Source organism: Pantherophis guttatus, chromosome 8 (genome assembly GCF_059756535.1).
Source record: "Pantherophis guttatus breed Tessera chromosome 8, ASM5975653v1, whole genome shotgun sequence".
In the NCBI taxonomy this organism is placed as follows: Eukaryota; Metazoa; Chordata; class Lepidosauria; order Squamata; family Colubridae; genus Pantherophis; species Pantherophis guttatus.
The window spans coordinates 11,427,636-11,667,830 of NC_142070.1; the positions used below are offsets into that span (position 1 = coordinate 11,427,636).

Consider the following 240,195-nt stretch of genomic DNA (forward strand, 5'->3'; position numbering starts at 1 on the left):
GAATAAAGGAGAATATGTGTAACTCAGGGTTGAAATAAGGCAGTGGTGGGATTCAGCTGGTTTGGGCCAGTTCAGGCGAACCAATAGTTAAATTGCTGGCTGGCCCCTTCCTGCCCCTTCCTGCCCCACCCCTTCCAGGAATCCCTACGTGCCTCATTTTGTTTCCTAGATAAGTGCAGGGAGACCTACTAGGCCCAAAACAGGGCGCGGGGGTGTGTGCAGCGCCCCCCTGTGGTCCGTTTTCACTCCCAGGAGGCTGCAGGGAGGCCTACTAGGCCCAAAACGGGGCATGGGGGGGCGTGTCCCCCCCGCAGCTCGTGTTTGCTCCCAGGGGGGTGCAGGAGGCCGAGTGCTGCCTGTCACACCCCATGGCCACACCCACCATGGCTACGCCCACCCAGCCAGTCATTAGGGCAGTGAACCAGTTGTTAAATAATTTTAATCCCACCACTGAAATGAGGGGTCCTTGGTGCTCTCTGAGCTTGCTTGTTTTCTTGCATTACCCAAACTAAATAACATCATCAGTGCTAGCACCAAGGACCCCTCTAATCTGATATTTTCTGCTCAAATGATGAGACCTTTAAAAAGACGGAGGACCTTATTGGCATGGTTTGGCAGATGTCTATATCTGTTCCAGCCAGGACTGAAAAGGAGAACATCACCATGTCCTGATGTTTTTAAGCACACACACAATACTTATTGTGTTCTGAACATTTCACAATTGACAACAGAGAACCTGAACTTTTCTCCCAACAATTAAAAGTTAATTTGTGCTATCAGTGGAATGGTGAAGAAAAACACACAATCTTCTTGAGGTTACTAAGAAATATTGTGCTGATCTAATGTGAATGGTGTAGGAATAATACAGAGTCAGCTATATGAACACTGAAGGACCCTCTTTATTCACATTATTATAAGAAAGAAATGTGCTTGTTCAGAGATTACACTAAGTCAGCTAAAATTCCATTCTTGGTAATATATATCTTCTGAGGGGCCTAGCTGTCAAGGATGCAAGGACATCCATATGTAATATATATCTTCTAAGGGGCCTAGCTGTCAAGGATGCAAAGACATCCATCTGAAACAAGAAGTTAATTATTATCCAAAAGCAGTCATGAATCTACGCATCAGCAAACACAGAATTGAGGAAGGTTGTTTAGCTAAAATAATCTTATGAACTAGAAAATAATGAAAGAATTTAGGAATTAGAAAGTGTCAATTATAATGTAATAAATGTATGTTAACCATATATGGAAAACTGCTGTGCTTGCAAAATCCTTTGTCTTGAAGATGTATAAAAGCAGTTGTATCAGAGGTCTTCTTGGTTCAGAATTGCAGATACCAATCTGGTTCTGAAACTGCACAATAAAACTGTCTCTGGCTGACCCAGGAATGTTGTTTGGTCCCATCATTCCATAACAGATCTACTCCAGTGGTGGGTTTCAAATTTTTTTACTACCGGTTCTGTGGGTGTGGTTAGGTGGGCGTGGCATGGCTTGATAGGCGTGGCTTGATGGGCGTGGCAGGGGAAGGATACTGTAAAATCTCCATTACCTCCCCAATCCAGGGGAAGGTTACTGCAAAATCCCCATTTCCTCCCGATCAGCTGGGTGGCAGAGAATAGATGGGGGTGGGGCCAGTCAAAATTTTTACTACCGGTTCTCTGAACTACTCAAAATTTCCACTACCGGTTCTCCAGAACTGGTCAGAATCTGCTGAAACCCACCTCTGATCTAGTCTCATATTTACATGTAAAACTTTAAAAAACTCTATTCCCTCTATTCCCAATGACTCATTCTCTACCTCAGCCACATACAATTCTGTGGCAATATCACCTCAGGTATCTGCTTAGGTCCTAGCAATTCTCGCAGAAATAAGTTTTGTAAATGCAAAGAGTTGTAGATTTTTGCTCCTTGACATTCTCTTGAACTGATTAACGTATTCGGATAATCCTGATTTCTTTAAGCCGTTGATAAAGGACTATTGGTTGAGTCAATCAAAGAAGCCAGATCCAAACAAGCTCCCTTTAGCTAAGCATTTTGCAGAAACTTTGTCAAAATCTGAAAGCTATTATGGGAGTTTGAGGAACCCCAATAAAGGGAAGGAAACCATCATGCTGCAGAGTGATTAACTTTACTGAGGCTATCGAAAGTGAGAAATTCTGTTCCTTATCCGCTAAGGAAAAATCAGCAGATACACGGTTTCAGTGTCACGAGGATAAAGGCAGAGACATCTTTAAATATTTGCAATCTGTTCTTTTCCACAAGATGGTGTAAGAGGCGGAAAAGTAAAAAGAGACAAATCTCAGACTCCTAGTTAACCGTTCCACATTTGGTGGGTTAATTTGTCTCAGGAAGAGGAAGGGAGAATTAAATTTCTTAACCTAATTTATTATTATTATTATTATTATTATTTATTAGATTTCTATACCGCCCTACTCCCGAAGGACTCAGGGCGGTGCACAGCCAAACAATAAAAACACATACAATACAAAATTTAAAAATAGAATAAAATCAAATTAAATAATTTTGGCCCCGACAAATTTAAAACCCCAAACTTTTAAAACCAATTTAAAATTGAATATATAAATACTAAAAAATATTTAAAATTTTAAAAATCTTTTATAAAAGAGGGGGAAAATTAGGCCAGGCCGGCCTGGTGAAATAGTAAGGTCTTTAAGGCGCGGCGGAAGGTGCGCAGATCCGGGATCCTCCGTATCTCTGGGGGGAGCTCGTTCCAGATAGTAGGTGCCCCCACAGAGAAGGCTCTCCCCCTGGGGGCCGCCAGTCGGCATTGTTTGGCTGAATTTAGCACCACACAGAGCCACACAGTGCTAAGAAGGAGCAATAAACACATGGATTAGGGTGTCAAATTATTTGCACAACACACTTACACTCTTTCTAACCCGGTTAAGTATGCTGTGTGAGAAGGGCCAATATGTCTGCACCTAAACCTGTTGAATCAATGATTATTCTGAGGGCAAAAAGGAAGAGAAGCAACATCAATGTGTCCTAGAGCTCATTAGATAAAAGGGCAAGATTAAAATCTTCCTCCTTTCCTTTCCTTTCCTTTCCTTTCCTTTCCTTTCCTTTCCTTTCCTTTCCTTTCCTTTCCTTTCCTTTCCTTTCCTTTCCTTTCCTTTCCTTTCCTTCCTTTCCTTTCCTTTCCTTTCCTTTCCTTCTCTTCCCTTCCCTTCCCTTTTCCTTCCTTCCTTCCTCCCTCCCTCCCTCCTTCCCTCTTTCTTTCTTTTCCGCTTTCTCTCTCTTTCTTTCTATCTACCTACCCATTTACCTATCTCTATCTGCCTGTCATATCTATCTATCTATCTATCTATCTATCTATCTATCTATCTATCTATCTATCTATCTATCTATCTATCTATCTATCTATCATCTATCTATCTTTTCTATCATTACTATCCATCCATCAATCTCTCCCCAAGATTTGGCCTTCAGTGTTTTTTCAAATCATCAGTCACTTTATCATCAGGCATTCCCCCCGCCCCCCCTCCCCCGAATTAAAAACAGCAGAATCATGAACATTTGGCAAATGTTGAATTAAAAGCCATCATGTAATCCCATGGCCACAATTCATTTATTTAATAAAACATCACTGGTCAAATAAGAATCAGGGATGAGCAACTCATTAGTAGTGGATTTAGTTAAAAAAAAAAGGGGGGGGGAAATCCACTGAAGCATTTTAGATGTGTCCTAATGTAAACAGTGACGAACATCAGATGTCAACGGGAATCAATTATATGATATAATCAGCATTTCGCAAACTCATTAAATAAACTAATACATTATGTGCCGGAATAATCTTACCTGAATACCACAAAAACAAGAATGTTGGTATTAATCAGGTTTTCAGGAAAAGGCCACTCCAAAACCAAAGTGCCTCTACAAAGAATGGCCTTTTCCTCATCATCATGCCCCCAACTATGGGGCTCTGAAAAGAGTACCACACCCAAAGTCTTAAAAGTTGAAGCAGGTAGGGCCTTTACAGGGCTGGGCTGCTACGGGTTCAGGAGAACCCATAGCTAATGTTATGGCCGGTTCAGACAACCTCCAAATCCCATCCCTGGCTGGCCCTGCCCACCCCACCCCTCCCCTCCCAGGACTCTCCACGCAGCCCATTTTGGATGCAAGGTAAGTGCAGGGCCCACACGGGGGCTCAGGAAGGGGGGAAAACAGGCCTCCCGGAAGTTCTGGAAGTCCGAAAACAGGGCCGTTCCTGGCCTCCGGAGGGCCTCCAGAGCCCTGGGGAGGCAGTTTTCACCCTCCCAGAGACTCAAGGAAAGCCTCTGGGGCCTGGGGAAGGCGAAAACGCCTCCCCCCCCCGCTGTGATGTGGGAGGCTGACTAGGGGGGGCAGCCCATTTTTGGTCCCAGTAGGCTGCAGGGAGGTCTACTAGGCCCAAACCGGGGCAGTGGGGTAGCATGCACATGTGCGGGAGCAGGCCATGGGGGAGGGAGGGTGTCACTCACGCATTGCATTATGGGTGCAGGCACGCAACGACAAAAAGGTTAGCCATCACTGCTTTAGCACAAAACTTTATAAATCACGAGGTGGAGTCCAAGGCTTCATGAATTTTCTTTAAGATACAGTGACTTGGACAACAGTGGATGCTTCATGGAACTGAGGTTCGAATGTTGATATTTGGTAAATAGGAATCAAAATAGCTCCTGAATATGGAGTAGCTCAGATGTAGTTTCAGCCCTTACTTCAGGGGTGAAATGCTCCCGGTTCGGACCGGATCACCCAATTCGGTAGTGAGCTTGGTGGGTGGTTTGGAGAACCGGTAGCGATCCTGGCGTGAGGCTCTGCCCACCCGCCCGGTTCTCATGCCAGGAAGTAATGTGGTTTTTTTTTGTTTTTGTTTTTTTTAATTTGATTTATATGCCGCCCTTCTCCGGAGACTCAGGGCGGTTTACAATGCGTTAAGCAAACATGCAGAGGTACATGCCAAAACCAGTAGTTAAAAATGCTTTAAAAAGTAAAAAAATAAAGTTCCAACATCACTCAGCTGATCGTCAGAACTTTTTTTTTTTTTTACTTTTTAGGCATTTTTTTACTACTGTCTTGGGCGAATAGGTAGTAAAAAAATGCTTTAAAAAAGTAAAAACAAGGCTCCAATGACCACAGCTGTGCCGCGCGATCATCGGAGCCTTTTTTTTTCTTTTTTAAAGCATTTTTTTACTACCTATTCTCCCAAGCCGGTAGTAAAAAAACGCTTTTAAAAGGTAGAAAACAGGCTCTGAGGATCACAGCTGTGGCACATGATCATCGGAGCCTTTTTTAAATGGGGATGGGGTGAGGGGCTGCGTTTTTGCTCCCGCAAAAAACGGGGTGGTGGTGCGTTTTTGAAAGAAAGAGAGAGAGAGAGAGAGAAAGAAAGTAGGGAGGGAGGGAGGGAGGGAGGGAAGGAAGGAAGGAAGGAAGGAAGGAAGGAAGGAAGGAAGGAAGGAAGGAAGGAAGGAAGGAAGGAAGGAAGGAAGGAAGGAAAGAAAAAGGAGAGGAAGGAAGGACTACAAACCTGGCACTAGACACAGCTTCAGAGGATAATCCGGGGCTGAAAGCAGGGGTGAGTTCTACTTACCTTCACTACTGGTTCGCAATGGGGCAGCACATGCGCGCTCAATTCACTCGCGCGCGCACTCTTCTGTGCATGCGCAGAAGCATTTTGATGACGTTGTGGTCGGTGGGCGGAGCCTCCCGCCGGTTTTACTACCGGTTCTATAGAACCTGTGCGAACCGGGGGCAACCCACCATTGGCTGGAAGGGACCTGGAGGTCATCTAGTCCAACCCTGCTCCAGCAGGATATTCTTAGTGAGTTTCTATCTTTTGATCCCCCAGTCACATGGTTACATAGCCACGCCCACAGAACCCCCATGACCCCCACCAAACCACGCCCACAGAACCGGTAGGAAAGAAATTTAGATTTCACCACTGCCTTACTTTGACCAGTTGGAATATAAAATAGATAATCCAAACATTTAACATGAAGCTTTATTTGATTTTGAAGACATCATTTAGCTGTATACATTAGAAATGACAATGTCTATATCACAAAATGACAATAAAATCAATAATTTTAAACATATTCATTTTAATTTTTGGCCCATAAAGCATATATATGTTAATATAAATACCTGCTTTTTTAAAAATAAATTAACTGCATATTCAACAAGTTAATGAGAGAGGGGGGGAAAAAAAGGAAAAATAAAGCAGAGGAGCACTAATCTTGCAACAAGGGTAAATCTCTCTATGTCTTGCTTTAATCATTAGCGATTCCAAGCCGTTTAGAAATGTTTCTTGTTTCAATATGGAGACAGACCACAGATTTTTAAAAAAACAAACAAACCCACCTATACGAGCATTGAAGAGTGGCACTTGAAAGATCTCCAAGAGGGAATTGCGAAACCCAACAAGATGCTTCTGCTAACCCCCTTAGCACGAGAGAAAAGCCATCACGAAATCTCCTTTCTTTACATAACCTTAGCAAACATGTCTTCATCAGGCTCACATCAAACAAATCCCAACTGAGCAAGGGAGAACTTGGAATAAATCAAAAGACTGGCGTGTAATAAGGGAAGGTTCGGGGGGGGGGCTGCTGAGGGTTCGCAAGGGTTCGGGAGAACCTCTAGCTAAGATTCTGTGCAGTTTGGAGAACCCTCAAATCCCATTCCTGGCTGGCTCCGCCTCCCTGCTCCTCCCCTCCCATGCAGCCCATTTTGAATGCAGGTAAGTGCAGGGCACGCACGGAGGCTGAGGGAGGGCGAAAAACTGGCCTACCGGAAGTTCGGGAAGACCAGAAACGGGCCCGTTTCCGGCCTCCAGAGGGCCTCCAGAGCCTGGGGAGGCCATTTTCACCCTCCCAGAGGCTTGAGAAAAGCCTCCGGAGCCCGGGGAGGGCAAAAACGCCCCCCGCAGTGGTGCAGGAGGCTGACTAGGCCACACCCACAATGGCCATACCCCCCCCCCCCAGCAACTGGGCAGAGAACCCCTTGCTAAAATTTTTGAAGGCCACCCCTTCAGTGTGATACATGATGGATCAAGGGAGGGTGGTGGTTGGTTTTTTTTAACCACTAGAAAAAATGTTTGGAATTATTTAAAGAACTTGGTTTCACCAGAACGATCGCAATGCAATGTGCAGTCTGATTCTCCCCTTATGAAAAGATTTGGTCTGCCCTTTTTCCATACTGGTTTTTTAAATGAATTACATTCTTTACTTTTTTTTTTTCAGTCGCCATCTCTCGCAGCCAAGAACTTGTGGCTATTAAGCCAGCATTCCCCAATCTTTCTGGCACCAGGAACCAGTTCCATTTTTCCACAGATTGTGGGCAGGTGGGTGTTTTCCATGCAGACACAGAGGGAGCTTTGCTTGCTCGCCCACTGCTTGCGTAGCCCGGACAGGCCACGCCCTGGTACCAGTCCGTGGGACCAGGGGATGGGGACCCCTGCACTAAGCAGACCGACAAATGCAAAATTGCACAGATTTTCTTGGCTGCTAGTTCACTGTATCAGATGCCTACGCGCATCTGATGCAGTGTGCTGTAATCCCCCCAAGTTTATGCAGGAATAAAATGTGCCCATTTTTAAAAAGTGCCACAGAGTCCTGGTTTTTTAATCGTTTTTTCCAGCCTTCCTCTACAGAAACAGCAGGGTAGGTCACAGGCATCATTGTGGATCTATTAAATAGTAAAAGCTAGAAGCAGGCAATTAGAAGAAGAAGGAAAAAAAAGACATCTTACCGAGAACAATAATACTGAATCATGATCCAAATAATGCTGGCTGGTGGGATAGTATATTTTATATAATTTATATATTATATTTTATATATCTCCTGGAACTGATTATATTTTAGGTCCTTTTGCATCAATATAGGAATACAGTTCGGGGGTATTTCCTTGGAGTTGTGTTTCTCCACCGTGGTCACTTTAAGATGGGTGGATTTCAACTCCCAGAATTCCCCAGCCAGCTCTGCTATCCTATGCTGGCTGGGGAATTCTGGGAATTGAAGTCCACCCATCTTAAAAGTGGCCATGGTGGAAAAACACTGCCTTTGATCATGGAGATCATGTGATAATTTACAATACTTTCCCATTCGCTTCACGGGTGGATGTAGCAATCCATTTTTCATGAATTCTTCTTCACACCTACCAAGCTACACTTTCACTTAAACAAGGGGGAAAGTTCTTTTCAAAGAGTCCTTTTAATGGTATACAAGAAACCCCAAGACCAAAGCTGAGGAAGAGGCATGACAGAGCTATTTTAAATTAAACAGTTGATTTCCTTTCATTTAAAGAACTGTAAGTGCCTTCATTCTGTTAAGAGATGCATTGTGTATCCAGTGGTGGGATTCAAGTAATTTAACAACCGGTTCTCTGCCTAATGATTTCTTCCAAAAACCAGTTTGCCAAACTGCTCAGAAAGTTAACAACCGGTTCTCCTGAAGTGGTGCGAACTGGCTGAATCCCACCACTGTGTGTATCCAAGTAGTAGTACATTCAGAGCTTCTTCGTTCAGATAACACGAACTGGATTAGAGTTCGTGACATGAATTGGATAGTAGGAATTGGCTTTACAGTTCATTGCCAACTAGCGTGATCAGTGACCATATTTACTGCAGACGATGAGGGCAAGGAGAAGGATGGTGTATTGTCAGGACGACTACATCAAATCAAATATCGTTTGCTTTTAATACTAAATAATATGTAATCTTAAAAAAAAAGTATTTAAGACAGCTTTAATTCTACAATCAATTCCGCTAAAACCAAGTGCAGATGGAGGGATTTTACATTCTTTGGGGGGGGGGTATCAGAAGTTTTTTTAGCTACCCTTTAAAGCAGGGGGGTCTCCAACCTTGGCAACTTTAAGCCTGGCGGACTTCAACTCCCAGAATTCCCCAGCCAGCTTGGGAATTCTGGGAGTTGAAGTCCGCCAGGCTTAAAGTTGAGACCCCTCCCCCTGCTTTAAAGGAAGATGGCCTACTGCTGATGAGCTTGTCCTGTCATGCACGACTGCAGGAGACTGTGTTGAGGATCCTCCTGAGCCGTGATAGTGAATCTATGGCATGCGTAGCCATATTGTTGGGCATGCGAGCTCAGCTCAAGGGCCCACTGGAAGTAGGGAAACAGGCTGTTTCCTGCTTCCGGAGGGCCTTGGGTGGTGGTGGGGAAGGCCCATTTTTCTCTCTCCCCAGGCCCCAGAGCCTTTCTAGGAGGTTGGGGAGGGCGAAAACAGCCTTCCCCACCCCCCCAAGGCCCCCCGGAGGCCAGAAACAGCATATTTGCCAACTTCCGGTGGGACCGGAAGGCCCGTTTTTTTGCTCTCCCCAGCCTCCAGAGCCTTTCTAGGAGTTTGGGGAGCGTGAAAATGGCCTTCCCCATCCCCCCGGAGGCCCTCCGGAGGCCGGAAACAGCCCGTTTGCCAACTTCCAGTGAGGGGGGGGGAGTGGGGGCGTGGCGCATAGAATTATGGGTGTGGGCACATGTGTGCGTGACCCCCCCGCTCCTGGCACGCAATGGCAAAAAGGTTAGCCATCACTGCCCTAGAGCATTCCCTCAAATCATAGAGAGCATTCAGAAAGTCTAATGTATCGTATTCAGCACATCTAGTGACCTGTTTATGAGTTAAAGGGATGCTTTAGACCAGGTAAGTAAGTAAGCTGCCCAGTTTTTCCTAGCCAGTTTTACATTCTACATCAGAGTGCAACATGTCAGATGGACCTCTGTATGTCTAGAGGCAAAACCATCATGCTTTGCCCCATGGTTGGTAGATCTCATGCCTTCAGTAGATCTAGCACCCACAACCCCAAGGACTGCCCATTGAGTCTTTCCATCCAACCAGGTGTTTTCCAGATGTGTTGGACTCACACGTCCAAAAGCCACAATTGCCTTTGGATTATGGGGAACTAGAGTTCAACGAATCGGAAGGGCATTACATTATGGGAAAATTCACACCTTTCTTGGAAGATGAATGAATATTTAAAGTGTTTTCTGCCATAGAAAAAGGACTGCACTAAAGGAAAATGACATTTCTCCAGAAATGAATTTGGCCGTCATTCAATGAAAAATACTACTTTTGTTATAAGGGGAAGGTTTGGGACAGAAGCCCCCCTCAATGAAGAAACATACAAACGACACATACAGCAGCATCTGAATTCAAGAAGTCGGTTTGTTTCTCAAGAAGTACCATCTCCAGTTCTCTCTCTGCGAGCTTTGATCATCTCCTTGGGTGCTTGCTTCCTCTCAGTGACCAAACCCAACCAAAACATCAAGTCAATGAACCATGTGGTTGGGTTGAACTTCAAGCCAAGCTCGCTGGCCGAATAATCAAACGGAAAGGTATGGTGGTAATTATGGAAGCCTTCTCCTGGAAAACAGAACCCAGAGGAAATGAAAAGTAGGGTCAAAGATAGAGAAGGAAAAAGCAGAATATAGTATCAACAAGCAGAGGCAGTAGACATTTTCATGGAGGAACAGCTATTATTTTCATTATTCTACTGGTTCTATCTGGTTTGGGTGAAACTCCTCCCACCCGCCTGGACGTCATCACGCCAGCTCTGCGCATGCTCAGAAGTGGCGTGCGCACTCACATTTCCGAACCGGTAGCGAAAGTAAGTGAATACCACTACTGATTTTGACCAACAAAAGGATTTTAAGAGCTACGTCCTGTAACGAAGTATTTTGGACAGGGCGTCCAAAATGAAATGTTCCAACAAGCCAATGTCCTGATTTCTTGTTCCCTTTACTTCTGTTTTCCACTTATGTTGGATGATTAGATTTTATCCTCTCAAAATGGGAACTACCGATAGTCCTCGACTTACAACAGTTTGTTTAGTGACCATTCAAAGTTACAACGTCACTGAAAAAAAGTGACTTATGCCTGTTTTTCACACTTATGATCGTTGCACCATCCCCAGGGTCTTGTGATTTACATTTGGATGGTTTCAGCATCCCGGGGTCATGTGATTCCCCTTTGGCGACCTTCTGACAAGCAAAGTCAATGGGGAAGCCCGATTCACTTAACAACCGGGTTACTGCCTTAACACCTGCAGTGATTCACTTAACAAATGTGGGAAGAAAAGTCGTAAAGTAGGACAAACTCACTTAACAAATTTCTCATTTAACAACATAAATTTTGGGGTCAATTTTGGGCGTAAGACTACCTGTATTATGTTTCTTAAGAACTTTGGGGAAGCTCCTGCATAACAATCTAAAACTCACCTCTGATAGTGCTTAGAATGCCTGCCATGTTCCATGAGTCAACAGGGTTATTGCCGCTTTAAGACTGAGGATGAGTCAGCAGGGTTATTGCCGCTTTAAGAAGCTGTCTATATAAGGGAGGCCATGAGAGGGCGTCTCTCTCTCTCTCTCCTCGTGTATCACTCTTCTCGTTGTGTTCTATCTGCATTGTAGCTCTCCGTGTAGAGTTGAAGATTGATTGATTGCCTGGTATGTGCCTACCACATGTATGTATGTATACAGACATCTTGTATATAAACCACTGTTTGTAAGACAAGCCTGTGTCCTGTGTTTTGCTCCTGGGTTGTCTCAAAATAGTAGTCACGCCGTAAACATTCTGACATTCCATATTAAGATAATAATTAAATGAAGATTCTATAAATTTAACATAAGACATTGTTTCTTCCTCCCACTCTTGCTTAGTTTACTATGTACTGTAGCTGAAGAAAGAGTTCTAAAAAAATAATGTTGTATGTTCTTTCAAACATTTCATTACCAAACTAGGTAACACCATCAGTGCTAAAAGGGAGCGGGAATTGCTGTCATTTGGTATACTAGTGGCTTGCTCTGTCATTGTTGGCTGAAATGATCTTGGTGGTTCCTTGTTTAGGCTGTTCTTTATTGTTAGCTTGTTTGTTTGAATGGGATGTTGATCCCTTGATTGGGATATTGTTCACTTCTTCATTGTTGCTCTATTTTCAGGGGTGGGCTTCAAAAATTTTAGCAAGGGGTTCTCTGTCTGGTTGCTGGGTGGGCGTGGCCATGTCGGCCTCCTACACCACAACAGGGAGGGGGCGTTTTTGCCCTCCCCAGACTCCGGAGGCTTTCCTCGAGCGTTCGGGAGGGTGAAAACTGCCTACGCAGGCTCCGTAGGCCCTCTGGAGGCCAGAAATGGGCCCATTTCCGGCCTTCCCGATCTTCCGGTAGGCCCGTTTCTCACCCTCCCCGAGCCTCGGTGCGCACCCTGCACTTACCTGCATCCAAAACGGGCTACATGGGGACTCCTGGGAGGGGCGGGGTGGGTGGGGCCAACCAGGAGTGCGATTTGGGGGCTCTCCGAACTGCATAGAATCTTAGCTAGAGGTTCTCCTGAACCCCTGCGAACCCCCAGCAGCCCACCCCTGTCTATTTTGTTAATCTTGGTGTTAATCTGGGTGTTGATTCCTGGCAAGGAGGTGTTTAATTTCTCACCCATACCAGAAATTCTTAATATTGTCTGCCTTTGGAGATTTCATAAAACACCCATAAAAAAGAAGAAAACCCTTGATCCCACCAACACAGCTGCCATCTTCTTTTTCACCACAACCTGTGTACCAGGGGTGGGTTCTAAATTTTTTTACTACTGGTTCTGTGGGCGTGGCTTATTTTGTGGATGTGGCTTGGAGGTCATGTGACTAAGTGGGCGTGGCTAGCTGGTCAGAGACATTTATGGAAGGTCCTCGCACTTACGACCAGTCCTCGCACTTATGACCTGACTCATTTGTTTGCTTTTAACACTGATCAGCTGTAGGACGGCCCTTTGAAGCCCTGCGGAAAGAGTTTAAACATTTTTTTTCCCTCTAGTCATCAGCTGGGACTCAGGTGGCAGCAATAGATTGGGGGTGGGACCAAATAAAAGGTAAGAATAATGTGGGCTGGGCGGGGGGAGGGAGAACCGGTTCAGTGATATCATATTGTCACCGCTACCGGCTCGGCCGAACTGGACCGAACCGGGAGGAACCCACCACTGCTGTGTACGTCCCTAAAGCACCATTAAAGCAGTCTGGAGAAAAGCAACCTCAAGGCCACCCTTCCCAAAACTAGGCAACTCACCGATAGCTCCGAAAGTGACAAAGCCATTCTGCCGAGGGTTGATGTTTTTGTCATAGGGCCTGTTTCCATACATGTGAGCCACACTATTGACCAACCAAGCAACGTTGAGGGAGATGGTGTAGCGGAGAATAGAAGCCAAGAAGTATGAATTCCATATGCTCTCGCCCCAGAAATGCCAAGGCACGATAGTAGGAATGACAAAACACATCAACACAACTGAACTTTTATAGTACCTGTGAAGAAAGAAAGAAAAACACAGGGGTGACTGGGTTATACGAGGCAATATTTCCCGTAACTATGATTCCAGAATCCCGTAACCATGATTCCAAGTGAGAAGGAAAAATAATGGGAGATAGGTTGTCAATATATGATGATCAAAGGCCTGGGCACCAAACCGTATAGCAACAGCAATAGCACTTAGACTTACCGTATATACTGCTTTACAGTGCTTTACAGCCCTCTCTAAGCGGTTTACAGAGTCAGCATATTGCCCCCAACAATCTGGGTCCTCATTTTACCCACCTTGGAAGCATGGGTCAACCTTGAGCCTGGTGAGATTGGAACTGCCGAATTGCAGGCAGCCGGCAGTCAGCAGAAGTAGCCTGCAGTACTGCACTCTAACCACTGTGCCACTGCGGCTCTTAATAATTTACAGTGTCCACCTAACTACTCTTTTATGGCAGTGTAAAACCTCTTTCCTGTTATTGCCTCATTGTTGTTATTAATGCACTTGGCAAACCAAGTACGTAACATGCGGAGGTGCAGTGGTTAGAATGCAGTAGAGCAGGCTACTTCTGCTGACTGCCGGCTGCCAGCAGTTCAGTAGTTCGATTCTTACCAGGTCAAGGTGGGACCGCCTGCTGCCGCAAACGGCCTCCCACCGGCTGGTACGCTCTCACAGAGAGGGACTCCTCCAGGTGCCGTCGGCCAAACAATGTCGGCTGGCGGCCCCCAGGGGGAGAGCCTTCTCTGTGGGGGCACCTACTATCTGGAACAAGCTCCCCCCGGAGATACGGAGGATCCCGGATCTACGCACCTTCCGCCGCGCTCTCAAGACCTTTTTATTTCACCAGGCTGATCTGGCCTAATCCCTCCCATTCTCTTTTTAATGTAAATTTTAATGTAAATTTTAATTTGTTCTTAACCTGGGGTTTTAAATTTGTCTTGGGCTAAATTGATTTAATTCGATTTTACTTCTGCTCTTAAATTTTTGTATTCTATGTGTTTTATCTTGTGCCTGTTCACCGCCCTGAGTCCTTCAGGAGTAGGGCGGTATATAAATCAAATAAAATGAAATGGAAATGACTCAGTCTTCCATCCTTCCGAGGTTGGTAAAATGAGGACCTAGATTGCTGATGGAAATAGGCTGACTCTGTAAAATATACTTAGCGAGGGCTGTAAAGCACTGTGAAGTGGTATATAAGTTTAAGTGCTATTGCTATTATGATAGTTGCAGCATCCCAGGGTAAATGTGCAACCAGGATGATTAGGGGACTGGAGGCTAAAACATACACGATGAAGGGTTGCAGGAACTGGGCATGGCTAGTCTAGTAAAGAGAAGGACCAAGGGAGACATGATAGCAGTCTTCCAATATTTGAGGGGCTGCCACAGAGAGGAGGAGGGGGTCAAGCTAACCACTGCACCACTGTGGCTCATATGAAGAACAGCTGAAGGTTTTGGGTTTGGCTAGTCTAAAGAAAATAAGAATTAGGGGTGACGTGATAGCAGTATTCCAGTATTTGAGAGGTTGTCACAAAGAGGAGGGGGGTCAAATTATTCTCCAAAGCACCTGAGGGCAGGACAAGAGACAATGGATGAAAGCTAATCAAGAAGAGAAGCAACCTGGAACTGAGGAGAAACTTCCTAACAGTGAGGACAATTAACAGCTTGCCATCAGAAATTGTGGGTGCTCCATCACTGGAGGGTTTTCAGAAGAGATTGGACAGTCATTGGTCTGAAATGATATAAGGTCTCCTGCTTGACCAGGGGGGCTGGACTAGAAGACCTCCACAAGGTCTTTTCCTGCTCTATTCTGATTCAAATCTCTACCCAAGTCTGCTGCCATCTTCACAATTAGCATGAGCATTTCCTTGACACCTGTAAACTTTTGATTATTATACTACTGTAACGCTCTCTACATGGGGCTCCCCTTGAGGAGCACCCGGAGGCTCCAACTGGTCCAGAATGCGGCCACGCGGGTGATTACGGGAGCGACATGGCGCTCCCATATAACACCTCTCCTGCGCGAGCTGCACTGGCTCCCGGTGGTCTTCCGGGTGCTCTTCAAGGTGTTGGTTCTCACCTTTAAAGCGCTCCATGGCTTAGGGCCAGGGTATTTACGAGACCGCCTTCTGCTACCGATAACCTTCCACTGGCCAATACGCTCGCACAGAGAGGGCCTCCTCAGGGTGCCGTCAGTCAAGCAATGTCGGCTGGCGGCCCCCAGGGGGAGAGCCTTCTCTGTGGGGGCACCCGCCCTCTGAAACGAGCTACCTCCTGGAATACGGGTGATCCCGGATCTCCGCACTTTCTGTAAGACCCTGAAGACGTTTTTATTTCAGCAAGCTGGCCTGGCCTGAATAGGTTTTATGGGTTAGTTTTTAATTGTATAGCTTGGGGTTTTAAATTGGGGGGGCGGAGGCAATTAATTTAATTTATTTTTTAGTTATCTTAACTTTTATATTGTATGTTATTTTAATTTTCAGCTGTTCACCGCCCTGAGTCCCTTCGGGAAGAAGGGCGGTATATAAATTCAATAAATAAGAATAAGAATAAGAAGAATAAGAAGAAGAAGAAGAAGAAGAAGAAGAATAAGAAGAAGAATAAGAATAAGAAGAATAAGAATAATAATAATCTCTTTAGTTGCTTTTTTCACCAGGAAATAAAAAGAATATTCTAACCTCCAGCTGGGGGGGAAAAAAGAGATGTTTTTTCAGTTAACATTGCTAGATAAAATGTTTCAGCTAGGGAATCTATTAAAATGTCTGTCCTTCACCTCCTCTACCACCTCAAAATATTTATCTTTCTGCAAGCTGCCATGAACAGCACCCTTATCACTCAGGGCCTTTGTGTGCATGGAGGGCACAAGAGTCTGTTCCTTTGTTTGGAACCATCCCTCTTGAAGTAATTGTCATTTTGTCAAGATTTCTTTCTCCTCCATGCAGAAGCTTGGAAAGCATTTTATGCCCGACTCCCCCAAGAGATAAAATTCTGCCTGTTTCTCACGCCTGATGATGTTCCCCTTCCTTCTGCTGTCATCATGTTTTCTTTCTTTTTAACGGGAACAAAGAAGCTTTCCTTCTACTCAAAAAAAAAAAAAAAAAGCGACAAATTCCCATGGCGTAGCAAATTGCAGCATAAGCATTCATAGCATTCTTCACTAAAAATGTATCGATTTTTACGGTGTCATCAGGCTGTCTTGCTGAAAATTCCTCATTTTAGCTCGGAAACCTCTGGAAACCAGGGTCCCTTCCTTGTCCAACGCTTTCTCTAATTTTTCTGAACCATCTTGCTTTCCATGGTTCAAATCCACTCGCAGCCACTGGATGTTGCCCAGGGGTGGGTTGCTGGGGGTTCTCAGGGGTTCGGGAGAACCTCTAGCTAAGATTCTGTGCAGTTCAGAGACCCCCAAATCCCGCTCCTGGCTGGCCCCACCCCTCCCAGGAGTCCCCACGTGGCCCATTTTGGATGCAGGTAAGTGCAGGGCGCATACGGGGAGGGTGAGAAACAGGCCTACTGGAAGATCAGGAAGGCTGGAAACAGGCCTGTTTCTGGCCTCCAGAAGGCCTCTGGAGCAGTGGTGGGTTCCTCCCGGTTCGGTCCGGTTCGGCCGAGCCGGTAGCGGTGACAATATGACATCACCGAACCGGTTCTCTCCTCCCCTGCCCTCCCCCCACGTTATTCTTACCTTTTATTTGGTCCCACCCCAATCTATTGCTGCCTCCTGAGTCCCAGCTGATGACTAGAGGGAAAAAAACTGTTTAAACTCTTGCCGCAGGGCTTCAAAGGGCCCTCCTGCAGCTGATCAGTGTTAAAAGCAAACAAATGAGTCGGGTTGTAAGTGCGAGGACTGGTCGTAAGTGTGAGGACCTTCCAGAAATGACTCTGACCAGCTAGCCACGCCCACCTAGTCACATGACCTCCAAGCCACACCCACAAAATAAGCCACGCCCACAGAACCGGTAGTAAAAAAATTTAGAACCCACCCCTGCTCTGGAGTCTGGGGAGGTCATTTTCACCCTCCCAGAGGCTTGAGGAAAGCCTCCGGAGCCTGGGGAGGGCAAAATCACACACACACACACACACACACACACACACTCCGTGATGCAGGATGCCGATTAGGCCACTCCCACCATGGCCATGCCCACCCAACAACTGGGCAGAGAACCCTTTGCTAAAATTTTTGAAGCTCACCCCTGTTGTCGCTCCCTCTTTCAGCCCACTTAGACTACTCCATGAGGTTGTGGCTATGGGAATAAAAAATCCCTGGTGAAAATGTGAGACATCCATGTATCCAAGAAACGAATAAAAGGGCAGTTTGGGGTTATTTAAGTCTTAATGGGGGTGGGATTAATAATAGAAGCATTGTGCAACTCACTGTGTTTGAAGGGAGATCTCTTTGAGCCCGTTCTTTCTAAAAGCATCTTTTTAATGTTTTAAGTCCATTTTTAATGCTTTAAATGTTTGTGTGTGTGTGTGTGTTTTCTTCCATGCTGGGATATTCTTAAAAGCTGCTTTTCAGCCTGGCTGGTGGTTTCTTTTGTTATCCAGGTCTATTCATTTCGTTCTTTCCTTTCCCTTTTCTTTTGAAGTAAGACTCAGGTGAGAAACAAAGCAGGAATTGTGGCTAAATTAAGATGTTCCCAGCAGTATTAGCGACTGATTATTTCAGTCAGAGATCAATGCACCTGTAGAATTAGAAATCTTTCCCCCCCAAAATTCAGCAAGCCAACTATCGCCGTAGTTTTTCAGATTGGCTAATCTTCATGGACAAAGTCATATGATGGGTTTTTAAAATTTGAAATTGGTTTTAAATTGAAATGTTTTAAATTATGGGCCAAATTTACTTAATTATTTTAAATCTATTTTAACTTTTGTGTATAAAGTGTTTTACTTTGGCTGTTCACCGCCCTGAGTCCGAAAGGAGAAGGGCGGTATAGAAATCTGAAATAAAATAAAAAATAAAAAAATAAATTTATTTATGCAGGAATTGATCCCAATCCCCAATTGTGTCATTATTTATAAGAGAGTTTTGTATACTCTATACAGTTTTTCCACGAATGTGGGATTGTTCTTCCAACTTTCCATGAACTTTGTGCTCAACTCTGTGGAGTAATTAATGTATCGCGGCCACCATAACAGTCCTATAAATGGCACTGTTTGTTAAATTCATAAGTCCTCTCCTTCATGGACTTGCACCTCTGAAAAATCACTAATGCAACTCTACAAGCCCTTAGTTGGAAAATGCTAATTATCATAGAGTCATTGAGTTGGAAGGGACGCTGGGGGTCATCTAGACCAGAGGTCAGTGACCATAAACACTCAAAGAGCCATTTGGATCTGTTTCCCACAGAAAAGAAAACACCGGGAGCCACAAAACCCTTCCTGTGCTATTTCCTGAGCGACCACAAAACTAGCATATGTAGTTGAAGTAAACATTCTGTTTTCTTCTGAAACGTTTCTTTTCTTGGATTTATCCATGGTTGGTCTACCGGTGGTTGAAAAGCTCAATAAATCACATGCCGGCAGGTGTCGCACATTGGCGGTGGTGACGCATACTTTGAGCGACAGGGAGCCGCAGCAGAGGGATGAAAGAGCCACATGTGGCTCCAGAGCCGTGGGTTGCTGACCCCTAATCTAGGCCAATGTTTCTCCAGATTGAGAAGTTTAAGATTGGTAGACTTCAACTCCCAGAATTCCCTAGCCAGCTTTGCTGATCTAATCCAATCCTCTTGTCAGCATTTCAAGCTACAGTTACTCTAGTGCTGACATAAGAAGGAGAAGCGGAGGCGTCTGGAAAGGGACGTTTGACTTTTCACCTACTTATTTTCCCTGGAGATAATATCCCCTAGGAGATGGGATGGGAGGGGGGAAATTCCTTTGTGCTGGAGCAGTAAATTAGGGGTAGAGTGACTTGGAAGATGGCCAATGAGTGCAGGGGAGTGGGGAACGGAAAGGGAGGGTTTTGGGTCTGGAAGTCAGTGTTGGCTGTGATGAGTCGGAGCTAGAATGTCGTGCTTAATAAATGGGAGTTTTTCTTCAAAGACTTTGTTTGAAATGCAATTTATTTGAGACGACCTCGAAACTTGACACCTCTGCCCAACTACAATCCCAAAAGCTGGCTAACTTTGACTTGAAAACCTGCTATGATGGACCACCAGTGTATTTCCAGCCCTACTCGTGTTTATGATTATCACTCACTTTCTCTGAAAGATCACCACCGGATCCTCCAATAAATCACTGAAATCCAGTTTTCTTCCTTTCTCAATGACGTCACGATGCTTCCGAACAAAGAGCCAGCCGATATGGGAGAAAAAGAATCCCCGCTGGGCATTATGCGGGTCAGCATCCGTCTCGGAGTATTTGTGGTGCACTCGGTGGTCTCGGGCCCACTCAAAAATATCATTCTGCACAAAAGAGAAGGAGAAAATAAAGTGTCATGGTTTTGTGGACCTTGCTTGCCCATGTTGTGTTTTTAAGCAACAGCGTTGTCTATGGAGATTGGAGTGGGGCGGTGGCCTAGAGATGGAGCTCTTGCCTCACAATCAGGAGGCTGTGAGTTCGAACCTATGTAGAGGCAGATATTTCTCTCTCGGGGCACACTGGGAATATATCTGCTGAACAAAACTCTGCATTGGCAACAGGAAGGGCAACCGGTCATTAAATCACTCTGCTAGCTCCATTCAGTTGCCGAGACTCCACCCCCTCAAGGGATTATGGGGTCGTTAAAGGAAGATGATGATTGTCTCTGGAGATTCTCAGTCATCCAGGTCACGGTTGTCCCAAAGGTGCTTTTTCAAAAAGCAACTGGACTTCCTTTGTTTTTCCTTGAGGACGTTTTGCTTCTCATCCAAGAAGCTTCTTCACTTCTGAAGAACGAGAAGCAAAAACATCTTCAAAGAAAAACAAAGAAAGTCCAATTGCCTTTTGAAAAAGCACCTTTGGGACAAGCAACAGCATTGTTTGCTCTGTCAGAAAAACAACTGTTTATGTCAAGTACTATCAAAGATAGCAGCTGGCTTAGTTTCCAAAGGAAATTTCCCTCTGGCTATTTTGTTGCTTCTACCTCCTATGAGACTTCGGAAGTATTTTTACCTCAACACCTGAGCTTCTAGGAGGAGAGCAAATGGGCTTATTTTTAACATATAAATACTGTAGCAGGTGCAGACATCTCTCACCCTATAGCCCAGGGGTGTCAAACTCACATCGTCATGGCAGTGTCACGAGATATATCGGGACTTTTTCCCCTTCGCTATACCAGGCATGTATGTGGTTAGCGCATGACACATCCGGTCAGCAGTGGGATCCTCCCGGTTTAACAACCATTTTGGTGATCACATGCTTCGCTCATGGACGAGCGCTGTGTGCGTCTGCGCAATTTGAAGAAAGTTTCACTTCCTGGTTTCTTCAGAGGAGTAACGCAGCTGATTTGCGCGGCAATCGGCTCTGCCACGGCAATCAGCTGAGGAGATAAAGGTAGGAAAATAGAGTGGGTAGACAGGTGGGCCTATCTGATCATCGGGACGAACTGGTTCGCTCCCAGCTGAAGCGTCGGAGCGAACCGGTTTGCTCTCAGCTGATCGTCAGAGCTACTGATTCGCACGAACCGGTCTGAACCGGTAGAATCCCACCACTGCCTCCAGTCACCGGGCCGGGAGTTTGACAACCCTGCTATAGTCTATGTCATTTCAAATACTTCTCTGTTGTAGAGCCAAGAAACCAGCTGCTGGGTTTCTCTTCGGTGGCTTCTAAGATTTACCTGGATAATAAAAACTGGAAAATAAATAATTCTGCAAACTAAATTGCCGGTTGACCAGGGCGCTGTACAATCCCAAGCAATGCCTGCTCAGGATTAAACTGAATACATAATTCCTTTACTTATATACATTTTTTTCTTCCTTTGCATCCTCTTTTTCTCACTCACTTACTATAATTATCATTTATAACACGCGTGTCAAACTCATGGTGTCACATTGCCACCACATGACATTTTGTGACATTTTTCCCATTCACGGAGCTGGGATAGGCATGGCCTGTGTGTGATGGATCCGACCCATGGGCCGCCAGTTTGATACCCCTGGTTTATAACAATCTTGTTGACAATAGCAGAAGCTCCTTATGAGCATGATTCCAGCACAAGAGATATTTCAATTGTGGACAATAACATACCTGAAGAGCAGTATTACCTCTTCTCAGACCATAAGCAGCCCCATCCATTGTGCCTTTGCCCCTCACAGCAGGGGGTGTCATACTGGATTTCTTGGTGGGCCGGATTAGCATTGTACTTGTCCTCCGCGGGTCAGGGGTATGTGGAGGAGACGTTTTGGCTGGCAGGGTGTTGCAGCAGGCCATCCAGGCTGAAAACAGACTGTGTGGGAGCCGCCTGCAGCCACCCATACCCCATTTTGGCCAGCAGGGTGCTGCAGGAGGTCGTCCAGGCTGAAAACAGGCCGCAAGGGGGCCGCCCAGCTCCCCCCACGGCAGCCCGTTTTCACTAGCAGAGGCACTGCCTTTGTTATTTCCAGGCCAGTCCCACAGGCCGGATCTAAGTACACCACAGGCCAGATCCGGCCTTGAGTTTGACACCCCTGCCTTACAGGATGGAGAGATTAATATTCAGGTAGTCTGCAACTTACAACCACAATTGGGACCAGAATTTCTATCGCTAAACAAGGTAGTTGTTAAGTGACCAGATACAGGAGAAAGAGAGGCAGAGCCTGGGGGTGGAGTCAAGAAAGGAATTAGCCTGGAATCATTAGGTTCTCACAAGCTGTCTAAGTCCAACCCTTCTTGAATTCCGCTGGCTCTTATCTAGTGCTATCAGTTGCCTAGATTCTTGTATAATGGCATTGGCAATAAATCAGCTTAAATGGAACTTGACATGTGGTCTTGATGCTTCATGCCCAACAGTTGCACCTGATTTTACAATATTTTACAATATTGTAAAATATTTTAAAATATTTTACAATATTTTTTGCCCCTTTTTGAGGTGGGTTGCCCCTGGTTCGGACCGGTTCGCAAGAACCGGTAGTAAAACTCGGCATAACAGGCTGGGGAATTCTGGGAGTTGAACTCCACAGGTCTTCAAGTTGCCAAGGTTGGCCACTTCAGCCTTACACGATTGCTTACAAAGAGTTCAAGTGCTGTGTGAATCGATTCTAAATACCCACCTGAAATGCCATGGAATTGGCTGCAGCCAAAAATATTCGCAGAGGCAGTCTGGCTTTGTAAGATCTGTGACTCCACAAGCGATGGGCACCCGCTGTCACACCCAGGGCACACACCAGGAAACATATGTATGCTGAAAAAAAAAAAGACGGAACAATGAAAGAAGAAGGAAAAGTTATGAAAGCACCAAACCCTCTGTGTGGTTATTAAACTACAGCTCATACTATCAGTGCCTCTATAGCAGGAGTGTCCAACTTGGTTTCATTGAGGGCCGCATCAGGGTTGTGTTTGACCTTGAGTGGGACAGGGTGTGTGTATGCCTGGGATGTGGCCAGCTTGACGTCACTCGTGTTGGGGGTGCCTGTGATGGCTTGAACGCTCTGCTAGCAAAAATGGGCTTATTAGCTCCGTTTTTGGCCAGGCTGGCCTCCTGCATCTCTCTGCCAGTGAAAATGGAGCTCGGGAGGGCTCTGTTTTTGTTGGCAGAGGCACCACGGGCCGATCTGTTGCTGTTTCTAGGGCAGCCCCATGGGCCAGATCTAAGCACCCCTCTGGTCTTGAGTTTGATACCCCTGCTCTATAGCCACAGCACGTAATCCTTTGCTGATACTTCTAGTTTAACCCATCTAGCCTATTGGGTTGTCATAAAAACTGCATATTGCATAAAAATGTAGAACCTGGCAACCACCTCTCACAGAGGGGTTGAAATTTAGATGGTTTCACCTCTCATTAGCCATGTTTTCTTCCTCCACTCGCTAGAAAATTCTCCATGCCCACGGTTTCTCCTCTAACAGAGGCAGCAAAAATGGACGCTTTCAAGTAGAATTGTTTCTTGAGTCACCTAGGAATGTCCACCCACAACATGTTTCCTCTTTCTGAACAAGGAACACAATTGCCACACGGTGGCAATTCACAATGCAGCTGTGCTTTCTGTAATGAAAATCGATCTGATAATATTATACAGTTCTCGACTTAGAACCACAACCGAGCCCAACATTCCTGTTGCCAAGCGAGTCGATTAAGCGAGTTTTGTCCCCTTTTTATGACTTTTCTTGCTTCAGTTGCTAAGTGAGTCTCTTCAGTTGTTAAGTTAGGAAAACAGTTGTGAAGTGAATCTGGCTTCCCCATCGACTTTGTTTGTCAGCAACAGAAAGTTTGAACTCAGTTGTGGTTGTAAGCTGAAGGACTGCCTGCATTTTCCCTGTTTCTTTGCATGTACCCCAGGGGTGTCAAGCTCGATTTCATTGAGGGCCACATCAGGGTTGTGTTTAACCTTGGGGGGCTGGGGTGGGCATGGCCAGGGTAGCATGGCCAGCATGACAGTCAGGGGTGCCTGTGGCGGCCCAAGCACTCTGCCAGCGAAAATGGGCTCCTGAGCTCCATTTTTGGCTGGGACGGCCTCCTGCAACCCTCTGCCAGCAAAAACGGAACTTGGGGGGCCCACGCACAGCCCTTGTGAACTCTGTTTTTGGCTGGGACAGCCTCTGCAACGATCTGCCAGAGCTCTGGAGGGCTGTGTGCGGCCCTCCCGAGCTCCATTTTTGCTGGCAGAGATACCATGGCCCAGTCCTTTGATGTTGCCAGGGCGGCCCCTTGGGCCAGATCTAAGCACCCCGCTGTTGTGGCCCGTACGCGGCCTGCGCGGCTGGTGGCTGATTCGGACAGCGAGGAGGCTGGTGTGGTGCTGCGCCAGCAGCCTGTGCAGCTGGCACTCGAGTTGGACAATGAGGCTGGAGAAGATGTGGTGTCAGAGGCGGGGATTCAGCCAGGGCCTTCAGAACCTCCAGAAGCTCCCTTAAGTGAAGAGGACGAAGAGGAGGAGCCTGTTCTCCATGCACAGCCGCGCAGAGCTGCCAAAAGGCAGGAGTGGCTCCTCAGGAGGAGGTCTCCTCAAGAGTAAGTCTTGGGACTACTTGGCCACTCCCTTAGCCTATTTAAGGAGGAACACCGACTGAAGCAATTTTCAGGGAACAACTTCGTTCACTCTCCTTCATGCCTTGATCTTAGTTCTTTGCAAATTCCTTCTGGGCTTTCTGCCAACCATAGTAAGATTAAGATTATTTATTCTTTGGATTCTTGTAGGCTGTTAAGAACGTTAATTAACACCCTTTGTTTGGAAAAAAAACTGATTTAATTTAGTAAACTAAGGTTTGTACAGACTTTGTGTGTGCGGTGTTCTTTGGGGTCCGTGGCTGGGGCAAAACACCCGCGGACTGGATCTGGGCCCCGGGCCTTGAGTTTGACACTCCTGATGTACACTGTCAAGCAATCCTACAGTGTATCTGCTAACAATGGTGGCACTTTCAAAGACGCGTTCATTTTGCCACTGAGAAATTGCTGGTGGAGAATTAGGAGAGGACATTTCTCGATATCGCAGATATTCAGCTAACCACGATTCTGTACAGCGGCTTTCAGCTGCAACTCTGTAAAACCTGTTCTCCCACGGAGCTAGACAAAGCATTAAAACAGCACTTTTCTTACGCATAACCTTCGTTGCAACTTTACTGTTTAAAATTCATTTTATAACCCATCCGGACCAGTTATTTGAATTTTAGTTTCACAGGCATAAGAAAGGGGCCATTTTTCCTTCTAACGCTTAGAAAATTCTCATGCTTTTCAAGTCCCTGTTAATTGTGAAGGATAGCTGGCTTCCTGCTCAAAGACATTTTTTAATTCACTCGTCTCCCTCTGCAATTAGTTTTGGGTTGGCATCCCAGCCGGACTGCATTAAATCGAAGTCATTTCGCTGTGTTGTTACACCGTGCTGATTTCAGGATCACGGAAATTATTTTATATAAAGGATGAAAACATCTCAAACAACTCTGCACAAGAGAAGGAAGAGATTCTAGCTCAGAAAAACAGAAACATTTTTTTCCTAATCCTTTTTGGGAGCCTATTTTGCTTTATTATTATTTATTATTATTATTTTACAAAGCATATCAAAAGATTAGGGCATTATTGTTCCTCTGTTTGCAAAGATTCCTCTTGGTTTTTTGGTTTTTTTTTTAAAGAAAACATGCCCTGAAAGTTTGTTCAATGGAAGATGCTAGATTAAGCTAGTATTTCTGCAGACGTACCATGGTTTGACATTGGATTATCATCTGAGTTTTGAGGCTATAATGCAGTGGTGAAATCCAAATTTTTTTACTACCGGTTCTGTGGGTGTGGCATGGCTTGGTGGGCGTGGCAGGGGAAGGGTACTGCAAAATCTCCACTCCTACCCCACTCCTAGGGGAAGGATACTGCAAAATCCCCATTCCCTCCCCACTCCTAGGGGAAGGATACTGCAAAATCTCCATTCCTACCCCACTCTGGGGCCAGCCAGAGGTGGTATTTGCCAGTTCTCCGAACTGCTCAAAATTTCCACTACCGGTTCTCCAGAACCTGTCAGAACCTATTTCACCCCTGCTATAATGCTTTCGTTTCAATGGAGCTGCTTGCTCGAGCCAAAAATTAAAACCAAAATAACACCTAGTGCTATTTAATTGTATTAATTTTAAGTGGAAAAGAGATGGATAAGGAAACCGGCTGCAGACAGACAGTTGTAAAAAGCTGAGATTGGAGTGCTTGTGGAATTTTGTTACATAAAACAAACAAACGACAACAACAAAAAACGCCAGGTAGATGCAACAATTATAAAAAGAAAAGAAGGGTTGTTAATATTTATATAGGTTGGACATTTGTTTTCTAGGCAGCTTATAGAAAAAATTAAAGTCAGTTAAGATGGCTTTAGAATAAAGTTTGTTCGGAATACATCTATTAAAATCAGTTAAGATTTCTTAGTGATGATTTAAGGTCCCTTTAGCGCAGGGGTGAAATCTACTTACCTTCCTTACCGGTTCGGAAGCGCACATGCGTGTCTCGTGCGCGTGCACACCTGTGCATGCGCAGAAGATAAAAAAAAACATTACTTCCTGGTTAAAACTAGGAAGTAATGACACCCAGGTAGCGATCGCTACCAGATCGCCGAACCACAGGGAAAAATGGCTATCGGATCGGGCGATCCGGTCGGATCTGGGAGCATTTCACCCCTGCTTTAGGGTGAATTGCAGTATGGAAAGCCCACAATGTAGTTCCTTTGGTTCTGATATAATGCAATGTGTGAACTCAGTTTGTAGGGTGGTTTGTAGTGTGTAAACTTTAGCACGTTGTGTGAGTACTAACACTGTTGCTTGCTTAACAAATGGTAATTTAAACAAAACACTTGTGTGATGAATGCATCCTGCTATGACTCAGCCTGGATTCAATTTAATTGTATGATGCAGCGAATTGATATTAAGATGAGACGGTTGACAAAAATAATAAAAAAAACCCCCAAGGATCCTTGTTTAGTAATGAAGGATTTAAAAGCTTTTGAAAGAATTGCAGTAGGTTTGAGCTGCGAGGAGAAACTGAAACAAAGGCTGAATAATACTGCTTGACGTCTGCCAAATTTTGCTCTTTAAAATTCCAGACACAACATTTGCTTTGGAAAAGCAAAATGGAGGAGTCAAGAAATAAGTTTTTTTCAATGGAAATTTGGAAGCTATCCACAATCAGGCCAAATTTGTGAGGAGAGAGGCCCTCCCGTTGACGTACCTGAGGAGAGAAAATAATAATAATAAAAAACCTTTGATATCAATTCTCTTCTAAGATTGGGTTTCAGAGGATTCCTTGATCACTGATACCTGGAAAATCATACAGTACATCTATGGCTGTGATCCAGTGGTGGGTTTCAATTTTTTTTACTGTGGGTGTAGCTTGGTGGGCATGGCATGGCTTGGTGGGCATGGCATGGCTTGGTGGGCGTGGCTTGATGGGCATGGCAGGAGAAGGGTGCTGTAAAATCCCCATTTCATCCTGATCAGCTGGGACTCGGGAGGCAGAGAATAGATGGGGCGGGGCCAGTCAGAATTTTTACTACCGGTTCTCCGAACTATTCAAAATTTCCGCTACCGCTTCTCCAGAACTGGTCAGAACCTGCTGAAACCCACCTCTGCTGTGATCAATGGTGGGATTCAGCCAGTTCGCACCTATTTGGGAGAACCGATTGTTAACTTTCTAAGCAGTTCGGAGAACCGGTTGTTGGAAGAAATCTTATTTTGTTTTTTTTTTCACCTTACAGGGCTAATCCTGTAAGGAAGGCAGAAAGGAAACATTCTGGTGTTGTTTCTAGTCTAATCTTTATTGCCTTGCTTACAGAAACTGCCTCTCTGGTTAACCCTTATTACATTGTAACAGCTAAGGCGAAGCACCCATCGACGTGAGTGACATTGAGTTGGCCATGCCCACATGGTCACATGACCACTGAGCCACGCCTACCCATCTGGTCATTAGGGCAGAGAACCGGTTGTTAAATTATTTGAATCCCACCACTGGCTGTGATGTGCTAAGTCTCTCTTCCCACATAGAATCCAATCAACTTTTGTTCTGATTAGGTGACCCTTCTTAGTTTCCCTAGGTGTGAAAAACCAAAAACTAAAGAGGAAAAGGCCAGATGTGATTCCAGGATTTGCCCCTTTTTACACGTAATCCTCAAATTATGACCACAGTTGAAAACCAGAATTTCTATTGCTAAGCGAAGAAGTTGTTAAGCCAGTCAGGCCTAAGTTTGTGACCTTTTTGCCATAGTTGTTAAGCGAATGGGCCCATTTGTTAAGTGAATCACATGGTGCTTACAACAGCTGAGAAAACTGTCTTAAGACCGTTTTTTTCACACTTAGGACCTTTGCAGCATCCCCATGGACACGTGATCAAAATTCAGATGCTTGGCAACCGACTCATATTAATGACGGTCGCTGTGTCTCCGGTCAAGCGTTAACTCCCGTTTGGGACCTTCTGACAAGCAAAGTCACTGGGGAAGCTGGATTCACTTAACAACCTTGTAACTGACTTATAACAACTGCCGTGATTCACTTAACAGCTGTGGCAAGAAAGATCGTAAAATGGGGCAAAACTCACTTAACAACTGCCTTGCTCAGCAGCAGAAATTTGAGGCTCAATTGTGGTTGCATGTCGAGGACTACTTATATATCTTCCAGAGGAATATTCCCACACTCAGGGTTTCCATTTTGAACAAAAAATCATGCTAAAACAACTATTTTGATTCCTCTGCTTTGTGCGGTTTCCCCAAAAAGATTGAGAAGTGGGGTTGTCAACCCTGACTATACAAATATTGGATTTTTCTCATTTTAAATGCATACTCATTTTCATTCTGATGAAATCTCGGTGGGCCAAAGTCTAGAATATTAATTTGCAACATGGCTGATACAGTCTTAGATAAAGGTAAAGGTTCCCCTCGCACATATGTGCTAGTCGTTCCCGACTCTAGGGGGTGGTGCTCATCTCCATTTCAAAGCTGAAGAGTCCGAAGACGTCTCCGTGGTCATGTGGCCGGCATGACTAAATTCCAAAGGCGCACGGAATGCTGTTACCTTCCCACCAAAAGTGGTCCCTATTTTTCTACTTGCACTTTTTTTACGTGCTTTCGAACTGCTAGGTTGGCAGAAGCTGGGACAAGTAACAGGAGCTCACCCTGTTATGTGGCACTAGGGATTCGAACCGCTGAACTGCTGACCTTTTGATCGACAAGCTCAGTGTCTTAGCTACTGAGCCACCGCATCCATACCATCTTAGATACAGTCTTAGATGCCTTAAAAAAAAAAAGTACTGTAGCTTCTTAGCAAAGATTTGCTAAAAGTTGCGTTAATTAGCAGTTCCCAGGGACTGTCAAAGATCAAACTTAACCTAGTTATAAAAAGAACAAACAGAAATGATCTCAAAAGAGAGAGAGAGAAAGAGAGGGGGGGGGGAGAGAAAGAGAGAGATAAAAATAGGAGGGATGAAATGAATCAGTGATGTGCTTCTGACAAGTTGCGGATTTAAAAAGGACACGAGTTTATCTGTGGGCTTGTTAAGACCTACAGTATATCAGTTGCCCTGACAACTAGCAAATGAGGATTTTTTTAATCCTACAGAGTGTGTAATTAAAAAAAAAAAAGTCAAAATGGGAGCCATAAAATAGAAACTCCTGGATTTCGAACTATTGATTTGACTTTCTATGTTTTGAAGAAACAATGGTTTAATCCTGTTCCTCTTTGCAGATAGAAAGCTAGAAGCCTTCCCCCCAAAATAAATACAAGTAGTCCTTGATTTACGACCACAACTTAGCCCAAACTTTCTGTTGCTAAGCGAGACAGTTAAGTGAATTTTGCCCTGCTTTACAACCTTTTCTCAACGTTCCAATTAATGCAGCCATTAAAAGCAGAACTCTGAGGCAGGTAGATTCCTCAAAGAACAAATTTATTGGATACATCATATTGGCACAACTGGTGAAAACCGACTCTGAAAGTTCCCGCGGTTTTCACCTAATTAAAAAGTGAAAGCTTCCCCCGCCCCCAGTCAACAGTCACATTGTTCAACTGAGGTGCAGGCTGGTTGCTCAGTTACTCTACTCCTCCTCTTCCCCGCCACCTGTTGAAATGTCCTTGGTTCCCACAAGAAAACTTTTTGTTTCGACTACAAAACCCAGCTAACTATTTCCCACTCACTCCCTGCATTGTGGCAGCCCTGAAGCCATAAAGATGGCCTTAGCCAGGTTCGCTTCAGAATTGACACCTTTCTTGCCACAGTTGTTAAGTGAATCACCACAGTGGTTAAGTTAATAATACGGTCGCTAAAAGAATCTGACTTCCCCGTTGAGTTTGCTTGTCTGAAGGTCGTAAAAGGGGATCACACACACACACACACACACACACACACACACACACACTCCTCCTAGAGAATGAAATATTTTGGAGACTATTAAAAGAGGCAGAATATTATATTTCCCCAAAGGTGAAATGGAGAAACTTGTTCTTAAAGGCAGAAAGCAGCCCCAGTCTTCCTGCATAACAAAACGGCCTCCAGCAGATGCCTGAAGTCTTTAGAGATGGATATTTTGCACCCATTAAGAAAGACTGGGCCAATCTATTCATAAACAAAATATCTTCAGCTCCAGTTGATGGGATTAAGAATTTACATTCCCCCACCCAAATTCTAAGAACAGGACAAAACCTCTAGGACATAATAGTGTTGGAAGAAATATCCATCTGGTACCAGGGAAGATTCTGGAAAAGATAATCAAGCAACGAATCAGCGAACACCTAGAAGCAAACAAAGTAATAACCAAGAGCCAACATAGGTTTGTCAAAAACAGATCATGCCAGACTAATCGTATTGCATTCTTTGACAAAGTGACAAAATTAGTGGACCAGAGGAATGCTGTGGATATAATTCACTTGGATTTCAGTAAGGCATTTGATAAAGTAGACCATAACCTACTACTAGATAAAATAGAAAAATGTGGGTTAGACAGCATCACCACCAGATGGATTTGTAACTGGCTCATCAAACACACTCAACGTGTAGTCATTAACGGAACTGCATCTACATGGAGGGAAGTATGCAGTGGGGTGCCCCAAAGCTCTTTTTTAGGCCCAGTACTCTTCAACATCTTCATCAATGATTTGGACGAAGGAATAGATGGGGAACTCATCAAATTTGCAGACAACACCAAGCTAGCAGGAATAGCCAACACTCCAAAAGATAGGCTTAAGATACAGAAGGATCTTGACAGGTTTGAGATTGAGCACTATCTAACAAAATGAAATTCAATGGTGAAAAAAATAAGGTTCTACATTTAGGCAAGAAAAACAAAATGCACAGGTACAGTATATGTGGTACCTTGCTCAATAGCAGCAACTGTGAGAGGGATCTTGGAGTCCTAGTGGACAACCATTTAGATATGAGCCAGCCGTGTGCAGCAACTGCCAAAAACACCAACACAGTTCTAGGCTGCATAAATAGAGGGGTAGAATCAAGATCACGTGAAGTGTTAATACCACTTTATAATGCCTTGGTAACGCCACACTTGGAATACGGCATCCAGTTTTGGTCGCCACCATGTAAAAAAAAGATGTGGAGACTCTAGAAACAGTGCAGAGAAGAGCAACAAAGATGATTAGGGGACTGGAGGCTACAATATAAGTAGAACGGCTGCAGGAACTGGGTATGTCTAGTTTAATGAAAATTAAACTCCATTTTATTTCCAGTGCCTTTCTCCCGGCTTGGAACTGGGACTGGATTTTTCTTCCAACAAAATGCAAGATGCAATTACTAACTCTGGAAGTGTTCCCAGGTAGCTGAAAGTAGCTAATGCTATAAATCACACAATGGATGTTTAATCAAGTTACTTGACTAAGGTCAAGTCCTTGGCCTTGAGAAGCATATTAAAAATCTCAGCTCTCATTAATATTTGGGATAAAGCAGAATTTGACAAATAGCACAAATGAAAACCCTGATATTGGTGATTGATAATGTTTGGATTCCTTTAGCTTGGACACTGATGAACCCTTCCCAAGAAATGTGTCAAATTTGTAGACATGTCGAAGATCACAAACATTTGTCAGTACTGTATAAGGTAAAGGTTCCCCTTGCACATATCTGCTAGTCGTTCCCGACTCTAGGGGGCGATGCTCATCTCCGTTTCAAAGCCGAAGAGCCAGCGCTGTCCGAAGATGTCTCCATGGTCATGTGGCCAGCATGACTCAATGCCAAAGGCACATGGAACGCTTTTACCTTCCCACCAAAGGTGGTCCCTATTTTTCTCCTTGCATTTTTTACGTGCTTTCGAACTGCTAGATTGGCAGAAGTTGGGACAAGTCACGGGAGCTTACTCCGTTATGTGGCACTAGGGATTCGAACCACTGAACTGCTGACCTTTCGATCGACAAACTCAAGATTTTAGACACTGAGCCACCGCATCCCTTTAGTACTGTATAGAACATTGCTTAAAATGAGTACTATTCAGACTAGGTTTGTTGAAGCAGCTTAAAGTTTTGCTTTATGTTGTTCCCTCAGGCATCCCGTGTCAAAAATCAGCTTGCTCTGATTGGACAGGCATGGCTACCGTCTTCATTTGACCCTCCCCCTCCTTTCCCCCTGGAATGTTTAATAAATTCACAGTCTGACTAACTAGCTTCTAACTCCAATAACAAATTGCCTCAGGATACGCCAATGGATAGTCAGATCACTTATTATAGGTTGTCTTCCTAGATACAATTATCTAAATTGTAGATTGTTCCTTACTTGAAACCAGGGTGGATAAAAATCAATGATTTTTTTTAAAAAATCAAAAAAATCAGATTTTTTTTTATTTAAATCGGATTTTTTTGATTTTTATTGAATTTATTTTAATAAAAAACTTTTGGGGTAAAAAATCTATCGTAAGATAGTTTTCTATTTAAGATACATAAATAATTTAGTTTATTCAGCATGAAATGGAGTTTAGTTATGTAGCATGAGGCTGTATAATCTGCAACACTGGGACTATCGGTGAGTCAACAGTGGGTCAAAGGAGTAGCAGAGATGACAGTTGCTCTTTAAAAATTATGATTTAAATCGAGTTGGTTTAAATCAAGCCTTTTTACTAGTGATTTAAATCATGATTTAAATTGTGATTTAAATCAACTCGATTTAAATCAAATCCACCCTGCTTGAAACTAACCATAGCTGAAACCATGGTTATAGCAATCACTCCTTTTTTAAAAAATGTCATGGCCTTATGGCTTCATATTTGCCGTATAAACAAAAGCTTAAAACATAACAAAAGTGGAATGGTTTTGTCATGGCCCCATTGGAGCCTGAATCTGCGGAGAAAGGCGAGCTGGAACTGGAACAGATGGAGATCGAGGGGGTGGCTTTATTGGCTTGGGAGGAAAATGGAGAAGAGCAGGCCCAGTCAGGCCAGGATCTTTCAGGATTGGGACAGCTTGTAAGCAGGGAGGAAGGGGGGCAGGATGACCAAGGGAGTCTAAGCAGTGAATATGAGAGACAGAGCTCAGGCGATGAGCAAGGACCACCCCCTCCTGATCAGGGGTGGTATTCACTTACCTTTGCTACAGGTTCGCAAATGTGAGCGCACACGCATGCGCATAGTGTCAAAACCAGGTCGTGATGACATCTGGGTGGGAGGGCGGAGCCTCCCGCAGCCGCCGCTACTGGTTCGCCCGAACCGGATAGAACCAGCTCAATACCACCACTGCTCCTGATCCTCGAGCATGGAGAGTGGAGAGAAGGTGAGAACAGCGCAGACTGATCCGACTACTCAGGAAGAGAGCGCCCCAGCCCTCTTCACAAGGCACGCCTGGGGACTGAGACTTAAGGAGACGCTGTGGGGAGGGGCATTTGTCAAGAACAAACTCTGAATTCCTGGATTGTCGAGTGCCAATTTTTGAACTTTCCTGGATTCCTTGCATTCTTTCTGGATTTCTTGCTTTGCAGCCATGGTGCTCAGTGTTGGGCTGGACTATTTGCAGCCAGAGACTGCTTGAGGTGTGTGTGTGTGTGTGTGCATGATCACTTTGCTCTGGGACTTGCCAGAAACGTGGGAATGTTTGGGGAAATTTGGAGCAATAAAGGGGCGGTTTGAACTGCCGGCTGCCTGGGTTATCTCTGTGCTGTGTCTTGGGTCATCACAGGTTTTTTATGAATCAGACCAGTGTGTCTTATTAAACAACCATGGTTTTAAGTATCTTCACATCTTTAATTATGAACTTAACTTATATATCATCGGTTCAATGTGTAACGGTAAACTGGGATGATAGGGAAAAATCTGTTTGATAGGACAGCCATATTAGAATTCTTTATGATGTGACCAGCAGCATATCTGCACTGCAAAGTCCAGGTGTCCACTAGATGGCAGCAGAGGTAATTTGTACAGGTAGCCCTCGACTTGGAACAGTTTGTTTAGCAGCCATTCAAAGCTACAATGGCACTGGAAAAAATGTGACTTATGACCCTTTTCCAGAGTTACGACCTTTCCAGCGTCCCTATGATCATATGATCAAAATTCACATACGTGGCAACTGGTTCATATTTATGACCGTTGCTGTGTCATGTAATCCCCTTTTGCAGCCTTCTGACAAGCAAAGTCAATGGAGAAGCTAGATTCACTTAACAACCAGGTGGACTAACTTATCGACTGCAGCGATTTAACTTATCAACGGAGGCAAGAAAGGTCGTAAAATGGAGCAAAATTCCCTTAACAAATGTCTCACTTAATAACAGACATTTTGGGCTCAGTGGTGGTCGTAAAACAAGGAACTACCTGTAGTTCTTTGCTACCATCTAAAGCCTGGGGGATTAGCTCTACTGATAAGAAGATGCATATTGCTATATTTACTCCAGAGGGAAAAAAATATACACAGGTTTACAAACTATAGGAGAAAATGTGCCAAATTATTCAAGAGAGATGCAGATGGATGTCCTATTTTAATTCAGAGTGTGGGGAAAAAGCTAGGGAAAGACTACTAATATTATTAGTAGAAATCAAAGTCCTAAATATAATTAAAATAAGTAGGATTTATTCCTGATTTGTTTCTTTCTCTCTCTCCCTCCCCTTCCTCCCTTCCTCCCTCCCTCTCTCACATCTCTTTTCCTCTCTCTCTCCCTCCTTCCCTCTCTCTCCCTCCTTCCCTCTTTCCCTCCCACCCTCCCTCTCTTTCCCTCTCCTCCTCCCCCTCCCTCCCTCTTTCCCTGTCCCTCCCTCTGCCTCTTTCCCTCTCTCCTTCCCTCTCCCTCCCTTTCTCTCTTTCCCTCTGCCCCTCCCTCCCTCTCACCCTCCCTCTTTTTCCCTCTTCCCCTCTCTCCCTCCCTTTCCCTGTCCCTCCCTCTCCCTCTTTCCCTCTCTCCCTCCCTCTCTCTCTTTCCCTCTCCCCCTCCCTCCCTCCCTCTTTCCCTCTCCCTCCCTCTCTCTCTTTCCCTCTCCCCCTCTCTCCCTCCCTCTCTCCCTGAATAAAAATGCACCATTTGCCGGGTATCTGGTCTCTTAATAAGATTTTGTTTCTGTCCTTATGCTAAAGGTGAGGAGAATGCAGTAATCTGATTGCTTGCATGTTTTCCACGATGAGGTTTGCAATACTCTGAGAGGCAGCCTGCCAAAATTAATTGTGTAGCAGAGGGACAAGCTGGCTATGGGGTAATGAAATCTCTGCTCCTAAATTTGCAGAGGAAGCTTAGTTGTCTTTTGTAAAAAAAAAATTTAAAAAAAAAGGAAAAAATCCTAGTTTAACATTTCAAGAAACTCTATTGCTTTCTGCCTCCTAGCACTGTGAAGTTCAGCTATAAGTCCAAAATTAATACCTATTTTTCAGAGAGGAATCGGCCCAATTGAGCGTGTGCAAGAAAACCAGGAAAGGAAGCATTTCAATGTGACAGTTTGGTCTAGTGGTTAAGGCACAAGGCTAGAAACCAGGAGACAGTGAATTCTTAATCCCACCTTATCCATGAAAGGCACCTGGATGACTTTGAGCCAATCACAGGGAGAGTCTGAGTTCTAATCCCACCTTAGCCATGAAAGCCAGCTGGGTGACTTTCAACCAATCACAGGGAGAGTCTGAGTTCTAATCCCACCTTAGCCATGAAAGCCAGCTGGGTGACTTTCAACCAATCACAGGGAGAGTCTGAGTTCTAATCCCACCTTAGCCATGAAAGCCACCTCGGTGATTTGGAATCACCAGGAGAGGGTGAGTTCTAGTCCTGCCTTTGGTATGAAAGCTTCCCATTATTCAGCTTATAAATGCTACGTGCTTAGAGCTTAAAGCTCAAAGCATTGACCCCACACACCCACTTTATGGTCTGTTTCTGTTGCTCCCCTCTAGGAGGAGGTTTCGAAACATTTCTAGCAGGACTACCAGATTCTGTAACAGCTTCATTCCCTATGCCATCCGTCTGGTAAACTCGCAAGACTCATTTTTCTCGCCTTGTGCAGGTATACATCCGGTCAACAGTTCAGCGGTTCGAATCCCTTGTGCTGCGTAACAGGGTGAGCTCCCGTTACTTGTCCCAGCTTCTGCCAACCTAGCAGTTCAAAAGCACGTAAAAAAAATGCAAGTAGAAAAATAGGGACCACCTTTGGTGGGAAGGTAACAGCGTTCCGTGCGCCTTTGGTGTTTAGTCATGCCAGCCACATGACCACGGGGACGTCTTCAGACAGCGCTGGCTCTTCAGCTTTGAAACGGAGATGAGCACCGCCCCCTAGAGTCGGGAACGACTAGCACATATGTGCGAGGGGAACCTTTACCTTTACCTATGTACAGGGCCGGATTTAGATGAAAAGAGGCCCTAGGCTATTCCACTTATGAGGCCCTTTCACCTATAGTGAAAGTGTAATTTTAATTTTGCTAACAATTTGAATGTAGGCCCCTCTTGATCTTGAGGCCCTAGGCTGAAGCCTAGTTAGCCTATAGGAAAATCCGGCCCTGCCTATGTAGTGTATATTGGAGGTGTTGACCCTTTGAGAGCTACATGCAACAAAATTTCATTTTAATGTATGCCGATTCATTTGCATTCAAAGTGACAATAAAGTTATTCTAAGGGTCACCTTGAGCCAGTCATTTTCTCTTAGTCCAACTCATCTCACAGAGTTGTTGTGGGGAAAATAAGAGAAGGAAGGCACGTATTACTAGATATGTTTGCTGCCTGGAGTTGTTTATAATAAACAAACGGAATTTAATCCTGAAGCTTTCTTTAGAGATTATTTTTGACAGTATTTTAAAATAATTGCTGCCAGCTGTTAAACATTCCATTTCCCCACTAGTTGGTGATGACTTTAAACTCCCATTATACTCAGACATTCAGCCATTTTAGGTTGGGAATGCTGGGAGTTGAAGTCCACACATCTGGAGAAAGTGGGGCAACGATGGTCCTTTATGACCGTGCTGGCTCAGGAATTCTGGGAGTTGAAGTCCACAGGTCGTAAAGAGGCCATAGTTGTCCTACCCCTAGACTATCTTATGCTTGTTGCCTTTGTGGCCATCTTCTGGATTCCCTTTGGCAGCTCACTGGCTATTGTGGAAACCATTGACACCACAAGGATGTTTCCATGTTCTTACATGAATGTGAGCACCTCATTTTCCTTCTTGGTACCCGTAACAAGATTTTAAAATTAAAACATTAGTGAGAAAACGGATACCGCCCTTCCTAAACCGAGTACTCTCAGAGGGATTGAAATATAGTTCCCAGTTATCTGTGTAGTTGGGGATGATGGGAGCTATAATTTAGCACAGGGGCGTTGGAAGAAATATCCATCTGGTTCAGTTCCAAGCTGGGTGAAAGACACTGGAAACATGGCAGCTGATTGGAAAGATGGTTTAATGGTGAAGCAGAACCATCAAGCACATGGTTCTCTGGTGCAGCTGAACACATGGGAGTTGAGAGTGGGGTTTTTTTAATACCTTCTTTTGGGCTTTGCACTTAAGTTTCCTGTTCCGGTGCAAGAACATGTATTCTATTGGCTGTTGCCATGGGGCCCTGTAGGAGTCATGTTTGTCTGAGCTAAGATTGGTTGAAGTTTGGACTGCAGATGTCCTTAGGAGATTGTGCAATGTGGTGAGCTCTGTGTCTTCTGCTATTATAGGTCCTATTGTCTCCTGAATGGCCATGTCTTAATCCCATCACTCTGGAACTGAAGGTCTTTTGTCTTGTAGATAGGATGACCCAGTCTTTCTTAATGGGCACCAAATATCTGCTGGGGGTAGGGAGCTGTTTTCCAAGAGCATGATTCTCCTTTAGGGAAATATAATATTCTGTCTTTTTTAATATTTCCCAAAATAGTTCATCCTTCTAGGAGAGGGCTGGGTGCTAACTTTGTACAGGGGTAAGTAGCCTTTTTGTGCAAATGGGCACTTGTGGAATTTGAGATCATGTAGGTGGCACTCACACAAAATGGTTGCTGCTATGAAGGTTACTTTTTTATAAAATGGTGTCTGGATGAGTACGGCCAGTCACCAAGCATACTCTTCTTTGAAGGTTGAGTGAAGATACCGTACTAATTGCCCTCTCTTCCACCTCTGTTTTTTCTCACCATAGATGTTGGTTACTACCACCATTAGGGGTGACATGATAGCAGTCTTCCAAAATTTGAGGGACTGCTACTAAGAAAGGGGTGTGTGTCAACCTATTCATCAAAGTACCTGAAGGTAGGAGAAGAATCAATGAAAGGAAACTAATCAAGGAGAGCAGCGATCTAGAACTAAGGAGAAATTTCCTGACAGAACAATTAATTAGTGGAACAACTTGCCTCCATAAGTTGTGAATGCTCCAACACTGAAAGTTTTTAAGAAGAGATTGGACAGGCATTTGTCTGAAATGGTATAGGGTTTCCTGCCTAAGTAGGGGGTTGGACTAGAAGACCTCCAAGGTCCCTTCTAACTCAGTTATTCTATTATTCTTCACGCTGGTGAGTCACTCTGGGAATCCCTTGAGGTTTCTCTATGACCCAGAGGAACTTGACGATGAAATTGGCGCAGACTTAATATTGCAAACTTAGTAAGTATGATCATGTTATCTCCCTGCCAGGTAAGTATAAACATAGGAATGCCATCTTTCAGTGGGTAATTCTCACATGACGTATCATGACTTTTCCCCCCTTCGCTGAAACGGGGTGGGCGTGGCCAGCGAGTGATGCCTCCGGCCCACAGGCCGCGAGTTTCACACATCTCAATCTAATATCTGCATACGGGATTTTATCAATGACATCAACATAGGGAAAGATAGGGAACTCATAGACTGCAGCAAGCCAGGATATTAGACCTTGCTTTGTTGAACAAGCAACCATGATCTGCTTGAACCCAACTCATAATCATACTTGAGGGCGGTGTTCATCCCTGTTTCAAAGTCGAAGAGCCAGCATTGTCCGAAGACGTCTCCGTGGTCATGTGGCCAGCATGACTAAATGCCAGAGGCGCACGGAACGCTCATACCTTCCCACCAAAGGTGGCCCCTATTTTTCTACTTGCATTTTTTACATGCTTTCGAACTGCTAGGTTGGCAGAAGCTGGGACAAGTAGCAGGAGCTCAATCCATTACGCAGCACTAGGGATTCGAACCGCTGAACTGCCGACCTTTTGATCGACAGGCTCAGCACCCTATCCACTGAGCCACCGCATCCCTGTTTCATACTTGATACATTTTAATTTATTTTTATTTTATTTATTAGATTGAATAGAATAAAACGACAGAGTTGGAAGGGACCTTGGAGGTCTTCTAGTCCAACCTCCTGCTCGGGAGGAAACCCTACATCATTTCAGAAAAATGGTTGTCGAATCTCTGACAGTGTTGGAGCATTCACAACTTCTGGAGGCAAGTCATTTCTACTGATTATTGTTCTCACTGTCAGGAAATTTCTCCTTAGTTCTAGGTTGCTTCTCTCCTTGATTAGTTTCCACCCATTGCTTCTTGTCCTGCCCTCAGGTGCTTGTCCTGATTGGCATATGTCAACCATCTCATCTACATCTCTCAACATAACCTTCTTTTCAGGGTAATGGTTTGAGACCTTGTGAGGAGAAGAAACTCATGAGCAATTATAAATGAGAGCTACGAAACAATAAAAATATTTTCCCTACTGGGAATAAAAAAAAATATTGGAGGCTGGATGGATGAAGGAAATGAATCAAATATACCGAATCTCCAAGGAAATCTAATTTTGTATTATAAAACGAAGCCTTGGAAAGGCTTCAGGCCAAACAGTGATTAATGAACTTGATAATATATATATATATTCTGTATTCATTTCTGTGGAACCAGATGGCAGTTCTCCATAAATCCTTACCTAAGAAAAACTATAATTCAAAGTATCATGTTTGATTTCTCCCGAAAGGGAGAGGATGTTCTTTTTTATATAAATAAAGACATACAGGAAATAATTTAGGCCTTGATAAAACTGTTTCTCATGAAAATATTTTGCAATTTGGAAAAGAAGTCAAAGGTTATCTCGTGCTATCCGTCCACCATATTCTGTCAGACGCGACAGAGGAATTATGATGTAAATCCCTGGATTATAAAAAGTGTAACATTGAAATTTATATGGAAGCTATTCCAGTTATCTGGAAATGACAGCTTGTGTGGTTCGGTGGGGCCTGCAGAATAGTTATTTTTATAAGCCTTGAGGTTGATACCGTTAAGCCTTTGCTCTGTGGACCTGCCTTTGTAATCTTCTGATGCTATTTAAGCATGTTCAAACCCATGGAGGATTTTTCATTAGAGAGAGAGACAGAGGGAGATAGAAAGGAGAGAGGGAGAGAGGGACAGAGGGAGGGACAGAGGGAGGGAGGGAGAGAGAGAGAAGGAGAGAGAAGGAGAGAGAGAGAGGAAGAGAGAGGGAGAGACAGAGAGAGGGAGGGAGGGAGAGAGAGAGAGAAGGAGAGAGAGAGAGGAAGAGAGAGGAAGAGAGAGGGAGGGAGGGAGCGAGAGAGAGGGAGGGAGAGAGAGAGAAGGAGAGAGAAGGAGAGAGAGAGGAAGAGAGGGAGGGAGGGAGGGAGAGAGAGGGAGAGAGGGAGGGAGAGAGGGAGGAAGGAAGAGAGAGAGGGAGAGGGAGAGAGGAAGAGAGAGGGAGGGAGGGAGAGAGAGGAAGAGAGAGGGGGCGGAGAGAGGGAGGGAGGGAGAGAGAGGAAGAGACGGAGGGAGGGAGAGAAGGAGAGAGGGAGAGAGAGGGAGAGAGAGGGAGGGAGGGAGACAGGGAAAGAGAGACAGAGGGAGGGAGAGAGCGAGGGAGGGAGAGAGAGATGGAGGGAGGGAGAGAGAGGGGGGAGTAGAGAGACAAAGGGAGGGAGGGAGAGAGGGAGAGGGAGAGAGGGAGTAGAGAGAGAAAGGGAGAGAGAGAGGGAGAGGGAGAGAGGAAGAGAGAGGGAGGGAGGGAGGGAGAGAGAGAGAGGAAGAGAGAGAGAGGAAGAGAAAGGGAGGGAGGGAGGGAGGGAGAGGAAGAGAGAGGGGGCGGAGAGAGGGAGGGAGGGAGAGAGAGGGAGAGAGGGAGGAAGGGAGAGAGAGAGGGAGAGAGGAAGAGAGAGGGAGGGAGAGAGAGGAAGAGAAAGGGAGGGAGGGAGAGAGGGGAAGAGAGAGGGGGCGGAGGGAGGGAGGGAGAGAAGGAGAGAGGGAGAGAGAGGGAGGGAGGGAGACAGGGAAAGAGAGACAGAGGGAGGGAGAGAGCGAGGGAGGGAGAGAGAGATGGAGGGAGGGAGAGAGAGGGGGGAGTAGAGAGACAAAGGGAGGGAGGGAGAGAGGGAGAGGGAGAGAGGGAGTAGAGAGAGAAAGGGAGAGAGAGAGGGAGAGGGAGAGAGGAAGAGAGAGGGAGGGAGGGAGGGAGAGAGAGAGAGGAAGAGAGAGAGAGGAAGAGAAAGGGAGGGAGGGAGGGAGAGGAAGAGAGAGGGGGCGGAGAGAGGGAGGGAGGGAGAGAGAGGGAGAGAGGGAGGAAGGGAGAGAGAGAGGGAGAGAGGAAGAGAGAGGGAGGGAGAGAGAGGAAGAGAAAGGGAGGGAGGGAGAGAGAGGAAGAGAGAGGGGGCGGAGGGAGGGAGGGAGAGAAGGAGAGAGGGAGAGAGAGGGAGGGAGGGAGACAGGGAAAGAGAGAGACAGAGGGAGGGAGGGAGAGAGCGAGGGAGGGAGAGAGAGATGGAGGGAGGGAGAGAGGGGGGGAGTAGAGAGACAAAGGGAGAGAGGGAGAGAGAGAGGGAGAGAGGGAGTAAAGAGAGAAAGGGAGGGAGAGAGAGAGGGAAGGAGAGAGAAAGAGAGAGGGAGGGAGGGAGGGAGGGAGAGAGGTGTTCTTAGCATCAGATGAGGATGTAAAGATCGAAAGAAATGTTACAGTGCTTCGAAAACTCCAGACAATAACAGAACATTTATGAACTCGCTCCAATTTTGCAATGTTTCAGGGCAGCTCTCAGTGTTCTCGACTTGATTTAACATTGAGACTAATTTCTCAGACAAGAGAGTCCCTGTTTATTTCCAGATTATCCCTCTCCCCCCCCCCACCCCCAGCAGTGGAGAAAAAAAAAAAAGGCTGGAAACTTCGATCTCATTAAGTGAAAACCGAGTGTGTTTTGCTGTGGTGGGTTGCAGCCTACCGAGAGCCATGATCTTCTAAGATCAATGGTAGGGAGATGGCGCAGCAAAATCAGCGTCTCCAAGGGGATCAGAGAACAAAAGCTCAATTATATATTTTTTCCCGTAACCGCCAGCCACAAATGAGAAGAAGTTGCAACAAACAGCGAGGGCTTAAAAATGGTACTTTCTAATGCAGCTTCAATTTAGGGATTTTCTCCTTTTAAACGTGTTTTAAATTATTTTAAATATGCATTTATCGACTTAAACAACGTAGAAATAGGATGCTCCAATTGCAAACACAGCCACAGAAAAAATGAAACAGGAGCAGCTAACAAGAAGGAGCCAGAGGGGGGGGGACGCAAATTGTTACCCAGGTAACATCTGAATCAGAACCAATTTATAAAAGCAGCCTTCCCCATCCAATCGCCTTCAAATTGTGTCAAATTACAAGCTCCATCATCCCCAGCAGCTGTGCAGGCAATCCAAGTTTGCACGGCTTTGTAATTTCTACATGGTCTCACAGGAGAGAGAGAGAGAAAAGATTAATTCACTTGCCACAAACTCGATTGGAGCTTGTTTGAAGCTTAGTTGGTTGCACAGTCTGAGCCAATCATGGCTTATATTCCATAAATCACACATAATAAACTATGGTTTAGCACATAAGAAGGTACCAATAGAAGAGAATATTTGTAGCTCGGGGATAAACTGTGGGGTCCTTGATTCTCTCTGAGCTTGGGGGTTTTCCTGCAGATGTTTCATTACCCAATTAGGTAACACATTCAGTGATAAGCACTGAAGTATTGAAGATGTTACCTAGTAGGGTAATTAGATGTATGCAAGAAAACAACCAAGCTCACAAAGCACCAGGGACCCTGCACAGCAGAGTTCACACAATATGGTTATGTGAGCCATAGTCTTGATAAGCCAGCTTTCCTTAACCTACTATCCTCCAGATGTTAAACTCCTAGGAGTGCCAAGTAGAATAATCTCTGGACACATCAGTTGAAAATATTGGGAATGAAGGTCAATATGTTTGGAAAGACATAAGACTGGGAAAGGCTACTACTGTGCTAAGTCAAAATGTGGCTTGTTTCTTTGAGATTTAATAGGCTCAATACATCTAATCATTCTGGTTTGCAAATCATAGTATTATGGCTGTGTGTATGATTCCTAGCTGTGATTTATTCAGTAAACCAGGACTTCAGGACTTAAACATCACTTACACATATATATGAGACTCTAAAAGAGTACAGCATTAGTCATATATTATTAGTTTTTTCATAAGCAGGAGAAAATTATCTTGTCTTATTATCAATTGTTGGGGAGATGAGCAACATAGAATAAAATAGAGAAAGTAATAGAAAATGAAGAAACTAAAATGCTCCGGGACTTTAGACTTCAAAAAGACAGGCACTTGCACCATAACATCCCAGACTCAACAATTATCAATAAGAAAGACCAAAAAAATCTGGCAGTACCTGGACAGAGCAGAAGAGAAGAGAAAGAACTGGAGAAGATAACCAAATACAAAAAAACCAACAAAAAAACCCCTGCAAATAGAAACAGAACGACTGTGGCAAAAGAAGACACAGGTAGTACCAACAGCAATAGCCATGTTGGGTGCAATCCCAAAACAACTGAAGTCCCATTTGAACGCCATCGGAATTGACAAAATCACCATCAGTCAATTGCAAAAGGCAAACTCAGAAGAGCTTACGTCCTGCGATGACACCTCTAACACCATCAAACATCCACCTCTGCCTATCCCAGGTCTGCTTGGAAAGGGCTCGGTAGGTGGACAAAATCTAGTCTGAACATCTGGCTGCGACAGTCCAGAATGGATGGATGGATGGATGGATGGATGGATGAATGAATGAATGAATGAATGAATGAATGAATGAATAAATAAATAAATAAATAAATAAATGGTTTTCGTGCCTTTATACCTAACAAGACAATGGTTAAGAGTCAAATTACAAACATCTGGCTTGTCCATGGTTTCCTCAGATTTATCTACTTTTAGGGAAAGGAAAGAGAGGAGAGGGAGAAGAAGGATTGTTGTAAAACAAGAGAGATGAAATGGTAGAAGAGCAACCCCGAATATACTTAAATTGTTTAGGATGAAGATTGTACTAGTATGAAAGTTAAAAGAAAATATGTATGTTAGATAGGAAACTGTACATTTAAGATATGTTTATGAGGAAAAAAAAATAAAAATCTTTAAAAAAAAGATTTTTCTACTTTTAATGGTTGCACGCTGACATTTGACATTCTGCTTTTATGTCTGCGCATACAAGCAAAGTCTTTCAGTAAGAGTTTGGAGTGTCTCAGATTCTTTCTTTTGGAATTGTATGGCTTTTCATTCAACGTTGGGAATGGTTTCACAATATGACACCTGCCATGGGCCACCTGGAGCTCCCGAAAGCCTTTTAATAAAGTTTGAAAGGCTGCAGCATGGATTTCTTCTGATATTTGGCTATCATAAATTAACACACCACTCTGCACTTCAGTAAAGGACATCCCAAAAGAATAGAAACTCTGCATGTTTTATGTGTTATTGTTCTCATGCACAAACTCTCAAATGTTTTATTATCTGCTTTGCTACAATGACCTTTGGGTTTTCCTTCCTCTCCATCATTGTCCTTCAGCATCTTGGAAAGTAGCCCAAATTAAAGCAATTCCAGAAAAGAGATATATTGCCTGAACTAGACCAAGAACGAATGAATACAAATATTTCTAGCCTTGGGGGGGGAAAAATACGTTTCCTGATAGGTCTAATTCATTCACGCAGCTGCCCCATCCTTTACTTAAAATTAATATAGGTCAGGTAAACTGCCTCATACAAGTCAGAATGAATGTATTTCAACTTTTGGAACTGTATATATATAAATATCTGTCTCGACTCCTGAGAACTTGAAAGAAACAATTCCCTGATGTTTTCTTGGCAACATTTTTTAGAAGTGATTTATTTGCCCTTGTCTCTTTTGTAGGACAGAGAGAGAGGGCCTGGCCCCAGAGACATCCAGCTGGCTTTGTGCCTAAGGAGACAGTAGGTCTCTTGGTCTCCTGATTTCCAGCCCGGTGCCTTAACCACTAGACTAAAGTCATAGACAGCCATGATCAATGCTTCTCACTTCCATTCCACTAATGGAGTCAAAGGGTAAGTGTTGGAATTCGTTGTTGGAATGTATTTTGATGGAACAACTACAGTAGTATTTAGCCAGTAGATGGCAGTGTTTACAAGTTTGGATGCCGAACCTATGGCATGCAGAGACATATCTGTGGGCACGCGAGCATTACCCTAGCTCAGCTCCAGCGCACATGCGTGTACCGGCCAGCTGATGATATTCTCGTCGGGAAACGAGCTGTTTCTGGCCTCCGGAGGCCCTCCAGGGAAGGGTGGGGAAGGCCGCTTTTGCCCTCCCCAGGCTCCAAGAAAGCCTCTGGAGCCTCGGAAGGGCGAAAAACGGGCCTACCGGGCCCACCGGGCCATCACGTGGCAAAAGCGGGGGGAGAGTGTGTGTGTGTGTGTGTGTGTGTGTGTGGCGTGCTCATTGAATTATGGGTGTGGGCGTGCATTCGCGCAACCCCATGCGCTCCCCCCGCTTTTGGCACATGATGGCAAAAAGGTTAGCCATCACTGCTCTATGCTCTTTTGTTTTAAGTAGAGTTTCTTGTTTCCTGTAACCAAGTTAGATAGTTGAGCAGTAAAGCACATGGTGACTGTACTCTTTGTTTGCTGTGTGTGGTGCTTTATATAAACAGAATTTCTAACAGTCAGATTCTGTATAAAATTGCATCATTAAATGTTATTGTATTTTGTAGCAATACCTACTGCAAATTATCCAAGTCTTTGGGGAATTCTGAGTGTATTATATTTAATGTGACTTAGCAAGTTTGCAAGGCAGCCTATTATTATTCCTCAATGTCATAGATTACCTTTCTTTGAATGCACATACTCATTTTTGGAGATATAGAGCTTTCATCTGTTGGGGTGAAGAGATAAAAATAAAGATTCTTATTAGGAAAATCCTGGGGACTGCTTCGACACCTCCATATGGAAGTAGTTTGCCATTGCCATATTCTAGAATTTGTTTTATGTCCCAATTTGGCATATAGTCCTAAGAAATTATAGAGATCATCCTTCCAGGTCTAACTAAATCTGAGTCTGCTTAGCTTTGGAGAATCGGCCAAGGTCTGCTGAATGATGCTACTTGTTATGAGAAAATGTGAGATAACCAGAATTTTCTTCTTAAATTGGCCAACAAAGGGGAAAAAAAAAACATTGAATAGGATTTTTGGCCTAATGCACTTAATTGTCATTCAAGGAATTCATTCTTCAAGATAATTGTAAATAATTACATTTTCTAGATCAATATGCCCAGCAGAGTCCTGATATAGTATTTTTTTTTTACTAGAAAAACAACAGGAACAACATCAATTAGGCTAATTTAAACAAAGATCAAAATTGTGCAGGCCATACATTCTATGGAAGTGAAAGTTGTGTAGAAAGTTAGCACCTACCCCCCCCGCCGGAAGAATGAAACATTTTGGGAAATATTAAAAAGGCAGAATATTTCCCTGCCCCAAGCAGAAACTGAGGAGGCCAACTTTTAGAAATGCAGATTTGGTGATCCATTCAGAAAGACTGGGTGAAGACAGAAACTCAGATAAGAACAAAGAAAAGGCTGACAAAATTAGCTCAGACAAAGACCTAGGATTTGCATTTCCTCTTTTGCCTATAGAACCAGCTATGACCCCTACATGACCCCCATAGGAATCTAACAGCCAATAGAATAGTAAAGGACATGTTCTCGCACAGGAACAGGAAGCTCAAATACAAAGCCCAAAGAAGGTATTAAAACCCACCCACTCTCAACTCCATTTTGTCAACTGCCCAGAATCACATATGGTTCTGCTTCAGCAATAAACCATCTTTCCAATCAGCCTCCATGTTTCCAGGGTCTATCTCCCAGCTTGGAACTGAACCAGATGGATTTTCCTCCTAACAGTTGGATTTTGAAGATGTAGGAAAGGAAGAGTGTTTTGATGCCTTTCAACTTTGGTGTTGGAGAAGACTCCTGGGAGCACAATGGACAGCCAAGGAAACAAACAAATGGATCATTGAACAAATCAATCCAGAATTCTCTCTAGAGGCACAAATGAGCAGGTTTAAATTATCCTATTTCACACACACAGTGTGAAGTCCCAGCTCTCTGGAGAAGGCTCTAGTGCTGGAAAAGGTGGAAGGAAAGAGAAGAGGACAACCAGCAGCAAGATGGATGGATTCGGTTATAGTAGCCATGAGTGCACTGTTGGAAGAGTTGAAGGACCTGGTTTGGGGCATATCATCAGGGAGAGAATCTATCTATGCGTTCACTAACCAACAATGACTTGATGGGATGTTATCAAACTATTTAAACCAGGGCTGTCAAACTCGGTTTCATTGAGGGCCGCATCAGGGTTGTGTTTGACCTTGAGGGGGCATGGCTAGCTCGATGTCACTTGTGTCGGGAACGCCTGTGGTGGCCCAAGGGCTCTGCCAGCAAAAACGGGCTCCTGAGCTCCGTTTTCGGCTGCGATGGCTTCCTGCAACCCTCTGCCTGCAAAAACAGAGCTCGGGAGGGCTGCGAGCTCCATTTTCGCTGGCAGAGGCATTGCGGGCTGGTCCTTCGCTTTTTCCAGGGCGGCCCCGCAGGCCAGATCTAAGCTGGATTTGGCCCACGGGCCTTGAGTTTGACACCCCTGATTTAAATCAAGGGTGTCCAATTTTAAGACCTGTGGACTTCAACTCCCAGAATTCCCCAGCCAGCCATCTGGGGAATTCTGGGAGTTGAAGTCGACAAATTTTAGAGTTACCAAGGTTGGATACCCTCGACTTAATCAAACAGGCACTATAACTCTTTCTCCATCTCTCTGCTCCATTCCCACTTCTCCAAATATTTTAAGCAGCCACATCACCTGTAACCATGTCCATTTAATATGTCTCAAATTTATGCAGCAAGGTTTCAGGTGGAGTCCTGAAGGCACAGTGGTTAGAATGCAGTATTGGAGGCAAACTCTGCCCACTGCCTGTTGTGGTCTGCCAGCAGCCTGCGGAGCTGGCAGCAGAGTCAGACAGTGAGGTGGCTGGGGAGAAACATGGGCCAGTCCTGGAGTCTGGGGAAGGCTCGGATGAGGGCTCTGCATCAGAGGCAGAGATGGGGCCAGGGCCATCTGGAAGTTATGTGCGGACTCTGGAGCCTCCAGAGTCGGACAGCAGAGAGGCAGAGGAACAGGAGGAGTCTGTTCCTAGTGTGTGCATGTGCAGAGCTGCCAGAAGGCAAGAACAGTTAAAACAAAAGGGAAGACTTGGGAGTAAGGCCTGGATATGATTGGCTCCTCCCATAAGGCTTAAAAGAGGGGCAAAGGCACGTGGGCCCTTTGCAGGAAAGCAACATTGTTAATTCTGTTCCCAGTCGGCATCTTTGTTTGATTCTGGATTCTGTGTGGCTTTGCCAAGTAGGTCTTTTGCAGCACGTCAAAGGAAATAAAGGTTGGTATTATCCCGAAGGACTTCTCCCGAAGGACTTTTTGGAACTAATTGGGACTCAGCTGTGAATGAATGTAATTCACAGCTGTTGAAATAAAAGAGGTTTTTGGGACTACTCGTGTGTTTTAATGACTCAGGAAGCCTAGATCACAACACTGCCAGGGGTTCGATCCTGACTGGCTTGAGGTTGACTCAGCCTTCCATCTTTCCAAGATCAGTAAAATGAGGACCCAGATTGTTGGGGGCCATATGCTGACATTGTAAAACCACCCAGAGCGTGCTGCAAAGCACTATGGGGCGGTATATAAGTCTAAGGGCTATGGCTATATCCTCCAAAGTGCTCACCTTTCAGTCATCAAATCTCACTGACAAAGCCAGCTTTCTGAAATTGTCTTTTTTTTTTTTTTTTATGTCTGGGGAACTTTTCCAAGAAGGCATCTGTATTCAAGAGTGATGGATCTTGTGCCAAGATTAAAATGGGGAGAAGAATAGCAAAGTGCTTCACCTTTTAGTCTCTATAAACATTCCACATAGCTTACAAATTATAACTCTCAACTGTTATAAGAACAAGTTTTTGATCTAAGGTGGGAAAGAAAGAGATTTACTGCTTCCAAAGGGCACTGATCCCTCATTAATAAATGATTTCCTTCCTTTATTCCACCTCTACACCAGCAAATTCTGGATTTTTTTTTTAGCTAATCATTATTTCCCAAGACAAGTGTGTTAATCTCCCAGGAAAAAAAGATATTTCGCAAATAAAAAGTGTAGGGATGTAGAGTTACTTATGAGAATGGGATAGGAGATTAGAAACGTGTTGTTTCCTCAAGAGGAAAACCATTATTATTGCAAGGGGGAAAAAAGAGGATTCATTAAATAAAATTAACAAAATTAAGACTTCTTGAGCAGCCAAGGTTCATTCGCAACATTCATTCGTAACCAAGATTCATTTGCAAATAGTTTCCTAAAAATTACCATGTTTCCCCGAAAATAAGACCCTGTCTTATATTTTTTTAACCCCGAAATAAGCACTTGGCTTTATTTTCAGGGACGTCTTATTATTTTGGGATACATGGAGCAAGACAGGGCTCCTCTTGCCGTCTGTTGTGGCCCGCCAGCGGCCTGTGCAGCTAGTAACTGATTCCGACAGCGAGGAGGCTGGTGTGATTCGCCAGCAGCCTGTGCAGCTGGCACCCAAGTCAGACAATGAGCAGGCTGGAGAAGATTTGGTGCCAGAGGCGGGGATTCAGCCAGGGCCTTCAGAACCTCCAGAAGCTCTCATAAGTGAAGAGGAAGAAGAGGAGGAGCCTCTTCTCAATGCATGGGTATGCAAAGCTGCCAAAAGGCAGGAATGGCTCCTCAGGAGAAGGTCTCCTCAAGAGTAAAGCTTGGGGCTAACTGGCCACTCCCCTAGCTTATTTAAGGAATGACAACGACTGAGGCAATTTGCAGAAAACAACTTCATTCATATTCCTTCATGTATTGACTCCAGAAACATCTGATCGGCTCTTGCTTCTCTCTTGTCATTTTTTCCTGCAAATTGCTTCTGGGCATTCTTCCAACCACAGTAAGCTTACGGTTATCTGAAAGACTGTGCCTCAGCATTGAATTATTATTCCTTGGACTCTTGGTGGCTGTTAATTAAGTTAAATTAACAGCCCTTGTTCAGAAAAGACTGATTTAAACTGTACTTGTGTTCGAACAACTACTAAGAAAGCTCATTCGTAGTCCTTAATTAGTAAACGAAGATTTTTACGGACTTTGTGTGTGCTGTATGCTTTGTGGTCCGTAGCTGGGGTAGAACACCATCTTACCTGATTTCCAGCTCTGTCTCCCTAACCCTAACCAGAGGAAATGGTGGGGACCAGCTGCACATGCGGTTAAATATTTTCGGGGAGGGCTTATTTTCAGGGGGCGGCTTATTTTAGCCCATGCGCTCAAAAGTGCGATTGGGCTTATTATCAAGGGATGTCTTATTTTCAGGGAAACAGGGTATTCATTCATAGTTTTTGGAAAAGGATGATAATTTCTGGAAAAGGATGATCCTTGCTATATAAAAAAAATGTTTTTAAAAGAAAAGCGCAGTTTTCCAGAAAATATAGGCCCAACAGACCAGTTCATTATTTCTTTGGGTCTTTATAAAACAGTTTTTCCATCTGATACCTTCTGGCAGTTTATAAAACTATAGACAACATAAATGTATCTTACAGAACATTCCCATATGCTAAACCTGGCATCTCATAACACCTCCTCCTCTTCAACCGATAAAAAGCTCATTATAAATTGTTCTAATAATAGAAGGAAAGAAATCCCACCACCAGGTAGAAATGAAAAGACTTATCCTGGTTTTGTTACTGGGCCCATCATTTCTGATGGCTCTCTGATGGTTTAGGCCAGGGGTGTCAAACTCAATTTCATTTACAACCACATTAGGGTTGTGTTTGATCTCAGGGGGGGGGCTGGGGTGCATGTGTGTGTGGCCGGGGGCATAATCAGGGTGGGCGTGGCCAGCTCGACATCACTCATCAAGGCTCCATTTTTGGCCGCGACGCCTCCTGCCAGTGAAAATGGAACTCAGGGAGGCCGTGTGCAGCCCGCCTGGGCTCCATTTTCGCTGTCAGAGGGCTGCAGGAGGCTGTCGCGGCTGCAAATGGAGCCTGGGCGGCTTGCGTTTGGCCTCCCCGAGCTCCGTTTTCGCTGGCAGAGGGCTGCAGGAGGCTGTCGCGGCTGAAAATGAAGCCTGGGCAGCTCGCGTGTGGCCTCACCGACCTCCATTTTCATTGGCAGAGGGCTGCAGGAGGCCACCACAGCCAAAAACGGACCCCGGGCGAGCTGCAAGTGGCTCTCCCGAGCTCCATTTTTGCTGGCAGAGGCACCACGGGCCAGTCCTTCACTGTTTCCAGGGCGGGTCCACGGGCCAGATCTAAGCACCCCAATTGCCAGATCCGTCCCCCAGGCCTTGAGTTTGACACCCCTGGTTTAGGCTCTTTATGGATTACAATCTCTGGATTTCAATGGTAGAATCCCATCTCTAGTCTATTCTTACAATAAAAGCTGAAGCACGATTTCTTCACTAAAGGAGAAAGAAATAGACTCCAAACCATTCGATGTGATGCTTAAGAGTAAGATCCAGTTCACACATTTAAAAATATGATAGCTTTTCCTCATTTCTATTTCTCCAGGGTTAGCCGTGGAAAAGGGGGAAATAAAAAATTTCCACACAGAAGAAACAAAGAACTAGTGTGAACACCAGTGTAATGTTGCACAGCTCCAGACCTCTCATGTTTAGGAGAAGCCTGTAAGTGTTTTTTTACACTGGCAAACAGTTGTGAGAAGGGAGCAGAGAACAAAATGCACCAGTTGGTTCACAATGGGGATACATACCCTGGGATTATAAGAGGAACATATTTTCAATCCACCCAAAAGGGAAATAGACTTCTCTTTGACAATGGTATGGAATGAGACCTAGTCAAACCAGGAAGTTCTGAATCCTGATCTGCCTTCCCTACAATAATTATCTTAGAAAAATGTCCTATTCTGAGAATCTGGGCCATTTTGTACGTATTTCCATTTGCTTTGTTTTGTCCCTTGGTCCCTGATTATTTCATGCTTTCTTCCCTGCCCCATCGTTATAATTTTGTTTGTCGAAACCTTGTTGGGTTCATATCAGCCTGCAAAGCATAATGGAAATAAGAGCAAGCTAAACCTCGATATATAGTTATTCAACAGCAAAGGAAAAAAGACAACTGTGATGCACAAACACATTCTCTTTATACAGTTTGCACAGGACTAAATTTAGTCCGGTGTCATCTTTTAAATCACTTTTCACATCTTGGTGTGAAATTTGGTTTCCTAGGTTAGCACTGAATTAAATCAATTGTCTTGGCAGCCGATTGCAATCAGCAGCAGCAGATTGAGTTATCTCCCTGCATTGTCTAAAATTAAAGGAGCTGGCGACACAATAAGAAAAATATTCAGAAAGCAGAAGAACATTTACCTCAGCTGCAGGAAATACGTAGAAAAATCTTTAATATTACTATGGCTTGCTCCTTCAAAAGCATAAAGCACAACTATTGAGGCTTGCAATTATTCATCAGCTTTCTGAAATTCTTTCTCCTCGGCTTTCTCCTGAAAGCTGCTATCCTATAATTATTTACCTGGAAATAAATTCAAATAATAAACCTGAAATAAATTCAAATAAATGAATTGAATGGGACTACTTAAGTAGACATGTATAGGATTTCACTATGGTTACACTCTTATGCATCACAAAGTAAAAACTGGAATTTTTTTTTTAAAAAAAGCTTTCCCTAAGAACCACCTGCTAAAGGAAAACGAAAAACATTCTAATATTGAAAGCCAGCTTCTTAAAAAAAAAAATAGAATTCTTACAAATCAGTGAGAACAACCTCATCTCATTAGTTTTAAATATGGAAACAGGTTTCTTTATTATAACCTTTTCTTACTAATATTGCCTCTTTTCTCATATACTACACCTTTATAATACAAAATATTTATGAGATGCTGTACGGTATTTATTTTATCAGGTAAAATTGGATGTAAGTAGCCCATCCAGGCTGCCTCAAGGGGGGCGTTTACAAGGTTAATTCTTGCAGATTTGTTACCTTTGGGCTATTCTTTTGTCTAAATAATCCAGTAGTTATAAGATTAATCAGGAATCAGGCTGTGCTCAGGCCCGTTTGATGAGTAAAAACACCTGAGATTTTAATCTGTTCAGAAAAGCACCAAAAACAGATTAGTTTTATTTAATCTGGATGGATAAATGGCAAGAGTTTGATTTTTTTCAAATGTTTCTAAAGCAGGAATGATATTCTTGGAACGAAACTGGAAGTTTTTACCTACTGAATCTAGCCTTTTGTACCAGTAAGCCAAAATAACAACAACAACAATAATAATAATTCTAAAGTAATGCTTTTTTTCCCCTTCTTAAACAGGCTCCCCATTGTGAATGAAGTTTCCTGAGGAACAGATACCTGTGAAAGGACCCCAAATCGCATGAATTTCATGAAAGCAAGACAACCTTCGCTCATGGAGGAAAATGCTTTTAAAAAAAAGAAAGAAACTTACCCCAGATCAGCGTATACAAATGGGCCTTGGGAATGAGAAGAAGGGCATACACAGCTCCACTGTGAAGCAAGGCCATTAAGATGACATTCCTCCACACGATTATTTGCTTGGGTTCCACTTTCTGCTTGCTGTCTTCTTCTCTTGATCCAAAAGGGCCCTCGGCTTGTCCATTGCAGGACATGTCTGTCTCTCCATCCCTCGTGCTCTTGGTTCCTAGCTTGGACATGACTGCTCCCCCCAAAAAACCCCACACCACTACTCACTCGGTGGTGGACCTTCACGGACTGCAAACGCCGATAGCAATTCGTGCTTTGATTGAGGGACTGGGAAGGCAAGGGGGAGAAAGGGAGATGAAAGCTATTATTCTCTTTTTTTTGTTTAGGGATCGGGTTTCCTTTTCTCTCTCTCCCCCTTTCCCTCCCCTGCCTTTCTCCCTTTCTCTGTTCTCTTCCTTCCCAGAGCTGCTATTCAAAGGTATCTAGGGATGCTCAACTTGAAATCTAACAGCTGTTGCCAGCATATTATTCATGCTGCTGCTGCTGCTGTGGCAAAGCTGAACAACTCACAGTAACAGAGGATGAAAAACCGGGGAGGGGTGATGGGGAAGAAGGAGAGAGAGAGAGAGAGAAAGAATGGGAGAAAAACCCTGCATAGCTACAGCCAATCATATGCGTGCTCTTAAAGGGATTCAGAAGGAGGGAGGGGATGGAGAGCAGGACAGAATCTTTGCCTTCTGCTGCTACTGTTTGGTGGTGGTACCTATCGGTTAGTTAGGCTGAATGGACAGACATTCTCCTCCAGCTCCGACAAAGAAGAAGGCCACGGAGGTGTTCTGACGCAGCTGGAATCAGACGGAGAGAAGACGACGGGGGTTTGGGGATTAGGAGTAGCCCAAGGCATGGGGGGGGGGCTTGGTGCCCAAACCATGATTTTAAAAAACCAAAAGGGATTATTAGGGTGATCAGTGAAGCAAGCCAGATCCTGTATGGGGAAAGGTTAGGTGTAGGTCTGCCAAAGGAAACAAGAATGGAATACGCTCTTTTTAGTACATTTTGAACCTTTCTACTTTGCAAGAAAGGTCTTTGCTATTAGGATCAAAGCAATCTCAATTCAGATGCAGGGATCTATCATATCTATATCTATTATCTATCTATCTATCTATCTATCTATCTATCTATCTATCTATCTATCTATCTATCTATCTATCTATCTATCCATCCATCCATCCACCCACCCACCCACCCACCCACCCATCCATCCATCCATCCATCCATCTATCTATCTATCTATCTATCTATCTATCTATTATCTATTATCTATTATCTATCTATCTATCATCATCATCTATCTATCATCTATCTATCATCATCTGTCTATTATCTATCTATTTATCATCATCATCTACCTATCTACCTCTATCTATCTATCTATCTATCTATCTACCTACCTACCTACCTACCTACCTACCTACCTACCTACCTACATCCATCTATCTATCTATCTATCTATCTATCTATCTATCTATCTATCTATCTATCTATCATTGTATAAGAATTCCAATGAAACACTGAAGAACCAACATGCCATATCCATATCCCCCAGTTTAGGACTTTCATTGAACTATGATGATAAATATATCATCAAGGTATGTCCAATATCTACAGGGGCACCAAGCCCAGAAAAGCTGATTTACGCTGTTATGAAGCAGACAGATAAGGGGAGTAGCCGAAAATAATCTGTAATGCAAGGTGTTTAACAGCTTTCCTCAACCCATTCACCTCCAAACACGTTGGACTACAGCTTCCACTGTCCCAGGCAGAAAGACAGCTGGAGGATTATCTGAATTACCATCTGGGAAAGGAAATCCCATAGTTATATCTTTCAATTTAAACGACATCGGTAGAATGTATCTTGAATGGCTCATACTTCTTATTAAATCCAAAACTAATATACAATATTATTTTGTGCCTTTGAGTCAGTTTTTGATTCCTGTTGACTGCATGAGCTAGCTACCATATTATTTTTAAAAAAAGAGTTTGCATTAGATTTTGGAATACTGCAATTTATAAACAAGCCTCCTTACTCAGGAGGAAGCCTTGCTGAACTTTAATGTGATTACTCAACTGCTCTTCAGCAGATTTATATAAATGGGGGATACTTAATGTCTTACCCATTTTGTACATCCCACACTTCATTTATCCAAATTCTTCACAAAAGACTATCTGATCCCAATGTCGCTTTAATTAAAACCTCATATTAGACTAGACACGGATGAGATGCTGCAAGAGAAGAGAATAATCAATCTCAATTATCAGAGGATGTGAAATATATATATATATATAAAAAAAGCATGTGGGAAGGAGGGAAACAATCTGTTTCAGATGTCCTTGATGTCAGATATGAACCAATGTATAAGGCAGCTTTTCTCAATCTGTTGCTGACCTTAAGGCTCCAGACTCTATTCCCAGCAGATTGAACAGGCTACTTTAACACAGTTCAGGAAACAGTTTCATCTTGGTTGCTATTTGTCAAAATCAGACCAAGGTCAAAAGAAAAAACTGAAGGAGAGAGAGAGACAAAGAAGATTTCTCACAGTTCCATGTCCTACATCAGTCTTCACTATGCTGTCCAGACATCTTTGTAACAAAAGGAAGAATGAGCAGGAAACATAGATAAAGCAAGCCCAGTTCCTCCCTACTTTTCCCCATGCTTCACAGGTGACCGATATACAGGAAGTCCTCGATGTACGACCCTAATTGAGCCCAACCTTTCTGTTGCTAAGCAAGACAGGTGTGTTAAGTGAGTTTTGCCCCATTTGATGACCTTCTTTGTCACAGTTTTTTTAAGTGAATCACTGCAATTGTTAAATTAGTGATACGGTCAGTGGTGGGATTCAACCGATGTAACAACCGGTTCGCTGAGCGCGCGCTTTTGCTCTGTGCACACACAGTACGTTTGAAAACAGCTCTAAAACTTACCTTCTACTGCAGCCCCGGTGAGTAAAACCGCCACGCCTATCAGCTGGGCTTCAAACAAAGGAAATATAGATCGGTATAGCGCAGGGGTGGGTGGGCAGGCCCAGCTGATCGTAAGAGTGAACTGGTTCGCTCTCAGCTGATTGCCGGAGCTACCGGTTCTCCCGAACTGGTCTGAACCTGTCCAAACCGGCTGAATCCCACCCCTGGATAGGTTGTTATGTGAATCTGGCCTCCCCCTTGACTTTGCTTGTAAGAAGGTCACAAAAGATGGTCATATCACATGACCCTGGAAGATTGCAGCCATCATAAATATGAACCAGTTACCAAGCATCTGAATTTTGATCACGTGACTATAGGGATGCTGCAATGATTGTGAAAAACAGTCATAAGTCAGTTTTTCTCAGTGCCGTTGTAACTTTGAACGGTCCGTGTTGTGAGTCAAGGACTACCTGCAGCTAGTCAAATAACATCTTGTGATACAACGTCCTTCAGAACAGCAGGATAGTCTAGAGTGGAATACGCCATCTGTGGTCATTCAGATACTGCTGAACTTTGGGTTTTGTTTTTTTTTAGTTTTAAAAAACAAACTTTATTAGATTTAAAAAGATAAAATTATATAAAACATTCACAACCTTAAAATACAATCAACGATACTAATCACAACAAACAAACAAGTATATGTGGTATATAAAGTACAAATGTACACAATGACTTATTTCCTTTTTTATCTTGATGACGGTGTATAATTATTACTTTTAATTTCTTACTAAATTTTAACTTTACCTTCTTTTCCATTGGTTTATCCATTCATACCAACTATCCCATACCTTAAAATACTGTGAGTCTTCCTTATCTTTCAATTTCAACGTTAGTCTATCCATTTCTGCACATGTATAAATTTTTTGAATTATTTGCTGCTCCGTTGGCAATTGATCTGTTTTCCAGACTTGTGCTAGGGCTAACCTAGCCGCTGTAATTATATGTAATATTAGGTACTTTTTTTCTTTTCTAATGTTTTGTTTAAGCATTCCTAACAAAACAATTTCTGGTTCTAGCTCAATATCCTCCGCAATTATTTCTGATATTCAAATTTTTATTTTTATCCAATATTTCTTAATTTTTGGGCAAAGCCACCAGACATGAAAGAAGGTTCCCTGTGCTTGCTTACATTTCCAACACGTTCGATTAAGATTTGCATACATCCTCACCAATCTCGCAGGGGCTAGATACCATCTGTACCACATCTTGTAGTGGTTCTCCTTATATGCTACCTATTTTGTTATTCTATAGTTGGTTTCCCGTATCCTTTCCCATTCTTCCAATTGTATGTTTTTATCAATATTCCTTGCCCAGGCTATCATTTGTCCTTTGACTAGATTTTCTGCTAGGTCGAATTCTAATAAGTGTTTGTAAATCTTTGAAATCAAGTTTCCATCTTTAGCTCCTAATAATTTGTCTAGCCGGTTGGGAATTTGTTTCGATTCCTCCTTCCTCATTATCTATATTGTATCTAGTTTGTATTTGTAGGTAGGGCCACCAATCTATTTCTATACCTTGCTCCCTAAGTTCCTGCCGTGTTTTTAATCTTCCTTGGGGATCCAGTAATTCTTTATATCTTATTAATTTATGGGGGTCTGGTGTATTGGGGTGTATTGGGGTGCATTGCCATCTCCAATGCGGATATCCAGCCGGGAACCTTCATATAATGTTTGTTTTTAATTTCGAGCCAAGTGCCAATTAGTGAATTTCTTATCATATGATTTTTGAAGTGTTTATATGTTTTGTTCCTGGCGTTCCACAAGAAGGCATGCCACCCCTTTAATAAATCCTGGCCTTTCAATTTTAATAGTCTATAATTGTCCAAATTGACCCAATTCTTAATCCATGTCAAACTCGCTGCCTTATAGTATTTTTCCCACGCTGGTAGGCCAAAACCCCCTCTAGTTCTATCATCCTGTAATATGTTAAAATTTATTCAATTAATTTTGAACTTTGGTTTCTAGCAGTCTTTAGTGTGATGGGAGCTGCAGGGATTTCAGCAAGGCCCTCTTAGTCCAGAGCATGAAAAACTGCATAGAAATGGAGAAATATCAAGATATGAGTACACAGGGACCATCAAATGAAATGCTGCTTTGTCCAGCTGGCACACACAGTTCTTTTTTACAATGCACTGAAATGGTGGAGAAATGCAGTGGTAGCACTGATGATGTTACCTAGCTTGGTCATGAGAAGTCTGCAAGAAAACAAACAAGTTCAGGGAGCACCAAGGACCCCACAGCTCAACCCTGAGCTACAAATATTCTCTTCTAAAGGCAGTTGCTGCTGGTGTGCCTTTCTCCAGCCTTCCCTCAAAATGCCTGATAAAAGCGTCAGTTCTAGGACCTTATCAAACATGGGACAACTTCCATTTCAGTACTCTCACCCACAATTAACGAAGAATTTAAAAGGCAGCAAATGCTGATATAAATAACTTCCATTTCAGCCCTTTCACTGAGGCAAATAATATCTTCACAGAATCTGCACCCCAAATTCATTGAAGCTGAATTTCTATAATTTCTATTTTACAGGCAACGTGTAAAACCAAGAACTTAGTATTTCCTGTGATTGTTTTTTCTTCTTCTTCCTTTTGTCATTTCCAATGGGGTAGAAGAGGCTCCTGGGACAAGAAATTCTTGAAAAATAAAATAAAATAAAAATTGGCAGATAAGCCTAAAGTGATTTGTGATAGTAGCGTTAGGCCTGGTGGCTGAGGGAGGTAGTAGTGACAGGAATAAAAGTGATTAATTGATTTCGGGCTGCTGTGTGTTTGTGTTTGTAATTACATACTAATAAGAAAAATGAGATTTTTTTTTTTAATCTTTTCATGTTATGAAGTCATGTAATCTAATGTTAACATTTTGAATTATAAACAGCCCACAAATAGGGTATGATTAAAATTTGATCGGCTAGAAAAATAGGCCTGGAAATTGATAAACAGGCCCAGAAAATTTGCCCAAATTTAAATATTTTGTGGGAGAAGGTCGTCTGATGGAAAATTCTAGGGCATTTCAGACTACCGATTCTGCTATAGTTCAGACTCAGCTCTGGACTTCCATAAATAGAGGACATTGCTTCGTTTTAAAACCAAATGGGCTTCTTCCCCCTTGTTTTATTTATTACATGGTTTCTTCAAGACTCCGCAGTAATATCAGAGTAATAATAGCAAGGAATCATAGCCAGTGTAAATTTTTTAAAAAAATATTTAGCAAAAGGGGGTTATCTAGCATATAGACTTAATTAGCACTCTGCATAGATGTTGCCTAGTGACCAGATGGAATTTTGCTGGGTTTCTTTTATCAAAGGATTGTAACATTTATAAACCTCCGTGTGCTTTGCTGCGGATTTTCCCAATAACCTTATTTGACAATTGTTCTGTGCCTTTGGATTTCTTCCATTTTATTTTTTGATTCAATGTCTTTCCTCCCCGGATTTTTGTCTTTCTGGTTCAGAGACGCTGTGCTAAGAGGACTCCTGCACAATTCTGCAGGTTTTATTTTTTTCAAGGGCATTGTGTAGACGACACACTGGTCTTTAAATTGCATGGCTTATATTTACTTCTCGATCCAAGAGCCACTGGTAAATCACCTGTAGAAAGTTAGCCCCCACCCCTCTCCTAGAAGAATGAAATATTTTGAGAAATATTAAAAAGACAGGAATATTATATTTCCCTAAAGGAGAAACATGCTCTTGGAAAGCAGCCCCCGCCTTTTTTAATAGCCCCAGCAGGGACTGGGCCAGCCTATCTACAAGACAAAAGACCTTCAGCTCCAGGGTGATGGGATTAGCCCTCATTCAAGATCCGAACCAGGGCAAAGCCATTAAGACACAACAGGAATTGCCCAATACCCTTTCAGCACACAAGCCTCTTGATTACATCATCACCCTCCAAGCTTCAACCAAATCTGGGAGCTCAGACAAACATGACCTCACATGGCCCCATGGGAGTCTGACAACAGCTAATAGAATACATGCTCTTGCCATAGGAACAGGAAGCTAAAGTTCAAAGCTGAGAGTGGGTATAAATAACTCTCACTCTCTACACCATGTGTTCAACTGACCAGGACCTCAAACCCATATGGCCCTGTGCGTCAATAAACCATCTTTGCAATCAGCCTCCATGTTTCCAGTATCTTTCTCCCCGCTTGGAACTGAATTAGATGGATATTTCTTCCAACACACCCAAGATAGCTCAGAACTATAATCTATCTTTTCCAGACCAGACCTGGGATCATTTTATAGCTCAAATGTGCGCTTGGAAATACCCCAGTTCTTGTCTATAGCATTCATACAGTTGCAACTCTCTTTAAACTGTACAAACAACATAAGGCTAGAGATTTATTTAGGACCAATTTTCCTAACTTCCAACTGATCAGATTTTCTAGAATAGAATTTCCATAATTCCCATAAGTACAGATAGTCCTTGATTGACCATTATTCGCTCAAGTTTACAACAGAACTGAAAACGACATGATCATTTTTCACACTAATGACCATTGCAGCATCCCTGATCAAAGCTCAGATGCTTGGCAACTGGCTCATATTTATGATGATTTTGGGACCTTCTGACAAGTAAAGTCAATGGGGAAGCCAGATTCACTTAACAACCTTATCGCTAATTTAACAACTGTAGTGATTCATATAAAAAAAGTGTCAAGAAAGGTTGCAAAATAGGGCAAAGCTCACTTAAGAGCCATGGTGGCGCAGTGGTTAGAGTGCAGTACTGCAGCCTACTTCTGTTGACTGCCAGCTGCCTGCAATTGAGCAGTTCAAATCTCACCAGGCTCAAGGTTGACTCAGCCTCCCATCCTTCCGAGGTAGGTAAAATGAGGACCCAGATTGTTGGGGGCAATATGCCGACTCTGTAAACCACTTAGAGAGGGCTGTAAGGCATTGTAAAGCAGTATATAAGTCTAAGTGCTATTGCTAACAATTGTCTCACTTAGCAAAAGAAATGTTGGGCTCAATCGTGGTCGTAAATTGAAGGCCTGGAGGGTACCTGTCTGGAATAAAGTTCAGATGAAACATACCTATAAGCACCTTCTGAATGAAATCCCACATAATTTTCAGCTGGCCAATGCATTATGCAGACAACAGGACATAGACTTTTGAGTTGCTAATATTTTATCAGACCTTGTGGTCTAGGGTTAAGGTGAATATGGAGAGTAAGAGAAACTGTTTAGTCAATAAATCTGTGAAAAAGGCTGGCATTAAAAAAATGATATAGAGAATCTACAGCAATTCTTCAAACATTGTTCTTATGGGCAGGACACAGAAGTTAGCTAGAATCATACAAAGTCAGTTGTAAGATAGATGGGGAAAACCCTGTTGTGTACTCGACTTATGACCACAACTGAGCCCAAAATTTTATGTTGCTAAGTGAGAAATTTGTTAATTGAGTTTTCCTCCACTTTTACAACTTTTCTTGCCCTGTTTCTGAAATGAATCACCACAGTTGTGAAATTAGTAACAGGGTTGTGAGGTGAATCTGGCTTCCCCCATTGACATTGCTTATTGGATGGTCACAAAAGGGGATCATGTGACCCTGGGACACTGCAATCGTCATAAATATGAAACAGTTGTCAAGCATCCTAATGTAAATCACATGAGCGTGGGAAATGCTGCAAGGGTCATAATAAGTGTAAGAAATGATCATAAGTCACTTCTTTCAGTGGCGTTGTAACTTTGAATGGTCACTAAATGAGCTGTTGTCCCAAAGGTGCTTTTTCAGGAGGCAACTGGACTTTCTTGTTTTGTTTCTTTTGAAGATCTTTCACTTCTCATCCAAGAAGCTTCTTTAGCTGTGACAGAATGGTGGGGAATGGAAGGATTTATATTCCTTGCAGACAGCTGGTCATTTGCATCCATTTGCAGGTCGTTGAAGCACTTAGGGGTTTATCTGTGTCCTCAGGGCCACCTGAGTAGTGCAAATGATTCCTGTAGTCTGCAATTTTTTTTTATTTGCCGCCTGAAAAAGCACCTTTGGGACAACCATGACCTGGATGACTGAGAATCTCTACAGATTTTTATCTATACACTTTTGGATGAACACCCTTTGAATGGTGTGGGAGTAGGAATGGATTTCCAGAGAAAAAATGTCAGGCTACAGGAACCAACTCAGGTAACCCTGAGGACACAGATAAACTTCCAAGTGCTTCAACCAGTGGTGGGTTGGTACCGGTTCTTCCCAGTTCTTGAGAACCGGTAGTGGAAATTTTGAATAGTTCGGAGAACCGGTAAATACCACCTCTGCCTGGCCCCGCCCCCAATCTATTCGCTGCCTCCCGAGTCCCAGCTGATCAGCTAGAAGGAAAAAATCAGGGCTCACTTGACAAAGAAGAGAAAAAAACCTCAAGACACCTTCGCTTTAAATTGAGAAACCAAGAAGCCTCCCAACTGATCGGCTAGAACCGATCCTCTCCTTGTAAACCGCTCGGTGGTGGTAGATTGGCAGTTGAGGCCAAGCTGCCTGAAAGTGGTTTCTGATGCTCTCGGTGGTGGCAGAGCGGCAAAAAACTGTTTAAACTCTTGCCGCGGTGCTTCAAAGGGCTGCCCTACAGCTGATCAGTGGTAAAAGGCAGTGTGGTGGTAGACCAGTGCGCTCCGAAAACAAATGGGTAGACTGTTACAGCTCTGCAAGCAGTTAAAAGCCTAGTAGACCAATACCTCTGCTAAATCCTAAAGAATTGTTTGTCACATGATCATCAAACCACGCCCCCAAAATAAGCCACACCCACAGAACCGGTAGTAAAAAATTATAGAACCCAGCCCTGGCTTCAATGACCCATCTAAAATCTAAAAGGATGCAGATGACCAGCTGTCTGCAAGGAATAGAAATCCTTCCATTCCCCATTATCTTGTCAGCTGAAGAAGCTTCTTGGATGAGAAGCGAAATGTCTTCAAAAGAAAAAACAAGAAAGTCCAGTTGTCTCTTGAAAAAAGCACCTTTGGGACAACCATGACCTGGATGACGGAGAATCTCTACAGACTAAATGAGCTGTTGTAAATCCAGGACTACCTGTATGCCAGGAGTAACAGAATGTCCCCTTGTAGGTGTGATGAGGCTTCTTGGTGGCATCTGCAGCACCCTGAAATCCTCCTTCTTCAAAATCACGATGGAGCTACTATTGTTATTTTTGCTTAATAGGGTTATTTGTTGCCCCAAATAATTATAGGGGTGGAAAATGGGAGGGAGGGATGGAAACATGCTGGAAGAAAAAGCACGAAGAAGCAATAATTTTAATTAATTTTAAATTTTGTATTGTTATGTATTTTAGTTTTGGCTGTGCACCGCCCTGAGTCCACTAGGAGAAGGGCGGTATATAAATTGAATAAATAATAATAATAAATAATAATACAAATGGCTGCATAGATGCTGCTAAAATACTGAAACGCTCTATGGTTGATTCGGTAACTGGATCTCTTTGCCTAGCCAAATTAGCCTTCTAAATTCTTTTATCAGGCTTATTTTTTCCCCCTTCTCGCCCCGCTTCTCTCTTCTCCTTACCTCTTCCACATCCCACAGTCCCTCTCCCCCTTTTTTCCCCTTTTGTCTTCACAATGCACTTAGTGCTTCCCCCGTTCCCCTTTCCATCTCGCTTTATCTTCCACTGTTTTTGCGGCAGAATGGAAAGGAATATGTGCCCGACGCATGAGACAGATTTGCTGTTAAGGGTGGCTGTTCTAGATGCAGAGGGGATAAATTTTACAGGATCTGCAAGTCTTATGGCTTGTCCATCACTGGTGGATCAAGACACGGCCTTCAGAGCAATTGAATTTTTTAGTAGCAATCTTCGGTTAAAAATTATAGAATAATTTCTGACTCGAAGGGCTTTAAGCCAATTAAGAGAAGAGGGGGGACCGCAAGTCTTTGCAACGCAGCTAAAAAGGAATTCGGTTCATGATGCTTACAGAGGAAATGCAGAGCTCTCTGGATCAGCTTTCACGATCGGGGTCCCATCCGATTCCCATTTTTACAGTAGGAGTGGCTATTTTTGCACTGCTTCTTGCTGAGGCTTTATTAGGCTGCGTTCAAAGAATTTTTAGTGCCTTTCCCCCCCCCCCAAATAATCAATTTTAATCCACTTTTCTCTTCAAATGAGTACTCAGGTGACTAATACTGGTTAAATAAAGAAAAAAAAATCTTTTCCAAAAGTTATTTTTGAACCAACTTTACTCAACCCCTGAAAAGGCCAGTGGAAGAGAAGAGATGCATCTTTACAGATTTTCTAAGAATAGAACAGGGCCCAAATACGACTCCCAATGAGGTTCTTTCCATAGTCTAGGAATGACTCCCCACGCTAGATAAGCAAGCTTCTGACTAGCCCGTTGTTGCAATTGTTGGGTTCTTGATGTTTTGTTAACTTGGTGATTGTCTGGAAACTATTTCGTTATCCCAACTGTTCAGCTCTGAGTTGTGCAGATTCTTTATTGGAATCATTGTTATAATCATGCATTCAAAAAAAATGTGCGGCCTCTTGAAACCTGAATAGAATAGAATAGAATAGAATAGAATAGAATAGAATAGAATAGAATAGAAGAGAAGAGAAGAGAAGAGAAGAGAAGAGAAGAGTTGTAAGGGACCTTGGAGGTCTTCTAGTCCAACCCCCTGCTTAGGCAGCAAACCCTACACCACTTCAGACAAATGGTTATCCAACATCTTCTTAAAAACTTCCAGTGTTGGAGCATTCACAACTTCTGGAGGCAAATTGTTCCACTGGTTGATTGTTCTCACTGTCAGGAAATTTCTCCTTAGTTCTAGGTTGCTTCTCTCCTTGATTAGTTTCCACCCATTGCTTCTTGTCCTGCCCTTAGGTGCTTTGGGGAATAGCTTGATTCCCTCTTCTTTGTGGCAGCCCCTGAGATATTGGAAGACTGCTATCATGTCTCCCCTAGTCCTTCTTTTCATCAGACTAACATACCCAGTTCCTGCAACTGTTCTTCATGTTTTAACCTCCAGTCCCCTAATCCTCTTTGTTGCTCTTCTCTGCACTCTTTCCAGAGTCTCCACATCTTTTTTACATCATGGCTACCAAAACTGAATGCAGTATTCCAAGTGTGGCCTTACCATGGAATTAAAAAGTGGTATTAACACTTCACGTGATCTTGATTTTATCCTTGAAGCTATGCTTGAACTACCAACTATAGGTGAGGACATTTTTTTTTTCTTTTTTAAAGCTGTGGAAGCTTTTAGGTTTAAATCCATCTACGAATGAGATGACAATATGTGGAGCATTTTCATTCTTTGGGTTGTAGTAAAGTCAAGATTTGAAACTGTCTTTTAAATAAAGAGACAAAACCTCTTTTGACATATAAATTATAATTTTTTAACAAAATGAGGTACCATGGATAACTCTGAATTTCTATATTTTTATGACCCTGCCTGCATGCATCCCTCATTCTTGTAGCATTGTAACACAATTAGAATCAATCTGCAACTCTTTGGGAGGTTGTGTAGACCTATGTTGCTTAATTTGTATGTGGTCAGATACAGACTGAATCTATCCATGATTTATTAATAACATGGACCTTATACACAATGATGATTAAAGTTTATAAACCCAGTTATTACAAAGTTATACCGTTTCCCCCAAAATAAGACATCCCCTGATAATAAGCCCAATCGGGCTTTTGAGTGCATGGCAATAAGGCCAAGCGCTTATTTCAGGGTTCAAAAAAATATAAGACAGGGTCTTATTTTCGGGGAAACATGGTAATTTCCCTCATGATGAAGTGATCACTGCTTTCTTTTTAAGTGATCAATTCCTAAATGGGTCAAGGACTGTGGCAACATTTCTATCTAGGTTTAGCTTACAGGAATCAGCTAGTGGCTTTCTTTACATTGTCTTTGGTTTTTATGTAATTTATTTATATGCTTTTTCCCCTCCCTGAACCACTGTATATATTTTAATGTTTGTGAGTTTGATCTTGGGAGTGTACATTAATAAATATACAGTATACATTTTTTACAATGCTGCACAGAATTGCGAAAAATAGGATAAAGCCCTGATGTTTATCCTGAATATCGCTCATAGTCCTCTCAAAGAAGAAAGGATTGTTGGTCAACATTTCATGAAGATCCAAAGTGTGAAAGCTTCGGAAACATAAAATATCAGAATGATCAATCCAACAGCACAATTCCATCACTGATGAGATCAATACAATTACGGCATCTGTTTAAAACAGCCTGTGTCAAAATTACACAAGTAATTTTGAGGTTACTGAACCTGAACTGAAATAAGGCTGAAGTTTGATTTTGAGAAAGTACTTTTTATTTACGTATTTTTATTTTGTTTGTGGCCCATATTTATGTTTACAAATAATTCAAGGCAGAGAACATATCGAAGACATCTTCCTCCTCCTATTTTCCCTACTATAACAACCTTGTGAGCCGAGTTGGGTTGAGAGTGAGTGACTGGCTAAGGTGGGAGTACAACTCACAGTCTCCTGGTAATTGGCCCAAAGTTACTCAGCTAACTTTCATGTCTAAGGTGGGACTCGAACTCATGGTCTTCTGGTGATTGGCCCAAAGTCACTCAGTTAATTTTCATATCTAAGGCGGGAGTAGAACTCACAGTCTCCTGGTGATTGGCCCCATGTCACCTAGCAAGCTTATAGACTAAGGCAGAACTGGAACTCACAGACTCCTGGTGCTTGGCTCAAAGGCACCCAGCTAGCTTTCATGGCGAAGGCAGGACTAGAACTCACAATCTTCTGCTTTCTAGCCGGGCGCCTAAATAAGCAGTTCATGTGGTCCCAAAAACCCAAACTATGACATGGAACTGAAAGTTCAGCTGATTATAACCGAAACAACAATGGATGTTTTAAAAGAATAAGTCAGCACACATATAAAATACAATCTGGAACTTTTAATTGGTTGATAATGAGACTTGTGGAAGGAAATATTTTTTGACGGCTGCCTCATCCTCTCTCTTTACAGTATTTAAAAGCCACTTTCAAAGCAGCAGATACCATGCATTTAAAATGGACGATATGGAGGGGGCGGTGGCATAATTAAATACAGTATCTGTAGGTAGGAATAATAAAAGAGAAGAGAAAGAATAAGCACCAGAGCTCACGAGCCCTTCTAAAATGAAGCTCCTCTGGCAGGGATACTGCCGTGACCTGCTCTCTCTACCGCATCATGCGCTAAGGGACAGAATGTGGAACACGTCATGCACCCTTCCACAGCTCAAGGACTTCTACCGAAGCCAGCTTTAGACCCCAAGCTTGTTGGCTTGAGTGAGGACGACTTTCAGCACGGGCATGAAAGCTGACGTCTCGCTGAAGTTGCTGGTGCTGACGATGTGGGTGTGGATGTTCAGCCCCTCGGTGTAGTTCCGGGTTTCAATGCTCCTGGCAATGTTGTGCAAACCATTGATTATCATTGGAGAGAGCTGGGAAAGAAGGGGAGAATAAAACATGAGAACCCTCCTTAACACGACGGATCGTTTCAGTGGTGGGATCCAATTCTGTTTTTACTAGGGCGTGGCAGGGGAAGGGCTTGGTGGGCGTGGCAGGGGAAGGATACTGCGAAATCTCCATTCCCACCCCACTCCAGGGGAAGGATACTATAAAATGTCCATTCCCTCCCCACTCCAGGGGAAGGATACTGCAAAATCTCCATTTCCACCCCACTCCAGGGGAAGGATACTGTAAAATGTCCATTCCCTCCCCACTCCAGGGGAAGGATACTGCAAAATCTCCATTTCCACCCCACTCCAGGGGAAGGATACTGTAAAATGTCCATTCCCTCCCCACTCCAGGGGAAGGATACTGCAAAATCTCCATTCCCTCTCCACTCCAGGGGAAGGATATTGCAAAATCTCCATTCTCACCCCACTCCAGGGGAAGGATACTGCAAAATCTCCATTTCCACCCCACTCCAGGGGAAGGATACTGTAAAATGTCCATTCCCTCCCCACTCCAGGGGAAGGATATTGCAAAATCTCCATTCCCTCCCCACTCCAGGGGAAGGATATTGCAAAATATCCATTCCCTCCCCACTCTAGGGGAAAGTTACTGTGAAATCTCCATTCCTCCCAACTCCAGGGGAAGGATACTGCAAAATCCCCATTTCCTCCCAATCAGCTGGGACTCGGGAGGCAGAGAATAGATGGGGGCAGGGCCAGTCAGAATTTTTACTACCAGTTCTCCGAACTACTCAAAATTTCCGCTAGCGGTTCTCCAGAACTGATCAGAACCTGCTGAAACCCACCTCTGAAATTTACTGTAAAATCCCTATTTCCTCCCGATCAGCTGGGACTCGGGAGGCAGAGAATAGATGGGGGCGGGGCCACTTAGAGGTGGTATTTGCCAGTTCTCTGAACTACTCAAAATTTCCGCTACCAGTTCTCCGGAACTGGTCAGAACCTGCTGAAACCCACCTCTTTGTTTGACTCTGTGCTAAGTTTGGCCTTGTCCTGCGTGTGGCAATTAGTTCTCTGGCAGCATTCCAAGGGAGATAAGGGGAATGTTTGTAAACACTCCCCTGCAAGACTGTTTGAGAAGCCTTTTGGACTGGGAATGACAATAATTCATCGCTGTATGAATTAAAGAGGTTTGCCGGGACTAAGTTTGTGCTGTTTACTTTCTAAGGAAGCCTAGGTCAGAACAATAGGCTTAAGATCCAGAAGGATCTTGACGTACTTGAACACTGAGCTCTAGCCAACAAAATGCAATTTCATTCACTGGACGTAAGAGATACGCTTACCGTCTGATCTCTAAGCTTATCATACAGAAACTCCAGGCGTTTGTTGGCATCATCTAATTTCCTCTTGGTTTGCTATGGGAGGAAGCAGAACAGAACATTAATGAAAATATTGTCTTATTGCCCTGACGGAAAGCCACAGTTGCATCTACCTGTGTTTTCAAGGTGTACATCCATGGGGAAAGGAATACAGTTAGAAATTATACTTTAACCATTTCCGCCCCCGGGAACCCCTTGCATTCAGACTGAATGCAACATCTAAGGATTTTGCACATATAAATCTGTTGTGGTTTGTCCTCTTTTGCATCCTCCAGAGGTGCCATGTCTTTGAATATCTCGCTGCTCCCTTTGGAGAAAAGGAACAGGAAATGCGTGTGGGGGATATGGGCACGTGTGTTGGGATTTTAAATATTTGTTTCAAAACCCAGCCACGTTTCAGCCAAGGGAAATGTATTATGGGGGAAGGAAAAAAAAAGGAGATTTACTGGACAGACCTGCCAATAGTCACCCATGCTGTGGCAACATCTTGGCTTGACTGCTACAGGGTGCTCTCCATGAGGCTACCCTTGAGGAATGCCTATAGCATTGTGTTTTTCCTTTATGTTTTGAAGAAGCAAGACTGACACGTTAAGATACTCAGCATTGTTCTAGAAAGATCTCAGAATTGCTCTGCCTAGTTTGTTTGTTTGTTTGTTTGTTTGTTTATTTATTTATTTATTTATTTTTATTGGTTCGATTTATATGCCGTCCTTCTCCGGAGACTCAGGGCGGCTTACAATGCGTTAAGCAATAGCCTTCATACTTTTGTGTATACCTGCTTAGTAGGGCTTTTGGCCCCCCCCAAGCGGTGTTCTTTTTTATACAAAGTCAGCTTATTGCCCCCACAATCCGGGTCCTCATTTTGCCTACCTCGGAAGGATGGAAGGCTGAGTCAACCTTGATCCTGGTGAGATTTGAACTCGCAGTAATTGCAGGCAGCTGGCAGCTAAGTGCTATTTAACAGCGCTTTAGTCCGCTGCTCCACCAAGGCTCCTACTTACTCCTATTCCTACTTTAGTTGGATAGCTAAGACTTTTATTTGAGACAGCCTAGAACAGGGGTGTCAAACTCGATTTCATTGAGGGCCACATCAGGGTTGTGTTTGGCCTCAGGAGGCCAGGGAGTGGATGGGTGTGGCCATGACACGGAGGCACCTGTGGTGGCCAACTGTTAAGACAGGATTTCCCTGAGACCTCCCTCACTCTCATAATCTCCTTCCTTCCTTTCCTTTCCTTCTCTCTTCATTCTTTCTTCCTTCCCTTCTTTCCTTATTTTTCCTTCCTTACTCTCTTCCCATCTTCCCATCTTTTTCTTTGTCTTTCCTCTTTCCCTTCCTCCTTTCCTGTCCCTTCTTGCATGCTCAAATGCCAGAGGAAACATTTCTCCTTTTGTTTTGTTTTTAGTTTGTTTCGCTAGCCCTCTGCCAGCGAAAACGGAGCTCCGTTTTCACCGGCAGAGGCACTGTGGACCGGTCCTTTGCTGTTTCCAGGCTGGCCCCGCGGGCCAGATCTAAGCACCCCGCGGGCCGGATGTGAGCTGCAGGCCTTGAATTTGACACCCCTGGCCTAGAAGCTACATACTGGCTTGGGATCAAGAAAAACAAGCTTCTTAATGCAGGCTGAATTCAAGTTCTGGATTTGCATCCTAGCAGTGGGAAGAAGAGAATAGTCAATTCTGGAGCCCCTCCAAAGAAGAACTGAGAGATGGTTTGCGACATGTTAACAAGTAATTCCTCTGTCCTCTCTTCTATCTAACTTCCAGTGGCTCTATGCAATGGTGGAATCCATCGGTTTAACAACCGGTTCGGTGATTGTGTGTTTCGTGCGCAGGCATGCAGAGTTTTAACAAAACTAACCTTCTCCGTTACTTCTGGGGAGAAACACAGCTGAGGCGCAGCAATCTGTTCTGCCGCGCAAATCAGCTGAGAGGATAAAGGTAAGTAAAATGCAAGGGCGGGCCCACCTAATTGTCAGAGTGAACCGGTGTGCTCCCAGCTGATCATCGGAGCTACCAGTTTGCCCAAACTGGTCTGAACCAGCTGAATCCCACTCCTGGCTCTATGGATCTGTCAAGCTGAATTAAACCCACTATTTTTTCCTGGATAATTTTTCTGGCATTTACTTGTAGGCCCCAGGATGGTGTAATGCTCAAATCTGTTATGCATTTCAACCTTTTTCCAATATTTGTTTCTACTACTACTTCTATCATTTCCTAACGCTTCCCATCTTGGCTGGGGATGACAGGCGCTATAGAGCTTATCACAAACTGAATTGGAGAAAATGATTAAATGTTTCTCTGTGCATTATCTGAGTAAGTCAGAGAGCTACCAGGACTATGGGAGTCATCTATTTCCTGTTTTAGACATTAACTGTAAATGGATATTTTGCATACCTTTAATGTTTGCTTCCCATGGGTGCTGGCAAGCCCTAAAATTTCATCAGAGCTTCTCAGAGGAGGGGCTCCCCCTGTAACTCGCTGCATAAATCACACAGTAGCTGCAATTCTGCAATTTCTCTGATAACTTGATTACATGGAGCATGGGGGAGAGCTGAACTAGGGGTAATAAATCAGTTCTGGTGTGACTTGTCACCTAATGATGGATGTCACAAAAGTTATGGGTGTATGATTATGTCACGCAAAATGCATTAAAAATAATAATAATAACAGAGCTGGCATCTCCTATGAAAGATGTACCGGATCGGTAGCTGAAGAGAGACATCTCTGGATCAAAGCTTCAAAAGTGGTCTTTAGGATGAGATGTTCCTCAGGAATGGGCTTTTTTGTTATCTTCTCCGTGGGCAGGGATTGCATGTGCTGGAGAGAGAAAGAAATAATTGAAGGGTTTTTTAGGGGGGGGGATTTGCGTGGCCCCAGCCTTTTGTCACTGTTGGTAGCAGTGGGCTTGGTGGTTGTTTATGGTTAGCTTCTTTGGCAGTTTCTGCCAGAGGGCAAGCCATTACAATATAAAATGAGAGCAAATCCCCACTCCCTACTAGCACTCCCTACTACCATATTTTTCGGACTATAAGACGCACCAGAGTATAAGACTCAGCAAGATTTCGAAGAGGAAAACAAGAAAAAAAAAGTTTTTGCCCTCCCTGGCCCCCAGGAGCATTCTGCAGGTCTCCCAAACCCCCCACGCATCCCATTTTTGCCCTCCCCAGCCCCCCAGGAGCACTCTGCAGGCCTCCCAAACCCTCTGCATGTCCCATTTTTGCAGGGGTTTTGGGAGGCCAAAAATGGCTGTGTTCAGTGTATAAGACGCACCGACATTTCCACCCTTTTAGGGTGGGAAAGAGTGAGTCTTATACTCCAAAAAGTATGGTAATTTGGTAATGAAACATCTGCGAGAAAACAACCAAGGTCAGAGAGCACCATGGGCCGCATAGTTCAATCCTACAGATATTCCCTTCTATAAGTTCAGCATAGTTCATATCATAGTCAAAAGTTCAATCATGGACAAAGTTCATATCATAATTCTTTTCACAGTCAAACTTCAGTGGGAGGGACAAGGGCAGGGGAAATCAGCCCAGGCTTCTGCACTGTTGGAATTTCCTGAAGATCTTCCTTCAGGCAGCATTCCAGAATTCCTTCCTAGCAGATATCTCTCCACCTATGGCGTTTTCAGCCTCCTGAGTTCTTCAAAAGATTCCGAGGAAGAGTGTACTGTGGAAAAATTGTGGTTGCGTGAACCTCTTGGGCAAGTAAGAAGTCGGTAACCTCCAAGGAGAATTGCTAGCTTATCAAGACCATCTTACCTGCATGGTGTTTCCCGTTGGAGCTCCTGGTGCTCCTTCCATACTAGACGCCGATACCGTTGGAGTCATGATTGTCTGGACCCCTGGCGGTGGAACATTCTGGAAGGGGTTCTGTAACCCTGGCTGGCCCGGAGGCAGATGGGAGGGCTGGAAGGGAACCTGAGTCGGAGGTGGGGCCGAAGTGGGAGGCTGCTGTAGCTGAGCTTGTGGGTCTGACAAAGGAGTCATGATGGGGGCCGTGATGGGAACAGGCGGCAAGAAGGTATCAGGCACCTACAATGAAAACAAGGAAGGAATGACACGATGGTGGTTGGCTAATTAAAATGGCTGACTAATTAAAATTCAACGTCATCTCTCACCCGCCCACCCCGTGAGTCCGGCTCCCTTCTTTGCCATCTTGTCTCCTTGATTTTATCTGTTAATGTTTTTATTTATTGTGTTTTTAGAATGGATGATTTTAATGTTTTTCAATGCTTTTATGTTGTTAAGATGCCCCGAGTTGTTGGATACGAGATTGAGGGGGAGGGGAATACAGCAACTCAGAGCTATCATTTAAAAAAGAAAAACCTGTAGATAAGAACTGGACAATGCCACTGAATTTCTATTTAAGATTAAACGCGGTTACTATTAACTTTCCGTAACTTATTTTTAGTAACTTTCTAACTTCTGTCCCTATTCGAAAATCACAATACTGTAATGTTTTCAGGATCCCTGCGACATTAAGCTGCATATTTCCGCTGTTTAAGGGGAAACAATGACATGTTTACCACTTCTGCAGTTGTGGGTTGTTGTTGTTGTTGTGTTTTTTTTTGCTGTGGGTCTCAGCATTTTGTATTTCCCAAAATTGCTCTTTTGCCCGTTAGGAAAGCAGAGAAAAGCCATGAACAGCCCAATCTGCATGCCATACTGAACAAATTTTTAGTGCTTTGGGCCACACAGAAAAAAATATAATTCCCATCACTCCGTTAAAGCAATAATAATAAATTTTGGTGTATTGTTTTCCCAAAGGAGTAGATGGAAGGGAGGGGAGGGAAAGAGGAAGCTTGCAGATGTCATGTTTAAAGATGGCTCCATCCTTCTTGCACGGATAAACCCTAATGGCCAGCGACCCCATGGCAGGCCCAAGAAAAGGTGGATGGATTCAGGGGTGAAATTTGACCGGTTTGGACTGGCTTGGGAGAACCGGTAGGGACAATTTGATCCGGTTCGCCAAACTGGTAAAAATCACCCCTGGTTGGCCCTGCCCATGCCTGCTGCTCACCACTTCCGGCCGCTCGACCCATTTAACGTTTAATGCTGCAGCAGAGAGAATCTGAACTTTTCTCCCTCCATTCACAGCGGTGCTCCTACAGCCTGTTGCTTTAAGGTACTTTGACCACTGGGAGGGAGGGGGCCAGGGGGGGACGATAAAGGGAGCAGCAGCTCCGCTGTGAATGGAGGGAGAGAAGTTTGGCTTCTCTCTGCCACAGCATTCACTATGAGCCCTTCTGGTGCTCATACATACATTTTTCCTACCGTGTTCTGTGGGCGTGGTTTGGTGGGGGGGGGTCATGTGGCTGAGTGGCCGTGAATGACATTGAGTTGGCCACACCCAGTCACAGGACGCCCCCCCAAGCCACGCCCAGTAGGGAAAAAAATTTGAATGTCACCACTGAATGGACTGCATCCAGGAGGATATGAAATACGTGGGCGTCGCCCCGGATGGACCCAATTGGAAAGGGCTTTGCCGACAAGCAGACCCTGCCATCGCACGGGAATAACGCTGGGAAGGAGAAAGCTGGTATTTATCGAGGGTTCACGCTTACGCAGCTAACCTTTTTCTTCTTTCCAGCTCTGCTGAGAGCAGGGGGATCGTTCCAGCCGTTCTGAGGGCCTGCGAGAAGAACAAAGAGTCAGTAGGGCAGAACAGCCGTTTCAAATCCCCCCAAAAAAGGGGGGGGCTTTGAACAAAACCAAATTTCACGATGGACCACCAGGAGTGACTCTGAGTCAGCTCAACTTTACTGGGTTTTTTTTGTTGTAGACGAAAATAAAAAGGAGAAAGTGCTACCTATACCCCCTGGGCTCTGGCCGGTGGAAAGGTGGAAATTAACTCTTAACAAGTAAATAAGATAGAAGCCAATGGGGAAATTGCCAATAGAGTGTTGCTATCTCCATCCAAGGTCAGTGGCTTAATATATGGAATTGTAATAAACTGGGTCAGGATCTCCAAGGTTAGATCATAACCAGGCTCTGCCAGATTAGATCCATACCCATCTGGTCCAACAGTCTGTCCTCACGAGGGCCAACCAACTGCCAGAGGAAGCCACCGAACTCCCAGCAGATGGCTTTCAAAGATAGTTACACTGCCATCAAGATTACCGTATTTTTCGGACTATAAGACGCCCCGGTGTATAAGACGCACCAAAATTTTGAAGAGGTAAGCAAGAAAAAAAAAGGGTTTTGCCCTCCCCGGCCCCTAAGAGACTCTGCAGGCCTCCCAAACTCTCTGCGGGTCCTGTTTTTCGCAAAAACGGGATGCACGGGGCAGGGCTTCGGGAGGCCAAAAATGGCTGTATTCGGTGTATAAGACACATCAACATTTCCACCCTCTTTTATACTCCGGAAAGTACGGTAATAGTTGTTGGATCTCCATATGATTTCTGTGTATTAGCCCAAAACCTTTGGGAAGCTTGGCAAACTGGTAGCCCATATCACCTTCTTCTACATGTACTTCAAGCTTCTAAGCCAACGGTTAGTTGGCTTCTAAGCTAACTATTCTAATGTTCCAATGCTTAATGGAAACATCGTCGTACAGCTTTTTCAGTTCTAAACAAGGATGCTCAAGGAAAATGTACACATCTAAATCTAAAAAAACAACAAAAAACCAACTAGGCTGGAAAATACTCCCACAAGGTCCATGGTGAGAAAAAGGACAACCTGCATCACATGAGGAGACTGAGTTTTTACCACATGCATATTGACTTGTAAAATGGGGAAAATGTGAGCTCAAATGAAATATATATATCCACCAGGGAATGTGGTTTGCCCAAGAGATCAGGCCGAGAGCCCATGTGCAATGCTAAAAAGATGGGTAGATAATCTGCAGAATATAAATCTAGTTTTGCTCAGTACTTCTGTTTTTATGATGCTGAGCACATTTTAATCCATTAGGAATCGCTCCTGAGAAAGTCCAACTGAAAATGGAGCATCTCTGAATGGCAAAGCTGCAGGAGCACATATTCCCAGTGGATTTTTTTTCTCTTATTCAGGAATTCCCCAGATTACGTCCTAAAAATAATCTGGATGGTACCCAGAACTCAATGTTCTGTCCTTCATTCATTCCAAGGGTTGTTCAAATAAAAACAAATAACGCATTTGTTGCACAACGGTGCCGTTTTTCACCAAGGCCTTTCAGAGTAATTTCTATGGGTTTTTTTTTTCAATCATGAGGTTATCTGATCGTATTTTTTTTAAAGCCAACCAGAATCGGAGAGCCTATAAATGTGCAAAGTAAGTGTGAGAAATGCACCAAATGAAAATCATGTGTTGACGGAACTGTACGTTTAGCAATACATGCCATCCATACAGTTCACATCTCAGTCTCCAAGATCTATCCGGCATAAGAAAGTATCAATTCTGCTTTATAAGAATTTCAGTTTCGTCTTTGTGGCTTTTAAGAATGAGGTGAATGTGAAAAAAGTACAAGGTAAGAGGACACGACCGGTATTCGGTCAAAATGCAGAGAATGGCCACTTGCTGGATTTAAGATGACCAATGATTCAGCGTTCTGCATTCCCTCTTTCATCAACTAGCCAAACACCTAACAGAATCTCAATACTTTTTAAAAGGGCATCAGACTGCAATGGAATTAGGTGAAACTGAATTTTTCCTTCCAGCAGATAGTTCCTTGCCTGGCAAATGAGGGGACTCTAAAATATACTAATTATAATTCCTGGCAGTTGCATCTCTTCAACTCCCTGATTTATGTTTTACACAATCTAATGAGAGGTGAGGCTTTTTTTGCTTCTTAGAAACTGAAAAGTCACTTCAGTTTGCTTCCCGCTGCTCTTCTCCCCCTGAAATCTGGCTAATAAGATCTGTTCTGTTACTGTAATTAAAGGCAAAGGTAAAGGTTCCCCTCGCACATACGTGCTAGTCGTTCCCGACTCTAGGGGGCAGTGCTCATCTCCGTTTCAAAGCCGAAGAGCCAGCACTGTCCGAAGACGTCTCCGTGGTCATGTGGCCGGCATGACTAAATGCCAAAGGCACACAGAAACGCTGTTCCCTTCCCACCAAAGGTGGTCCCTATTTTTCTACTTGCATTTTTTACGTGCTTTCAAACTGCTAGGTTGGCAGAAGCTGGGACAAGTCACGGGAGCTCAGCTTGTTACGTGGCACTAGGGATTCGAACTGCTGACTTTCGATTGACAAGCTCAGCGTCTTAGCCACTGAGCCACCACATCCCTTTTTGTTAACGTAATTACTTGGTTCCAAAATTTTGTCTTGGCATCCCAAACACAGGACATGTGGACAGCCCTTTCTCTACGACAATTTTCGATCTCTTACGAGGCAGATGAGCTTATTCCAGCCTGTGCATTATTTCTATTCTTATTATCTACAAGTGGTGGATTGAGTTGGCCCCAAATGAAAATTTTCATGATTTTTTTGGTTCCTTATCTTGCAGGGGGTGTCTACTTGAGAAAGGAACTACATGTAGTCCTCGGCTTACAACCCTTCGTTTAGTGACCGTTTGAAGTTATAACGGCACCGAAAAAAGTGACTTGGGACTGTTGGAGCATCCCCATGGTCACGTGATCAGACTCCGCATGCAACTGGCACGCATTTATGACGGTTGCATCATCCCCGAGGTCATGTGATCGCCATTTGCGACCTGCCCAGTTGGCTTCCAACGACCAAAGTCAAGGGGGGGGGGGGAAGCCAGATGTGCTTAACGGCCGTGTCATTCACTTAACAACTGCAGTGCTTCATTTAACAACCGTGACAAAAAAAAAAAGAGGTCGTAAAATTGGACATCACTCATTTAACAATCGCCATGCGTAGCAAAGGAAACTCTGGTCCCAATTGTCATTTCTGTAAAACTTTTTCATTTGCCTTAATTACACAAATATTTCCATATTGGGAGCACAATTTCTATTTTTTAAAAAACACCGTATTTTCCAAGCTAGGGACACTATTCTAAAGATAGCATTTCTGTCTCTTGGGTTATAACATGTAGTCTGAATTTTCTTGCTTGTACAAAAATTGATTTACTCGCTATAGAGTTGACTAGATATGAATATTTTGCAGAAAGATTATTAAGAACTTCATAAACTGTTTTAACAATTGATCAGAAACTTGATTGGAAAACCCAGATTAGTTACTTTATTTTACGATCATTTTTATTTTAAAAATGTTTTATTAGAGGCTAAATTTTGTTTAAATTTACTAAATTTAATTCACTCGGAATTTGAAATAGCGATTGCATGCAAACTTGTTAGATCCTTTGGTTGAGTTTCATTTATTTTATAACATAATTCACCTTGCAGGAAACTGGCTTGGTCTTGTAAATAATGATATTCTGCAGGTAAAATACAAAAACAACTTAGGAGATATTTTAAACTATATATTACGAGCGATTATTTGATTTTTCTTTTTTTTAAACTTTGTACTTGGAGATGCAGTAAACACCATGAAAGCCACATTCATACCATTCTCCATATTCGGCACCCGGAATTTCATCAAATATGCAATGAATGTACATAATGCTCTAATCTAAGCCATAACAAAGATTCCTTATTTGTGGTTTAACATGTGCAAACTCAGCCACTGAAGATTAGAAAGCTTAGTTTATGGCTCAAACCTAGTCTGAATCCATTAATTCTAAAGGTAAAGGTTCCCCTCGCACATATGTGCTAGTCGTTCCTGACTCTAGGGGGCAGTGCTCATCTCCGTTTCAAACCCAAAGAGCCAGTGCTGTCTGAAGACATCTCCGTGGTCATGTGGCCGGCATGACTCAACACCAAAGGCGCACAGAATACTGTTACCTTCCCACCAAAGGTGGTCCCTATTTTCCTACTTGCATTTTTTATGTGCTTTCGAACTGCTATGTTGGCAGAAGCTGGGACAAGTAATGGGAGCTCACCCTATTACGCGGCACTAGGGATTCAAACCGCTGAACTGCCGACCTTACGATCGACAAGCTCAGCGTCTTAGCCACTGAGCCACCATGTCCCTTAATTAATTATACTGTAGCTCAATTAAAAAAAAACACCAGTTAATTAAATTATGGTTTGTTGCAATATGCACAATTGAATGAGTGACTTCTATTTCTTATTACTGAAATGGGGATGGGAAGGAATGTGCGCCAAAATGAGCACAGACGTGATTGAATTCTGAAAGAATGCTTACGTAGATTTTTCTCCCCACAGTACAGGGTGGCTTCTGTAACCTTTCCCTCTGCAGATAGTTGGAGCTTTACTACTGATAGTAAAATTCCCATTCCTCCAGATGTGCCTCTGATACGTTGGCTGACAGATTGTTCTTATTTATTTATTTCTGTCCCGCCTTTATTATTTTTACCAATAACTCAAGGTGGCAGACATATCCAAATCACCTTCTTCTTCCTAGTTTCCTCACATCAACAACCTCTGGAAGGTGAGTTGGGCTGAAAGAGAGTGACTGACCCAAAATCACCCAACTGGCTTTCCTAGTTAAGAGATTTTTAACAGTAACAGAGTTGGAAGGGACCTTGGAGGTCATCTAGTCCAACCCCCTGCTCACGCAGACCTGCACTAGGGATTCGAACCGCCGAACTGCCGACCTTTCTGATCGACAAGCTCAGCATCTTAGCCACTTGAGCCACCTAGTCAGGCACCAAAGTGGGACTAGAACTCAGTTTGCCGCTTTCTAGCCTGGTGCCCTAACCACTAGACGGAATTGGATTTTACTGGTTAAAGACCAATAGTTTCTGAAAGAAACCACGTTGGACAAAATTGTATAGTTGGATCAATGTAATAAGGTTGGAGGTCAAAAACGAAAGGAAGACATCCCAGAATAACTTTTAGGGTCATTCTGCTGAGAACAATGTCTACCTTTTCCCCCCACCCCCTTTACATTCAGAGATGTAGTAGAGAAGAGGTGTCGAATTTGATTTCATTGAGGGCTGCATCAGGGTTATGTTTGACCTTGGAGGTCCGGGCGGTGTGCGGTGGGCATGGCCGGGGTGGGGGCATGGCCAGGGTGGGGATTGGGGGGGTGGGTGACACAGGACCGCACCTCTGCACACATGATTTTTTTACACTTATAAAAATAGAGAGGCATACATTTCTGTGATTTTGCTTTTTTAATACATACTTGATCACCTTATGAAAGAGAGACCAGATCAAGGAACTGACTCAGTAGGAAGAATAGAACTTATAAATTATTTACATAGGCCAGGGGTGTCCAAACTTGGCCCCTTGAAGAGTGGTGGACTTCAACTCCCAGAATTCCCCAGCCAGCGTGCACTATAAATATGAGCAAGTTGCTGGCTGGGGAATTCTGGGAGTTGAAGTCCACCACTCTTCAAGGGGCCAAGTTTGGACACCCCTGACATAGAATATAGTAGCAGAATCCTGCAAGCCTGAAAGGTAAAACAGGTTACCTTTCCTCCCTTTTGTAACCTTTTGAGTCGAGGACGGCCTTCTGCAACACTCTGGCAGCCAAAACGGATGCACCCCCCCCCCGCATCCCGTTTTGGCTGCCAGTGCTGCAGGAGGCTGTCCAGGCCCAAAACGGGATGCGGAGAGACCACGCGCAGCCCCTCCGCCTCATTTTCAGTAGCAGAGGTACTGTGGGCTGGTCCTTTGCTATTTCCAGGCCGGCCCCGTGGGCCAGATCTAAGCACCCCGCGGGCCGCATGTGGCCCGCGGACCTTGAGTTTGACACCCCTGCAGTAGAGCCATGTCATCTTTGTGGAGGTATCTTTCAGATAACGTCCTTGGCTGTTAATGCTCTCCTTGAGATTTATTTAGCGTATGGTTGGTCACACACAGTATTAAAACACTTCATTTTTACAGGTTAAAAACAATTAAAACAATAAAAAAAAACAGTAAGAAAACCTAAAGGGAAAACAGAAATAACATTTCAAAGTTTAATGTCGAGTTTGGAGATCCAGTCAGTAGCTGCCGTTGTTATGCAGAGGAAGTCCCTAGAATCTCCTGGATACCTTCTGTTAGGGCATTCCCTCACTATGTGCTGGATAGTCTGTCGAGGGGCCCCGCAATCAATTTCTCCTTGAGAAATTTCTTAGAAAAGAAAGAAAAACTAGCTTTGGGGACAAGGAACAACTAACTCGTCTTGAAATCCTGCACTGTGGAAGTTCTGGAGAAGTTTGTCTACACCTCAATTCATGGTTCCTATCTAATTCGGTTGGAAGATACAAGGGCAGCATTGTAAAAAAAAAATAAAAAATGGCTTCACTGGGACCACTGTCCATTGGCCATCTTTCACCCTTCGCACAATGAGAAAACAACATCTGCCGTATGGTTCAATACCAATCTGATCTGGGCAATCCTGAGGAACGACAGTAAGGAGACCTACTGTCCATCCCTCCAATGTTGTGATGCTAGCAGTAGAGAGTAGGCTTTGAAGACTTCTAAAGATCAATCCATCCAGGTCAACAAGGGGCATAGCAAATGTCCAACTGAAAGCAGTAGATGCTATGGGGTAGGGTGGAAGAGTAATAGAAGGGATTAGGTCTTAGTTGATGTCTCCTAACACTTAATAGCTTCATCTGGAGTTGGCCCTGGTGTTGACATTCTCCCTAAAAACCAAATTAATCAGAATAGAGCTAGGAGGGACCTTGGGGGTCTTCTAGTCCAGCCTCCTGCTAAAGCAGGAGACTCTATACCATTTCAGACTGGTGGCTGTCCAGTCTCTTCTTAAAAACCTCCAGTGATGAAGCACCCACAACTTCTGAAGGCAAGCTGTTCCACTGATTAATTGTCCTCACTGTTGGGAAGTTTCTCCACCATTCCAGGTTGCTTCTCTCCTTGATTAGTTTCCATTTATTGTTGCCAACGATTAAAACGACTATATTTATAGCTATAGAGGAAATTAAGAACATAGGACTTTTGCTTTAAATCAATCTTATTTTAAGTAGTTATGATAGTCGCCAGCTAATAAGCAACCTTGACATGGCTCTATTTTTGGCAGGAGAGGAGTTTAGGTCATTTGATAAGGCCCACGTTAATGTGGTGTCCTGCATGAGATACGACAGGTTCAAACAAAGTTTCTGTACTTTGCTGCCGGTGGGAAGATGACTCTGTCTACTAGACTCGGTGATTCACTCGAGCCATTTATAAATCAATTCCTTTTAGACGTTGGGTGGATCTGCCATCAATATAGCTCCACGTGTATCGATGCGGAAGTAAGTCCTACTGCTTTCACTGGAACTTACTTCCAGGTAAATGAGTACAGGATAAGATATATACAGCTTTGAATAGTTGAAAATGGGAAGTTATCTGCCTCTCAGCTGCTATAGCAAGTCTTCAGTCCTAAGAAGAGCCTGCAGGTTGAATCAGGATGACTAAGGTTAGACTTCAAATCTCAGTAACTGAAGCCGGGCTGGATATAGATTGTGAGTTTACACCTTGGGGAAGTTTTTTCTAGACAGTTCACCCTGTGAATCTGCTAAGCATCCTAGAATATAGAACAATAGAGTTGGAAGGGTCCTTGGAGGTCTTCTAGTCCAATCCCCTGCTTAGGCAGGAAACCCTACACCACTTCAGACAAATGGTTATCCAACATCTTCTTAAAAGCTTCCAGTGTTGGAGCATTCACAACTTCTGGAGGCAAGTTGTTCCACTGGTTGATTGTTCTAAATTTCTCCTTAGTCCTAAATTGCTTCTCTCCTTGATTAGTTTCCACCCATTGCTTCTTGTCCTACCCTCAGGTGCTTTGTAGAATAGTTCAACTCCCTCTTCTTTGTGGCAGCCCCTGAGATATTGGAACACTGCTATCATATCTCCCCTAGTCCTTCTTTTCATTAAACTAGTCACACCCAGTTCCTGCAACTGTTCTTCAAATGTTTTAGCCTCCAGTCCCCTAATCCTCTTTGTTGCTCTTCTCTGCATTCTTTCTAGAGTCTCAACATCTTTTTTACATCGTGGCGACCAAAACTGGATGCAGTATCAGGCATCCTAATTGTTTTTCTTGTTTCCAGGAAAGGGCAACCATCTTAAATCCATACAACGGCACTTATGGAAGTGGTAACACCTCAACTAAGCCTTCACTCTAATAGATAGACAGAGGAAATCTTTTCCCACTGACAAATCAGGCCCTCCTTACTTTCAACTTAGGGTATTATCCTTTTTTAAAAAATGAGGAAATATTAAATTACATCAGTAAAGGAACAGGTTTGTTATTAGGCATTAAAATGTGCCCAAGACCAAAGGGGGCAAAAAGGAATACAAGCAAGGTTTAAAAAGCTCATTTTTTTAAAGCCACACCTTGTCTATGCCATGCTTAACAAACTTAGAGCAGCAGATGTTGTATCATGCACACATGCTTCTGTTCAGCCCGTCGTGGGGAAACTGCATTTCTTAAATCAGAGGTTCTTAATTCCCGGTCCATGAACTGGCACCAGTCCGGAGCAGGCCAGTAACCTGGCCCCCCAAACCAGCGAAACTCCATCCGCTGTATGCAGGGTAACACATGAGACCACACCCCCTCCGGTCCACAGAAAAAAACCTCTCTCCATGTAACCAGTCCCTGGTGCCCAAAAGGTTGGGGGCCTTTGGTTTAAATGGCCTTTCTCAACTGCCTTGCAACTGGAAGGCAAACACTTCCTTATCGGTGAATATAGATTGATAGTGGGTCACCGGCTTGTTGGAATTACCGTGTTTCCCCTAAAATAAGACCAGGTATTATATTAATTTTTGCTCCAAAAGATACATTACGTCTTATTTTGGGGGAAAATACAATACTAAATGCTGCCATCTGCTGATGATCTTAACTGGGGCTTATTTCTGGGGTAGGGCTTATTTTACAAGCATCCTGAAAAATCATGCTAGGGTTTATTTTCCAGTTCAGTCTTCTTTTCGGGGAAACAGGGTATAATCCATCTGGTTGGAGTTATGACATTTTAAAAATAGGATAGATTTCAGAGAGGTGGGCCAATCATGACTCTGAAATCTCCTAACCCTATAGAATCCATTAGATAGAGATCCATTCCCAACCTTTCCAGCTTGGTGGATCGGCGGAGGAGGCGGTGGTAGGGGGAGAGAGAGGATGGTTTCGCGTGTATGTGGTGCTTTTGCAAATGCAGCTTTGTGAGCTTCTGCGGCCCAGTTCCGAATGGGCTAAGGCCCGGCACTGGGCTGTGGACTGGGGGACGAGGACCCCTGCGTAAGATTACACTGCTGAAATGGGAAGGGTAATTTACTAAATCCTAACTGTCTATGGAGATTCTCAAGTCATCCAAGTCATGGTTGTCCCAAAGGTGTTTTTTTCAAGAGGCAAAGGTTCTTTCAGGTTATTCTTTGAAGACCTTTCCCTTCTCATCCAAGAAGCTTCTTCAGCTCGTTTCAGAGCTGCATCCATTCTCAGAGCTGAAGAAGCTTCTTGGATGAGAAGCGAAACGTCTTCAAAGAAAAACCAGAAAGTCCAGTTGCCTCTTGAAAAAAGCACCTTTGGAATAAATCCTAACTGGGTTCTTGTTAAAAAGTAAAGGTTCCTCTCGCACATGTGCTAGTTGTTCCCGACTCTAGGGGGCGGTGCTCACGTCCGTTTCAAAGCCGAAGAGCCAGCGCTGTCCAAAGACGTCTCTGTGGTCATGTGGCCAGCATGACTAAAACGCCAAAGGCGCACGGAACGCTGTTACCTTCCCACCAAAGGTGGTCCCTATTTTTCTACTTGCATTTTTTACGTGCTTTCGAACTGCTAGATTGGTGGAAGCTGGGACAAGTAATGGGAGCTCACCCCGTTACGTGGCACTAGGGATTCGAACCGCTGAATTGCCAACCTTTCGATCAACAAGCTCAGTGTCTTAGCCACTGAGCCACCGCATCCCTATGGGTTTTTGCTAGTTTCTAGTAAATTTGTTTCTGAAAAGGGGGAGGGCGGGGGAGATGTGCTAAGACATCAAATAAGATTTTTCGTACCTAAAACAGGTATGAAAAAAAGGAGTACCCTCAAAATAACATTTAAAAATCACCCCCATGCATCATATCTTTGCTCTCCAGTGGTCTCACTCACATAATTCAGCAGAAAACTACAGCATTCTCAAAAATGGCTGAAGCCAGATTGCTTCAAGAAAGTGCCTACACTTTCTGCAAATTGAAAAACAACAACTAGGTTTTGCATGGATAGATATTTTATATAAGCATTACCAAATTTACTGCCTTCTAGGTATGTTGGGATTACAATTCCCATCACTCCCAGCCAGAGCAGCAGGACAAGGAGGGGTGTTTACAGCATGGGTACAAGCATAAAAATAAGGTGCACCAAGAATGCCAGTCCAAGAATCCGTATAGAGATAAGATCTTGGAGGTCCCGAAAAGTTTAGTCCTTAGACAAGGATGTGAAAGGCCCTGCCTCCATATCTCAGTCTGATGTGAAGCTCGTTACGTTCTACAGTAGTGGCCAAAATTGTGGAAACCTTTTGGGAAAAGTATATTTTCTAAAACTAGCCAATAACACCACTTTTTTTGTAGTAGTGCCATAAAATTATATATCAATGGAAAGATAATTTAATCAAGAATGTAATGCAATAACCTTTATGAAGGATTTGCTATTAGAATGGAGTTACAGTATAAAGAAGAAAAGTGAAACACGTAGAAAAAACGAGATATACAAAAATTATCACCAGAGAAAAAAAGGGTTATACAAAATTTATCACCATGTCAGTTAATAGTTGGGTAACCTTTAGAATGAATTACGGCCTTACAACGTCTTCCCATGGAGTGAACCAAGTCTTTTAGTTCTGCAGCTGTTACAATGTGAAACTAAGATTGAATGATGGCTTCTATTAACTGGGTTTTATTGCTGGGTTGCTTCTGACTAACAAGTTTCTTTAGTCGGCTCCATAGATTTCCAATTGGGTTAAGGTCTGGGCTATTCCCAGGCCATTCCAGCAGTGGAATAGGATTATCTTGAAACTCCAACCAAAAGTGGTATGATTAGCCATCAAACCTCAAAAATACACTTTTCCTAAAAGGTTTCTACAATTTTGGCCACCACTGTATAGCCAGGAGTCTCCAAACCTGCAACTTTAAGATCTATGGACTTTAACTCCCAGAATTCCCCAGCCAGCATGGCTGCCTGCAGAATTCTGGGAGTTGAAGTCCCCAAGTCTTAAAGTTGCCAAGTCTGGAGACACCCCTGTTCTATGAGATCGGTTGTGGGCTGGATTCACACATCATACTGGAACAGTTGTGAAACCAATCCTACTGGCTCTGACACCAGATCCTGGTTAAAATAAAACTGTGGTTTGGCACGATGCATGAAATCAACTACTATGCCACGGTTTGGCGAAAGACATTTACATTAAGTGCTCGAAACCTCTTGGAAGGAAGGATGAGAATAAACATGTCAGTAAATAAAAAGAGCAGCACGCTGATGTCACAGCAAGGATTCATGGCTGGTGAGCCACAGATTGCAAACAATAGCTAAACAATCCTGGGACAGAACCAAAATAGACGAAGAGCCAGATTCTCTTCTTCCCCAGTCTCTTGAACCAAACAGCTTGTTGCTCCTACAAGCTGCTGATTCAGAGCTGCCAACTCCTTCTGACAGGCACAAACACGCTGGCTGTCTTTTGGTGAGCAGCTGTACGGTGCCTTTTAACCAATAAAAGTTAATGGAAGCTGCCTTTCCTAAATATCCCATAAAGCAGGCGTGTCAAACTCAAGGCCCACTAGCCGGATCTGGCCCGTAGGGTGCTTAAATCAGGCCCACAGCGACAGCCTAGAAATATCAAAGGACCGGCCCAGGGTGCCTCTCCTGGCCAAAATGGGCCACGGGAAGACGCATGCGGCCCCCACATGGCCCATTGGCCTCCTGCAGCACTCCGCCAGCCAGAAACGGGCCACGTGGAGGCTTTGGGAGGCCCATTTTCTGCCTCCCCAGCCTCCAGGAGCACTCTGCTGGCTGAAAACAGGTCATTTTTGGCCGGGAGAGTTCGCTGGAGGCCAGGGAGGCTGAAAAGGAGGCACGGGCCCCCATGTGCGCCCCCCCATGCCCCATTTTGGCAGGGTGCTGCAGGAGGCATCCATCCCATCTCGCTTCCTCTCCTCCCACCCCCACCCCCCCACCTGTGGAGGAGACCTACAATGCTGATCTGGCCCTTGAAGAAATCCAGTTTGGCACCCCTGCCATAAAAAAAAAAGGGAGGAATGCCAACTGCACCCTAGCTTAAGAGGAGCCACAAATCTATTGTCTTAATTGCTCTGAAAAAGGATACGAGGAAGCGTGGGATGCTAGGCGGCGTGCAAAGAGGGCCAGCCCTCTGCAATTGTCAAAATGCGCCCCCGGATGCCGTGTCAAACCACAAGACAAGATCACCACACACAGACATGCAACGTTAATGAGAAGAAATGTAAAAGGCACCCTGTCTCAATATGCCATGCAAATACCCCCGCAGCCCTTTTAAGCGCAGACCTGTTCTTTGGGAAACAGCCAACTCACTGTTCGCGGTCTCTGTACCTGTTGGTCCAGGAGGCAACGTGTACGACGGCAGAGAAGATGGTGGAGCTCCTGGCCGGCCATGCTGGAAGGAGGCACCGGAAGTAGGGGGAGGAGGAGGAGGAGGAAGAGAAGAACTCGGATTCAAGCTGGTTGGAGAGGCCTGGGGTTGGGAGGAATATAAGGGGGGAGGCATGGCACCGGCAGGGTTAGAGGGCATATAAGGGGGGTTAGAGGTAGCGTAGGAGGTCGAAGTAGGAGGGGCAAGAGGAGGTTGCTGCGGCTGATACGGTCGAAAAGAAAACGGTTGGGTTGGCTGACAAGCTACATTGGAGAAGAAAAAGAACAACGTTAGTAAGAAAAACTCGCTAATTACTAATTCTTTAAGATGATAGGTAACCTTCAGCTCACACCCTTTTGCCTAGTCACCATTTGAAGTCACAACGGCACTGGAAAAAATGACTTATAAGTACAGGTAGTCCTCAATTTACGACCACAATTGAGCCCCAAATTTATGTTAAGGGAGAAATTTGTTGAGTGCATTTTGCCCCCTTTTACGACTTTTCTTCCCACGTTTGTTAAAGAGAATCATTTCTTCTTTTTCCTAGCGTATTCCCGCAGGTGCAGGGTCCGCTTTTCGGATCCTTGAATGTCACTTTACGCGGTCAGCTGCCTATCCAGGGCGCAGCCCTGCGGCCTGCGTATCTTTGTTGATGGTGTCTTGCCATCTCTGTTTTTGGACGCCCGCGAGGTCGCCGGCTGTTGACTTCTAGTTGGTAGGCAGTCTTGGCCACGGTGGAAGTTGCTGCTTTCTGGACATGTCCATACCAGCGGAGTCGGCCTTCTCTCATCTTCTCTATAATTGGTGCCACACCAAAATGCTGTCAAATGGTGTCATTTGTGATGTGGTTGAGAAGGAAGATGTCCGATATCCAACGGAGCATTCGCATTTCCATGGCATGGCATGGAGAGAGCTTTCGGTCCCTGCTGTTGCTGCCCAGCATTCAGTGCCATACAGTGTAACAGGGCGGATGGTTGTCTTGTAAATCTTAGATTTAAGACAGGTTGGCATTCGTCTGTCACATAGCACACTGGTGAGTTCTCGCCAGCGCATCCAGGCTGCATTCACCCTTGTTAAGCGAATCACTGCCGTACTTAAATTAGTAACATGGCTGTTAAGTGAATCTGGCTTCCCCGTTGCCTTTGCTTGTCAGAAGAACACAAAAGGGGATCAAGTGACCCCGGGATGCTGCAATGGCTATAAGTGCAAAAAACGGTTATAAATCACTTTTTTCAAGTGCCATTGTAACTTCAAACAGTCACTAAATGAACCGTTGTAAGTCGAGGACTATCTGTATCTGCAATTCTTTCAGATGACAGGTAATCTTCGATTTACATCCATTCGTCTAGTGACCATTTGAAGTTACAACGGCACTGAAAAAAGTGACTTATAAGGAGTAAGTGACTTTCACACTTACTACAGTATCCCATGGTCACATGATCAAAATCCAGGCACTTGGCAACTGGCATGTACTTATGACAGTTGCACTGTCCCGGGATTAGGTGATCACTATTTGTAACCTTCCCAGCTGTCTTCCGACAAGCCAGATCGACGTGGGGAGGCCAGATTCACTTAACAACTGTATGATCCTGTTAACGACAACAGTGATTCGCTTAACAACTGCGGCAAAAAGGTTATAAAATGAAGCCCAACTCACTTAGCAACTGCCTTGCTTAGCAACAGAAATTTTGGGGTCCATTGTGGTCGTAAGTCGAGGGCTACCTGTACAGACCTCTGGCAGGTTTCTATTTTTTAACAGTGAAAAAAACCACCAGAAGGAAATTTTAGACAGAATTAAAACATCCACATATGAACAAGGCAGAACTTACTTTACAGGTTTATATCGGTTTAGAAGAAGAAGATATTAATCATCCAAGTGCAGTTTCCCCCCACTCCCTTTGAAATGCGATAATTAAACTTGGACATACAATCAGTCAGTCTAAAAGCACAAAATAGTTTGCCCAGAATAGAAATTGCTAGGCTGTGAAGAATTGTTACACTAGTTATTGATTAGGTTGGGGGGGGGGGGGGAAGAGAGGACTGGGAGAGAAAATCATATGAATTATCACAAAACTGCAGCTTTCTGACTGCAAAATCTATATATATAAATTTGATTTATATGCCGCCCTTCTCCGGAGACTCAGGGCGGCTTACAATGCGTTAAGCAATAGCCTTCATACTTTTGTATATTTTATACAAAGTCAGCTTATTGCCCCCACAATCCGGGTCCTCATTTTACCTACCTTAGAAAGGATGGAAGGCTGAGTCAATCTTGAGCCTGGTGAGATTTTCATTTTTTAAAAAAATGCCTCTAAGATGTCCTGGGGGAAATTGATCAACTAGAGCTGCAAATAACATAGTACAATACAGGGGCGAAATGCTCCCGGTTCGGATCAGATCAGGCGATCCGGTAGCGATTGTGGCAGGTGGTTCGGAGAACCGGTAGCAATGGCGGCGCGAGGCTGCGCCCACCTACCTGAGTGTCATTACTTCCTGCTTTTAAAAGGTAAAAAAAAAGGCTCTGACGATCGCGCGCCACAGCTGTGATCGTCAGAGCCTTTTTTTTAACCTTCTAAAAGCATTTTTTAACAACCTATTCGCCGGAATAGGTTGTAAAAAAATGCTTTAAAAAAGTTAAAAAAAAAAAAAAAGTTGGCCACACCCACCCAGTCACATTACCCCCCAAGCCACACTCAAGAAAACCAGTAGCAACAAATTTTACATTTCACCACTGGTACAATATATCCAAAACAGGAGAGATCTGGGCTGAATTCCCGCTCAGTCAGAGACCACAAAGGATGGGCCCACCGGGGCAAGGCAGCCATCTGCACTTTACATGGGGCTACCCTTGAAGAGAGTTCAGAAGCTGGTATAGAACGCAGCTGCCTAGACAGCTCCTGGTGCCCCTTGGGTGGTATTGCTGGCTAGGGAATTCTGGGAATTGAAGTCCACACATCTTAAAATTGCCACGGTTGAAAAAGGCTAAATTACTCTATTGACAGGGAAGGCCACAGCAGGATATTCAGGTCTCTTTGACTGTCTAAGCTAGGGTCAAACTCAATTTCATTGAGGGCTACATCAGAGTTGTGTTTGACCTTTGGGGGGCTGGGGGGGACGTGGCCAGCTTGACGTCACTTATCAAGACTCCGTTTTTGGCCGCGACGGCTTCCTGCAACCCTCTTCCAGTGAAAATGGAGCTCGGGGGATAGCGCACCGAGCTCCGTTTTCACTGGCAGAGGCACTGCGGACCGGTCCTTTACTGTTTGGTAAGTGGGCCCGCAGGCCAGATCTAAGCACCCAGGCAGGCTGCATCCAGCCCGTAGGCCTTGAGTTTGACACCCCTGGTCTAAGCGGAGCCCAAAAACCAAAATCGTTTTATCCTTAAAAGGTAGTGGTGGGTTGCCCCTGGTTTCGACTGGTTCTTGCGAATCGGTAGTAAAACCGGCGGGAGGCTCCGCCCACCGACCTGGATGTCGTCAGGAAGCTTCTGCGCATGCATGCGCACGGTCCCGTTGCAAACTGGTAGTAAAGGTAAGTAGAACTCACCTCTGCTAAAAGGGGCAATGCATTATAACAGAAGCTGTGACCATTTATCCTTATTCATTTCTCAGTTCCAGAGAGAACACTTTTAAGGAATACCAATAGTAACATAGAAATCAAAAGAAAAGACAAACATGGGAGAGCTCTCTTTTTATAATAAATCAAGACCCATCATCTACCCATTCCTCAATTTTCTTGGAGAAGAAAAATGGTTAGCTTTCTTACACATTATACTACAGTAGTGGCCAAAGGTTTGTGGAAACCTTTTGAGAGAAGTGTATTTTTGAGGTTTGATGGCTAATAACATCACTTTTTTTTTTGGAGTTTCAAGATAATCATATTCTACTGCTGGAATGGCCTGAGAACAGCCCAGACCTTAACCCAATTGAAAATCTTTGGAGTCGACTAAAGAAACTTGTTAGTCAGAAGCAACCCAGCAATAAAACCCAGTTAATAGAAGCAATCCTTCAATCTTGGTTTCACATGATAACAGCTGCAGAACTAAAAGACTTTGTTCACTTCATGGGAAGACGTTGTAAGGCCATAATTCATGCTTAAGGTTACTCAACTATTAACTGACATGGTGATAAATTTTGTATAACCTGTTTTTTCTATGGTGATAATTTTTGTATATCTCGTTTTTTCTACGTGTTTCACTTTTCTTCTTTATACTGTAACTGCCATTCTAATAGCAAATCCTTCATAAAAGTTATTGCATTACATTCTGGATTAAATTATCTTTCCGTTGATATATGATTTTATGGCACTACTACAACAAAAGTGGTATTATTAGTTAGTTTTAGAAAATATATGTTTCCCAAAAGGTTTCCACAATTTTGGCCACTACTATACAGTTATGTTTGATTACATTGGAGGTTGGCGCCAGATAACATTATCTTTAGAGAGAGAAGTTAAGATTCAAGGAAGATAGAGGAGTTAAGATTCGAGGAAAACGAAAGCAATAGATTATCCCACATTTGCCGAGTCATTTTTAAGGAATCCAGCATGTGAGGCCCAGAGAAGACGGCTGCTACTTACGTTGTGGGCACGGTTGCCTTGTGTACATATTGTAATCAGAATGGGCAGTCTGATGCGGTGGCATGTGGGGGTTCATGTCCTTTTGCATAATAAACCCTGGAGGTGGTGGTGGGTTGTCTCTCTGAAGAAGAAATGGGAGAGGGGAGCGAGAAACAAGAGAAGTTTATGTCTTGAGGGGTAGCATCGCAGAAGATGCTGTCGTGAAAGTGAAACATTCTCATCTCAGCTCACACATTGTTGTTCCTTTGTACTATTGCGTTACGACAGGGATTTTGAATCTCAAGCAAGGGATCTGCAACCTTGGCAACTTTACGACTTGTGGACTTCAGCTCCCAGAATTCCTCAACCAGCGCATGCATTGGAGTTGAAGTCCACAAGTCATAAAGTTGCCAAGGTTGCAGACCCCTGATCTAAAGCATTCAAATGTGATTTGCCAAGAAGCTTAGTCTCCAACAGCAACATTACCGAATGCATTTTGAATTGATTACTAGGTTGGCCACGGAGGGGGAAATGGATCTGTTTCAAGACTTTTTTTTTTTTTTTTTTACAAACAGGGAACCATTTTATAAACGGGGAACCCATTTCAAGCAATCTGAGGGAATTGGGAAAGGATGATGAAACAATTTGGGATTTTCTGGGACACAAATTAAAAAAACCCCGGGGTGGTGGTGGTTTAGTTGAGCTCCAAATCCATTGATCAGCAAGTTATCTTAAAAAACAGAGCAATATTTGGGAGACAAAACAATGGAGAAACCCTTAGGATAAGTTGAAAGTCTGAAAACCGCTTCCCAGATGGCCAAAGACGCATTGGGAATTATTAATAGTGCGGTTTTTTTTTTTTTTTAAAAGGAAAAGAGTGCCAAGGAACATGGCATTGAGGTCTACAGGGAGGAGAGCAGATTCTGCTCGAAGAGGAATAATGAATGTTATACCTGTGTCTCAGAGGGAGTGGCTGCAGGAAGGCTGGGAAGGGCAGTGGGGTTTTTGTTACTCCAGGTAGTAACAGTAGGGGCAATTCTAACCTGAATTGAACAGAGAGATACCAATCATGGAAAAATAAAAAAATAAAAATAAAATAAAAGGAAGTGAAAAGCCAAAACGTTTCAGACAGCCAGACTGCTCAGGAATGCACTAAGAAACTTTCCAGTCATTTAGAGTAATTGGTAGAAGACTCCTTCTCATCCATGCAAGGAAACAAGCAGCAACAGGGAAACAAATGGAGAGACTAAATATACCAGCAAGCAGCTAATATTTTACCAGAACTGCCAACTCTTAAGAGTAAATATTCATGCTACAAGTACTAGAAGTTTATACTCTTTGCAGCGTGTGCATTTTTCTCCACTGACAAAAGGTAAGCAGCAAAGCTAAAATTGTCATGCTGAATAACACACAAAGAGAATTAGTAGATAGGAATGTCCAAAAAAAAAAAAAAAAAAAAAAAAGATGAAACAGGTATTCTTTGGAAAGGACCTTCTGTTTTGAGACTTTTGTGCAGGGCCTAACACACAGTATTGTGACATATATAAGAAAAGGTACAGCAAAGGTTCATGCAAGACAGTGGACTCTTTTATGTCCACTACAGTTGCTGGGCTGGGAATTTAGTCTTAAGACATGGGACAAACTGAAAAAGCTATATATGTTTGATCAAGTTGCTAAATGGGGTTAGACAATTAAAACAGGCAGAAAAGGAAACATACGGGTGTGTAATTGACGACCAAGTGGTTATGTTATGTTTGTTCTCCAGGACGAAAAACTCAAACCCATCAATTTTCAGGAACAAAGCACATTTCCCCTCTTCTGTCAGATAATATTTCCTACAGTGCTGCGATGTTTCATACGCAGACTAGCGATGTAAAAACAGACATAATGGGACAACTGGCAGAGTGCAGAAGCCAGAGTGTCAAAATCCAGCATTGAACTTGATTAAAATTGGTGTTAGGCTTTCCCACCATAGAGCACAGAATAACAGATTGGAAGGGGCCTTGGAAGTCATCTAGCCCAACCCCCTGCTCGGGCAGGAGACCCTATGCCCATGATGGCGAACCTATAGCACGCATGCCACAGCTGGCACACGGAGCCATATCGGTGGGCACGTTGAGTGTTGCCCTAGCTCAGCTACGGTGGGATCGAAAGTCGGGAAACGGAGGGCCTCTTGGGGGGGGGAGCCATTTTTGCCCTTCCCAGGCTCCTACAAAGGCTCTGGACCTGGGGAGAGTGAAAAACGGGCCTTCTGCGCCTACCAGAAGTCAGCAAATGGGCCGTTTCCAGCCTCGGAAGGGCCTCTGGGCGGGTGGGGAAGGCCGTTTTCGCCCTCCCCAGGCTCCTAGAAAGGCTCTGGAGCCTAAGGAGGGCGAAAAACGGGCCTATCGGGTCCACCATGCTATCGTGTGCCAAAAGTGGGGGGGGAGTGCGGGGGGGTCTCACACGCATGCATTGGGGTGGTGGGGCACATTGAATTATGGGTGTGGGCACGTGCACGCATAACCCCCCCTGCTCCCCCCCTGCTTTTGGCACGCGACGGCAAAAAGGCATCACTGCCTTATGCCATTTCAGACAAATATCTGTTCAGTCTCTTCTTAAAAGCCTCCAGTGATGGAGCACCCACAACTGCTGAAGGCAGGCATTGGTTCCATCTTGTGGTGGAAAGCACAAGAACAGTACAATAAACTCGAGATGAGGCTTTGCGCAGTTAAAGAAGAATAAAATCTAATCCCATGTCCCACCCCACCCAAAAACTGACCTGTTTATCTGGGTGACACAGCCTCCACATTCTCCATCACTGCAACGCCCATTCCAGGTTCCACCTCATAGAAAACATTAAGAGGGGTCTCTGGACATCAAAGATTGCCCACCTTACCTTTATGGACATTTATTTTGCCATCCAAACCAGTCCTCAGCAAAATGATATATTTTGAGCCACCCAGAATTTCTTGCAGAGAGATTATTTACAGCAATGGTCCCAAACCTTTCAGGTTCTGTAGAGCGGTGGCGGGGGAGTGGGGGAAGAGGGGATTGTTTCACACACACGCATGTGCCACTTGCACAATGCAACTTCATCTGCTTGCTCATTTGCCCACTGCTTGCACAGACCAGTTCCCAACAGGCCGTGGCCTGGTACCAGGCTGTGGACTGGTGGATGGGGGTGGGGAACCCGATTTACATATAACATTCGCTGACTTTACACTGTTGTAAGGGGATAATAGGAACTGCATTCCATCCAGAACAAGGGTATCCAACCTTCACAACTCTAAGACTTATGGACTTCAGGTCCCAGAATTCCTCAGCCAGCCATGGCTGGCTGAGGAATTCTGGAAGTTGAAGTCCACAAGTCTATAGAGATTCTGAGTCATCCAGGTCATGGTTGTCCCAAAAGTGCTTTTTCAGGAGGCAACTGGACTTCCTGGTTTTTTTCTTTGAAGACATTTCGCTTCTCACCCAAGAAGCTTCTTCTGCTCTGATTAGATGGTGGGGAATGGAAGGATTTATACTCCTTGCAGACAGTTGGTCATTTGCTTTTTAGAGAAACATTGAGGCCACCTGGAGGTTCAGGGTCATCAAAGGGTGTGGAGCCTTCTTGGAATTGTTGAAAGGACTGTTGTAGACTGGAGATAGCTGACAGATGATCTAGTCTACAACACAGTTCTTTCAACAGTTCCAAGAAGGCTCCACCCCCATTTACAACACTCAGATGACCCTGATGACACAGATAAACCTCCAGGTGGCCTTAACGACTCACTAAAAGAATGCAAATGACCAGCTGCCTGCAAGGAGTATAAATCCTTCCGTCCCCCACCATCCAGTCAGAGCTGAAGAAGCTTCTTGGATGAGAAGCGAAACGTCTTCAAAGAAAAACCAGAAAGTGCAGTTGCCTCTTGAAAAAGAAAAAAAAAAAGCACCTTTGGGACAATTCCACAAGTCTTAAAGTTGCTAAGGTTGGAGGCCTCTGATCTAGAAAGTCTCCAGAAGAAAAGGCTGAGCCAAGTGACATGCTGTAACAATGGGATGGTGAACCTATGGCACACGTGCCACAGCTGGCACGCAGAGCCCTCTCTGCGGCCACGTGAGCCGTCGCCCAACTCAGCTCAACCATGCATGCGTGTGCCTCCCGCCGGTCAGCTGATTTTTGGGAGGCGCAGGGAGGGTCGCGTGTATGCGCGGAGGGCGGAACGCGGCCCGTTTCTGGGCCCAGGAGGCTGCAGGGAGGCCTGCTAGGCCCAAAATGGGGTGTGGGAGGGTGCGGGCCCCCCATGGCCCGTTTGTGGGCCCAGGAGGCTGCAGGGAGGCCTGCTAGGCCCAAAATGGAGTGTGGGAGGGTGCGGGCCCCCCATGGCCCGTTTGTGGGCCCAGGAGGCTGCAGGGAGGCCTGCTAGGCCCAAAATGGGGTGTGGGAGGGTGCGGGCCCCCCATGGCCCGTTTGTGGGCCCAGGAGGCTGCAGGGAGGCCTGCTAGGCCAAAAACGAGGAGCGGGGGGATTGTGTGCGCGTGTGTGGGAGCAGCATGGGGGGGGTCGCATGCACATGCACAGCGGGGGGAGCGTGCACACGAGGAGAAAAAGGTTAGCCATCACTACTATAACATTTTGGGGGCACGGTATCTACTAGTAAATGACGACTGACTAAGCTTTATTAAAACTGAAGATCCAGAGGGGCAATTAAAGCAAGAAACGGAGAAGGGAGAGCTCTTCCAGACATTAGCTGGGGGCAAAATACATCAGTATTCCAAAGAGCCTTTCAAATGAGTAAAACCTTAACTAGCTACTGCATGAAACCTCCAGCAGCTTCCTAGGCAAGAATTCCAAAAATATCTCTGGAACGAGAGGACAAGGAACATCCTCCCGAACTGAAAGTAGGATAACAAGCTCTTATTTAAGAGTTTTCAAGGCAAAACTTTTGGGTAATTTTGAGCAGAACATCATGCAGAAATACTAAAATGCTGCAACCAAGCAACGTAAGGGCGGTAGCTGAAAGTGCGTTTTACCTGCTGGTAATACTGCGGAGTTGGGTTTTGTGGCATCTGCATCTGGCCAGCAGTGGGGCCACTTCTCCCTTTGGCTGCTGGTTGCCTCTCGTAAGGTGCTGGGGGTGCCTCTGGGCCCCTGGGAAGCTCCCCCTGCGCTTTACAGATTCTGTCCCGTAGCACCACGATGTTGGGCTGGCAAAGGGCAAAACACCCGGTTAAACACATTCACAGGAACAGATCTATCAAGAGGTTGTGTAGTTAATGTTATCACAAAAGACAATGGACTCGTAGTAACCAGTTTGGTGATGGCTGACTGAACCTCTCTTCTCTCAGGCTACCTTCAGTCGTTTGGGCTAAAATAATGTGGATAAAACCTGAAACGCTAAAGAGGAGAAGAGAGGATGGATAGAAAGAACTGCCTTTTAAACATTAAGGGAGCTTGTTGTAAACTGATAAGAGGCAGAAATAAAATTAGATAAGGGAAATATTAGAACGTATATTTTAATAGAATAAACAAAAATAATCGATAGAAAGACTCGCGGTTTATAGAAGTTAGGCTTTTTTTTTTTTTTGCTGTTTAAATAATATTATGACGATCACCTAAGTTTGATAAATGTGATAAAGATTACTAATATTCAGGGGTGAAATGCTGCCAGTTCAGCCAAACTGGTAGCGATGACGGCCGGTGTTCGGAGAACCGGTAGCGATGGCAGCTCAAGGCTCCGCCCACGCGCTCAGCTGTTGTTACTTCAGGAAGTAACCTGTTTTTTATCCTCTGCGCATGCACAGAAGGGTTTGCGCATACGCAGAGGGTCGGCGTGCGCATGTAACGCACACGTGACGTGCGTGCATTTCCAAACCGGTAGGGAAAGTAAGTAGATTTCACCCCTAATATTGTTATTGTAATTTGGATTAATATGAATGATGCTCAGAATCAACACTTTTCACATATAATATGGATGTATATTTAAAAAAAAATAAAAAATCGTGTGGGCTAATCTAGTACAGGTAGTGCTTGGTTTACGACAGTTCATTTGGTCACTGTTCGAAGGTAAAACAGTACTGAAAAGTGAGACTTACTATCTTTTTTCACACTTATTGCACCATCCCCTAAGTCAGGTGTTCAAAATTCTACGCTAGGCAACTGACTCATATTTATGACGGCTGCAGTGTCCTGGGGTCATGTGATCCCCTTTTGCGACCTTCGGATAAACAAAGCCAATGTTGAAGCCAGATTCACTTAACAACCAGGTTACCAATTTAACTGCAGCGGTAGCAAAGAAGGTCGTAAAATGGGGGCAAAATTCACTTAGCAAAATTCTCACCTAGCAACAGAAATTTTGGGCTCAACTGTGGCCGTAAGTTGAGGACTACCTGTAAAAGGCAGAAGAAGAAAATACAGATAGGTACAGTGAAGTCGGTTTACCTGGTTGGTATTAGCCGGAAGAAAAGCTAACGCTGCAGCGATGCTGCCTTGAGAAGCCAAAAGGTTGGCATACTGGCTCATCTTTTCAGCCAGAAGGGCCCCGACAGCGTTGGCATCCATCACCTGGGTCTGTTGGACAGCTTTACGCAGAATGACCACTTTTTCAATGAGATCCTAGGAGCGTGAAATGGAAGGAGAAAAAAAAAACACACACAAAAAAAACAAAACAAAGGAGACCAAGCTTGAATCAGACCGATTGATTGACTCTTAAACTAGAATTGACTTCAATCAGAATAGAGCTGGAAGGGACCTTGGAGGTCTTCTAGTCCAACCCCTTGCTCAAGCAGGAGACCCTATATTTGGGGTCCCCAAGCTGTGGGCCGTGGGCCACTACCGGTTCATGGCCTCTTGGCCACTGGGCTGCGTGAGTGGCTGGCCAGCACGCGCAGCCCTCTCACGCTAGTGTCACTGCGACCATTGTGTGGGCACTAGCATCACCATGAGTGTCATGTGCAGGCGCTCACGGCTCCATTTGTGTTGCGTGGGCGATCGCGGCCCTGTTCGCACACATGCTCGTGCGTGTAAAGGCACCTGCCCTTCTCCCCCCCGCCCCCGGGCTGCCAAACCAGAAAGGTTGGGGAACTCTGGATTATACTGTATATCTCCCAACGACCGAGACCCAAAAGGAATCGAAAATAAAAGGGCCTAACCTGAAGAGACAATGGATTGTTTCCTTCCTGGGCTTTAGTCCAACAGGAAACTAACTTCTCCACATTTCCGGCACAAATGTAGCACAGGCAAGCCTGCGTTTGCAAAACGCTATCCCCTTCGTTTTCGAGTCTTGAGCCCAACAAATCTGGTTAGGAAGATGAACAAAATATACATGGGAACCAATGTGGCCGCAGAACGATTTTATTCTGATTATCAGAAAGCGCTGGAGACTTCAGGTACACCTTCTCCCCCATTTCCCTGTCTTCATTTGCTGGTGATGTATGTATGTATGTATGTATGTATGTATGTATGTATGTATGTATGCATGTATTAGATTTATGTGCTTCCCATCTCATCCGGAGGTGACTGAGCAGCTTACAAATATTAAAAAGATAAAACAGTAATAACAATAAAGTTATGCTAAAAAATTATCATTAAAAGATTAAAATGGGGGCAGGGAAAAAAGGAGCATGAAGACCACGGGGGGGGGGGGGGAATGAGGTTTTCTCTCAACAAATATCCTCTAAACCAAGGGTCACCAAACTTTAGGACCTCAGGGACCACTAAATTTATAATTTTAGTGTACCCTCTAGGCCCTCAACTTACGACCACAATTGAGCCCAAAAATTCTGTTGCTAAGACAGTTGTTAGTAGCAATAGCAATAGCACTTAGACTTATATAGCGCTTTACAATGCTTTACAGCCCTCTCTAGGTGGTTTACAGAGTCAGCGCAATGCCCCCAACAATCTGGCTCATTTTACCCACCTCGGAAAGATGGAAGGCTATTACTTTTTCAGTTAAATTCAGTTAAAGTTGTGCTATTGGGTACTGATCCCAAAGTAAACCTGTTCAAGATCCAGAGTGATTTCTCATCGAGTCGCTAGAAAAGAACAGCTTTTACGGCGGGAGGGCACCGGCTCTGCATTCTGATCTACAATTTTTTAACAGCTTAATAATGCTATCATTTCCTCTCAGTGTCTGGATATCCCACCCCATGCTTTCAAATATTAATTATCTGATATTAATCATGATCATGCCCCTTGTCAGAGACAAATTAAAGGCCATTAGTAACCCGGAGGGTTTTAGAATAGGAGGCCCATGAAAAGGGGAAGCACTATTTTTACCTTCAGGCATGAAATCCGAGTGCCCAAGTAAAATAAATAATTTAGTAAAGGAGATGTGCCAGGTTTTATTTCCCTGGATTGAGAACATTACTTATAAGTATGTATGCATGCACATATGTGTGTGTGTGTGTGTGTGTGTGTGTGTGTGTGTGTGTGTGTGTGTGTGTGTATGTGTGTGTATCGGAGAACCAGTAGCAAACATCCCTGCCCCCCCATGCCCAGATGAGCGGCACAATCATCAGAGGCTTTTTTTTAATTTTTAAAAGCATTTTTTCTACAACCTCTTCGGCTGAAAAAATGCTTTTAAAAGTAAAAAAAAAAAAAAAAAAAGCCCCTGATGATCCCGCGGCTCAGCTGGGATCGTCAGAGTCTTTTAAAAGCATTTTTTTAATAATCCTTTTGGCGGAAGAGGTTGTAGAAAAAATGCTTTTAAAAGCCTCTGACGATCCCAGCTGAGTTGCCTGATCGTCAGAGGCTTTTAAAAGCATTTTTTTACAACCTCTTCAGCTGAAGAGGTTGTAGAAAACATGTTTTTAAAAGAAAAAAAAGCCTCTGCCAATCAGACAACTCAACTGGGATTGTCAGAGGTTAAAAGGATTTTTTTTACAATTGTAGCAAAATTGGTTTTAAAAGTAAAAAACAAAACAAAAAAACGTTGGCTATGCCCACCCAGTCACATTACTCCCCCACCAAGCCACGCCCACAGAACTGGTAATAACAAATTTTACATTTCACCACTGATATAGGGGTGGGGAGGGGGGAATATTTAGAATTGTTAATGCCCATCAGGCTTACCACAAAGAACTGCAAATTCATCCGGCCTAGCGTAAGTCAACACAGCTGCCAAGGCCTCTTTCCAGTTTTGCAAATCGCACGACTGGACAATCTCCTTCCAGTTCTTGGTTACAACAGCAGTGATGAGCTGGAATGGGACACACACACACACACACATGTCAATAGTACCTTCAAAATGCCCTTTCTCCAATGTTGTGCAGTTTTACTGAGTAATGAGAACGCATAAAAGACCCTTCCCCAATCGGCTGTCAGAATAACAGAGTTGGAAGGGACCTTATAGGTCATCTAGTCCAACTGCCCACCCCCGCCCAAGCAGGAGACCCTACACCATTTCTGACAGATGGCAGTCCAGTCTCTTCTTGAAAGGTTCTAGGGATGAAGCTTCCACAACTTCTGAAGGCAACTTCTGATCCATTGGTTGATTGTTCTCTCTCAGTGAGAAAATTTATCCTTATTTCCAGGTTGAATCTCTCCTTGATCGGTTGCCATCCATTATTCCTTGTCTGGCCTTCGGGTGCCTTGGAAAATAGGTTGACCCCCCCCTCCTCTCTGTGGCAGCCCCTCAAATAACACTGCTATCATGTCTCCCCTGGTCCTTCACTTCACTAGACTAGCCATGCTTAGTTCTTGCAACTGTTCTTCATAGGTTTTAGTCTCCAGTCCCCTCATCATCCTGGTTGCTCTTCTCTGCACTCTTTCTAGAGTCTCAACATCTTTTTTATAGTATGGTGACCAAAACTGGATGCAGTATACTAGATGGGGTCTTAGTAAGGTTGTCTCTAGATAGGTGAGGACCGCACCCCACAGAATTTGGCCATCCCTAGCTTCCAATGCAGGCAACCCAGTCCCAGTACATATGGAAAGCTTCTGTAGAACTTGGTTCGCGTCAGATTTCATTACGCTCATGTTATGCATGAATCGGTTCCAGGGTTGGTCATACTTAGAAGAGATCCACTGAAATCATGACAATCACAATCATGGCTAACTCAAGTCCTCCTGATCTTGACAGGTCTACATGAGGAATGACTAACTCTGGCACCAACGTTGATACTTGCTTCATCTGTTGCCACAGTAGAAGCAGTCCTCGACTTACAACCGCAATGGAGCTCCAAATTTCTGTTGGTGAGACAGTTAAGTGAGTTTTGCTCCATTTTATGACCCTTCCTCGGTTGTTAAGTGGCTTCCCCATTGACTTTGCTTGTCAGGAGGTCACAAAAGGTGATCGCACGACCCTGGGACACTGCAACCGTCATAAATATGAAGCAGTTGACAAGCATCTGAATTTTGATCACGTGACCATGGGGATGCTGCAATGGTCATAAGTGTGAAAAACGGTCGTAAATCACTTTTTTCAGTTGTTCTAAATTTGAACGGTCACTAACCGAACTGTTGTAAGCTGAGGACTACCTATATTTTGAGTTAAGTAGTACAAAAGGGGCAGGCTTTCTATACCAAAACCCTGCCTTGTTTTCACAGAACTTCGACCGAATGGAGACATTAAATATTGATTATCATGAAGCACGAATGAGTCAGATCTTGGCATTTATCCAGAGTCTGGGAAGTAGATTTATCTTCTGCCCATCTCTCTGCTATGCTTTAAGATTCAGCTGCCAGACTCTCTTATTACACAGAATACATATTTGAAAGAAATGTCTTTTTCTCTTCTCCTTGTAACACCCTCACACTGGACATTAAGTGTTCAGTCCAATCTGATCTTTGAATTTTTCCATGGCTTATGCTGACGTATAGCAATAGCGGCAGCACTTAGACTTATATACCGCTTCACAGTGCTTTATAGCCCTCTCTAAGCGGTTTATAGAGTCAGCCTATTGCCCCCAACAATCTGGGTCCTAATTTTACCCACCTCAGAAGGACGGAAGGCTGAGTCAACCTTGAGCCTGGTGAGATTTGAACTGCCGAATTGCAGGCAGCCGGCAGGCAGCAGAAGTAGCCTGCAGTATTGCACTCTAATCACTGCGCCACCACGGCCATATAGGTAGTTCTCAACATACAATGGTTTGTTTACTGGCCGTTTGAAGTTACAATGGCACTGAAAAAAGTGACTGATGACCATTTCCCACAATTATGACCGTTGTAGCAGCCCCATCGTCACGTGATCAAAATTGAGACGCTTGGCAACTGACTCATATTTATGACCGTTGCAGAGTCCCGGGGGACACGTGATCCCCTTTTGCGACCTTCTTATAAGCGAAGTCAATGGGGGAGCCAGATTCACTTAACAACTGCGTTACGGACTTAACAACTGCAGTGATTCACTTCACGGCTGTGGCAAGAAAGGCTGTAAAATGGAGTAAAAATCTATTAACACAAAATAAAAATAATGTGTCCTTTTGAAAATACATACCTGCTGAGCTATTCTCTGAATTACCCAAGGGTTATCAGCAGTGGTGGGATTCAAATAATTTAACAACTGGCTCTCTGCCCTAATGACAAGCAGGGTGGGCGTGGCCAGGGGGTGTGACAGGCAGCCCTTGGCCTCCTGCACCCCCCCTGGGAGCAAAAACAGGCCGCGGGGGGAACACGCCCCACCCTGCGCCCTGTTTTGGACCTAGGAGGCCTCCCTGAAGTTCCTGGGAGCCTCCCTGAAGTTCCTGGGAGCAAAGTTCCTGGCCACGGGGGGGTGGGGTGGGGGGTCGCGCCACACCACCAACCCCGGTGCCCCATTTTGGGCCTAGTAGCAGTGGTGGGTTGCCCCCGGTTTGCACTGGTTCTGTAGAACCGGTAGTAAAACCAGCGGGAGGTTCTGCCCACAGTCCCTGACATCATCAGAACGCTCGCGCGTGCGTGCGGCCCCATTGCGAACCGGTAGTAAAGGTAAGAACCCACCCTGCCTAGTAGGCCTCCCTGCACTTACCTGGGAGCCAAAATGGGGCATGTGGGGACTCCTGGAAGGGGCGGGGCCACCCAGCAATTTAACTACTGGTTTGCCCGAACCGGCTGAATCCCACCACTGGTTTGAGGGGGGGGGAAATAAGAGGAGGAGGAGGAGGGAGCTGATCACGAGGTTTGCCAATATGTAAGCTTTATCCTTGCCTCCAGTTGAAAAAGTCCACCTACCCTGGTAATTTTGCCTCTTGTTTTTGCAAAATACTTCTTCTGCGTCTTGGATAAGAGTTCCTGGCCACCAGCGATAGCAAGGATAATGGCGTCAGCCATGCGATTGTCGTGCAGGCAAAGGTCAACGGCGCTTTCAAAGTTCCCCGTCAGCAAAGCCTGAGTGATCAGACCATCAATGTCTGCACAAAGGAGAACACACACACAAAGACAATGGTCATCACCATAAGCTTATAATCAAATGTAGAAAAGTAACTCCGTTTGGTAACCCGAGACGTTACGTAAGATATATATATGTTTACCTCCAGTGACAGAAATGTTAAAGGTGTCATTGATGGGTTGCAGTGAATCAACCTCCACCTTTTTACTCTGGAAGGGGAAAAACAATGCAGCTTAGTATATTTTCAGAACATGTTATTTAAACGCATTCGAATCATAACGTGCTTTATAACGGGAAACATTGTGACAGAGCTACACTGAAATGAAAACTGCCACTTAACTATAATTTATTTTATCCTACTCACTATTGTGAGAAATGGTATATTTACATTTTTACTCCTCTGCTCATGCATCTTGGGAATGAACACCATGGAACTTAATTTTGAGCAAATAGGCACAGGACTGGGTGTATAATCATTTCTGCCCTGTTATTCAAATTGTCATATTGAAAGATCTATAGAGCAGGGGTCAGCAACCTGAAGCTCTGGAGCCGCATGTGGCTCTTTCACCCCTCTGCTGCGGCTCCCTGTCACTCAAAATATGCGTCACAACCACCAATGTGTGACACCCACCGGCATCCAATTTATTGAGCTTTTCAACCCCCGGTAGGCCAACCATGGATAAATCCAAGAAAAGAAAAGTTTCAGAAGAAAACAGAACATTTAATTCAACTACATCTGCTAGTTTTGTGGTCGCTCAAGAAATAGTCAGACACGGGAAGGGTTTTGTGGCTCCCGGTGTTTTCTTTTCTGGGGGAAATGGGTCCAAATGGCTCCTTGAGTGTTTAAGGTTGCAGACCCCTGCTATAGAGGTACGAGCTGATGGCACACAATGATACATATAGTGACTTTTCATTAAAATTTCGTGTGTGCAGCACTGATAGCCCTCGACTTACAACGGTAATGGAGCCTGCTCATTGTGGTCGTAAGTCACATCAGTCATAAAGCAGGCCACCCCATTTTACAATCTTTGTTGTGGCAGTTGTTCAGCAAATGCCACAACTGTTAAGTAAATCAAATTATTCGTTATGGGGAAGTTTTGGCAAAACTGCTTTAAAATGCAGTCATGTGACCGCAAGGCACTGCAAGCGGCCCCTAAGTCCAGGCTGATTGGCCAGCAGCTTAAATACAGTCATGTGATCGTGGGAGGATGGCCGTCGGTACATTATAACTTGAAATGGTCACTAAATGATCAATCGTAAGTTGAGGTCTACCCACATGTGCAAAATACACACCAGCTTCATTTTGTTATGGCCTGTCGGCAGCCGGACCCTCCAACAGCCGAATCAGAGGAGGCGGCGGTGTGGGAGTCAGGGTCAGCATCAAGGCAACCTGAGAGCTCCGAGGGGGAAGAGGGAATGGAGCTGGCAGAGAGAGAGAGAGAGAGGCGGAGCCTGGGCCGTCCGTCAGCTCTCAGATGGAGAGTCAACAGCCCCCAGGTCTGGAGGTGGCTGATGAGGAGGAGGAGGAACAGCTGGGTCCAGTGCCTGACTTGCGGATGTGCAGAAGGCAGAGGAGAGGAGAGCAGTGGAAATCCATGGGCCGGTCCTTGGGACGGAAGAGCCACCGCTGCTAGCGAAGCCCCACCCTAGCTCTGGGGATAAAAGGCAGAGGGTGGAGATAAATAGATGTGGCAGACAACTATTCATCTCCCTGCCGGACAGACTTGTGAGCCTGCGGTGAGGGTTTGTCGTGTTTGGGGAGCTGGGTCAGAACACATTTATTTCCAAAACATCCAATCACAGCAGGCAACATCCTTGCTGCTAAGTCAAGTATGGCTAAACTCTGAAGGTAATTTGAATACCGTCTCAAGTTTAAAGACAGTCCCAGGGATACAGATAGACCTCGATTTACGACCACAATGGAGCCCAACCTTTCTGTTGTTAGGTGAGACATTTATGGAGTTTTGCCCCGTTGTACGACCTTTCTTGACACAGTGTTAAGTGAATCGCTGCAGCTGTTAAGTTAGTAACACGGTTAAGTGAATCTGGCTTCCCCATTGACTTTGCTTGTCAGGAGGCCGCAAAAGGGGATTGCGAGATCCTGGCAACTGTCATAAATATGAGTCAGCTGCCAAGCGTCTCAATTTTGATTACGCGACAGTGGGGATGCTTCAGCGGTGGTGTGAAAAACGGTCATAAGTCACTTTTTTCAGGGCTGTAGTAATTTTGAACGGTCACTAAATGAACTGTTGTAAGTCGAGGATTCCCTGTATAGCCCGGAGGACATGAGATGCACACATAAGCAAACATGTTAGTTGGGAACCAATGCAAAATCACTCACATTCATTACCAATGCGAGTCAGTTTACATGTTTACCATAAAAGGGGGTGAATACCTCTGGCAACAGCTGGTCCTGAGCAGCAAGACCCTCTCCACCATCAGGCTGTGCAAGCTGGTCAGCTTCCTCGTGAGCCTTTCTCACCGATATGAAGAGGACGTTTGAAAGATTAAAGCAAAGAAACCAACTCCTTAACCAATGCAAATAGCCCCCAAAAAGCCCCAAGAGGTCTCCAAAAAAGTGTAATGTTAGTAAACCTAGAGTTATAGCAACAAGGAGAAGAACCCTATCTTTTTTTTCTTTCTTTCAACATTTCCCTTTCTGAAGAATCCAAATATCTTACCGCTTGTTCAAATAATAACCCACACCAACAGAGCAGCAATGTGAGGAAGTGTAGCAGAAACCACAGTTAGGATTGCCCGCAGGATATGTCCAAATATTCTCCTTGAGGGTAATTATTAGTAGTATTAGTGTAAGGCATTGTTACATTAGCCAGGAGACCACAACGCTAGTGCAGAATAGTAGTTTGGCTTGCCAAGATACCAGCCGTGTCGTAGGACACCCATGCACACTTCCAAGGTGGGCCATAGGATGGCGAGCTGGCTTCGCCACAGAGAGAAAGGCGACTGACTCTTTCTGCAGTGTCACCCAAGGCCTCCTCTTTTCCCAGAGCTGCCTCGCGAATGGACGCTGCAACTGGGAAGGTTCAAAGCTGTCAGGAATCTGATTGCCTGCACAGAGCACCAGCTCGTCTCCCCACCAAAGTGGTACCTAGCATCTTTCCCTGAAAATAAGACCCAGTCTTAATTTTTTTGCTCGAAAATAAGCACTCGGGCTTATTCTCAGGGGATGTCTTATTATTATTTTTTTACGTACAGGAAGCGGCGAGTGTGGGGGCCGACAGGAATGGGAGTGCTGCTATCGCCAGCCAGCCCTCTCCCTCTCATTATGTGCTTGCCCATAGCTCCAACAGGCCAAGCTCTCGGTGAGCCCCAGCCTCCCCAAGCACTGCCTGCTGCTATTGGGACACTGGAGCTCAGGTCCCCGTCACACGCACAGATTTGGCCACTGGAGTTAAGCTGGCAGGGCAGGAAAGGGCCAAGCTTCCATGAGGTGACCGGAGAAGGGAAGGAGCTGCCGTGCTAACTGCCGACTCAGGGATTGCTGCCTGTGTTTGTGAGAGGACAGGTGGTTGGGCTGTCTCCTGTGCTGGCCATGCCTGTCCCCTTCACTAGGGCCTATTTTTTTGGGTAGGGCTTATATGAGACCCACACTTAAAAATCAGGCTTTGGTTTATTTTTTTGGGTAGGTCTTATTCTTAGGGAAACATGGTATCTATCTACTTGCATAGAACATGCTTTCAAACTGTTAGGTAGATAGAAGCTGGGATGAGTGACAGGAGCTCACCCTGTCAAGCAGTGCTGGGACTCAAGCCGCCGGAGCAGAAACCATCTCTAGCGTCATTAAGCTCTGAGCCACCACACCTCCTACTTTGGGGTAATTACATACAGTTTTAAGAATCACTGTTCTAGAACATCCTTTGCCTATTTGGCACCTTACCTACATGTCAGACTACAACTTCCCTAACACGCATGAATATGAAGGGAATTGTAGTCTAGCATATTTACCCAATGCCAGGTTAAAGGAGCCTTTTTCATAGTGAGACAAATTTGGAGTTGACCACACAGACTGGATTAGGATTCTTAACAGATCTTAATAGGGTCTGCTAAATGGTTAAGAAATCCATCAATGACTCTTTTTTGGGCCACCCCCCCTTCACTTTCAGAGGTTCAACCATGGGGACCTTTCCTGAATGTTTTGAAAGTATGCAAACATAGACTTGTTTCAGAGATACCCTGAATATACTTTTCCCTGTATTGGATAATGAAATTCTTTCTGCTTTGTTTCGCTTATTTACTTTTGCTATTCCAAAATTTATTTTTCAACTTATTTATTATGCATGCTTCTAAGAGAAAAATAGAGGAAAAATTGAGATAAAGATCTAAAATAAGTATACAATCTAATCTAATCTAATCTAATCTAATCTAATCTAATCTAATCTAATCTAATCTAATCTAATCTATCTATCTACCTACCTACCTACCTACCATGTTTTCCCTAAAATAAGACCTCCCTGGATAATAAGCCCAATCGGGTTTGTGAGCGCATGCATTAAAATAAGCCCCCCGCCAAAAATAAGCCCTCCCTAAAAATATTTAAACGCATGCGCAGCCAGTCTTCACCATTTCCTCTGGTTAGGGTTAGGGAGACAAAACTGGAAATCAGATAAGACGGCAAGAAAAGCCCCATCTTGCTCCCCGCGTCCCAAAATAATAAGACCTCCTCGAAAATAAGGCCAAGCTCTTATTTTGCGGTTCAAAAAATAGAAGACAAGGTCTTATTTTCGGGGAAACACGGTATCTATCTAGCTAAGCATCTATCTATCTATCTATCTATCTATCTATCTATCTATCTATCTATCTATCTATCTATCTATCATCTCATCTATCTATCCCTATCATCTATAAAAGGAAAAAAATAATTTAACATAAATACAAAGCAAGAAAAATATATCAAAATCAAACACTCTGTAGAAAGAGAAACCATGCCGTAAAAGGAGAAAGTTAGATTACGGCTGCAGAGGAATGAGGTAGAAATACTTTGGGATGAAACTGGGAGTCAAACTGGGATTCAGGGGGGTGTACAAAGGAGAACAGCAAGAGGATGCCTAGCTCAGCTTGAGGCAGTGTTTAGCTTCTACGTAGGATGAACAATAAAAACTATAGTTTTGTAATCCTTTGAAGTGATTCACGTTGCAGGTGGATCTGTGCATACCCAGTGCGTAAAATCACACAGAATAAAATTAACAAATTGCAATGAATACTGAGTCTTCCACACATCCTCTTGTAGAGACCAGTGTTTCTCTTAATGGTTGTTGTTGCATTGTCGGGATTTTAAATTCTTATTTTTCACTGGGCTGCAACAAAGTCGAAGTGAAAAGGTGCTACTTTCCAAACTTTTATCAAATTAAAAAAAAAATTGCACTGGATTTTTTTTTTACCTCATCTTGATCTCTGCCTTGAGGACTCTCCTTAGCAAGAGTTGAAGTAATCTAAGGAAATAAAACAAATGGCATAACATTTATTTTGGAGAATGAACCTACTTAACTTTACTTAGAAACGTCTTTAAAAAAACAGGCAAAAAGATTAAAAGATTAATCTAATTTCTCCCCAAACCCCATGATTTCTTCCAAACCAAACGCAAAAGGCAATTAATCTATGACGAATATTTTTAATGTAGTCCTTCAAAATGCAATGTAGTAATGTTTACCTTCTGTCCTAAACCATCTTTTTTGTACCCCAAGAGTTCCAGATATTTGCCACGGGAGTCTTCCTCAAAATGCACCTTAAAAAAAAAAAGAAGGAAAGAATGCATTTGAGAGAATGGCTAGTTTTTGTGTTCTCCCTCCATTCTCAGGAAGTTGATTTCTACGCAATCAACCCTGAAAAATCACCTTGAGGAACGACCACACGTTTCTCTCGAAGTCATTTTTGGCTACATCGATTTTCTTCTGACAGTAGCTGACGAAGGCTTCGGCCTGAACCGCTTCCTGCAGCTGGTTGGACCGGTTCAAGAATTCCTTCTCGGTGACAACTTGACTAACGTAGACGTGGTAGGGCTGTTGGGGATGTTCTCCTTGCTGTTGAGCCTTGCTGTTCTCAAATGTGACCAGTCTCCCTCCAAACTGAAATTCAAGCAATCAGTGGTATTGTTATCCATGCCTACTCATACAACTAGGTAATTTTAAAGCAAGTCCTTTTTGGTTCTTAATATGATTTGTGGGAATTGCAAGTGTCTGCTTCACAAGGAGTTGGCAGTATGAAACACACTTGTGAATATTATATACGAAACCAGCCTTCTTAAGACAGAAGTTGGCAGCCCCTTTTTGTCTAGATCTAGGGGGCCACACCCGCCGTTTATTTAGGTCATACGATACCAATTAAAAACACACAAATATTGAATTAAAGCAGATCTAAAACAAAAGCCATATCTGAAGTTAAGGACTATTAATTCCAAGAGGGTAAAATACAACCACAAATTCAACAAGAGTTGAACAATGAAGGCAAAATTTAAATCATAAAATGTTTGACGTAGTTGCTGTTAGGTACTTAATTATTCTACAAGTGATGTATTTGTCTGTCCTGGTGTTAAAAATGTTACACAAAAGGCTGTGTCTCTTGTTTATTATAACCAGAGGTAAAGCATTCTTGGAGGTTTATACCAAATGCAAAAACGAAGGATATGCTCCACAGATAGTCTATGGAGATTCTCGGACATCTCAAGTCATGGTTATCCCGAAGGTGCTATTCAAAGCATCTTCAAGGAAAAAAAAGGAAAAGAAGTCCAGTTGCCTTTTGAAACACATCCGTGGTATTCCAACCGATTCTGCATTTGGAGACCCCTTTAGTTATAAGATAATCCTCGATTTACGACACTTGCCACCAAAATTTCTGTTGATAAGCAAGGTGATAGAGAGTCATGCCTGATTTTATCCCCTTGTTTCCCTCAGTTAAGCAAATATCACCGCAGCTGTTAAATGAATCATGTGATCATTAAGTGAATTGGGCATCCCCCATTGAATTTGACTGCTGGAAGCTGGTTGGAAAGCTGGCTGCAAATGGCAAACACACGACCCCAGTGGCACCTACAATGCCTCTGGAACTTCGAATGGTCGCTAAACAAATGGCTGCAAGTCAAGCACTTCCTGTACCCGTCAAGGTGAACCTATGGCACGCGTGCCGGAAGTGGCACACAGAGCCATCTCTCCAGGCATGCCAGCCATTGCCCGTTGCTCTTCCAGGTTCCAGCTGGTCTTTGCGCATGCGGGAGCACGGGAAACCGGAAGAGCAGCTCCCCAGCACACATGTGTGCGTGGAAGCTGAGCTTCTGGTTTCCGGCATGCAGATGAGCGCCGGCGTGCTTGTCTTTGTGCATGCATGCGTTTGGGAGAATACCAGAAAGCGGAAGACCATGTGACAAGCGCGCATGCGAGTACTATATTTGATTTATGACTGGCTGCTTTGTTCTCCTGGTCAGCCATGATCTTTTTTTATATACCGTATTTTTCGGATTATAAAACGCACCTTTTTCCCTGCTAAAAGGGGGTGAAAATCAGGTGTGTCTAATACCCCAAATGTAGCCCCACCCACCCACCGGCCCCCACCCTTTGGCCTCTGCCTCCCAGCAGTTACCTCCTTGCAAGCAAACAGCAAGAAAGAAACAGCTCCTTTCAGCTTCAGCACATCCTAATTAGCACAAGTTGATTAGATCGGCCTCCCGACTCTCAGCTGATTTGCGCTCAGCTGTTTTGGGCAGGGATCTGCTGCTTGCTGCAAAGAGGTAAATTGCTGGAGCAGATTTTTTTTCCCTTGTGCTAATTAAGCTATGCTGAAAACGAAAATGAAAGTACAGCAGGCTGTTTGCTGCAAAGAGTCAAAATTGCTCAGAGGCAGAGACAGAGGGAGATTTCTTTTTCTTCTTTTCCTCACCAAAAAAGGTAGGTTCGTCTTATACTCTGGTGCGTCTTATACTCCGAAAAATACGGTATATGTATTGTTTTTCTTTTTTATCTGTAAGCTGCCCAGAGTGTCAAGCAAATAGATGGTCATGACATTGGGATAAATACATTTAAAAACATTCTTCTGCCTAAGATATAATGGATGCCTTATGCTACACTAAGTTTCTCTACAATAAGGCCACAGATTTCTGTGAGGCATCCTTCAGAAAACCGATCGGTAGGTACACCATGCCTCTTTCTTTGATCTAATCAGCAGAGACTTACTGAAAAAGATGCTCCCACGGGTCGACGAATCCACTTGGGCGGTTTCTTCAGAGGGAGAACTGTGCTCTGTGGGGTGGTCTGTTGTGGGAGCTGCAGTGGAGGAAGGGGTTGCCCCGTTCCAAAGGGATCGAGATTGCCAAAAGACGAGGAGAGCTTTTGAAAACAGAAGAGAAAGAGGAAATGATTCCTTGGTCTTTAGCTCAATCCAATTCCAGGGCAAACTTTTATGTGTCAGAATCTGTTTACCATTCATCAAAAGTGCCTTCTGCATTTTTTTTTTTTTAAACCAAAGGATTATAAGTAAGGATTAGAACAGTGTTTTTCAACTTTTAAGATGTCTGGACTTCAACTCCCGGAATTCCCCAGCCAGCATGGCTGACTGAGGAATTCTGGGAGTTGAAGTCCATATATATGTTAAAGTCGCCACGGTTGAGAAACAGTGGATTGGAGGATGAAAAAATGAACAAAGCCAAAGAACCACTAGTACTGGTCAGCATTGGATCTGTTCCTCCTCGGCCGGTGGACATTTAAAGCCTCATTGAGAAACCAAGAACACTGAGTTCTGAGACAGCCAAATTTTCAATCATTTATTTTTATGCATTTCATCGTAAACTGCAAACCCTGCCTTTTCCCCATTTTTTTAAAAAACGAGATACCTTGTCCGCTTGTTTCTGTCGCAGGCTATCCGTGCTTCCTCCCATGACTGAGTAAATACTGATTCGCCCATCAAAAGAAGCAGCAGAGAGAAGGGCAGGATTCCTGGGACACCACTGCACATCAAAGCACCACTGGGTAGAGGTAGGAAGCTCATACAACACCTGTGACCAGAAGAAAGGAAGGAGGACAACTATTATGGCTGCCAAAACGAACAACTGCAAAATTGGTCAGTGACATGCATCAATATACAGCGAGCAAGATGGAGAATTAAGGATATATTTTCCCGCAACCTCCAAGCTGTTCTGACCTAGGCTTCCTTAGAAATTGAACAGCACAAACTTAGTCCTGGCAAACCTCTTTAATTCATACAGCTGTAAATTACTTTCATTTACAGTCCGCAAGGCTTGATAAACAGTCTTTCAGAGGAAAGTTATCAACACCCACCTTATCTCATGTGGAACGCTGCCAAAGAACTAATTTCCAGTCACAGGCACAGAGTCACAAACAGAAATTTCAAATCTTGAATCGGCCAGATGAACTAATTGCTTCCTGCAAAAGCTCACGTCCTGTTCCCTTCTCTTTTATGTCTTATGGGAGGGGCCAATCATCTCCAAGCCTTACTCCCAAGTCGACCCTGTTTCCTTAATTGTTCCTGTCTCCTGACAGCTCTGCGCATACACGCACTGGGAACAGGCTCACACTGTTCTTCTGCCTCGCTGATGTCAGACTCCGGAGACTCTGGAGGCAGCAAAGAACTACCAGATGGTCTTGGCCCCCTCTCTGCCTCCAACTCAGAGCCATCGTCCGAGCCTTCCCCAGACTCCAGGACTGGCCCACGTTCCTCCCTAACCTCCTCACTGTACAAATCTGTTGCCAGCTTTGCTGGCCACTGGCGGGCCACAACACAAGCCTCCATTGCATCTTCGCACAGCCATCCTGGCCCTGCAATGCACCCTCCCCAACCCTCCCTCTCAGCTCCTTTCCTGCTTGCTGGTCTGTCTACAAGCTGCCAGGGACTTGCAATTTCCTGTTGGATTCTCCATTGACTTGATTGTTGGAACCTGGTAGGAAGTTGCTTTACCTAACAACCGTGAGATTCAGTTAACAATGAGAACCAGGATCTCAGGGTCTGCTACCGATAAATGATGCAGTTGCATTGAACAACCACGTCACTTAGCAACAGAAACTCTGGTCCCAGTTGCCGTTCTAAGTCGAGGATCCCCTGTATTTACTATTACAGGATTTTAAAAGGAATTCCATATTTTATTATGTATCCTTGTTTCATTAATTTATATGGTTGATAAATAGTAACATGCAAGCGTTTCCAAACCAACCTGAACCCAAAACCACACCACAAAATATAAAGTATTTAAACTAATTAATTAAAAAAAAGTTAATTAATTGATGTTATTTATTTTATGTTTTTTTTCCCTTAGGGTTCTAAAAAATTAGAAAGCTGGTAGTCATAAGTTTGCTTTGATGGACGTAAATGATGAAAAGATGATGAGCTCTTTATACAATCCCCCCTCCCCCCAAAAGGACATATTTTTCAATTTCTAAAGTTTAAATGTTAACTTAAAACAAATACCTCTCCCGTGTTTGGATTGGAACAAAGGATTTTAGAATCTTTGCCACAGCTCAGCAGTAGTTCAGGATCTGCCATACTCCAAGCAATTGTCAAAATACCTCTGTGTAAAAATCAAAATCAAACACTTATCAAACTAACCAAACATTGCAAATATGTAACTGACATCAATGGGGACATTAACATTTCAAAAAGAGGAAACACTTAAAATAAAAGGGCTTTTATCATAAACAAAACTGCAAAACTATCATCCAAAATGCTTAAAAGTCCTTTTTTAGCCCTTTTCTCAAATAAAATAAAACCTTACTCTGAATGCTGATCAAAAATATGTATCTCCAATCATCTGCTTCAAATCCTATACGTTTATTTTCAAATTTAATGGTTGTTTTGCCAACCCCCCTTGCATGAACATCTGTCAATCTGTCAACATCTCCACCAATCTTTCTAGCCCCCCCACCCCCCGCCCTGCCCCCCCATACAATCAAATCTGTATTTTATGCACCTTGCATGGTTTTCAAGAACGCGAAGAGGAGAAGATGCAAATCTCAGATCCCAAATCTGGACCACAGGTAGCCGGTCATCTTCTGAAGCCAGAACCATTTGTGTAGCAACCTCAGGATGCCATTCCAGCCCTGAGCAATGCATCTGAAATAGTATAAATAGTGTTCATTTTTTAAAAAAACAACCCTGTAATCCTTTGCATTGGGGTGGCATTGGGGGTGACCGAATGGAGCTAAGCGTTTACTGGCCAGATGTCCTTCCTGACACCTATGTGGAGTTCGCAGCAGTATTTTCTCTTTGTGCCCAAAGAGAGAAATATCTGCCGCTAACTAGGATCAAACTCACGGCCTCCTGATTGTAAGGTGAGAGCTCCACCTCTAGGCCACCACACTGCTCATCCTATAAATGTCAAAGAAAACGACTTCTCTTTTACAAGCTCCTTTAGTACATGGCTTCACTTCCTTAGAAACACTGCAGCATCCTAGTAATTTTCAGCAACACTTTTCCTTGTTTAGAAAAAATGTTCAACGTTTAGCTCCACATGCTGACTGCAACAACTGCTAGGGCAGCAATTAACATGCAGAATGTGAAAATCTCAAAGAGATCAGAAGGGTAATCCCCCTGCATATTTATGAAACAGCTGGCTCATACACTTAACCGGGAGTGAAATCCAGCAGGTTCTAGAGAACCAAAGGTGGAAATTTTGAGTAATTTGGAGAACCAGCAAATACCACCTCTGGCTGGCCCCCGAGTGGGCTGGGAATGGGGATTTTGCAGTATTCTTCCCCTGGAGTGGGGTGGGAACGGAGATTTTGCAATATCCTTCCCCCAGGAGTGGGGTGGGAATGGGGATTTTGCAGTATCCTTCCCCTGCCACGCCTACCAAGCCACGCTCACAGCACCGCTAGTAAAAAAAATTGGATTTCACCACTGCACTTAACAAGCCAAAAATTAATCTGTAAAATGGAGAGGTTAGGCATACCTCTTAGCCACATACCCTAAATGAAAATGCTATTCTACCTACGTGTGGCTTCATGTATAGGATCATCAAGTACTAAAAAAAAAATGGGGTGGGGGATGGGAGAGGGGGAGAGAGAATGCAAGGATTATACAATTCACACTGTATGGAACTGTTACTTTCATAACAGTTATTTTACATTTCTCTAGGGAGGTTTCTCTTCTCACGGCTTCAGGGCTGACACAACCTGGAGCGAAGGGGGCCGGGGGTGGGTGGGGGGGTGTAGAGTTAGCTGGGATGTTGTAGCCTAAATAAAATTCTTTTCCTTGGGAATCAAGGACATTGGTGCAGGTGTTCAAAAGGTGGAGACTGAGGTCGCCTAGCAACTGGGCTGTATGCTGATTGGACCGTGTGACTGAAGACTCTGGGGGGGAGTGATAAAGTTTTACTTTTAATTGGGGGAAAAACCGGGTGGCAACTTAAAGACGGTTTTCCACCAGGAATGTGCCAATTTGATATGTCCCAATAAAATGTTCTTTGAGGAACTTGCCTGCCTCAGTTTTTTTCTTGAACGGGATGTATTATTGACACTGGGGTCATATGACCTTATGACAAGCAAAGTCAACGGGGAAGCCAGATTCACTTAACAACCGTGTTACTAACTTAACAACTGCAGTAATCCACTTAACCACTGTGGCAAGATAGGTCATAAAGCGGGGCAAAACTCACTTGACAACTGTCTTGCTTAGCAATGTACATTTTGGGCTCAATTGCGGTTGTAAGTCGAGGACTACCTCTAACTTTCTAATTATTCCCCCAAATTAATTTTTTCCCCCCTGATCCATTGCATTTAAGACATAAATTCGACGCCGCAGCTGAATAGCTACCCGATTGCTGTGGTCGCTGACTTTGATGATAGGTTCGTTTTTCCTGAGATCCCACACGGTAGCACGACCACTGGGGCTTGCAGAGGCCAAGATATGTTGGACTTGTCTGTTCCACGCAATACAGCTGATATCTTCAGGAGGCTGTTGGGGGGGGGGGGAAGTTTGGAAATAGATTCAACCTTCCATTTCAACGCACCATAAAGGTGTTAGCTTTTTCTCTCCTAATACTCATGCAAGGAACGACAAGTAGGAAGTAGATGGAACAGAAGAGTAATTGGGGAAAACCAGGGGTGAAATGCTCCCGGTTCGGACCGGATCGCCCGATCCGGTAGCAATGGCAGCGGGTAGTTCGGAGAACCGGTAGCAAAAATCCCTGCCCCCCCGCCACATGCCCAGCTGAGCCGCACAATCATCAGAGGCTTTTTTTTTTTTTTACTTTTAAAAGCATTTTTTCTACAACCTCTTCGGCGGAAAAAATGCTTTTAAAAGTAAAAAAAAGGCTCTGATGATCGCGCGGCTCAGCTGGGATCGTCAAAGGCTTTTAAAAGAAAAAAACCCTTTTTTTTCTTTTAAATGACTCTGAGGATCCAAGCTGAGTTGCCTGATTGGCAGAGGCTTTTAAAAAAAGTCTCTGCCGATCAGGCAACTCAGCTGGGATCGTCAGAGCCTTTTGAAAGCATTTTTTTACAACCTCTTCGCCGAAGACGTTGTAGAAAAAATGGTTTTAAAAGTTAAAAAAATTGGCCACGCACACCAAGTCACATTACCCCTCCCAACCAAGCCACGCCCACAGAACCAGTAGTAACAAATTTTAGATTTCACCACTGGGGAAAACTGCCAAGTCATGTTTACAAAATGGTATTAATGTGCCTTCAGAGTAAAAGCTAGAGGGCAAGGGTGTCAAAATGGATTTCTTCAAGGGCCGGATCAGCATTGTAGTTCTCCTCTGTGGGCCAGCCCGGGCGGGGGGGCTGGGGGGGGGAAAGACGGGATGGACACCTCCTGTAGCACCCTGCCAGCCTAAAAGGGGCGCAGGGGGCCATGTGAGGCCCCCCCATTCCCCATTTTTTGCCTGGACGGCCTCCTGCAACACCCTACTGGCCAAAACGGGATGTGGGGGGCCTCATGTGGCCCCCCCCGTGTCCCATTTTAACCAGCAGAGTGGTGGAGGCCACCGAGGCCAAAAATGGGGCACAGGGGAGCCTCCCCATTTTGGCTGCCATAGGCACCGTGGGCCAGTCCTTTGCTATTTCCAGGCCGGCCCCGCAGGCCAGATTTAAGCACCTCGCAGGGCCAGATTCGGCCCGTGGGCCTTGAGTTTTGACACCCCTCCTATAGGGCAAACATAGGACCTGGATATTCCCAGAATACAATGCTTTGTATCTGTTATTCTGAGGAACATGATGTTTCTTTGACTCAGAGGTATCTCACTGTTTTCTTAACCAGTTTTTCTAGAATAACCTGTAAACACCTAAGAATGTTTGTGCATATTAGAACATTCATTACACCGTAAGAGAAATCAAATGTATTTTCTTTATTTGAAAAGTCATCACTGGACACCCACTAAATCCAGAGATAGGACAAATCACCAGGAAGGTAAGGCAAATAAAACTGTACTTAAGAGCGAAACAACCTCCATGATCTCATCTCTCTTATCCAGTGATTTTCACAGCCCTCACACAATCTCGTACCTGTGTCTTGCTTCCCGGTGTCATTGGCGTTGCGAAGTTATTTAAATCCCAGATGTAGATCTCTGACTCATTTGCACCAGAAGCTACTAGATTTGTCTGTAACACAAAGCAAGCACCAAGAATTAAATTGCATCAAAAGCAGCTTTTTCAAGGAAGATAATTTTTAATTCATTTATCAAATTTATATGGCTGCCCATCTCACAAAAAGTGACCACGATGGCTCGGGATAAAATGGGGAAGTTTGATCTGAAATGCTTTGAAGACACTATGAAAAGTTGTAAGGAGAATCTAACCTGGAATAGATTACCTGGAACAGATTAACATCCAGAGCTCTTACAGGTCCCGTATGCTTGTCGTTCTGAGCGATCATGACTTCGGTTTCACCAGCTAATATTTTAGCCGGATCATACAAAATTATTTGCCCATTTTCACCACCAGCAATAAGAACTCCGGAAAGAGTCTCATCGGATGCTGTTTTGTGAGGACTCCAGATCAATTTGTGATACCTGCAAGACAATGTCAAGAACAAACACATGGATAAAAGTCATTGGGAAATATTTTTTCCATCAGCCTTGTCCCGTTTTTCTGAGAGGTGATGCTATTGAGTTTGCCAGTAGGGGACCTATATTGGAATTTTCATTGGAAACAGGAAACAAACAGACTGGATGATAGTGCCCTATATTAGGTAAAAGAAAGCCAGTGTGATGTAGTGCAGGGGCGTCAAACTTAAGGTCTACGGGCTGGATCTGGCCCGCAGGGTGCTTAGAACTGGCCTGTGGAGCTGCCTTTTATTAATCATATTTCTATGCCGCCCACTCTCCGAGGACTCTGGGCGGCTTACAACAATCGACAGTATACTAAATAGCATATTGCCCCCAACAATCTGGATCCTCATTTTACCCACCTCGGAAGGATGGAAGGCTGAGTCAACCTTGAGCCGGTGAGATTTGATCTGCTGAACTAGCAGTCAGCTGAAGTAACTGCAGTACAGCACTCTAACCACTGTGCCACTTCGGCCTTGGAAACAGTGAAGGACTGGCACGCGGTGTGGCCCTCCCAAACTCAGTTTTCGCTGGCAGAGAGTTGCAGGAGGCCATCCCCGTCGAAAACGGGGCTCGGGAGCTCGTTTTCGCTGGCAGAGCACTACCGACACAAGTGATGTCAAGCTGACCATGCCCATCCTGGCCACACCTACCTCAGCCCCCCCCCCCTCCCCGAGGTCAAACACAACCCTGATGAGGCCCTCAATGAAATTGAGTTTGACACTCCTGACGTAGTGGCTTAAAGGCATCAGACTGGAACTTAGGAAGACTGTGGGTTCTAGTCCTGCTTTAGACATGAAGTCAGCTGAGTGAGTGTCCCAGACTAGGAAGAAGACAGGGGCAAATCACTTCCAAAACTATTGACAAAACAACGACAGAGATTTGTCTAGGCAGTCACTGGGAATCAAGACTGACGCCAAGGCACCTACTTTATCTAAAAACTTTAGATTAGGTTAAGGAACCTGAAGCCCTCCAACTGTGCTTATTTAGAACTCAAACAAGGTCAACAGCATGGGATACTATGAGCTGTAGATCAGCAACAAGTGACTTTTTTTTCATCTACTTTTTAGGTTTCCAAAAATTGGGCATTTTGTATTTGCTTTGAGATGTTTAAAGAGGAACAGGCTGACCTGTTAGTATTTAAATCAAGATGCCGCTGGTGATAGGGAGTGTATAGAATAGCCAAGGTTCAAGGCTTCAGTAAAATATTGGTTTAGAGCAGGGGGGTCAAACTCGATTTCATTGAGGGCTGCATCGGGGTTGTGTTTGACCTCAGGGGGCTGGGGTGGGCGTGGCCACCTTGATGTCACTCGTGTCAGTGGTGCCTGTGGCCTGAGCGCTCTGCCAGCGAAAACGGGCTCCCGAGCTCTGTTTTCAGCTGGGACGGCTTCCTGCAACCCTGTGAAAATGGAGCTCCGTTATTGCTGCTGGAGGTACCGCGGGCCAGTCCGTCACTGTTTCCAGGATGGCTCCGCAGGCCAGATCTAAGGACCCTGCAGGCCAGATTTGGCCCACGGGCCTTGAGTTCAACACCCCTGGTTTAGAGGTAAGTAGAGCTCTTTTTGTTATTCTGAGGAGCATTTACTGATATTGTCAAAACTGACATCAAAAGTGGAGACCAATTCCACTAAAAAGACCAGTAGAATTCTTCCTGTCTACTAAATGCACTCAGTCTTCCTATCTACTAAATGCACTCAGTAGACAATTCCAGGTTCTATAATTTTTAAACCCGTGCCTAGGGCTAATCAAGAAGACCACAATGTCTTGATCAACATAGTATGACTTGGTGTGACTTGTGAAGCCAGCCGGCTGGCTGAAAAGGAGGCTGTAGCTAGAGCAAGCAATGCATATGCCATGCATTGCTTACTGTCAGCCTGCCATACTCAATGGGAGGGGGGATTGTGGGGTGGGATAAAGGGGTGCTAGCATGAGAGGAATTGAAACTACACATCTGTCATCCCGTGAAAGCCACCAGCTGCTCCAAGGTCACACTATGGAATGCAAAACCATCCATGCAAAAACTCCCGCAGACAGACCCCAAACAATTTGTTAGCACCTAGTCCGAAGCTCACAGTTAACCAGGGGGGAAGGTGGGAACAAGGGAAAAGTTAACCATATGGTTTGTGCGTGAAAATCCCAGATCCGGCTTTGCTTCTTCTGCAACCACTTGGCTTTAGTAAAATGTACATTCGCTAATAATGTATTCGAGAATCTTTCTTTTCTAACTGACAAAGTTGGGATGGTTGACAGATCTAGGCATCATGAAATCTAAGAAACCTGTACGTGTTGCCTAATTCTTGCATCTTCCTTCTACAATCCCATCTGCCAGGACCCACAAGTACAGAATGTCTAGTTGTGTATAACATTTTTTTCCTGTCCATCTCACCAGAAGGCGACATCTTTAAAACCATAAAAATATATATAGGTAGTCCTCGACTTACAACCATTCATTTAATGACCGTTTGAAGCTACATCAGCACTGAAAAAATTGATGCAGCCTTAACTACCATCCACATTCTGACATTTCCCTTTCTATAAAAAAAAAAAAAAAAGGTAAAGAAGTCCCGCAGATTTAACTCCATTAGTTGTTGCCGATCCTAAAGGGATCGTTTCCGTTTCAAGGCCACTGAGCCAGCGCTGTCTGAAGACATTTCCACAGTCCTGGGGCCAGTATCCTTCCCATCAAAGTGGTACCTATTTATCTACTCGCATTTGCATGCTTTCAAACTGCTAGATTGGCAGGAGCTGGGGTGAGGACTGGAGCTTACCCTGTCGCATGGAGCTTGGGTCTTGAACTTTTACAGATGACAGGCCCAATATCTTAACTGCTGAGTCACCAGGCCACCCTTTCCTTTTCTATGGTGCACTGCAATTCTCAAAAGCAGAAATAAAGCTTTAAAATCCGGGACTTACCTATGAGGGGAGGAGAAAGTGGCACAGGACTTCATATCCAGTGCTGGGTCTGTCAAATCAAGCTCAAATATTTCTAGGGATGCATTGGTACTGAAAGTGGCATCCAACTGCTGAGCAGAGGTACCTGCAAGAAACACACATTTTCTTAACACTGACTTATTATAAAATGGGCACCTATGAATTCCAATATAATTTGGCAGAGCTGAGGAGAAGCCTTAAACTTTCTGCAGGACTGCTTAAAAACTAGTCTTCTTCTAAAGCAGGGGTGTCAAACTCAAGGCCCGCGGGCTGGATCCGGCCCACAGGGTGCTTAGATCTGGCTCGCAGGGCCAGTCTAGAAACAGCGAAGGTCCGGTCTGCGGTGCCTCTCTTAGCGAAAATGGAGCTGGGGGGGGAGGCACGCGCATGGCACTCACGAACTCAGTTTTTGGTCGTGGCAGCCTCCTGCAGCCATCTGCCAATGAAAAAGAGCCCTGGTAGCGCAGCAGACTAAAGCACTGTTATTAACATCAGCTGCCTGCAATTACTGCAAGTTCAAATCTCACCAGGCTCAAGGTTGACTCAGCCTTCCATCCTTTCTAAGGTAGGTAAAATGAGGACCCAGACTGTGGGGGCAATAAGATGACTTTGTATAAAATATACAAAAGTATGAAGGCTATTGCTTAATGCATTGTAAGCCGCCCTGAAGTCTCTGGAGAAGGGTGGCATATAAATCAAATTTTAAAAAAGGAAAAGAAAAACAACACCGGAGTCCCCGAGCTCCGTTTTCGCTATGCATGGCCCTCCCGAGCTCCGTTTTTGCTGGCAGAGGATTGCAGGAGGCTGTCGCAGCTGAAAACGGAGCTCGGGAGCCTGTTTTTTCTGGCAGAGCACTTGGGCCACAGGCACCCCCCCGACACGAGTAACATCAAGCTGGCCACACCCACCCTGGCCACGCCCATCCCGCCCCCACCCCCCGAGATCAAATACAACCTTGATGTGGCCCTCAATGAAGTTCAGATTGACACCCCTGCTCTAAAGAATAACCCTTAGGCTATTCGGGACTAGTATAACACATTCTATATACCCAACCTTTCTGGGGCAGATCAGATGGTTTTCAGTATATGTGCTTGAACTAAAAAAAACCCCACATTTCGGATTGCTTCGTTTATACCTAAAAGGAAAGAGGGCTGCATTTTTCTCTGTATGGACAATGCTCACGTGATCAAACTTCAAACACTTGACCACTGACTCATATTTATGACGGCTGCAATGTCCCGGGGCCATGTGATCACCTTTGGCAACCATCTGACAAATAAAAGTCAATAGGGAAGCCAGATTCACTTAATAACGGTGTTACTAACTTAACAAATGCAGGGATTCAATGAATAACCGTGGCAAGAAAGGTAGTAAAACGGGGCAAAATTCACTTAACAAATATCTCACTCAGCAGCAGAAATGTTGGGCTCAATTGTGGTCGTAAGTCGAGGACCACCTGTACAGCCATGAATTTAGAACATTTTAGCAGATTCTGCACAAAGCAGAAGGTGGGGCTAGATGACCCGAGTTCCTTCCAGAGCTGGATTTTGAGTGGGAAAAAGCAAAAGGTATTATTGGAGGACAGGGATATAACTGTACAGCGTACTGCATTGTTGGTGAATGTTTGAAACACTCATTAGGTAAAGGTAAAAGTTCCCTTCGCACATATGTGCTAGTCGTTCCCGACTCTAGGGGGCGGTGCTCATCTCCGTTTCAAAGCCGGAGAGCCAGCGCTGTCCGAAGACGTCTCTGTGGTCATGTGGCCAGCATGACTAAACGCCAAAGGCGCACGGAACGGCTGTTACCTTCCCACCAAAGGTGGTCCCTATTTTTCTACTTGCATTTTTTACATGCTTTCAAACTGCTAGGTTGGCAGAAGCTGGGACAAGTAACGGGAGCTCACCCGTTACGCAGCACTAGGGATTTGAACCGCTGAACTGCCGACCTTTCGATCGACAAGCTCAGCCTCTTAGCCACTGAGCCACCGCATCCCATGAAACACTCATTAGGTAAGGAAATTTGTAATCTCCCCCCAAAATAGAGGTGCTAATAGCCCTCTGGTGTTCAGGGCCCAAGTTTAACCTTAGGTAAATGCTGCAAAAAGAATCTGCACACACAGCAGGGTTTTCTTCCATGTGTACATGCACAGGATTGTACTATAAATGGATCTTTTCTCTTGGCTAGATGGCAAAAAACTCGGAAGAAGTAATGAAACAAATGTCATTTCAATTTTGGAACAATAGCTCCAGTAATTCATGAAGTCAGTGGCTCTAAAAGATGAACTGGACATCAACATGCAAAGGTAGGGCACGTGGTGATAAATGGGAGATCTGAATTAGATGGATATTGTCTGTTCTAAATACTTTAGTTTATTAGGAATCCATTTCCTCTTTTCACATAATCAAATAACTGTAACTTTTTGCCAGTTGTAACTTTCAAGTACAATAATTATCAAGTATGTCCATGTTTGGAATTAAAAAATTTAATTCAGTCCTTTTTTTTAATCTGTCCAGTCCAATGGATTACTAAAAAAAATTAATTCAGTCCTTTTTAATCTATCCAGTCCAACAGAATGCTAGAAAAAAAATATATGGAAAGGGATTCAGGGCTCTGTGTAACTATCTATCCAGCAACATGATAGCTTTCCAAAAGTAAAAAATGAATGGGACCAAAATTGTTGGGAAGGAAAAGAAGACGTTGGTTAACAAAAGATTGAATTCCAAAGTATGTGTGTTGCAAGGGAAAAAAAACAACAGAAAAAATACCTTCCAATGCATCCCTATGAAGAATGTATCTGGGCAAAGGTTAGGAATGCTACCCACCTCTCCATTCTCATCCTAGTCACACAACTCAGAGTGGAGTTGCTATTAAGAGACTGCAAAGAATTTTTGGAAGCCACACTGTGCATTCTTACCCAATCCTCTGAAATCAAACCCAACAACTTACCTGTGGCCAAGTAAATGGGATGATGTTGGGAAGGGCTCCATGCCTGCATGGCAGTACGGTCTACCTCTTTCAGTTTCATCCTGCTGAGAAAAGGAATATAAAGAACATCAACGCTGTTATCCTACTAAGATGACTTTTTAAAAATTTTTAATTTTTTTTTCTGAACAAAAGCATCCGGAGGAAAAAAACCCCAGGGAAACCCCTTTTCCTCCAGTTTCACATCTCTTTCTCACTAAAGGCATTTCAATAACTAGTATGTGATTCAGGTCTTCGTGGACTGAATTTTCCTTTGCTTTAAACCAGGGTTCTCCAACCTTGGCAACTTTACGACTTGTGGACTTCAGTTCCCAGAATTCCTCAGCCAGCCATGCTGACTGAGGAATTCTGGGAGTTGAAGTCCACAAGTCGTAAAGTTGCCGAAGTTGGAGAACCCTGCCTTAAACTGAAACTAGAGGCACGAAAGATTGACATTACTTAAAAGTTACTCATTGATAAAACATACACGAAATGACAAGTATTCTCTTTATTTATTTATTAAATGTATATACCTGCCACTCTACTCTGAAAAGGCACTGTATTATCATCCTAGATCTTTCTCAAGATAAGATTTCCAAACTGGATTTCTAAGTAGGGTATGGAGCGTTACACTTCCAAATAAAAATACAAAATATATAAAGCCTGGTTAGTCAATGTTTTGTCCTCGGTTTTGTGGCACTCAAAATGCTCTCAGCACTTTCAAAATGTAAATAGGGTTTGAGTTAACAAAAGAAAGATTGAGATAATTTTAAGTGTGGTGCTATGATGCATCTCTCGGAGAATTTCTTGACTTCGTGGGCTAGAAAAGAGGCTTGTTTACTCTCCTTTATGTTCCACTTGGAATCTAACATTACCCGAACATAAAATATCTGCTATTTGCTAGGTCAGTGTGCAACAAAGCACAACTCATAACATATTGAGTTCATTCCTGAGTGAGGGGATGGTTTCAATTGCCTGTCACCTTTAGGAGATCAATATGCTCCTTATTTAATAAGACATTGCTAAACCCAATGATTCTGGATAGTTTTCATCCAGACTTCAAAAGCTTCCCCCTTTTTTGGGAAAAGTTGTTAAGAAGGTGATCAGAAGGCCCTGGAAGAAGAAGATTACCCAAACATATTTCAGTCAGGGGCATAATATACAGCAGGGGTGGGCAATTACGGCCCCTTCACAACCTGTGGACTTCAACTCCCAAAATTCCTGAGCTGAGATGGCAGTGTTAAAAACCACCCAAGGACTATTACAATCACATGGAATCGTCGTAGCACACAAACCAACTAAAGGCTTCGAAAACATCTTAAGTAAACTTAAAAGATCCAGCAGTCCCAGGAAAAACAAACAAGAAATATCTATAAGATAAAGAGCACCAAGGATCCTTCCCTATAAAATTTATTTTAATATAAGTGTCGATAAAGGAGAATATTTTAGCTCAGGATTGAATTTTTTTTTTTAAATTTTGATTTATATCAAATGAGGGATCCTTGGTGCTTTCTGAGCTTGGTTGTTTCCTTGAAGACGTTTCATTATGTCTTCAACGAAACGTCTTCAACATCATCAGTGCTAGTAAAGAATAGGGTTTGGCTCTCGGTTAAATAATAATAATAACTTTATTGTCATTGTACGTGTATACAGAGTATATCCATACAACGAAATTCACTTAACACCCAAAGACCAGGTCCAACACACATAACAATCCCCAAACACACTCCCACCCACCACAATTCCCCACCCCTAAACCACCCAAACATCCACACAACAGACCAAGTAATGCTGTCTAATAGCTCACTAATGATGGCCCTTTAGTTCATTGCTGAGTGCAATTATAGCTCTGGGATAAAAACTATTCAGAAGACGTGTGGTCCGAGTTTTAATTGTTCTGTATCTTCTGCCAGAAGGCAACAGATATATTATATTCTAGCACAGTGATGGCTAACCTTTTTGGTGCTGAGTGCCCAAAGCGCGCGGCCACGCAACTCCAAAATGAAATGAGCGCCCCCTGCGCGAGTGCCCTGCCCCCGCCCCTGCGCATGAGCCCCACCCCCGTGTATGCGCGCACATCCCCGGGCATGTGCCCTGCCCCCTCTCACCCATTTTTGGCTTCCAGGTTGGTGCAGGAGGCCTTCCAGGCCCAAAACAGGGTGTGTGTGTGTGGGGGGGGGCACGCGTGCAAACCCCCAAAATGCAATACAAGTGTCGACCACACATGCACCCCCCCCGCATGTGTGCATCCCCTGCATGCACCCCGCCCCCCACGCATGCGTGGCAGAGACCGAAAGACCAGCTGGTTCTCAGTAAGCACGCGCACACATGCACGGTGAAGCTAGGCTGGGACAATGGCTGGTGTGCCGCCTGTGCCATAGGTTCGCCTTCATGGTTCTGTCATGGTGGTTCTTTGGTTGGGCTGTTTACTGTTAGTTCCTCAATTGGGGTCTTGTTTACTTCTTGATTGTTGGTCTGATGTTGATCTTTGTGTTAATCTATTCTATGCTGATCTGTGTATTGATTACTGCTGAGGAAGTGTTTTGTAGGATCCTCTCTCATATTTTTTTCTTCTTCTGATGCAACAACTTAAAACATAGAAGAACTATCAAAAAGCCGCAGCAACGGAAGGCACTGACTGGACTTGCACAACCAGTTTAAAAAATACAAGACAATTTTGGTTAGCTATTTAGGAAGACTTTTGACAGTGGAAAGGGTGCTCAGCAAATGATGATCTTGGCTTAGCTGGACCTGTTTAAACAGAAATGGGATGGCCCTTTGCTGGGGATACTATAATAGTGCATTCCTGCCATGGGTTGAACTAAACACTTTCCAACGTGGCTTTTAATCAATTCTATGATTCTACAGTTTAAGTATGGGTGTGGTGGCCTAGTGGTTAAGATGCTGGGCTTGTCGACCAGAAAGTCAGCAGTTCCGAGACCCAAGCACCATGTGACAGGGTGAGCTCCCATTCTTAGCCCAGCTCCTGCCAACCTAACAGTACAAATGCATGTAAATGCAAGTAGATAAATAGGTATCACTTCGGTGGGAATGTAACAGCATTCCATGCATCTCGGCATATAGTCATGCCGGCCACATGACCACAGAAGCGTCTTTGGACAATGTTGGCTCTCTCAGCTAGTAAATGGAGATGAGCAGTGACCCCTAGAGTTGGGCATGACTGGCAGGGGAAACCTTTATCCTTATATTTACAATTTAACTATAATTTATTAAATAAACCCAAATTGATGGGTTTATCGTATACACAAAGATGTAAAACATGATTCACAAATCACAATAGGCAAGTCTGCACATCATGCTAAGATCCCAAAACATAACACACTAGGCCACAGAACTGTGAACATACTGTGATGTTTGTACTGTGTTTTATGTATTCTTTCAGACCAATCTTGCAACAACTGTCTAAGCCATGTCTTCTTCCCACTTAAAATACTATGTAAATGCTGAACATTCCAAAGTTTTTGTCCATCCAAACTTGCCTTCACTATGCCAAGTGCAAGGGAGAATTTAAGTAATTCCTCTGTAACGTCATGATATCCTTTAGTGGCAGCTTTAAGTAAAGCCGTTGTGCCATCCTAAAATGTAAATGAATGCTACAGCTGTGGGAGAGCGATTTTTTTCAACATATGGTTCCTTTTTAATTCTAAAAAATTCTGCATTTTTTAGGTACTGTAAGGACAGCGTCTAATGTGCCAAGCGACAATGAGAAATAATTGAGAAAGTATCCTAGCCAGAATCAACACCCAAATAAATAAACTTTATTATCGGTTTATTTGTGGTAATTTGAGTGTCTATTCTAGCTAGACATGTGATACGACACCCGGAAAAAATACGGCATCCTTCACTTAATCCTCCAAGGAAAGATTGAAGGCAAACGAGGTCCAGGCAGAAGAACGTCATGGCTTCAAAACCTAAGGGACTGGTTTGGACAAAAGTCAGCAGCACTTTTTTATGCAGCTGCTGGTAAAAATAGGATCGCCAACATGATCGCCAATGTCCGATGACGGATATGGCACAAGAAGAATAATTCTAGCTAGAATACATTCTCAAGTATCTCTCATCATTGTTATGCTACCTATATCTTGAAATAAAATGCTTGGATGATCGGTCAACAGGAATCAAAGAATTAGCCACAAAATCGTATTTGTAAGAGGCCTTAAATCCCTATTCACAGTCCTTCAATGAGAAAGCAGGTCTTAATCTGCACATATGTGATTTTAAACTGACTAGAGGTAGTTCTCAACAAAGAACCGTAATGGAGCCTGCCCATTATGGTCGTATGTTGTGACAGTCGTAAACTGTATGTTGTATGACAGTCATAAATACCAAACCCGATTTTACAACCTTTTTTGTGGCAGTCGTTAAGGAAATGTTGTAGTTGTTAAGTGAACTCATGGCTAAGTGTAAGTGTAATACACGGCATATTTCATGAATTCAGAAGGACAACATGGGAGGGGCCTCTGTATAATCATATCTCAAATAATTCAACCTTTGATCCCTGGTTACTCTTTGCAGTTGTAATGCTCAGAACCTTCCATAGTGGGAAGTTCTACGAACCAATCATGTACTCAACGGATAATTCTGAAATCTTTTTCATCTACATCAAACAAATCTCCAATCGGCTCTAATGAGATTAATATTGAAAAGGAATCCTCTTTGCTTTCTCTTGAATAAGCTGTAGCTTCTTTCCCCTCACCATGATGGAAATCAGGATGCCAAATACAACAAATCTAAACCAACCCGATATTAAATGAAGCTTTATTATGCTACGGTCAATAAATTACCATGTCCCTGGATTTGTATTTATACAGATAGGGCTATCCACACCATATAGAAATATGTTTTTGTTCGGTGTGAATTATTACTAGGAGTATTCAGATGCAAAGGCAAAATATAGGTAGTCCTTGACTTACAACCATTGTTTAGTGACCATTCGAAGTTACAATGGCACTGAAAAAAGTGACTTATGACGGTTTTTCACACTTACGCCCATTGCAGCATCCCCATGGTCAGGTGATCAAAATTCGGATGCTTGGCAACTGACTCACATTTATGGCAATTGCAGTGTCCTGGGGTCATGTGACCACCTTTTGCGACCCTCTGACAAGCAAAGTCAATGTGGAAACCAGATTTACTTACCAGTTGTCACTAACTTAACAACTGCACTGATTCACTTAACAACTATGACAAGGTTGGTTGTAAAATGAGGCTCTTAACTGTCTTGCTTAACCACAGAAATTTGGGGCTTAATTGTGGTCAAGGAATACCTGTATGCGTGAAAGCATATGTGGGTTCTCAGATAACACCTATATGTACCAGTGGTGAAATTCAGCCAGATCTATCCAGATCGTGTGATCCGGTAGCGCTGGCGGAGGGAGGCTCCGCCCACCCGCCCCGACGTCATGTCCCATTTTTGACCCTCTGCGCATGCACAGACAGCTGTGCGCATGTGTGGAGGAGGCACGTGCGAGCGTAGCAAGTACACATGCATGCTCACATTTGCAAATCAGTAGGGAAAGGTAAGTGAATTTCACCCCTGGTACAGTCCTTTAAACAGCTGCATTGCCCCCCCAGCTTTATTTAGCTGCACTCTGCAGCGGAAGCTCATCCACAGAAAATTTGCACTTTATTTAAGAAGTTGTGGACAGTTGCTCTAGGAGCTTCCCTTTGCACTCCAAAATTCCCATCCTGCCTTTTGAATCCGAAAAACTATACAGAGGGAACAATAACTATTATTTTGCCATTTTAATCAAGTTTCAAGAACAGGAGTCATAAAGGAAAGTCTGTGTTCACTCAAGCCACTGAAGAAAAGTTTAGCTAAGCACTATGCCCAGATCCTGCCTGTGTGATTGATTTATGTTTCAGTATTTTGGGCAAATGTAGGAAATAAAGAGTAAAGTACGGTTCAATTAATCACGTTCAGGTAACCTCAGCCACACAATGATAATGTGCTCCAACGCAATAACCATACAAACTAGGGAAGCAACTAATGAAAACGAAGAGTGAAAATTCATGTATATGTAAGATGTGATTTTATAGAAGGACTTACTACCTATGTATTTTGCAACTGATACAACTACAAGTAGTGCTTGGCTTACAACAGTTCGTTCAAAGTTACAGCAGCACTGCAAAAAGTGATTTATGACATTTTTTCACACAACCATTGCAGCACCCCCATGGTCACGTGATCAACATTCAGATACTTATCAACTGACTCACACTTATGACAGTTGCAGCGTCCCAAAGTCATGTGACCCACCTTTTGTAACCTTCTGACAAACAAAGTCAACGGGGAAGCCAGATTTCACTTTACAACCGTATTACTAACTTAACTGCAATAATTCACTTAACAACTGCGGCAAGAAAGATTGCAAAAACGGGACAAAACTCACTTAACAACTGTCTCACTTACAAACAGACATTTTAGGCTCAATTGTTGTCGTAAGTTGAGGACTACCTGCAATCATAGGAAGTGCTCTTTCTCTATACCTTTCCCACGCTTGGATCTCAACTCTGAAATTCAAACAAGAAAAGAAGGCAATGAATTGAGTCTAAAAACCTCTTCTAACCCTAACCATACAAACTCAAGAGCTACAAGAGAAAGGAAGTTTGCCAACTGCCCCCCTTCCCTTTGAACCAGCTGAAAGCTCCCCTCCCCCTTTGAACCCTCTGCCTTGTGCAAATCCAACCCGGAAAAGTGAGAGTTGATGATTCATAGCATGGCAAAAATACGGAATTTTAGCCCGGAAATTGCAGCCAAGAGCCAAACTGCAAAAGCCAGGGGCTGGCCTGCAGCTCCGTGTACATGTCTACCTCCGTATTGTTTCTCTGTGTCATATATGTAGGTATATGCCTAATTATGTATGTCATGTACCCCGTTTCCCCGAAAATAAGCCCTCCCCAAAAATGTATTTAAACGCAGAGCTGGAAATCAGGTAAGACGACAAGAGGATCCCCCGTCTTGCTCCAGGCGCCCCCAAATAACAAGACCTCCCCGAAAATAAGGCCAAGCGCTTATTTCGGGGTTCAAAAAAATATAAGACAGGGTCTTATTTTCCGGAAAACATGGTATGTATGCATGCATGCATGCATGCAGGTAGGTTAGTAGGTATGCATGTATGTATGTAGGTAGGTAGGTATGCATGTATGTATGCATGTAGGTAGGTAGGTAGGTATGCATGTAGGTAGGTAGGTTAGTAGGTATGCATGTATGTATGCATGTAGGTAGGTAGGTAGGTATGCATGTATGTATGCATGTAGGTAGGTAGGTTAGTAGGTATGCATGTATGTATATGTATGTACGTAGATAGATACGTATGCATATAGGTAGGTAGGTAGGTAGGTATGCATGTAGATAGGTAGGTTAGTGGGTATGCATGTAGGTAGGTAGGTAGGTATGTAGACATGGTTATGTAGTGTATATTGGAGGTGGGGAACCCTTGGAGAGTTGTGTGCCACAAAATTTCATTTTAATGCATGCCGATTAGTCTACATTCAAAGTGACAATAAAAGTTGTTATTATTGTATTCTATTTTTCTATTCTATTCTCCAAGCGGGCTGGACCAGCCACGGACGGGCAGCCCGTCGCCTTGGAAGCCACGGACAGGCCCAAAGCCGGGTGGAACAAAAGCTGAGGCGAAGCCAAAACCAGCGGCGCTCCTTGGGATCCTCCGGCCTCTTTTCCAACGGCAAACCCGAGGCGGATGGGCTATATATTTATATATATATATAAAGGGGCGCCCCCAGGCTCCAATTCTCCCGCCTCAGCCTGCTGGGGATGATGGGTCCCCCACACACTCACTACCACCCCCACCCGGGCAGACGCCTCACCTGCTCGGAGAGGGGGCCCCTTTCAGGTTCCGCTGCCGCCTCCTTCCTCCAACTCCTCCTCGGCGTCTCGCAGCGGCCGCGGCTCCTCCACGTTCCGCTTCAACGTGGCAGCCGGAGCACCGCCTTCATCGCGCCGGCTTCCGGCACTAACCGACGCCCGCCCGAAGGTTGGGCTCATGGGTTGGGCCTACTACGCCACGCAAGCGCGGAGCCTCGGTCGTCGACGGCCTCTTCGGGGCCGCCAGCTGAGGCGGGTGGGCAAGGGAGAAAGGGTTCTCTTGCCCGCGTGCAAAACGCCTTTCCTTTCCTGCGGACTAGGCCGCAAAAGATGTTGCGGGGGTCGGGACACCCCCTCAAAGGGCTAGGCCGGGCTCCTGCCGCTCAGTCCACGGACACGAGCCGGTGTGGACATTGGGCAAAGTCTGCCTAATTTTTTATTTTATTTTTTTGCGGACAATATAATACAATTTAAATCGGGTCTCTCAAGCTTAGCAACTTTTCGCCTTGTGGACTTCAACTCCCATAATTCCTCAGCCAGCAAAGCTGGCTGAGGAATTCTGGGAGTTGAAGTCCACAAGGCGTAAAGTTGCCAAACCTGGGAGACTCCTGATTTAAAGAATATTCGTAACTCAAAAGTTGAAATCAAGGGTCTTTGGTGCTCTCTGAGCTTGTTTTTCTTTAAAAAAAAAAATTACAATTTTCCTTTACACAACCCTAGTACAGAATCAACAGGCTTGTCATGTTGCTTGTATCTTTCAATTTATACTGTTTTTGTTTCCTAGTAAGATTTGATAGCTTATTAGTAACCTTGACTATCACTAAGTGTTGTATCTTTATATTCTTGATGAATGTATTTTATTCTCTTGATGTACACTGAGAGCATATACACCAAATTCCTTGTGTGTCCAATCACACTTGGCCAATAAAGAATTCTATTCTATTCTATGGATCTATTTAGAGCTATTTAGCTCTCATCAGCTAGCTATACCCTTCTGGGATTCAGCCTGCATCGGAGCTGAAAGGCGAAAGCAGTATGCTCCGTCCCGTATTTGGGTAGACTCGTTTGCCCTGATGAAAAATGTGTCAGTCCAGTTGCTTTTTCCAAAAAATAAAAATACCTTTGAGAAAAACTGACCTGGATGACTGAGAATCCTCATAGGCATTTGACTATTAATGTTGCTTACTTATAATGCTAGTCTGTGACTGCAATAAAACTATTATAGTTATGGTGGGCATCTAACTTGGCCATCAGGTATGAACAGGGCAAATGCTTTTGTAATTAATCCTGGTTTCAGGAAACCTGTTGGGTAGGTTCAAGCATCATGCTAAGCCACCTTATACAAAGAGATAGCAGTCTAGGCGGTGCTAAACTATTGCTTGATCCCACATGTTCAGGCACGCTTCTTTTTGGCTGGAACAGGTTATAGACTATAATCTATTGTTATGGAATGAAAGACTGAAAAACATTCCTGGGTCAGCCAGATTTGTACCTGAAATTCCGAACAAAGGAAGAGTTCTGATACAACTGTTTTTATACATACCCAAGACAAAAGGTTTGGTGAGCTCATGCATTTTTCCATATGGTTAACATACACTTGTTATATAATTGACACTTCCTAATTACTAAACCATTATTGTCTAGTTTATAAGATTATCTTTAGCTAGACATCCTTCCTTAGTTCTGTAATTACTAATACAGGAGTTTTATTGCTGTCCTTAGGCAATAAGTAACTCTGTGTAACATACATGTCTTTGTCTTTGACAGTGAGGCCCCTCAGATGTTTTCCATATGGCTGTCCTTCCGTGACAGCTAGGCCTCATCAGAAGATATATTACCAATAATGGGATTTAGCTGATTTTTAATGTAATCTCCAAACAAGCACATTTCTCCCTTATAATGTGAATAGAGAGGGTCCTTTAGTGTTCATGTAGCTGACCCTGTATGATTCCTGCTTTATTCACATTACTATGACTAGCCCTGTTCTCGGCTTAAACTATTGCACAGAAGTGTTAAAAAAGCAAATACTGTATTGGGGTATTTTGTCAACCCCAGTAAGTAAAATATTTTCATTTAACAAGTCAGCTATGCCTTACACCACACAAATAAATACTGTTGCCATCTGTACCTATCCATAAAGAATTGCAAAAATAAATATCTCATGTTCATCCCTAATTTTAAAGCCTAAATAATGTATCTTAAAACAACAGTAAACCAGTTACTATTTTCCATTTACATGAGGTGAGGGAACCTATGCTAAAATATTCATACAAACCCTGAAATATTTTTCAATCAAAAGTTTAAAGCAATATTCTTTACTGGATATCGTCTGCATGTGTGATTTGTAACTCTTATAATTCCCAGCTAAAGTAGGGAAAAACTGGGTGCTAGTTTAGAAAAGGTAGACTTAGATTCTATGGCAACTGGGTAAGAGCCTAAGAGATCAGAAGAGAAAATTTAAAGCTCGACAACTGATTACGTGTCATCAAGTGGTTTTTGACTCCGAGTGATTACAGATAAGATGAAGCTCTGCAGTACTTATTTTTTTAAGTAATGGCCCACCATTACTTAATGATTTTCCTGTAACTTTGCTCAAGTCTGATCATTTCACCAAAGGACTTACTGTATTTTTCAGAGTATAAGACACACTTTTTTCCCTCGTAAGAGGCTGAAAATTTGGGTGCGTCTTATACTCCGAATGTAACCCCTCCCACCGGCCCCCACATGTCCTCTTCCTGGCTGCAGATTGCCTCTGACAATGCCTTGTGTTTTTGGGCTCCGCATGTCACATTTTCATCCTCCAAAGGCTCCGTTTGAGAGCCCTTCAAGGCTGCGGGGATCGCCGAAGTACATCGCCGCCGATCTCTCCCCCCCCAAAACACAATGCACAGTGCCTAAATGGCTACCTGGAACAGCTGCTGCCTTCTCTTACCCTTTCCACACTTTACCTCCTTTAGTCACTGGAGCTCCAGATGATCAGATGTGCTTTAGAAGCTGTTTTTTAGCCCCAACCTCAAAACCAGCGAGCGAACTAATGTGCTGAAGCTGACCAGGCTAAGGATGATAGCCAGATGAATACCTGGTAGGCAGATTTCCCCCCCCCCCCCCATTTTCCTCCCCAAAAACTAAGATGCGTCTTATACTCCGAAAAATATGGTATTTTATTTAAAGTTGTAACACTGCATAGAAATTACACATTTATGTATCTTGAAATAAACATCTCAACCCCTCTCGGTGTTTACAATACTTATGAATTCAGCACCCCCTTTAATAATACAGTATAGAAATCAAAACACGTAAGGCAACATTAAGGTATTTCTTTATTATAAATAAACTCAGTAAAATACAAGAAGTTGACTTCTATACTTTTGACAAACCTTGAAGTTCATTTCCCCATTTCCCTTGGAAATCTGATCCATTAAGCGGGGTTAAGTTTTTAAAAAACAGATGGAAAAATCAGATGAAAGTTGAGTTTTCTACAACATGAAAAAAAATCGATGAAGAATCCACAGCACGAATGTTTGGCCTTTTAAGAACATACCTAAGGAACAAAATATTTTACATGTAATCAGTTTTTGAAAAGCATGAGACTTGATTGCATACTAATCTTCTCTAAGTTATGTTTTTAATGTTAACCCACAGGTGGGGTTTTTTTAAGTAAGATATAATTTAATTTTTGGTGATAAGGGACAATAAATTTAGAAAATGACTCCATTTTATGTAACATTTTAACCATTAAAGATCCCTTTGTGGGACCTGTCAAAAGCTAGATTGCCACAAAATACAGAATAGCAGTACATGCAAATACTACACAAAATAAATTTCTATCGGTGATACAACCATATACAACATTTTAATAGTTGATTTCACACAAAAATTTTGCATCTATGTGATCAATCTGATATGTATTCAGAAGGACAGGTTTATGAGTTCTCACAGTACTGTTTTATTTAGTTGCTAAAACAAAAAAAATGTAAGCAATTCACTGGTTTAGTTTGCAGCTAACAAACCAAAGCTATAACATAAGTTTGATTTTAGTGACTAGTATATATAGACCACCATTAAAATGTATAGTTTGCTCAACGTAGTGGCCTAGTTTAACATTACCCCCATTGGATCAATTATTTTATTCTCTACTACTACGGCATTGCAAAATATTTTAATGGTTACCTGGTTATCCTCCAGGAGAAATTTGTTTCCTGAAAGCAAGAAAAAAAGTACAGTGAATACATAAATATTATAAATTCTATTTACCACATTTATAGGTTGAAATATACTTTAGTCAAAACTGAAATGAAACAAAATATGGTGTCCTCATCTATGTGGATAATAATCACAGCAAATCATGATGTGAACAGCAAAAGTATTTTAATCATTGAACACCACAGAAAAACTGGCCAAAAGAAAGGTATCAGTCTGAACATCCATGTTGCAGATATGTAAATATATTAGCCTGGCATTTTAAATGTAAATTATATTTTATGGGTATAGTCTGATCTGGCGGTGTGCTCCAGATTCCTTCAATTAAATACCATTTATCAAGACTCTGGGAGCACATCTTCTCTGTAATAGTGCCTCCCCTCTGGAACAAGATTCCTCCTGAGATTCAAACAGTCCCCATCCTACTGCTACTTTGAAGGTTCTCCAAAGATGTGTCTCTTTGCCCAGGCCTTTGGGGCAAGAGATTTACACCATTTTGCATTTTCCATGATCCCTATCGAGGTTTGGTTTCTCTGCCACCTTTTATTGTTTTGCATTTTTAAATGTTTTAAAAAGTTTGTAAACTCTCAGAATCACTGGGAAGGAGCCAGTACTGTATATAGATCTAATTAATAATTTTGTGGCAGAATTCTGAATCTTTTGTAAACAGTATCAATTCATAGAAAATATACATAATCATAACAAGTATGCATTCTTAGTTATATTTAAAAACAGATTCACTGCAATCAAAATCTTTATCAATGTTTTAATTTTCCTTTATTACTGTACTTAACAAATTTATAAGGCTGTCCAACACACGAGTACCTCTCGGTGGCTTATATTAAAATATCATAAACATAAGAACCCATAAAACCACCAACTCAATTGTGGAACCACAAACTTATCCAAATGTGAAGAAATCTGATTCAATGCACAATCTAATACATGGAAAGGAAATCTTCAGGGGAAAAACAGCAAATCTTACCTCAAATTTTGGGACTCCATGTTCCAAACATTGCATACGCATTCTTTTAAAAAAGCAAAACAATTAACGATTTATCATCCAAGAGTAAAACGGCACATGTCTAAAGCACAAAGCACAGCTAGAGGTTTCTTTGAGGCATGTCCTTAAATCAAATGTAAATCACATTGCCAATTGTATTATAAGTCCCACGTTTTCTTTTAAGGTAAAGGGCCACTTTAGTGGCTACACCGAAGAGGCCATAAAAATCTTGGTTCAAGATAATTCCTTTATAACCATCAAAAACCAACTGAGTGGTGGGCTTTGCTCCGACCCCCAGGGATCCCTCTCAACCCAGAGTTCCCAAAACTTCAGCGATTAGAGTTTGCCATGCAACACGTGGTTTATAAACCAGGAGGACAGTATCCGAATTAGACTTAGAACTTAGATTTTTTTAAAAATTTGATTTATATGCCGCCCTTCTCCGAAGACTCAGGGCGGCTTACAATGCGTTAAGCAATAGCCTTCATACTGTTGTATATTTTATACAAAGTCAGCTTATTGCCCCCACAATCTGGGTCCTCATTTTACCCACCTTAGAAAGGTTGGAAGGCTGAGTCAACCTTGAGCCTGGTGAGATTTGAACTTGCAGTAATTGCAGGCAGCTGATGTTAATAACAGTGCTTTAGTCTGCTGCGCTACGAGGCTCCTGCAATAAATAACTTAAGTCACTTTAAATCAGATCTTCAAACTTGGCAGCTTTAAGACTTGTGGACTTCCAACTCCCAGAATTCTCCAGCCAGCATAGAAGTCCACAAGTCTTAAAGCTGCCAAGTTTGGGGACCTCTGCTTTAAACGTACACTAATCGGCATACATTTAAATATTTAACATTTAACAGATAACAGAGTTGGAAGGAACCTCGGAGGTCATCTAGTCCAACCCCCTGCTCACGCAGGAGACCTATACTAGGGATTCGAACCGCCAATTTTTCTGTTTCAGTTGACCCCAATATTTAACAGGCCCAGTTGAAGTCCACAAGTCTTAACAGCTGCCAAGTTTGGGGGACTCCTGCTTTAAAACGTAGACTAATCGGCATACCTTAAAAGGGGAAGCTTCGTTGCATGCAGCTCTTCAAAAGCAAGCAGTTAGGGGAAGCAAATCCCCAGCCATGTGCCCTTCACCCACGCAGACTACAACACACATCATCCCCTTCCAACGAGCCCGATGCTCGCCTCTTTCGCCAGAATTAAAGGCACGAATCCTCTCCGCCTCCCGTGCAAACGAGCGAGGCGGTTACTAGCAAACCTTCCTTCCCCCGGACACAACGGACCCCCTCGCGTGCAATTCAAAGGACAAAGAAAAATAATATCCTCTAATTATTTTCCCGATTTGTATTTATCTAATTAACGTCCCACCGCGAGGACAGAGCGATGGGGGGGGGGGGGGGAAGGCTTCGCGGCGGTCCCTCCGACCCGCCACGCGCAACTCCCCCTCCGAACCGCCACGCTCTGAAGCGCCGCGCGGAAAGAAAGCCCCGCGCCGGAACCCGCGAATAAAAGGACTCCCTCTTCCTTCTAGCCGCGCTCCCATTGGTCTAAGCCAATCGCCGGCTTTGATTGGCGCACGGCTTTTTTCCCCTCCCCCCCGCTTCCGGTGTTTTGAGCGTTCGGCGGTCAGTTCCATAGCCATAGAACAGGGGTGGCCAACTATGGCCCCTTTATGACCTGTGGACTTTAACTCCCAGAATTCCTGTGCCAGCTTGGCTGCCTCAGGAATTCTGGAAGTTGAAGTCCGCGGGTCATAAAGGGGCCACATTTGCTCACCCCTGCCATAGAGAGATGTGAGAGTTTACTAAGGAAAGAGGAACGGAAAGCAGTTGTCCTTCAGCGCTTCCGGTGCTACTTCCGCTTTCGCTTGGCAAGGTGGTGGTAGAGTTGTGGTTTTTTTTTTTTTTTTTTTTGTACGGGGTTTCGGTTACGACAAAAGAAGGCCTAAGGCGCCATTTTCCTGAGGGAAGGATTCCTCTCCTTTGCAGGTGAAGAGGACATCGGTTCGAATTTGGTATCTAAAATGGAAGGGAACCAAAGTACAGGCAGGATCCCTGAAGAGGTGGCTTCAGTTGACCCAATACTTAACAGATAACAGTAACAGAGTTGGAAGAGACCTTGGAGGTCATCTAGTCCAACCCCCTGCTCACTCAGGAGACCTATACTAGGGATTCGAACCGCCGAACTGCCAACTTTTCTGAACGACAAGCTCAGTGTCTTAGCCACTGAGCCACCTAGACCTGTCAAGGAATGGTCCCCGTTAAAAGGAGAGACTTCTTCCAGTTGTCCTCTATTACGGCCGATGGCACGGGCACATCCATTTAACTTTCTTGACGAGGATACGGAAGCTGCTGCCATCTTCTTCGCTTCGACTTCCCAAGCTATGCAACGATTCTTGGAATATCCCGGTGTTCTTCTAATCTAAGCCAAGTCCTATCCCTAACTTGGCTCCTTTCAGCTTTACCAACCAACCAACCAACCAACCTACCTGCCAGCCAAAGTCTGCCAGAGGCAGTCTTGGAGTGTTTCAAGTCCGAAAAACTCAACTTTGGTGCTTCACACGATATAAGACCAAACAAAGTTGGAAACTTGACAACTTTGAGATGTGTGGACTTCAACTCCCAGAATTCCTCAGACAGCATGGGGGAACTGGGGAATGGGCATGGCTGGCTGGGGAATTCTGGGAGTTGAAGTCCAAAGTCTTAAAACCGCCAAGTTTGAAAACCAACGCTGTTAAGACATTGTAGAGGGACAACGCTAGTTTACAGTGGCAAAAGTATGAGAGACAGGGTGAGATGGTGCCTTTAGAAAGCGGGACTGTTTATTTTTCTATCTCGGGGGGGGGGCATTGGAAATGGATATAATTCTCACAAGAACAGGAAAGAGAGAATGAGAGAGGGAGAGAGAGCGAGAATGAAAGAGAACGAGAGAGAGAGACCTCTATACATCCTGGAAACTGTGATGTCCGGTGTCTAGTCCAGGGATGGACTAGAAGACCTCCAAGGTCCGTTCCAACCCTACGACTCTATACTACTACTAATAATTTAATTATACAATTGCAGGGTGCCTGTGTGTGTGTGTGTGAGAGAGAGAGAGAGAGAGAGGATTGTGTGTGTGTGTGTGAGAGAGAGAATTAGTGAGAGAAGAGAAAAAGAGAATGAGAGAAAGACCTCTATACATCCTGGAAACGAATCCTGAAGTGCAGGTGAGCAATGTGCTTGGAGCTCTTTGGCTCAGAAATTCAGGACCCAGGACAGCGGGATGAGCTGAGAGAGGAGCTTTTTGGCAATAGTACTTATATACTGTTTCACAGTGCTTTATGGCCCCCTCTAAGCGGTTTAGTCAGCATATCGCCCTCCAAAATATGATGAAAGAATCTTATGTAATGATCATTTTAAAACACTGCATTTTATGACTAGTCCCCACCCTTGTTGTGATAGACAGGTGGTCTGGTTAGGCTGTGCTGTTTCATCCCTTATAAGTAAGACTTGGGCTTGAATATAGATATGAACTACAGCAGTGGTGGGTTCCAACCGGTGTTACCACTGGTTCTCTTCACGCACGCGCTTTGCGTGAACACAGTGCGTGAACTCAGTTGGGTTTCTGCCCAGCTGAGGTGCGGCAATCCACTCTGCCGCGCCTATCAGCTGGGCTAAAAACCAAGAAATAAAAGTAGGAATAAAGCGGGGGCGGGTAGGAGGGCTCAGCTCCCAGTTCCCAGTCACAGAGAACCGGTTCAGTGACATCACATCATCACCACTACCGGCTTGGCTGAACCGGGAGCAACCCACCACTGAACTACAGGCTTTTTAAATAACTTGTAATATAATCTAGACCAGGGGTCTCCAACCTTGGGAACTTTAAGACTTGTGGACTTCAACTCCTTCAATTCTGGGAGTTGAAGTCCACAAGTCTTAAAAGTTCCCAAGGTTGGAGACCCCAGATCTAGACTTTTATAATTAAGTGTGTTTTTACTAACCAGCACTAACCTGATGAGGTTTTGTTAACTTCTCAACAATTACGGAGAAGGACAGCCAGTAACTGCCTTGTTTTCACAAAATTTTAAAGGAGAAACAGTGTTTTAACAGAGGGAATTTAGAGGAGAGAGAGAGAAAACAAAGGCAAAATGTAAACATCATCAATAATGACAGAACTATATAACTATATAGTTATATAGAACTTTATAAGAAAATGACAGAATTATATAAGGAAAAACATTTAAGCAAAAATGAGAAGTTTAACTTCGAAAAAAGTTTCAGGTGACACATTTTAAAAATTAGCGGCAAGTGAACTGTCAAGTTGTGGTTATGCTAATGAAATCTAGTACAGTGGTACCTCGGGTACTCGACTGCTTCAAAACTCCTCAAATTTGACACTTGACACATTTTGTCGTATAAAAATGTCTCGGTACTCATCCTTGTTTGGTACTCGACGCAATGCAAAAGGAATTGGGGGACAGCTGCAGAGAGTGGACAGGAAGTCAGTTATGGGGTGGGAAAGTCGCTGACATAGAAAAAGGGACAAATGGGAAGTCCTTCCAGGAGAAACAAAAGGTCATGTGATAAGTCACATGGTTTGTTTGCTACTCATCTTTTTTAGAACTCTGGTTGCCTTGTGGAACCAATGAAGCATGAGTACCGAGGTACCACTGTAATTTCTTCATATTACTGACATTAGGCAAAGAAAAACACATTTGTCAGTTTGTACATAATAGTATAAACATTTTATTTTTTTCTTTATCTGACATTTGTTTTTACAATATAGAAAAGTGTATTCTTTTAATAGGTCTAATAATATAAATTTTTATCTATTTCTGGATGTAAACCATAACTAGAAAATTTTCCCAAATACCCTCCCCCATCTCAAAATCTGCTAATAAGGGGATGCAATATAAAAGCATTCTGGCTAAGCAGCTCCTAATTATTGTTATAGGGGCTTTGAAAGAAACACTGCAGAATCTCAGCTGACAGAGAGGATCACAACGCAGGCATAATTTTGATAAGCTGCTATCAAGATCTTGGTATATTTTACTAACCCGTGAGCACTTTCATGCAAACAATCAAGAAAAACTCAAAGGGGAGAAGATCCAAGCTATGTAGAAGAGGCAGCTTGTTCTTTGAGACAAAAAACTAGTTTTCTTTGATTGCACCTTCTTCAAATCTTTTACACACAATTCCATTATACATAATCTACAACCAGAATCCAAACTTCACAGAAGGTTTTCTGCACACTTATAAATACACATCACAAAAAAAGGTGCAAGTTAAAATAAGACACAGAATATGTACAACATAAAACGAATGTAATTCTAGACAAAGCAATGCATGTTTGAAAAATAACTTGATCGAGCTTTACTCACTTACACTAGTTTACATTTATACAAATCTTATTGTATGGAGATTTATGAAATTAGTAAAAAGGCAAGTCTTCATCTACTCAGAAAATTAACAAACTCTTGCCCGCCCAAAAATAATTCTATTTGTAAAAGAATTATATTGAAATAAACAGCTTCCCTTTCAGGGTTGTATGTAATTTAAGCAAGTTTGCTATGTACATACATATCGTAATACAATAGAATGTGTGTTTGCGTGTGTACATATATCTATACACACACCCACAATTACATGGAGAAAACATCCATTTTGAGAAAAAAAAATTGCAGCACTATAATTACAGAGCAGGCTACATTATCTAGTAGGTGCTTGCTAATTCAAACATGGAACTTAGATACTCATAAACTCATCGAACAATTTCTTCACTACAAAACCATGCAGCTGTGTTTCGCATTTTAATCGGGGTTTTTTTTATCGCAAAGGTTCTCTCTCCCTAAGCAGTTCCATCCAAATAATGTTATTCCACTCTTTTCTCTCTTTCCCAAGGAAATCTTTTAGGTTTTTGTCCTAAGACTATGCTTCTAAAATATACTTTTAAAATATAAACTAAGCCGATTGAATAACAAAAAGAATGCACACAGCTTGAAATTGGTTTAACACTGCTAAAAGAACATCTTGGCTGAATACTTACTGGGACTAATGCTTGCCCTCGGCTGAAGAAAAAAAGTTTCACCACCTCAGTAATAACTCCCCCTCCCTCTCTTATCCACTTCAACCATAACCCGACAGACTGAAGTCGATGCATGAATGCTCACGGACGTAAGGGAGCACAAAGTCTATCATTATTACAGAGTGCCAACTTGTTCATCCTACTGAACTCTGTAAATGACAATCATACAGATTTTTTTTTAAAAAAGACACCTCAGCCTTCAAAAGATGCACCCTCCACACTGGGCCATGCGCAATTTAAAACAAAACTCATGCAATTCTTATAAAGGCAGTAAATGAGCTATGTCTAAGCAATTCACTGACAATGGATGAGGACCATATTAGGGTTCTGACTTCTTCCCTTTCTATTTAAAAATATCTTTTCAAAAGCAATTTCACCATGCGTAATCTGGAATGGAGGCAAAAAGATTTGAGAAACACAAGAGACCCAAAAGAATAGCTTCTTCCGGAAACTCAAGACAGTATAGTAAGAACATGGGCCATTTTACACAACTGAAGGTAGCCTCTAATTTTAGCACTTCCAGACATAACGGGCTTCTGGAATCCTCAGGGATGGGGAATTTTGTAAATTGAAGTCCAGACTTTGGGAATTAACCCAGATTTGGAGAAGTCTAAGGATTATCTTGGTCACCCCTTTATAATTAAAGGAGAAATATTACCAAGTGTTCCTTAGTTTAGAAATACCCCCAGTATTGCTTCCACTAACAAATATGGGCATGATCATCAATTTATTTCCACCTATTCCTGCCGTTGAGTATGAATAAAGCTTAGAGACTACAAATATAAATTAAGATTAAATTAATTAAGATCTTTTTTTATTAATCTACTGAAGTATTTGAAGGAGAAACTGGGAAACTCAATAGTTGACCGGATAGTTACATTCTAAACAAACAAGAGACAGGTTTGTCCTCATTTTGTCGTAGGGCATATAGCAGAAATGTTAAAAATCTAATTACCTGACGTTTGTCAAATAAAATGTTGATCCCCTCAAAAGCCAGACATGAAAATGTCATATTAAAATTTGGAATATATATTTTACAGTGATGTATTTTTAAAAACATACCAAAATGATTAAGATATCAATTATGACCTTGATTTTTTTCCCCTATCAATGTTATATATCTGCAGCTATTACTGCTAGGGTGTTAATATTTTAAGATCAACAGACAAGGCACTGTCACTGAAATTAGATTGTGGTCAATAAGATAACTTTTAAATTTGCATTTTTTAAAGTTGTTTTCCAGCAAATATTTATTTTTTAATAATTTCCAGTCAGCATTAACTCCCCACAGATGTACCACTGCCTATATTTTGGCAAATATAATCTGTGCTGTGATGCTGATTGAAATGGCTGGGGAAAAAAATTATCCAGTATACTGATATTGTTCTTATAAGAATATCCAGACATTTCAATTAGTTTTGCACAAAAACTGATTTGCTCTTGATAGACCGACTAGTTTCTTTCTTTCTTCTTCTAAATACAAAAGTTAAAGAATTGCTTCTAGAATACCCTTTTAAAGAGAACGAAGGGAAGGAAACCATCTAAACTTTGCACTCACTGTCCCATGTTGTTTAGAGGTTGAGAATAAAATGCATCTTCTATCTGTGAAGGAAAAGAAAGTTAAGTTAAAAGGGTAAAAGCCTCATTGCAAAGTTCCTATATTAACGTACACCAATGGAAACTTCACAGCACCGGTGAACAAACGAAGAATGCTGCTGTGAACCAGGAAAGTGTCCGTGTGCCTTTTAGTGTCCCAGTCTGAGCAAAGCCAGTTTTTTTTTTTTTAAAGAATCAGCAGTTCATGGCACAAGGATCACTTTTGGACTTTCCTGCCGAGTTAATGATTCTCATTAGACAACGTCCAAATTCCTCTAGAATCATCCGTTCCGCTACTGCTTTTGATTTTCCTGCTTTCTCGGCCTGTTCAGCCTGTGCAAGTAAACAGTCACATGTCGCATCAGCAACCTCTTTTGTTACAAATGTGAAGGGCAACCTGGAAAGGGGAAAAAAAAAAAAGCATGAGCTGTTTCCATGCAATGCAGCTGTAACAACCTCACTTTTGGTTAACTGATACACCTGAGCTATTCACAAACAAGAGGAAGGTTTAGGTTCTGAGCGGTGCTAATGTATTTGAATTATATTTTGCTTCCTTTTCTCTTTCCTTCTCTTCCTTGCTTCCTTTTCTCTTTCCACTTATATTTCACTTCCTTTCCTCTTTCCTTCTCTTCATTTCCTTTTCCCTTTCTTCTCTTTCCTTATATTTCGCTTCCTTTCTTCTTTCCTTCTCTTCCTCACTTCCTTTTCCCTTTCTTCTCTTTCCTCTTATATTTCGCTTCCTTTCCCCCTTCCTTCTCTTCCTCACTTCCTTTTCCCTTTCTTCTCTTTCCTCTTATATTTCACTTCCTTTCCCCCTTCCTTCTCTTCACTTCCTTTTCCCTTTCTTCTCTTTCCTCTTATATTTCGCTTCCTTTTCTCTTTCCGCTATGAATTCGGCCTTCTATAGATTTTAATTAATCAATTCCACAGCTCTTTCTTCAGGTTTAAAGATACTGGACCTTTAAATCTACAACGGGGCAAATCATAAAACCAGCACCCCTTCATCTATGCACTGTATTTCACTCTCATGATCAGTAATAGCGGAAGCCATGAGGAAAAACAAAAAGAGTTTAGCAGCTAGCAAGGGGAAGAGAGGAAGAAAACACTTAGGCACGTGGTTCTTATGTGCAAGAAACGGTACAAAGCCAACAAACCAGAAGCGAACACACCTTCCCCCTCCGCTTGTCAGCACTGGGGCTGGCCTGGTTAAAAGATCTGAAATCTGCGAAGACAATTTTGTCTTGGCGGCTGTCTGCTGCTGGACTCGTACTTCAGCAGCATCGGCCAAGTGCATCAGCGTTTTCCGTTCTGGGCTTTCTTCAAAATTCTTGCAGCCAATACATTTGCAAATTGAAGAGCACATGATCTTTGCCTACAACCGGGAGAAATCAAAAGTTAACCAAATGCACTTTCGCTGGGTTTTACAGAGCTGCATGGAACATACAGAATAAAAGTGCTCCTAGGTACAAATGTATTACATTTGGAGCTTCCTCTTTCAGTGTAACCTCAGCAGGCAAATTACTGGCAAATCCATAATGCAAGTATTGTCACAATGACCCTTTCTTTCAATCCAATTCTGTACGTGAAGATGTTCTTGTGTTCTTTATGCAAGTATAAAGTAGATTTTCTGACCTAGAGTAGGTCAATGGATCTTGTCCTCTGGCCAGCTCTATCTGGCACCTACATCACAATCTCCCTAACCGGAGAGAAATTCTCCATTCAGATATTATTTTAATCTCCTATTGTTCTTATTTAGTTTTGCTGATTAGGTAAGGTAAAGGTTCCCCTCACACATATGTGCTAGTTGTTCCCGACTCTAGGGGGTGGTGCTCATCTCCGTTTCAAAGCCAAAGTGCCAGCACTGTCCGAAGACGTCTCTGTGGTTATGTGGCCGGCATGACTAAACGCCAAAGGCGCATGGAACACTGTTACCTTCCCACCAAAGGTGGTCCCTATTTTTCTACTTGCATTTTTTACATGCTTTCAAACTGCTAGGTTGGCAGAAGCTGGGACAAGTAACGGGAACTCACTAGGGATTCGAACCATTGAACTGCCTTTTCAACTGACAAGCTCAGCATCTTAGCCACTGAGCCACCACAACCCTAGACGCGGTGATTTGCTGATTATTTTATTACAAAAGATTCTTTAAGTTGTGCATTCTTCTGAAGCTCAAATTAAGGTGAATGATTTATTTTAAATATGCTTTAAAATAAATAACACCCGATTGCCAACTCAAAAATAATACAGATTTTCAATTTCTGTCTCATTTCTGCCAGGGAAACACATTTATCTTTAATGAACTTCTGAACCTGTATGATTTTGATACAGCTTTCCTAATTGTTCTTGAACCTTTTTTTATAATTAAAGATGTGGCTAGCATTTAAAAAAAAAAATTATAGTAAAGGAATTTTGACAAATAATAGAGAAAGTTAATACTAATAGACCAATAAAAACTTACTAATTTGGTATGGACAGGAAGAAATAAAATTGTATTAAATCAATTTTATTGTTCCTGAAAAGCTTACTACTCTGAAATATTACCCTACCTTCTATAAAAGAATTTCCCATCTATTGCTTGACTAGAATATAGGGGTCATTTTAAAAAGGGGGTAGAGTTTTTACTTCTCTCAGAGACCTACAATTATGAAACTTGATATTCATTAAAGTAACTTCACAAAAAGTTATCAAAATAGAAGCTGGAAAACCCTGAAAAACAGTCACTATCAAATGCACAGAAAGATTACTAAATACGGAGAGAATGGTGGAAGGCCTTTATAGAGGTGGGACATTGGGATTGCCTCCATTAAGATCAATCAACATTCTGAATTTCTTAGAAGAACTGAAGGTATTTTTATTAACTAGGTTTTTGATGGACTGGACTGAACTCTGGGTTTTTAAGAGGTGTAAAGTATTAATATTCCACGTAAATTTTAGCACTAAATGGTTAGATTTTTGAAATCCTATATTTCACAATACTAAACAAAGAAAGCATCACACAAAGCTCCTCTTTACCTCATAGCACTCGCAATAATTTTTGAGGCACCCAGACCTTTTGCAGTTACAACCTTTGCTGTGTCGCCTGTCCGACTCGCCTTCCTTTCCCTTCCCTATTTTAGGTTTAAAGGCTTCAGGATTTCTGTCCAGGCAGGCCTAACAAGGTAAATGTAAAGAGGGACGAGAGGAGAAGAGAGAGAGAGAGAGAGAGAGAGAGAGAGAGAGAGAGATCCATTACAAAAACCCCAAAATGTTAAGAGATTCAATTTCTGCAGGAAAAATTGGCAAAAACATCCATCTAATGTAGTAAAGGCAACAGCTGTGGTTTCAACCACTGTTCAGGAAGAAATTCATGGCTACGGTGAATTTGGGAAATGTATTTCTCCAAGATGATACAGGATTGTTATTTTTTTTTTTAAAAAAATCTTACCTTGATTGCTTTTTGCCTATCGTTTTCATGGTCCAGGTTGTTATAGCAATTCGTACAGTTGCAATTGTTACAGAACTCTCCATTTGCAAAGCAATCACAATATCTGTAAAAAAAAAAATCTGTAATGATACTTGACCAATTCAGTGCAGAGTTTCTGACTCCTTCCTCCATTTTCTTCTTTTGCACCCAACCACACAGAATCCCTTAAGTGTTGGGAGAAACTTCTGGACATGGAGGGTGGCAACCTGCTGGACTTTTATCTGAAACATCTGTCCAAACCGATGGAAAGACGTGTGTGTGTGTGTGTGTGTGTGTGTGTGTGTGTGTGTGTGTGTGTACACTAGTTCCTTTATTCATGAGTGTGAGCATGTTAACCTTGGGCTTAGCAGGAATTCTCAACATGACATGAGCCATAAAAATTATCCAGGCCCTTCTAAGGGAACAAATAAATTAAAAAACAGAAACAAGGGCTGCCTCTAAAGAAAAGTCAATGTCAAAACTCAAGACTTTTGACATTCATCTCACATGGAACTCAAATAGCACTAGCACTTATATACTGCTTCATAGTGCTTTTACGGCCCTCTCTAAGCGGTTTACAGAGTCAGCCTATGGCCCCCAACAATCTGGGTCCTCATTTTACCCACCTCAGAAAGATGGAAGGCTGAGTCAACCTTCAGCCTGGTGAGATTTGAACTGCTGAACTGCAGCTAGAAGTCAGATGAAGTAGCCTGCAGTGCTACACTCTAACCACTGTGCCACCTCGGCTCTTGGTCTGCTCCTGCCCCCCTCCTCCTGATTCAATTGGCTCCAACCTTGCCAGGCTTTTGTAAGGCATTAAAAACCCGAGTCTTCCACAGGCATTCAGACTGGAATGTTAGATGTACCCATTTTAAGAGATGATGTAATATTATCTATCTTAATTATTGTTTATAATATTATGTCAGCTACCCAGAGTCACTTAGGTGAGTGATCAGCCGTAGAAAATTGATTAAATCGATAAAAAAATAAGAAAATAAACTAGCGTGGACTGCTCCTGAAGGAAAAGGTAGGGTTCCTTCAGTTTAGTAGCCATGAATTCATCCTGGGAATAACCTGTGGATTTCTCAGAAAAAAGAAATGTTGCTTGTACTCCTTTTTCTGCAAGCCCAGGTTTACTGTTGGTCTGCCCCTAAGTCTGAATCATTCAGCTATAGATCATCACACAGAGACTTGTTCTATTCATGCAAATGGACAGTATCATTTCAGTAGATTTTTACAGAATAATTTTTAAAGTGGAATCCCTGGGGAAAATGTGGCTTTTGTTCTTCCGGGTTTTCTTCTAATATACAGCAAAGTGGATTTTTAAACATCCAAAAGAGGCTATGTGTATAATACTCACAGCTTAAGACACAGTGATTTTGTACAATTGCAGGGTTTTCTTGGACGATTTGCAGATTCAGACGAGATTATTCTGGAAGATAAGATTTCAGTATTGTTTTATTTATTTATATTTCATGTTTCTAAACCGCCAATCTGCCTCAAATGGGCCTCTGGGCAGTGTAATATAATTGATAAATGAAATGTAGAAAGATTAACATTAACATTGTTAGGATTAAAATAAATAAATTACAGAATAATGACATTATAAACTTCCAAAGGATAATAATCCCAAAATGGCCATTTAATTCTGGTTATTACAGGCAAGGAAGGGGTTCTCATGGGGCTAGCCCATCCCACAGTTGTGTGGTTCTCTGTGCCCCCTACCAAAGGCCGCAGAACCAAATTTTGATCCCTTTGCAGAAGGCTAAGAGAGTGTGGGCCTTCAGGGGCAGCAGCAGAGAAGGCTCTCTTCCTAGACGCTGCCAGACAAAGCTCCTTGACTGACGGGGTCTGCAGCATACCTTCCGTGCCTGAATGAGCGAGACGAGCTGAAGAAGGATATGACATTCCTGAATTGTCTTTTCATCTGAACAACGTAACATCCCTTCACAACTTAGCCTACTCAAGTTAACTCAACATGTTCCACAATCAGAGGACAGAAGCATGAGAGGCACTGAGCAAAACGCTCCTGCGGATGACCATTTCAAAAGAACAAGGTTGATATATTATGAAAAACAAATTGTCTAAGACTCCAAAGTGAAACAGAGCCTATCTGCTGTGGCTTTTCTCTTAGGTTCCTTCCAGTAGGACCCATCTTTAGATGAGAATCCTGTGCAATTGGCCATCCATTCATTCCAATGAGTAACAAGCTATCATCTGACAACAGTGCCTAAATTTCCACACAAATTCCTGTTTTTGGATGGTCTCCACTTAAGCAAGTATGCCCACATTAGCAACAATTCAAAATTCATAGGTGAGCTCTTTTGGAAGTAGTCATACACATGTACACACTCTAAAAAGAAAGTTATCCAGACGGCAACTACAAAAATGTCGCTTTTTCTAAGAAACAAGGAAAGGCAATTCCAGATAGGCTATTTTCCTCAAGTCTGTTTTCAGACTCTGCATTATCAAGAAAACATGATGTAAAAAATAAACATAAAGCCTGGATGGATAGGCTCTTTTATTGGATTCTTCTGTATAAAGATGGCTGCAAGAGTATGTTCTAATATTTGTAAAACCCTGTCTCTATGTTTATCTATTTTTAACAGCCTCATTTCAATTTTTTCCCCCGTCTTGAGACTCTGGGATGAAATAACCAAATCAATAACACACAATCTAATCAGGTAGCCAAGCTAGATGCAAAGCAAAGAAGGAAAATCTTCAATATCTAGTATACGTAGACAAGACACTAAGACTGTCTTGTTTTTTAAAGCTGAACATGAAATACTTTTCCAGATCTCAACTCCTTCCATGTAGTATGCATGTTGCATAATTTGTGTAGACAATACCCACCCATTGAATGGAAGCCGGGCTTGGGTCTGGATACTTGATGTCCCACTAAGACTAGTACTGCTCGCTATGGAGACACAAGATGGCTGCTGTAGCTTAAAAAACACATACACAGTTAATGCATGACATGCTGTTTGTAGGTGAGGATTTTTCACAAATAGATGCATTAATCCCACACCCTTCTTTTCTCCTACTTAGAAGGTGGTCATTGGTATTTTTAAAAACAATATGGCTTTCTAGAAACTTTGGCTTCAATGGCATCTTCAAATTTAGTATACATGCAAGGGTAGCCTAATCTCTTGTTATTGTACATGCAATTTTGATTATGAATAAAGGCTTAAAGTGAAAAAAAAAGATAGGCAAATTTACCAGATGTGACTTAAAAATAACAGCCTGCTCAACTACACATATATTTAAAAAATGCTATGGTGATTTGCAATTTGTGCTGTCAAAAAGTAGGGATCTCCAACCGTGGCCACTTTAAGACTTGTAGACTTCAACTCCCAGAGTTCCTCAGCCAGCAAAGCTTTGCTGGCTGAGGAACTCTGGGAGTTGAAGTCCACAAGTCTTAAAGTGGCCACGGTTGGAGACTCCTGGTCTAAAGCACTCTTAGCTTCAGGTCGTCAAAATTCCACAGGTACATAAAATCTACAAAACTTAAGAGGAACCCTCTGCTGAGCATGGTACATCCTGTTCCCACTGCTGTCTTTTACAATAAAGTTATAGTTCTCTCCAGTATTTGCTTTGGGCCCCTTATTGCCTTTAGTGGACTTCTGCAAAACATTTCTTTACAGGTCTTCTGAAACTTATTTTATGATACCCCATTTCGCCCTCCCCCCTCAATACATTTAAGGCTAGGTAACGTCAGAATGCATAAGCATCTTAAAAACAAAATAAAATTGATCCGAATATTCATTCAGAATGTAGAATAAATACTGGAAAAAAATAAGAGTTGAAGGGACAAGTGTAATCCAAATCAAGCTTGTGAACCTGATTTTCCCTTATGCTTTCCATAAAAGTATTCTGCTATCATAACTTTTTTTCCCCTGTACCTTTTTTGCACCAGCTGGCTGTTCTCCAAATTATGGATTTCAACACTTAAAATCCTTAGAAGGTTGCTTAGGGAATTCTGGGAAATCACGCCCGCACTTCTGAAGAATGCACAGGCTACAGAAGACAATGTGGAAGAAGAGCTGTTTTTCTTTCTTGCCCGCACTTGCCCTTTAAATATTTTCCAAGATGAGTTGCTCTAAATGTGATACTGCGAAAATACATTCTGCTTAGCCATCTAAATTACATTAGGTCACACTTCATTTCTTACAGCCTTGTTCCAAATTCCACACACACACACACACACCAGGATTTTAGGGAATAAAGAACATTCCCTCTTCTCAGGAGAGCAAGTGACAAATTCTAGGCTCCATTAAGCAGCTAACTGCTTCATATATTCTACAATCTCAACTTTCAAAATGAAGACAATAACTTAGATGATTTCTAAGATTTTAACCTTACTGATGAGCTGTTTCTCGCAGCAGTTAGAAATTGCATCCTTTAAATTGACGCTTCTCATCTCAGTAACTTTAAGATGTATGGACTTCAATTCCCAGAATTCCCTAGACCAGGGGTCTCCAACCTTGGCAACTTTAAGACTTGTGGTCTTCAACTCCCAGAATTCCCCCGCCAGCAAAGCTTGCTGGCTGAGGAATTCTGGGAGTTGAAGTCCACAAGTCTTAAAGTTGCCAAGGTTGGAGACCCCTGCCTTAGACAGCATGCTGAAAAGGTGCAGAAGGCTGAGAAACTGCAACTATACAAATATACAAACTCTCTAGCCCAGGGCTGTCAAACTCCCGGCTTGTGGGCTTGATGCGTCACGCACTGGCCCCGCCCATGCCCGGTTTAACGAAGGGGGGGAAAAAATCCCGATACGTCACATGGCACCTCCCTGACGCTGTGAGTTTGACACCCCTGCTCTAGCCTCTCCTCCAAGAGTATTAGTTATAAATGCTATATATTATTTTTGTAAATTCCTTCTCATCATCTCATACCTGTGTGACATACTGAGCTGGGAGAAACGCATAGCCCACGTTTCCTGTGCCATGGGCAGGGGCTAGGACAGTGCCAGGGGGAAGGTTGGTGAGGTTGGGTTGGATTTGTGGCAGTGGTGTGGCAGGCATAATGAGTCTCTGTTGTGGCTGGCTTGTGGTAACTATCTGCGAAGTTGTGTTCATTGGTTTGGGGGCCACCTGCAAAGAAGGAAATATTCAGGGTGTCGTTCTTTTGTGTACCAAAGTGCAATCTTTTGGAACAAATAACTTTATAAGGATAGTCAGAGTTGAATTAACTGAAAGTTTCTGTGAGAAAACTAGGGATTCGTATGAAGTCGGTGTTTATGTGGAACTCACTTGTTTGACTGTCTGCGTTGCTGGAATAATTGGAACAGACATCCGTACAGGGGTTGCATTCACCACCACCGGTTTGGCTGTTCAAAAGAAATTGCATCAGATACAACAGGCGACTTGCTAGACTAAGACGTTAAGAAAAGGGTCGGCAGCTTCCTTAATTAGCCAGTCATCCCTCATTCTCATCTATTAGAACATAAGCTGGGAGATCCATCTTGAGCTATGTCATGTTCAGCAAGATATGCTGCCCAGCATGTCATATCCTCCTGTCCATATATAAATAGCTACAGAAAAATGCCATGAATTGCAAAAATGCTTGTTATAAAAGCCAGATACAATTTCGTTTAGGAATCTAATGTCGGGGAAACAAGATAAGAACATGGCACATATAAGCACTTTGAAGGTAGAAATATAATTTCCACAGTAGCGTATATATTCATTCCATTTATTTGAGTAGCTTTAATGTCAAAAATAGGTCAAAGCAGCTCTGATCTGATTTCAGGGTAATATATTTTAATTGCAATTTTGCTTCCCCAAAAGTATTGCTTATGTTGCTATGATAATACAGGTAGTTTTCAACTTACAACCACAAGTGAGCCCAACATTTCTGTTGCAAAGTGAGAAATTTGTTAAGTGAGTTTTCTCCCATTTTACGACTTTTCTTGCCACATTTGTTAAGTAAGCCGCTGCAGTTGTTAAATTAGTAACATGATTGTTAAGTGAATCTGGTTTTCCCCTTGACTTTTGCTTGTCAGAAAGTCACCAAAGGGGATCACATGACCCCAGGACACGGCAACCGTCATAAATGTGAGTCAGTTGTCAAGCATCTGAATCAGGGGTGAAATGTAAAATGTGTTACTACCGGTTCTGTGGGCATGGCTTGGTGGGAGGGGGGATAATGTGACTGGGTGGGCGTGGCTAATTTTATTCTTTTTTTAACTTTTCAAAGCATTTTTTCTAATGCTTTGAAAAGCCTCTGCCGATCAGGTAACTCAGCTGGGATCGTCAGAGACTTTTCAAAGCATTTTTTTACCACCTCTTCGGCCAAGAGGTTGCAGAAAAAAATGCTTTGAAAAGCCTCTGAGGATCCCAGCTGAGCCGCGCAATCATCAGAGGCTTTTTTTTTTTTTACTTTTAAAAGCAATTTTTTGTCGGAAGAGGTTGTAGAAAAAATGCTTTTAAAAGTAAAAGTAAAAAAAAAAAAGCCTCTGATGATCATGCGACTCAGCTGAGCATGGTTGGGGGGCACAGAGATTTTTGCTACCGGTTCTCCGAACCACCCGCCCCCATCACTACTGGATCGGGCGATTCAGTCCAAACCGGGAGCATTTCACCCCTGATCCAAATGTAAATCACGTGACCATGGGGATGCTGCAAGGGTCATAACTGAAAAATGGTCATAAGTCCCTTTTTTTTCAGGGCTGCTGTAACTTCAAATGGTCACTAAGCAATGTTGTAAGTCGAGGACTACCTGTACAGTACTAGCAGGCTTGGTGGTATAAAAGCTGTATATGGCTTTAAAAAAATCGTAAGGGAGATCTTCAACACAACTAAATAACAAAGGTGCCCCGAGAAAGAGAAAAGTTCAGCAAGAGAAGGGGGGAAAACTGTGTTGCTGGGGTGTATAACAGGAGTCTCCAAACTTGGCAACTTTTAAGATTTCTGGACTTCAACTCCCACAATTCCCCAGCCAGCATGGCTAGGTGAGGAATTCTGGGCGTTCGAGTCCACAAGTATTAAAGTTGCCAAGGTTGGAGATCCCCTGGGACATAGGAATGCTTGGAAGCACTCTTTTTTTCAACGGAGACTGTCAACAATTCACTAGCAGGCTTAAGGGAGTTCCAAAGTATACAAAAACATCAAGATTTCAGACACAACTTGCGTAGGGAACTTCCTCCCTCAACCCCCCCCCCTCCCATTCCAATGAAGGCAAAATATGTCCAGGAGCCACGAAGTGATCACAGTGATGTGGAGAATGGGAAAGTGGAAGAGGAAGCAAAATGAAGCAAACAGGAGGGACATCACTGCATACCGCAGTGTTCTGATGCAAACCCCACTTTTCAGTATTAACTGAAAATGAGGTAATGGCTTGAAGTGCAGTTGTGAAATTAATCAGTAAAGCTTTACACCCACATTGCCAACTGGTCTATTTTTAAAAGAAAATCTTTTCAGAACTTAAGATAAAAGTGAATGTAAATATCAGATCTTTTATTACGGGGAGTTGGTTAATAGCGTCACAAGCCATGAAAAATAATGCAACAAACATTATTGTAGTTGTAAAACACCTCCAAGAATTCTGAAGCAAAGCTGATCACATGAGTAAGATGAGCAAGCTGTGGTCATAATTAAGTCTTAATGAAGTGACATTCTCCAACTAAGCAAGGATCAATAACAAATAATCATGTTTCAACCATAAATCAATCCTAAAACTATTTTAAAAATACACAACTATTTCGGGTTAAGCAGTCATCTTTCAATTTGCATAAAGCATCTGTTCCAATTTCCCAGTCTCATCAAACGTCCTTTGCAGCTTCCTACTTGGGTTTTTTTTAAGCGCCTTCCAATTATCATAAAATGTATTCAAATGAAGACTTTTCTAACCTTGCTGCAGGGTTGCAGTGCTGGTGCTGGGATTCTGATTGGCTGGTTGTGCTGTACTACTGGCAGTTGTGGCGGTTACAAGCCGGACATAATGGAATTTGCTTCCAGGTACCTGAATTTGCTGAACATTGGGTGCCGTTGCCAAAGGAATTATCGTCTTAAATTGAGAAGTACCCACTCCCCCAACAGTGAGAGTCTGTACTGCAGATTTCACAGCCTGTTGAAACGATATAAAAATATATATTTGAGATTGCCAGCAAGCCAATTCTTCATTTCTAATGAAAGTCAGCGCAGTTCCCCTCAGGTCCGAGACTAACATACAGATAAAACAATGCTACCACACCGTTCATGATTAGGTCAGAAGGTTTTTGCTGAGTTTAGTAGAGTTACTTGATTCTGGGTTGGCTTTAAGCGATTCCTTTCAACAGTGCTTTAATTTCAATTTATCAAAAAAGAAAAGAAAAGAAAAGAAAAGAAAAGAAAAGAAAAGAAAAGAAAAGAAAGAAGGAAGGAAAAAAAGGGAGGGAGGGGAGAAGATTAGATTAGATTAGATTAGATTAGATTAGATTAGATTACATTAATTAGATTTCTATACCGCCCTTCTCCCAAAGGACTCAGAGCGGTGTACAGCCATATTAAAACACATGTAAATTTACAAAATTTAAAAACAATTTAAAACCGAATATATAAAAATTTGGCCCACAAAATTAAAAAACTAACATACACCCTTTATAAAATTCATATTAGGCCAGCCCGGCTTGTTGGAACAAAAGGGTCTTCAGGGCGTGGCAAAAGGTACGCAGGTCGGGGATCATACGAACCTCTAGGGGCAGCTCATTCTAGAGGGCTGGTGCCCCCCCCAGAGAAGGCTCTCCCCCTGGGTGTCGCCAGTCGGCCTTGTTTGGCCAACGACACCCTGAGGAGCCCCTCTCTGTGGGAGCATATTGGCCGGTGGGAGGCTGTCGGTGTCAGAAGGCAGTCTCGTATATACCCTGGTCCTAAGCCATGGAACGTTTTAAAGGTGGTGACCAATACCTTGAATCGCACCTGGAAGACCACCGGGAGCCAGTGCAGCTCGCGCAGGAGAGGTGTTACATGGGTGCGCCGAGTCGCACCCATAATCACCCGTGCGGCCGCATTCTGGACCAGTTGGAGCCTCCGAGTGCTCTTCAAGAGGAGCCCCAGAAGGAAGAAGGAGGAAAGGAAAAGAAAGAAAAAAGAGGGAGGGAGGAGAGAAGGATGGAAGGAAGGAATGAAGGAAGGAAGGAAAAGAAAGAAAGATGGAGGGAGGGAGGGAGAGAGAGAGAAAGGAAGGAAGGAAGGAAGGAAGAGAGAGGGGAGAAGGAAAGAGAGAAGGAGAAAAGGAAAAGAAAGAAAGAGAAGGAGGGAGGGAGGGAGGGAGGGAGGGAGGAAGGAAGATCAATTGTGCCTGAAGGTCTGCAATTCTGCAAATCACAAACCCAAGAACAGGCTCTCAGAAGGGGACTCAGATTAGTATGTACCTGAGCAGTTGTACAGTTAGCGACAGCTTTTCCCGGGGAAGAGGGTGTTGAATGCTGCACTGTGAGAATCTGCTGTCCCAGTGCTACGTTTAGAGGAACCCCGACTGTTTTCTGTGGGGAGCTTGGAGGCTGCGAGGCGACCGACACCACCGTTAGCTGCTTAACAGGATCACACAAGTACAGAATCTCAACTTCAAAATATGTAACATTGCAAATGCGTGAGAGATTAAGGCTTTCCACAATATGGGTAGGATCTGGAGGCAAAATGAGCAAGGGGGGACCCAAAATGCAATCGGGCTGTTTTACTCCATTTTGGAAAAAAGTAAACCTATTATCAACTAGGGAGGGAGGGAAGAAGAAAAGAGGTAGTGGGAGGGAGGGGGGCAGTGAAGTGATGGTATTCAGCCGGTTCTATCCAGTTTGGGCAAACTGGTAACGGTGGCGGCAGGAGGCTTTGCCCACCCACCCATTATCACGTCCCGTTTTTGACACTCTGCGCATGCGCGGAAGGTCCTGCAGCTGCACAGAGGCGCACTCGCATTTGCAAAGGTAAGTGAATACCACCCGTGGGGCAGTGGCAGCTACAAGTCTGTTAAATTCAGAGTTTGCATAGCTGTATTAATGTACAGTAGTCCCTGACTTACAACCACAATTGAGCCCAAAATTTCTAATGATAAGCGAGACAGTTGTTAAGTGAGTTTTGCGCCATTTTACAGCCTTTCTTGCCACAGTTGTTAAGTGAATTGCTATAGTTGATACGTTAGTCACATAGTTGTTAAGTGAAACTGGCTTCATTGACTTTGCTTGTCAGAAGGTCGCGAAAGTGGTCACATGACCCAGGCACAATGAAACCGTTATAAATATGAGTCAGTTGTCAAGCATCTGGATTTTGATCACGTGACCATGGGGATGCTGCAATGGTCATAAGTTTGGAAAACAGTCGTAACTTAACTTTTTTCAGTGCCGTTGGAACTTTGAATGGTCACTAAATGAATTATTTTAAGTCAAGGACTACCTGTATCTAATTCCTTCACTGACTCGAATAATATTTTCTGTCATACTCATTTTTATTTGGAGGATTTGAGAGTTTCCCTTTAGCACAAATTCCCATGGCAGAATAATGCCAGAGAGCAGATGATTCTAAAACAGCTGAAACAGCCAGAAACCCTTTAGAAAGTCCATTTCAAAATCAGACTCACTTAGTTTAAGTGGAACATACATTTCAATCGTTTTCACATCAATCCATTTGTGCAAACGGGAGAAAGGACTGTGGAATTTCTTAGCAATATGTCTCAAATGTGAGAACTGGAGTCGTATATATAATACTATATATACATAAGCCATTGAAATATAAGTTTACCTTATTTGGGGATTTCAAAGGGGAAATTGCTATCTTATTTGATGCCTCCTGTATTGTAGAACTTAAAGTTGTCCCAATAACTCCACTTTCTGATATAGTTACAGTTTTGGGGGGTGTCCCCGGAGCAGTCTGTGTAAGAACTCTACCTGTAAAAAAAAAACAGAGTTATAATCTTACCCATCTTCTCAGCTGATAAAGTGCAAGATTATCTGGTCGAGGCATTAGCACTTTCTATGAGCTAGAGGAATTAGTTTTTAATAGCAGACCACTTAAATTTTAAAATAAACATTAAATTTAAACTGCTGCAATCTTCACATTTTGTGGCACTATAAAATATATTACATACTTCACTGAATTATTTCTCTCTCTTGAATAGCCTACCTACTACTTTATTTAAAACAAAAACAAAAAACAAAACAATACTTTGGCAATAAAAAACAAAACGGTCTTCACCTAAAATGCCACCAAGTAAGCAGATATCACAAACAGCACTTAAAAACTAAACAAAACACTTTTTCACATAACTAGAGAATCGCCCCCATTGCCAAAAACACCCCAAATCCACTGTTCTCTTTTGAACAAGTACAATTTTTATAGCAGTGCATTTTAGTATAATCCCAAAATGTTGATACAATTTTGATTCTGGTCTTAATAATTTGTTAAACATCATAAAAGACAAATGAGATTTTTTTTAATTAATCTGATCAAATATTGCCCAGGGTCGCCCCACTCAGGGAGATGGGTGCTATCTACAAATTTAATAAATAAAATGAAATATTCAAGATAAATTTATGCCAGAATTTAACTCCCTTTCCTCTGCAGCCCACCCCTCCTATGTACATTTTGTAACTGAATCTGCAAATGTTTGCCCCATAATTCCTCTGTAGTAAGAAAGAGAAACAATTAATCTTGATTGTAAGAGTTAATATGACTATTTTTTTCCTTGGACAAAAGAAAAAAAAAGTAAATAATTCCAAACATTGTTGCACTGAAAAAAGATTTCCTAAGAAAAGATTGATCTTTTGCTTTAATACAAAAATAAGTATGCCGAAATATGCTGAAATGGGGCAGTAATGCTTCAAATAATATGTGCAATCAATCTATTGATTTCTTAGCAACAAAACCTGTCAATAATTCCAAATGGAATGAAAACATCATTGAAAGCCAACCAGGAATGCATTTCTGCACTTTATAACATATTCATAAAACTAGCAAGCTTTCTATATTTAGCACATGGTAAGATGATTGCATGTATTCCCACATAATCAGTCCAAGATCTGAACTACTAGAGATAAGATGATAAACTTTTATATTTTTTCTACTTGGCTAGAGAACAGTCCTTTTTATGGCTGGTATTAAAATCAGCTGTGCTTAGAAAAATGTTTCTTTAAACCATAAAAGAAAGCAAGAGCTTACAAATCCAACTCCCTTTTACACAGAGTGATTCTCTAAATCATGGATGTCAAACTCACAGCCCTTGGGCCTGATGTGTCACATGTTGGCCCCACCCAAAGGTGGGATTCACTTACCTTTGCTACCGGTTTGTAAATGTGAGCGTGTGCGCAGTCTTACGCGCATGCACAGTGTTCACACGCATTACATCCAGGCAAAGCCTCCCGCAGTCTCCACTACCGGTTTGGGTGAACCGGATAGAACCGGTTGAATCCCACTTCTGGCCCTGCCCCTGCCCAGTTTAGCAAAGGGGAAAAAAGTCCCGATACGTCATGTGATGCCGCTGTGACACCATGAGTTTAACACCCCTGCTCTAAATGGAGTGTTTCTCAACCTTGGCAACTTTAAGATGGGTGGACTTTAATTCCCAGAATCCCCCAATCAGCAAAGCAAAACAAAGATGGCTGGGAAATTCTGGTAGTTGAAGTCCACCCATCTTAAAGTCGCCAAGGTTGAGAAACACTCCATTTACAGCAACTTCCCTCAAAATAACACAATGCAGAATGTGTTATTGCTTGGATAACAACTCCCAGAATTCCCAATCAGCAGAGCCGTTGGTTGCATTGCTTGGGAATTCTGGAATTCATCATCCTACTATATCTGAACAGCATCACTTCTTGCGCAGGTTCCCCCAATCTTGCAGGTAAGATTGTATTGACAAATTTCAAGAAACCGGGAATGAAAAATCCATTATGAAATCAAAATCCATCAAACGTCATTTTATACTTCCCGTTCATTTGTTACACCCTGGGTAAATATTACGACATGAAAAAAGCCATTAAGATATATATATATATTTAGATATAAACCTGCAATGACTGGTGATACTTGAGTTGTCTGCCCTGTAACTGCTTTGCTATTGATTGGTTTTGTGATGATGAGTTTCGTTATCATTGGGGCTGAAGTTGGTGTCCTGGTTTTCTTAGCAATCTAAAAAAAAAAAACAATGAGAAATCCAATGACCAATCATTTCTTAAGAAGTTAACCCAAACTACTTAGAAGCAAGGGAGAATCACACCCCTGGCCTAACTCCACTGAACCCCCCCACCCAAAAAAACCCCACAAAAAACAAAAGTACCATGTTTCCCCCAAAATAAGACATCTCCCGATAATAAGCTCAATCAGGCTTTTGAGTGCATGGCAATAAGGCCAAGCGCTTATTTCAGGGTTCAAAAAAATATAAGACAAGGTCTTATTTTGGGGGAAACATGGTAAAGGAACAGCCTAAACCTATCACATGAAAGCTACATGGGTAGGACGGGTACAGAGTCCTCATCTTATGACCATAATTGAGCCCAACATTTCTGTTGTTAAGTGAGGCAGAGTTTTGCCCTATTTTATTATCTTTCTTGCCACAATTGTTAAGTGAATCACTGCAGTTGATAAAGTTAGTAACCTGGCTGTTAAGTGAATCTGAATTCTCTGTTGACTTTGCTTGTCAGAAGGTCGCAAAAGGGGATCACATGACCCCAGGACATTGCAATCGTCATAAATATGAACCAGTTGCCGAGCATCTGAATTTTGATCATATGATCATGGGGTTGCTGCAAAGGTCATAACTGTGAGAAACAGTCATAAGTCACATTTTTCAATGCCGTGTAACTTTGAACGGTCACTAAACAAACCGTTGTAAGTCGAGGACTACCTGTACTGGGAAAGGATCCAGCCAGTGAGGAATGGCTATAGCCTAAATGAGTGATGTCCAACCCGCAGCCCATGAGCTGCATGCAGTCCCGAACAGCTAGTGATGAGGCCCCAAAAGATAATTTAAAAACATTTTTAAAAAGGCAGTTTGTTATTTATATACATTAAGTATATTATATATTTTATATGCAGCCCAAGACATTCCATTTATTTAATGCAGCTCAGACAAGCTAAAATATTGGCCAACCATTTCCTAAATAGTCCTAGTTTTTTGTAGAGTTTAAGAAAGAGAGAATTCTTGGCCCAAGGCAAATATAATTTTAATGTAGACTGCATAATACAAGTAAGTATGCACCACTTGCCAAGTGTCTGAATTTTGATCACATGATCATGGGGATGCTACAAAGGTCATAAGTGTGAAAAATGGCCATAAGTCACTTTTTTTTCAGTGCCACTGTAACTCTGAATGGCCACTAAATGAACTGTTGTAAATTGAGGACTACCTGTATATGCAATTGGGGTGTATGTATGTGTAATAGAGGGATGGGAGGCAAAATAAATGACTGTTAATAGATTCATACATTGGCTTACAACATGTATATCCTTTTATTATGAATAAGAATCTTCCCAAACTGCATTAAAAGCAAAATAAAAACCGGAAACTACACACTGTGTGAAGAAAATGTGAAAAGGAAAGAAACTGTACATACAACTGCGCATATAAACATAAGCAAAAATTTAAACCTCAGTTTAGCAGTGATTCATGGGGGTAAGTATAAGCGCAAGAACTGTAAGTCTTCATGCCTATTTCTGAAGAACATTCCTTTGGTTTTGGCCTATTATGAAAAAGCAAAAAAAAAAAAAGAAAAAAAAGAAAAAGATAATTGTAAATATAAATTAACCATTATTATTTTTTTGCTTTTTCATAATAACCCAAATAATAAGGAAAGAGTAGGACTACAAGGCGATAAACTGGTCAGTCCTAGAGGAGATCTACCCTGACTGCTCTTTAGAAGGCCAGATCCTGAAGATGAAACCCAAATTCTTTGGCCACCTAATGAGAAGGAAGGACTCACTGGAGAAGAGCCTAATGCTGGGAACAATTATAGGGGAAAAGAAGAAGAGGATGGCAAAGAACGAGGTGGCTGGATGGAGTCACTGAAACAGTAGGTATGAGCTTAAATGGACTCCAGAGGATAGGAAAGCCTGGAGGAACTTTGTCCATGGGCTCGTGATGGGTTGGATACGACTTCGCAATTAACAACAACAAGGATATGTCCCAGCGGGGAAACATTCAAAACAACAGGTGAATCCTGAAAGAGACTCACCACCTCAACAAAATCAAGTCTTGGGAAAAAGTCAAGTTTCCAAAGTTTGGTAATTTTGAGGAAACACTTTCTGATATGTGCTACTACAACCCCATCTCGATGGACAAGTTAATTTATTATTTAAAAATTACTCATCATCTCTGCTGTCTTTTAACATCCTTGCTTTAGAACTTGCTTTTTTAGAGATTTATTGAGGGTTTTTTTTAACCTAGCCAGCTGTCCTCCGCACCTATTGCTGCCACCAAAGGGAATTCCCAATAGGACATCAATTTTATTGCAAAGGGAATAATTGATAGAAGTCCTTCTTACCTGCACTGCTTTTAATTGCTGGGTCTGCAGTACGGATGACTGGTTTGCGGCATTTACCAGCTGGCACCCTGGAGTCAAAGTAGAGACACCAATGACGGGTTTCACCTCTGACCTTCCTCCAATTGTGACCACCTTGAACTGCTGGGCTGGAACCTTGGAGTCACTTGCTTGTAATTGCGGCGTGGTCTTCTGTGACAGCTGGTTGTGGGGTAGCGCTAAGACAATCGGTTGTCCGGGCTTGCCCAGAGTTGTTACTATGAGTTTTTGACCTTCCTGCTTTATGGCCTGTTTACCAATTTTCAAGTCCGTTGCTTTGTTAAGAATAATTTGATTGCCTGATAGAGACACGGGAGTCTGGGTGCCTAGCTTCTGGAGGCCGCTTTGAAAAGAAGGTTGTGCAGTCACACCGGCATCAGATTTTACGAAGGCAGAATTGCCGGTAACGGGGCTAACACAATTGCTGGACAATGTGACAGGTTCCGTAGTGACTGATGGTGTGCCAGTAGTAGTATGATCATCAGCAGAGCTTACATTTGCTATTCCCTCCAGTTCTGTTTCCATAGGAATAGGGTCACCCACAATTACAGCTTCAATGTTCTCGTCTTCCTCTAATGTTATACCTGTGTCCATGATCTCTTCGGGGAGCAAGCTGTTCACTTCTGCTGACACGACCTCCATTTTGCAGATGTTGATGGTAGGTTTCAACAGAAGCCACTGCAGTGATATTTTTAAAAAAATGTTCAATTTTCATGTTCCGCCAAACTATGTAACTTGAAACATCAGATGTGTCATAGCTGGACAGCTATATAATTGTGGAAGTGACGTATTAGCAACTGTGGATAAATATACCATTGGCATCCCCTCCCCCATACGTACAAATCTCTTAGCTAATAAGAAAAGTTACTAATTATATTGAAAGGGTTATTATATCTCAGAAACCAGGAGCCTGAGCTGCAAATCAGGACACTTCCAGTTCTAATCACTTATTAGCCATAAATATACTGAATAATCAACAAGAAGATCTTTTTCAGCTTCAGCCACTCTGGGAGAGCTTTCCTCCCTTCCAGCATAATGCTTATGTTTTAATGCTGAAAAAATTCCCATCGGCAAAAGCATGACATATATTTGTGAGTGGAAGATATTTTGATTCTCTATTACATAGGGAGAGGATGGTTAACCCATTACTCACCAAAGATAAACCATAGCCAAATGGGAATTAATTTGCTTTGAAATAACCTCCTTTGTTAACAACGTACGCTTTCATTATACCAAAACACTGGGCTGGCAGGATTTCTGTTGGAAATGACAGCATGCAGGGACAAGTTATCCCATCCTTTTTCAACAGCAAACTCTGTGAAAGTGACCCCTGTGTACAACAATACATATAGATTTATTCAAAACCTCCCAGTGGCACCAGTGCTGCATGAAGAGACTTGGGTTGGGGCAAGAAGGGGCCCCCGTGGCTAGCCAAAGAGACACTATAACTCCATTTCTCTCAAACAAAATACGTATTACAGCATTGTTGCTATCTAGCTTTACAGAAGCAAAGTATGGTAAAGAATGTTGGGAATTCATAATTAAACTCAATATTATGATGAAATTAGGGAGGGTACAAAATGTTTGACATGTTGACATTATGTCTAGATCGGCTATTGGCGCTACGCAGCAATGACACTGATTTTGTGAAATAGAAATATTTCTAATTACCTGAATTTCTTTTAAATTCCTGCTGCTTCACATTGGTGCACCTCCAAAAACATCATCGTGCAGCACCATGTGCTGAAGCTGCAAAAGATAATGATGTTTGTTATTTTCAGATCCTAAATTGAGAAATTCTATACTGTCAGGATATTTTCCTTCACCTTTGATACACAATGTTGACATCCTCTCACAGTGCCTGAAGGCAGAGGGGGCCTGAATGGGGAACAAAAGGCTTCAGAAGATCCTGGCAAGACTGGGTGGGTGGGTTAGTTGTAGGGTCTTCTGGACTTGGAGACTTGGATCTTTGGTGTTCTTAGTGGGGTTGCATTTTCCTAAGCAAAGTGCACTCTCTGGTGGTCCTTCTGGACTCACAACTCCTGCTCAAGGAGCAGGTTCCAGTCATGGCTAGGAGGGCCATTATGCAGCTTTCTATTGTCACCAGATGTGCCCATTTCCCAATGGACTACTGCAATGTGTTCTACATGGGGCTACTCCTTCAAGAGAATCCAGAAACTTCAGCTGGTGCAAAATGCAGAGGCCCTGGCAGTTATGTCTATGGAAATTCTCAATCATCCAGGTCATGGTTGTTCCAAAGGTACTTTTTCCAAAAGGCAAAGTGGATTTCTTGGGTTTGTTTTTCTTTAAAAACATTTCACATTTCACTCATCCACAAAGCTTCTTCAATTAGAAGATAAAAGCAGTTTCAGTTAGAACTGAAGAAGCTTCTTGGATGAGAAACAAAACATTTTCAGAAAAAGAAAAACAGGGGAGGGGAGAGGAGAGGAGAGGAGAGGAGAGGAGAGGAGAGGAGAGGAGAGGAGAGGAGAGGAGAGGAGAGGAGAGGAGAGGAGAGGAGAGGAGAAAAACCTGAAAAAATATATTTGACTTTTGGAAAAGCATTTTTGAGACACTGGCAGTGATGTGTGCCCTAGGACGGCACATGCTATGCCTCTGATTCAGAGCTGAACCGGTTTCCAGTTTCCTTCTGGGTCCAATTCAATGTGCTGGTTATAACCTTTAAAGCCTACATGGCATAGGGCCATGTTATTTGATGGATGTGTCTGCCTAGGAATATCTATCCATCAAATCAGGTCCAGCAGGAGAGGCACGTTGTGGGTCCCTTCAGTCAGGAAGTGTATCAGATAGGACCTAGGAGGAAAGCTTTTTCTGCCATAGCCCCTGACCTGTGAAACATCATTCCCTACAAGGTGAGGCTCCCCCCAACTTGTTTTAGAAAGTCATTAAAACCTGAGTTGATCAACTATCTTGGGGAGACCATGATAGAATACACGTACAACCACAATTGAGCCCAAAATTTCTGTTGTTAAATGAGACATTTGTTATTTTTCCCCCATTTTACAACTTTTCTTGCCTCAATTGTTAAGTGCATCACTGCAGTTGATAAGTTAGTAGCCTGATTGTTAAGTGAATTTGGCCTCCCCACTGACTACTACTCTACCCCACTTTGCTACTCTAAAAGGTAAAGATTCCCCTCGCACATATGTGCTAGCCGTTCCTGACTCTAGGGGGCGATGCTCATCTCTGTTTCAAAGCTGAAGAGCCAGCGCTGTCCAAAGACGTCTCCGTGGTCATGTGGCCAGCATGACTAAACACCAAAAGCGCACAGAGCGCTGTTACCTTCCCACCAAAGGTGGTCCCTATTTTTCTACTTGCATTTTTTACGTGCTTTTGAACTGCTAGGTTGGCAGAAACTGGGACATGTTATGGGAGCTTACCCTGTTACGCGACACTAGGGATTCGAACCACTGAACTGCCGACCTTTCGATCGACAAGCTCAGTGTCTTAGCCTGAGCCACCACATCCCCCTTTGCTACTCAGGACATAAAAGGGGATCACATGACCCTGGGACACAGCAATGATCATAAATACGAACCAGTTACCAAATGTCTAAACTTTGATCACATGATCATGAGGATGCTGGTCATAAGTCACATTTTTCAATGCCGTTGTAACTTTGAATGGCCACTAAAAGTGTTGTAAGTTGAGGATTACCTATCGAGCATGCTAGATTGCTCTATGACAGTTAATAGAAAGCACTCTCTATGTTTTGCCACCATTTTGTTGTTATCTTTAAAAAACTTAATTCAAATTGTTTTAATGGGTTTCCTATATTTTTATTATTATGTATGCGGATCAGAGTAACTGTATCAGATGGGTGGCTATACAAATGTGATTAAATAAATGTTCTGGAAACTATTATACAAATCTGGATTTTTTATTAGCTGTGTGATAGTCTTGTAGTGACTGAAATACTTTTAAAAAGCAAAGATGTTCCAAAAAAATGGAAGAGCAAGAGCAATTGGCAGTTGGGTGGCGCACAAGTTCAATAAATTATTAAATTATTATTAAAAGACTGCATCACTAATACAGATTCAGATATGAATCTACCGGTAGTTATTCCAAGAGTACTTCAGATACATTTTTCATGAAGAAATGTATCTCAAACCCATGGTTAATGAGGTACCTGAGGAACAAAGTGAGGATCATAATTTTTGAAATGAAAATTATGACCCTGTAAAGATTTGAAAGCAGCTCATCCAAGCACCAATAATAATTTATTGCCCACAGTAGTCGATTTACAATCAACTAGGGTAAGGATGGGCAACTTATTGATGGCTACACATGTTTCAGCATCAAGGTGTAAGAACAGGAGTACAGAAAATGCAAAGTAGGTGGGGCATGATAACTTTTTAAAGTGAAGCTATTTAAAGAGTTTCAGGATTTTCTTGTTTTAAAATCCTTGTTTTTTTTTATACTGAGCGTTTATGATATCAAAATGTAGGAAATCATGCCATTAATTTCAGCAACTATAGTCAGAGTTGGCTCTGAAATTACCGCACACAAATCATCATCATCATCATCTGGGGGAAGAGGTTCAAGGGCTACATGCAGACGGACAGATAGTATATTTAGATATTAAATGAATTATTCCATAATTTGTTAACTGTAGAAGAAAAATGTAGCAGCTTGTTTTGTTTAGAACACCTTCGTTTTCATAAATAAAGCTGATGTGCATTTTTAACTGGATGTACCACTCACAAGTTTACTGTACTATTTTTTAAAAAAAAATTTCAAAAATTATCCATCTTCTGAAAAACCCTCCTGTTTTTCAAAACCTGACTTCAGAATCTGAGTGGGAAAATGAAGGAAAAATTATAACAAGAGAACAGGTTGGTATTCTAATAGTTGGCTATCGTGGGTTCAAATAGATCTTTATTTTTTTTAAAGAGTGCTTATTTTTAGCATTGATTTTTGTAGAGAGTATATTATCATGTACTAGTATACACACTAGGAATTTTTGAGTTAGAGGAAACACAACTATTTTATATAATTGAGATGTGTGGGTATGTGTGTTGTACATATGAAAACAGTCAGTTGTATGTCTACTTACTTTAACATTAATCAACATGGATGTTATTTATTTTCAACTAGATTTCATCAGAAAATGTATTTCATACAGAAGCCTCTCTGTTCAGGCAACATTATTGTACATATCAGACTCCATGGACAGTTGCATTTAGTTCCTCAAAGTTAATTATAAATACCAAACAGACTATTTATATAAAATCCCCATGCATAATTAAAGGCTTATCTACAAAGTATTCTCATACATTAATGAAATACTAATAGTTTGGGTCATTGATTAAAAAGCTTCATGACTCTGTATTATTTTATGACTAATTAAAACAGGTTACGGGACTAGTGTTTTAATCATTCATTAAACAATGTGCTTGACTTCAGCATTTTTAAAAATATTTTAACTACGATAAGCTCACCAGCTATTTCATGTTTAATGAATGAATTTATGGGGACCTTATTTAACTTTGTTATAATAAATATTTGGATTTCAGATTTATAGGCCATGAAATCCAAGATTATAGGCAGGTTTTATTTAATTTTCACTTGTCATTACTCGATGAGAATTATTTGTAATTAGTAGTATCACTAGACTTAACTACTCTTCGTTAAAATTTGAATTTACTGATTAATTCTTCTTTGGACTACTCAGATGATTAATATTTTTTCAACATAAACTTGCAGAGTTACTGTAAGTAAACTGACTGAACTTAAAATTTCTTGTCAAAAAAAAACTTAAGTTAAGAAATTGGATTCTCAAATTCTACATCTAATATTTGTTGTGTTCCTGAACAATCCTTGAAGAAGAGAGAAATATGTATGTTTTAGAGGAAATAGATAGAAGTTAATGCAATCAAAGATGCCTTTGGATTACTTCCAGTGTGCTCTTACAAAGAAATATAGAAATGTAATATGCTGTCAATAATGTATACTGACTCATTTCAAAAAATATACTTTATGAAAGGCAGAATCTGTTAATTCTAACTATTTTGTAGCTATATTACTAACATGAAAGTTTTATGCCAATTAGCACTGTATTTGAAATATGTTATTCTGCTAGTAGTTTTCTGTAGATCCCATGTATTATGGTGTGTGTTATGTGTGTGTTTTGTTTTGTTACATGGCTGTATTTATAGTGGCATGATTTCTAATATAAGCCCAAAATAAATCATGCTATGGCTTAAGTGCTATGTGCAAATGTTATTTAGTTTAGGAAAGGAACAGGGAAGAAAGATACTCCTTAGATTCTACAAACTAGCCTGGTAAAATAATAGATAGATCAGTCAGACTCAGGGTCGATTTAAATCAAGTCAATTTAAATCACAATTTAAACCACTAATAAAAAGGCTTGATTTAAATCAACTCGATTTAAATCATAATTTTTAAAGAGCAACTGTCATCTCTGTCCTGCAGCAGCTGCTCCTCTGACCGCTGTTGACTCACTGACAGTCCCAATACTGCAGAATATACAGCCTCATGCTACATAACTAAACTCCATTTCATGTTGAATAAACTAAATTATTAATGTATCTTAAATAGAAAACTATCTTTAGATAGATTTTTACTCCAGAAGCATTTTATTAAAATAAATTTGATAAAAAACAAAAAAATCAATTTTTAATTAATTTTTTTTAAAAAAATCATCAATTTTTATCCACTCTGGTCAGACTGAATGCACTATAGCAAGGAGAGCTCTACTTTATGATCTCTTCTCAGAATTAACACTTTCTAGAGATAATAACCCATGCTAGCCTTATGTAGTAAACATAATAAAGCCAGTCTTTATTTGTCTAAAAGACAAATAAATTACATTGATCATAAGCTTCCATGAATTCTAATTTCCACTTTTTTTAATATTATGATACTGACATAAAACCCATGCCTGGATAAGGACAGAAGAAAAGTGAAACAAAAGGGCAAAAAGCATAATTTTCTACAGATAGCAACTATTTACAAAACATCTTTTCACTGGTGAACTAATTGATATATTACATTAAGGAGCTTTGGAACCTTTTGTTTCTGTTTAATCCATGGACAGAACTAAGTCACTGCATGAACTGTAGCTCACATATTTGGCAATGAAATTGCTTTTTGTAATTTTTTGGGACTTGAGAGTAGATTCTTCACGTCAATGATAGAAAGACTTGGAAATGTAAAGTGTTCATTATTTGTGTAAAGGTATTGACATTTTTTAATTCAGTGTCCATTTGGTATTTAAACCAGGCAGTTAATTCTACATAGAGTGCCATATAGGTTGCTGACATATCAAGATACAATTGAACAATAAATTGACTATTTGTGGGCACATAAAATTATAACATAGAATAGTGTTGCTAGTTTAAATATAAATCTGGGTGTGCTGCAAAGCTTGTTCCCTATGTTTCTGTCATTCTGGCTTGTTCTACTATTGCTGATAACTTGCTATAGACTGATTGGTTGAGTATATACAAGTACATACTACCAGCCACAGCCTACAAGAAGGAAATGCCATTATCCAAAATGAGCTGAAGATCATAAATTATACATTTGATTCATTTTACTTATAAACTATAGATAACATTGTTTTCTTCTTTGGTTTACTGTAATATTTTCCTACACAAATCTTAACTATTGTTTTTTGTTTGCTGATTACTTAGCTGGGTATACATTCCGCTTGGAAAATATTCCCTTGATGTCCTTTAGCTGCAAGTCTATCATTCAGCAGCCATACAGAGTTACAATGGTCCTGAATAAGATTTATGACCAATCCTCGTAGTTGTGACCATGTCAGCATCCCCAGTCACGTGACTGTGATTCAGGTGCTTGGCAACCGGCTCACAATTACAATGGGCACGGTATTCTGTGGTCATATGGTTGCCATTTGTGAACTTCACTACTGATGGCTTTTGACAAGCTGGTAGGAAGTTACAAATAGCAAACATATGGCAGTGCGCCTAACAACTTGATTCACTTAATGACGGTAACCATAACTGCTGCAACTGCTGTCATAAGTTGGTGTGCTTAGGTGACGTTGCCCTTTACAGGTGCTTTGCTTGCGATATCACTGGTTCCAAACATTACCTGTGAATCTATTCTAATTGTGACAAATTTTGAGACTTCATGTTCAAGCTTATCAATGTCTATTTATTTATTTTATTAATTTATTACATTTCTATACCACCCATTTCACCTAAGTGAGTCTGGGCAGTTAACAGAATATACTTTTTTTTTAATGTAAATATGATATTTGGATGTATTTTACTTAAGATTAGCCCAATATTACATATGCTGTATTTTACTGTTGATAACTTGAGAATCTAATCTAATCGAGATAGGTTTTGAGATTTTAGGCTTAGCATGGTATTTTACAAGTAAAAAACAGATTATATAGTTTTTGAAAATGTAAAAGTATTTTACTTAAGTATATAACACATATCAAAAACAGGCAAGTAATCTGCAGATTATGTTGGTTTCCATTTTATAGCATACAATATAAAGCAATGATCTAAACATAAACAGTTCTCCTATACTTCTGCCAATGTTTTTTTGAAAACAAAAAAGATACATACTCCATCAAATACCGAAAGTACCTAAGCACAGTTTTTTCCACACTGGTTGAAATGCTTTATGTTGTAATTAAATAATTTGCAATGCCTTATATTTGTGTTTTATGTATTATTTTAGAATTAGGCCTTTTTAAATACAACTGTAGAAGAGGAAGATAGAAAAGAATCCCTTGTTTATCAGGTATTTTATTTCTAATATATCACTTGAACATACCATTTCTAATTATTTTGGGGTATAAAATCATAACATTTAATCACATTATAAGATCTATTAAGTAGAGCTGCTACAAAGTTCAAAGTGGTGGAAGAGCTACAGATTCATAGAAAAATGGTGCTACCCTGAAATAAACTAAACAACAATGGTGAGATTAATTTGCGGCACTTTAGGATTGAGCTGTTAAATAAAAATGTTTTTCCTCCAGAGGCATTATGTGGAATAATTATCATTTGTCTACGACATTTTTGCCAGGAATAGGACCTGTCCTAAATCACCCTTGGCATCCACAGTCTCCTATTAAAAAGAGGAGAAACCCTTATTTTTTCCTAATAACTTTTCTTTTACCAGTTCATTTACTGATTGCTACGCTGCGCTTTCTTCACTTTTCAAAAATTGAGGATTTTTTTAAAAAATAAATAAATCTTATTTTATTTTATTTTATTTTACTTATTATAAACATGAACAGCCAAACACAGGTGGAAGCTTTCACAAGTGCTAATTAAAAGATATGGCTTTTGAAACACACCCATTAATGTGGGAAAGAGCAGCTCTGAAATTAGTTTGTAAGACCCTTGTATGTCCCACAAGCACTTTTAAGGTACTCATATTCTTCATTACCCTGTACAGCAAAGGATGAAGAATACTTCCAGGGTTCCTCCAGAAAAATGCCACTACCTCCCCCGCCCCCCGAGTCCTCCTATCCTCCCAGCTGACCCAGACAAGTAACCGTGGCACAGCTGGACAACTCTCGATCGCCCCCCCCCGCCCCCGGGGAAGAAAATTAGGCCCCGGGAGCTCCCAATCCCTTTCCCAGCGGCACAATCAGGGCGCTTCCGGGGACGGAACACCTGCATCCAAAGCAGGAGCCGCTCGATCGGCTCCAGCCTCCGTGGCCGGCGCATCCAGGGCTGCCCAGACCTCGATGCGCCCTTCTCTCACCCTCTCCGGGAGGCAGCCGCGAGTCCTTCCAGGCTGGTCGGTGCCAGCTCCCGGGCGGGCGAGCGGGTGGGGAAGGGGCGTTCCGCCTTGAGGGTCTGCCCGGCTGGAGCGGGGAGGGGAGCCAGCTGGAGGGCCGCTGGCAGCAAGCGGGCAGAGCCTCTTCGGGCTGTTGAGCTGCCGCTTCTGGAATGTCAAGGGCCGGGATAGGATTTCGAAAGATCCGCCATTTTCACTTCGTCATCAGCCTCGCAGCCCCAGCTCCGCAACAACCCCGGCCTCCTCCCGCCGGGCTCGCCTCCGCCCCGGAGCCCGCCCAGGGAAGCCCTCCCACCGCCAGGAAAGGAGGACCGGGAAATCTGCCCTGCCGGACCCGGCCGTCCCTGCCCGACGGCGAGCGGAGCGGAGAGGAGCGAAGGACCTGCGCCCTGAGACGAAGGCGCAGCCGGAGGACCAGGAGGGGGACTCGCTCCGGCAACGCCACCGGGTGGATCGGCCGCCTTCGAGTCCCCGCGGCACCTTAACAGGCGGCCGTGCTTTGCACCATTGAAAAAAGTGGCGGATTTCTAGGAGCAGAAGAAGCGTTTCATCTTGGATAGACGGGATAGTTCTCGCTCAGGGTCCAGGTTCTCGGGTTAAAAATGGGAACGAAAGTATTTTTTTTTTTAAACCTGAGGCTGGAGGAAGGGGGATATCGGACGGTTGATGTTAACAGAAACTGACCTTGAAGATCTTGAAAATGTAGTGTAGAAATGCAAGAGCAAAAATACAGTGCAGGTGCTGCAGTTAAAAAAACCCAAAACACTGTGTACCAAAGGTGTTTTTTTTCAAGAGGCAACTGGACTTTCTGCTTTTTCTTTGAAGACCTTTTGCTTCTCATCCAAGAAGCTTCTTCAGCTCTGACAATCCAGCCTCATTCTAACTCTGAACAGTCCCTAAATGAAGTTATAAATTGAGGACTACCCGTGTGCCCTACTAAGCCCCCAAATAAATGGTCCATTATTTGGGCTTTGGGGGAAGGATAGGAAATCATCGGTGGCTCCATGCACAGAAATCTGCTCCACTAAACCCAATCCAATCTGTTTTATTCTAGAGTCAATACAAACAGTCATCCCAAAGGTGTTTTTAGAAGAGGCAACTGGACTTTCTGGTTTTTCTTTGAAGACCTTTTGCTTCTCATCCAAGCTTCTTCAGCTCTGACTGAATCATTCCCCACCAATCCAATCAGAGCTGAAGAAGCTTCTTGGATGAGAAGCGAAAAGTCTTCAAAGAAAAACCAGAAAGTCCAGTTGCCTCTTGAAAAAAGCACCTTTGGGACAACCATGACCTGGATGACTGAGAATCTCCATAGACAAACAACTGTGTACAGTATCTCAGAAAATATTTACTTGGGTCACCTGCAAGAATAAAACTCAAATCAGCAGAGCAAACTAAAGCAAAACGGGAGATAACAAAGAATTATAGAGCTTGAATGAACTAACATAATACATATTTACTCAGAAGTAAAGCTGGCAGATGTGAAATTGCAGAAAGAATTTGAGCCTTGGATTTCTTTGAATGACAGACACTGCTTCTATAAGCAGTTAGCACACCTCTTAATAGTCAAATGAAAATGGCACTGTAGAATGACAAAAGTTAAACCCATGAATGTATTATTCTGTAAATCACATGAGAAAAATTGTAAAGCCAATGCTATGTCACAAATAAGCACAAGCGTAAGTACTGGGCACACACTTTACCGTGTTTCCCCGAAAATAAGACCTTGTCTTACATTTTCTTGAATCTCGAAATAAGCGCTTGGCCTTATTTTCAGAGCGGTCTTATTATTTTGGGGTGCATGGAACAAGATGGGGCTCCTCTTGCCGTCTTACCTGATTTCCAGCTCTATCTCCCTAACCCTAACCATAGGAAATGGCAGGGACCAACTGCGCATGCGGTTAATTGTTTGGGGAGGGCTTATTTTCAGGGAGGACTTATTTTCAAGGGGGGCTTATTTTAGAGCATGCACTCAAAAGCCCGATTGGGCTTATTATCTGGGGAGGTCTTATTTTCAGGGAAACAGGGCAGCAATAAATATATGATTCTCAGTTGTTGCCAAATTACAACAATTCAACATCTTGGCAAATTTAGGTTTCTCTTCTATGTATTAGGTTCTCGTCAACACAATCTTGCCAAGCCATTGGCCGCAGCAATCATATCAGCAAAACCTTCAGAGAAATTTTTGTATATGTTAAGATTGCTGTATAATTTTAGCAGTTTTAAAGTAATCTGAATACCATCGCCTACACACTACAATAGGAGAAAAGCCTGATTCCTTTTCCTACATTGGCATTAATCCAGAGGGAACAAAATAGAGATCCTATCAGAAGGGAATATACCGGTATGTAGCTCTAGGTTGAACTGTGGTGCTCTCTGACCTTGGTTGTTTGCTTGCTATGTTATTTGCTAATGTTACTTGCTCATGCTATACTTCGGTAATAAAAGTCTGCAAGCAAACAACTAACCTCAGACAGTACCAAGGACTCCCTCACAAAAAATCAATCCATTTAATTTACATTTAAAACAATTATATTATAAAATAGAGGCTCACAATGTATGGCCCAATGTTGTATGTGACCCCTGAAAAATTTGGATTTAGCCTCCAGAGCCTCCACATTCCACTCTATTGAATGGAAATAAAATTTTACTTTTACCTTGGTGTCACCAACTTTTTCATGACTAGTCCCTGGCATGTCAGCGAAAGGAAAAGTGCAGTCCTTGGACTGAAAAAATTACACAGCCTTAGAAAAGATTAGGTTCTTAAGATGCAATTACTATTTGGCTCTAAGTACTCTGTAGATTTACCTCAACTTCCCAACATCATTTTCACTGTCAACATAGCAATAAAGCAACTTATCAGACAACATTCATATTGATTTTCAAATATATTTTATATAGTCTTCCACTCAACCACAGCGAGTGTGCATGCTTTATATAAACCTATTTGTTCATTAGCTTATCTATTTTTTTCTGAGGAATGGATCATCATAGTTTCAGAAGATATTACTAACTCTATGGACCTGAAATGTACTTGCCAAAAGTAGGAGAAAAAGACATCTATTTATGATACGAACAAATTGAGACTGCTTTAACAGCAAATAAAATCTCTCATATTTTTTTTACAAAACAGACTTGTTTTCTGAATCCTGATTAGATAATAAAAATAAGGCATGAAGTACGGTAATGGAAGCAAGAATTGTCTGCAAAGCCAGACAAGTATAGAAAAGGGTAATAAATGTTGAGGGTGCCCATTAGATTTGCTTATGTTCCTCTTTTTTATCTAGCAAGTCTTTATCCAGGATATGGCTTTTATTGTTTTATCTATATATAAAACACAAAGAAAAATAGAAATGGGAAATTAGGGGAAGGAAAAAGAGAGGGAGAAATAAAATGTAAGGTACAAGGGAAAAAAGGGAAAAAAAGGTATTGATTTTCAACTCTTTTTAGTGAGATAAAGCAAGTGCAAGATAAAAACACTTCAGCCTCAACCTTTTGCTTTTACACATTAGTATATAACTAGTGACAAATATAACGACAAATCCATCTACTTGACAAAACCAAAATCAAAGTTTCAGTTTTTTTCATCACAAGCACAAAATCCAGAAGTGATAGCCAAATATAAAACATACTTATGTATGTCTATTTGCATCTCTTCATCTTATCTATAGCAAGTCTTTGATTTCCTTTTTCACTCCTTTTCTGCACTGGCATATAAGGTAGCTGACCTCCCCCCCCCAAAGGAAAATGACAGGTTGTATGCAAACAAAATTTATTTTAACTTTTTTTGCCTTCTTCCTCTTTCACAAAAAATAAAAAAAAGCAAAGACTTTTCCGACCAAGTTATTATCATTTTCACAGCCCCTAGACATGTTAAGGGGTTTCTTTTGGAAGCTAGGTAAAATATTCTGTTTGGTTTCTCCTTTCACAGCACTGACAAAGGTACTTGAGGAGGCCGTACCCCCCCAAAGCAGCAAAACCCAGAAGTGATACCCAAATGAAAAAATCCATACTTAAACACATTTTCCTCTTCGAATAAAATAATCAATTTAACCATTTCTGCTTTCTCTTCCTTATCTCCTTAAGGACATAATATGTATGTCTATTTGCACCTAAATAACCTTACCTAGCAAATCTTTTGATTTCCTTTTTTCACTCCTTTTTGTGCACCTGGCATAAGGGGGTGGCTGATCCCTCCCAAAAGGAAAATGACAGGGCAGGTAATCTATGGTATATATGCAAACAAAATTTATTTTAGCTTTTTCACACACACACACACACACACACACAGCAAAGACTTTTTCCGACCAAGTTAATGATCATTTTCACAGCCCTTAGACATGTTAGGGGGGTCTAGGAGGTAAACATTGTTTGGTTTCTTCCTTTCAGAGCAGTGGCTAAGTTACTCGAGAAGGCTGCCCCCAAAGCAACAAAACCCAGAAGTAATACCCAAATGAAAAATCCATACTTAAAACATATTCTCCTCTTGGGGGGGGGGGGGGGGAATAATAAATTTAACCATTTCTGCTTTCTCCTCCTCATCTCCTTAAGGAAATAATATGCATGTCTATTCCCACCTAAATAACCTTACCTAGCAAATCTTTTGATTTCCTTTTTTTCACTCCTTTTTGTGCACCTGGCATAAGGGGGTGGCTGATCCCTCCCAAAAGGAAAATGACAGGACAGGTAATCTATACAGGCAAACAAAATTTTATTTTAACTTTTTCACACACACACACACAGACACAAAAAGCAAAGACTTTTCCCGACCAAGTTATTATCATTTTCACAGCCCTTAAGACACGTTGGGGGGGGGGGGAGTGTCTAGGAAGTAAACATTGTTTGGTTTCTTCCTTTTTCACAGCAAGTGGGAAAAGTGCTCGAGAAGGCCGCCCATCCCCCCTCACTTCGAAAGCAACACCGACGACGGTCAAGTTTCCCCCGTCTATCCGCGATCGCCGCTAAAAAGGGCGAACCCGAAAAACCGTCCCCCGACCCTCTTCTTTCCCTCACCTCCCGCCCCACCACCGTCGAGCGAAGGCCGCTTTTCGCCCAACCTGAGGCGGAGACGGAACCTCCTGACGGCGGCCACCACAAGCTCAAGTCAAACACCGACTACGGTTCCCAACCCGGGGTCCGTCTGGGCTGTTCCCTTCCCTGAGGAGGGAAGAGGAGGGAGGCGGCGGAGGCGGCCACAACTCGGGCAAGGCAGCTTCCCTCGTCGCCAGGCAGGGAGGGCCGGTCCTGTCAAGGCGTTCGTCGTTAAGCCCACCGCTCTCCCGCCCCTCCCCCTCCCCCTCACACACACACAAACCGCGACGCCGGCAACTCACCTGCCGGGGCCTCGCGGGCTCCTTCCCTGTTTGGGCTTTTCCCGTCTGTTTTCCGCCGGTGCGTGCCTAGCCTGGGGGCTCGCTTGCTTCGTTCGTTCGTTCGCTCGCTCGCGGGGCCGGCCGCCGGGGCCACCACAGCCAGCCGAGCCCGGCGTCAAGGGCTCCGTGTCGGTTCAAAATCACGCGCCTCGCGCCATTCCGACGCCGCCGCATCCCATAATAAGCCGGCTTTACGGCGCCCTGACAACCGACGTCGCGCCACACACACACACACACGCACGCACGCCCCTACGGAGCCTCACTCATTCGCCCCCTCTCCGCTCCATTCTCCCGCCTTCCCTCCTCAAAGTTCGGGCCGACTTCCGGCGTTCCGCCCGCCCACCTGTCGCGAGCCGCTTCCGGGCAGGGAGAAGGAAAAAAAAACAAAACAAAAACAACAGAGGGAGACAGCGAGAGAGAGAGACACACACAGAGAGAGAGAGAGACACCAGCGCCCATCCGCTCTAGGCGGGTCCGCTCGGTGGTTACGCAGCGGCGTCCCAACCCCGTGCCGTCTTCCCACCCGTGAGGGACGGGCGAGCAAGATGGCGGCTTCCGTGAGGCAGGAGCTGACCCAGCTCATGAGCTCCAGCGGCTCTCACAAGGACCTGGCGGGGAAGTAAGTGAGGCGGCCTTAACGGCAGCTTTTTTCCCCCCCTCCTGAGGATCGGGCAGGCGTAGAGGAAGAGATAAAGAAGCCGGAGCGGGTCTCCATTCTGAGGGACTGGGAAGGCCGGAGTTGGGGTTATGAGCTGAGGGAAACCCACGGATGGGCCTAGAGGAGAGAGGGAGTGACTGTTTTGGGGGTTCGGAGCTGGAGACCCAGTTGTTCAGGCTTTCTCAGTCCTTTTTTGGAATATATATATATATATATATATATATATATATATATATATATATATATATATATATATACATACATACATACACACATACACACTATATATATATATATATATATATATTAATATATATATACCCAGCGGAGAAATAAATTTAACGGAATGGTAGCGAGTGGCAGCAAAGATGCATTTTATTTTATTTTTAGGTATTCATGATTGGATTTATATCACGCGCTTAGTTTTTGAAACTCAAGGAAGGGTACATAATGCTATCCTAGCAACAACCCAGTGAGGTAGGCTGGGTTCAAAAAACGTCATCTTTCCATGCTAAGGGGGGAGGGGGGTCAGAAATCCACCGTTTCTAGCTCAGCACCTTAGCTACATGACTAGACCAACTCTTATTATATGCTTATAACTTAGTGCAGTACAAACACGGAATAAAGCAACCATTAATGCAATAACGTGCTGCAGTCAACTAGAGTATCAGTATAAAACAGGACCCAATTAATAAAAAGATCCAGGACCTGTGATAAGATTAGGTTGAGAGGGAGAGAGAGAGAGAGAGAGAGAGAGAGAGAGAGAGAGACCTCTATACATCCTGGAAACGGGGGTGTCCAGTTTTTAGTTGAGGGGTGGACTAGAAGACCTCCAAGTTCCCTTCCAACCCTATGATTCTATAATACTAATATTAATAATTTAATTGTACAATTGCTGGGTGCCTCTGTGTGTGAGTGAGAGAGAGAGAATGAGCAAGAGAAGTGAACGAGAGAGAAATAAAATGAGAGAGAGAGAGAAAGAGAGAGAGAGAAGGAAAATGAGTGTCAATTCAAGGCTGCCAACATACCTAATATTGTACTGCTGCCTCCTATTTTCCTCACAACAACCTTGTGAGGTGGGTTAGGCTGAGTGAGAGGGATTGACCCAAAGCTCCAGCTGCTTTCATGCCAAAGTCAGGCAGGCCTACAATTCACAAGCTTCTGATTTTTTTACGCCAGCACATTAACTATACCAAACTGGCTCTCTCTTAATCTCTGTACATTCAAAGTAAACAGGCGAAAATCTGCTTTAAAGTGATTTCTAAATCCTCGCCTAAATCTTCTCCCTTTTAAGTGTAAATTTTAAATTTTTACTGTATTTTAAAATATGGGTATTTTAAATTATGGGTATCAATTCAGCCAAATTTATTTAATTCATTTTATTCGATTTTAAATTTTGTATATGTATGTGTTTTATTTCATGGCTGTTCACCGCCCTGAGTCCTTCGGGAGTAGGGCGGTATAGAAATTCAAACAAATAAAATAAATAAATAAAATAAATTTCATAGGGGGACTGTGAAATAGAAATATTTATAGTGCTTTTTTAAAAACATGAAACATGTCCATCTGACAAGTGGTGGAACCAAGCTGTAGTTCAAGCTGCACAATGGGAGATCTGAGCGAAAGGTGTATTCTAGTTAATTCTCCAAAACCTAAGCAGAATGGGAACTTATTTATTTATTTATTAATAAAATTTATATGCCGCCCTATCTCCGAAGACTCAGGGCGGCTCACAACAATAAAACAATCAGTTAAAATTATAAAATACATAATGTGCATATATAATTTATATTAAAACCCCCAAACTCTAAAAACCCTCTCAGTCCAGGCTTAGATAGCCTCAGTCCAGGGTTAGATAGGAGACTGCCATAAAATATCCTGTGTGTAGGCTAGACTGGAAAATGTATTTTTTAAAAAAATCCTGGAAAAAAGCAATGGCAATTATTTCATTATTGTGGCCAAGAAAACATCATGGACGTTGAGCTTGGCTCAGATAAAGACTGACACCTTAGTTGAGCTTGGCTCAGATAAGACTTGGCTTTATTTGAAAATGGGATTCCATACTGTTCTTTCTAAGGACAGATCCTTAGGCTGACACTCAAATACTTTGGCCAGCAAATGAGAAGACAGGACTCATTGGAGAAGATCCTGATGTTGGGAAAGACTGAAGGCAAAAGAAGAAGGAGATGGCAGAGGATGAGATGGTTAAAAAGGGTCATCAATGCAACGAATATGAATTAGGCAAACCCTGGGAGATGATGGTGGGATGGGTCTGGTGTGCTGTGGTCCATGGAGTCGCAAAGACTTGGGACACAATGTAGTGACCGAACAACAAGACTAGCATGAAATCCCATTAGGAAAATCTAATATTGTAGGAAGATTGCAGTAGCAAATCATTTCTATATTTCAGCTAAAAAAAGACATGAATGTGTTAGCAGTTGAGGGCATCTCTTCTTTGATGGAAACTGCAGAAGTACAGCAAGTATAAGATTATATCCAACTTTATATACTCAAAAACAAAAAAGTATTCCTGAATATCTCTCTATTCTGAAAACATAACGGTCATCCCAATGTTAGACCCGCTGCCCATCATGAACAACATTCAAAGAAGTAAGGAATTGAAGTAAAGGAGAACAGGATAACTTTTATCGGTTAAGAAAAAGCATTCAAACTTACTTGTATAGTATTATCTAAAAATGGGGAGAAATGAAATACAAAGTTCCTATTTAGGATGTAGAGTTAATTGCCATCTATTTTTACAACTTTCTGGCAGATATCGACAGATACTGGAGAAAGCAATTCAGCTGTCAGGAGTGGAACAACTGGAAGCATTAAAAGCTTTTGTAGAAGCAAGTGAGTTTATTAAACTGCAGTTGGTGTTGCATGATAATGTTGTACATACTGAGCTGCAATCAGGAAAAGGATTTTGAGTGGTACCAAATTATATATTTAACCAGATGTTTACAGAGTTTTGACTTCATTAATAATTAATTGAATTATGCACACTTGGACATTTTAACAAAATTGAAGGGATTTATTTCTTGACTAACATTTTTCATTGTCCTATTAGTTTGTATTAGCCTTTGGAATATTACAAAATAGGCATTATAGAAGAACTGATCATTTAATGGGAACAGCTTTGCTGTAAACAAAGTGGAAAATTTAACTAAAATCTCTAGCTTTATATTGCTAACTAAACTCTGGAGTTTTCATAGTTGCTCTTAAACACTGAAGTTCTTTGTTGAGTAGATTTATTTGTAGTAAAGCCCATTGGGAATTAATGCTTGGGATCACAATCCTATGATGAGTGAAAAACTGACTTTCTGAGTTGCTATGGCACTTTTGTCTTCGTTGTTGGTTTATAGAGAGACCCATTTTAGCAATCTGAATTCTTTACAAGTAATTTGGCTTTCTTGTTCTTGTGCATGTAATACTTTCCGGTGGATAAAAAAGGATCCTTTGTTTTTACAATAAGAGTTTCTATGTAATTGGGCCACATTTTGTAACTATGAAATGTAGTTATTTTTGTGTACTGCAGACATGAGATTGGAAGTTCTTGTTCAAGAAAAGTACTTTGGACTGAATTGCTAAAAATACATTTTAAAAATACTATAAGAAACACTGCAATAAAATTTCTGAATATTTCCCATAGTGTAAGGGAATCGGTCTGCACAGTAACCTGACTAATGTAAATATTTGAACACCTGAACTTCATTATTGTTCTGAATTGCTTGTGTTGTGGCAGATTCAGCAGGTTCTTATCTGCCTGCTGGTGGATTATGCAATTTGACATTGTGGTAGCAAAGCTAAATTACAGAATAGATCTCTGGTATGCTGGTGCAGAAATGTTATGTCCCATATAATCATTAGATGGTTTAGAGGCTGGAAACTTTGCCCTGGAAACTGTTGGCTTATTCGTTGTTCAGACTTGCTAAGAAAATGAATTATAATCAGAGTACTGTATAAAATGACAACACAAACATGAAATTATTTCTCTTTGTGTCTTTTGTATCAGTGGTAAACGAAAATGTCAGTTTAGTAATTTCACGCCAGTTGCTGACTGACTTTTGCACACATCTTCCAAATCTTCCCGATAGTACAGCCAAAGAAATCTACCACTTCACCTTGGAAAAGATCCAACCTCGTGTAATTTCATTTGAGGAACAGGTAAGAACAAAATATCATGGATAACACCCCCACCCCAGATCCATACTTTTCCAACAGGAGGGAGCAGTTGGTAACTTATGGCACACCTTTAAAATGTGCTTCAGATAATTGTTGGATCATCAGCAGATTTTGAAGCAGTTGTCACAAGGAGGGGTGTGCTCTGAGGAGAGAGAACTGTAGGTAGGAGAGGAATTAAAATTCCCTTTGCCCTCCCTCCCCAACTGTAGCATTTGGGTTTCTATTATATTCAACTATTATTTAGCATATATGTTTGCATTGGAAGTATTTCACTGGTCACTTGATTAACCACTTATTTTGGTTTGCTTCAGCTCTGAAACCAGACTATAACTAGAGATACATGGTTCTCTCGACATGCTCATGCTGCTAAGCAGTTTTGTATTTCAATTTTTTTTCTTTTAAATTGTTCATACTTTGGTTTGATGCAAGAGGAGACCTCTAAAAGTATTTTTAAAAAGAATTGTAGGAAGAAAATACATATTGAATGACTTGCTTCCCACATAATGTACCGTATTTTTCAGACTCTTAAGACGTCTCCCAAAAAGGGGCAAAAATGTCTGTACGTCTTATAGACCGAATATTGCCGAAGCCCCACCCATCCACCAGCCATTTTTTGGCCTCCGCACACCCTGTTTTTGAGCCTTTTTCAGGCCTTTTTTGGGCCATTTTCAAGGCTTTTTCGGCCTGTTTTCAGGGCTTTTTTCGGCCCATTTTTCAAAAAAAAAAAAAAGGGCTGAAAAAAAGGCCAAAAAACAGGCCAAAAAAAGCCTTGAAAACAGCCCCCAAAAGCCTCGAAAACAGGCCCAAAAAAGCTGCAAAAATGGGCCACAAAAAGCCCCAAAATGGGCCGAAGAAAGGCCTGAGAAAAGGAAGGCCAAAAACCTTTTTTTGTTGTTTTCCTCTTCTAAATTTAGGTGCGTCTTATAGTCCGAAAAATACAGTATGTTGTTTTCCTTCTATGTCATTATGCTTTTTATGTCTTTGATTGCAATAACTTTTCATTCATTCCCCCCCAAAAAAGAACCATAGCAAAACTCTCTTGGGATTTATCTTGTTGATGGATTTCATTTTGTAAATCAGTATTGATCACTTCTGTGTAAATAAGACTTGTCATTTATCTGATCACTTAGATATTTTATGGTTACCAAGGCCATCCATCCATCCTGAAATACATTGAATCCTAGTCAACAGGTTCATTTTGAGAGAAAATGCCTGTTCTGCAAATATTTCCTCAATATATTTATTATATCAATGAGGATCCTGTCAAAGTCTGTGGATGGGGGAAAAAAGAAACGGAAGCCAAAGGCCACTGGAAAATAGGCGCCTTTCAGATAAGATAAATGGGTTATAGTTTATCCTACGCCTTCACCCTCCCTTCTTTCTCCCTTCAGGTTGCTTCTATAAGACAACACCTCGCATCCATTTATGAGAAAGAAGAAGATTGGCGGAACGCAGCACAAGTGCTGGTGGGGATTCCTCTTGAAACAGGACAAAAGTAAATAGAAGAGTTATCCTTTTTTCTTCAACACCAAAAAATTGATATGTGCTTTGTCCTTTCTTCAGTACTTTTCATTCTAAAGTGATTGCATAGTTATTGCTGCTCTCTCACAATATGGTATAGAAACTTAATTGTTTCCAACAGTTGTCTTTGAAGCAGAAATTCAGCAAGCTTCTAAAAGTGTTATCTTTGTTGGGATCCTTGTGTCTTTTAAATGTCAGATTTTTATGTCAAAATGCTTATCTCAGTCAATGGCTGCACATGACTGATTTTTGGTGGGTGAAGTGAGTTTGATCTAATTACTGCAGTACTTAATCTGGAAGATCATAAAGGAAATATTTACACAATAAATTGATAAAGAACTCAAAAATGTCCCCCAAAAAACAAACTACATCCGTATGCCTCCCTGAAAAAGTTAGCTAGGAGCTAACTTGAGGATATTTTTACTTCGGGTAGTCCTTAAAACTGAGCTATTTAGCAATAGGACAGTGTTGTATTCCTGATAAAAGGATGTAATTCTGTGCCAGCTACATTTTAATAGCCTGTTTTCTTCAGCTACTCTAAGGAAGCTATGGATTTGTCTCTTGAAACTTCTAGTTTGCATCTTGCTTCTTCTTAAAAACAACATTCTGAAGGCTTTGTGCTTTGTTTTGTTATTGGTACACTTGTTTTTTGTTTAAGCTTTGTGGCCATTTAGTTGGTTGTGATTTAGATACAGCCAGTAAATGCTCAGCTCCTTCCAGTCGCCCTGACTCTACTCCGAATTAAGGGATGACAGGATTGTAAAAAGGGAATTAATCAGATTTAGATAGGCTGGATGGATGGATGGAAAACAATTTGAATAGAGACTGATTCAGAAATCAATTCTTGCAAAGTTGTCATTAGAATATGAAACCCAGTCTGTTTTTTAAAAAATCTGAATAGATATTTCTCAGAGGCTGGGAAAAAAACCATGGACTCTGAATGGCTCTGCTAGGCATCTTGCATTGAACTGGAATGGAATTAGCAAACCAGAGCATAATTAGGCAAAAGTCTGGGCTTCAGTCTGTGTTTCAGGAGAAGAGAACAGTTTGTTTTTTTCCCCAAGCTATTCATTTTTCTTGGAAGAGGTTTCCCCCTATTCAGTCATGATATGAGTGTGAAATTGCCATCTATTGTTGAACCCAACCACCCTCAATTTTTTATTTGTACAATTCTGCGTGCTTTACTATGAAAACTTACAGATTGTTCAAGTCTACTTGCAAAAAAAGTGTGATCCTGCTCAAATATGGGACTGAAACTGCATCTTTTCCCTCCGTATTCAAGGCAGTACAATGTGGATTACAAATTGGAAACTTATCTGAAAATTGCTCGACTTTATCTGGAGGATGATGATCCCGTTCAGGCTGAGGCTTATATAAACAGAGCATCCCTTCTTCAAAATGAATCAACCAATGAGCAGTTACAAATTCATTATAAGGTAAAATATTCATCATGGGTTTTGTCTTGTACCTAACGTAATAGCAATAGACTTAGATACCGCTTCACAGTGCTTTTACAGCCCTCTCTAAGTGGTTTACAGAGTCAGCTTATTGCCCCCAACAATCTGGGTCCTCATTTTACCCACCTCAGAAGGATGGAAGGCTGAGTCAACCTTAAGCCTGGTGAGATTTGAACTGCCAAATTGCAGTCAGCCAGCAGTCAGCAGAAATATCCTGCAGTACTGCACTCTAACCACCGCACCACTGAAAGGCTAGATTACGAGAAAACTATTAATGTTTATGGCTCCTGCATGCAAAGTTATGAGTTATTGTTGTGTAATTTGCTCTCAGGATGGTCTGTTGAATTAAACAAAATACTTTTAACTGGTAGGTATAAGAGATGCGCTGTGTCAACAGGATATTGAGAAATATCCTCTGGATTTAAAATTGTCCAGTGATCCATATTCCTTTCCTCAGCGGTAATAATAATAATTGGCGGTAGAGCTGATATGTAGAGACAAAGTTTCTCAAAAGGTCCTCCTGACAAATTTTTCTTTCCAGTCTCTCTTTCTTTTATGCTGCTCTGAACTGATGACCTAAATGACAGCTGCAGCATCATCAGAGAGGGATATTTCATAATATCCAAACTGAACAGGACAAATGAGGTTCGATTAATTGCAGTTGTTCAATTTAACTTTTGTTTTAAAAAGGAGCACCGACAGATTTGATTGCCGTTGAAATGCTATTTTGCAACATTAGAAATTTTGGCAGCCGAAACGATTTTTAGTTATACGTTTTTCCTTCTTCCAGGTATGCTATGCTCGTGTTCTTGACTACAGAAGGAAATTCATTGAAGCTGCCCAAAGATATAACGAGCTATCTTATAAAAGCATAGTCCACGAAAGTGAGCGGCTTGAAGCCCTGAAGCATGCCTTGCATTGTACGATCTTAGCCTCAGCAGGTAAAATGATAGATGAAGGTTTAACTCTGTTTTATTTGAATCTTTGAAATATATACAGTACATATTGCTATTTTGAGGAGACTTCAAGTTCACAGAATAACAGAATTGGAAGGGACCTTGTAGGTCTTCTAGTCCAACCCCCCCCCCCACAAGAGATCCTATACCTGTGATGGCGAACCTATGGCACGCATGCCACAGGTGGCACACGTAGCCATATCAGTTGGCATGTGAGCTCAGCTCCAGCGTGCATGTGTGCGCCAGCCAGCTAATTTTCAGGTATTCTCTGCCCACCAGAAGTAGGGAAACAGGATGTTTCCTGCCTCTGGAGGGCCTGAGGGGGTGGGGATTTTTCTTTCTCACCTGGCTCCAGGGCCTTTCTGGGGAGTCTGGGGAGGGTGAAAACGGCCTCCCCCCCCCCCCGGGAGGTCCTCCAGAGGCCGAAAACAGGCCGTTTGACAACTTCCATTGAACTGGAAGTTGTCAAACGGCCCATTTTCGGCCTCCGGAGGATCTCTGTGGGGCTGGGGAAGGCTGTTTTTGCCTTCCCCAGACTCCTAGAGAGGCCCTGGAGGCTGGGGACAGCAAAAAACGGGCCTTCTGGTCCCACCAGAAGTTGTTAAACAGGACATTTTCAGCCTCCGGAAGACCTCAGGGCGCATAGAATTATTGGGTGTGGGCACACGCGTGCGGGCAACCCCCCTGCCCCCCTCCTGGTACACGATGGCAAAAAGGTTAGCCATCACTGCCCTATACCATTCCAGACAAGTGTCCAATCTCCTCTTGAAAAGCTCCAGTGATGGAGCACCCACAGCGTCTGAAGGCAAGCCATTCCGCTGATTAATTGTTCTAACTGTAGTTTCAAAACTACCAAGCTGATCTTATTTGGAATGTGTTAAAAGAATGTTGCCTGACAGAGATTCCAAGATGACTCTTGCTACAGCCAGCCATTTTTGGTAGTGGCCGTTAGATTAGGGACAAAACTTGTGAATTAATTAGGAAAATGTAAATTATTAGTCTGTTAGTAGATCATTGTCAATTTTTTTATGACTACTGCATAGTGTAATTGGACTTGTAATGTTTGTATTTTGTTGTATATTTGGGTCTTGATTGTAATAAATTGATTGAAGTAGCAAAATGTGCCATTAACCATGATTAAAAGCACATATTCCCACATATTTGCTCTCTTGAATTATTTATAAAAATAATAAAGGGGATTAAAAATAAATTTAAAAATAAAATACAGGTAGTCCTCGATTTACAACAGTTCATTTACTGACCATTCAGAGTTATAATTGTAAATTGTAAAAGTGACTTATGACCATTTTTCACACTTATGACCATTGCAGTATCCCCATGGTCATGTGATTTACATTCGGATGCTTGGCAAACTCACATTTATGACGGTGGCAGTGTCCACATGGGTCATGTGATCATCTTTTGTGACCTTCCGATAAGCAAAGTCAATGGGGGAAGGCAGATTCATTTAACAACCGTGTCACTAATTTAACAACTGCAGTGGTTCACTTAGCAAACGTGGCAAGAAAGGTCGTAAAATGGGGCAAAACTCACTTAACAAATCTGTCACCTAGCAGCATAAATTTTGGGCTCAGCTGTGGTCGTAAGTCGAGGACTATCTGTAAAGTGACTAATGGGGAACACATGATTGAGAGGCACTGCGAAGGTTGTAAATGAGATTGGTCGCAATGTTGTTTTTCATCACTTTTGTAGCTGTGAACGGCTACTGTCTGAAACAGCCGCTAAACAAGGAGTACCTGTAATTGTGTCCAGCTAATCCGCAGAAGTCAACCTCAACATGATGGCCTCTTTTCTTAATCACAAGATCATGTTGGAGAGACAGATTGAAATTTGGGATTGGCAAACAAATGGATTGGCAAACAAATGGAATCCAAAACAGTGGATTAAAAAAAAAAATCCGTTGCAGATTTTACACTCTGTATCTGGGTTGTGTTGTGGCCCGTTGGCTGCCAGCAGAGCTAGCAGCAGATTCAGATGAGGAGGAGGTTGAGGGGGAGCTTGGGCTGGCTTCGGAGCCTTTGGACAGCACTGACGAGGAAGCAAGATCAGAGGCAGATGCAGAGCTGGGGCCTTCTGACCGCCCCTTGGTGGAGAGGCAGCTGTCTTCGGGGCCTGAGCTCAGTGAGGGGGAGGAACAGATGGGGCCCATCCCAGATGCGTAGAGAGGAAAGGAGAGGAGAGCAAAGGAAAGCAATAAGCCGGCTCTCAGGGAAAAGAAGATGTAGACACTAGCCAGCCCCTTCCTGGCTGGGAAATAAATAGGAGGGGTTGTACATCAATCACGTCGGACTCCTTTGCCAGAACCAGGTTTGTTGGGACTAATTGCTCTGTATTTGAGGTGCCAACTGAATCTCTCTACTGCAATGTTTCTCAACCTTGGTAGCTTGAAGATGGGTGGACTTCAATTCCAAGAATCCCCCAGCCAGCACTGCTGGCTGGGGGATTCTGGGAGTTGAAGTCCACCCATCTTCAAGCTTCAAGGTTGAGAAACACTGCTCTATTGGGAAATAATAGGAAGTGAATTTGCCTCGGCCGATGTGAACAGAGACTGTTCTCGCCCTGTTTTTAGAAGGGGAAAAGACTTTCATTTGTGACTCATTACTTTTGCTTTCGTTTATCCAACATGAACAAAGACTGTTCCTGCCCTGACTTAAATCAAAAAGAGTTTGTGTTACTCGTGAGTTAAGCGGTTTCTCATTGCTTGTGAAGGCTGGGTTGGAGAAGTTAATGTTATTCTTTCTGTGTTTCAGGACAGCAGCGCTCCCGAATGTTAGCCACCCTCTTCAAGGATGAACGATGCCAGCAGCTTGCAGCCTATGGCATATTGGAGAAAATGTACCTTGACAGGATTATAAGGGGAAACCAGTTGCAGGAATTTGCTGCAATGCTCATGCCCCATCAGAAAGCAACGACAGCTGATGGTACTTTGCCTAGTACGGTGCATCATATTTGAAACATTGAATAAGTTATACACACAAAACATAATTCCTCATTGATTACTTGGGCAATGTTATATATTGACACTGTCAGATCTGCCACCACTTAAACTTCTAAATACAAATGATTCTTGGCTCCGTTTGTTGAGAAAGGTATAATTTTATTAGAAGTCAAGTGCATCACACTAATCTATAGCCAGAACTGAGAAGCGTGCGTGAAAATCCCTAAATTCAACTTTTCCCTTCCTTAACTGCCTCCCATCGCTGAGTCCCCCCATGGCCTCGTTCAAGCAAGATGTTTTCAGAATGGTCGTTTCAAACACAGGTGGCATGCAGGTGCCTTCCTTCTCCTAACCAAATGACCTTGAAGCAGCTGGGGGTTTTGGTGGAATACCGCAGTCGCTTTCATTTTTCCCCAAGCATTCTCCCCTCCCATTCACCTTCCCCAGAGTTCATGGTAGCGAAGCAGAAGCAAGTGTTAAGATGGCAGCTGACAGATGCATTGGCGACGTGCATTAGATTCTGATGAATCCCGAACCGGTTGTCTGACACAAACTGGGATTCTATCCTAAATGACAAAGCTGCAGGATGATGAAGGCCACCAAAAAGTAGCTGATGAATCTGGAAAGGAAAATTCTGTATTTTTGTTCTCACTCTTACGTGTATGAAAATATTTATTTATTTATTTATTGGTTCGATTTATATGCCGCCCTTTTCCGGAGACTCAGGGCGGCTTACAATGCGTAAAGCAATAGCCTTCATACTTTTGTATATACCTGCTTAGTAGGGCTTTCCCCCCCCCCCCCCCGTGTTCTTTTTTATACAAAGTCAGCTTATTGCCCCCACAAACCGGGTCCTCATTTTACCTACCTCGAAAGGATGGAAGGCTGAGTCAACCTTGAGCCTGGTGAGATTTGAACTTGCAGTAATTGCAGGCAGCTGGTGCTACTTAACAGTGCTTTAGTCTGCTGCGCCACCAAGGCTCTTTTAGGATAGACAGGGCGAAGGATGGCATTACATGACTAGCTGGTCTGTCTTGTAGAATAGAAAATTCTAGGGGCAAGGATGGTCATTTGGCATACTTTGGAAGGATTATGGCGTCTTCTATAATGCCTGCTCAGAATGTTCTGTGCTTTTCATGGGATTTATTTCTTTCGAATGTCAGAGTTATATTTGAAGTAGATCAAAGAGGAACTAGTCATGCTTGATTTCTGACTCTGGTTTCAATTTGTCCTACTTCAAACCGGTTCTTAGCCTGCCTCCCTAATTCCTTTCCTAACCCAACCCCCACCCCCACCCCGTTCTTTTTTTTTTTTTTTTGCATTCCAAGCTGTTTATATTTTTCATTCAGATCTTCCATTTGTTATAGCTGTTGCTCATCTCTCTGTGTTGTGGCATGTTAGTTTTATTGGTAATATTGCTCTTCATCCAATTTTGACGTTAGTTCTTGATAAAAATTATTTTGGAACAGATTCTGTGCAAATCAGAATGTCAGTGTTCCAGAAAAACCTCTGCTCCAACTAATAACTGTAAGGCAGGCATTTTCTCAATGTTCCATTTATTAGAGTAGGTATATCAGCACATCTTGGGAAAACCCGAATCTGAGAGTTCCGGATTTTCCCTCAGTAAATCAAAAAAACCCCAAAACCATCCCCTCACTCATCAGTCAATCACATGCTCCAATCACCATCCGTTCCATCTCAAGACAGCACTCCAACCACTCCTTCTCCAGATGCAGGCTCGTCCTGACCTTGACCGATGGGAAGAATGCTATTTTGTCCAAATACAAACCTTAAAATCTCCCCTTCTACTTTCCCACACATGAGAAGGTGGCAGCTTGGAAGCTTCCGGTGTAATATGGCTTCCAAAGCTGACACGGTAAGGGTTAGGATTAGGGTTACCTTACATATGTTTTTGTTTTTACATTGTACCTCCATTTGGGCAACACACATTTATGCCAATTAATTTTGTTATTTTCATTCTGTATTAGGTGCCCTTTCACGGTAAGGTGGAGTCAAAGCTGCTGTTGGCATTGCCCATGCTGACAGAGTCCTCCCCTCTGAATGTCTGCTGTTTGCAAGCAGAAACATTTTGCAGTAGAAGCAGCTGTCTGTTATAGAACAAGATGGACTGTTGGTTCTTTTTTGTAATGGGAAAGAAGGCACAAACAGAACCAAACTTCTGGCACTTGTAGCTTCAGTGATGGAAGATAAAAGGGAAGGCATATTATTAGAGAAGGAGATCCCATTGTAAAGAGATCTAATTTGTAGCCCTAATAAATCTCTCAAATGAGTTAGCAGCAGTAGTAATATGTGAGAAGGGCCAAAGAACAGATACTACTCTGGACCAGTGGTCAGTGTCCATGGGTAGTAGAACTTTTGGTCACTCAGAAAAGGTAGAACATCATGTCTATAACGGCATTTGTAAGTAGTAGAGGATTTCAGCTCAGATGACTAGCATAAATAATTTCCATTGTTTAAGATAATAAAACAAGGACTTGTTCATTACATTGAGGTTTTACTGAAAATAATGCCATTTATACTAATGGCATAAATTGTCCAGCATGAAGAATCAGGACTGCACATTAAGTTCCAGTCATTCGCTCACTCTTGTGTTGGAAGCACCGAGGCACTTTTGGGTTGAAGGATTAACCGGTAACATCACCGTTGCCCAGGGTATGCTTGGTTGGGGGCTCCTTTCAGGTCCCTGTTAAGCTGCCCACTGAAGTGGTACCCATCAATCTTACCCACAGTCACCCGCTTTTGAACTGCTGGGCCGGCAAGAGCTGGAGCAAATGATGCAAGCTTGCTCCATCACACAGCAGCAATTGAGTCTCGAGTTAGTTCCAGTTAAGATTTATTGCTCTTGCCTACACATAATAATCTAGTCAAGTAAAAGTCAGCACTAAACTGGCACTAGATAAGAATCAATAGAATTCAAGGGCTGGACTCGGATCGCTTATGGGAACGACTCCAGACTGATTCCTCTCTTGACTCTGCCCCCAGGCTCTGTGTCTTCTCCTACAAATTGGTGCAAATTCTGTACGTTCAGATTTAACAGACATTTGGATTTAATGGATTCCCATCTTCTCAAATGAACTGTTAATTGGAAGTTTCACTGTACTAATATATACCTGTTCCTTTCTATTTTTTTCTTAACACATACATACACATATATAATGGCACATGTATTGTATGCATTAAGTATATTTACATGTTTTGTAGCTAAACATGTAGCTGATCAATAGATTTTTTTTCTTCTCAGGTTCTAGTATTTTGGACAGAGCTGTCATTGAACATAATTTGCTATCTGCAAGCAAACTATATAACAACATTACCTTTGAAGAACTCGGAGCTTTATTAGAAATACCTGCAGCCAAGGTATACATATTTCAGTGATTCATTCATTCTTTTGCTAAACTGTAAATTGTGATGCTGAATCTTTGAGAGTCAGATGATGGAAGCAGCATTATGGTTGAGTTTATATAAGAAATTGCAAAGATCTGGAGACTAAATTGAACTGATTTTAAGAACTAACAAAACTGAGGAAAAGCTGGTCTTTGGACATACTACATGAGATGCAAAGACAAAAAGGTCATACGATGTATTCTTGTTTCTATATTACTATAATTTGGAATGATACGGTATGAGATGCTTTTTTTCTATATCTTCCAAGCATACATTCCATATTTTGGAAAAAGTATTTCAGTCTAGTTTTCGAGTTCCCATTTTTAATGTTAGAATGTAACGGTCCTATTCATTGGCTCTGTTACTTGTCAGCAAACGGTTGCATAATTCTTCTAACACTTAAATTACACTGTAATGTAAGACTCACACAGACCCACTCAGAAGTCTTGAGATTAATCTTGGGACTTGCTTGGATTGTTGACTGATTTTTTTAGCTCTATTCCACCTTTCATTGAGGAGCTCAAAGTGGTGAAGACCAGCATTTCTGAACTTCAGCAGCTTAAATGTATTGGCTGGGGAATTCTGGGAATTGAAGTCCACACATCTTAACGTTGCAGACGTTGAGAAACAGAGCTGCCTCCTGCCACTTTTCCCCCCACAATACCAAGTCTCTGGAAGGATGAAAAAGAACTGAACAGAAACAGAATAACAGATTCTTAAAAACTTCCAGTAAATTAGATACCTTCACTTACATGTCCTAAAAACTATATCAGGTCTGGTCTGTTTCAGTCAAGTGAAGCTGATATGCCACTTGGTTTTGTTTTTCAGGCAGAAAAGATAGCCTCCCAGATGATAACCGAGGGACGCATGAATGGCTTTATCGATCAAATAGATGGAATAGTCCACTTTGAAAGTAAGTTTGGCTCTAGGTGACTCTTTTAGTGCAACCAGCTAAGTTTCCTCCTGATAAATATGTGAGCAGCTGGAGAGGCTTGGCCGATGATTCCTCCCCCCATCAGCCTATGTGCTTAGAAGCTTTTCTGCATTCAGTGGAGCAGGTGGCCAAAATGGGGACAGCCTGATCCAATGCATTTCCGTGTTGTTTGTGGAGGAACACAAGCAGGTGGGCAGAAGGAACATAACAATCTCTCTGCCTGGCCAAACAATAGGAGGCAATATTGTTTACCAGCTTGCTAAGCTCTTGTGTTAAAAATACGGGTAGTTCTCAACATATGACTGTAATTGAACCCAGAATTATAGTCGTAAGTCATGCCGGTCATTATGTGACTGATGCACTTTTCTGACTTTTTTTTTTTTTTTGCGGTAGTTGTTAAGCAAATGCCTTGGTTATTAGGCAAACCTGCTGTTTGCAATGGGCGTTTTTTTGTTGGAAACCGAAAGTAAATGCCTGTTTCCAGCAAAAGAAGTCATAAATTGTATTCACATGACCATGGGATGCTGCAAACGACTGTAAATGTGGAGCAGTTGCCAAGCTCCAAAATGCAGTCATAAGACCACAAGATTGGGCGGCCGTCAGAACTTCAAATCTCGGTCATAAGTACCTTTTGGAGGAATCTGTCATAAGACTGAACAGTCTCTAAACAATTGGTTATTAAGAGGACTACCTGTAAGTAATGAAGCATCTGTACATCATTTTAATTGGGAGGTGTTGGTTCAGTGGCTAAGATGCTGAGCTTGTCGATCAAAAGGTCAAAAGGCAGTTCAGCGGTTCGAATCCCTAGTGCTGCGTAAAGGGGTGAGCTCCCGGTACTTGTCCCAGCTTCTGCCAACCTAGCAGTTTGAAAGTACATTAAAAAAAATGCAAGTAGAAAAATAGGGACCACCTTTGGTGGGAAGGTAACAGCGTTCCGTGTGCCTTTGGCGTTTAGTCATGCCAGCCACTTGACCACGGAGACGTCTTCGGACAGCACTGGCTCTTCAGCTTTGAAATGGAGATGAGCATCGCCCCCTAGAGTCGGAAACAACTAGCACATATGTGCAAGGGGAACCTTTACCTTTACATCATTTTAATGTAAGGCTAAAACATGAAGTAGAAATAAACAATTTGACTGAAAGTTCTTTTGGAAATAATGAAAGTTTGAAAAAGCCTATTTTCTAAACTTCTAGGTGACTTAATAAATAATTGCCTTAATACTGATCTTACATTTGTGCTATAACTCCTGCCAGTGATTTCAACCTTCAACCTCTAGATGGCAGTCTAGATACAGTGGAAGTACTGTAAATTTCATGTTCTAACTTATCCAGAATATTTGCTAATGCTTGTCATATATAATAAACTGCGTTTTATCAGAATGAAAGTTACAAGCATGAAAATTCTGCTGTTGCTTATTTTATGTACTTTTTTTGTTTTAGCACGGGAAGCCTTACCAACGTGGGACAAACAGATCCAGTCGCTTTGCTTCCAAGTTAACAATCTTTTGGAGAAGATAAGTCAGACCGCCCCGGAATGGACAGCACAGGCAATGGAAGCTCAAATGGCTCAATAGACTTTCAACTTCTCCCCCACACCCGTTCTTTGGATGTTTTTTTTTTTCTAAAAAAAAATGTGAAATAAACCTAGGAAATTGAACTTCTGGCTTTGGTTCTACTTGTTGCTCTTAAGAACCTTGATAGTGGCACAGCCTGAACTTTATTTTAAGCTGTAATTTAAAGAGATGAACGTGTTTAAGTTTTATATTAAAATTTTGGTTGCCATGTAACTTTGTGAATGTTTGTGTGTTGTGAAAAATTGAAATTCCATTCTCTTTAGATACAGTTGCTCCAATAAAGATGGGATGGAAATTGAGCAGTTACTTGCTATCTGGATACTTCATTTCCTGCATTTTTATTGGTCTTTACCAAAAAATAAACTACTGTTTAAAAGCTGTTAAGCATTAAAATGTAAGACTTGGCATTTATCTAACAGATGCATATTATCCAAGTAGGCTGAAATATTATAAAGATTGTCCCAACGGTGCTTTTTCAAAAGGCAACTAGACTTTGGTTTTCCTTGAAGATGTTTCGCTTCTCATCCAAGAAGCTTTTTTGGTTCTGACTGAATGTGGAGGATGGAAGGATTTATATTCCTTTCAGTCATCTGGTCATTAGCACTCTTTCCGAAAGTCATTGAGGCCACTTGGAAGTTTATCTGTGCCCTCAGAGTCACCTGAATAGTGCAAATAGATGTGGAACCAGCGGTTCAGAATGTGGACTTTGAGGAGAATGTGGACAGAGAGGACTGCGGGTTTGAAAGGGGGGTCAAAGAGGCCATCTACATTAAGATTGAGGAGCCCTCTCTCAACGGAGGAGGAGGAATATGTCACCACCTATCTCCTGTTTGCAACACAGTTTTTTCAGCAGTTCCAAAAAGGTTCCAAACTCATTTGCCCTGAGGGTACAGATAAAACTCCAAGTGCCCTCAATGACTCTCAAGAGTGCTAACAACCAGATGACTGGTTACAACACATTGTAAGCCGCCCTGAGTCTCCGGAGAAGGGCGGCATATAAATTAAAAAGCAAAAAAAAAAAATGCAAGCAAAAATATATATATCTTTCCCTCCTCCACCATTCAGTCAGAACTGAAGAAGCTTCTTCAGTTCTTCAGTGAAGAAGCCACTGCATTCAGTTTTGGTCGCCACGATGTAAAAAAGATGTGGAGATTCTAGAAAGAGTGCAGAGAAGGACAACAAAGATGATCAGGGGACTGGAGGTTAAAACTTATAAAGAATGAAAAGAAGGACTAGGGGAGACATGATAGCAGTGTTCCAATATCTCAGGGGCTGCCACAAAGAAGAGGGAGTCAAACTATTATCCAAAGCACCTGAAGGCAGGACAAGAAGGAATGAGTGGAAATTAAATCAAGGAGAGAAGCAACTTAGAACTAAGGAGAAATTTTCTGACAGAACAATTAATCAGTGGAACAACTTGCCTCCAGAAGTTGTGAATTCTCCAACACTGGAAATTTTTAAGAAGATGTTGGATAACCATTTGTCTGAAGTGGTGTAGGGTTTCCTGCCTAAGCAGGGGGTTGGACTAGAAGACCTCCAAGGTCCCTTCCAACTCTTGTTATTCTAAATTCTTGGATGAAAAGCGAAACGTCTTCAAGGAAAAGCAAAATCTGATTGCCTTTTGAAAAAAGCACCTTTGGGGCAACCATGACCTGGAGAATCTCCCCAGACATACCTTATTATATAGGTAGGGCTCGATTTATGATCCAGATTCAAAGTTCCAAAGTTCCTCCTCCTTGCTCCCTCCCTCCTGTGGTTATGTGATTGTGTTTTGGGCACTCAGGCAACAACCTGCTTGTATTTGCAGCTGTTTGCATCATCCTGTAGTCACATGACTGTGATTAACAATGTGGTTTGCGGGTAGGTAGCATTTACTTCCTTTCTTATTGTAAACTGAGGGCTTCCTGCATTTACCTGACCTCACACTAATCAAAGCTAATGAACTACGGGCACTAATGAAATACGGGCAAAGAAATTGCTTGTGACTAGCCAGTGGTGCTTGGAATCTGATATAAATCATTGAAGTACATATTCTGGTCCAACTATAATGGTGCACTATGAATTTTTTCTGGCATTTAGTTGAAAGTAATTACAAAGCCAGGTCAAGGTAACTACCTCCAGATAGACCAGGGGTCAGCAATCATAAACACTCAAAAGAGCCATTTAGACCCGTTTCCCACAGAAAAGAAAACACCCGGAGCCACAAAAACCTTCCAGTGCTGACTATTTCCTGAGCGACCACAAAACTAGCATATGTAGTTGAATTAAATGTTCTGTTTTCTTCTGAAACTTTTTTTTTCTTGGATTTATCCATGGTTGGCCTACTGGGGGTTGAAAAGCTCAATAAATCGCAGGCCAGTGGATGTCACACATTGGCGGTTGGGACGCATATTTTGAGCGACAGAGCCGCAGCAGAGGGATGAAAGAGCCACATGCGGCTCCAGAGCCGCAGGTTGCTGATCACTGAGATAAACCATATGGGAAAAAAAGATGATTAATCTGCATTCCATTGCCACACAGAAAAGTAATCAGAGGCAGGAAATGCACAGAAGAACCTCACACCTCATTGTTACCTGCCCTTAACATACCTTCAAAGCTACCTTTTATTGTGTGCATTGTGTTCAACAACGTTTGATATAAGATACTGCAGGAATTAAGTATCATTTCCTAAAGTGCGAGAGTAGTTCAAAATACCTCAAGCTTTAAAACTCAGCTCTGTACCAGGAAAACACTACGAATTAGAATTGGAGAGTTATTCTTGCCAGTAGGATTCAAGCTTGCTAAAGCAAGGTGGAACTAGATTTTTTGAATAAACCACAATTACTGGGTTAACACAATATGCATAAACCATAGGATATGATTTACAAACACCAGTAATTGAGTGAATGCAAATAAGCTAAATCAAAATCCAGCCTAATAACTTTTATTCCCCCATCAAGTAGCTATATATGATGCTGTGGTCATCAGAATTAGGTTTGTCCAGCACCAGTATCATTTAGGGCTAGCTGTGTTTTTTCAGGTTCTTTCAGATGTGTTGACCTGATGTTCAGAAGCAAAACCCACAATAGTACTGCATGTTCAAAAATGCTCCCAAGTTCCTGTGCATAGAATTGTATTTTTATTTGGTGCCATACCCTTTGCTTATATTTATAGGTTCTTACCTGTACAGGTAACGTGTTAGGGACATGGTGGCTTAGTGGCTAAAACGCTGAGCTTGTCGATCGAAAGGTTGGCAATTCAGCAGTTCAAATCCCTAGTGCTGCATAATGGGGTGAGCTCCCGTTAACTTGTTCCAGCTTCTGCCAACCTAGCAGTTCAAAAGCACGTAAAAAATGCAAGTAGAAAAATAGGGACCACCTTTGGTGGGAAGGTAACAGCGTTCCGTGCACCTTTAGCATTTTGTCATGCCGGCCACATGACCACGGAGACGTCTTTGGAAAGCGCTGGCTCTTCGGCTTTGAAATGGAGATGAGCACCGCCCCCTAGAGTCGGGAACGACTAGCACATATGTGCGAGGGGAATCTTTACCTTTAACCTTACCTGTACAGGGGAATTAGGAAACTCCCAGAATTCTTTGGCTCAAAATAAAATGACAGAATTATAATTTTGATGCACAAAGGAGAAACACTATTCCTATTTATAAGAAGAGGACAGGATAACAAATTTGAACATCATATATAGTGGAGTGTGATAGATTTCAGGTGTAAATTAATAAACTCAGTTGTTTATCATCATGCTTTTTCTTCCTTCTAAAGTTGGCTGCTGAAACAAAAGTACAGAAATTAGAGAACCAGAAACCTGGTTTGTTTTTTTGGTTGTTTTGTTTTTTTTGGCAAAAACCTTCTTCCCTAAATGTAAACCCGTAGCAGCAACACCTCTTAATTTCTATTCTGCAGCTGGTTTGATTTACTCAAAAGAAAATCTGACAAGTATGAAGCCTGCCCATTACAATCGTATGTCTTCATAGGTAGTAAAATGGGTCGGTCACATGACCGACCTTAATTTTATCACCCTTTTTTATGGTTGTCATTAAGTGAATGCAACACTTGTAAAGCAAATCCCATGGTCATTCAGCAAACCGATGTTTTGCTGGGGTGTGGTTTTGCCGTAAACTAAACACAGCCATGTTGCTGACTGCCTGAAGAAGGGACCCAACCGTTGGAACTTCTAATCTGGGTTGAAGTCCTCTTTTTCGGGTCAGTCGTAGTTTCAAACTCTTGCTAAGCAATCCGTCATAAGGCGAGGCCTACCTGTACTGAGATCTCATATTCTGTCTGGGACATGGATCTCATTGTCATAGAGCAGGGATGTCAAACTTGATTTCATTGAGGGCCACATCAGGGTTGTGTTTGACCTCAGAGGGCTGGGTGGCGGTGTGGGGCATGACTGGGGGCATGGACTCATGTTGGGGGGCCCTGTGGTGACCAAATGCTAAGGCAGGACTTCCCTGAGACTGACCCCCATTCTCACTATAATCTCCTTCCTTCCTTTTCTTCTTTTTCCTTCCCTCTTCCTTCTCCTTCTTCCTTCCCCTCTTTCCTTATTATTCCTTCTTTGCTGTCTTCCCATCTTCCCATCTTTTTCTTGGTCTTTCCTCTTTCTGTTTCTCCTTTCTTGTCCCTTCTTGCATGCTCAAATGCAAAAGGGGAAACATTTCTCCTTTTGTTTTGTTTTTAGTTTGTTTCGATAGCGCATCCCCACCCCCACCCCCGCGCCCCGTTTTTGCTGGCAAAGGGCTGCAGGAGGCCATCACAGCCACGAGCCCCACAAGCTCCATTTTATTTATTTATTTATTTATTTATTTATTTATTTATTTATTTATTTATTTATTTATTTATTTATTTGTTCGATTTATAGGCCGCCCTTCTCCAGAGACTTAGGGCGGTTTACAATGCGTTAAGCAATAGCCTTCATACTTTTGTGTATACCTGCTTAGTAGGGCTTTCCCCCCCCCGTGTTCTTTTTTATACAAAGTCAGCTTATTGCCCCCACAAACCGGGTCCTCATTTACCTACCTCGAAAGGATAGAAGGCTGAGTCAACCTTGAGCCTGGTGAGATTAGTGTTGCCAGGTGTCCACTATTTGAGCGGACAGTCCACTTTTTTCACATTATGTTCACTATTTTTTTTCACAAAATAGTGGACATTTTTTTATTCAAAAACTTTATGATGAAATTAAAATGTAATTTAATATTTTACATATTATTATAATATATTTGATGTTTTGAATTTTAAGTAAAGTTTTGAAGTGATTATTTTAATACATGTTAAAATGTTTGTAAGAAAATATATAACTTAATTGTAAATTTTTTTTTAATTTTTTTACTACTTAACAGCCCGCCCCCCCCCCACTGCTTGTCCGCTATTTTTTGGAAGCAGACCTGGCAACCCTAGATGAGATTCGAACATGCAGTAATTGTAGGCAGCTGGTGCTACTTAACAGCACTTTAGTCTGCTGCGCCACCAAAGCTCTTATTTTCGCTAGCAGAGGCACGCGGACCGGTCGTTTGCTATTTCCAGGCTATGCCTGCAGGCCAGATCTAAGCAACTTGTGGGCTGGATCCAGCCCGCAGGCCTTGAGTTTGACACCCCTGTCATAGAGGAACCACAACAGAAAGCATCCTTTCATATTTACTGTCAGATGTAAATGCCTTATTCTCTAATGTGTAAATAGTATATGAACGGGGTATCAGGGGTTAACTTATTCTTCACTTATTAATGTATTCATAATTCACCACTCCCACATATAGCTCCACCCATTGTATATATAAGGAGCTACATGCACCCTTTTCCTTGCTTCTATCTGTGAATATTCAGTGAATATAGAATGCCTATTGTAAATAAAAGAAAATATATTTAAACCTTTAACTCTTACTAATCTTATTGAGTCTGATCCTGAAAAATATTGCAACAAGCTGGTAGCAGAGGATGGTTAATTGACTCAATAAAAACTTAAAAATGTCTAAGAAAGATAGGCCCAACACCAGGGCCTACAGCAAAGAAATGGAAACAGAACAAGAAATAATCAACGAACCCACAAACGCAATTTCGAGAGAATCCGAAGAATACACCACTGAAGACGAAGAAATAATAGATGAAAATGATGACCAGGAGGAAATCGAGATAGAGAATAACGAACTCAGGTCAGAGATATTAAAATTATTAAAGAGCCAGAAGAATGATGAAAGCCTCATCGCGAACCTCCAAGATATGCTGAAGAACAGCGGAGCAGCGAGAGAGAAAAACATCACTAATGAAAAGTCTAAAGACCCAAAAATAGTGAGTGATATGACTGCAGAGAAAATCATTGCGAAGAAGAAAAACGGTGATCCCGCGTGAAATTTTGAATGGCAGCCATCTTGGTTTCAACAGGCCTCCAAGATGAGCGAAGCAGAGCCAATCAAAAAGCTCAATTCAAAATTTCTGGCGCGAAAAACATTACCAGACAACGAAAATGAAAAAGAAGATTCAAACACCTCAGAAGAATCAGAATCAGAAAGTGAAGGTGATTCAACAAACTACCAAATAAAATCAGCAATGAAAACGCTTTTTGCCGCATTTGGGCCAAAACTAAAAATTACAAAAAAGCTAACGAAGAAGCGAGCGAGCAAGCCAATGCCTCAAGACCTGCCCGCTCCCATCCAGACTACGAGAGCGCTGACGCCCGAACCCAGAGAGCCTTGCTGATACCGCCCTACGCCACAGACCGAAGCAAGCACCAACGCCCTCAAAAGAAGAGGAAGAACAGCCGCCGTCGTCAGGACTCCCAAAATCGAACCAGAGACCGATTCGTCCGAGGAGGAGCAGAACGAGCGAGCCGCAATGGGGAGAACCTTCCACGACGACTCCAAAGAAGAAATGGACAACGCGCATGCGCAAGACTACGCAGACGGCCCGGGAAGACATGAACTGACGAGAAGACCGCGCAGACTCGTTGCGAGCATCCCCACGCCGTTTTGCAATTTTCTGCATTTACGAGACCACAGACTACCTCAGGTTGTAAGTAATGGGCCCAATAATGTCGGAAATTTACCCAGTGACTTCCCGAAGCTAAGGGTTGATGGCATTAACTTGCAAGAATGGTATCAACAGCTCCAGGTTGTCTTTATGAAGGAAAGCTTACTATTTTTTATCACTAGTCCCCCAAAAAGACCTTGGACTATAAAAATAGATTGTTTACACCATAGAGCATTTTTCTTAATAATATCTAGTGTGTCTCCTGCAATGTATCACAGCATTAAGCCAAATCTGACTGTTTCAGAAATTATTCAATGCATGTTTAATTTGTTTCACAGTGATAGTGTAGCTACCACCACAAGGATGTCTAAAGATTTCTTTTCATCTAGGATAAAACCAGGGGTTTCCATAAGTGAGCATTTAATATCTTTAAACAAAATAAGAGCTGAGCTGCATTTGAGGGGGGAGGTGATTTCAGACCAAACAATGAAAAGTGTTATTATCAACTCACTTGATCCATCATGGGACAATTTTATGTCACATTTAGACACAATCAATCTAGGATACTTATCCATAGAAAGTCTATCCAATAAATTGATAGCAGAAGACAATTCAAGAAGAAATCGTTCTAACAATCACACAGAACACAAACCATATAGGAAAGTAGTTTTCCAAGAAAAATATAATGAAACATTTAAATGTCACAATTGTGGATCCAGGGAACACAATAGAAGAGATTGCCCCAAGATTTCAAAGGAAAGACATAGGTCAGAATATAGAGACAAATACAATTATAGACAGTCTTCCATAGATAGACATAGATATAGAAGCCCACCAAATTACAAAGAGAATAGAGGGGGCAGAGATAATTCAAAGGATAGAAAATCTGGTTCACTGAATGGGTTAAATAAACAAGACAACACTAACATACAGCAAAATGAGAACAATAATTGGCTTATTGATTCTGGAGCAACCAATCACACCACTAATAACAAAAATATATTGTCTTCATTTACAGAAGATAAATTTGTAATAAAGGTAGCTAACCAAGAAAAGGTTCAAGTATTAGGTAGAGGGAATGTAACCCTGCCTGGTCTAGGAAAAATAGAGGGGGTATTGCTAATACCTGAAATACCTCATAACATACTAAGTGCCATAAAACTAAGTAGAGATTCTGACATTAACATTGTTTTTTCAAAAGGAAAAGCGACTTTAGAGAAGAATAAAATAAATATAGGCACTGTGATAATTAAAGGAGGCCTACCTTATCTGATAACAAAGGAAAAATGGCTGCATAACATTGATTCAAATATGGGAGATTGTATTGAAGTAGATGATGAAAATATTAGCAACAGTGATAATGATGAATGTAAAATATCTCATGATCACATAGATGCACACAATGAAAAAAAACCAAAAATAGGTAAGCCAATTCATGATGAGTGTGCTCACATCTTACATAGGAAGTTAGGACATGCCAGTTTTCCTGTAGTACAAAAAATGACTGAACACGCAGAAGGTGTTAAAATAAAAAATTGTGAAAACTATTTGGAATGCTCAGTATGTAAATCTACAAAACTAAAAACTAGTCCCAGGCCAAGAAAATCTACTAGATCAACTAACAAAATTTTTGATTTAGTACACATGGACTTAGTTGGTCCATTAACTCCATCAATCACTTATAGAAAACGTTACTTCTTGACAATAGTAGACGATTATAGCCGCTATGGATTTGTTTATACATTAAAACACAAAGATGAAACCTTTCAAAAATTTAAAGAATTTTACAAACGCATAGAAACACAACACAATATCAAAATAAAACAAATCATGACAGATAGGGGATGTGAATTCATGTCTAAAGAATTCTCCCAATGGTTAAAAGACAAAGGAATGTTACATTACACATCTAGTCCATTTTCTGCGTTCCAGAACGGGATTGCAGAGAGGAAGAATTCAACATTACAAACCATGATTAGATGCACATTGGAAGATGCTGGCTTAAGCAAACAATTCTGGTCAGAAGCCTTACATTATTCAAATTACACACAAAATAGAACCTGGTCCAGCATTGTAAATAAGACACCATATGAAGTGATGTATAATAGGAAACCAAAATTAGCACACATGCACATATTCGGAGTCACTGCAGACGTACACATACCTAAGCAATTAAGAAGAAAGGGAGAAAACGTATCCAGAAGGCTCAGATTTATGGGATATGAGACTGGCACTAAAGGGTACAGATTCATTGATAATAATAACAAATTTATAGTCTCCAGAACAGCTGTGTTCCATGAACAGGCCAACTGGTCTAAATTACATCTTAATGAAATATTTCCAAATAAATACAAAGATACAAAATCCCATGAGAAAGGGACCATAGAAAAGCAAAATATCAACAAATATAAAAACAAAACCAAAACTTGGACAAATAGCCAACACAAAATAAAGACAGACACACTAACAAAAAAGGAAGCAAGATATTTGCATGATAACGATAGTAAACCTGAAAAAACTATTAGAAACACCAGAAATCAAATGCCAAATAAATACAAGGATTATATAATGCACATGGATGGTGAGCCAACAACACCTAATACATATGAGGAAGTGTTAAAACTCCCTCGTGAAGAAAAAGAAAAATGGGAATTAGCGATGAAAAAGGAGATGGAAAGTTTACAAGGATTAAATGTATTTACACCTGCAATTGCACCTAAAGATAAAACAATTATTGGTACCAGGTGGATATATAAAATTAAGAACTTAGAGGGAGGCAATACTCTATACAAAGCTAGACTAGTTGCACAAGGTTATGCACAGAAATATCCGGAGGACTATACTGACACGTATTCCCCCACTGTAAGAACAGAAAGTGTCAAAACAGCTCTAGTGGTAGCATCAGCACTCAATCTTGATGTATTTCAATATGACATACAGACTGCGTATCTACACGCAAAACTAGATAAGGAAATATACGTAAGAGCACCTCACAGTCAATACACAAACAAAAATGAGATTTGGTTGTTAAACAAGAGTTTATACGGGTTAAAACAATCTGGTAAACGATGGTATGATTGTTTAGTAAAAGTACTTAAAACCATGGACTTCAACGCTACCACTGCTGATAACTGTTTCTTTGTCAAAAAGGGTGATGATTACATTGAATTTGTATTGATTTATGTGGATGACATTTTATACATAGGAAAACATAAAGAGAGAAGAGAAACTTTTGTAACTAAGCTAAATGAACATTTCTCGTTAAAATCCCTAGGCAAAGTAAACAAATATCTTGGTGTTCAAATTAATAAGACTAGAAGGGGATTCAAACTTACTCAGAGAGATAAGATCATAGAACTTTTAAATAAATGCAATTTAAACAATGCCAAACCTTGTGATACTCCTATGCAAACTGATTTTCTAAGAAATACTGATGAATCTTCCCCCAAATTCAAGGATAACACATTTTATAGATCAATCATAGGTTCACTTCTTTATATATCTAATTGGACAAGACCAGATATCGCCTTACCACTCAATTTATTATCCAGACATGTCAGCAAACCAACAATGTATCACTGGGAAGCTGTTAAAAGAATTCTAAGATATCTGAAAAGTACACTAGACTTTTGTTTAATGTTAGAACCTAATGACAATAAAGAACCAAAGCTTACATGTTACGCAGATGCGGACTGGGCTGGAGACACCTCATGTAGAAAAAGTACATCTGGTTATATATTCCTATTAAATGACTGTCCAGTTTACTGGTACACTGGTAAACAGGAACTAGTGGCCACTTCAACGACAGAAGCGGAATATGTTTGTTTATCCAAAGCTGCAAATAACCTTGTATGGTTTAATTATTTAATTTCAGATGTTTGGAAAAAACCTGCTTTGCCTTTTGTTATGCATGAAGACAATAAAGCAGCTATTGAAATATCTAGATCTGATGCTATTGGACAAAGGTCCAGACACATAGATATAAAATTTAAACATGTGAGACAACTATCTCAGGATGGATTTATCAAAGCAGTGCATTGTGATACTTCAGAACAATTAGCTGACATATTGACAAAGCCTTTACCTTCTAAGCAACATAAATATTTAACTTCTAAGTTGTATGTTTTGTATTGTCCTGAATCTGAATGTAATTGGTGTTGCATAACGAATCGGCATTTAGAGGGGGATTTGTCAGATGTAAATGCCTTATTCTCTAATGTGTAAATAGTATATGAACGGGGTATCAGGGGTTAACTTATTCTTCACTTATTAATGTATTCATAATTCACCACTCCCACATATAGCTCCACCCATTGTATATATAAGGAGCTACATGCACCCTTTTCCTTGCTTCTATCTGTGAATATTCAGTGAATATAGAATGCCTATTGTAAATAAAAGAAAATATATTTAAACCTTTAACTCTTACTAATCTTATTGAGTCTGATCCTGAAAATATTGCAACATTTACAACCATAGGAAATCCTAAACAATAGAAGCAAAATATTCCAAACAAGCATTAGAATTTAGAATCCATGGTGTTTGTTAAAACTCGCAGATTATTTTCATCAAACCTCCTCTCTTAACATAGACTCTAAACAAGACCTTAATAAGCACCACAGATCCTAAATTTTAATCCTTGTTTTTTTCGGAAACAAGGCGACCTCTTTTTCTCATTAAAAAAAATCAACTTTCCCTTCCTTTTATATAATGTCAAAGTCAAGCAAATTTGATTTCTAGAATTAGCTTCTCAGGATGTGTGCTTTCTTTAAGCTCTCTTTAAAACTAAATTTGAGTTTGCATCGATCTGCACTGTTAGCAAGATCTACTCAAAAAGGCAAATAGATGTGGAAGAAATGGAGGTAGTGACAGATTTTATTTTCCTCGGCTCCAAGATCACCGCAGCTGAGGACTGCAGCCAAGAAATTAAAAGATGCTTGCTCCTGGGGGGAAAAGTTATGGCAAAGTTAGACAGCATACTAAAAAGCAGAGACATCACCCTGCCAACAAAAGTGTGCATAGTCAAAGCTATGGTTTTCCCAGTTGCAAGGTATGGCTGTGAAAGTTGGACCATAAGAAAGGCTGAGCGTCAAAGAATTGAGGCCTTTGAACTCTGGTGCTGGAGAAGACTGCTGCGAGTCCCTTGGACTGCAAGGCAATAAACTGGTCAGTCCTAGTGGAGATCAACCCTGACTGCTCTTTAGAAGGCCAGATCCTGAAGATGAAACTCAAATACTTTGGCCACCTAATGAGAAGGAAGGACTCACTGGAGAAGAGCCTAATGCTGGGAAAGACTGAGGGTAAAAGAAGAAGGGCACGACAGAGAATGAGGCGGCTGGATGGAGTCACTGAAGCAGTAGGCGTGACCTTAAATGGACTCCAGAGAATGGTAGAGGACAGGAAGGCCTGGAGGAATGTTGTCCATGTGGTCAGAATGGGTTGGGCACGACTTCACAACTAACAACAACTCAAAAAGAACCACAAGATGACAGAAGAATGGAATACTTTTCTTTTTCCAGTAGCTTCCCTCTGCTACTAGAAACAATTTGAGGGCTCCATTGAGGTTTTAGCCCGAAGTGATAACCTTGAGTGAGGGTAAAAATCTGAAGCTGCCTGCGATGCTCCCAAATTTTGAGCACAGAATCCAGAGATTTGCAAAAATTGCTGTCTAATTGTATTTTTCAGTTTAGAGAAGGGGAAAGAATAACATATACATAGGCAAAGATTAAACGTGTAACTTGAATTGATTGTAGTAAAACACCAAATAATTTATAGGTAGTCCTTGAATTGCAACCACTCCTTTAATGACAGTTCAAAGTTACAATGGTGCTGAAAAAAAGTGGCTTATGACCTATCCTCGTAGTTATGACCGTTGCACCATCCCCACAATCATGTGATCGTGATTTGGGCACTTGACAATCAATTCATATTTACGACAGTTACAATATTTTGTGGTCGCACAGTCACAATTTGCAACCTACCAGGCCGGCTTCCGACAAAAGTCGATAGGCCAGTTTTGCTTAATGACCACATGGTTCACTTAACAACCATGATAAAAATTATGATAAAATTGGGTCTGGTAATGATCACATTGCTTAGCGACCAAAATTTCAGTCCCAATTGTGATCGTAAGTTGAGGACTACCTATACAGTTTTTTTCTTGCTGAATCTTCTTTTTTGCTGGAAAACAGCTTCAAACAAACTATTCAAAGGCCAAGACAGAAAAAAAAATGCACACATTTGGGGAATGGGGTTGTTTTGTGACACTCATATTGTGACACTTCAGTTCAGAAATGTCAAGTAAGCACAGATGTGTTTGGGTTTCTTTGACCTAAATTTTGCTTCTTGTCTAATAGGTAGGTTGGCGAGGACAGGTAACCTGCAAACAGGTAAAAGTTAAAATAAAAGAGTGAATCTTGAGTGGAGAAGGAGACATTATTGTTTACCCTCCTGTCATTGTTAAACAAACTTTCCACAACCTTTGAATCAGGGGTGGGGTTCTACTTACCTTTACTACCGGTTCGCAACGGGGCCGCCTACGCGTGCTTGCTTCGCTCACGCACACGCACGCTCTTTTGTGCAAGCCCAGAAGCATTTTGATGACATTGGGGTTGGTGGGCGGTTTTACTACCGGTTCAATAAATAAATAAATAAATAAATAAATAAATAAATAAATAAATAAACAAACAAACTTTATTGTCATTGTATGGGTATACACAGTATACACATACAACAAAATTTACTTGACACCCAAAGACCAGGTCCAACACACATAACAATCCCCAAACACACTCCCACCCACCACAATTCCCCACCCCTAAACCACCCAAACATCCACACAACAGACCAAGTAATACTGTCCAACAGCTCACTGATGGTGGCCCTTTAGTTCATTGTTGAGTGCAATTATAGCTCTGGGATAAAAACTATTCAAAAAATGTGTGGTCCGAGTTTTAATTATTCTGTATCTTCTGCCAGAAGGCAACAGTCCAAAAAGATTGTAAGCAGGATGGGAAGAGTCCCTGAGAATGTTATGCAACTTCCTCAAACAGCGAGATTCGAAGATGTCGTCCAGGGCTGGTAGCTGGAGTCCGATGATATTCTGGGCAGATTCTCTGTAGAGCTTTTCTGTCCGCTACAGAGCTGCTCCCATACTATGCAAGAATGCCGTATGTCAGGACACTCTCAATGGTGCTGTGATAGTAGGACAGAAGTAGATGCTGAGATAGATTTATCTTCCTGAGCGTTCTCAGGAAGCACAGCCTCTTCTGTGCCTTCTTCACAAGCATGTTAGCATTCACAGTCCATGAGAGGTCCTCCGAGATATAAGTGCCCAGAAATTAGAACTGGTGTGAACCGGGGGCAACCCACCACTGCTTTGGATGCATTAGGAATGCAACTTGAACCTGTTATACAAATAGTCCGTGACTTACGACCACAACCGAACCCAAAATTTCCATTGGTAAGAAGACAGTTGTTAAGCGAGTTTTGCGCCATTTTACAACCTTTCTTGCCACAGTTGTTAAATGAATCACTGCAGCTTCCGCAGCCTGGTTGCAAACCCCTCATGGCCCACTAGCGGCCTATGGCCCAGAGGTTGGTATATCCCTGGTATACATCTTCCCCGTTATACTGCCCTGAATTAAGGAGGTGTCTGCTTGAGATATTTCTGAATATTATCTCATTGCTCTGGACTTAAAATATATTTCAGCCTCTCTGCTTTCTGCTTATTTCCATCAAATACTTTCTCTTACTCTTAGATTTTGACTGTTTACAGATCTGGACTCTGTTTTCCTTGTAACTGTTTTTAGGAGAAAGAAGCAGGGAAAAATCAACCAGAATGTATCAGCAAGCACCACCCTATCTTGGTGAAATTTGGAGGGAAGTAGGTAGTATTAGTACCACAGAAAGCAAGTTCCATGACATAGAAGTTCCTTCTTTATGAAACCTCAAAGATACTTAAATATTAAGTGTTTTTGTTTCATCATGTTCTGGCCATTCTATAATATCTAACACTGTAATCATATCAAAACTGGGAAGTTCCCACTATTAGACCTCTAAAACAGCTTTATACAATTGACAATAATGGAGAGAGAGAAGGAGGGAGGGAGAGGGAGGGAGGGAGCGGAGAGGCAGGAGGAGGGAGGGGGAGATGAAGTGGCAGGGGAAGCAGGAGGGGGAGGGGGAAGGGAAGAAGGGAGAGGGAGAGAGAGCAGAAGGAGAAGAAAGAAAGAAAGAAAGAAAGAAAGAAAGAAAGAAAGAAAGAAAGAAAGAAAGAAAGAAAGAGAGAAAGAAAGAAAGAAAGTGGTAGAGGTTTGCAGGCTTAAATCTGTCTGACAGCTTGATGACAGTTTAAGAATATAAAAGAACTAGCTGAATACCTGTGCTCCATTACGAAACTATGTGATCGGGCTTGATAAATCGACACTTAGAGTTTGAAAATTAATGAGTAGTTAGGATTGGCCTCTCCTCTCCCTTTCTCTCCCTCAGGCTAGCCCCACAGAAGCCTCTCCTCTCCTCTCCCTCAGGCTGGCTCCACAGAAGCTTCTCTTATCCTATCCCGTTGTCTCCCTCAGGCTTGCCCCATAGATCCTCTCCCCTTCTCTTCCTCAGGTTTGCCCCATAGAAGCCTCTCCCCTTCTCTCCCTCAGGCTGGCCCCACAGAAGCTTCTCTTATCCTATCCCGTTGTCTCCCTCAGGCTTGCCCCATAGATCCTCTCCCCTTCTCTTCCTCAGGTTTGCCCCATAGAAGCCTCTCCCCTTCTCTCCCTCAGGCTGGCTCCACAGAAGCTTCTCTTATCCTATCCCGTTGTCTCCCTCAGGCTTGCCCCATAGATCCTCTCCCCTTCTCTTCCTCAGGTTTGCCCCATAGAAGCCTCTCCCCTTCTCTCCCTCAGGCTGGCCCCACAGAAGCCTCTCCTCTCCCCTTCTCTCTCTCAGCCTTGCCCCACAGAAACGTCTCTTATCCTATCCCCTTCTCTCCCTCAGGCTTTCTAGCCCCTTCTCTCCATGAGGCTTTCCCCACAGACGCCTGTCCTATGCTATCCCATTCTCTCCAGAGTTATTTTCAAGTTGGGAGGGGGAGTAGAACGTCTAACTAGTTAGCATCAGAGCGTGTTATAATAATATAGGAAATACTAATGCTCTGATGGTCATTTCGAAAAATCCTTTCTTAGTGAGCACCTAGAAGCCAAGAGGAACACACATGGCAAATTTCAAGTTTTTAGGCTTCACAGTTCTGGAGATTTCGTGATTATGGCGTGAGTGGTTTTCGCTTTTATATATATAGATGAAGAACATAAAATAATGAAATCCTTCAAACAGGGAAAGTCCCCTTTAAACTGTAGAGAGAAGAACAGTAAAAGCAGTAACTACTATAGGAAAGGAATCCCATTCATTAAAAAAAAAAAATCTCAAATAATGTTTTAAATACCAACTTCGAAAGTCAGGAATTAATTAAGCCAGGTAGAAACAAGCCATAAAAAGTTAGAACTGATTACATTTTACACGGAACTGCCTACTACACTTTCGTTCTCTTTTCTGGCTTTCTTGCAAAACAGACAAACCGACCACAAGTACACAGCAGGAAATCTCTGACAATGAGATTAGGAAGGTTTCACTTTGCGTAATCTTGTACTAATATATAATCTTGACAAATGACAAATGCGATCAGCCAAACGTGAAGACAAACCTTGTGAGAGAAATCACTGAGACTGACACATTGTATATAACAAAGAAACTTTTAATATAAATATCTGTCAAAAAGAGGGCTGTGAAAATGTCTACAGACCTCTCACATCCTGGACAGAAATTGTTTCAACTTCTACCCTCAAAACGACGGTATAGAGCACTGCACACCAAAACAATTAGACGCAAGGACAGTTTTTTCCTGAATGCCATCACTCTGCTAAACAACTAATTCTCACAACACTGTCAAATAATTTACTAAGACTATTACTATTATTCTTTTCTTCCTTTACTAGTATCTATCTCTTCCCACTTATTACTATATAACCATGTTGCTTGTATCTTTCAATTTATATTGTTTTTATTTGTTTCCTAGTATGATTTGAAAGTGTATTAGTAACCTTGATTATCACTACTGTAAGTGGTGTATCTTTTAATTCTTGATGAACGTATTTTATTCTCCTTATGTACACTGAGAGCGTATGCACCAAGACAAATTCCTTGTGTTTCCAATCACACTTGGCCAATAAAGTATTTCTATTCTATTCTGTTATATTCTGTTCTGTTCTAATTCTAATTCTAATTCTAATTCTAATTCTAATTCTAATTCTAACTCTAACTCTAACTCTAACTCTAACTCTAACTCTAACTCTAACTCTAACTCTAACTCTAACTCTAACTCTAACTCTAACTCTAACTCTAACTCTAACTCTAACTCTAACTCTAACTCTATTCTTCTATGAATTTTTACTCAGATCTTTGATGTTGGCCTCCGTCCCAAGCATGAGGCTCTCTATTTCTGCGGAATTATACAGATGGAAAAAAAAAGTTGCTTTTCCTTGTTCCAGTGTGATTTATGGCTCCTTTTGCACTGGGAAAATAAAACCCAACTGAGACTCCTCCCAACCTGTCTATGCAAAGAATTGCATATATCCCAAGTACAAAGTATGTTTGTTTAAATCAGAGCGATAACTTTAGAGACTCCACTTTAGCATAATTATCAATCTTAGTATCTTTGCAGAACATCAAATGCAGAACTAAAGAGAAAAATCACACACCAACCACAGGGTCACGTTTCAAGGTGTTGGAAAAAAAATCCAGTTCCAGTTCTAAGCTGGGAATAAAACGGAGGCCGCTTGAGAAAGAAGTTCTGTTTATTATTGATGAGTGGAATCAACATACACACAGAGTGCAGCTCTGGGACAGCTGACAAATTAGCTTGATGAGTGCAAGGATTTTTATACAGTTTACAGCAGGAGTCTCCAACCTTGGCAACTTTAAGACTTGTGGAGTTCAACTCCCAGAATTCCTCAGCCAGCAAAGGCTGGCTGAGGAATTCTGGGAGTTGAAGTCCACAAGCCTTAAAGTTGCCAAGGTTGGAAACCCCTGGTTTATAGTAGTTTGTAATGTTGAGGTTCGCTTTGTGTGCTTTTATTATTTGATTGGTTTGCTTCCTGAATCTAATCCTGTCGGGCATGAGAAAGTGATTTTATCCTGTTATCTATTGCCTTTAGCCTGCTTTTCTTAATGGACTTAATAAATGGTATTGTTTCCACTTTGCTCCATGAATGGTGTTGGTCACATCCTCTCCTTAATCCCATCACCTGGAAGTGAAGTTGTTTTGTTTGTGAATAGGCACATTAAGAAGGACCGAAGCTACTTTCTGCCCCTAAGAATGTGTTTCTCCATTTCTCTTTTGCAGAAATATAATATTCTGCCTCTTACTATTCCCCAGTTTCATTTTCTGGGGTGGGGGTGTAGGAAGTTAGCACCCACCCCTTTTCTGGAAGAATGAAATATTTTAGGAAATATTAAAAAGGCAGAATATTATATTTCCCTGTATGAGAAATGGAGAAACATGTTTTAAAGACAAAGCAACTCCCACCTTCCTGCCTCCACACCCTTTGTTAATGGGCCAGAGGCAGAAACCCAATCCTTTGTCAAAGGACATCTGCAACACAATGGGACCCATCTAGGACAGAAACTCACCACATGGCACCTGGGAAGATTACATCAGTCAGCAAGGCTAGCTAAGACCCCCACCCCCTGGGAGTCTGACAACCAATCAGGATACTCTTTCGGGGCCCCAGGAAGTTCAAAGCCAGAGAGAGCATAAAACCCGGGGACTCATTGCATCTCACCCCTTTTCTGTTCAGGAACTCAAGCCATGTGATCCTGTCCACCATTAAACCATCTTTCCAAGCAGTCTCCATGTTTCCAGTGTCTTTTTCCCCACTTGGAGCTGAACCCAGAAGGATATTTCTTTCAACAGGGGGGGGTGGGGGCTTTCCACAATTAGATGTCTGAACAACTGAAACCTTACAGTGAAAAATCCAAATTAAACTTGGTCACTTTCCATTACTACAGTTCAGGGGTGAAATCCAGCAGGTTCTAACAGGTTCTGGAGAACCGGTAGCGGAAATTTTGAGTAGTTCGGAGAACCGGCAAATTTCATCTCTGGTTGGCCCCAGAGTGGGGTGGGAATGGAGATTTTGCAGTATCCTTCCCCTGGAGTGGAGTGGGAATGAAGATTTTGCAATATCCTTCCCCTGCCATGCCTACCAAGCCATGCCCACAGAACCGGTAGGGAAAAAATTTGGATTTCACCCCTGCTACAGCTGTAGAGAGTGTGACACACTTGGACAGAAAGGGAGCTGAGTTTCCATAAGTGTAACCCTCTGCTGTTTACAATGAAAGGTACCTCTGTGACTACCAAGTGTATGCATGTTGTACCTCACAACCTTTTGCAAACACCAGCAGTCTAAAAAAAAAAAAAGAGTTGTTGCTATTAGACCAAACGGGATTTGAAGGCAGTAGGTGCCATCTTTGATCGAACAAAGTGGAAACAATACAATTTATTAAGTCCATTAAGAAAAGTAGGCTAAAGGCAATAGATAACAGGATAACTGTAACTCAAAGCCTAGAGGTATTAGTTACCATGCACAAACTCACAATAAGAGCTTTGGTGGTGCAGCGGACTAAAGCACTGTTAAGTAATACCAGCTGCCTGCAATTACTGCGAGTTCAAATCTTACCAGGCTCGGCCAGTTTTGCAGAAATGGCGAAAATATCAGCATATTTAAAAGACCGGACTCAGGAGACTTATGTATGGGAGTGGAAGAAATGGATAGATTATGTGCAGAATAAATATCAAACTAGGAAGTAAACTAAGATTGATCATGTCTGCCAGATCTCCATGTCCAGGTCTACTGGGCTTGCTAAGTGACCATGATGTGACCTTCATGTTAAATAAGTCACGTAGGTTAAGGTTGGCTGCTCGTGCTTGAAAAGCAAATCATGGGGAAAATTAATTCTATATAAGAGACCTTGTTAAAGTTATTAAAGTCAATTGAAACAAAGCCCAATTTTGGGCAACCAAAAGTGATAACTTCCACCTCTGTTTGACTAATTGTGCCGATAACCTATTCGTGCATTAGATTGCAGCAAACAGTACTTCGGGGGGTCGATATAGGGGCCAAAATAGCATATTGTTATGTAGAAATGTATAGTGCACAGGGGGGAGAATAGAGGGGTGGTAAAGTATGATATAATATAATGTGGACGGATTTCACCTTGGGGAAGTCATGGGAAGAGGGGAGGGTTAGGGAGGGATGGGGGTGGGGAAATGGGGAAAAATTGGTTTTTGTAAAACTTTTTCAATAAAAAAAAAAAAATCTCACCAGGCTCAAGGTTGACTCAGCCTTCCATCCTTCCGAGGTAGGTAAAATGGAGGACCCAGATTGTGGGGGGCAATAAACTGACTTTGTATTTAAAAAAAAGAACACTGCTTAAGGGGCCCTCAAAAGCCCTACTAAGCAGGTATATACAAAAGTATGAAGGCTATTGCTTAACACATTGTAAGCCGCCCTGAGTCTCCGGAGAAGGGCGGCATATAAATCGATCCAATAAATGAATGAATGAATGAATGAATGAATGAATGAATGAATGAATGAATGAATAAATAAATAAATAAATAGTTAAACCAGTCACACAGGGCTTCTTGTCACTGCCCTGTTGGTGGCTGGACAGTTGTTACCTCTGGCACAAACGTCTCCTGAGGGCAAATGTTGAAGGTGTGGGAAATAGTAAAATGTTGTTTTTGCACCAAGCATGTCTGATACCTTTTAGGAATATGTATGTGACCAAGAGCAGTGAAAACAGCGAAGGTTTTTAAACAGGAAACATCTGGAGCGCCAAAGATGGGTAGTTTAACCACAAGGACTTATAGGAAAGCATACATTGCAAAAAATGCTACCCATATATGTTATCTTCTTATGTCTAGGCAAATAGATAGCAGGAAGCCCCAACTGAAGCTAAGCCTTGCAGTCAAAGGTTGTTACAGCGGCAAAAGTTAATCAGGGGGCTACGCTATAAAAAGAGAATGAATGAATGAATGAATGAATGAATGAATGAATGAATGAATGAATAAATAAATGAGGGTTAGGGGTGCTTAAAGCATGGTAGTGGTAGATATAAACGGGGCGGAGATTCATGTGGGGTTATTTAGGTGCCTCAGATAGACTGTAAAGGGTCTCCTGCTTAAGCAGGGGGCTGGACTAGAAGACCTCAAAGGTCCCTTCCAGATCTATTCTGATTCTGATCATCTGATCACCATTTGCAACCACCTTAGCTGGCTTTCAACAAGCAAAGCCAACGGGGGAAGCAGATTTACTTAATGACAGCCTGATTCACTTAACAATTGGCATGACTCACTTAACAACATTGGTAAAAAAGGACGCAAAACTAATCTTAGGCAAGGCTGTTTTTATTTACTTTGTAGGTAAATTCTCCGTACAGAATGGCATACTCAGTATAATTGAGCAAACTGTAATATTTTCCAGACTGCCTTTCTCCCAAATTAATTGCAATATTACTTAATGGTAACATGGGCTTTTGGGCCATCATATAAAGTATGAATCAATTATTCTCACACATGGCTCTGGTCCAGTGGTGGGTTTCAAATTATTTTACTACCGGTTCTGGGGGCATGGCCTGGTGGGCATGGCTTGGCTTGGTGGGTGTGGCTTGGTGAGCGTGGCAGGGGAAGGTTACTGCAAAATCCCCATTTCCTCCCGATCAGCTGGGACTTGGGAGGCAGAGAATAGATGGGGGTAGGGCCAGTCAAAATTTCCGCTACTGGTTCTCCAGAACTGGTCAGAACCTGCTGAAACCCACCTCTGCTCTGGCCCATGTATTTCTGAAATATGCAGAGTTCTAAAACATCCAAGTTGCTAAGAAGAGAATGCATTCAGATTGTTATATTTGAGGCTGCTGAAATCACTTTATTGAATAATTTACTTTTGTTCCTTGGTTTTACCATAAGCTGTTTTATGGGACAGGCTGCAATGCATAGGTGAATACAGTATTTTTATGATGTTGGTTAAATGCCAAACACTAAGCAGGAAGTAGTCAACAAAACTTTCAGGGGTATGTTTTATACTTTTGCCCACATAACTTTTACTGTTGTGAGTTTCATAGTTCATCTAAAGGCACTAAGATAGCTTTTTTAAAAAAGGAACAGAAACAATGTAAACGAGCTTGCCTCCATTTCTTCAGTACAGGTGGTTCTTGAGTTGCAACGGTTCATTTAGTGACTGTTCGAAGTTACAACAGCACTGGAAAAAGTGACTTATGACCATTTTTCACACTTACGACTGTTGCAGCATCCCCATGGTCATGTGATTTATAGCTGGATGCTTGACAACTGGTTCATATTTATGACGAATGCAGTATCCCGGGGTCATGTGATTACCTTTTGCAACTTTCTGACCAGCAAAGTCAATGGGGGGAGCCAGATTCACTTAACAACGGTGTTACTAACTTAACAACTGCAGCAGTGGTGGGTTTCAAATTTTGTTACTATCGGTTCTGTGGGCGTGGCTCGGTGGGCATGGCAGGGGAAAGATACTGTAAAATCTCCATTCCCACCCCACTCCAGGAGAAGGATACTGCAAAATCTCCATTCCCACCCCACTCCAGGGGAAGGATACTGCAAAATCCCCATTTCCTCCCCACTCCAGGAGAAGGATACTGCAAAATCCCCATTTCCTCCCGATCAGCTGGGACTTGGGAGGCAGAGAATAGATGGGGGCGGGGCCAGTCAGCATTTTTACTACCGGTTCTCCGAACTACTCAAAATTTCCACTACCGGTTCTCCGGAACTGGTCAGAACCTGCTGAAACCCACCTCTGAACTGCAGGGATTCTTTTAACACTTGCAGCAAGAAAAGTCGTAAAATGGGGCAAAACTCACTTAATAAATTTCTCACTTAACAACCTAAATTTTGGGCTCATAAGTCGAAGATTACCTGTAGTTAGGATTTTATTAGGCATATAAAGGCCCTGCAATGTTCATATCTGTTTTTGCAGGATATCTCAGGAAGCATACACCCACATACCACTACAGTGTTCTGATGTTGATAAATGGAGGTCTAAAAAACATAATCCTGAGAAGAATTTCAAGTAAAAGGGCTTTAATTTTACTACAGGATATGACAGCCTGAGAGAAATGAAACTCATTCATAGTGGTGGAAAAGGGATAGAGACTACCAGCTGTCAGGTGTAACCATCCGGAACCACTAATGAATAACGAAAGTCAGTAACTTTATCGTTTATCTCCTATGTTACAAGAATCTCACTAGACAGCTTGTGTTTCCGTGGGAATAGCTGGAGAAGGCTTCGTGGATCTTGGGGGAGGTCAAAGTTATGCACTTGCGGCTCCTCAAAGACTGCAAGCTAGGCCCTCACTTGATTCCTCCCTGCAGCCTTCCTGGTAGTTTCCCACACCAGCATTAGGAAACGTTGTACCATTGGCTAGGAGAGCAAGAACAACATAATTTACTAGCTAAATAAGGGGTGTCAAACTTGATTTCCTTGAGGGCCGCATCAGGGTTGTGTTTGATCTCAGGGTGCCAGGGAGGGGTGGCCAGGGTGGGTGTGGCCAGCTCAACATCGTGTTGGGGGCACCTGTGGTGGCCTCAGCGCTCTGCCAAACTGGCTCCTGAGCTCCGTTTTCAGCTGCGACGCCTCCTGCAACCCCCTGCCAGTGAAAACGGAGCTCCATTTTTATTGACAGAGGCAACATGGGCCAGTCCTTCACTACTTGCAGGTCGGCCCCTCAGGCCAGATCTAAGCACCCCATGGGACAAACCTGGCCCGCGGGCCTTGAGTTTGATACCCCTGAGCTAAACAATCACATACACTAATTTTTCTTAAAATGGTGCTCTCCATATTTTTTTTGTTTTATATCTGTTTCAATTCAAAGCTGTGGTGGCTAGGAATCACAATAATTCTAGTCCCTCACATCTGGACAGCAAGCACTTCCATGTAAGATAGGTGTGGGTCATGGATTTAGAATTACAATTTTACCTTATTTTCTCCAAATACTACATCCTGCAAACAGAAATCACGGGTAACCCTAAAACAGGAAAGGCAGAATCTAGATCCATCAATAAATCTTCAAAGGTCTAGAAGGGTTGTTTTTTTAAACAAAATTCCTAATTGTTTAACAACATCAGCAACCAAAATGTTTTCTTTTCCACTTTAAATGAAATAGGGAGATCAAGCAAAGAAGGACAGGACCAAGAACAGCAGGTTTTTGGGTGTCTAGAATTTGAGCTCTTAATCACTACTAAAATTTAATTTCTGGGTTAATATGCTTAGAATTATAAAGCAAGGGTGTCTCTAAATAATGGTCTTCCTACAAACTACTTTAATGAATCTTACTTCTCAGAATTCTAATACATCTTACTAATAGAATTCTAATTCTAATTCTTCTCAGAATTCTACATTGGTTTAAAAAAGACACTTAGGATGAAATCTTCTAGAATATCCCCATCGCTTTCCTTCTGTTGATATCTCTCTTGATTTGGCAGAGGGAACAAACGGGGAAACAACACACAATGCAGGTATCGTTACAGATGGAGCCCTGTTGAAAAGAAAAGAAACCAAATGATTCCATAACCTTTTCAATGAAATCATGATGTAGAGAGATAGAATCATGAAAAGCTAACTCTGTGTTGGATGGCAAAACACAGGCAGTCCTTGACTTACAACAGTTCGTTTAGTGACCGTTCAGAGTTACAATGGCACTGAAAAATGCGACTTATGATCGTTTTTCACAATTACGACCTTTGCAATATCCCCACGTTTCATGTGATCAAAATTCAGACACTTGGCAACTGGCTCATATTTATGACGGTTGCAGTGTCCTGAGGTGATGTGTTTGTGACCTTATGACAAGCAAAGTCAACGGGGAAGCCGGATTCACTTAACAGCCGTGTTACTCAATTAACAACTGCAGTGATTCACTTAACAACGGTGGCAAGAAAGGTTGTAAAATCGGGAAAAACTCACTTATCCAATGTCTCACTTAACAGAAATCCATTACATTATAAAAACTTATTTTAAAAAATCCACTTCAACCATCGCCAGTGGCACCAACAATACAATTAAAGCAGTGGTGAAATTCAACTTTTTTTTACTACCGGTTCTGTGGGCATGGCTTGGTGGGTGTGGCTTGGCTTGGTGGGCGTGGCTTGGCTTGGTGGGCATGGTGTGGCTTGGTGGGCATGGCAGAGGAAGGATATTGCAAAATCTCCATTCCCACCCCACTCTGGGGCCAGCCAGAGATGGTATTTGCCAGTTCTCCGAACTACTCAAAATTTCCGCTACCGGTTCTCCAGAATCTGTCAAAACCTGCTGAATTTCACCCCTGAATTTCGCATGATCAGCTCCATTTCTATTTGTGGTCCTCAGGCTGACAAAACCCTGTTTTCAGAAAAGCAGCAGGGTTTGGGGGCGCTGAGGGGCTACCACCAAGAAGGTCTTTTTTCATGGTCCCACGCTTGACAATCCCTAATCGATGGGATTTGTAACATATTCTGTCTTCCCATCCTTGTGGGCCAGGTAGATGTGATAGTTATGTTTGGCGTGGAACAAGTGTCATTTTAATTTTCATTCCTATAATTCTAAAAGATTATGGTCTGCTGCAGATAACAGATGAAAGAATTATCTGTTCATTTCCCAGGTCAGGGTTTTTTTCTCACAGATTTCTGGATTGTGCATGCACTGCCTTTCTGAGCGGGCCTAGGACAGCTCGCCACATCCAATTCACCACGACCAATTCTCCATGGCCAACTCACTAGAGCACAACTCACCATAGGCCAACTTGCCATGTGACAAGAATTACACTAATATTGAAGAAATAATGGAATAGAATCACTGAAGAAAGGATGCCGAAGAAGGGACAAAAGGAAATGTGAATGACAAAAATTAAAATAATTTTTTAACGTATTTTACATAATTAAATTGAATTGTTGAATTTTCCATTGGCGAGTTGTCCCATGATGAGTGGGCCATGTCGAGTTATCCAACAGCAAGTTGGTTGCCCCACTCCGTTTCTGAGTTGGTATTTCTCTCCAATTTAACAAGTAATGTACTTAAGATTCTAGATTGGGGTTTTTTTGGTTTTAACTAGAGTTTATAAACCTGAAGTTTGTCTAGTCTTAGGCAAGGTAATCTACTTACAGGGATACTGTATTTTGTCCTGTAGACAGCTCGCATGGCCACAGTTGGGCCACAGAAACAACATTCATTCATATCTGCAGCAACTTGGCATGCCATACAAGGGAAGCAGAACATTCCACAGAAACCTATAGAGAGGAAAAAGCCCCTGTAGAGGTATTTTGGCAAAGCATTGAGTGACATAAGATTTATAGCCCAGAAAGTACAAATTATACAATTTCTGCAACATCAAAACTGCAAATGAAAATGCTAGCAGAGGGGAGGGCTGAAAAAAACTCATTTACAAACCACATTAAATTAAAGACACACTCCATTGTATTTTTCTGTATACTGATATTCTCAACTATTATGAAAGAGAATTAAAGAAATTACTGTTGGAAAGAGACTGGCTGAGCCAGGGAGTGGAGTCAAACAGGGAACTAATCTGGAATCACTATGTGGGCATAAGAGAGTGAAGTCTGATCTTCCTTGAATGCTTTTAACCTTACCTAGTCTGACCCAGGTGCAAAGGAGCCTGAGTGGCATAGGAGGCTAATGCCTCCTACTAAGGCAGCATTTAACATCCAGCTGCCTGCAATTACTGCGAGTTCAATTCTCACCAGGCTCAAGGTCGACTCAGCCTTCCATCCTTTCTAAGGTGGGTAAAATGAGGACCCATACAAAAGTATGAAGGCTATTGCTTAACACATTGTAAGCTGCCCTGAGTCTCCGGAGAAGGGCAGCATATAAAAATAAATAAAAATAAAATAAAATAAAAATGGCCGGTCTGAGAAGCTTCCTATGTTATATTTATTTATTTATTTATTTGTTTGTTTGTTTGTTTGTTTGTTTGATTTATATGCCGCCCTTCTCCGGAAACTCAGGGCGTCTTACAATGTGTTAAGCAATAGTTTAGTTTAGTTTAGTTTAGTTGATTTGTATACCGCCCTACTCCCGAAGGACTCAGGGCGGTGAACAGCCAACAATAAAATACATAAATACACAAAATTTAAAAACCCGATAAAATCAAATTAAACTTTTTGGCCCAGATAATAGCCTTCATACTTTTGTATATACCTGCTTAGTAGGGCTTTCGGGCCCCCCTAAGCAGTGTTCTTTTTTATACAAAGTCAGTTTATTGCCTCCACAATCCAGGTCCTCATTTTACCTACCTCGGAAGGATGGAAGGCTGAGTCAACCTTGAGCCTGGTGAGATTTGAACTTGCAGTAATTGCAGGCAGTTGGCAGCTAAGTGCTATTTAACAGCGCTTTAGTCCGCTGCTCTACCAAGGCTCCTTATAGGCTTGAATAATAAAATAGCTAATTGAGTTCTTTGCACGTGGATCTGACTGATTGTGCCTGACAATTACCAATAGAAGAAAATACTTATAACTCACATTTGAACTGTTGTGTCCTTGATTCTTTCCTAGGCTTCTTTGTTTTCTTTAAGATATATCATTATCCAGTTAGATAACATCTTTAGCACTAGTAGTGATGCTGTCCTAGCACTGATGATATTCCCTACCTGGGTCAGGAAACATGTGCAAGAAAACAACTGAGCTCGGAAAGCAGCAAGGACCCCACATTATGAAAATTCAAATTCAAAACATTAGATGGACACCAGGTTGTTTTCTTTAAAAAAAAATATTTTAGCATAATTCTTCAGTTGTGTCACATCAGGCGCAAAAAGCCAGGTGCCAGGATAGAGTTCAAAAGTTTACTTTATGTTTTATACAAGAATCTGATCTACTAATGGTCAAGGCCGATTGGTACTAAATAAGAGTCAACAGAATTCAAAGGGGGCTGGATTTAAATCTCTTGTGGGAACGTAGCGACTCCAAACTGATGGTCCGTTTGACCCCACCCTCAGGCTCAGCCTGGTCATCTCCTACATGTAGGACTTTAAGGTTCCATACACAACTTTTAATGGCATAGAAGCTGTGTGTTGTGGCCCACCAGCTGCCAGCAGAGCTGGCGGCAGATTCAGAGGATGAGGACATTCGGGAGGAACGTGGGCCAGTCCTGGAGTCTGGGGAAGGCTCTGATGGAGGCTCTGCATCAGAAGCAGAGATAGAGAAGCAGGGCCATCCGACATTCCCCAGCACCCTTCAGAGTTGGAGATAAGTGAGGAAGAGGAACAGCTGGGGCCTGTTCCAGATGCGTGTATTCACAGAGCTGTCAGAAGAGAACTGAGGATCAGGAGCCGACTTGGGAAGAAAGGCACATGGGTATGCTGAATGGCCCCTCCCTGGCTGGGGAATAAATAGGAGGAAAGCGGAGGGGTGGTCGCAGGAGACAATCATCCGGATTTCTTTCTGAAGATTTGTTCATCGTGTTTCTTGCCTCAGAAACTGCTTCACAGAGTTTAATTTACAATTTGCAGCTGGAAGCGGCCGGTCTGGCAATTATCCAAGGAACTAATAAGGTTTATACTACCCGTTAACCCTTTGAAGGATTATTGCCTGGACTTTTCTCTGTGTGAATGACATTAATTCAAAGTAACTAAATAAAGAGGGTTTTTTCAGGACAAGAGGTCTGTTTCTTGGTTCTGCTAAGGCTGGGTCAGAACATTGTGTCTCCTTTTATATCTTGCCATCCTAATTCCAATCCAACAGGCTGTTCAAATAATTAAACATCCATTGCTCTGGTCACTTACAGACTCCACAGTCGCTAAAGCAGTCACATAAGTTCGTTTGCCAATAGTTTCTGTTGGACTGGACCGTCATTACCATCGGTTGCTGAGTAACAATCATTGGCTGAACATTCATGGTGGGCAATATTCTAAGAAAAAGAAAGAAGAGAGCCCAAAAGAGAAGAGATTAATGAACAGGCTTGGTAGAAGGTGATCTCAGTCCCAACTCCACAGAGTGGGATCTGGTTGCTACCATTCGACTCTGGATGAAGCCTTTCTGATACTCAAATTGGTACTGTGAGAATCTTAAACTCTAAACCTGGAACAGAGCCATACTGAACGTCCAATTGTCCTCTATTGTTTTGAAAGAGTGGTTCCCTCTGCACCAGGGATGAAATCCAGCAGGTTCTAATAGGTTCTGGAGAACCGGTAGCGGAAATTTTGAGTAGTTCAGAGAACCAGCAAATACTACCTCTGGCTGGCCCCAGAGTAGGGTGGGACTGGAAATTTTGCAATATCCTTCCCCCAGGAGTGGGGAGGGAATGTGGATTTTGCAGTATCCTTCCCCTGGAGTGGGGTGGGAATGGAGATTTTGCAGTATTTTTCCCCCAGGAGTGGGGAGGGAATGGGGATTTTGCAGTATCCTTCCCCCAGGAGTGGGGTGGGAATGGAGATTTTGCAGTATCCTTCCCCCAGGAGTGGGGTGGAAATGGGGATTTTGCAGTATCCTTCCCCCAGGAGGGGAGGGAATGAAGATTTGCAATATCCTTCCTCCAGGAGTGGGGAGGGAATGGGGATTTTGCAGTATCCTTACCCCAGGAGGGGAGGGAATGGAGATTTTGCAGTATCCTTCCCCCAGGAGAATGGAGGGAATGGAGATTTTGCAGTATCCTTCCCCTGGAGTGGGGATGGAATGGGGATTTTGTAGTATCCTTCCCCCAGGAGGGGAGGGAATGGAGATTTTGCAATATCCTTCCTCCAGGAGTGGGGAGGGAATGGGGATTTTGCAGTATCCTTCTCCCAGGAGTGGGGATGGAATGGGGATTTTGTAGTATCCTTCCCCCAGGAGGGGAGGGAATGGAGATTTTGCAGTATCCTTCCCCTGAAGTGGGGTGGGAATGGAGATTTTGCAATATGCTTTCCCCAGGAGGGGAGGGAATGGAGATTTTGCAATATCCTTCCCCCAGGAGGGGAGGGAATGGAGATTTTGCAGTATCCTTCCCCTGCCATGCCCACCAAGCCACACCTACAGAACCGGTAAGGAACAATTTTGGATTTCACCCCTGCTCTGCACTTCGGCAATTGCTCCTTCGTCCCTTGGTTCTAGTCCCTGAGCCTTGGGATCTTGAAACTGGGTGGCTGATGGCAAGCCATTGGCTTATCTCACTTTCTGAAAGCAAATTAAGTTGACCAACGCTCTGTCCTATGGCTGATAGTCAAAGACAGTCTAGTATTCTAGTACGATAAGAGTTACTTTCTTCCTTTTTTTGTCTCTGGAGATTCTCAATCATCCAAGTCATGGTTGTCCCAAAGGTGCTTTTCTAAAAGGCAACTGGACTTTTTGATTTTATTTTCTCTTGAAAGCATTTCGCTTCTCATCTAAGAAGCTTCGTCAGTTCTGAACCGAAGAAGCTTCTTGGAGGAGAAGTGAAGGACAAAGGAACCCACCCACCCCCCAAAAGAAAGTCCAGTTGCCTTTTGGATAAATCTTTCAGATTTCCATTTGTTTGTTTGTTTGTTTGCTTGTTTGTTTGCTTGCTTATGCTTTCAAGACAAATTCATGCAGTTTTCTGTGCAAGATTTTTGGGAAGTTTTACACTTGCCTTCTTCCTAGGACTGAGAGAGAGGGACTGGCCCAGAGTCACCCACTGACTTCACACTTAAGGCAGATTGGATTGGATTGGATTGGATTGGATTGGATTGGATTGGATTGGATTGGATTGGATTGGATTGGATTGGAATGGAATGGAATGGATGGAATGGAATAGAATAGAATAGAATAGAAGCTGACTCCCGAGCTTGTCCTCATGGAGGAAGAGGACTCAGAAGGTGATGGGGAGGAACTGGCAAGGCCTCCCTCTCCAGGGCCTTCCCCTCTGGCAATGCCTCAGATTTCATCCGAAGGCCAGGAGGAACAGCCTGGGATGTGCCAGGAGGAAGGCATTTCGGAGCACCCATTGATAGAGAGTGATACTGATGAATCCTGGCTTGATCCCAGGCGGCGTCGGAGGGAGAAGCGTGCGCAGCAAAGGAAGAGGCGTGGGAGGACCATGGATTGAGCTGAGTCACTGAGCCACGCCCCACAAGGGATAAAAGGGGGCGTGATCTGAGTGAGGACGGGGGACAGAACAGAACAGAGTAGAGTAGAGTAGAGTAGAGTGGAGTGGAGTGGAGTGGAGTGGAATGGAATGGAATGGAATGGAATGGAATGGAATGGAATAGAATAGAATAGAATAGAATAGAATAGAATAGAATAGAATAGAATAGAATAGAATAGAACAGAATAGAATAGAATAGAATATCTGCAGAGTGTCTTATCAATCAATCAATCAGAATAGAGCTGGAAGGGATCTTGGAGGTCTTCTAGTCCAGCCCCCAGCTCAAGCAGGAGAACCTATACTATTTCAGATAAGTGGCTGTCCAGTCTCTTCTTAAAAATCTCCAGTGATGGAGCAGCTACAATTTCTGAAGGCAAGCTATTCCACTGGTTAATTGTCCTCACTGTTAGGAAGTTTCTCCTTAATTCCAGGTTGAAACTCACAACCTCCTGATTTCTAACGAAATTGGTTCTCCTATCTCAGTCATCCTTAAAAGGATGTGAATTGGTGAACAGTCACCTTGTCCTATGGAAATCCATCTTATCATTTAACCAGGTGTTGGATAAATAAATGCATCCCCTCCCCCTCCCACCTTTGTTGGCTCTACACTTCCCATTGTTCAGCTTCATAGATGACCCTGGAACCTGTTCCTAACCCCTCAAATTCTCATATAAGAGAGAAGAAGAGTTCATATCTCATGTACTAAGAACAAGAATAACTATTTGTGTCTTGGCATCTAAACTTGGCGAGAAGCTGCTGCTTTCTGAGTGAGTGAATGTGCAAGGTTGGGGAATTCATAGCCTGTAGAGAAGTTTCATGAGCCAGAGATACCCAGTTATGAACTCTGGAACCCAGGAATACCTGAACTAGGTGGTCATTGAAGGTAAACCTGGTTTAGCTTCTCCTGTACACAAAGACTTCAAGAACAGGACAGGTCATCCGTTGATTCTGTAAGGAATAATACAGAATAACAGAGTTGGAAGTTGGAAGGGACCTTATAGCAGTGGTGGGTTCCAAACGGCATTACTACCGGTTCTCTTCGTGCACACGCTTTGCGTGCAATCGCCACGCGCATGCTCGCTTAGCTCGCATGCGTGCCGAACTTGCGCTCCGCGCAAGCACGTTAGGTTTCTGCTCAGCTGAGGTGCGCCAATCCACTCTGCCACGCCTATCAGCTGGGCTAAAAAAAGGGGAGGACCCAGCTCCCAAACAAAGAGAACCGGTTCGGTGACGTCACATTGTCACTTCTACTGGCTCGGCCGAACCGGGCTGAATCGGGAGCAACCCACCACTGACTTGTAGGTCTTGTAGTCCAATCTCCTGCTAAGGCAGGAAATCCTCTACCATTTCAGACAAATGGCTGTCCAATCTCTTCTTAAAAACCTCCAGTGATGGAGCACTCACAAGCTCTGGAGGGAAGCCATTCCACTGATTAACTATTCTGACAGTCAGGAAATTTCTCCTTATTTCTAGGTTGGTCCTCTCCTTGATACGTTTCCAGCTGTTACTTCTTGCCCTGCCCTCAGGTGATCCCATAACTAAGAAGAGACCAAAGGGCTGCCTTAAAATACTTTCATTAAAATACCATTCAATACCAAAATAAACACTGGTAGCGATTCAAGCTCAGAGAGCACCAAGGAGCCCTCATTTTAATCCTGAGCGACAAACATTCTCTTTATTGCTATTTTATTCTATTCCATTCCATTCCATTCCATTCCATTCCATTGTTGTTTCTCCCCTTTAAATACAGTATAGATATTAAAATAAGCAGCACACATTTTCAATAAATAAAAATAAGCATTTCAAAAACTTAGGCACTGGGGAGATATAAGGGTGGGAGTTAGAAACAAAACACTTAATTTATCCTAGTCACTTCCTCTTCAAAAATGTCCATCTTTATATTTGTGTTACTTTAGGAATCCATTCTTATTTCTCCCCAAATTTCAAAAAATGAGGACTCACATTCTGCAATGTAATACAGAATGGCACAAGACGGTCTTTCAACAACCAGATTAGATCCAGGGAGATTAAAAACTCGGAAAACTTTATTAGTTTAGAATAAGTACAAAAGCAAAGGCAGAAAGATTTCAAAGAAAGCAAGATTTCAAACCTTTTTTTTTTCTTCTTCTTTTTTCTCCCTTTTGGCTTCTCTTTGCTGAGCTGCAATAAACTGCCCGCTGACTGCCTCCTGTTGTGCTTTAAAACTGAAAGGGAATTTACTCTTCTAACCAATTTGCTCGATTTTTTTTCAAATGAGGAAGTAATTTTTGTTTCAGCCAGGTGGATGTTTTTTTTTTTTTTAAAAAACAAACTTAAGAAAAAAAAACCCAAAAGAGATGGTAGGAGAAGAAACGAAACTTAATTTAGAAGAAATCATGAGATGTAATAATTGGGAATGCTTAGGCATTCTCTTTAAATTGATCGTTCCTTGCTCCATCTTTAGAAACCATTCTGATATTTCTGCCTTTTTCCTGTTTCAGATTCTAGGAGTCAAATAGCAGATCCCTCATCATTTCTGACCCTTCCAACACCTCTGATTGCAGCTGTGAATCAAATTGCACCATGACCAAATGAAGGTAGAATTAATGTGTGAAAAGGAAAAGGATGCTTGGGCGTGTAAAGACAAGCAATAATAGCTAAATGCTGTTTTTGCAGAAATCATAGGTCTGAAGGGACCAGTACTAAGAAATGTAATAGGCCTTAGAATTATAAGAAATGTTGCAGCCCTTTAAGTCAGGCTAGCTGGCAAATTGCACATAATGTAGAAATAAACTCTTTGTTTTGGTTTATGCCAGGGGTGAAATCCAGCAGGTTCTGACAGGTTCTGGAGAACCTGTAGCGGAAATTTTAAGCAGTTTGGAGAACCAATAAATACCATCTCTGGCTGTCCCCAGAGTGGGATGGGAATGGAGATTTTGCAACATTCTTTCCCTGGGGTGGGAATGGGGATTTTGCAGTATCCTTCCTCTGCCATCCCCACCAACCCATGCCCACCAAGCCACACCATGCCCATCAAGCCACGGCCACAGAACTGATAGTAAAAAAATTTGGATTTCACCACTGGTTTATGCTTATAATTTCCAATAAAACAGGATCTGTGGATTTAAGCAAAATTGTACATACTGCTAATAGATAAACCAGTTTAAAGGACTGAAAACAGTGGTGGGTTGCTACCGGTTCGGACTGGTTCGTGTGAACTATTGGCGGAAATTTGGCCAAGGTTGCAGAACCCGTAACGGTGGCCAGCTGGCCACGCCCCCGAATTGGTTCCCCCGGTCGCCGGTCGCTTGCCCCGGCCACCAGATTCGTCACCGCCATATTCTTCACGCACACGCATCCCATTGCCTTGCAAGTCCAATGGGATGCACATGCACGAAGAACATGGCGGCAACAGCAGCAGCTTTTTCTGCCGGTATGTTTTGGCGGCCTGCAGAGAAAGCGGCTGGCAAAGAAGCCTTTTCAGGTAGCGGTAGCGATGGAGGCAGGTGGTTCGGAGAACCAGTAGCAAAAATCCCTGCCTCCTCCATTGCCCAGCTGAGCCGCGCAATCATCAGAGGCTTTTTAAATTATTTTTAAAAGCATTTTTTCTACAACCTCTTTGGCCAAAAAAATGATTTTAAAAGTTTTTTAAAAAAAGCCTCTGATGATCGCCTGGCTCAGCTGGGATCATCAGAGGCTTTTAAAAGCATTTTTCTACAACCTCTTTGGTGGAAGAGGTTATAGAAAAAATGTTTTTAAAAGGAAAAAAAGCCTCTGCTGATCAGGCAAGTCAGCTGGGATCATCAGAGGCTTTTTTTTTTTGCTTTTTTAATTTATATGCTGCCCTTCTCTGGAGACTCAAGGAGGCTTACAATGCGATAAGCAATAGCCTTCATACTTTTGTATATTTATACAAAGTCAGCTTATTGCCCCCACAATCTGGTCCTCATTTCACCTACCTTTGAAAGGATGGAAGGCTGAGTCAACCTTGAGCCTGGCGGGATTTGAACTTGCAGTAATTGCAAGCAGCCGTTGTTATTACCACCACCACCACCAAGCCACGCCCACAGAACTGGTAGTAACAAATTTTACATTTCACCACTGATACGTACTTCTGTTACATCCTTGAAATGTTTTTTTGTGAGATGAAAAATCCTAATCAGTAATGTGTCAGGTTCAATGCTAGATGAGAACCTCACACACTAGTTTTCTATGTTTTAATCTGGAAAAGTTGTAGAAATGCTGGAGATGGCATTATCCACAGATTTTTTTTTTACATGGCTTTAAAATATTGTTAAGATCTGAGTAATTTCACTGTATTGTCTGCTTTTGGAGTTGTCAAATTCTACCCTGTTTTATGGGAAACTCTAACAAAACTCATTTCCCCTTGAGTTTCTGCAACTTTCTGGGCAGGCAGCTGAAACTCTTGCCATTTTCTGGGGTATATATAGATGCAGTATCTTGTTCACATAACTTCTCCCTTCATGGTTAGAACTCATCTCCTTCTTTCTTTCACTCTTGAGAAAAATGCCTAATTATAACACACTCAACATGCTATGATTTCCCAATTCACAAGAGCTTTTGAATGCAACAGAGGAATGTTAGCAAGGCAGTTGGGAAACCTTTCATTGCTTTTTTAAAAAAAAAAGAAGAAGGAGGAGGAGGAGGAGGAGGAGGAGGAGGAGGAGGAGGAGGAGGAGGAGGAGAAGAAGAAGAAGAAGAAGAAGAAGAAGAAGAAGAAGAAGAAGAAGAAGAAGAAGAAGAAGAAGAAGAAGAAGAAGAAGAAGAAGAAGAAGAAGAAGAAGAAGAAGAAGAAGAAGAAGAAGAAGAAGAAGAAACAAAGCAAACAACTGGCTTGTTCTTGCAATAGCTTTTTATCATAGCAGCCTCTTAGAATTTTAGGCAAATCACCAGATAATTGCACGTAGAATAGTGTGTGTATATTAATTCATGATGGTTTCTGGGGGTGAAGAAGGAATGTTTGCTACTGATTTTCTCTTCTGCTATTGGTCACTTAGAGAGGACTGATTGGCTCATGGATGTCCTTGGTGAATTCAAGATCAGAAGAAATGAAGACAAAGTTTGCTTTCCAGCTGCTGTTAAGGGTGTTCAAGGATCACGCCCAATAACTCCAACAAGCAATTATTCATCAAAACAAGTAATATTTATTAACAAGGCATCTTATCATTACAGGTACAGATCTGGAACTGGGGCAGGACCGCATGGCTGACCCTTAAGTATCCCCTGGGCGTGGCTAAGGTAAGGAGAGGTTATTGGGTTAGGGTGGACCTTGGGGGTTGGCTTGCCCAGCCCCCCTGCCTCTAACCCTGGATCAGAGGCAAGGCATTTATTCCTGACAGCTGCTTTGTGAGGGATTGGTGGGTGGAAATTCAGATTGTGTGGATGTGCCCTATCTTTAGTGTTTTGTAAAAGTGTTTTCTGGGGAAGAACTATACGTTCACGAAGGCGTTCTCAGTGGTCGCACCAACCCTCTGGAATGAGTTACCCATCGGGCTCCGGACGGCCCCTGACCTCCGCACTTTCCGCACCGACCTGAAGACATGGCTGTTTCAGCAATTTCCCTGATCTGCTACGAGATTTTATTCTGTGGGGTTTTATATTGGCTGTTTTTAGGACTTTTATTGTTATATGTTTTTAATTCTGTGCGCCGCCCCGAGCCCTACGGGAGAAGGGCGACATATAAATTTAATAAAAATAAATAAAATTTAAAAAAAAACACTCCGTATTTACCGTGAAAGCAGCTTTACAAAATGAAATAATGCTGGTTTTGAGACTTTTTCTCAACTGTACTCAACTGTACTGGAATAGTCATTTCTGAGTCTTTACCAAGATTGACCATAGATTTTAGAGTGGATTGGTGATTTACTTACAAAATCAAGTTTGTGCTGGATATTTACTAACTAGTAGCAACTGAAATCTCTGAAATAACACAGAGCTTTTTTGCTTAATTATTACATGGAATAACAAGAGAGTCAGCTTCCTACAAAAAACATACCTGAAAACACCTGGCATGCCTACCCAGTCACATGACCAACCAGCCACGCCCACCCAGTCACATGACCAACCAGTCACATACGCCCAGTCACATGACCACCAAGCCATGCCAATCCATAAGCCACGCCCACAGAACCGGTAGTAAAAAAATTTAGAACCCACCCCTGACTGAAAAAGTAGGGAAATTCAAAAAAAAAAAAAGGGGGGGGGGAAATTAGGCATTCTGGGAAGATTGTGAACTGTGTAATCCTCTTCAAATGGGATGACATGGGAGGTTATTTGCACTTTGGGCTGAGGGAATTAAATCCTTGTTGAAATCTATTTTGGGGTGTGCCTACTTTGCTAGCGTCCTGCTCTTGCAAGAACGTATTTTACAATAAACTACTTTCTGCTTCATTTAATGACTGTCCAGTTTCTGACTGGTGAGTGCATTTCTCACAGGTGGAATGGATGAGTTCCTCCTGAAGGGAAATAATAATAGGGACATAATAAATAATACTAGAATATAATATACTGGAAGAACAGAATTAGAAGAAGCTTATTATTCGGTTCTGTAAACATTTGCTTCAGCTAAACATTTGTTTCCTGTAACACATATATGCTGCATTTTTGTTGTGGTTAGTTGCACAGTCATATTGGACCCATCGCAACCTCATGGACAGCGTTCCTCCAGGCCTTCCTGTCCTCTACCATCCTCTGGAGTCCATTTAAGCTCACGCCGACTGCTTCAGTGACTCCATCCAGTCATCTCATTCTCTGTTGTCCCCTTCTTCTTTTGCCCTCAATCGTTCCCAGCATTAGGCTCTTCTCCAGTGAGTCCTTCCTTCTCATTAGGTGGCCAAAGTATTTGAGTTTCATCTTCAGGATCTGGCCTTCTAAAAGATCATGGAGAAAGCTAGGGAGCTCCAGAAAAACATCTACTTCTGCTTCATTGACTATGCTAAAGCCTTTGATTGTGTGGATCACAACAAATTGTGGCAAGTTCTTAGAGATGGGAGTACCAGACCATCTTATTTGTCTCTTGAGAAACCTATATGCGGTTTAGTGAAGCAATAGTGAGAACTGGACACGAAACCACTGATTGGTTCAAAATTGGGAAAGGAGTCTGGCAAGGCTGTATACTGTCGCCCTGCCTATTTAACTTATATGCAGAGCACATCATGAGAAAGGCGGGGCTAGATGAATCAAAAATTGGAATTAAGATTGCCGGAAGAAATATCAACAACCTCAGATATGCAGATGATACCACTCTAATGGCAGAAAGTGAAGAGGAACTAAAGAGCTTCTGTAAAGTATGTGGTATCTGTCAAACATATGCTCCTGCCACCAGTCTGAACCCCCAATCAATCTTATTCTTGTTTTTCCTGTACCATCCTGAGCCTGGCACCTATCTCGGGTTGGAGCTGCCTACATCATCATCAGGGTTCACGCAGTGAACACATACGGGGGTTCCTTGTTATAGTTTACATCTCAGCTCTAACTTACACCTTTGATCTGTGTTGCTAGGCGCCCAGTTCCCTTCCCTGTAGCACCAGAGGGCCTAGTAGCAAATGGGGAGAAGAGAACAAAGGAATACCCAAGGATGAGATAAGATTGATGGGGAGGCATCTATCTTTTGCAGGACTCTGAGGAATGTAAAAACCTAAATCAGGAGGCCGGAATTGGGGACCGAGCTGATGTTTCTAAAAGTACAGTTGCCAGGAGCCAACGTTGACTCGAAGGAAATTAAAAGAAAAACCACAGAATCATATTGTTCATTCTTTCCATTGTGTTGATAGAAAACCAGGGCAAATGCTAAGAGTGACATTTGCATCAATTTATGTCACTTGTGGAATTACAGTTCAAAAATAAAAGATTTGTCCATATTGTCCTGTCCCATTTTATATAAACAGATGAAAATCCTAGCCCTTAGATTAATAAAATAACCATTACACCATAAATACAGCCTAAAGAAATAACACATACTGCTTTTCCATAGAGCAGAATAATATTTGAAACACGCAAAACGTGAAATAAGAAACACAAGGGTTAGGGGTTTTATTAATTTCTAGGTAAATTCATCGTATAGAATGGCATATTCAATATAACTGATTAAACAGTAATATTTTCCAAACTGCTTTTCTTGAAATTAATTGTAATATCATTTAATGGTTAGATGGGCTTTTGGGCCATCATATAAAGTGTGAATCAATTATTTTCACATGGCTCTGGCCCAGTAGTGGGTTTCAAATTTTTTTACTACTGGTTCTGTGGCCGTGGTTTGGTGGGTGTGGCAGGGGAAGGATACTGTAAAATCTCCATTCCCTCCCCAACCCAGGGGAAGGTTACTGCAAAATCCCCATTTCCTCCCGATCAGCTGGGACTTGGGAGGCAGAAAATAGATGGGGGTGGGGCCAGTCACCATTTTTACTACCAGTTCTCCGAACTTCTCAAAATTTCTGCTACTGGTTCTCCAGAACTGGTCAGAACCTGCTGAAACCCATCTCTGCTCTGGCCCGTGTATTTCTGAAATTTGCAGAGTTCTAAAACATCCATGTTGCTAAGAAGGGAAAGCATTCAGATTATTATATTTGAGGCTGCTAAAATCACTTTATTGAATAATTTACTTTTGTCCCTTGGTTTTACCATAAGCTGTTTTATGGGACAGGCTACAATGCATTGGTGAATACAGTATTTTTATGATGTTGGTTGAATGCCAAATACTAAGCATATCTGACAGGAAGTAGCCAACAAAACATTCAGGGGTATGTTTTATATTTTTGGCCACAGGATGTTTACTGTTGTGAGGCACTAAAATCATTTTTAAAAAAGGAACAGAAACAATGTAAATGCCTCCATTTCTTCAGTACAGGTGGTCCTCGAGTTACAATGGTTCATTTAGTGACTGTTTGAAGTTACAACGGTCCTGAAAAAAGTGACATGACCATTTTTCACACTTAGGACTGTTAAAACATCCTATGGTCATGTGATTTATGTATAGATGCTTGACAACTGGTTCATATCTATGACGAATGCAGCAGTGGTGGGTTTCAAAATTTTTTGTTATCGGTTCTGTGGGTGTGGCTTGGTGGGCGTGCTTGGTGGGCGTGGCAGGGGAAGGATACTGTAAAATCTCCATTCCCTCCCCACTCCAGGGGAAGGATACTGCAAAATCCCCATTTCCTCCTGATTAGCTGGGACTTGGGAGGCAGATGGGGGTGGGGCCAGTCAGAATTTTTACTACTGGTTCTCTGAACTACTCAAAATTTCTGCTACCGGTTCTCCAGAACTGGTCAGAACCTGCTGAAACCCACCTCTGGAATGCAGTATCCTGCGGTCATGTGATCACCTTTTGTGACCTTCTGGCAAGCAAAGTCAATGGGGAAGCCAGATTCGCTGAACAACGGTGTTACTAACTTGACAACTGCAGTGATTCACTTAACACATGTGACAAAAAGTCGCAAAATGGGGCAGAACTCACTTCACAAAAGTGTCACTTAACAACCTAAATTTTGGGCAAAATTGTTGTCCTAAGTCAAGGACTACCTGTAGTTAGGATTTTATTAAGCAGATAAAGGCCCTGAGCAAAGTCAGATTATGTTATCATTAGACTTTTGGACAATCAAGGTTACAGAGTCAAATTAGTAGAGAGGAGAAAATGGCAGATCAGGTCAGAATGCGGAGAGTTGCAAGCCGAGCACTGGAGAGTCAGAAGGCGCGCTCCCATGTTGCCCCAACATGCGTTTCTAACGTGCGCTCCTCTGTCCCGAAGTGGGATTTAGCTGGGGGGGTAGGGGGTAGGGAGCAGGGAGCAGGGGGAAGGGTAGGGGGGCTCCTAGGAGGAGAAGCCCGGCTGGCTTTCCTTTTGGCGTGGGGCAGGGGAGGGGAAGACCCAATAAAAATCCAATTTCCCCCAATAAATGGGGAAAATAAAAGCCGGGCAGTCCAGAGTCCAAAAAGAGGGGTTGGGTCTATTCATTGGAGGATTGGAGAGGAAATCAGTTGAAACTTGGGTGGGAGGCTATTCAGAGCGGGATCTGCCTGGGTCTCTTCTTCCCTCCCCCTTAGATTCCTTAGGGGAGGGGAAAGCAAGGTGGGACAATAGTAGCTAAAAGGCTGTGAGGGGGAGTTAGGGTTAGGGTTAGGGTTAGATGCCATTCCTTTCCCAAGGACCCAGGGAAAGTGGAATAAAAATAGGTGTGTGTGTGTGTGTGTGTGTGTGTGTGTGTGTGTGTGTGTGTGTAAATAACAGCCCGGGATAGCTTCTGAGAGCTATTTTTGCTGAGAGCTCCTAACCTACACAGCATTCTTTAATAAATACTAACAATAACAAACCATAATATACAGGATTAAAGGAAGGAAGGTGAAATCAGAGGAGGGGGGAAGGAAGGAAGGAAGGAAGGAAGGAAGGAAGGAAGGAAGGAAGGAAGGAAGGAAGGAAGGAAGAAAGGAAGAAAGGAAGGAATAAGGATGTGATGGCCCTCCAGAGGCTACTGCACTACACTCCCATCGTTCCTGAGTTGTGCTGTTAAAGAAATCCAGTGCCACCAGGGAGAATTCAAGTTGTGAAAGAGTGATGGAAATTCCTCACAAAACCTTATCATTCAGGTTAAATGGCCATGTTGGCACTTTGTGATAAATAAGTGGGTTTTGGGTTGCAGTTTGGGCACTCGGTCCCTGAAAGGTTTGCCATCCCTGCCCTAGAGCTAGGGTGGGGCTTAGCTAGCAGCCATGGCTCTTCCATCCTGAGGAGCGCCGCATAGCTTCCTGCTGCTCTCCTCT

General features: G+C 42.5%; 5 protein-coding genes and 1 long non-coding RNA gene across 67 annotated transcripts; 1 reads left to right on the forward strand and 5 right to left on the reverse strand.

Annotated features, from left to right (window-relative positions):
- Positions 1-10,162: 10,162 nt before the first annotated feature.
- Positions 10,163-54,610, reverse strand: SCD5 (stearoyl-CoA desaturase 5). The gene is made up of 5 exons (XM_034431181.3): positions 53,959-54,610; positions 22,451-22,581; positions 19,482-19,687; positions 13,061-13,293; positions 10,163-10,376 (listed from the first exon to the last, which is right to left on the reverse strand). The coding sequence occupies exons 1-5, from the start codon at positions 54,182-54,184 to the stop codon at positions 10,186-10,188; spliced, it is 987 nt and encodes a 328-aa protein (XP_034287072.2). The 5' UTR covers positions 54,185-54,610; the 3' UTR covers positions 10,163-10,185.
- Positions 54,611-67,825: 13,215 nt separating this feature from the next.
- On the reverse strand, positions 67,826-134,298 carry SEC31A (SEC31 homolog A, COPII component). 47 transcript variants are annotated; one of them, XM_087875043.1, is made up of 30 exons: positions 133,759-133,879; positions 132,386-132,441; positions 125,893-125,975; positions 122,929-123,052; positions 119,781-119,979; positions 119,474-119,569; positions 117,783-117,923; positions 115,939-116,081; positions 115,440-115,539; positions 113,851-114,012; positions 113,195-113,347; positions 110,867-111,097; positions 110,683-110,757; positions 110,414-110,464; positions 107,410-107,487; positions 105,157-105,223; positions 104,858-105,036; positions 101,780-101,906; positions 99,859-100,004; positions 99,149-99,322; positions 97,741-97,914; positions 93,696-93,785; positions 92,764-92,884; positions 88,146-88,448; positions 79,000-79,038; positions 75,293-75,351; positions 73,479-73,751; positions 72,415-72,534; positions 69,685-69,756; positions 67,826-68,368 (listed from the first exon to the last, which is right to left on the reverse strand). In XM_087875043.1, exons 3-30 carry the CDS (start codon positions 125,969-125,971, stop codon positions 68,189-68,191), a joined length of 3,756 nt encoding a protein of 1,251 aa, XP_087731169.1. In that variant the 5' UTR covers positions 125,972-125,975; positions 132,386-132,441; positions 133,759-133,879; the 3' UTR covers positions 67,826-68,188. The 47 variants fall into 47 exon arrangements, with proteins under 47 accessions (XP_087731169.1, XP_087731167.1, XP_087731168.1 ...); XM_087875041.1 differs by having other exon boundaries at positions 75,284-75,351; positions 133,759-133,876; XM_087875042.1 differs by lacking the exon at positions 132,386-132,441 and having other exon boundaries at positions 125,893-125,972; positions 133,759-134,297.
- A 2,760-nt stretch (positions 134,299-137,058) lies between these two features.
- On the reverse strand, positions 137,059-140,466 carry LOC117673672 (uncharacterized). Its single transcript, XR_004593540.3, has 4 exons — positions 140,017-140,466; positions 138,942-138,984; positions 137,927-137,955; positions 137,059-137,297 (listed from the first exon to the last, which is right to left on the reverse strand). It is a non-coding gene; the product is annotated as an uncharacterized LOC117673672 (long non-coding RNA).
- A 5,811-nt stretch (positions 140,467-146,277) lies between these two features.
- LIN54 (lin-54 DREAM MuvB core complex component) lies at positions 146,278-181,142 on the reverse strand. 14 transcript variants are annotated; one of them, XM_087875078.1, is made up of 17 exons: positions 180,658-181,096; positions 179,916-180,015; positions 179,451-179,549; positions 167,219-167,296; positions 165,512-166,225; positions 163,040-163,160; positions 160,779-160,924; positions 159,419-159,577; positions 157,917-158,133; positions 155,319-155,395; positions 154,962-155,159; positions 152,920-153,011; positions 151,427-151,498; positions 150,049-150,151; positions 149,637-149,774; positions 147,794-147,996; positions 146,278-147,021 (listed from the first exon to the last, which is right to left on the reverse strand). In XM_087875078.1, exons 5-17 carry the CDS (start codon positions 166,187-166,189, stop codon positions 146,820-146,822), a joined length of 2,406 nt encoding a protein of 801 aa, XP_087731204.1. In that variant the 5' UTR covers positions 166,190-166,225; positions 167,219-167,296; positions 179,451-179,549; positions 179,916-180,015; positions 180,658-181,096; the 3' UTR covers positions 146,278-146,819. The 14 variants fall into 14 exon arrangements, with proteins under 14 accessions (XP_087731204.1, XP_087731205.1, XP_087731206.1 ...); XM_087875079.1 differs by having other exon boundaries at positions 159,419-159,574; positions 180,658-181,095; XM_087875080.1 differs by lacking the exon at positions 179,916-180,015 and having other exon boundaries at positions 159,419-159,574; positions 180,658-181,092.
- On the forward strand, positions 181,009-198,650 carry COPS4 (COP9 signalosome subunit 4). 2 transcript variants are annotated; one of them, XM_034431171.3, is made up of 10 exons: positions 181,009-181,315; positions 184,128-184,207; positions 185,370-185,521; positions 186,931-187,034; positions 188,343-188,496; positions 189,308-189,458; positions 192,245-192,415; positions 195,695-195,810; positions 196,666-196,750; positions 198,211-198,650. In XM_034431171.3, the coding sequence occupies exons 1-10, from the start codon at positions 181,242-181,244 to the stop codon at positions 198,342-198,344; spliced, it is 1,221 nt and encodes a 406-aa protein (XP_034287062.1). In that variant the 5' UTR covers positions 181,009-181,241; the 3' UTR covers positions 198,345-198,650. The 2 variants fall into 2 exon arrangements, with proteins under 2 accessions (XP_034287062.1, XP_034287061.1); XM_034431170.3 differs by having other exon boundaries at positions 181,179-181,315; positions 192,245-192,427.
- A 22,792-nt stretch (positions 198,651-221,442) lies between these two features.
- On the reverse strand, positions 221,443-231,661 carry LOC117673630 (placenta-specific gene 8 protein-like). Of its 2 annotated transcripts, none has more exons than XM_034431109.3 (4): positions 231,551-231,661; positions 227,147-227,271; positions 224,515-224,639; positions 221,443-222,913 (listed from the first exon to the last, which is right to left on the reverse strand). In XM_034431109.3, exons 2-4 carry the CDS (start codon positions 227,256-227,258, stop codon positions 222,809-222,811), a joined length of 342 nt encoding a protein of 113 aa, XP_034287000.2. In that variant the 5' UTR covers positions 227,259-227,271; positions 231,551-231,661; the 3' UTR covers positions 221,443-222,808. The 2 variants fall into 2 exon arrangements, with proteins under 2 accessions (XP_034287000.2, XP_034287001.2); XM_034431110.3 differs by lacking the exon at positions 231,551-231,661 and adding an exon at positions 230,302-230,373.
- Positions 231,662-240,195: the final 8,534 nt, after the last annotated feature.

Coding starts and splice junctions, on each gene's coding strand:
- SCD5 (XM_034431181.3), bottom strand. CDS start 54,184: ATGTCCAAGCTAGGAACCAAGAGCACGAGGGATGGAGAGACAGACATG. Junction 22,582..53,958: donor TTTGTATACGCTGATCTGGG/GTAAGTTTCTTT, acceptor TTTTTTTTTCAG/CATACATATGTTTCCTGGTG. Junction 19,688..22,450: donor CCAATTCCATGGCATTTCAG/GTGGGTATTTAG, acceptor TCTTTTGTGCAG/AATGATATTTTTGAGTGGGC.
- LOC117673630 (XM_034431109.3), bottom strand. CDS start 227,258: ATGAATGTTCAGCCAATGATTGTTACTCAGCAACCGATGGTAATGACG. Junction 224,640..227,146: donor CTTTAGCGACTGTGGAGTCT/GTAAGTGACCAG, acceptor TCCTCTCTATAG/GTTTCTGTGGAATGTTCTGC. Junction 222,914..224,514: donor GGACAAAATACAGTATCCCT/GTAAGTAGATTA, acceptor TCTTTTCAACAG/GGCTCCATCTGTAACGATAC.
- LIN54 (XM_087875078.1), bottom strand. CDS start 166,189: ATGGAGGTCGTGTCAGCAGAAGTGAACAGCTTGCTCCCCGAAGAGATC. Junction 159,578..160,778: donor CTTTGAAATCCCCAAATAAG/GTAAACTTATAT, acceptor GATCCTGTTAAG/CAGCTAACGGTGGTGTCGGT. Junction 149,775..150,048: donor ATAGGCAAAAAGCAATCAAG/GTAAGATTTTTT, acceptor TTACCTTGTTAG/GCCTGCCTGGACAGAAATCC.
- COPS4 (XM_034431170.3), top strand. CDS start 181,242: ATGGCGGCTTCCGTGAGGCAGGAGCTGACCCAGCTCATGAGCTCCAGC. Junction 188,497..189,307: donor AGTTACAAATTCATTATAAG/GTAAAATATTCA, acceptor TCCTTCTTCCAG/GTATGCTATGCTCGTGTTCT. Junction 195,811..196,665: donor TAGAAATACCTGCAGCCAAG/GTATACATATTT, acceptor TTTGTTTTTCAG/GCAGAAAAGATAGCCTCCCA.
- SEC31A (XM_060686991.2), bottom strand. CDS start 125,971: ATGAAACTGAAAGAGGTAGACCGTACTGCCATGCAGGCATGGAGCCCT. Junction 107,488..110,413: donor AAGGCAGAGATCAAGATGAG/GTAAAAAAAAAA, acceptor TCGGTGAGAAAG/GCTCACGAGGAAGCTGACCA. Junction 105,224..107,409: donor AGGACCAGCTGTTGCCAGAG/GTATTCACCCCC, acceptor TTCCCCTTCCAG/AGTAAAAAGGTGGAGGTTGA.